Source organism: Hypanus sabinus, chromosome 9 (genome assembly GCF_030144855.1).
Source record: "Hypanus sabinus isolate sHypSab1 chromosome 9, sHypSab1.hap1, whole genome shotgun sequence".
Lineage (NCBI taxonomy): Eukaryota > Metazoa > Chordata > Chondrichthyes > Myliobatiformes > Dasyatidae > Hypanus > Hypanus sabinus.
Window position 1 is genome coordinate 39216857 of NC_082714.1, and position 288358 is coordinate 39505214.

The window sequence follows — 288358 nt, forward strand, 5'->3', positions numbered from 1 at the left end:
AACAAAGAGTCTGTGGGAGTGTTTTATCGATGTGTGTTTTATGGCAGTGAGATGCTTTGACAACAGAGGAAAACCGGACACATTTGTCATGGGGGAGACAAATAGACTGAATGAAGGTCAAAAGTCGGGAACTAGAGATGGATGCAGATAATGGAGAATGTCTTTATGGAATGGAAGAACCTAATTATTTATCTCTGTAAAAGTATAAAAGTGATTTATTTGAGCTGTAACATTGAAGCTATTATCCAGATGTTAATGAGTAGAGGTAGCTTCCCTTGAAAGTAAATAATAAAATGCACCAATAATTTGATCTACTCTGATTTTGTTGTAGTTTCTTACTGTACATTGGAAGACCCAGCTAAATGGTACAAAACAATACCATCCAGGTGTCTCTATCACATTCTATTCTCATGTCCAGTCTTCTAACTATGGAATCCATGGAGCCATTGCACCTCTCCTCAGGTGATGTCTCAGGTTATGATGAAGCAGATGTGGTGATACCCACAGCCATGATGGGACAAGTGCCAGGTTGCAAAACCAGTTGCGCATTTCCACCCAGACCATCAATGTAATCATTGAGTAAAAATTGACATGTTTTGTAGATGCACCTGATTAGAGCAGACCTCCACTTTATGTTCTGAATGATTGGCTCAAAGATCTTCACCAATTTCTCTGCAAAGCTGGTGCTGGATAACTCCTTTCTGCTTGCTATTGTGGATACGACAGCAATTCGCCCTGACCAATTACTCAAGTCACTTTTATATTTACATCAATGGAAGTCTTGAAAAGAAATTCTAGCTAGCTAAATTGCTTCATACATAAAAAATTAGTTTTCTTTTTATTGGAGAGTGATTGAAACATTCTATGTCACTGCAGCTCTGTTGGAAACGTGTGTGTGTTTTTTTAAAATTTAAGACAACATATACTGAGAAGTTAGCTGCATCAGGAATTTTTTTAGGACGATTCACTTTCCAATTGACTTTACAGTTTCTTTGCACCTGCGAACCTCTGGTGCAAATAAGTTCACGCATTGTCAAGATACAAATGACAAGCTCACTGTGTAGTTTGTAACTTACACAAGTTAAAGATTGAAATTGTTTGAATTTCTGCCTCTAGATAAACTTCCAGATCATTTACAGAGATCGTAAACCTGAATTAGGGCCAGGTTTATTATCACTAACTTGTATCGCATGAAATTTGTTATTTTGCTACAGCAGTATGGTACAAAAACAAAAATTAACTATTAATTACAAAACAAATAAATTGCTCAATATAGAAGTCACCTTTTCATGGGTTCATGGACCATTCCAAAATCTAATGTCTGAGGGGAAAAAACTGTTTCTGAACCATCAAATATGGGTCTTCAGGTTTCTAAACCTCCTCCACAATGGTTGCAAAGAGAAGAGGGCTTGTCCCAGATATTTGTAATGAGAAGATGGCATTGATGATGTTTCTTGACACACTTCAGTGCCATATCTTGAAAATGTTCTCAATAAAGAGCAGGGCTGTGCTCACGGTGGAGCTGGCTGATCTACAATACTCGGCAGCCTCTTGAGTTTCTGTGCACTGGGGTGCCCATGCCAGGCTGCAATGCAACCTGTCAGAATGTTTCCATGGTATAAGGAAAAATCCCGCCCCGAAACAATAATGACATACAATGTTACACATAACATTCATGGTGAACAACCCTTAACAACCTAGGTGTATTCTGCCTTATGAAATGATGGAGTCCCTACAATGCACAAAACTTGATGGCAGCTTTGCAGGAGCGATTATGAACAGGCATTTATTAAATGTGTGGCATGTACTAGACAAATGGATGAGATCTCTAAGGACAGTAAAGCAGCAGACTGTACTGCAAAAGACACAGTAATTACACCCACCTTTCTTGTGTCAGAAACAAGTGACCCCATGTAGCTGACTGCAATGACACTTCCCACTTTGGAGGACATACAAGCATTCCAGTCCACTGCTCCATCGACCAAAAGGGTAAAGGGGGGAGGCTGAGTTGTAAGCAACACAGTGCAATGTGGCTTCATCCTGAGGGACACACTGTGGCCTCATATAAATTGTGATTGCAGATTGCCCAACGTGTTCACAATTTCACACATGCAGGAAGAGGGGAATGACGAATTAAAAAAACCAAATTTGGTATGCCCCGGGAGTATTTCAAGTTGCAGAACAAATCTGTAGACAATGTATGATACCTCCTTTACAGAATCCATGAAAAATTGGTATAAATAACAAGAGTTCATACCCCACCATCAGATAGCTGTTTTGTACACCAAATAGCTGGACTTTATTGAATTGTCTTAATGTAAAGGGTATAAAGATGTATTTGTCATTACTGATATTTCTCATGATGGGTTGAAGCATTACCTTGTCGGAAGAATGATGCAGCTACAGTAGCAAAATATTTGTAAACAGAAATAATCCCACGATTTGGGATGGACTGAAAATTACCTAGCGACAATGGTATCCAGTTGACTGGTAAAATAATTAAAGTATGTAAAATTTTACAGGGAGACCAACATTTCCATTGTAGATACCATCCCCTGTCAGCAGAACAATTAAGAACAAATTTAGCAAAATGTGTCAGGAAACTGGACTAAAGTGGGGACAGGTGCTGCCTTTGGTTCTGATGACTATTCGGGTCACTGCTAATAGAATCATTGGTTTGTCCCTCCATGAAATAACAATGGGACTGCACATCTGTATGCCATCGGATATGCCAATCGGAGTTAAGCAGATGGATGTACATAATCTGGACAACAGTATTCTGAACTATAGTACACCCCTTTAATAGAAACATTAACAAATATCAGTAACAGGTAAAGGAAGCCCAGCAACCGTTACTAGATGCCATGAGCCTGGAGACTACGTGGTGGTGCAAACATTTGAAAGAGAGAATTTTTCGGAATCTCAACTTGAAGGTCCATTTCAGGTATTTCTGGATACTAACACAGCCATCAAGTTAAGAGAAAAGCCATCATGGATTCACACCTCTCACTGTAATAAGGTGCCTAAAGACGTAAAAAAATTAAACAACTTGGAGTCCTAACAAGGGTGGCTGGATTAACCGTCGTCTTTTCGCTGATAGATGGAACTGCCACGAACCCTTCCTTTTGAATGGCTTATGTATATGCAAACATGACCAATGTCCCATGCTGCTGTGTTTCTATGGCTGTCCAGGCACATGTACAAATGGGTGTTCCCATTTTACCCATGCCCTTTAATGAAACAGATGTGAATTGATATTCCAATTGTCCAAGCCTTCTGACCTGGATATGTTGGTACAATGATGATGAGACTAAGAAACACAGGCCACTCCCCTCCCCCTTCCTTCCCTTATCAGCACGGCCAGACTGTCACTGGGGGTAGATGGGGATATAAATTTGAAAAGAATGAGTGTTTTTAAGGATGGTACATACCTCTGTAAGCCAATGCTAACCCCGGAGTAAAAGAACATAGTGTTGTACCTGGGGACGGACTTGCCTATGGAATTGGTAGAAGAGCACGGAAACTGATTAACATGGTATCAGCACTGGAAAGCTTAGCAAATGAACCTGCATATACTTTCAACCAAACCCAACAACCAATATGTAATTTGTTGAGAGAATTGGTGGCAGTCCGTACACAAGACCATAAGATATAGGAGCAGAAGTAGGCCATTTGGCCCATCGAGTATGCTCTGCCATTCAATCATGGGCTGATCCAATTCTTTCAGTCATCCCCACTCCCCTGCTTTCACCCCATACCCTTTGATGCCCTGCCTAATCAAGAACCTATCTATTCTTGCCTTAAATACACCCAATGACTTGGCTTCCACTGCCGCTCATGGCAACAATTTTCACAGATTTACCACCCTCCGACTTAAGTAATTTCTCCACAACTCAGTTCTAAATGGATGTCCTTCAATCCTGAAGTCATGCCCTCTTGTCCATGGAAAATAATTTTGCCATATCTTACCTGTTCAGTCCTTTTAACATTCTGAACGTTCCTATGAAACTCCCCCCACCCCTCACCCCAATCTCCTAAACTCCAGAGAGTACAGGCCAAGAGCTGAAAAACATTCCTCATACGGTAACCCTTTCATTCCTGGAATCATTCTTGTGAATCTTCTCTGAACTCTCTCCAATGTTAGTATATCCTTTCTAAAACAAGGTGCCCAAAATTGCACACAATACTCCAAGTGCAGTGTCACGAGAGCCTGAAAGAGCATCAACATCACATCCCTGCTCTTATATTCTACACTCCTAGAAATGAATGCCAACAATTCATTTGCCTTCTTCACAACAGACTCAAGTTTCTTGAAAGTAAATAATAAAATGCACCATTAGTTTGATCTACAGTGATTTTGTTGTAGTTTCTTACCGTATGTTGGAAGACTTATCTAAATGGTACAGAACAATACTGTCACAAATAACCAAGGGTCAACTGCCTAAGAAGAATAACCAGATGGCTTGAGTTGCAAAAATAGATTGAGGTGCTTTTATTTACAAAAATAGTGGAAAAACGAAAACCTGGACATCCACATCAAAACAAGAAAAAGAATGAAAAAAAAATACAATATATATACAGCTTGCAACTGTCACCTGTCCGGTTAACAGCCACTAAACAGAAAAAAGAAAATTCCAAAGCTTATAACTGCTAAGCCCCTCCCCCTAGACCAACCAAAAGCTAATTAACTCAATTATTTTCCATTTCACACAATCTAAAACTCTACTGCCAGTTCTCACAATATACACATTACAGGATTCACCATTTCCCGGTAAAATAACTTAAGTAAACCCCAAAACTTTACCATAAGACAAGTAATTTGGTAACATAACCCTTGACCCAGTTAACGATGGCATCCTCCACCATCAGCACACCTGTGCAGGTTGCTGCTGCCTCGGTATTAGACAGCTCTCTGCAGCAACTCTGTTTCAGACCCAGTGACTGTGGAGGAGAGAAACGTCAGATTATCATGACACTTCGGCAAAACACTTATTGGAAAGATGAATATGAATAAATTGACCTGAGATAATTAAACTGTGACATAGTGTGTTTCTTTTCTTCCATACCTATTACTGCTGGGGATAACTGTAAAATTGTGACTGTTTATTGTGATGCGTGCACTCACCACAATGACAGGGGGAATAATGTGCATGGATGACCCTTTGAGTGTTTACCGAATGTGCCGTGTGCCGTCCGTAATCAGTGACGGACCTTCGTCACAAATACCATCCAGGTGTCTCTATCACATTCTATTCTCATGTCCAGTCTTCTAACTATGGAATCCATGGAGCCATTGCACCTCTCCTCAGGTGATGTCTCAGGTTATGATGAAGCAGATGTGGTGATACCCACAGCCATGATGGGACAAGTGCCAGGTTGCAAAACCAGTTGCGCATTTCCACCCAGACCATCGATGTAATCATTGAGTAAAAATCGACATGTTTTGTAGATGCAGCTGATTAGAGCAGACCTCCACTTTATGTTCTGAATGATTGGCTCAAAGACCTTCACCAATTTCTCTGCAAAGTTGGTGCTGGACAACTCCATCCTTCTTGTCATTGTGGATATGACTGCAATTCACAATTCACCCTCACCAGTTACTCAAGTCACTTTTACATTTACATCAATGAAAGTCTTGAAAAGAAATTCTAGCTAGCTAAGTGGCTTCATACATAAAAAAATTGGGTTTTTTTATTTGGAGAGGGGTCAAAACATTTTAAGTCACTGTAGCTCAGTTGGGAATGTGTGTGCTTTTTTATTTGACACAACATATACTGAGAAGTTAACAACATCAGGAACTTTTTTAGGATGATTCACTTTCCAATTGACTTCACAGGTTCTTTGTACCTGCGAACCTCTGGTGCAAAGAAGTTCATGCATTGCCAAGGTGCAAAGGACAAGCTCACTATGTACTTTAGAACTTACGCAAGTCAAAGATTGAAATAGTTTGAATTTCTGACTCTAGATAATCTACCATGTATTAGGCTTACAGAGATTGTACACCTGAATTAGGGCCAGGTTTATTATCACTGACTTCTATCACATGAAATTTGTTATTTTGCTACAGCAGTATGGTCCAAAATCATAAATTAACTATTAAGTACAAAATAAAGAATGGCAATTGTGAGACACAGTATAAGATCTACGAGCAGAATGTTAAGTCCATCTGGATAGATATTAAGAATAGTAATGGGAAAAACAAAATCACTGGTGGGGGTTGTTTATAGGCCACCTAATAAAAATATTGCGGTGGCAAAGACAATTAACCTCAAAATAACTGAGGCTTGTAAGAACGGAATGGCAGTTGTCATGAGGGATATTTACTTCCACATAGATTGGGTGAATCAGGTTGGTCAAGGAAGTCTTGAGAAGGACTTCATAGAATGCAGCTGCGATGGCTTTCTTCAGCAGCATGTTAGTGAACCTACAAGGGAAAATGCTATCTTAGATTTAGTCCTGTGCAATGCGACAGGTAAGATTAATGATCCTGTAGTCAGGGATCCTCTTGGAAAGAGTGATCATAGTATGACTGAATTTCACATGCAGATGGAGGATGAAATAATTAGATCCAAGACTATTGTATTATGCTTGAACAAGGGAGACTAGAACAGGATGAGGGAGGAGTTGGCTAATGTGGATTGGGAGCACAGGCTATTTGGTAGGACAGTTGAAGAAGAGTGGAATATTTTCAAAGAGATTTTTCACAGTGCTCATCAAAAGTACATTCCGGACAAAAGTAAGGAAATTAAGTGTGCGGAGAGCCAGCCTTGGATAACTAAGGAATAAAAGATAGTATCAAATTAAAAGCTCTTATGTACAAAGTCACTAAATGTAGTGGGAGACTGGAGGATTGGGAAAACTTTCAAAAGCAACGAGGAACAACTAAACAAGAAATAAGGAAAGAGAAGATAGAGTATGAAAGTAAATTAGCACAAAATATAAAAACAGATTGCAAACATTTTTATAAATATATAAAGCAGAAGAGGGTGGCTAAAGTCAATGTAGGTCCCTTGGAAGATGAGGAAGGGAAATTGATATTGGGTGACAAGGAAATGGCTGAGGCATTGAACGACTATTTTGTGTTCACAGTGGAGGACACGTCTAATATGCCAAAGAATGATGTTACGGGTGAAATGGGAGGTGAGGACCTCGATAAAATTACTGTCACTAAAGAGACAGTGATGAGCAAACTAGAGAGTGTTAAGGTAGATAAGTCCCCTGGTCCTGATGGGATGCATCCCAGGGTGCTGAGGGAATTGGCAGAGGTTATAGTGAACATGTTAGTAATCATTTACCAAAATTCTCTAGATTCTAGGCAGGTCCTGGTGGATTGGAAGACAGCAAATTTAATGCCACTTTTTTTTAAAAGGATGTAGGCAAAAGATTGGCAACCGTAGGCCAGTTACCTTAACATCTGTAGTTGGGAAAATGCTTGAAGCTGTCTTGAAGGAAGAAATAGCAAAGCATTTAGAAAGGAGTGGTTCCATTAGACAGATGCAGCATGGATTCGGAAAGGGCAGGTCTTGTTTGACAAACTTACTGGAGTTCTTTGAGGACATAATGAGTGCAGTGGATAGAGGGGAACAGGTGGATGTCATCTACTTGGATTTCCAGAAGGCGCTTGATAAGGTGCCACACAAGAGACTTTTAAATAAAATATGGATGCATGGAGTTGGAGGAAGTGTATTGGCATGGATAGTGGATTGGTTGACCAATAGAAGGCAGAGAGTTGGTATAAATGGGTGTTCCTCCGGTTGGCAGTCAGTGGTGAGTGGGGTGGTGCAGGGGTTGGTGCCGGGCCCGCAGCTGTTTACCATTTACAGTGATGATTTGGAAGAGGGGACTGAGTGTAGCATAGAAAAATTTGCTGATGACACTAAACTGAGTGGAAAAGCAAATTGTACAGAGGATGTGGAGAGTCTGCAGAGGGACATACAGTAGATAAGTTAAGTGAATGGTCCAAGGTGTGGCAGATGGAATACAACATTGGTAAATGTGAGATCATTCACTTTGGAAGGAATAATAGAAGAGCAGATTATTATTTAAATGGTGAAAGATTACAGCATGCTGTGATGGTGCAGAGGGACTTGGGAGTGCTTGTGCATAAATCGCAAAAAGTTGGCTTGCAGGTGCAACAGGTTATTAAGAAAGCAAATGAAATGTTGGCTTCCTTACTAGAAGGATTGAGTTCAAGAGCAGGGAGGTCATGCTGCAAATATACACGGTATTAGTGAGACCACACCTGGAGTACTGTCTGCAGTTCTGGTCTCCATACTTGAGAAAGGATACACTGGCTTTGGAGGCAGTGCAGAGGAGGTTCACCAGGTTGATTCCAGAGATGAAAGGGTTATCCTATGAGGAGAGATTGAGTTGCCTGGGACTATACTCTCTGAAATTCAGAAGAATGAGAGGGGATCTTATAGAAACATACAACATTTTGAAAGGGATACATAAGAAAGAAGTAGGAAAGTTGTTTCCATTGGTGGGTGAGACTAGAACTAGGGGGCATTGCCTTGAGATTCAGGGGAGAAGATTTAGGATGGAGATGAGGAGAAACTGTTTTTCCCAGAGAATGGTAAATCTGTGGAATTCTCTGCCCAGGGAAGCAGTTGAGCCCTCTTCACTAAATATATTTAAGATACAGTTAGATAGATTTTTACATACCGTAGTAGGAGAATTAAGGGTTATGGGGGAAAGGCAGGTAGGCAGAGGTGAGTTACAGACAGATCAGCCATGATCTTATTGAATGATGGGGCAGGCTCGAGGGGCCAGATGGCCTACTCCTGCTCCTAGTCTTATGTCCTTATGTTCTAAATAAATAGTTTAACAGAGAAGTAACATTTTCATAGGTTCATGGACCATTCCAAAATCTGATGCCCTAGGGGACGAAGCTGTTTCTGGATCATCAAATATGGATCTTCAGGTTTCTGTACCTCCTCCACAATGGTTGCAATGAGGGCATGTCCCAGATGGTTGTAATGAGAAGATGGCATTGATGATGAATGATGTCTTGTTGACACACATCAATGCCATATATTAAAAATGTCCTTGATGAAGGGGAGAGCTGTGCTCATCATGGAGCTGGCTGATCTACTGTATTTGGCAGCCTCTTGAGTTTCTGTGCACTGGAGTGTCCATGCCAGGCTGCAATGCAACCAGTCAGAACGTTTCCATGCTACAACTGTAGAAACATGTAAGAGTCTTGAACGTATAATTACTCTGTCTCTGTTCTCCATTTCAATTACTGTGTCTGCCTTGTTGTCTCTAGGGGTGGGGTGCGTTGGGACATAGTGGATGTTTTATGAGGACCTATTGGATTCACTCATGCTGCTATCTTGCTCATCAGTCTAAGCTTGTCAGCTTTCCCTTCTGGGAGATAAAATAACAATGCTCTACCTTCAGCTTTCCTGCTGAACTGAGCTCCCCACCTGTGATATGTTTGTTTTGTATGCCACTCAATTATTTTACATCTTCTCAAATCAATTTTAGAATGAGCTTGAAATTACATCCCCCAATATCTCCCAGTCATGATGCTGCATGTTAAATCATAATTACTAATCTCCTCCAGTATGTGAAATGGTGACAACTGGTTGGAGTCAGAGTTCCTATGTCAGCTACTAGGCAGAATTGGTGGAGGCAGATATATCAGAATCAGGTTTATTATCACCGGCATGTGATGTGAAATTTGCAGCAGCAGTTCAATGCAATACATAATCTAGCAATCTAGCAGAGAGAGAAAAAATAATAATAAATAAAATGAAATATAATAATAAACAAGTAAATCAATTACGTATATTGAATAGATTATTTTAAAATGTGCAAAAACAGATATACTGCATATTTAAAAAATGAGGTAGTGTCCAAAGCTTCAACGACCTTTTAGGAATCGGATGGCAGACGGGAAGAAACTGCTTCTGACTCGCTGAGTGTGCAGCTTCAGGCTTCTGTATCTCCTACCTGATGGTAACAGTGAGTGAAGGCATGCCCTGGGTGCTGGAGGTCTTTAGGAATGGATGCTGCCTTTCCAAGACACCGCTCCCTAAAGATGTCATGAGCACTTTGCAGGCTAGTGCCCAAGATGAGGCTGACTAGATATTATTAGTGATTAAAAGGCCTTTAGAAACATGAATATGCAGGGAATTGAAAGGTATAGATCACGTACAGGTAGAAGAGAATTAGCATACTTTAGAGCAGAGCTTATCTGTTGAAGGCCCCTTTCTTGTACTGTGCCATTCTATGTACTCTGATTTTGTGTATAAGTATGATGTAATAGACATATTCTTAATGATAAAGCAAAGTGAAATTAAAAGCTGGGCAAATGAAATTAACACATTCCTTTGCTGGATGAATCAGCAGTAACTAGGAAGCTAAGAAAGGCCACAGATTATCAGGGTAGGTTTACTTACAGAGAGGAGTAGGTGACTGAAACAGACTGCCAGTCTGGACTGTGCATTTAAGAGGCTGTTAGGCACACAGATATGCAGAAATATAATGACATGGATCATGTACAGGCAGAAAATAATGTGTTCAGCGTGGATGTGGTCAGCTGAAGAGCCTCTTCTTGTGCTATACCATTTTATGGACTCCAATTTGATGTACACATCAAACACAACAAACATATACTTAATGATAAAGCAAAGTGATAATCATGTTAAGCAAATTAAAATGTACATCTTCATTGACTGAATATCTCAGAAAGGGAATGATTCTCAGCATTATCCATTTTTTTTCTTTTATTGCCAATGCTACAACAATGAATGTCAGAGATTAAAAACACAAAATGCTGCCAGAACTCAGCAGGCCAGACAGCATCTATGGGAGGAGGTAGTGACGACGTTTCGGGCCGAAACCCTTCATCAGGAGTGAAGTAAGATGGGATGGTTGAAGGGGGATAAGAAGTGGGGGGAGGAGGCCTCCTACCTCCTACCTGCCGGCATGAACACCCAACTCACAGACCTCCGTTGATACCCCTGCTCCCCGTTACCCCCATCCCTATCTATTATTTCAGTCTGGTTCTCTATCTCTCTCTTTTTTCCCCCCTCACTATAATCTCCCCCCAGCCCTTCCTTTCTTTCTCTTTTATTTCCCATAATTCTCCACCTTCCCCCTAGCCCATTTCCCTCCAGCCTATCACTTCCCAGCTTTCTACTTTATTCCTCCCCCCACTTCTTATCCTCCCCTCGACCATCCGCCCCGAGTCTTGGAGCCACCCCTGACCGAACTCCCTTCCTGTCCCTCGCCTTCATCGGCTAAGCCAGGCTGATTGCCGTTACCCTGCGGTTGGTTCTGTCCCTTCCTGTTCCTTGCCTCCGTCAGGTGGAGTTCCATGTCTTGGAGTGAGCTCCAAGATCCCAAGTCTCAAGACCCCAGCCTCAAACTCCAAGAGCCCAGGCCTCATCACATCTTCGCCTGGTTTGGGGTCCGAGCCCGAGTCAAGACCCAGGTTCTGGTTCCTTGTCCAGTCTTGGGCTCGGAGTCCACCCCAGGCTCCTTGTTCCCAGTCCCTCGTCCTGGTCCTGCTTCCCTAGCCTAGTCTGCGACCTGTCCCATCCTTTAGTTTTGTCCCGTCCTATTCCAAGTACTTCAGTGTCTGTGACCTGCATTTGGGTTCAGTCTCAACGCCCCCCCTTATGACAGAACAACCCTCCCATTCATGGACCCAGCAATGCAGACACTGTCGTCTACTCCCGTCACCCTGGGGTCCCCTCCTGATTGAACACACCCCCACTCGTCCGAGTGGTCCTTAGTCCTGGAGAGCCTCTTCGGTTACGTGGAGGCTCCCATGGAACAGGGGTTCTGTCATGGTCCAGTCCGAAGTCTGCATTCTGGCTCACAGTTCGGTCCGTGGACTCTGGACTCCGGGTCCTCTGGCTGTCCCTTGTTTTGGTTGGACTCAACCATAAGCACTTGATGCTCAGTCTGGGGCTGGGAATATAAGTGGCCCTGGGATTGAGTGTGGTTGGGGGGGTGGGGGCCTCGTCAGTCTCCCTTTGGAGCAACCCACCGATGGAAGGCTGTTCCAGAGCCTGCCGAGGTTATAGGCTGCCTCAAGTCTTGGAGCCACCCCAGACCGAGCTCGCTTCCTATCCCTCACCTCCGTCGGGTAAGCCAGGCTGTTTGCCGTTACCCTGCAGTTGGTTCTGTCCCTTCCTGTTGCCTTCCTCCTGCCCAGGAGCCAGCTTCAAGAACCCCAGCTCAAGCCTCAAGACCCCAGTCTCAAGCTCCAAGAACCCAGGCCTCATCACATCTTCCCCTGGTTTGGGGTCTGAGCCCAAGTCATGACTCAGGTTCTGGGTCCTTGTCCAGTCTCGGGCTCACAATCCACACCCAGGCTGCTTGTTCCCAGTCGCTGGTCCTGGTCCTGCTTCCCTAGCCTAATCTGCGACCTGTCCCGTCCTGATCCTAGTACTTCAGTGTCTGTGTTCTGCATTTGGGTTCAGTCTCAAGGCCCCCCTTATGACACATATGAATTCAAGACCAATCAGACAATATTGGTGTAAAGAGAAGCAATAATTCCCAAAGGCAACAATCTACATGACAAGACATTGCAAATAGCGTGCTAATTAATGCATGACAAATTGAATAAAAGGATAAATACAAAGAGAGCTTAAAAATCTCCATGATACCAAATGAGACACCTGCAACCCAGAGTTAGTCCAAAGCCAAACAATTAGACGCAAAAAGATAAACAATTCAAGGAACAATGCATACCCACGAGGTGATGCTGACAAAGTGCTGACAATTTTGAACGGCTCCTGATTGTGACAGCAGGTGTCCACACGCGTCTCCAGTCACTTAAAACCAACTCTCGCCGTATTTTCCGAATGATAAAAATCGAATACGGTCAATTTTGAAATTTTCACATGTTTTATATTTCTCTCTTTCTCTCGAGAAACCTACTTCATGAAAGAATAGTTTAAATATTTTCCCATTTGTTCATTGGAATTTTATAACCATGATTTCTTGTTGACGATAAACATCCCAGGGAGCAATTTTGACTTCCATTCTTAAGTCCTTTCATCCTTGGGGTCTTCACAGTTTCTGATAACACACGGCACAGGGTCAGCAACCCATTTCATTGGGTTAGAGAAAAAGGTGCAAGGGAGTAAATTCCAGATTTGTTAACATTAGTATGTAGTTGTTTTAAGTATTTTAAGTTTATTAAACTACCTTAGGATTTTTCTGTTATTAGTTTTAGTAAAACTGCATGACAGATTTGATTACTAGTTCACATTGAATTATGTCTTGTATTTCGATTCCTGACAGCATTACTGAGAGTAATGTTATGTCAGATTTGGATACCACTTCATAAACCTGGCGCAGATTGGGGGTGGGGGGGTGTTGCCTCTTCATGAAACCCGTGGTAGATTGTGGGACTGCTTCATCGAGAACCTTCTGACTGTAGGAAATGTCAGGATCTCCCGGTGGAGACCAATTTCAAATCGACCTCGAATTTCCATACTGACATGTGGCCTGTGGCCTAATCTACTGCTGCGAAGAGGCCAAAGTTAGTTGACGGGAAAAATACGACTTCTGTTCCCGATGGATAGCTTCCAACGTGATGGCGTGAACACCGATTTCTCTAACTTCCACTAATTACTCCCCTCCGCGCTTTTCTCCTTCTGCACTCCCTATTCTTGCTACCTTCTCACTCATTCCCTTCCCTCACCTGGGCATCACCTCGTTCTGGTCCCCCTCTTTCTTCCCTTTATTCCATGACACAGTGTCCTCTCTTGGTTGATTCCTGCTTCTGCAATCCTTTACCACTACCCATCACCTCCTGGCTCCTTGCTTCATCACTATTCCCCCACCCAGCCACCTTCTCCCTCACCTGCTCTTATTGGAGTATAAAAATATTATGGAGTATAAAAGTTGTATTATTTGCTGTGTAACCAAAACTATGTAGTCAGCTTGCTATGCATGTAACCAGAATTAAATCTTAAGAATGTAGAAGACAAAGGTAGCTAAAGAGATGTAGATTAGAACATTGGTCAGTTCTGAGTTTGCTATTTGCTATGCATGTACCCAATTTAGCAGGAGAATGAAGTATTAAGAATGTAAACTTGCTATTTGCTAGAGAATGAAATCTTAAGAATGTAGAAAACAATGGTGTGTTAATGAGAAAGGCAGCAAAGAGATGTAGATTAGAAAATAATTAAGTCAATGGGACATACGTGTGATACATGTGAAACTGGACCAGGAGATTGCTATAAAAAATGCCGTGTCCGGGGATCGGTGGGCAATCAGCGACTAGCTCAATGACTGTCTTCAGCTTTGATTTGCAAATTAAAGTTTAACCCTTCTTGAAGAATCTTCTGCGTCTCCTGGTCATTTGTGAGGCACGAAAAACCACGACAAAATTGGCGACCGCAGCAGGACCAGAAAGAGACCTGCGGAAAGGAAACGGCAGATTGGGGATGCTTCCCAGCCCTCTAGGGACCCCCACAAGGCAAACAGAATAAAGGGTGCACCCAAACAAAAGGTAAGCACTTCTTGCGACAATTTGGACTAAGAATTCTGTTGGCTTTGGGGAGGTCTTGGAGTCTCAGAAGTGTGGGACCACTGCCGAAGGGTCTCTCCGGTCCAAAGAATCTGGCAGAATTGGGGTTAACAGAGGAGGCTCAGAGGATTGATCAAGAACACTGCAGTGAGGGTAAGTACAAATAAGTTAATAAGAAGTTAAGTTAAGAAAAAGTCCACGTGGTGTTGGTAAATCCCTGTGGGTACCACTTCATATGAAACGAAGGGCTGAACGGGCAGGGAGAGGAAAATAGAATAGAATTAGAATAGAAAATCCTCGTGGATACCGCCTTAAGAGATAAGGGTCTGAACAGACGAGGTGCAAAGAGCAAGTTCTGTGGGTACTGCTCTGAATAGAGGTCTGCACGAGCAGAACAGAATAGGAAACAAGGAAAGTCCAATATATAGTTTAAAGCGCTGGTAGATAGACAATAGACTAGGCAAAGAATTAGAGTAAATAATATTATCCAGTAAACAAACTGTGAATCTCGGAAATACCTTAAAAAGAGAGAACAACATGACAGTTAAAGGAACAACAGTAGAGATTCTGAGCAAAAAATCCCGGTAAATAAATATGAGATCATAAAAACTTCAGAAAAATGGGAAAAGAAAACCAAAAACCTGGTCACAAAATGGCCAAGAGAAGGAACGTTTGAAGTAAGTTTGTGCGAAGAAATGGAGGGACTAATTAAAAATTACAAACCAAAAGATAAATCTAAGAAGAGGGCAAAAAAGAGAACGAGAAATGGAAGTGCTAAAACTCTTCAGAACGGAGGGAGAAAGGCTGAGGAGGACAGGTAGAATATTGATTACAAGCGAGGAAGACACTAAGGTGCTGGAGAAACAGCCTGTTAGACAGAGAGGAGGGTACGGTGTGAAGCTGGTTTCGGCTCCGTACCCGGATGCGAAAGAAACAGAAAAACCCCCTCCCTATAATGAGGAAGAAACCCCTAAGCAATGCCCCCTGCTGACGGGGACAGTAAACATGCAGGGAGAAGTACAAGTTTGGGATAATGAGGAAGAAAACAGAAAATACGAGAAGGAAAAAGCGGCAATATGGAAGGAGATACAGGCAGAAAGGATAAAGGTGGAACAGGCACAGAGAGAAATGGAAGAAAGGATTGAACGGATGAAATACTTGAGAGAGGAAAAGGAAAATGAGGAGTATCGGTTATACCATAGAAATAAACAGACTAGAAAAGAAGGTGACTCATTGGAGGAGCAAGAGTTAAGTGGAGAGAGAGAGGATGTGAGAATTTGTGGGGAAGAGGTAGGAGGCAGAAGCCTAGAAGAGCAGAAGGAGGCGATAGGGGAGCGACTTGCGGAAGAGCCAGATAAGTTACTGAGAGGGGGTTGCCAGAAGAGATGTGAAAAATACTCCAGGGGCCAACCAAGTATTGAATTAAGACAGAAAGGAAGGACTCCACAGGGAGACCGAGGGAAGAAGAGAACCCCAGAGACATTTGTGTGGGAGGCAGTAAAGACATACCCTGAGACAGATGGGGAGTCAGGTGAGGAGGAGAGCCAGGGCAGGTGGGAAGGAGGAGGAAGAATGATGCCGTTGTTAGTAAAAGAATCAGGACAAGTGCAGTATATCCCTTGGGGATCCCAGGACCTAGAAGGGCTGAAAAACACTCTGCCCAATCTACATGAAGGAGCAGGGAAATGGATTTGAGCCTTTGAAGAAGAAACAGCGGGACGATTATTGGCTATGGGAGATTGGCTATGGGAGATAAGGTTAACGGGAACCTCCAAATTTAACGAACTAATGGAAATGGCTGGCATATTAAACTCGAACGACCCAAGAACTGATGGAGATGGGTTCGACAGAGTGAGAGTGAGGCAGAGGGTATGGCAGGCCCTCAGAAAGCTTTATCCACCCAAAGAGGACCCCAAAGCCTTAAAAGGGGATCCACTGGGAGACACTGAAAACCCAGCAGCCTACGTAGAAAACCAGTTGAAAAGGTGGAGACTGGAGACTGAGCAAGAGGTGGAGAATAGCCTATTTATGACCTCACTGTTCTGACATTGCATTTTGGATGCAATGCCTCCACAAGTAAAGTCAAAACTGGAGGAAGTGGTGGGGTTAACATCAAAGACCCCAAAAGAATTTAGAGACCATGTAGTCCATGCGGTTGAGAAATACCGGAAAGACAAACGAAGGTTGGCTGAGCTGCAGGAAGAGGTGCAAAGAAAGTTAATACAAATGCAGCTCAAAGAGCTCAAAAAGAAGGAAAAAGAGAAAAGCAAAAAGATGCTGCCAGCAACCACCGGTCCGAGTACAGCCATCGAACTGGACAAAGCACTGCTATATGGGGGAACCGATCATACTGTAAGACAAGGGCTGGAAAACCCCATGCCAATAATCGTCTTTGGAGGAGCATTCCCAAAAATGCCCTATCAGGAACAGACTAAATTCAAACAGCCCAGACAGGACTGGAAGTTCCAAGGAGGGGGACAGAGAAGCTATGGGCAAAGGGGACCAGTGAGGAAACAGGGGGAAAGAGAGATAGAGAGATTGTGCTGGAAATGTACTCAGCCAGGTCACATGAGAAGAGATTGTCCGTTTACACTATGGTCTGTCACACATCAGCAGGAACCAATAAGAAGGGAACTAAAGTTTAGCCAAGGACCAGCCCCCACAGGCCCAAGCGGACCTCTGAACCCCTATGCGAGGTATTAGGGGTGCCCCGAGAAATTGAGTGGGAAGGGACATTACCCAATGATAACAAGGGAGGCAGATGAGGAACCCACTGTTAGAAGGGCAACTGACACCAATGATGATAGATACTGGAGCCACGTACACTTGTGTACAGCCACAGTATGCCCTTCACCTTCCCTTGTCAGGAAAGTTTATTAAGACGGTAGGGTTCTCAGGGAAAACACAGTTGACACAGTGCACGGTTCCAGCGCGGTTGAGAATGGGAAATAAAGAAATTGTTTTGCCGGTGCTAGTATTTAAAGGAACTCCAATTAATTTGTTAGGCAGAGATGCCTTATTGAAACTGGAATTAAAATTAGAATGCACCAGAAATGGGCTAAGTGTGGGAAGAGCAGGGGCTCAATCGATAGTGCGAGAAGACAAGAAGGCTAATGTCTTTTGGATAGGAGACATCGCAGATCAGATTCAGGAAACCTGGGAAAAATGGAAAAAGGGCGTGCAGGCTATATTACCCAGGGCTGTAATGCCCAAATCTGAGCTACATTGTACAGTGATTTTTCACGAGACTCAGAACAGGGAGTTAGAGGAGAAATGGCGCCTAGAGGCATGTACCCAGCAGCGCCTGGAAGGGGAGGCTGTGATAATTGGAAAGCAAGGGGCAGCTTTACAAGTTAAATGGAACACCCTTTTAGAAAAATGGTACAGGATATCAGAGGCTGCGCCCCACGAAACGTTGTTGGTAAACAAGGGATATCAGTCTAAAGACTTATTAGGACCCTTAGTTAAGAGTGCTGAAACCGTAACAGTGTGGAGGAGAATCACGCCAGAGGTGTGGATATCAGAAGACAACAATTGCATTAAAATAATGGTAAGTGTAAATATGGTAGGGACAATGAGAGAGGTCAAAATAACTTCCCAACCACACCTGCCCTTGCTGGGAAAGGAAAGAGGCCAGCAGAAAGATAAAAGGTTAGATGAGTTGCCGTCTATTCTGTGGTCACAGCATGACACGGACGTAGGGAAAATAAAAACAGCGAGTCCGGTGGAAATAAGGCTGAAAAAGGGAGCAATTCCACCCAGGAGATCACAATACCCTCTAAGGCAAGAAGCAGAAGAGGGAATAGCATCGACAGTGCAGGGGTTGCTTGAAATAGGAGTGCTTAAAAGAACAAACAGTCCATGCAATACCCTGTTGCTGCCGGTCTTAAAAGCAGATAAATCTAAGTGGAGATTGGTGCATGACTTGCGAGCGGTAAATGATGTGGTAGAGGACTGGCCAGCGGTAGTCCCCAACCCACACACGCTTTTGTTCCACTAATGTTCCACCAGAAGCAAGTTACCATCAGTGATTGATTTGTGTTCGGCTTTCTTCAGCATTCCTCTAGCCCAGGGGTCGGCAACCCGCGGCTCATTCTTCTCTGTGCTGCGGCTCCCTGTGGCTTTGGAAAATAAATGATGAGTATTTAATTAAAATGTATTTTATGTTAGTGTGTTAGTTTTTGAAATGTAATTCTAAATTTGAAGGTAATGGTGATCTTGTACAATCTAAATAAAATGTGTTTATGTCGCTATAAATATACGTCACCACTGCCAATGCCTGACACCCGCCGGTGCACGATTTCTTTAATTTTTCGATCCAAGGTAGACTAACTATGGAGAATTCTAAAAAAAGAAAAGTGACTGAAGAAAACAGAATGTTTAATGTTACGTGGGCAGATTCATTTGCTTTCACTGCTGACGAGACTGGTTTACCGGTATGCTTAATATGCAATGAGAAACTAGCAAATAACAAAAAGTCAAAAGTTGCAAGACAATTCCAGAATAAACACGTAGCCTTTGCTCAAAAATATCCGGATGGAGATGAGAGAAAAAAAGCCATTTCGCAACTGATGCGGAAGGTTCATCTGAGCAAAAATCATTTCAAGAAGTGGGTGAAGTCTGGAAAATCAACTACATATGCTAGTTTTGTTGCCGCTCAGGAAATAGTCAGGCATGGGAAGCAGTTTACAGATGGTGAATATATAAAAGAATCTTTCATTAAGATTTCAGAACATCTATTTATGGACTCTAAAAACAAGAGTGAAATTGTGCAGAAAATCAGGGATATGCCCCTCTCTGCAAAGACTGACAAAGACAGAAACATAACAATGGCAGAAGACATCACAAGACAGCAAATTAAAGACATCAATTCAGCTGTGGCCTACTCGATTGCCTGTGACGAGTCTAAAGACAAAGGTGATATTGAACAAATAGCGCTGTTCTGCCGGTATGCAAACTCTGCCGGGCCACAGGAAGAAATGATTGAGTTGATACCTCTAAAAGACCATACACGGGGGGAGGACATCTGTGAGGCTGTCTTGAATTGTTTAAGAGCCAAAGGATTAAAGACCACCCACCTGGTGTCAGTAGCTACTTATGGGGCACCAAGTATGACAGGAGCGCACAAGGGATTTGTGGCTTTACTGCAGAAGTCACTGGACAGAAAGCTGCTGACTTTTCACTGCATCTTGCACCAAGAGGCACTGTGTGCTCAAACTTTTCCTCCGGAATGCACAGAAGTAATGGATGTTGATATTCAGATTGTCAATAAAATAATGGCAAAAAGTTTAAATCACCGTCAATTCCGTTTGTTACTGGACAAGCTGGAAAGCGCATATTCTGATCTCTTGCTGCACAACAAAGTCCGGTGGCTGTCAAGAGGGGAGGTGCTGAAACACTTCGTCGCGTGTCTGGAAGAAGTGAAAACTTTCCTGGGCAGCAAAAGGCTCACCATTCCTGAGCTGGAACAGCCAGAGTGGCTGGAAAAGCTACACTTCATGGTAGACATGACAGCGCACCTGAACACGCTGAACACAGCTCTTCAAGGGAAAGGATGCACAGCCCTGCACATGTTGAAGGATGTTTTGGCATTTGAGCGCAAGTTGACAGTGCTTGCCAGAGATTTACAGAAAGGCACATTGTCTCTCTTCCCCAATTTGAGAGAGTTCAAACAAGCTCACGACATGATAATTTTGGAGTATTTACATTCTGCAATCATCACAATGCAAACATCGTTTGGGAAAAGCTTCTGTGATTTCAGAGAGGAAAGAAACACATTATCCTTCCCGGTCACTCCCCTAAGCATCGATCCATCCCTACTGAATACGACTGCATTGGCAGGTGTGAGTCAACCTGATCTTGAGATGGAACTGGCTGACATAGCCGACAAAGACATATGGGTGTCCAAGTTTAGACACTTGACAGCGGACCTTGAAGATGTTGCCAGTCAGAAGGCTGTTCTTGCTCAGAATCACAAATGGAGTGATATTGAAAACCTCCCCAAACTGGACAAACTTGTGTTCGAAACATGGAATGCTATCCCCGACATTTAAGTAAACATTAAAAACTATGCACTTGGAGTCCTGTTGATCTTTGGATCCACATATGTATGTGAGCAGATGTTCTCCAACATGAACTTTATTAAAAACAAACATCGCGCATGCCTCACAGATGACAGCTTGCGATCCTGTGTAAAGATGAAGGTGGCGTCATACAGCCCTGATGTGCAGATGCTGTGCGCTGAGGTCCAGGAGCAGAAATCCCATTAACCAATTATGATAAATATTTTACTTGCCTATTATTTTACGTATATTCATATTTTTTCATTGCTCAGTGAAATAGTCCTTTTATTTTTCAGGTTGACAGCTGGCTGACGTTATTTTTGGTTTGCTGCTGGCGGACAATTTAAGTTCTGCGTTTTTCATAAATACAAGAAGGACTCAAATAGACATTGAGTATTTTACTTAAAAGTAACCTTCAACCCAACGTCTTTTTTTCGGAGTTCAAAATGTTTTTGTTGCATGCAGAAATGTAATTTCGTTTTCTCTGCAGGAGTTAATCGATTTCATAAATACAACACGTTGTAGTTTGTTTAGACATAGCATAAAGGCAAAAAAAAAACGTTGTATGCAGTGTTATTTCATTTTAAATGTCAAACGGGTTTTGTGGCTCCACGTGTTTTCTTTTCTGTGGGAAATGGGTCCAAATGGCACTTTCAGTGGTAAAGGTTGCTGACCCCTGCTCTAGCCGATCAGTGCCAGTATTTGTTTGTATTTACTTACAGAGGTGCTCAGTATACCTATACCAGAATGCCGCAAAGATTTAAACATTCACCACACGTTTTTAATCAGGTATTGAAGGCAAACCTAGAGGGTATGTCATTGGAAAGTACATTGTTACAGTATGTGGATGACCTGTTGATTTGCTCCCACAGCGAGGAACAGTGTAAGCAGGACACTATAACTCTGTCAGAGAAGCTAGCTCCCGGAGGACATAAAGTATCCAAAAAGAAACTGCAATTTTGCACGCAGCAAGTGGAATACTTAGGCAGGGTAATATCCAAGGGAGTGAAGGCGATAGCACCAGATCAGATTGAGGCAATAACTAAGGCCCCCAAACCCCAGACTGTAGGGCAGATGATGACGTTTTTGGGAATGGCAGGGTACAGCTCAGATTGGATAGGAGAATATGCTGAGATTGTGGCACCTTTGAGAAAGATAATGAAAGAAGCAGGACGTACAAATTTGAAGAACGGCTTACAGAGGAATGGAGAAGCAGAGATAGATTTCAATACTATTAAGCAGGAATTGCAGTCAGCACCAGCATTAGCTTTGCCTGACTACGAGAAGGTTTTTCATTTGTATGTATCTAACCGACAGGAGGGTTATGTCACAGCGATTCTAACACAAGAGACAGGCACAGGAAAAGCAAAGCAGCCGATAGCATACTACAGTACGAGACTAGATGAGGTGGCTCAGGGGTATCCACCCTGTTATCAGGGATTGGCGGCGCTGTACTATGCATATGGAAAGGCATCATCTATAACCCTGGGCTATCCTCTGACTCTGTACACACACCACAAAGTAGCAGAATTGCCGGAAAGAGGGAAATTTGTGCTGACGCCAGCCAGGATAGCAGCGTATCAGATGCTATTAACATTTCTAGATATAACTATACAGAGATGCACTACCAGTAATACAGCCGATTTTGTCCCTTTGGGCTATGAAGGAGAACCCCATGATTGTGTAGGGAAGACAATGGCATTTGCCAAATTGAGAGCAGATTTACGGTCAGAACCACTAGAGGATGCAGATAAAAACGTTCTGTTCGTAGATGGCTCTTGTTATAGGGATCATGATGGAAATCATGCAGGGTTCTCAGTAGTGCAGCAAGATCAGTCGAGCTATAAGATTATTAGGATGGAGTCCTGTCCCCAACCGTGTTCCGCCCAACTAGCGGAAATCAAAGCCCTGATAGCTGCGTGTGAAATGATGGAAGGTGAGACAGTAGACATCTATACTGATTCGGCATATGCTCATGGAGTATGCCATTTGTTCGAGGCAGTGTGGAAGCAGAGAGGTTTTTAAAAAAGTAGCGGAGATCCCATACAACATTGTCAGCAAATTCTAGACTTAATAAAAGCCATAATGAAACCCAAAGCATTGGCTATAGTAAAATGCCAGGCACATAAAAAGGGAAATGATGTAATAACAAAGGGTAATCAAGCTGCGGACGAGGCAGCCAGAAAAGTGTCTGGATGTACATCAGCTGTCATTGCCCCCCAGGTAAGCCTAACTCCAGAACCTGACGTAGAGGACCTAATTGAAATACAAGGTAAGGCAACTTTGGCAGAACAGACAATGTGGAGAAAAAGGGGGGCCAAGCAGAACCCGGAAGGCTTGTGGAGCACGAAGACGGTTTGTTGGTAGCGTCCACCCCTCTCCTGACGATTCTGATTTCAGAAGCGCATGGGATGGACCATTGTGCAAGAGGGGAAGTGATAAAGAAAATAAACAAGGATGGTTTTTGGTCACCTTATTTACAGGCTTCAGTGGACTTTGTCTTGTCACAGTGCGAAGTATGCGCACAGAATAATGTTCGAAAGGGAATTACAACCCCAATAGGCCACATTCCTGTACCTGAAGGACCATTTAAACATCTAGTGATCGATTACGTAGACATGATAAAGACAGTGAGAGGGAAAAGAAACATGCTGGTAGTAATTGATCGATTTAGCAGATGGGTGGAGGCACTACCTTCAAGAGATCAAGGGGCAAGGACAGTGATAAAATTTCTGACAAATGAAGTGATCCCAAGGTTTGGAATACCTACAGAAGTTAGCTCAGACAATGGTTCAGCTTTTATCCAGAAAGTGGTCAAACTGGTACTACAGGCGCTGAGGATAAAGCAAAGATTTGGATGTGTATACCACCCTCAGTCACAGGGCATGGTAGAGAGAATTAATGGAACCCTGAAAGCCAAACTAAACAAAATTTGTGCAGACACTAAACTTAATTGGGTCGATGCTTTACTGTTAGCATTGATGAGTTACCGCATGCAAACTAATCGAATGACATGCCTGACACCGCATGAGATGCTCACTGGGAAGCTATCATACCTGTGATAGGGGTAAGCAAAAATGTTGAATGGATAAACTATATATACTACAATGAAAAGAGATTCATCAACTACACCGATGATGCACTGGAGGGCTTAGGGCAACAGCTAGGTGCAACTAGCAGGGTGGCGTGGCAAAACAGACAGGTACTGGATTGGCTTTTGGCAGAAAAAGGGTGTGTGTGTGTAATGTTTGGAGAACAATGCTGCACTTTCATACCGAACAATACTAGCCCAAAAGGGTCTTTCATCAGAGCAATGAATAAATTAAAGAATCTGCGAACGGAGGTCAAACAGAATGCAGGGTTCGGACATCAATTTTCTGATTGGTTAGAAAGTAGACTCGGAGGATGGGGAGCATGGCTGACTAAAATAGCAATAACTGTCAGTATTGTATTGTTGAGCTGTGCGCTTGTGCTGTGCTGTTTTCTTCCTTGTCTCAAATCTCTTGTAGTGCGTACTGCAACCAAACAATTTCCGGTGCTCGTGGCAATTACTGAAGCAAGCTTAGTGGAGAAAGAAACACCGAAAATGTATCGTTACAGCCTAGAACATCTGCAGAATGAACAAGAGCAAAACGACAGTGTGGGAGTAGATTGTAAGGGCTTCTGAGTTTTTCCCCCTGTCTCAGGTACAAAGGGACAGGTTTTTGGATCAGCAGCCCAGGGTAACAGGGAGAGAATACTTTGAGATCTTGGCGCAGAAAATTATAGTTTAACCCGAGATTTGGGAATAAATGCTTGAGTTTATTGGGGTTTTTGTGCGCCGACTCTTAGTCTTGGGGGGATATATTGGAGTATTAAAATATTATGGAGGATAAAAGTTGTATTATTTGCTGCGTAACCAAAACTATGTAGTCAGCTTGCTATGCATGTAACCAGAATGAAATCTTAAAATGTAGAAGACAATGGTGTGTTAATGAGAGAGGCAGCTAAGAGATGTAGATTAGAACATAATTAAGTCAATGGTACGTGTGAAACTGGACCAGGAGATTGCAATAAAAAAATGCCGTGTCCAGAGATCGGTGGGCCATCAGCGACCAGCTCAATGACTGTCTTCAGCTTTGATTTGCAAATTAAAGTTTAACCCTTCTTGAAGGATCTTCTGCGTCTTCTGGTCATTTGTGAGAATCGAAAAACCACGACAGTTCCCTACCAAATGTACTACTCGCCCTCCGTCTCTTTTTTACTCTGACATCAGCGTTACCGTAGCGCAACAATTCCGCTGTTTATTTTAAATTTATTTCTGTTTCTTTATTCACTGGACAGGTTAGCAATTTGGACAATCGACTTTACACTTGAACTTATTGGCATCTGCCGCTCTGAGTACGTTGAAATACCGTCTGCCTGAGCGCTATTCGTGCCTTCCAGCTGTTGCAAACCTGTTCAGGCGTCGCTATTCGCCCGCTCTGTGCGGAGACCGACGGCAAAATGCACGTTTGAACAGGGGTCTGGTCGAAACTAGTTCAAATCAGATTCAATTATCAATATACCTCCGCTACCGCCACGCTTTCACGTAGAAAATTAGAGTCACTATTGGCAGTGAGACAAAATCCCATCTGATCTATTTTTGAAACCTTTATTTTAACTCAGTAACCATCAGTAACAGATTCTCCTAGAGGAGTAATCGTCCTCTGCATGTCCACTCAGAAAGACCTATCAGGGTTTTGCATTTCAATCATGACGCCTTTTACTCTTCCTAACTTCGGCATACGCAAATCTAGTCTGTTCCGCCTTGCTTTTTAAGACATACCACCCATGCTACTGAAGTTCTTAGATTTCAAATATCTAGATCAGGACAGAGTACATTACTCCATGGCTGGCATCAGCTGCACGTTATCTAACATGCGTAACATTGCTAATTTTTAATTTGATTTCCCTAATCGTGAACACTAACATGTGGATTATATTCAGGCTGGTAGCCTAATATTTAGAGGATATCAGCTATTAATAAACTGGTTGAATGAGAAATGATTTTCATGTTTACTGACAATCTGAAAGGTAGAAGGGAAGCAAGATGGAGGGGCGAAACAAAAAGTTTACACGTGGGATATATGCACATTAAATGAGTCGGGAAAAGTAGATCGAAGAAGCAAAATGTTGGGGAATAAGATATTGCTCAATTTGGCAATAAGAATAGCAAAACAGTATTGCTGATAAGCGAGATTTAGTTATCCTTTAGATTAAATTGTATTTGGCTATTGATATCATAGAAAATGTTCTGCAGTTTTGCAATAGGAGATTTCGAAAATGAACGGACTCTCGTTCCATCTGTCACTCTCTTTATTTAGTCCCTTTTCCTCTTCCTCCCCGAACACAATTTGACAAGTAAAACGTTAAATAATTTAAATACAAGATAAAGGAAAAGCCCTATGAAAACCACAATAATGGTAAACACATCCAGTAAGTGGTACTGATAGAATGGCAGATCATTACCCGCGGCTCTAAAATGAGGAGCCCCCCGGTGCCTTATTGTGTATTCAATCCAGAAAGCAGCCAGCTCCATTGGCCGCACTGGAACGTCTCGGTGCAAGGCGGATAATCGTTTCATGTTCTCTGCATAGGAAGGGTTTTCGATGACTGTCTTCACTGCATGGAAAATATCATCGCTTTTAATGTGAGCCAAGTCTAACATGACCGCTGCTCCTCGGGTTTTGAGACGCAGAAGGTTATCATATTGATCAAAAAAAATTGGAATACCAACCACGGGGACCCCATGATAAATGGCCTCATAAAGCCCATTCTCACCGCCGTGAGTGATGAGCGCTCTTGTCTTTGGATGACTCAGCAGGTCATTTTGTGGAAACCAGCTCAAGGTTTTCGTGTTGTTTCCTAAATTCGGGGGTAGCGCTCCAATATACCGCCAGATGACCCTCTGAGGGAGTCTGGCCAGTCCTGCCGCGACCTCACTCGCCGCTTCTGGAGGAATAGTGCCTACTATACTTCCCAAGGAGAAGATCACCACGCCATCCTCGCCAGAATTGTCCATGAATCGCTGCAGATCAGCAGGGAGCGGTCGCCCCGGACCGCACTGGATACCTCCGATGTAAATCAGGTTTGGCATGGTCGGCCGGGGATACTCAAAAACAAAATCAACCTTCATTAAGACGATATCAACCTTTCGATAAAGTTCTTCCACGGTAATTTCATCATTGAGGTAAAGCTGACAAAGCCGATTGTAAGCTGGGTAAACGTAGAAGTGGTTTATGAATTTAGACAGTCCGTACACCAGCACGTTCTTCAATCTGTCCACAAGCGACATTCTGTCGCTCAAACGTGAATTGAACATGGGCACAAAGGAAAGTGGCGACGAGGCTAAGCTTAAGTGGACGTCCTCGGATATCGTCCACCTGCCGAAAAACACCAGCGGTGTGTCAAGTACATGGGACAGCATGGCACCGGCTGCATGGAAAGGGTCTGCCAAAACGACGTCAAATCTTCCAGCTTTCAGCCGATCCATCAAAGCGTGATCCTCGAACAGTCCCTGAATGAACCGAGAAATCACTTCAAAATTGAAGGAGAACGTTCCTATCAAGGTGCGGGCAGCGGAGATGCTGGAGAGGAAACCATCTTCCACGTATAAGAAGTTGAAGATAAAATCATGAACTTTGTCTTCTGTAAGAGCCTCATGTGCCTGTTCTCCCGAAATACGGATAGTTTCCATGGTGAAAATTTCGGACGTTGCTTCAATCTTTAGCGAACTGCTGCCCCTCAGCACCGTCACCTCGTGCCCCCTTTGCACCAGTTCCAGGAGCAGGGATTTCATGATGATCCAGTGGCTCCAGTCTGCGGAGATGGCAAGGATCCTGGCAGCTTCAGGGCTGGGTCTCCGTGCGGAAAAAAAACGTTAGAAAGTACAGCAGAATGGTCTGAAAACCCGCTCGGCTTTTCCTTGACATTTTCGGCTACGAATCTCAAAGAGAAAGTGATTGTTTTCTTGTGCTGAAACCTGTACTGCAAATTGAAAGTGCCTTTCTTGATCAGTTATTCACGCGGGCTAACACTTCGCTCTGTGCCAGCAATCGGTCCACTTTTGTATTCATGTCCATACGCAGTTTGATAGGAAACTCGAGCCCAGTTACAGTGTTACGGCGTATTGCGGAGTTAAGGTGTCTAGCAAATATTAATTTCACCGGTAACCAATCCTCAGACCTGAACGTGGATTGTAGATTGAATTTTAAATGTAGCCCTGAACAATAGAACAACAAAACAGAAGAGATGGTTGTTGACTTCAGGAGGGCACGAAGCGACCACTCCCCGCTGAACATCAACGGCTCCTCGGCAGAGATCGTTAAGAGCATCAAATTTCTTGGGGCTTATCTGGCGGAGAATTTCATCTGGTCCCTCAACACCAGCTCCATAGCAAAGAAAGCCCAGAAGCGTCTCTACTTTCTGCGAAGTCTGAGAAAAGTCCATCTCGCACCCCCAATCCTCATCACATTCTACAACGGTCGTATTGAGAGCATCCTGAGCAGCTGAATCACTGCCTGGTTCGGAAATTGCACCATCTCGGATCGCAAGACCCCGACATTTACACTACACGCTGCATCCGCAAAACAAACAGCATTAAGAAGGACCCCACGCACCCTTCATACAAACTCTTCTCCCTCCTGCCGTCTGGGAAAAGGCCCCAAAGCATTCGGGTTCTCACGACCAGACTATGTAACAGTTTCTTCCCTCAAGCTATCAGGCTCCTCAATACCCCGAGCCTGGACTGACACCTTACTGCCCTATTGTCCTGTTTATTATTTATTGTAATGCCTGCACTGTTTTGTGCACTTTATGCAGTCCCGGGTAGGTCTGCAGTCTAGTGTAGTTGTGTTTTTTCTCTCTCTCTCTGTTGTTCTTTTACGTAGTTCAGTCTAGTTTTTGTACTGTGTCATGTAACACCATGGTCCTGAAAAACTTTGTCTCATTTTTACTATGTACTGTACATAGCAGTTATGGTCGAAATGACAATAAAAGTGATCTGACTCGACTTGACTTAGTTCTCCTGCAGACATAGCCAGCATTTGATTGCAAACCAGACAATACTGATTTAACATTCAATCTGGGTGTCTGGAGTATGGGTGCGAAGAAGCAGGTTTGTGAAAGCTATATGTAATTCAAAGGAAGCATTGTAGATACATTGTAACTATGGATTTGTCCTGCAGTTACTTTTGATCTCTGGCAAATAAAAATGTAATGTAATATTGGGGCAGGAGTCCTCTTCTTCCAAGTATGTCAATATGAAGTCTGCTGCTCGCTTTTATTGAATAAAACACCTCTAAATCCACTAGCTTCAGTCACTGTCTGGTGAAGTTGCAACACTGGGTGGCGGGGGGTGGCCGCTCGTGCGAGATTCGCTGGTGACCCATCGTTTGGTCTGAGATCTCAGCAGTCTGAGTGGTTGAGTGTTTTCAAAATATGCATTCACGCTTGATTCTCTTCAGGAAAGTGACCAAGGGATCATGAAGTATGACAAACATGGCAGAGAGCTGAAGTGGTAGATATGAAAGTAATGTGGTGCGACTAAGTGCATGTATGTTGATGTAAGAAACTAGACATTGCTGTGTTAATTTGGTGAGACATGGCTGTTCATTGCGGAGTGTGGTTACTAACCATTTGAGACAGCAGAGGGGTACGCGTATACTCATTCAGGGAAATGTATGACAGCAAACTTGTTTGCAGGTGCATTTGTGTGTCTTAAGAATTATTCTGTAACCTTGGTGCAAGTGCTTTTAAATTCAAAGGAATTCAACAGGCATTATGAGTTCAAGCGCACATAAATTGCAAACGGTAAAGTATGTAATCTGTGGTTTTAATTATATTCTGTTTAATTTTTACCCATTAGTTATCTTTTGCTTAGTGTGAAAAATAGTGTGAATATATTGGAGGGAGAGATTTTACCCAAATATATCTGTCGGGACAGCACCAATTGAGGTTAGACTACATCTCGTCAAGGAACATTATGAGCACAGCCAGCCCTTGATCTTGATTACGACCATCCATAAGCCCTTCACATCCAAGCAGAGCCTTTTGTCACAGAAGCAGATCCCTCTCTCTCTCTACCTCTCCCCCTCCCTCTCCCTCTCCCTCTCCCTCCACCTCTCCCTTCCCCCACTCTCTCTCTTCCTCTCCCATGCCCTCTCTCTCCCCTCTCCCTCTCCTCTCCCTCTCCCTTTCCCTCTCCCACTCTCTCTCCCTCTCTGTCCCTCTCTCTCACCCTCTCTCTCTTTCTTTCTCTACCCCCCTCTCTCTCTCTCTCGTGTCCTGGATTACAGTTAGCTTCTTCATGAAAGAATACTTTAAATATTTTCCAATTTGTTCATTGAAATTTTATAACCATGATCCCTTGTTCACGATACCCACCCAGGGAGCAATTCCACTCTGAACTCCTTTCATCTTTTAGGGTTTTCACAGTTTCTGATTACACACGGTACTAAACCATTCCATTGGTTTAATGAGAAACAGGTGCAAGGGAATAATTTTCAGATTTGTTAACATTAGTAGTTGTTTCAAGGATTTAAAATCTTTTAAATTATTTTAAGATTTTTCTGCTATTAGTTTCAGTACACCTGCTTGAAAGATTTGATTATTAGTTCACATCATGTTGTGTCTTGTGCTTTGTTTCCTGACAGCATTGCTGAGAGTGATGTCATGACAGAGTTGGACACCACTTTGTAAGACTGACGCAAATTGGGGTGGAGGGGTGCCGCTTTGTCAAACCCATGGTAGATTGTGGGACTGCTTCATCAAGAATTTTCTGTCTGTAGGAAAAGTCAGAATCTCCCGTTTGATACAAATTTCAAATTGACTTCCAAAAACCATACTGACATGTCTGTCCATGGCCTAATCTACTGCTGCGATGAGGCCAAAATTAGTTTGGGGGAAAAAAAGCCTTTTGTTCCCTATGATGTCATGAGCACTGATTTCTCTAACTTCCAGTAGTTACTCCCCTCCGCGCTTTTCCCCTTCTGCACTCCCTATTCTTGCTACCTAATCACTCATTTTCTCCTCTCAACTGGTCATCACTACGTTCTGATCCCCCTCTTTCTTCCCTTTATTCCATGACACAGTGTCCTCTCTTTGTTGATTCCTGCTTTTTCAATCCTTTACTGCTACCCATTACCTCCTGGCTTCTTGTTTCATCCCTATTCCCCCACCGTCCTACCGTCTCCCTCACCTGCTCTCATCAGTTCCCTGCCAAATGTAGTACTCGCCCTCTGCCGTTTTCTTATTCTGACATCAGCGTAGGCATAGCACAACATTTCCGCTGTTTATTTTAAATTTATTTCTGTTTTTTATTCACTCGACAGGTCTTTATAAGTTAGCATTTGGACGATCGACTTTACACTTGAACTTCTTGGCATCTGCCGCTTTGGTTACTCTGAGTACGTTGAAATACCGTCTGCCTGAGCGCTATTCGTGCCTCCAGCTGTCGCAAACCTGTTCAGGCGTCGCTATTCGCCCGCTATGTGCGGAGACCGACTGCAAAACGCACGTTTGAACAGGGGTCTGGTCGAAACTAGTTCAAATCAGATTCAATTATCAATATACCTCCGCTACCGCCACGCTTTCACGTAGAAAATTAGAGTCACTATTGGCAGTGAGACAAAATCCCATCTGACTTATTTTTGAAACCTTTATTTTAACTCAGTGACCATCAGTAACAGATTCTCCTAGAGCAGTAATCGTCCTCTGCATGTCCACTCAGAAAGACCTATCAGGGTTTTGCATTTCAATCATGACGCCTTTTACTCTTCCTAACTTCGGCACACGCAAATCTAGTCTGTTCCGCCTTGCTTTTTAAGACATACCACCCATGCTACTGAAGTTCTTAGATTTCAAATATCTAGATCAGGACAGAGTACATTACTCCATGGCTGGCATCAGCTGCACGTTATCTAACATGCGTAACATTACTAATTTTTAATTTGATTTCCCTAATCGTGAACACTAACATGTGGATTATATTCGGGCTGGTAGCCTAATATTTAGAGGATATCAGCTATTAATAAACTGGTTGAATGAGAAATAATTTTCATGTTTACTGACAATCAGAAAGGTAGAAGGGAAGCAAGATGGAGGGGCGAAACAAAAAGTTTACACGTGGGATATATGAACATTAAATGAGTCAGGAAAAGTTGATCGAAGAAGCAAACCGTTGGGGAATAAGATATTGTTCAATTTGGCAATAAGAATAGCAAAACAGTATTGCTGATAAGCGAGATTTAGTTATCCTTTAGATTAAATTGTATTTGGCTATTGATAGCAGAGAAAATGTTCTGCAGCTTTGCAATAGGATATTTCAAAAATGAACGGACTCTCATTCTATCTGTTACTCTCTTCATTTTGTCCCTTTTCCTCTTCCTCTCCGAACACAATTTGACAAGTAAAACGTTAAGTAATTTAACTTTGGTTAAATTTGGTTAAATTTAGTGACCATCAGTAACAGATTCTCCTAGAGCAGTAATCGTCCTCTCCATGTCCACTCAGAAAGACCTATCAGGATTTTGCATTTCAATCATGGTGCTTTTTACTCTTCTAAACTTCGGCATATGCAAACCTAGTCTGTTTCTGCCCTGCTTCTTAAGATATACTTTTACCTGTCCCGTGAGTTCTCGTGAGCATGATGTAATTGTCTCCTTTTAGTGGGGTAATGTGATGTCACATGATGGCATGTTCCAGCTGGTATAAAAAGGGAAACTGTTATTTGTTGTTTTGTTGGGACTCACATAATCATAGAAAGGGAGAGAGAGTGAGGAAATACCAGCTTCATGCGAACCCAAAGAATTGGGTAGAAATCAATTGCGTTGAGTGTGCCTCGAAGGTGATTGACATTTGGTATATTCCTACATGGATTGTGGCACACACTTTTGGTAACCCCTGCATGGTCTCGGGCATGTGGTGACCACCTCCAGTGAAAGGTCAGTTACTTTTAGAACTCTTATTCTTTGTGATCTCTTCAGAAAAGGCATTTATCAGCTGCAATCTGTGTCAGCAGTTTTGTCTTTTCTTCGAGAGTCACTCATCAGTAGTTCAGGAAGTCTCTCATCTCACTTATTTCACTTGGACTTCTTAAACTACCACTTTAAGACTGTGCTTGAATAAGCTCTGTTAAGAATTATCTCTAAGTTCGACTGTTTGATAACTGTAGATGTATAACACTGTTAACTTCTGTTACAAACCCCGTAACTGGGTCACTTATCAGCAAAGATCAAGAGGTCCGTTGAAGTCTGATGGTACTATTTTTAAAAGTCTTTATTTATAAAGGGGCACAAAAATAAGATTAATACAGACATTCAGATAATATACGTCGTCAATACTCAATCTAAAAATGCAGGTATAATAATAATAATCATCAATTAAGCAATAGCTCTATTGTTTGTCTAGGGGATATTGTATTGTCCGATGGAAAGATAAAAGTCACTGTCCTTTCAAGCTGCAGCTCTTTGGGTTTTAAGAGAGACGGTTTTAAACTTGCCCGGGTCTTTTATAAGGCCAATCCGTTGAGTCGGGGGAGTTGGTTCCCCGTTGTTAGTTCCAAGTCATTTTCCGTGGTACCAGCCACCAGCCCCCAGGCAAGGGAACCGAACGCACGTGGCTTCCTTCAAATGGCTTCCCGCTATTACGGGATCATTAGCATTTCTTCTGGTGCATCTGACGGGCTGTCCCTACAACCCCTCTTTTATCTTAACTCACAGGGTAGTAGATGTCAATCAGGTTGGGGTGATGCACTCTCTCTCTCTCTCAACCAGCCCACTTTGCCCGAGGGCTTGAATGTAGCATGGTCCCCAATCCACAAACGTTGTCTCCAGGAGACAATAGCCATGTCTCTCTCTCATTTCCTTGGTCCTCTGACCCAGCCCAATAATGCTCTTGCGATTCTCACAAAGGAGGGGGCTACCCCGCACCCTTCGGCCCCTCAGAGCTGTGGTACATTCATAACACTTCCGTTTAAGTTAATCGTTTGTTTACTTCGATATTTTTGAGTAGAGGTTAATAAATTTCATTGTTTATTTATACAAACCCGACTCAATGTCATATCTATCTCTGCTGGTTGCGTACAAGAAATTGGGGGTTCGTCCGGGATATGAATAAATGTGGATCTTAATTACTTGTTTAATTATTGATCTGATTGGGAAAAGAGAAATACCCGATTCCTTTTGTTTTGATTGGTTTGTGTGTGAAAATCAGCAGTAATGGATATTGGGGAATTTCTCGCATTGCCAGCTCTTGAGATATTAGCAAAAGCAAAAAAATGTGAGGTGCTGGAAATTTCTAAAGAACTGGAGATTACTGAGATAAAGCCAGCTACATCAAAGCCAGTGATTCAGAGGAAAATAGCTGAGTACTATGTATCTAAGGGGGACTCTGATAAGAAGTTGATAGAGAAGTTTCCTGTAAGTAAAGAGGAAATCCAGCTGCGATTGGAACAAATGAGGTTAGAGGATAAAGAAAGACAGAGGCAGGTTGATGCCAGAGAAGCAGATAAACAGAAGGAAGAAGCAGATAAACAGAGAGAAGCTGCAGAAAAACAAAGGCAATTTGAAGCTGAAGAAACAGGGAATAAGAGGGAGTTTGAGCTAAAGCTAGCGAGGTTGAGGCTTGAGAATCCGGCTTAAAGTTCTAGGAAACTGGTTGTGCTATTTATTGCAAGTCAGGAAGTTAAATTGGTTCCTCCTTTTAATGAGTCAGAAGTGGATAAATACTTCCAGCATTTTGAAAAAAGTTGCTCAGAGTTCAAATTGGCCAAAAGAGTGCTGGCTTGTCCTTTTACAAAGTGTCTTCAGAGGTAAAGGTCAACAGATTTATATGGCCTTAACCTGTGAACAAGCAGCTGATTACAATACTGTGAAGCAGGTTATACTTAAAGCTTATGAATTGGTTCCGGAAGCTTATAGATGAAGATCTCTGTGAAGAAATCTGTGAACCAGACATGTGGTATTTGCTTATGACAAATCTGTGTGTTTTGAGCGATGGTGCACATCTAAAAATGTGAATGAAGTTTATGAGAACTTGAAAGAGTTGGTTTTAATTGAGGAATTTAAAAGGTGCGTCCCTAATGACATAAAGGCATATTTGGATGAAAACAATACTGCCACATTGTGAGAGTCTGCTAAATTAGCAGATGAGTATACTCTAACCCACAAGAGTAAGTTTACTCTGAGTAAAACTTTCTAAAAGAGTAGCATGAATGGTCAGGGTAAACCAGAAATTAAATCAGGCTAGTGATAAAAGCAAGGATGAAGGAAAGCCAATGAAGGGAAAACATTTTGGTTCTAGTTATCACTGTTGTAGGAAATTTAGTAATGTTATGGCTAACTGTTTACATTTGAAGAAGAGGGAAAAGGAGGCAGTTGCAGATGCCTGTATGCAACACTTTGAAAAACACATAAACCCGCAGGGTTCGGGACATTTAAAGGAAGTTCTGTCAAGATCTGACCAAGTTAGGACGGGATTCAATCACTTTATGTCAGAAGGATTTGTTTCCCTGAATGCAGGGTCCACTCAAGTACCAGTAAAAATTCTTTCGGTTACTGGGGCTTCTCAGTCACTTATGTTAGACAGTGTTCTAGAGTTTAGTGATGAGACTGACACTGGTGAAGTAAATCTTATACGAGCTATTGCGGGTGACCTTATGTCTGTACCTCTGCACAAAGTAGTTTTACAGTCAGGGTTAGTTTCAGGACCTGTTAAAATCAGACTATGACCTAGTTTACTGGTGGATGGTGTTTCTTTATTGTTAGAGAATGACTTAGCAGGTGGAAAAGTTGTTCCTGCAGTGCAGCTAACAACTAAGTCAATCACTGCTGATCCAAAGATGGATTCTAACATGTATTCCTCCTGTGCAGTAACCCAAGCTATGGCCAAAAAGTCTGCCAAGGTAGGTGGTTCAGTGCAGCATGGGTCTCCTACCCATGACTGCTCAAATTGGGATTCAGATCTGGATGATTTGTCAGGAACTTTCCTACCTTCCATGTTTGACCAAGATCCTAGTAGTAAGTTTGACCATAACGACTTGTCTATGTCTAGGAAGGAGATTATAGTGCAGAAGATCAGAGATCCTGAAACTGCCACCTTGACAGAGAATGCTCTTCCAGATAGTGAAATTGCGGAAGTGCCAGTAGGGTATTATTTCAAGAGTGGAGTGTTAATGAGGAAGTGGAGACCACCTGAGATTCTGGCAAGTGAGGAATGGGCAGTTATTCATCAGGTAGTAGTTCCTAAAGTCTATAAGAATGAGACTTTAACTTTGGCTCATAGTATGCACTTGGCTGGCCATCTTGGTGTAAAGAAAACTGAACAAGGTTTATAAACATTTCTACTGGCCTGGTTTGAGAAAAGATGTGGTGACATTTTGTCAAACTTGTCACACTTGTCAGGTGCAAACACAAAGAAATCTGCAGATGCTGGAAATTCAAACAACACACACAAAATGCTGGTGGAACACAGCAGGCCAGGCAGCATCTATAGGGAGAAGCTCTGTCAACGTTTTGGGCCAAGACCCTTCATCAGTCCTGTTATTTGTTATTTGTATACACTCCTGCCATATGTATATGATAGTTGTAGATTTTAATTTTCCACATATTGTTTGGGACTCCAATACTGTTAAAGGTCTAGATGGGTTAGAGTTTGTAAAATGTGTTCAGGAAAGTTTTCTAAATCAATATATAGAGGTACCGACTAGAGAGGATGCAATATTAGATCTCCTATTAGGAAACGAGTTAGGACAGGTGATGGAAGTGTGTGTATGGGGAACACTTTGGTTCCAGTGATCATAACACCATTAGTTTCAACTTGATCATGGATAAAGATAGATCTGGTCCTCGAGTTGAGGTTCTAAACTGGAAAAAAGCCAAATTTGAAGAAATGAGAAAGGATCTAAAAAGCGTGGATTGGGACAGGTTGTTTTCTGGCAAGGATGTCATTAGTAAGTGGGAGGCCTTCAAAGGAAAAGTTTTGAGAGTGCAGAGTTTGTATGTTCCTGTCAGGATTAAAGACAAAGTGAATAGGAATAAGGAACCTTGGTTCTCTAGGGATATTGGATCTCTGATAAAGAAGAAGAGAGAGAGATATGACATGTATAGGAAACAGGGAGCAAATAAGGTACTTGAGGAGTATAAAAAGTGCAAAAAATACTTAAGAAAGAAACCAGGAGGGCAAAAGGAAGACACGAGGTAGCATTGGCAGTCAAGGTGAAGGATAAACCAAAGAGCTTCTACAGGTATATTAAGAGGAAAAGGATAGTAAGGGATAAAATTGATCCTCTTAAAGATCAGAGTGGTTGGCTATGTATGGAACCAAAAGAAATGGGGGAGATCTTAAATGGGTTTTTTGTGCCTGTATTTACAAAGGAAACTGTCATGGAGTCAATGGAAATAAGGCAAACAAGTAGTGAGGTTACGGAACCCATACAAATTGAAGAGGAGGAGACGGTGCTTGCTATCTTGAGGCAAATCAGAGTAGATAAATTCCCAAGACCTGACAGGGTATTCCCTCGGACCTCAAAGGAGACTAGTGTTGAAGTTGCAGGGAGGAGCCCTGGCAGATATATTTAAAATATCGGTATCTACGGGTGAGGTTCCACAGGATTGGAGGATAGGTCATGTTGTTCCATTGTTTAAAAAAGGCTTTAAAAGTAATCCAGGAAATTATAGGCCAGTAAGTTTGGCATCGCTAGTAGGTAAATTATTGGAATGAGTACTAAGAGGTAGGATCTACAAGTATTTAGATAGACAGGGACTTATTAGGGAGAGTCAACATGGCCTTGTGCATGGTAGGTCATGTTTAACCAATCTATTAGAGTTTTTCGAGGAAGTTACCAGGAAAATGGATAAAGGGAAGGCAGTGGATGTTGTATACATGGACTTCAGTAAGGCCTTTGACAAGGTCCCGCATGGGAGGTTGGTTCGGAAGATTCAGTCACTAGGTATACATGGAGAGATAGCAAACTGGATTAGAGATTGGCTCAATGGGAGAACTCAGAGAGTGGTACTGGAGGATTGCTTCTCTGAGTGGAGGCCTGTGACTAGTGGTGTGCCACAGGGATCAGTGCTGGGTCGATTTTTATTTGTCATCTATATCAATGATCTGGATGATAATGTGGTAAATTTACTGATGATACAGAGATTGGAGCTGTAGTGGACAGTGAACAAGGTTTTCAAAGCTTGCAGAGGGATTTGGACCAGCTGGAAAAATGGACTGAAAAATGGCAGATGGAGTTTAATACAGACAAGTGTGAGGTATTGCACTTTGGAAGGAAAAACCAAGGTAGAACATACAAGGTAAATGGTAGGGCACTGAGGAATGCATTAGAACAGAGGGATCTGGGAATACAGATACCAAATTCCATAAAAGTGGCATCACAGGTAGATAGGGTAGTAAAGAGAGCTTCTGGTACATTGGCCTTTACAATTCAAAGTATTAAGTATAAGATTTGGAATGTTATAGTGAGGTTGTATAAGGCATTGGTGAGGCCAATTTGGAGTATTGTGTGCAGTTTTGGTCACCAAATTACAAGAAGGATATTAATAAGGTTGAAAGAGAGCAGAGAAGGTTTACAAGGATGTTGCTGGGACTTGAGAAACTGAGTTACAGAGAAAGGTTGAATAGGCTAAGACTTTATTCCCTGGAGCAAAGAAGAATGAAGGGAGATTTGATAGAAGTGTATAAAATTATGATGGGTATAGACAGAGTGAATGCCAGCAGGCTTTTTCCACTGAGGCTAGGAGAGATAAAAACCAGAGGACATGGGTTAAGGGTGAAGGGGGAAAACTTTAAAGGGAACATTGGGGGGGGGGGCTTCTTCACATAGAGAGTGGTGGGAGTGTGGAATGAGCTGCCAGATGAAGTGGTAAATGCGGCCTCACTTTTAACATTTAAGACAAACATGGATGAGAGGTGTATGGAGGGAAATGGTCCAGGTGCAGGTCAGTGGGACTAGGCAGAAAAATAGTTCAGCTCAGCCAAGAAGGGCCAAAAGGCCTGTTTCTGTGCTGTAATGTTCGATGGTTCTATGTTATATTAGTCTGTAGAGTGCTGTATGATAATTGTGTGTATATTGTGTATTTTGTAAATTTTACATTTGTATATATTGTAAATTGTAGTTAAAAATTTGCTCTTAATAAATCAAAATTTTCTTTTCTTGGGGGATAGTGCTACGGGTCCCGTGAGTTTCTTGTGAGCATGATGTAATTGTCTCCTGATAGTGGGGTAATGTGATGTCACATGATAGCATGGTCCAGCTGGTATAAAAAGGGAAACTGATTTTTGTTGCGAAGTTGTTTTGTTGGGAGTCACGGTTGGTGTTACGTAATCGTAGAAGGAGAGAGAGAGTGAAGAAGTACCAGCTTCATACAAACCCAAAGAATTGGGTGGAAATCAACAGTGTTTTGTGTGCCTCGAAGGTGATTGACATTTGGTATGGTCCTACGTGGATGGTGGCACACACATTTGGTTAACCCCTGCAAGGTCTCGGGTGTGTGGTGACCACCTCCGGCGAAAGTACAGTAACTTTCAGAAATCTTATTCTTCGTGACCTCTTCAGAAAAGTCATTTATCAGCTGGGATCTGTGTCAGCAGTTTCATCTTTTCTTCAAGAATTGCACATCACTGGTTTGGGAAGTTTCTCCTCTCACTTATTTCACTTGGACTTCTTAAGCTACCACTTTATGTCTGTGCTTGAATAAGCTCTGTTAAGGATTATCTCTAAGTTCGACTGTTTGATAACTATAGACGCATAACATTGTTAACTTCCATTTAAGTTAGTTGTTTGTTTACTTTTTGGTATTTTTGAGTGGAGGTTAATAAATTTCTCTGTTTATTTATAAAAACCCGACTCAATTTCATATCTATTGCCACTAGTTGCACAACAGTACCATCCATGCTACTGAAGTTCTTATATTACAAATATCTGGATCAGAGCAGAGTACATTACTCTATGGCTGGCATCAGCTGCACTTTACCTAACATGCATAATTTTCCTAATTTTTAATTTGATTTCCCTAGTCATGAACACTAACATGTGGATTATATTCAGGCTGGTAGCATAATACTTAGGGAATATCAGCTATGAATAAGCTGATTGAATGAGAAATAATTTTCATGTTTACTGACAATCAGAAAGATAGAAGGGAAGCAAGATGGAGGGAAGAAACAAAAAGATTAGAAAGAAATGTGGCAAATGTTCAGGGGATATTTGTGTGGAGTTCTGCACAGGTACATTCCAATGAGACAGGGAAGTTATGGTGGGGTACAAGAACCATGGTGTACGAAGGCTGCAGTAAATCTAGTCAAGAAGAAAAGCTTACGAAAGGTTCAGAGAGCTAAGTAATGTTAGCAATCTAGAAGTTAAGACTAACAGGAAGGAGCTTAAAAAGGAAATTAGGAGAGCCAGAAAGGGCCATGAGAAGGCCTTGGTAGACAGGATTAAGGAAAACCCCAATACATTCTACAAATATGTTAAGAGCAAGAGGGTAAGACATGAAAGAATAGGACCTATCAAGTGTGACAGTGGGAAAGTGTGTATGGAACCGAAGGAAATAGCAGAGGTACTTAATGAATACTTTACTTCAGTATTCTCTATGGAAAAGGATCTTGGTGATTGTATTGGAGTGATGAATTGGAGTGGATTGAAAAGCTTCAGCATGTAGATATTAAGAAAGAGGATGTGCTGGATCTTTTGGAAAGCATCAAGTTGGATAAGTCGCCAGGACCGGATGAGATGTACTACTGTGGGAGGCAATGGAGGAGATTACTGAGCCTCTGGCAATGATCTCTGAATCATCAATGGAGACGGGAGAGGTTCCAGAGGATTGGAGGGTTACGGATGTTGTTACTTTATTCAAGAAAGGGAGTAGAGATAGCCCAGGAAATTAAACACCAGTGAATCCTACTACAGTGGTTGGTACTTTGATGAAGAAGATCTTGAGAGGCAGGATTTATGAACATTTGGAGAGGTATAATATGATTGGGAATAGTCAGCATGGCTTTGTCAAGGGCAGCTCGTGCCTTACGAGCCTGATTGAATTTTTTGAGGATGTGACTAAACACATTGATGGAAAAACAGAAGGTAGAGTGTATATAGAAAACACAAAGTACATTGCAGATGCTGTGGTCAAATCAACACGTACAAACAAGCTGGAGGAACTCAGCAGGTCGGGCATCATCCGTTGAAATGAGCAGTCAACGTTTCGGGCCAAGACCCTTCGTCAGGACTGAAGCAGGTGCCAGGTGAAAAACCAATTAGAGGCAAGATCAAGGGGTGGGGGAGGGGAAGCAGGGAGGGGATAGGCAGGAAAGGTGAAGAAGGAAACTAAGGGGTAAGCACTATGGGTAATAGAAGAAGGCAGAATCATGAGAGAGGTGATAGGCAGCTGGAAGAGGAGGCAGAGTGAAAGTGGGGTGGGGGAAGGGAGAGGGAGGGAATTACTGGAAGTTGGAGAATTCGATGTTTATACCAAGAGGCTGGAGACCACCCAGATGGTATATGAGGTGTTGTTCCTCCAACCTGCGTTTGGCCTCATCATGGCAGTAGAGAAGGCCATGTATGGACATATCCAAAGGGAAATGTGAAGCAGAGTTGAAGTGGGTGGCAACCGGAAGATCCTGTCATGGCGGATGGAGCGGAGGTGCTCGACGAAGCGGTCCACCAACCTGCGTCGGGTCTCGCCGATGTAGAAGAGGCTGCACCGGGAGCACCAGAAGCAATAGATGATCCCAACAGACTCACAAGTGAAGTGTTGCCTCAGCTGGAAGGACTGATTGGGGCCCTGCATGGTGGTAAGAGAGGAAGTGTAGGGACAAGTGAAGCACTTAGGCTTGCAAGGATAAGTACCGGGTGGGAGATCTGTGGGGAGGGACTTGTGGACCAGGCAGTCGCAGAGTGAATGATCCCTGCAAAAAGCAGAGGGGGTAGAGAATGAAAGATGTGCTTAGTGATGAGGTCCTTTTGAAGGTGGTGGAAGTTGCAGAGGATAATATGCTAGATCCAGAGGCTGGTGGGGTGGTAGGTGAGGACAAGGGGAACACGAACCCTGTTGAGGTAACAGGAGGATGGGGTGAGGGCTAAAGTGCGGGAAATGGAGGAGATGCGGGTGAGGGCATCGTTGATGACGGCAGAAGGGAAAACACGATCCTTAAAGAAAGAGGACATTTGAGATGTCCTGGAACAGAATGCCTTATCCTGGGAGCAGATGCGGTGGAGACAGAGGAACTGGGAATAGGGAATAGCATTTTTACATTTGGCAGAGTGGGAAGAGGTATAATCAGGGTAGTTATGGGAGTCAGTGGGTTTATAGAAGATGTCAGTGGACAGTCTGTCTCCAGAGATGGAGACCGAGAGATCGAGAAAGGGGAGAGAAGTGTCCGAGGTGGACCAAGTGAATTTGAGGGCTGGATGAAAGTTTGAGGCAAAGTCGATGAAATTGACGAGCTCAACATGGGTGCAGGAAGCAGCACCAATGTAGACATCAATGTAGTGAAGGAAAAATTGGGGAGCAGTACCAGTATAGATTTGGAGCATAGACTGTTCCACATAACCCACAAAGAGGCAGGCATAGCTGGGGCCCATGCGAGTGTCCACAGCTACACCCTTGGTCTGAAGAAAGTGGGAAAAGCCAAAAGAGAAGTTATTAAGTGTGAGTACCAGTTCCGCCAACCGGAGGAGTGTGGTGGTGTTTGGGAACTGGTGAGATCTATTGTCAAGAAAGTAGCGGAGGGCTTTGAGGCCTTCTTGATGGGGAACTGAAGTGAATAAGGATTGGACATCCATGGTGAAAATGAAGTGGTTGGGACCGGGGAACCGGAAGTTATTGAAGATGGCATGGGGTGTATCCCGGATGTAGGTTGGGAGGGACTGAACTGTGGGTGACAAAATGGAGTCCAGGTAGGCAAATACAAGTTTGGTGGGACAGGAGCAGGCTGAAACTATAGGCTACCAGGAGAATCAGGCTTGTGGATCTTGAGGAGGAGGTAAAACTGAGCAGTGCGGGGTGTGAGAATTATGAGTTTTTTGGCTGAGGATGGAAGGTCTCCGGAGTTGATAAGGGCAGTGTTGGTACGGGAGACAATGGTTTGATGTTTTTTGGTGGGGTCCTGTTCCAGGGGTAAGTAAGAGGAGGTGTCAGAGAGCTGCCGTTTGGCCTCAGTGAGGTAGAGGTCCGTCCACCAGACCACTACGGCACCAGCTTTGTCTGCGGGTTTGATGGTGAGGTTAGGATAAGTGTGAAGAGAGTGGAGGGCAGTGCGTTCAGAGGGACTGTGGTTGGAATAGGAGAGAGGAGTGGTGAAGTTGTGATGGTTGATGTCTCGGCGACAGTTGGAGATGAAAAGATCAAGTGCAGGTAGAAGGCCCAGTGGGGGTGTCCTGGAGGAGGAGGAGGGTTGAAGATGGGAGAAGGGGTCATCAATAGGGGGAGGGGAATCTTTGTTAAAGTAGTAGGCTCAGAGATGTAGGCGATGGAAGAAGAGTTCAGCGTCAAGCCGGGCACGGAACTCACTGAGGTGCAGATGGAGGGGCACAACAGTGAGGCCCTTGCTAAGCATAGAACGCTCTGCCTCAGAGAGGGGAAGGTCAGAGGGGATGGTGAAGACATTGCAAGGTTTGGGGCTGGGGTCAGAGGAGGGTAAAGCATGGGAGGTCTCAGGAGGGAGACGGGGGTTGGGATGTTCAGGGAGAGCAGGCTGAGGGGAGGATGAAGGATCAGAGGAATGGAGGGGGGATGAGGAGTGGAGGGAACGTTGGGTCGTGGGGAGGATAGGGGGTAATAGAGAAATAAGACGAGCAGTAGGACCCAGCGGTAAGAGCAGTCCCAGTCTGGTTAGGGTCAGGATCTCAGTCCGAGCTGGATCAAGAGCTGGGGGTGTCAGAGCCTGTGACCTGCAGGGTGCCAGGACTGAGGTCCAAGTCAGAAACAAGTGAGTCCATGACGCGCGGGGGGGCTGGTGCCCTTGTCCAGGAGGCCATGGTTCCAGTCGGGGTTAGAGTCAGAGGCAGATGGGTCTTCGGCCTGCGAAGGCCCGAGAAGTCTAAGTCCAAGGGGTCGGAGTCCGGGCTGGAGGCGGTCGTCATCGTGGGCTGCAGGCTGGCGAGCTTGTGATCCTTCTTGGATGCGAGGAAGGAGAAGAAACGGCGGTTGGAGGCATGAATCTGGCGGAGAATGAAGTGTAGGAGAGGTCCATGGCGGACGGTGGAGAGCGAGGCCCGCAGTGGTGGCAGAGAGAGAGACATGGTCTGTAGTTATCAATGCATGGCGGTGAGCGTGGCTCGGAGCATCTGACGGGAGCAGCGGAGGGAGCAACGGTCAATAAAACGGAGGTAACAGGGATCCTCGCTGGGCCCAAACTGGGAGGCCTGGAACCGGAGCTGGAATCCCTGCGGTACGAGATGGTGGCGGAGACAGGTTCCCAAAAATGAGGCTTGGCTGTAGTACTGTGTCTGGGTCAGGACATGATCAAAGAGTCGACGAGAGGCAGAGATCATAGACGGTTAACAGTGAGAAAGGGTCTCACTGAACTCCATCGAAGAGAAGATTTAAACTTCTTCAGGGTAGGCATCCCTCGAAGAGACTTCGCAGTGGAGTAACGAATAGTAAACGCAAGGTACACTGCAGATGCTGTGGTCAAATCAACATGTACAAACAAGCTGGAGGAACTCAGCAGGTCGGGCAGCATCCGTTGAAAGGAGCAGTCAAGACCCTTCATCAGGACTGAAGGAGTGGGCAGAGGCCCTATAAAGAAGGTGCCAGGTGTCAAAACAATCAGAGGAAAGATCAAGGGGTGGTGGGGGGAATAGGAGTGTATATAGACTTCATTAAGACATTTGACAAGGTACCCCATGCAAGGCTTATTGAGAAAGTAAGGAGGCATGGGATCTAAGGGGACATTGCTTTGTGGATCCAGAACTGACTTGCCCACACAAAGCAAAGAGTGGTTGTAGATGGGTCATATTCTGTATGGAGGTTGGTGACCAGTGTTGTGCCTCAGGGATCTGTTCTGTGATCCGTACTCTTTGTGATTTTTATAAATGACCTGGATGAGGAAGTGGAGGGATGGGTTAGTAAGTTTGCTGATGACACAAAGGTTGGAGGTGTTGTGGATAGTGTGGAGGGCTGTCATAGGTTACAGCAGGACATTGATAGGATGTTAAACTGGGCTGAGAAGTGGCAGATGGAGTTCAACCCAGATAAGTCTGAAGTGGTTCATTTTGGAAGGTCAAATATGATGGCAGAATATATTACTAATGGTAAGACTCTTGGCAGTGTGGAAGATCAGAGGGATCTTGGGGTATGAGTCCATAGCACACTCAAAGCAGCTGTGCAGGTTGACTCTGTGGTCAAGAAGGTATATGGTGTATTGGCCTTCATTAATCAGGGAATTGAATTTAGGAGCCGAGAGGTAATGTTGCAGCTACATAGGACCCTGGTCAGACCCCACTTGGAGTACTGTGCTCAGTTCTGGTCACCTCACTACAGGAATGATATGGAAGCCATGGAAAGGGCGCAAAGGAGATTTACAAGTGTGATGAACCCCTAAGTTTATTTTGCCATGGACTTTCATTTTAAGGGAGAGTGCCTGAACAATGTCAGCCTGTGGAATGTGATATAAATGCCTTTTCTCAACATGCACCTTGAATTACAAATATCTCTCTCACATCATTTAACCTGTGGATGAACTGAACTTTCATACCTCATCATCTCAAGATTTTAAGCCTAATGTGCCCCCCCACCAAGCTCAATATTTTGGGAGTTATATTTACATAAATGTATACTCATAACACTGTTAACTTTTGATTATTCTTGTTTAAGTTGCTATATTAAGTAGATACTGATAAAGATATTGGCTTTAACATCAAAACTAGAATCCAAGCATGGTCTATTGCTGCTGGTTCATTTAAACCGTTATGGGTACATTAAAAAATTGGGGGCTCGTCCGAGATATGAACATTTTTGGGGGCTTATTCTTTGATCAAATACTGATTTGATTGGGGAAATACCTTTTGACTTATTTCTGTGAGGGAAAATCAGCAACAATGGATGTTGATAAATTTCTGGAAGCGCCAACCTCTGAGGCATTAGAAGCCGCCAGAAGGTTTAAGTTGTTGAGTAGTGCTAAAAAGTTAAAACATACTAAGGTGAAATCGACAATGAGGAGGGCACAGATTCAGAGGATAATCACTGAGTATTACGTATCTATGGATGTGTTTAAAGTGGAGGAGTTGGATATGTTTCCTGAAAGTAAACCAGTTAATCATGAGCAGCAGTTACAGTTGGAACAAGTAAAGTTAGAACAACTTAAGTTCGAGGCTGAGGAAAGACACAGGCAGTTTGAGGCTGAGGAAGCAGGAAAACAGAGGGTGGAAGCAGAAGGACAGAGGTGGATTGAGCTGGAAAAGATAGAGATTGCAGCAAGGAGATCTAGTCCTAGACCCTGGTGATGGGTTTAGTGTCAGTCAGGAGGTTAAATTGCTACCTCCATTTTGACAAAGCAGAAATTACATTTTGAAAAGGTGGCTCAGAGTCAAAATTGGCCAAAAGGAAGTTGGCCTGTTTTGTTACTAAGTGTATTTAAGGGTAAAGCCCAACAAGCTTATTCAGCCGTATTACTTGAAGATGCAGCTAATTATGATATTGTGAAACAGGCAGTGCTTAAAGCTTATGAGATGGTTCCAGAAGCTTCTAGACAAAGGTTTAGAAATTTGAAGAAACCTATGACCCAAACTTATGTGGAATTTGCTTATGAGAAGCTTGTGTAATTTGATCATTGGTGCACATCTAAGAATGTAAATGATGATTTTAACAGCTTGAAAGAGTTGGTTTTGATTGAAGAATTAAAAAGGTGTGTCCCTGATGATGTAAAGACATATTTAGATGTAAAGGATGCTCCCACTTTACGGGAGTCTGCTAGATTACCAGATGGGTTTGCTTTAACCCATAAGGTTAAGTTTACCCTGAATAAGGACTTCCAAAAAAGTAGCAGGGATAACCTGCAGGGTAAACCAGAAATAAAATTGGGAACTAGTGACACAAGTAAGAATGAAGGGAGGCAGTCGAAGGAGAGATATTCTGGTCTTACTTGTTACTATTGTAAGAAAGCTGGTCACATAATGGCTAATTGTTCCATCCTGAAGAAGAAAAAGGAAAAGGAGGCTGTCCCAAATGCTTGTATTCAGCAGGTTGAAGCACCTAAACACTCACCGGGGTTCTGAACGTTCTGTTGAGGCTCAGTTAAGGACTGAGAAGTCTGACCGAGTTAAGAAGGGATTCGATCCTTTTGTATCAAATGGGTTGGTGTCAGTGAATGAAGGGTCAACCCCTGTGCCAGTGAAAATTCTTCGAGACTCTGGAGCTTCTCAGTCACTTATATTAGACAGTGTTCTAAAGTTTGGTGATGAGACTAAAACTGATGAGGGATATCTTATTAAAGGTTTTGGAAAAGCTGTTGTTTCTGTACCTTTGCATAAGATAATTTTAAATTCTGGATTGTTTTCAGGACCTGTCAAGATAGGGGTCCAACCCATGTTACTGATGAAGGGTGTTTCTTTGTTGTTAGGAAATAACATAGCAGGGGTTGAAGTTTATCCAGCAGTGCAGCTGACAAATAAGCCTGCCACTGATGACCCACAGATGGATGTTGATATTTATCCTGCCTGCGCAGTAACACAAAGCACGACTAAAAAGTCTGCCATGTAGACGGTTCTGTGCAGCATAGTTCTGATGCCCAGGATAGCCAAAATTGGGATTTAGGTGATGATGATTTGTCAGGGACTTTCCTGCCTTCATTGTCTCAATAGGATTCAGGGAGTAAGTCTGATTAGAAAGGTTTATCTTTGTATAGGAAGGAGTTTGTCTCAGAACAAAATCCAGATCCTGAGATTGGAGCTTTAAAAGAAACAGCTCTCTTAGATGATGAGATTAAAAAAGTGCCAGTAGGGCACTATCTCAAGGATGAGGTATTGATGTGGAAATGGAAACCACCTATTGTACCTGTGAATGAGGAATGGGCAATTGTTCACAAATCTGTAGTTCCTAAGGTCTATAGGACTGAAATTTTAACTTTGGCTCACAGTATGCCTTTAGGTGGACATTTTGGGGTGAATAAAACTGTAAACAGGATTAGGAAAGAATTTTACTGGCCTAATCTGAGGAAAGATGTTGTGACTGTTTGCAGAACCTGTCACACTTGTCAATTTGTGGATAAACCTAATCAGGCCATCCCAGTGGCCCCACTTTGGCCTATACCTGCATTTGGTGAACCTTTTTCCAAAATTATAGTGGATTGTGTTGGTCCATTGCCAAAGACAACAGCTGGCCATCAGTATCTGTTAACCATTATGTGCACTGCATCCAGATTCCCAGAGGCGATCCCTCAGAAATATTAAAGCTACAACTGTGGCAAAGGCTCTCACCAAGTTTTTTACTTTGTTTGGTTTGCCTAAAGAAATTCAATCTGATCAAGGTAATAATTTTATATCAGGATGATTCCAGCAGGTAGTTTGTGAACAGGGAGCTAAACAAATTACATGGTCTGCGTACCATCCAGAATCACAAGAAACTTTAAAAAGATTTCATTCTACTCTCAAAACAATGATTAAGACATACTGTATTGAGAATGGAAAAGACTAGGATGAGGGGGTACATTTGCTCCTATTAGCTGTAAGAGAATTGGTGCAGGAATCATTGGGTTTTAGTCCATTTGAACTCGTATTTGGCCACAGAGTGAGGGACCTTTGACCTTGCTGAGGGAACAGTGGACTGATGAAAAAGTGTATGTTAGCTTGTTAAGCTATGTTTTGGAGTTCAAAAATAAATTACTCCAAGTTTGTAGTCTCACAAGACAAAACTTACAGAATTCTCAAAACAACATGAAATATTGGTATAATAAGAAAGCTCAAGAAAGGACATATTACGTGGGAGACAAAGTATTGGTGTTATTTCCAGTGTTGACAAATCCACTCCAAGCAAAGTTTAGCGAGCTGTACAAAATAATCTCTAAAATTGATTCGTTGAATTTTGCTATTTAAACACCTGATCAAAGAAAACCCACACAGGTGGTACATGTAAATATGATAAAGCATTATTTTGACCCAGAGATGCCATCTGTAAGTGTTGTTATGGGAATATGTGAAACGAGAGGACCTGAGAATGGGATGACTGACTTGTCTGAGAATTTTAACAAGCCAAACATAGTCTCAGTGAAGCTTATGTACTCAGTTATTTTGGAAAACACTGATAACAAATTGATCCATTTGCAGCCAAAGCAATGACAACAACTGAAAGAATTAATTCTAAAGTTTGAAGATTTGTTTCCCAATGTACCCAAACAAAGTTCGGTCACTGTGCCTGACATAGATGTTGATCAAGTTGACCCAATTAAGCAACACCCTTATTGCATGAATGTAGAAAAGAATAAATTGGCTGAGCAGGAGATTGAATATATGCTGAAAAATAGTATTATCAAGCCATCAACATCAGATTGAGCTTCACCCTGTGTTATTGTGTCCAATCCTGAATGTAGCATTAGATTTTGTACTGATAATAGGAAGGTAAATGCAGTAACAAAGACAGATGCTTACTCTATTTCTAGGGTGGATGATTGCATTGATAAGGTTGGAAAAGCTAAATTCCTTACAAAGATGGATCTGTTAAAAGGGTATTGATGTGTTCCATTGACAGAGAGAGGCAGAGAAATCTCTGCACTTGAGACACCTTCTGGGTTGTATGCATATAACATTTTGCCATTTGGAATGAAAAATGCTCCAGGAACCTTCCAAAGAATGATTATCTCTATAATTCAAGGGTTAGAAAATACAGATGCCTATATTGATGACTTAGTCTTAAGGAGTGACACTTGGAAAGGACATATCTCTGCAGTAGAAAAGTTGTTTGACAGGCTTTTTAAGGCCAACCTAACAGTCAACTTAGCTAAGAGTGAATTTGGCCATGCCACTGTGACCTATCTTGGCTATGTAGTAGGTCAAGGCTAGCTGGCTCATGTTCAGGCAAAAGTCCAAGCAATTACTGAGGTTCCTGTTCCAACAGGTAAGAAGGTTTTTGGGAATGGTTGGATATTACCGTAAGTTTTGTAAGAACTTTGCTGATATCGCTCTTCCCCTAACTAATCTCTTATGGAAGGGTGAGAAGTTTGTTTGGACTGAGCCTTGTCAGGAGGCATTTGATCAACTAAAAGCTATTCTATGTCATCAACCTGTGCACAGAGCACCTGATTTTGCAAAGCCATTTTCTATAGCTGTGGATGCCAGTGACAAAGTTGCCGGGGCAGTGTTATTACAAAAAGGTGATGATGATGTTGACCATCCTGTAGCTTACTTTTCAAGGAAATTTAATGAACATCAAAGGAAATCCTCCACCATAGAGAAAGAGTTGTTGTCACTCACTTTGGCTTTACAACATTTTGATGTCTATGTTTGCCCTGCGCAGAAACCACTTGTGATTTACACTGATCATAATCTGTTAGTGTTTCTGTGTAAGGTAATGGACAAAACCAGAAGGTTGTTAAACTGGAGTTTGATTTTGCAGGAATATGATATGGTAATAAAGCATATGAAAGGTGCAGACAATATCATTGCAGATTGTCAGTTCAGATGCTAAGTTAAGTTTAAGAGTGGAAAAAACTGATATTTGTATATGCTTCTTCAATGTGTTACATGATAATCACATATATATTGTTTTACATTCGATAGTTTGCAGTTAAAATTTTGCTCTTTGATCAAAAATTTTTTTTGGGGGGGGGCAGTATGATGAACCCCTAGGTTTATCTTGCTGTGGACTGTCATTTAAAGGGAGAGTACCTGAGTGCTGTCAGCTGCTGGCTTTCTTCCCTCCTATTTGATTCTTAGTAAGAGAGAGAGGGGCAGAACTATTTGATTCTGCTGCTTGTTTTGATTTAAGCAAGCACACTCAAACACACACAGTCAGTCGCAGCTGGAGTCAGACAATAGAAGGAAGCCAGTGACTAAGGGTTCACTGGTTGGAACTTTTGAGTGCCTACGAGGGTGGGTTGAGCATCAACCCAGCACATCAATAAGTGTCTATCACATTGTGTGATTGGGACAACCTTGTGGAATCTACCTATGTGTTAACCCCTTCCTGGGTGGTAATTCCCTTTAAAGACAGTACCCCTGTGATAAGCTACTATTGGTGATAATTTGTAAGTGGATTTGGAACGACGACGGATAAAAACAACGGCGATTGTTATCCTGTTTTACCACCGCGTAACCTGTGGAATGCAACATAAATGCCTTCTCTCGACATTCACCTTGGATTACAAATATCTCTCTCACATCATTTAATCTGTGGATGAACTGAACTTTCATACCTCAGCATCTCAAGATTTCCATCCTGGTGCCCCCCCCCCCCCCCACTGAGTGCATTGGTTTGGGAGTTATATTTACACATATGTATACTTATAACACTGTTAACTTTTGATTATTCTTGTTTAAGTTGCTATATTAAGTAGATACTAATAAAGATAATGGTTTTAACATAAAAAACAGACTCCAGGTGTGGACTATTGCTGCTGGTTCATTTAAAACTTTACAGTTACATAACACAAGGATGTTGCCTAGATTGGGGAGCATGCCCTATTAAAACAGGATGAGAGAACTCTGCCTTTTCTCCTTAGAGTGACCTAGGATGAGAGGTGACCTGACAGAGGTGTATGAGATGATGAGAGGCATTGATCGTGTGGATAGTCAGAGTCTTTTTCCCAGGGCTGAGATAGTTGCCACAAGATGACACAGGTTTCGGTGCTGGGGAGTAGGTACAGAGGAGGTGTCAGTGGTAAGATTTTTACTCAGAGAGTGTTGAGAGCATGGAATGGGCTGCCGACAACAGTGGTGGAGGCAGATACAATAGGGTCTTTTAAGAGACTGTTGGATAGGTACATGAAGCTTAGAAAAATAGAGGGCTATGGGTAAGCCTAGTAATTTCTAAGGTAGGGATATGTTCTGCACAACATTGTGGGCTGAAAGGCTTGTATTGCGCTGTAGGTTTTCTATGTTTCTACATCTAGTAAGTGGTACTGATAGAATAGCAGATCATTACCCGAGGCTCCAAAATGAGCAGCCCTTCGGTGCCTTACTGTGTATTCAATCCAGAAAGCAGCCAGCTCCTTTGGCCGCACTGGAACATCCCGGTGCAAGGCAGATAATCGTTTCACGTTCTCTGCATAGGAAGGGTTCTCAATGACTGCCTTCACTACATGCAAAATATCATCCTTTTTAACGTGAGCCAAGTCTAACATGGCCGCTGCTCCTCGGGTTTTGAGACGCAGAAGGTTATCATATTGATCCAATAAAATTGGAATACCAACCGCGGGGACCCCATGATAAATTGCCTCATAAAGCCCATTCTATCCGATGTGAGAGATGAACACTCTTGCCTTCAGATTACTCAGCAGGTCATTTTGAGGAAACCAGCTCAAGATTTTTGTGCTGTTTCCTAAATTCAGGAGTAGCGCTCCAATATACCGCCAGATGACCCTTTGTGGGAGTCTGGCCAGTCCTGCCGCGAACTCACTCGCCACTACTGGAGGAATGGTACCTACTGTACTTACTAAGGAGAAAATCGCCATGCCATCCTCGCCAGAAATATCCATAAATCGCTGCAATTCAGCAGAGAGCGGTCGACCCGGGCCGCACCGAATACCTCCGATGTAAATCAAGTTTGGCATTGTCAGCCGGGGATACTCAAAAACAAAATCAACCTTTATTAAGACGATATCAACCTTTCGATAAAGTTCTTCCACGGTAATTTCATCATTGAGGTAAAGCTGAAAAGCCAAATGTGAGCTCAGTAAATGTAGAAGTTGTTTATGAATTTAGACATTCCTTATATCAACACATTATTCAATTTGCCCACAGGCGACATTCTGTCGCTCAAACGTGAATTATACATGGGCACAAAGGAAAGTGGCGACGGGGCAAAGTTTAAGTGGATGTCGCCAGATATCATCCACCTGCCAAAAAAAACCACCAACGAAGAACATGGAAGAGCTTGGCTCCGGCTGCATGAAAAGGGTCGGCCAAAATCATGTCAACCCCCCCCAGCTTTCAGCTGATCCATCAAAGCACAATCCTCGAACATTCCCTGAATGAACGGAAAAGTCATTTCAATATTGACAGAGGAAGTTACGATGAAAGTGCGGACAGTGGATATGTTGGAGAGGGAGCCATCTTCCACATATAAGAAGTTGAAGATAATATCATGAACTTTGTCTTCTAAGAGCTGCATGTGGCTGTTCACATAGTAACATAGAAACATACACCACAATACAGGCCCTTCTGCCCACAAAGCTGTGCCAAACATGTCCCTAACTTTTGGTAGTGAATACTGAAGCAAAGTAATCCTTCAGTACCTCTGCTATTTCCTCCGGTTCCATACACACTTTTCCACTGTCACAGTTGATTGGTCCTATTCTCTCATGTCTTATCCTCTTGCTCTTCGCATACTTGTAGAATGCCTTCGGGTTTTCCTTAATCCTGTCCACCAATCCCTTCTGGTTCTCCTAATTTCATTCTAAAGCTCCTTCCTGCTAGCCTTGTAATCTTCTAGATTCCTATCATTACCTAGTTTTTTTCTACCTTTCATAAGCTCTTCTTTTCTTCTTTACTAGATTTACAACAGCCTTTGCACACCACGGATCTTGTACCCCACCATCCTTTCCCTCTCATTGGAATGTACCTACTCAGAACCCCACACAAATATCCCCTGAACATTTGCCACATTTCTTCCATACATTTCCCTGAGAACATCTGTTTCCAAGTTCCTACCTGATAGCCTCATATTTCCCCTTACTCCAATTAAACATTTCACTAACTTGTCTGTTCCTTTCCCTCTGCAATGCTATCGTAAAGGAGATAGAACTGTGATCACTATCTCCAAAATGCTCTCCCACTGAGAGAACTGACACCTGACCAGGTTCATCTCCCAATACTAGATCAAGTGCAGCTTCTCCTCTTGTAGCCTGATCTACATATTGTGTCAAGAAAACTTCCTGAACACACCTAACAAACTCTACCCCATCTAAACCCCTCACTCTAGGGAGATGCCAAACAGTATTTGGGAAATTAAAATCTCCCACTACAACAACCCTGATATTATTACTCCTTTCCAGAATCTGTCTCCCAATGTGCTCCTCAATATCCCTGTTGGCAGAATGTAGTATTAATGGTAAGACTCTTGGCAGTGTGGAGAATCAGAGGGATCTTGGGATCAGAGTCCATGGGATGCTCAAAGCAGCTGCACAGGTTGACTCTGTGGTTAAGAAGTTGTAAGGTGCATTGGCCCTCATCAATCATGGAATTGAATTTAGGAGCCAAGAGGTAATGTTGCAGCTATGTAGGACCCAGATCAGACCACACTTGGAGTACTGTGCTCAGTTCTGGATGCCTCACTACAGGAAGGATGTGGAAGACATAGAAAGGGTGCAGAGGAGATTTACAAGGATGTTGCCTGGATTGGGGAGCATGCTTTCTGAGAATAAGTTGCGTGAACACAGCCTTTTCTCCTTGGAGCGACGGAGGGTGAGAGGTAACCTGATAGAGGTGTATAAGATGATGAGAGGCATTGATCGTGTGGATACTCAGAGGCTTCCTTCCAGGGCTGAAATGGTTGCCACAAGATGACACAGGTTTAAGGTGCTGGGGAGTAGGTACAGAGGAGATGTCAGCAGTAAGTTTTTTACTCAGAGAGTGGTGACTGTGTAGAATGGACTGCCAGCAACGGTAGTGGAGGCAGATACATAGGGCCTTTTAAGAGTCTTTTGGATAGGTACATGGAGCTTAGAAAAATAGAGGGCTAAAGGTAAGCCTATTAACTTGTAAGGTAGGTACATGTTCAGCACAACTTTGTGGGCTGAAGGGCCTGTATTGTGCTGTTGGTTTTCTCTGTTCTATGTTTCTATGTTCTACTATTGGGTGGTCCAATAAAAACACCCATAGTGTTATTGACCCCTTGCTATTCCTAATTTCCACCCACAGAGACTCCGCAGGCAACCCCTCCATGACTTCCTCCTTTTCTGCAGCCGTGACACTATCTCTGATCAACAGTGCCACGCCCTCACCTCTTTTGTCTGCCTCCCTATCCTTTCTGAAACATCTAAAGCATGGCACTTGAAGTAGCCATTCCTGCCCCTGCACCATCCAAGTCTCTGTAATGCCCACAACATCGTAGCTCCAAGTACTGATCCACACGCTAAACTCATCCGCTTTATTGATGATACTCCTCGCATTAAAATAGACACATCTCAAACCATCGGACTGAGTGCATCCCTTCTCTATCACCTGTCTATCCTCCCTTTTACAATGTCTCCAAACTTTCTCTATTTGTGAGCCAAACTCCCTTCCCTCCATCACTTTAGTTTGGTACCCACCCCCCAGAAATTCTAGGTTAAACTCTCCCTAACAGCCTTAGCAAACCTTCCCACAAGGATATTGGTCCCCCTCAGATTCAAGTGCAACCAGTCCTTTTTGCAAAGGTCACACCTGCCCCAGAAGAGGTCCCAATGATCCAGAAACCTGAATCCCTGCCCCCTGCTCCAATCCCTCAGCCATGCATTTATCCTCCACCTCATTCTATTCCTATACTCACTGTCACATGGCACTGGCAGTAATCTTAAGAATACTACCTTTGAGGACCTGCTTCTCAATTTCATTGCTAACTCCCTGTAGTCTGTTTTCAGGACCTCCTCCCTTTTCCTACCTATGTCGTTGGTACCAATATGTACCATGACCTCTGGCTGTTCTCCTTCCCAGTTCAAGGTATCATGGACGTGATCAGGAACCTGGACCATGGATAGTTTCCATGGTGAAATCTTCGTTCGTTGCCTTAATCCTTAGCAAACTGCTGCCCCTCAACACCGTCACCTCCTGCCCTCTGCACCAGTTCCAGGAGCAGGGATTTCATGATGATCCAGTGGCTCCAGTCTGTGGGGATGGCAAGGATCCTGGCAGCTTCTGGGCTGGGACTCCTTGCGGAAAAAAACATCACAAAATACACCAGAAGGGATTGAAAACCCGCTCAGCTTTTCTTTGACATTTTCGGCTGCAAATCTCAAACTGAAAATGGTTGTTTTCTTGTGCTGAAACCTGTGCTGCTAATTCCAAGTGCCTTTCTTGATCAGTTATTCATGCGGGCTGCCAGTTAACACTTCGCTCTGAACCAGCAATCAGTCCACTTTTGTATTTACATCTGTACGCGGTTTGAAAGGAAACTCTAGCCGAGTTGCATTGTTACAGGGTATTGTGATGTTAAGAGGTATAGTAAATATTAATTTCACCGGTAACCAATCTTCAAACATGGACATGGATTGTACATTGAATTTGAAATGCAGCCCTGAACTATAATTTTCCTGCAGCCATAGCCAGGAGTTGATTGCAAACCAGACAATGCTGATTAACATTCAATTTGGGTGTCTGGAGTATGGGTGCGAAGCAGCAGGTTTGTGAAAGCTATATGTAATTCAAAGGAAGCATTGTAGATATATTGTAACTATGGATTTGTCCTACAGTTACTTTTGATCTCTGACAGATAAAAATGTAATGTAATATTGGGGCAGGAGTCCTCTTCTTCCAAGTATCTCAATATGAAGTCTACTGCTCGCTTTTATTGAATAAAACACCTCTAAATCCACTAGCTTCAGTCACTGTCTGGTGAAGTTGCAACATTGGGTGGCGTGGGGGGGGGGGGGGGGAGGCTCGTCCGACATTCGCTGGTTACCCATCGTTTGGTCTGAGATCTCAGCAATGCGAGGGGGTGAGTATTTTCAAAATTTGCAGTCACACTTGATTCTCTTCAGGAAGGTGACCACGAGATGATGAAGTATGACAAACACGGCAGGGAGCTGAAGTTGTAGATATGAAAGTAATGGGGTGAGAGTAAGTGCATGTGTGTTCATGTAAGAAAGTAGACTAGGCATTGCTGTGTTAATTTGGTGAGACATGGCTACTTATTGTGAAGCGTGGTTACTAACTGTTCGAGACGCCAGTAGGGTACACGTATACTCATTCAAGGAAATGTATGACAGCAGACTTGTTTGCAGGTGTGTTTGTGTTTCTTAAGAATCATTCTGTAACCTTGGTGCAACTGCTTTTAAATTCAAAGAAATTCAACAGGCATTATGATTTCAAGCGCACGTAAGTTGCAAATGGTAAAGTACACAAAAAGTACACTGCAGATGCTGTGGTCAAATCAAGACGTACAGAAAAGCTGGACGAACTCAGCAGGTCGGGCAGCATTCGTTGAAAGAAGCAGTCAACGTTTCGGGTCGAGACCCTTCGTCAGGACTTGCTGAGTTCATCCAGCTTTTTTGTATGTCTTGAAACTGTGAAGTACATAATGTATGGTTTTAATTATATTCTGTTTAATTTTTATCCATTACTTGTCTTTTGCTTAGTGTGAAAATCAGCGTGAATATCTCGGAGGGAGAGATTATACACAAATATATCTATCGGGACGGCACCGATTGAGGTTAGACTACGTCACATCGAGAACCATGATGAGCGCAGCCAGCCCTTGACCTTGATTACAACCATCCATAAGCCTTTCACCCCCAAGAAGCAGAGCCTTTTGTCACAGAAGCAGATCCGCCCCCTCTATCTCCTTCCCCATTCTCCTTTGAATCATCCTTTGTCCTCGATACCCACCCCAGGGAGCAATTTTGACTTTCATTCTCAAGTCCTTTCACCTTTTGGGGTCTTCACAGTTTCTGATTACACACGGCACAGAGTCAGAAACCCATTTCATTGGTTTAGAGAGGAACAGGTGCAAGGGAGTAAGTTCCAGGTTTGTTAACAATAGTTGTTGTTTTACCGATATATCTATTAAATTATGTTAAGATTTTTTTTCTGTTATTGGTTTTAGTAAATCTGCTTGACAGATTTGATTACCAGTTCGCATCGAATTCTGTCATGTGTTTCGATTCCTGACAACTTTGCTGAGAGCAATGTTCCGTCAGATTTGGACACTACTTCGTAAGCCTGGCGCAGATTGGGGGTGGGGGGGGGGCGGCTTCGACAAACCCGTGGTAGATTGTGAGACTGCTTCGTCGGAACCTTCTGTCCGTAACAAGAGTCAGGATCTCCCGGTGGATACCAATTTCAAATCGATCTCCAACTCCCATAGTGATTTGTCTGTCCATGGCCTAATCTACTGCTGCGATGAGCCCAAAATTAGTTTAGGGGGAGAAAACGACTTTTGTTCCCTATGGATAGCTTCCAACGTGTTGACGTGACACCGATTTCTCTAACTTCCAGTAATTACTCCCCTGCGCACTTTTCTCCTTCTGCACTGCCTAGTCTTGTTACCTTCTCACTCATTTCCTTCCCTCACCTGGGCATCACTTCGTTCTGGTTCCCCTCATTCTTCCCTTTATTCCATGACACAGTGTCCTCTCTTGGTTGATTCCTGCTTCTTCAATTCTTTACCGCTACCCATCACCTCCTGGCTTCTTGTTTCATCCCTATTCCCCCAGCCTCCTACCTTCTCCCTCACCTGCTGTCACCAGTTCCCCGCCAAAAGTACTCCGTGCCCTCCGTCGCTTTCTTATACTGACTTCAGCGTTGGCGTAGCGCAACATTTCCGCTGATTTATTTTAAATTTATTTCTGTTTTTTATTCACTGGACAGGTCTTTATAAGTTAGCATTTTGGACGATCGACTTTACACTTGAACTTATTGGCATCTGCCGCTTTGGTTACACTGAGTACGTTGAAATACCGTCTGCCTGAGCGCTATTCGTGCCTCCAGCTGTCGCAAACCTGTTCAGGCGTCGCTATTCGCCCGCTCTGTGCGGAGACCGACGGCAAAACGTACGTTTGAACAGGGGTCTGGTCGAAACTAGTTCAAATCAGATTCAATTACAGTGGCATGCAAAAGTCTGGGCACCCCTTGTCAACATTTCTGTTACTCTGAATAGTTAAGTGAGTAGAAGATGAACTGATCTCCAAAAGTTAAAGATGAAAGATTCTTTTCAACATTTTAAGCAGGATTGGTGTTTTATTTTTGTTTTGTACAACTTTAGAGTGAAAAGGGAAAGGAGTGCCATGCAAAAGTTTGGGCACCCTAAGAGATTTGAGCTCTCAGAAAAATTTTACCAAGGTTTTAATTAGCTTGTTAGGGCTATGGCTTGTTCACAGTCATCGTTAGGAAAGGCCAGGTGAGGCAAATTTCAAAGCTTTATAAATACACAGACTCCTCAAACCATGTCCCAACAATCATCAGCCATGGGTTCCTCTAAGCAGCTGCCTAGTACTCTGACAATTAAAATAAATGATGCCCACAAAGCAGGAGAAGGTTATAAGAGGATAGCAAAGCATTTTCAGGTAGCCGTTTCCTCAGTTCATAATGTAATATAGAAATGGCAGTTAACAGGAATGGTGGAGGTCAAGTTGAAAACTGGAAGACCAAGAACACTTTCCAAACGAACTGCTCGTAGGTTTGCTAGAAAGGAAAATCAAAACGCCCATTTGACTGAAAAAGACCTTCAGGAAGATTTAGCAGACTCTGGAGTGGTGGTGCACCGTTCTACTGTGCAGCAACACCTGCACAGATATAACCTTCATGGAAGAGTCATCAGAAGAAAACCTCTCCTGCATCCTCACCATAAAATTCAGCATCAGAATTTTGCAAAAGAACATCTAAACAAGCCTGATGCATTTTGGAAACAAGTCCTGTAGACTGATGAAGTTAAAATAAAACTTTTTGGCCGCAGGGAACAAAGGTATGTTTGGAGAAAAAAGGGTGCAGAATTTCGTGAAAAGAACACCTCTCCAACTGTTAAGCCCGGGTGTGGATCAATCATGCTTTGCGCTTGTGTTGCAGCCAGTGGCACGGTGAATATTTCACTGGTAGGAGAAAGAATGAATTCAATTAAATACCAGCAAATTCTGGAAACAAACATCACACCGTCTGTAAAAAAGCTGAAGATGAAAAGAGGAAAGCTTCTACAACAGGATAATGATCCTAAACACAGCTCAAAATCCGCAATGGACTACCTCAAGAGGTGTAAGTTGATGGTTTTGGCATGGCCCTCACAGTTCCCCGACCTAAACATCATCAAAAATCTGTGGATAGACCTCAAAAGAGCAGTGCATGCAATACCGCCCAAGAATCTCACAGAACTAGAAGCCATTTGCAAGAAAGAATGGGTGAAAATCCCCCAAGCAAGAATTGAAAGACTCTTAGCTGGCTACAGAAAGTGTTTACAAGCTGTGATACTTGCCAAAGAGGGTGTTGCTAAGTACTGACAATGTAGGGTGCCCAAACTTTTGTTTCGGGCCCTTTTCATTTTTTTCTTATTTTGAAACTGTAAAAGATGCAAATAAAAGAAGTAATCTTGCTTAAAATATTAAATAAATGTGTCATCTTTAACTTCATGCCTTTTTGAAATTAAGTCATCTTTTACTCATGTGGCTATTTAGAGTAACAGAAATTTTGACCAGGGGTGCCCAAACTTTTGCATGCCACTGTATCTATATATCTCAGCTACCACCACGCTTTGACATAGAAAATCAGAGTCACTATTAGCAGTGAGATAAAATTCCATCTGATTTATTTTTTAAACTTTTATCTTAACTTAGTGACCATCAGTACTAGATTCATCCTCTCAATTTCCATTCAAAAAGACCTGTCAGGATTTTTCATTTCTATCACGACGACTTTCACTCTTCTGAATTTCCACATACGCAAATCTAGTCTGTTCCGCCTTACCTCTTAAGACATATCACCCATGCTACGGAAGTTTTTATATTACAAATATCTAGATCAGAACAGAGTACATCATTCAACGGATAGCATCAGCTGCACCTTATCTAACTTGCATAACTTTCCTAATTTTTAAACTTAATTTCCCTAGTCGTGAACACTAACATGTGGGTTATATTCAGGCTGGTAGCCTAATAATTACTGAATATCAGCTATTGAGAAACTGATTGAATGAGAAATAATTTTCATGTTTATTGACAATCAGAAAGGTAGAAAGGAAGGAAGGTGGAGGGGAGAATCAAAATGTTTACCGGTGGAATCTATGCACAATAAATGAGTAGGGAAAAGTTGATCAATGAAGCAAAACGTTGGGAAATAAGATATTGTTCATTTTGGCAATTAAAAAAACAGAACAGCATTACTGCTAAGCAAGATATAGTTATCCTTTAGATTACATTGTATTTGGCTATTGATATCAGAAAAAATGTTCTGCAGCTTTGAAAAAGGAGATTTCGAAAACGAACGAACTCTTATTCTTTCTCTAACTCCCTTCATTTAGTCCCTTTTCCTCTTCCTCCCCGAACACAACTTGACAAGTAAAACGTTAAGTAATTTAAATACAAGGTAAAGGAAAAGCCCTATGAAAACCACAATAATAGTAAACACGTCCAGTAAGTGGTACTGATAGAATGGCAGATCATTACCCGCGGCTCTAAAATGAGGAGCCCCCCGGTGCCTTATTGTGTATTCAATCCAGAAAGCAGCCAGCTCCATTGGCCGCACTGGAACGTCTCGGTGCAAGGCGGATAATCGTTTCATGTTCTCTGCATAGGAAGGGTTTTCGATGACTGTCTTCACTGCATGGAAAATATCATCGCTTTTAATGTGAGCCAATTCTAACATGACCGCTGCTCCTCGGGTTTTGAGACGCAGAAGGTTATCATATTGATCAAAAAAAATTGGAATACCAACCACGGGGACCCCATGATAAATGGCCTCATAAAGCCCATTCTCACCGCCGTGAGTGATGAGCGCTCTTGTCTTCGGATGACTCAGCAGGTCATTTTGTGGAAACCAGCTCAAGATTTTCGTGTTGTTTCCTGAATTCGGGGGTAGCGCTCCAATATACCGCCAGATGACCCTCTGAGGGAGTCTGGCCAGTCCTGCCGCGACCTCACTCACCGCTTCTGGAGGAATAGTGCCTACTATACTTCCCAAGGAGAAGATCACCACGCCATCCTCGCCAGAATTGTCCATGAATCGCTGCAGATCAGCAGGGAGCGGTCGCCCCGGACCGCACTGGATACCTCCGATGTAAATCAGGTTTGGCATGGTCGGCCGGGGATACTCAAAAACAAAATCAACCTTCATTAAGACGATATCAACCTTTCGATAAAGTTCTTCCACGGTAATTTCATCATTGAGGTAAAGCTGACAAAGCCGATTGTAAGCTGGGTAAACGTAGAAGTGGCTTATGAATTTCGACATTCCGTACACCAGCACGTTCTTCAATCTGTCCACAAGCGACATTCTGTCGCTCAAACGTGAATTGAACATGGGCACAAAGGAAAGTGGCGACGGGGCGAAGTTTAAGTGGACGTCCCCGGATATCATCCACCTGCCGAAAAACACCAGCGGTGTGTCAAGTACATGGGACAGCATGGCACCGGCTGCATGGTAAGGGTCGGCCAAAACGACGTCAAATCTTCCAGCTTTCAGCCGATCCATCAAAGCGCGATCCTCGAACAGACCCTGAATGAACGGAAAAGTCACTCCAAAATTAATGGCGGTCAATCCGATTAAGGTGCGGGAAGCGGAGACGATGGAAAGGAAACCATCTTCCACATAGAAAAATTTGAAGATAATATCGGGAAATTTGTCTTCTGCAAGAGCCTCTTGTGCCTGTTCTCCCGAAATACGGATAGTTTCCATGGTGAAATCTTCGTTCGTTGCTTCAATCTTTAGCGAACTGCTGCCCCTCAGCACCGTCACCTCGTGCCCCCTTTGCACCAGTTCCAGGAGCAGGGATTTCATGATGATCCAGTGGCTCCAGTCTGTGGGGATGGCAAGGATCCTGGCAGCTTCTGGGCTGGGACTCCTTGCGGAAAAAAACATCACAAAATACACCAGAAGGGTTTGAAAACCCGCTCGGCTTTTCTTTGACATTTTCGGCTACGAATCTCAAACTGAAAATGGTTGTTTCTTGTGCTGAAACCTGTGCTGCAAATTCCAAGTGCCTTTCTTGATCAGTTATTCACGCGGGCTGCCAGTTAACACTTCGCTCTGAGCCAGCAATCAGTCCACTTTTCTATTTACATCCGTACGCGGTTTGAAAGGAAACTCTAGCCGAGTTGCATTGTTACAGGGTATTGTGATGTTAAGGGGTATAGTAAATATTAATTTCACCGGTAACCAATCTTCAAACATGGACATGGATTGTACATTGAATTTGAAATGCAGCCCTGAACTATAATTTTCCTGCAGCCATAGCCAGGAGTTGATTGCAAACCAGACAATGCTGATTAACATTCAATTTGGGTGTCTGGAGTATGGGTGCGAAGCAGCAGGTTTGTGAAAGCTATATGTAATTCAAAGGAAGCATTTTAGATACATTGTAACTATGGATTTGTCCTACAGTTACTTTTGATCTCTGGCAGATAAAAATGTAATGTAATATTGGGGCAGGAGTCCTCTTCTTCCAAGAATCTCAATATGAAGTCTACTGCTCGCTTTTATTGAATAAAACAGCTCTATGTCCACCAGCTTCAGTCACTGTCTGGTGAAGTTGCAACACTGGGTGGGGGGGGGAGGGAGGCTCGTCCGACATTCGCTGGTTACCCATCGTTTGGTCTGAGATCTCAGCAATGCGAGGGGGTGAGTATTTTCAAAATTTGCAGTCACACTTGATTCTCTTCAGGAAGGTGACCACGAGATGATGAAGTATGACAAACACAGCAGGGAGCTGAAGTTGTAGATATGAACGTAATGGGGTGAGAGTAAGTGCATGTGTGTTCATGTAAGAAAGTAGACTAGGCATTGCTGTGTTAATTTGGTGAGACATGGCTACTTATTGTGAAGGGTGGTTACTAACTGTTCGAGACGCCAGTAGGGTACACGTATACTCATTCAAGGAAATGTATGACAGCAGACTTGTTTGCAGGTGTGTTTGTGTTTCTTAAGAATCATTCTGTAATCTTGGTGCAACTGCTTTTAAATTCAAAGAAATGCAACAGGCATTATGATTTCAAGCGCACGTAAGTTGCAAATGGTAAAGTACACAAAAAGTACACTGCAGATGCTGTGGTCAAATCAAGACGTACAGAAAAGCTGGACGAACTCAGCAGGTCGGGCAGCATTCGTTGAAAGAAGCAGTCAACGTTTCGGGTCGAGACGCTTCGTCAGGACTTGCTGAGTTCATCCAGCTTTTTTGTATGTCTTGAAACTGTGAAGTACATAATGTATGGTTTTAATTACATTCTGTTTAATTTTTATCCATTACTTGTCTTTTGCTTAGTGTGAAAATCAGCGTGAATATCTCGGAGGGAGAGATTATACACAAATATATCTATCGGGACGGCACCGATTGAGGTTAGACTACGTCACGTCGAGAACCATGATGAGGGCAGCCAGCCCTTGACCTTGATTACAACCATCCATAAGCCCTTCACCCCCAAGAAGCAGAGCCTTTTGTCACAGAAGCAGATCCGCCCCCTCTATCTCCTTCCCCATTCTCCTTTGAATCATCCTTTGTCCTCGATACCCACCCCAGGGAGCAATTTTGACTTTCATTCTCAAGTCCTTTCACCTTTTGGGGTCTTCACAGTTTCTGATTACACACGGCACAGAGTCAGAAACCCATTTCATTGGTTTAGAGAGGAACAGGTGCAAGGGAGTAAGTTCCAGGTTTGTTAACAATAGTTGTTGTTTTACCGATATATCTATTAAATTATGTTAAGATTTTTTTTCTGTTATTGGTTTTAGTAAATCTGCTTGACAGATTTGATTACCAGTTCGCATCGAATTCTGTCATGTGTTTCGATTCCTGACAACTTTGCTGAGAGCAATGTTCCGTCAGATTTGGACACTACTTCGTAAGCCTGGCGCAGATTGGGGGTGGGGGGGGGGGCGGCTTCGACAAACCCGTGGTAGATTGTGAGACTGCTTCGTCGGAACCTTCTGTCCGTAACAAGAGTCAGGATCTCCCGGTGGATACCAATTTCAAATCGATCTCCAACTCCCATAGTGATACGTCTGTCCGTGGCCTAATCTACTGCTGCGATGAGCCCAAAATTAGTTTAGGGGGAGAAAACGACTTTTGTTCCCTATGGATAGCTTCCAACGTGATGACGTGACACCGATTTCTCTAACTTCCAGTAATTACTCCCCTGCGCACTTTTCTCCTTCTGCACTGCCTAGTCTTGTTACCTTCTCACTCATTTCCTTCCCTCACCTGGGCATCACTTCGTTCTGGTTCCCCTCATTCTTCCCTTTATTCCATGACACAGTGTCCTCTCTTGGTTGATTCCTGCTTCTTCAATTCTTTACCGCTACCCATCACCTCCTGGCTTCTTGTTTCATCCCTATTCCCCCAGCCTCCTACCTTCTCCCTCACCTGCTGTCACCAGTTCCCCGCCAAAAGTACTCCGTGCCCTCCGTCGCTTTCTTATACTGACTTCAGCTTTGACGTAGCGCAACATTTCCGCTGATTTATTTTAAATTTATTTCTGTTTTTTATTCACTGGACAGGTCTTTATAAGTTAGCATTTTGGACGATCGACTTTACACTTGAACTTATTGGCATCTGCCGCTTTGGTTACTCTGAGTACGTTGAAATACCGTCTGCCTGAGCGCTATTCGTGCCTCCAGCTGTCGCAAACCTGTTCAGGCGTCGCTATTCGCCCGCTCTGTGCGGAGACCGACGGCAAAACGTACGTTTGAACAGGGGTCTGGTCGAAACTAGTTCAAATCAGATTCAATTACAGTGGCATGCAAAAGATTGGGCACCCCTTGTCAAAATTTCTGTTACTCTGAATAGTTAAGTGAGTAGAAGATGAACTGATCTCCAAAAGTTAAAGATGAAAGATTCTTTTCAACATTTTAAGCAGGATTGGTGTTTTATTTTTGTTTTGTACAACTTTAGAGTGAAAAGGGAAAGGAGTGCCATGCAAAAGTTTGGGCACCCTAAGAGATTTGAGCTCTCAGATAAATTTTACCAAGGTTTTAATTAGCTTGTTAGGGCTATGGCTTGTTCACAGTCATCGTTAGGAAAGGCCAGGTGAGGCAAATTTCAAAGCTTTATAAATACACAGACTCCTCAAACCATGTCCCAACAATCATCAGCCATGGGTTCCTCTAAGCAGCTGCCTAGTACTCTGACAATTAAAATAAATGATGCCCACAAAGCAGGAGAAGGCTATAAGAGGATAGCAAAGCATTTTCAGGTAGCCGTTTCCTCAGTTCATAATGTAATATAGAAATGGTAGTTAACAGGAATGGTGGAGGTCAAGTTGAAAACTGGAAGACCAAGAACACTTTCCAAATGAACTGCTCGTAGGTTTGCTAGAAAGGAAAATCAAAACGCCCATTTGACTGAAAAAGACCTTCAGGAAGATTTAGCAGACTCTGGAGTGGTGGTGCACTGTTCTACTGTGCAGCAACACCTGCACAGATATGACCTTCATGGAAGAGTCATCAGAAGAAAACCTCTCCTGCATCCTCACCATAAAATTCAGCATCAGAATTTTGCAAAGGAACATCTAAACAAGCCTGATGCATTTTGGAAACAAGTCCTGTGGACTGATGAAGTTAAAATAAAACTTTTTGGCCGCAGGGAACAAAGGTATGTTTGGAGAAAAAAGGGTGCAGAATTTCGTGAAAAGAACACCTCTTCAACTGTTAAGCCCGGGTGTGGATCAATCATGCTTTGCGCTTGTGTTGCAGCCAGTGGCACGGTGAATATTTCACTGGTAGAAGGAAGAATGAATTCAATTAAATACCAGCAAATTCTGGAAACAAACATCACACCGTCTGTAAAAAAGCTGAAGATGAAAAGAGGAAAGCTTCTACAACAGGATAATGATCCTAAACACAGCTCAAAATCCGCAATGGACTACCTCAAGAGGTGTAAGTTGATGGTTTTGGCATGGCCCTCACAGTTCCCCGACCTAAACATCATCAAAAATCTGTGGATAGACCTCAAAAGAGCAGTGCATGCAATACCGCCCAAGAATCTCACAGAACTAGAAGCCATTTGCAAGAAAGAATGGGTGAAAATCCCCCAAGCAAGAATTGAAAGACTCTTAGCTGGCTACAGAAAGTGTTTACAAGCTGTGATACTTGCCAAAGAGGGTGTTGCTAAGTACTGACAATGTAGGGTGCCCAAACTTTTGTTTCGGGCCCTTTTCATTTTTTTCTTATTTTGAAACTGTAAAAGATGCAAATAAAAGAAGTAATCTTGCTTAAAATATTAAATAAATGTGTCATCTTTAACTTCATGCCTTTTTGAAATTAAGTCATCTTTTACTCATGTAGCTATTTAGAGTAACAGAAATTTTGACCAGGGGTGCCCAAATTTTTGCATGCCACTGTATCTATATATCTCAGCTACCACCACGCTTTGACATAGAAAATCAGAGTCACTATTAGCAGTGAGATAAAATTCCATCTGATTTATTTTTTAAACTTTTATCTTAACTTAGTGACCATCAGTACTAGATTTATCCTCTCAATTTCCATTCAAAAAGACCTGTCAGGATTTTTCATTTCTATCACGACGACTTTCACTCTTCTGAATTTCCACATACGCAAATCTAGTCTGTTCCGCCTTACCTCTTAAGACATATCACCCATGCTACGGAAGTTTTTATATTACAAATATCTAGATCAGAACAGAGTACATCACTCAACGGATAGCATCAGCTGCACCTTATCTAACTTGCATAACTTTCCTAATTTTTAAACTTAATTTCCCTAGTCGTGAACACTAACATGTGGGTTATATTCAGGCTGGTAGCCTAATAATTACTGAATATCAGCTATTGAGAAACTGATTGAATGAGAAATAATTTTCATGTTTATTGACAATCAGAAAGGTAGAAAGGAAGGAAGGTGGAGGGGAGAATCAAAATGTTTACCGGTGGAATCTATGCACAATAAATGAGTAGGGAAAAGTTGATCAATGAAGCAAAACGTTGGGAAATAAGATATTGTTCATTTTGGCAATTAAAAAAACAGAACAGCATTACTGCTAAGCAAGATATAGTTATCCTTTAGATTACATTGTATTTGGCTATTGATATCAGAAAAAAATGTTCTGCAGCTTTGAAAAAGGAGATTTCGAAAACGAACGAACTCTTATTCTTTCTCTAACTCCCTTCATTTAGTCCCTTTTCCTCTTCCTCCCCGAACACAACTTGACAAGTAAAACGTTAAGTAATTTAAATACAAGGTAAAGGAAAAGCCCTATGAAAACCACAATAATAGTAAACACGTCCAGTAAGTGGTACTGATAGAAAGGCAGATCATTACCCGCGGCTCTAAAATGAGGAGCCCCCCGGTGCCTTATTGTGTATTCAATCCAGAAAGCAGCCAGCTCCATTGGCCGCACTGGAACGTCCCGGTGCAAGGCGGATAATCGTTTCATGTTCTCTGCATAGGAAGGGTTTTCGATGACTGTCTTCACTGCATGGAAAATATCATCGCTTTTAATGTGAGCCAAGTCTAACATGACCGCTGCTCCTCGGGTTTTGAGACGCAGAAGGTTATCATATTGATCCCCAAAAATTGGAATACCAACCACGGGGACCCCATGATAAATGGCCTCATAAAGCCCATTCTCACCGCCGTGAGTGATGAGCGCTCTTGTCTTCGGATGACTCAGCAGGTCATTTTGTGGAAACCAGCTCAAGATTTTCGTGTTGTTTCCTGAATTCGGGGGTAGCGCTCCAATATACCGCCAGATGACCCTCTGAGGGAGTCTGGCCAGTCCTGCCGCGACCTCACTCGCCGCTTCTGGAGGAATAGTGCCTACTATACTTCCCAAGGAGAAGATCACCACGCCATCCTCGCCAGAATTGTCCATGAATCGCTGCAGATCAGCAGGGAGCGGTCGCCCCGGACCGCACTGGATACCTCCGATGTAAATCAGGTTTGGCATGGTCGGCCGGGGATACTCAAAAACAAAATCAACCTTCATTAAGACGATATCAACCTTTCGATAAAGTTCTTCCACGGTAATTTCATCATTGAGGTAAAGCTGACAAAGCCGGTTGTAAGCTGGGTAAACGTAGAAGTGGTTTATGAATTTAGACATTCCGTACACCAGCACGTTCTTCAATCTATCCACAAGCGACATTCTGTCGTTCAAACGTGAATTGAACATGGGCACAAAGGAAAGTGGCGACGAGGCTAAGCTTAAATGGACGTCCCCGGATATCATCCACCTGCCGAAAAACACCAGCGGTGTGTCAAGTACATGGGACAGCATGGCACCGGCTGCATGGAAAGGGTCTGCCAAAACGACGTCAAACCCCCCAGCTTTCAGCCGATCCATCAAAGCGCGATCCTCGAACAGACCCTGAATGAACGGAAAAGTCACTTCAATATTCATGGCGGTCAATCCGATGAAGGTGCGGGAAGCGGAGACGCTGGAAAGGAAACCATCTTCCACATAGAAAAATTTGAAGATAATATCGGGAAATTTGTCTTCTGTAAGAGCCTCATGTGCCTGTTCTCCCGAAATACGGATAGTTTCCATGGTGAAATTTTCGTTCGTTGCCTCAATCCGTAGCGAACTGCTGCCCCTCAGCACCGTCACCTCGTGCCCCCTTTGCACCAGTTCCAGGAGCAGGGATTTCATGATGATCCAGTGGCTCCAGTCTGTGGGGATGGCAAGGATCCTGGCAGCTTCTGGGCTGGGACTCCTTGCGGAAAAAAACATCACAAAATACACCAGAAGGGTCTGAAAACCCGCTCGGCTTTTCTTTGACATTTTCGGCTACGAATCTCAAAGAGAAAGTGATTGTTTTCTTGTGCTGAAACCTGTGCTGCAAATTCCAAGTGCCTTTCTTGATCAGTTATTCACGCGGGCTAACACTTCGCTCTGAGCCAGCAATCGGTCCACTTTTGTATTCATGTCCATACGCGGTTTGAAAGGAAACTCTAGCCGAGTTGCATTGTTACAGGCTATTGTGGTGTTAACGGGTATAGTAAATATTAATTTCACCGGTAACTAATCTTCAGATATTGATGTAGACTGTAGATTGAATTTGAAATGCAGCCTTGAACAATAATCTTCCTGCAGCCATAGCCAGGAAGATTATTGCAAACCAGACAATAATGATTAACATTCAATTTGGGTATCTGGAGTATGGGTGCGAAGAAGCAGATTTGAGAAAGTTATATGCAATTCAAAGAAAACATTGTAGATACATTATAAATATAGAATTGTCCTGCTGCAACTTTTGATCTCCAGCATATAAAGATGTCATGTAATATTGGGTCCGAAGTCCTCTTCTTCCAGGTGTCTCAACATGAGGTCTGCTGCTTGCTTTTATTGAATAAAACACCTCTTTATCCACTAGCTTCAGTAGCTCTCTGGTGAAGTTACAACACTGGATGGGGTGGGTGCTCATCCGAGATTCGCTCGTGACCCATCGTTTGGTCTGAGATGTCAGCAGTCTGAGTGGGTGAGTGTTCTCAAAAATTGGATTCACACTTGATTCTGTTCAGGTAGGTGACCACGGGATCATGGCAGAGAGATGAAATGGTAGATATGAAAATAGTGTGGTGTGAGTAAGTGCATGTGTGTTCATATAAGAAACTAGACATTGCTGTGTTAAATTAGTGAGACAGCGACTCTTGTTGTGAAGAGTGGTTACTAATTTGAACCTTCCATTTCAGAATTTAGTCACAGTTTAGTAAGTATTTTATGTGTTTATTTGTTCTACCAAAATGCATGACCATACATTTTCCTATACTATATTCCATTTATCACTTCTTTGCCCATTCTCCAAATCTGCAGTTTCCCTGCTTCCTTAATACTGCCTATCCCACTGTGTGTCTTTGCATGATTCACAAACTTGGCCACAAATTATTGAAATCATTGACCCATAAAGTCAAAATAAGTTGCCCTGTACTGACTTCTGTGAAAAACCACTAATCACCAGCAGCCAACCAGAAAATGCCCCCTTTATCTTGCCAGTCAGCCAATTTTCTGCCCAAGGTATTATCTTTCCTGTTATACCTTGGGTATCATCTTGTTTAGGAGCTTCAGTTGTCGCATTTTTGTCATAGGCCTTCTGAAAATCCAAGTTAAAAACACCTACTGACTCCTTTGCCTATCCCGCCTGTTATTTCCTCAAAGAATTCCAATAGAAACATATGACAAGATTTTCACTTAAAGAAGCCATGTTGACTTTAGCCTGTTTTATCATATACAGTATCTTCAAGTACCCCAAAACCTCATCCTTCATAATGAGCTCTAACATCTTACAAAACACGAAGACAGACTAACTAGCCTGTAATTTACTATCTTTTTCCACCCTCCCGTCTTAAAGTGTGTGGTGACATCTGCAATTTTCAGTCCACCACACCAATTGCAGAATCGAATAATTCTTGAATGATCACCATTTATTCCTCCATAACCTCTTCAGCTACCTATTTCAGAACCCTCCATCTGGTCCAGGTGACTTACCTACCTTCAGACCTTTAGCTTCCCAAGCATCTTCCCCTTAGTTAAAGCAACTATACTCACTTCTGCCCCCTGACATTCTAGAATTTCTGGCACACTGCTAATATCTTTCACAGTGATGCAAAGTACTTATCACATTTCTCTGCCATTACTTTGCCCACCATTACTACCTCTGCAGCATTATTTTCCAATGATTTGATATCCACTCTTGCCTCCCTTTTACTTTTTAACATATCTGAAAAAACTTTTGGTATCCTCTTTTATATTATTGGTTAGCTTACCTACATATTCTGTCCTTTTCCTCCAAAGATCTTTTTAGTTGCCTTCTGCTGGTTCTTAAAAGCTTTCCAATCCTCTAAATTACCACTAATTTTTGCTATTTTATTTGCTTTCTCTTTTGCTCTTATGCTGTCTTTGGCTTCTCTTGTCAGTCATGGCTTTGTCATCCTCCCTTTAGAATATTTATTCATCTTGGGGATGTATCTATCCTGCACCTTCCAAATTGCTCCCAGAAACTCCACCCATTGCTGATCTGCCATCATCCCCGTTAGTGTACCCTTCCAATCAACTTTGGCCAGCTTCTATCTCATGCCTCTATAATTCCCTTTATTCCACTGTAATACTGCTATATCTGACTTTAGCTTCTCCCTTTCAAGTTGCAAGGTGAATTCAGTCATGGTATGATCACTGTCTCTTACCTTAATGTCCCTCCTCAAATCCTGTTTATTACATAACACCCAATCCATAATAATCTTTCCCCTAGTGCATTCCAGAACAAGTAGCTCTAAAATGTCATCTCATAGGCATTCTACAAATGTCCTCTCTTGTGTTCCAGCACCAACCTGATTTCCCCATATCTACCTGCATATTGAAGTTCACCCATTAGTATCATAAACTTGCCCTTTTGACATGCCTTCTCAATCCCCTGTTGTAATTTGTAACACATCCTGGCCTGTATATGACACCCATCAGGGTCCATTTGCCATTGCAGCTTCTTAACTCTATCCACAAGAATTCTATATCGTCTGATCCAATGTCACTTCTTTTTAAGGCTTTTATGCGTATCTTTGGAAGTTAAGATTCCAGCTGTGATCTTCCTTCAGCCACAATTCAGTGATGCTCATGATTCATACCTGCCAGTTTCTAACTGCACTGCAAGATCATCTACCTTCTTTTGTATGCTTTGTGCATTCAGATATCAGGCCTTCACACCTGTACATAAGAAAATGAATGTAAGAAGCTGGAATAAGTGTGAGCCAGCCCAAAAATCATTCCATTCCACTTCCCATAAATCTCATAGCTGATGTTCTGTGCTGTGACTACTTTTCCATATTCTTTAATTTCCTTTCAGTTCAGATGTGTATGATGTTGTATATTCTCAATGCCTGAACATCCCATGCCCTCTGTGGTTCACACCTTCTGAGTAAATAAGTTTCTTACTCTAAGGTTGTACTCCTTAGCTCTTCATCCTCAGCCTTTATGCTGTGAAGCCTTCATGTGATTTGATGAATTTCATTATGATTACCTATTCCATTAAACTCCAACAAGTATTGGCTTATCCTACCGATTTCTCTTACACTGATTCCAAGGCAACTATAAATTTTCATTGGCATAAATTATGCAGCTGAGGTTACAATTAAAATTTCTTCAAGCTTTCTTAACTCACAGACATTAATCTCCATGCAATAAAGGCCAATTGTAATGTACTTTCCTTAGTATAATGTAATAATATAACATATTATTAGGATAAGTTGCTTTCCATACAATATAATCAGCTCTTTCTTAACACAAATGTTTGTTTTTCTACTCTTCTTGCAAAAATGAATAGTATCCTATTCCCCAACCCTATACTCATCTACCAACTTTTCCTGACGTACTTCATTTGCCTAGAGTCAATTGCAAACTAATTGTTTCCCTCATCCATCTTAAATGTCTTCTAATCTTTTCATTGCCAGTAAACATGAATACAATCTTTAATTAAAGCAGATGGTTGATACGTGATATTCTATAATTAACAGACTACCAACCTGGATATTATGCATGTATTGCTGTTCATGGCTAGAAGAAGTGAATACAAAAGCAGGAAGGTTATGCTTGTTAGATAAGGTATGGGGGAAGGTCACATACGGATTAATGCCCACAATTCTGGTTTGTTTATTTGTAATGGAAGTATTTCAGTGTCATAGACTGCTTGTCTCAAGAAGGAAGAATGAAGAGGCTAGGTGTTGCACATGCTGATGTCCAGAAAAATAAAAGGGCTCATGAATGAAATGTAAAATTCTGAAAAGTCTTTCTGGGTGGAATGCAAAGAGCATGCTTCCTCTTTTGTGAGAATCCAGCACTAGGGGCCATTAAGCAAAAATAAAGCTTTGCCCATTAAAGATAGAGATGAGTTGGAATCTTATCTTTCTGGGGATCATGACTCTTTGGAATTCTCTTCCTTAAAGCATGGTGGAATCAGATGTATAGATTTTGGTAAGTTGATGAAATTTAACTACAGTGGAAGGATCTGACTTACCATCAAATTTTCCATTCTCCTCTCTATATAAACTCTGGTCCCAATTGATATGTTTTCCTACTGTTTACTATTTGTTAACTGTTCCACCTGTACATTGGAACATTGCTCCAAATCCACTCTTTGAACTAGCAAGTGAAAGAGTGGCATCGTTGTAAAGTGGGGACCATTTGAAAAGAATGTGTCCTGTTGGGTGAGAGTCAGTTTTTGAATTAGCAAATAGGAGGGGTATCATTGCAAGGTAGGAGCCACTTGAAAAGAACAAGCCTGGTTGGGAATTAATCATTCTTTGAATTAGTGAGTCAGCAGGCATCATTGCAATGTGGGAGCCATTTCAAAGGGTAAGTCTTATCGGGAGTGAGTTTTATTTAAGCCAATAAAAAGAAGCAAGTTGTAAGCGGAGCAGTCATTGAGTGAGTGGGTCAGCGTTAGAGTGGTCAGGCTTTGACTCAACAGACTTGGCAATAACAGGTGGAGGCTAGAAATTAAGCTTGAGAAGTTAGAGGTATAACAAGTGTAAGCAGGATGGTAGTTAAGGCCGAAGAATACTCTTCCTATAAAATGTGGGACTGCAGGGAACACCCTGAGTACAAAAGTGGATTGATGTCCCTGATGGCTACATCTGTAGCAAGTGCATCCAACTTCAGCTCCAGACTGACAAATTCAAGGATCTGGAGCTGGAGCTGGATGTACTCAGGACCATCTGGGATGCTGAAAACATCATAGATGATATATTTACTGAGGAAGTCACTCCCAGAGTAGCTGGGTGACCATTAGGAGATGTAAGGAGAGTAAGCAGTCAATGCAGGATTCCCCTGTGTCATAAGGGGGGCACAGGGAGTGGACCCAAAAGCAAGACACAGACACTGAGCTACCAGGAACAGGACTAGGCATGAGAAGGAGGCAAGGGAAGTGAGGAAGAAAGGATGCTGGACATGACAAAGACCTCGGACAAGACAAGGAATCTGGGCCTGGGCTATGACTTCACAAGGATAGCCGAACCAGGACATAGAACTGGGAAGCAGGAGCCTGGGCTTGGACTCCGAGCCACTGGACAGGACCCAGAACCTGGATCTTGACTGGGGCTCGGACTCCAGAACCAGGCGAGGACAAGACGTGGCTACAGGACGAGGAGAGACAACAGGACTGGATGTGAGACTCCTGGACAGGACAAGGGAACCCCAGCACCGGGCTGTGCAAGGTACTCCTGGGCTGGGTGAGGAACATGACAAGATGAGAACACAAAACCGTGGCTTGGACAGGACAAGGACCCTGGATGTGACAAGGACTGGATGAGACCCCAAAGCCTTGACTTGGCCGAGGAAGAGACAGGAACACAAAGCCTTGGTCGAGGAGAGACAGGAATGCAGAGCCTTGATCGAGGAAGAACAGGAATGAAGAGCACTGAGCCTGGGTCAAGGGAGGACAGGAACACAGAATACAGAGCCTGGGTTGAGGGAGAGACAGGAACATGGAACACTGAGCAGGGAACCCTCCTTGGATACAGGACCTAGGGCTGTGACTCATTACACAGAACACTGAACACAAGACAGTTCCCAACGCTAGGTAGCAGCAAGACGGTCAGACCTACCTAGCGAAGGCATGGACACAGACAGGCAGTTCCAAACAGAGTGAGGCTCCAGGCAGAGGCAAGGCAAGGGAAGGCTCCAGGTAGAGGCAAGGTGAGGTGAGGCATGGCAAGGCTCCAGGCAGAGGCAAGATGAGGCTCCAGGCAGAGGCAAAATGAGGCTCCAGGCAGAGGCAAAATGAGGCTCCAGGCAGAGGCAAAATGATGCTCCAGGCAGTGGCGAGGCAAGGCAAGGCTCCAGGCAGAAAGGTGAAGAGAAAGGATACAGACAGGGGGTGTTGATAGGAACAATCCAGCAGCCAGAGGCTGAATCCTGAAGCTATTTATGTAGCCAGCCCAAACAAGAATCAGCTGCCTCAACAGAAACTAGGGAAATCCGGAAAAGCTACAATAAGGAACATGAACCGGAATGCGGATTTCACGGACCGGACAATGACACCCTGTGGCCATTCCCCTCAGCAACAAGTATACCATTTTGGATACTGCAGGGGTGAGATGAAATGAACTATCAGGGCACAACAGCAGCAGCCAGGCTCTGAGGCTCAGCAAGGAAGGGTAAAGTCAGACTGAGCGATAGTGATAGGAGACTCAATAGTTAGTGGTATGGACAGGAGACTCTTTGGCTAAAGAAGAGAAGCCAGGATGCTGTGTTGCCTCCCAGGTGCTAAGATCAAGGCTGTCTCAGAGTGGCTGCAGAATATTCTCAAGAGTGAGGATGAGTAGCCAGAGGTTGTGGTGCACATGGGCATCAGTGGCATAGGTAGGAAGGGATAAAGAAGTCCTGTGCAGTGAGCATAGGAGTTAGGGAAGAGGCTGAAGTGCAGGAACACCAATGTAGTAAACTCTAGAATAGGGTAGGAATGGGGTGATAATGCAGAGTTTTGAGTGGATGAGGAATTGGTGCAGAGGGCAGGGCTTCAGTTTCATAGATAACTGGATCCTTTTCTGTTTTGGGGAGACATGTACAAGAGGTGTTTGTTGCACTTAAACTGGAGGGAAACCTATATCCTTGCTGGGAAGATTGCTAAGTCTATTGGAGCAGGCTTAACCTAGTTTGGCAGGAGTTCAGGAAGCAGAGCATCAAATCAGAAAGTAAGGAATGCAGAGGAAGGTAGATTTCAGGGCCAGTTAAAACAGGCAGGAGCAAGGTAATAGATACGATAGAATAGATCATTTGAAGTGTGTGTATTTGAATGCTCAGAGTTTAATGGGTGAAAGAGATGAACTCGGAGCATGGGTCTGTATATGGAACGATGAAATTGTGGCCATTATAGAGACTTGGTTCAAAGAGATACAGGAATAGTACTTAATGTCCCAGAGTTTCAATGTTTCAATGTTTTAGAAACATAGAAAACCTACAGTACAATACAAGCCCCTTGGCCCACAAAGCTGTGCCGAACATGTCCTTACCTGAGAAATTACCTAGGGTTACCCATAGCCCTCTATTTTTCTGAGCTCCATGTACCTGTCCAGGAGTCTCTTAAAAGACCCTATGGTATCCGCTTCCACCACCGTCGCTGGCAGCCCATCCCTTGCACTCACCACTCTCTATGTAAAAACATCCCCTGACATTTCCTCTGTACCTACTTCTAAGCACCTTAAAACTGTGCCCTTTCATGCTAGCCATCTCAACCCTGAGGAAAGACCTCTGACTCGCCACATCATCAATGCCTGTCATCTATCAATGCCTCTATCAGGTCTCCTCTCATCCTCTGTTGCTCCAAGGAAAAAAGGCCGAGTTCACTCAACCTATTCTCATAAGGTATGCTCCCCAATCCAGGCAACATCTGTGTAAATCTCCTCTGCACCCTTTCTATGGCTTCCACATCCTGCCTATAGTGAGATGACCAGAACTGAGCACAGCACTTTAAGTGGGGTCTGACCAGGGCTCTATATAACTGCAACATTACCTCTCAACTCCTAAACTCAATCCCACGATTGATGAAGGCCAATGCACTGTATGCTCTCTTAACCACAGAGTCAACCTGTGCAGCTGCCTTGAGTGTCCTATTGTTACGATATGTCTCTGGCAACAATAAATATAGAATTGAGTCAGGTATTTTTATAAACAAATAAACAATTTATTAAACTCTGCTCAACAAAAAAAATGAAAAATAAACAAACGACTAACTTAATCGGATGTTAACTGATATACGGCAACTCAAACAGTTTAAAGTGATAAATGCGAACGCAGTTCTTAAAGTGCGAAAGTGCAAATGATTTATACAGTTAATTAGGAGAGACTTCCCTGAAGTAACAAATTCCTCAATGACATGACATTACTGCTGATCCCAGCCGAAATATGCCTTGCCTGAAGGATTCACAACGAAGGAAATAAAAAAGGCTTAAAGGAACTGACCTATTCCTTAGCAAATAACACAGCAAACTATTTCTACTCTTACAGGTAGGAGTTATCTCAGATGCAGGTTACTACTTCCTTGAATGAAGATCCAACAAGGTTGATCCTGTATTAAACTGCTTAATTTTACTCGATCCTTCGGTTCCCGTACTTCGGTGAAGTCTTCACTCTTCAACACTTAGACTTTAAAATTAATTCAAAGGTACATCAAACATAACTGGCAGCGATTTGGCGAAACCTCCAGCACAACAATTCTTACAATAGAAAGTAAAACTCCACTTTAAAACGAAACTGTGTTATGAGACCAAATATGCAGCATAACGGAGTAACTGACGAATTGAACGATGTCTCAACACAAAAACTCCTGCATCACAGCAGACTTTCCTGTTATATACCTGTTGAGAACATGTCATCACGTGACCTCACACTAGCGGGAAATTACATCACCCCACCTTCACAAGGCCATTACATCATGCTCACCAGATACTCAATTACATCATGGTCATAAGACAGTCACAAGATACTCACAGGGTATGTAACGCTATGGACTCAGACCCCAAGATCCCTCTGATCCTCCACACTGCAAAGAGTCTTACCATTAATAATATATTCTGTCATCATATTTGACCTACCAAAATGAACCACCTCACACTTACCTGGGTTGAACTCCATCTGCCACTTCTCAACCTGTTTTTGTATCCTATCAATGTCCTGCTGTAAACTCTGATAGCTCTGTCAGGTTTGTTTTGAGAAGAGATAGAGAGGAAGGTAAAATGGGGGTGGGGTTGGGGAGTTGCGCTGCTAATCAGGGACAATATCAGAGCTGCACTCAGAGGGGAAATATTGGAAGGCTTGTCCATAGTCTGTATGGATAGAACATAAAAATAGGAAGGGTGCAATCACTGTGTTTATATTTTACTACAGATCCCACCCCCCCCAGCAATAGCCTCTGGGACACTGTGGCACAGATCTGTAAGGAGATTAAGGAAAGGATTGTTTTCATGGGAGAGTTCAACTTCCCCAATATAAACTGGGGCCTTCTTAGTACAAGAGATTTAAATGGGGCAGAATTTGTTACCTGCATCCAGGAGGGTTTCTTAAACCAACATGTAGATAGTTCAGCGAGGGGAGAGGCTGGTGTTGGGTTATGAGGTGACCAACCTTTCAGAGGATGAACATTGAGACAGCAGTGACCACAACTACCAAGTTTTAAGACAGCTATAGATAAGGATAATTATGGACCTTGTGGGAAAGTATTACATTGGCACAGAGCAAATTACAAGAGCATTAGGCAGGAACTAGGGAGAGTTAATTGGGAACAGCTGTTTTTGGGCAAGTCTATATCTGTCATGTGGAGGTGTTTAAAGACCAACAGCATAGAGTACAAGACAGGTTTGTTCCAGCCAGATGGTAGGACAAGGAAAGCAAAGTAAGAGAACCTTCTATGTCAACAAAAGTATGATTTAGTTAAGAAGAAAATGGAAAAGTATGTAAAACTTAGGAAGATAGAATCAAATAAATCCATTGAGGTTCTATAAAGAAGCCAGAAGAGAACTCAAGAAGGGATTTAGGAAAGCCAGGAGGAACCATGAAAAGTCCTTGGCAAGAGAATCACAAGGTTTTCTACGCATACATTAAGAGCAAGAGGATAGCTAGAGAGAGGGTAGGACCACTCAAGGATAAGGGGAGGAACACTTGCATGAATGCTGCAGGTGTAGGTGAGGTCCTTAATAAGTATTTTACATTACTACTTACCAAGGTGAAGGACATGGTGGATAGGGAGATCAGTCAGTACTAAGCATACTGATATCCTAGGGTATTTCGTGGTAAAGGAAGAAGTAGTATTGGGTCTCTTTTTTTTAATTTTTTTATTAGTTTTTCAAAACATTTTACAAATTAAAAACCCCAAATCCCAATGAGGAACATTAAAACAGTGCAAAATTAAGCATACAATAACAATATGTTACAAAGGAAGAGAATTTAGCAAAAAAAAAAGCACCTAAATTAAAGACAAGTAAGCTTAGTGTCCTCCCCAAGCCCCACAACACAAGAAAAAGCAACAGCAACTCCAGACCAACCACAACACAATATAGAGAGAATAAGTCAGGACAGCCAAACTCCCAGACTGTGAATACACTCAGCAACAGAGGGTAATAATGCCTTCTACCAGAGAAAAAAAAAGGAGCTGAAAGCAAGGGACCGAAGAGAAAAAAAAACCCTAGTCAAGAGGAAGGTTATGAAAGTACTCGATAAAAGGTCCCCAGACCTTATGGAACTTTAGATCCGAATTGAGAACTGAATAATGAATTTTTTCGAGGTCCAAACAGGCCATGATGTCGTTAAGCCATTGAGCATGAGTGGGCGGGGCAACATCTCTCCATCTGAGGAGGATCAAGCGTCTAGCCAGGAGAGAGGCAAAGGATAATATTCGGCATTTGGTCGGACCCAGACATAAATCTGTCTCGCCCCAAAAACCGAACAGAGCAATTAAGGGGTTTGGTTCTAGGTGCTGATTCAGAATACACGATAACGTAGTGAAGACATCTTTCCAGAATTTCTCCAAGCTAGGACAGAACCAGTACATATGGATGAGAGAGGCCACGCCCCTCTTGCATTTATCACAGAGCGGACTAACGCTAGGGTAGAATCGAGATAGTTTAGATTTAGACATATGGGCTCTATGAACAATCTTAAACTGTAAAAGGCAGTGGCGAGCACAAAGAGAGGTTGAGTTAACCGATTTGAGAACTGAATCCCAGCTCTCCTCAGATAAGGAGATATTTAAATCCTGCTCCCAGGCCATTTTGATTTTATCCATGGGGGCCCATCGTAAGGCCGCTAGTTTATCTCGGATGATTGATATTAAGCCTTTGCCTAGTGGATTCATGGAAAGAAATAGGTCCATAGCATTTTTCGCAGGCATTGCAGGGAAGTTAGGAATTAAAGGAGCAATAAAGTGTCGGATTTGGAGATATCTGAAAAAATGAGCATTGGGCAGATTGAACTTAACAGAGAGCTGCTGAAAAGAAGCGAAGCGATTATCAATGAAAAGATCTTCAAAATGTCTAATGCCCTTCCTATACCAAACCTGGAATGCTGAACCGTATGTAGTAGGTAAAAAAAGGTGATTATGAGCAATAGGGCTGGAAACGGAAAACCCCTGGAAACCATAGCATTTCCTGATCTGAGCCCATATACGCAAAGTGTGTCTAACAAGAGGATTAGCAATTGATCTGGGCAGACTACTAGGGAGTGCAGAGCCAAGAAGCAGAGATAGATAATTCTTTGGTGGAGCTCAGCTCCATCACCACCCAGTTAGGGCACTCGGGTTGGCCATGGAAGAAAGACCAGAAGGTAGCACAACGTATATTAGCTGCCCAATAATATAAACGAAAGTTAGGTAAAGCCATGCCACCCTCTTTTTTAGATTTTTGGAGATGGATTTTGTTAATTCTAGAGCGCTTATTCTGCCACAGATATGACAAAATAATAGAGTCTAAGGAATCAAAAAAAGATTTAGGAATAAAAATTGGGATAGATTGAAATAGGTATAAAAATTTGGGGAGAACATACATTTTAACAACATTAATACGACCTACCAAAGGCATAGATAGAGGTGACCATTGTACCAGACTCTGTTTTATAGCATATGAAAGGTTGGCAAAGTTTTCACGAAAGAGATCTTTAAACTTCCTTGTGACTGTAATTCCAAGATAAGTAAATTGATTATGGACTACTTTAAAAGGGAGATCATGAAATGTTAGTTCTTGTGCTTCTTTATTAATTGGGAGAAGTTCATTCTTATGTAAATTAAGTTTATAGCCAGAGATCTGGCTAAACTGGTCAAGAAGTGAAAACATTAGAGGTAAGGATGTAGACGGATTTGAGAGAAAGAGTAATAAGTCATCAGCATAGAGAGAAACTTTATGCACAACACCCCCTCTCCAAATCCCAGTCAATTCAGGGCAGTTTTGAAATGCTATCGCCAGAGGTTCCATAGCCAAATCAAAGAGAAAGGGACTTAAGGGGCATCCCTGGCGGGTGCCACGTTTGAGACTAAATACTTGGGATTTCTGAAAATTGGTTAAAACAGAGGCAGTAGGACACAGGTACAGCAATTGGATCCAAGAGATGAAACTTTGGCCAAGGTCAATTTTTTCTAAAACTGCAAAAAGGTAGTTCCACTCTATATAATCAAATGCTTTCTCCGCATCAAGGGAAATAACACATTCAGGAATCCCAGTTGGAGGTGAGTATAAAATATTAAATAAACGCTGAATGTTAAAAAAAGGGAAACGGTTTTTAATAAAGCCTGTTTGGTCATCAGAGATAATGGAGGGCATGATGGTTTCTAATCTATGAGCCAAAACTTTAGCTAAGATCTTTACATCAACATTGAGCAGAGAGATCGGCCTATACGAGGAACACTCTGTTGGGTCTTTGCCCTTTTTTAAGTATTGGGTCTCTTAAAGTGCATTAAGAGGGATAAATGTCCAGGACCTGATGGAATTTATCCCAGGTTATTGAGAGAGGCAAAAGAAGAAATTGCTGGAGCCTTGACCAGTATCTTCATGTCCTCCTCGCCACAGGTGAGGCCTGGGAGGACTGTTGAGTAGCTAATATTATTCCACTATTCAAGAAGGGAACCAGGGATAATCTTGTAAACTATAGACCAGTGAGTCTTGCATCAGTGGTAGGGAGATAACTCTTAGAGATAATATTTATGAACATTTGGAAAACCATGGCTTAATTAGGGAGAACTAGCATGGCTTTGTGCAGGGCGAGTTATGTTTTTCTAACTTGATTGAGATTCTTGATAAAGTGACAAAGGTGAATGATGAATTTAGAGCTATGAAATGTTGTCTACATGAATTTTAGTAAGGTACCTGACAAGGTGCCTCATGGGAGACTCATCCAAAACATCCATGGTGAATTGGCCACTTGGATTCAGAACAGGCTTGTCATAGAAAACAAAGGATAGTGGTCAAACGGATTTATCCTAGCTGGAAGTCTGTGAATAGTGTTGTTCCACAGGGATCTCTACTGAGACCTCAACCGTTTGTGACCTGAATGAAAATGTAGGTGGAATGAAAATGAAAATGTAGTAAGTTTTCAGATGATACAAAGATTGGTGGTGTTGCATATAGCATAGAAGACTGGCAAAGAATATATTGGGATATAAATCAATTGCAGATATGGGCAGATAAATGGCAGATGGAGTTTAGCCTGGTGAAATGTGAAATGTTACACCTTGGTAAAGAGACAGTCTTCTGCTAAGGACACGACCCTTAACACTGTTGATGAGCAGAGGGATCTTTGGATCCAAGTCCATAGCTGCTTGAAAGTACCTCACAGGTTGATAGGGTGGTTAAGAAGTCACATGGTATGCTTGCCTATGTTAGTTGAGGTATCAATTTCAAAGGTCTGGAAGTTATGTTACAATTTGAAAAAAACTCTAGTTAGGCCTCATCTGCCTCATTGCATACAGTTCTGGTCACTCCATTATTGAAAGGATGTTGGGGCTTTGGAGAGGGTGCAGAAGAGGTTTACCGGGATGTTGCCTGGATTAGAGGGCATGTGCTATCACAAGAAATTGGACAAAATTAGGTTGTTTTCTCTGGAGTGGTGGAGGCTTAGGGGAGGTCTGATAGAGATTTATAAAATTACGAGAGGCATACATGGAGGAGACAGACAATATCTTTTTCCAGTGGTTGAAATGTCTAATACCAGAGGGCATGCATTGACGGGGAGAGGGGGACATTGTGTAGACAGAAGACATTAGTTTACCCATTTGATTACTAATTTAATGGGTTTGGCACAGCAGTATGAGCTGAAGGCCCTGCTCCTATGCTGTTCTATGTTCTAAGTCAACCAACCCGTAATTTATGTAATCTAACACATTTAAATGTAAGGATCTAGTCTCGCACATTCTTGGGCACCTGTTCAACAACCCTATTTGTTCCACCCTCAGAAACCTCACAAAATACTTACCTCCATGTCATGGTCTGGTCCGTAAGATCTGCATTCCGGTTCACGGTCCAATCCATGTTCCTTATTCCAGGTTTTACAGGTTTTCCCAGTTTCTGTTGCAACAGCTGATTCTCGTTTGGACTGGCCTCATAAATAGCTTCAGGATTCAGCCTCAGATTGTTGGATTGTTCCTATCAACGCCCCCTGTCTGTATACCTTCCCTTCACCTTCCTGCCTGGTGCCTTGCCCTACCTCTCTCTGGAGCCTTGCATTGCCTCACCCTACCTCTACCTGGAGCCTTGCCTCGCCTGTATCTGGAGCCACATCCTGTTTGGAACTGTCTGTCCATGTCCATGCCTTTGCTAGGTAGGTCCAGCTGTTTTGCCACTACCTAGCATTGGGGACTGTCTCATTGTGTTTGGTGTTCTGTGTAATGAATCCCAACCCTACATCCTGTACTCAAGGAGGGGCCCTGGCTTGTTGTTCCATGTCCCTGTTTCTCCATAGGCTCTGTGTCCTCGTCATGTCCATGTGCCTCACCCAGCAAAGGAGTACCTTGCCCAGCCTGGTGCTGAGGTTCCCTTGTCACGTCCAGGAGTCTCACATCTAGTCCTGTTGTCTCTCCCTCAACCCAGGCTCTGTGTCCTCATCATGTCCATGTGCCTCACCCAGCACAGGAGTACCTTGCTCAGCCCAGTGCTGGGATTCCCTTGTACTGTGCTGAGGTTCTCTTGTCCCATCCAGGAATCTCTCAGCCTTATCCTGTAACCTCGTCATGTCCTCACCTGGTTCTGGAGTCCGAGCCCAAGTCAAGACCCAGATTCTGGGTCCTTGTCCAGTCTCTGGCTTGGAGTCCAAGCCCAGGCTCCTTGTTCCCAGTTCCATGTCCTGGTTCCTTATCCTTGTCAGGTCCTATCCCAGGTCTGGAGTCCTTGTCTCATCCAGGGCCGGTGTCATATCCAGTGTCCTTTCTTCCCCACTTTCCTTGCTTCCTTGTCATGCCTAGTCCTGTTCCTGGTACTTCAGTGTCTGTGTCTTGCTTTTGGGTCCACTCCCAATTCCCCCCCCCCATGACACTCCAATAGCTTCCCTTTCATAAAATCAGGTTGACTCAGCCTGATGATGTACTGATTTTCTGAATGCATGTTGTTCTTCAGCAATCAGTACTAGAAACTTATTGATATTTGAGTTCATAAAACTTAACAGCAGCTCCATATTTTTCTCTAACTCCTGCAAGACACTAATAATGCATTAGACATTGGAACTTCTGGATTGTTAACATGAAATCCAAAAATCATGGTGCTGTAATTTTATTAATTTATCCAATCCATTTTACTTACTGCTAATATAGTTCTTCACTTATATTTCAAATTATGGCTCCTAATTTGTCTTCTGCTGTGAAAACTTAGTAAAAAGTTTGTCTTATTTTTCACTGTGTTCCTTTTCCCCATTGTTATCTTAATATTCAGCAATTCATGTTGATTGCTGTAAATCACACTCTTCAAAGTTCAGAAGTTCAAAGTAAATTTATTATCAAAGTGCATATATGTCATCATATACAATGCAGAGATTCATTTTCTTGTGGGCATTCATAGTACATTCAAGAAACACAATAAAGTCATTGAAAAAACTGCACCCAACAGGACAGACAAACCACCCCTGTGCAAATCAACAAACTGTGCAAATACACTATAAGAAATAAAAGAAAAAAATAAACATATTGCAATTAATGGATGCCAGACTTAGTTTGAATCTCTGTGATGTTGGAGCTGCACTGTTCCATGTTCCCTGACAATTTCAACTGACTTTCCAGGACAATTAAGAATTTGAATGCTTCATTCTCTCTACCCTCCATTACAGAGTGGCCAGCCAAACTCCTCATTCACTTCACTCTGACCTTGGTCAGACCCCACTTGGAGTATTGTGTTCAGTTTTGGCCGCCTCACTACAGGAAGGATGTGGATATGATAGAGACAGTGCAGATGAGATTTGCGAGGATATTGTCTGGATTGGAGGGCTTATCTTATGAGAATAGGTCGAATGCACTTGGCCATTTCTCCTTGGAGGATGAGAGGTGACCTGATAGAGGTGAAGAAGATGACCATAAAATGACACATTGATCGTGTGGATAGACAGCGGCTTTTTCACAGGGCTGAAATGGCTAACACGAGGGAGCATAGTTTTAACGTGCTTGGAAATAGTTACCGAGGGGATGTCAGTGGTAAGGTTTTCACACAGAGAGCAGTGGGTGTGTGGAATGCATTGCTGGCAGCGGTGGTGGAAGTGGATAGAATAGGGTCTTTTAAGAGCCTCTTAGATAGGTACATGGAGCTTAGAAAATTAGAGGGCTATGTCCTAGGGAGATTCTAGGCAGTCTCTGGAGTAGGTTACATGGTCAGCACAACACTGTGGGTCGAGGAGCCTGTATGGGCTGTAAATTTGTATTTCAGACATTAAAATCTGTAGAAACGTACCATGGCATCATTCTGACTGGTTGCATTATAGCCTGGTAGGGAGGTTCCAGCACACAATCGCAAGAAGCTACCAAGGGTTGTAGACTCAGCAAGCTTAGTTGTGGACACAACCCATCTATTCATTGGGGGACATTTTAAAGATGCAGGATCTCAAGGCATACACATCATGAAGGCTCTCACCATCCAGGGCATGTCCTCTTCTCGTTAATACCACGAGGGGTGGAGCGGGGCAGGTATCGAAACTGAAGACCCACAAACGGCGATTCAAAAACAGCTTCTTCCCCACCACTGTCAGATTCGTGATCAGTCCATTAACTATATCATTATTCCCCCCTTTTTCACTATTTATTTAGTAATTTTTAAATAATCTATATCTGCACTTTACTGCTGCAGCAAAATACCAAACGTCATAAAAGTCAATGTTAATAAATTTGATTTTGGTTCAGATATGTGATCTCGGTAATGTTAATAATGTCGAAGTCTATACCGGGGAATGTATTTTTGTCAGGAACGCGGCCGGATGGACTCAAAAGCAGGACGCAGACACTGAAGTACTAGGGGGAGGACAGGATGGGGATGCCATGGCACTAAAGGGTAGAGCTGGGGTTCAGGTAGATAGAGTGTCAGGCAGACAGAGCGGAGCGGGCTCCCGGAGTTCGAGTTCAGGTAGACAGGCTCCGGGGGTTCAGGCAGGCAGGCCTAGGTGGCTAGATAGGCTGGCAGAGAGCCCTCCCTCGGCGGGCCGCATATATCCCGGGAAGAGCCGCCTCCCAGGTGGAAACACCGGAGGCCTGGACACGACGCGGACCCCTAGGCGGGTGCGGGGCACGATCCCAGGGTTCGGGCGGAAGAGGAGGACGGGGCAGAACCGCCGCCGGGTCTGCCCGACGGAGGCAAGGGGTAGGAACGGGAATAGGTCCAGGGTGACCAACACAACAGTCATGATAGCAGGAAAATTGGGAAAGGCCAGCAGAGCGCGACCGTGCGAACAAAACAAACGAGTGGAGAAGCGGGACCAGCGCATGGGAAGAAAGATGGGGGAGAGGACCAACCTGGCAGTACTGGTACAGGGCAGAGAAGCATGATGAGGAGTAGATGTGAGCCCGGGCAGGATAACAGAATACAGAAAAGAATTCGGTGGCGAACAGAACAAACACCTGCAGCTCAATGAGTCACAGGTGTGCCTCCTTGAACCAGGGGGTCCTAATTAGATCACGGGTGACGGGTGGGACAACTGCAGGATCCGGCTTGGACCAGATCAAGACCTGGAACGCGGATTCCGGACAATTTTTAAGTTATGTCAGTCAAAAGCCTGTCAGAAAAATAATGAGGAAACTCTGGTGTGCATAACACTGCAAATTTAGAATGGAAAAAAGTGTGAAGATAAAATATTCCAGTCTGTACAAAAATTCATCCCACTAAGGATGGGAGATCTGGCTTCTTTTTGTGCTCCAGGTGCTGAAAAATGACAGCTGAAAGACTCCATTGCCAACACGAAATGGGCTTGTTTCTATACTGTGACAGATATTCAACCCACCTCAACCTTTGCCGTGAACAAATGCCTATTCTGAGGTACATCCTGAGCTTGTCCTCTCCTCATCAATGAGTGTTAAGCTATGCATGAAAATGTCTGCGTGATTGTGTTTTAATTAACAGTAAAGGGCGAATCGTTTAATCGCTGTCAACAAGAATAACTTGTAATTTTAACACAACACTACCATTTTCAGCTTACTGAAGACAAAGCCCATGACATTACCTTCAACTTTCTGTACGCTACATTAAATTAATAGTTAATTTAAACATTTTGAACGTATTAAATTGCTTATAGGATGATGATTATTATTTGTATGTAAATCTGCTTCACATATTTGATGAATAGTGAAGCCTAGGGTGTGGCTAAACTGGCAAAGTACATTGGTACCTCACTTACATCACGGCCTTACGGGCAGGAACCGCGAATACTAATAAAATCAACAATAAAAGGGGATAACCTGGCGTTAAATAAAAAGAGATATGTTTCTGGCAGTGATGCTGTGTCATTAATCCTTTGTGTATTCCGGTAATGAATGGGTTAACATAGGTAGAGCGTTTGGCAGCTTTGTGCCTGTACTCACTGGAATTTAGAAGAATGCGGGCTGGGGCTGTTCTCATTGAACCTACCGGATGTTGAAAGCACTAGATAGGGTGAATGTGGAGAGGATGTTTCCTACGGTGCTGCTCTCCAGAACTAGAGGGCACAACCTCAAAACTGAGAGGCGACTGTTCAGAACGGAGGTAAGGAAGATTTTTTTTCAGCTAGAGAGTAATGAATCCGTAGAATGTTCTGCCACAGTCCAAGGGTGTATTTAGGGCGGATGTTGATTGTTTGCTGCTCGGTCAGGGCATCAAAGGATATGGCCAGGGGCAGGTGTATGGGGTTCAGTGCGACCCTGGATCTACCATAGTGGAACGGCGAAACGGACTTGATTGGCTGAATTGTCTAGTTCTTCTCCCATATCTTATGGTCTCATGGTACCTTGTCATATCTGCTCCTCTGTCAAAAACATGCATCCTGTTATAAAAACAGAAGATCAGTCAGGGGAGAGCTGTGCAGTAAAACCGTGAGTGGAGGAGACAAGTTTCCATCGCATCCAATGGAAGGAGATGATAGAGCACCAGAAGGAATTTGCTCTGGCTCAACACCTGCAAGTGTGCAGCCTGAACAAATGACTGTTAAAAATTAAGTGGTGGGCGTAATTGGGGTGGAAATTATGTGGTAGTGTTTGGCCTGGAAGACAGTGAGCGCTACAATTAATTGACCCTTTGTTGAAAAGTTCTGATTAGGATAGCGGTGTATTTCTATTGGATCTGCAATCAGAAGATCACGTGTTGCGTAGCTTCTAGGTGCTCATATCTGACCCAATTTTTCTTAAGGAGTTATCACAATGGGGTTTGCTCAGACAAGGGCGGGATTATTAGGAAAGTGTGTGAAATGGTAGGGACCTCCTCACAACCATTAATTTTGATTTCACAAAGCTCAGAATCGCTATTTCTAATGACAATTTAAGGAAAATCTTAAACCTGTTGAGAGAATTGGATTTGATCGGAAAGTTTTCAAAAATATTTGCGTTATTGACACGAAGAGAAAGCATTTCGGGATGTATATTGTATAACAACACACACAAAATGCTGGTGGAACACAGCAGGCCAGGCAGCATCTAAAAGGAGAAGCGCTGTCGACGTTTCGGGCCGAGACCCTTCGTCCAGCATTTTGTATGTGTTATTTGAATTTCCAGCATCTGCAGATTTCCTCGTGTTTGCTTTATGTAGATTGTATACATTTCCCTGACCTCTGACCTTTGAAAGCAGGATGACGACTCATTAAGAGAACGAATAGGTTGGTGATTAATCTGCATTTGTCTGTTGACAAGAGAGAGCAAAGTCTGGTGCATTGCGAGGGAGGAAACCGATAATGAACTAACTCTTATTCTTACCGCAGCTCATTTGTTCATTTAGTCCAGTTTCCTCTTCCTCCCCGAGCACACTTTGACAAATAATGCTTTTAGAAATTTAAATGCAAGATAAAGGAAAAGCCCTATGAAAACCACAATAATGGTAAATACGTCCAGTAAGTGGTACTGATAGAATGGCAGATCATTACCCACGGCTCTAAAATGAGGAGCCCCCCGGTGCCTTATTGTGTATTCAATCCAGAAAGCAGCCAGCTCCATTGGCCGCACTGGAACGTCCCGGTGCAAGGCGGATAATCGTTTCATGTTCTCTGCATAGGAAGGGTTTTCGATGACTGTCTTCACTGCATGGAAAATATCATCGCTTTTAATGTGAGCCAAGTCTAACATGACCGCTGCTCCTCGGGTTTTGAGACGCAGAAGGTTATCATATTGATCAAAAAAAATTGGAATACCAACCACGGGGACCCCATGATAAATGGCCTCATAAAGCCCATTCTCACCGCCGTGAGAGATGAACGCTTTTGTTTTCGGATGACTCAGCAGGTCATTTTGAGGAAGCCAACTCATTATCTTTGTGTTGTTTCCCAATGTTGAGGGTAGTGCTCCAATATACCGCCAGATCACCCTCTGAGGGAGCCCGGCCAGTCCTGCCGCGAATTCACTCGCCACTTCTCGCGGAAGCATGCCGACCGCACTTCCCAAGGAGAAGATCACCACGCCATCCTCGCCAGAATTGTCCATGAATCGCTGCAGATCAGCAGGGAGCGGTCGCCCCGGACCGCACTGGATACCTCCGATGTAAATCAGGTTTGGCATGGTCGGCCGGGGATACTCAAAAACAAAATCAACCTTCATTAAGACGATATCAACCTTTCGATAAAGTTCTTCCACGGTAATGTCTCCACTGAGGTAAAGCTGACACAGTTGATTGTAAGCTGAGTAAGTGTAGAAGTTGTTTAGGAATTTTGACATTCCATATATCAGCACGTTCTTCAATCTCCTCAAAAGCGACATTCTGTCGCTCAAACGTGAATTTACCATGGGAACAAAGGAAAGTGGCGACGGGGCGAAGTCAAAGTGGATGTCTCCGGATATCGTCCACCTGCCAAAAAACACCAACGGTTTGTCAAGTACATGGGCCAGCATGGCTCCGGCTGCATGGTAAGGGTCGGCCAAAATCACATTGAAACCTCCAGTTTTCAGTCGGTGCATGAGTGCGTGATCTTCGAACAAAGCCTGAATGGCCGGAATAGTCTCTTCAAAGTTGATGATGAACACGGCGTTTAAGCTGCGGACAGCGGAGATGCTGGAGAGGAAACCGTCTTCCACGTAGATGAAGTTGAAGATAATATCACGGATTTCGCTTTCACTGAGGGCTCTGCGTGCCTTACCTGCGGGAATGCGGATAGTTTCGACAGCGAAGTCTTCGTTTGTTGCCTCAATCCTTAGTGAGTTGTTGCTCCTCAGCACCGTCACCTCGTGCCCCCTCTCCACCAGTTGCAGCAACAGGGATTTCATGATGATCCAGTGGCTCCAGTCCGTGGGGACCACGAGGATCTTGGCAGCTTCTGGGCTGGGATTCCTTGTGGAAAAGATCATCACGGAATACAGCAAAAATATCTGAAATGCCGCTCTGTTTTCGGTGGACATAGTCACCGAGTGGGACAGTAGCACCGCTCCGTTTGCAGATGGCGCTCTGGAAGATGTCTTTGATGTTGAAATTCTCCTTGCACAAACCCTCCAGCTACGTACGCGCCTGCTCAGCGCACCAGCTTTCTGAAGCAGCTGCTAACACATTCAAACTGCGTGGTCACCCAGGCAAGATGTACAATTATACTGACCAATATGTTACTTTGTCAATTATTTTAATATATCGTACAATAACTTATTATTCATTGTCTTCACTTTTTTGTGAGCACTTTCTGCTTCGGTGATATATGTCGGATGATGTAACATCCTGTTAAATGCTTGCCTTGAATTTAACTTTTCTGACGTCCAGGTGGCAGATTGCTCCGCTCACAATTCCCGTGCCTGGACTGACTGACTGAAAGACGTTTTCTTTTTCTCTCTGATATTGTCTGACCTGCTAAGAGCTTCCGGCATTTTATGCTTCTGTTGCAGTTTTCAAACTATTGGCTTAAAAGAACAGCACAACTTTAAAAAATTATGACACACTGTTCGAATAATTGTAACATTTTGCGGTAATTACAGCTGAATATGTTGTTTTAACATAACACGTACACCACCAGTGATATCTAGAGCTGAATTGATTGTAATGTATCAAATAATATATACACTTTATTTTAAAAAATGTAACTGCGGAGCAGAATGTCAGTGAAATGTGGTATTGCAACCTCTATAGCAATAATCACTCCAGACGGACAAATGTCCACAATTAGTAGAGTTTGACACATTCCCATTGGCGATTTTAGTTTTGTTAGAGGTTTTTGAAATAGAAAGGTTTTATCTGTTAATCATTCCAGTTGTCGACAGATCGCACAGTTACAGAGGAACTTCTCACGTGCGTAGTAAATTAGGAAAGGAGCTTCAAACATTAACTAAAACTTGATGAAGGTGACTTCATGAAAGTAAAGGATAACAGGGATGCAGCCGGTGAACTAGAGCTGGTTTATTAACATTTATGTGAAATTTCTCAGCAGATGTGGAAATACTGTTTCTGTTTCTCTTTGAATTTTCTCATTTTATGAATTCCAGAGAGAAGCACTCTAGACTACCGATGCTCAATGTAATTGGGTGCGTGGAACTTAGGTTTTTCATGGAAAGGAAAATAATAAAAATATTCTGATTTACAACAAGTCTGTTTGTCTTGATATTTCACTGCAGCCCAGTGTGAAAAGGCTACAGTGGAAAGAATTGACACACTGATGCTGATAGAAATGCCCAAGATCAGGCAGATACCTCAAAGAGTTGCTAAGTTCAGAGTAACAGAGCTTACTAAACCAAAGTAAAGTAAGGTAAACCAATTTCTTCATTTTCCTCCGTTGCTAAATCAAAAATTACTTCTAGGCACACAATGGCAATTAATCCAGCTAATTAAGTGTTGTTAGTTAACATGATGAAGATAGCAGAATCATGTGAAGGTCCTATGTATAGTTTCACTAAGAGCAGCTGACCAACTAGCTAAAGACTTGTTCATTTATTATGTTTATTACCCTCCACTGTATATCTACACCTAAACGACAAAGAATACTCCTTTGATTATAACTATGTGCACATTTTGGACAGGGAAGACAGGTGATTTGAAAAATGGGTTAAAAAAGCCATCTTTGTCAAACTGGAAAACACACCCCTGAACAGAGGGGGTGGAGTACGACACCACCTATCAGCTACTTACAATACACTCCTAACATCTCTACCTTAGGGTCTCCACAACAGTTCACACTTCCATTCCTGAAAAGGTAAGACTAATGTTCCTCTTATTTCCTCCACGACACTTAACAACCCTCACGTGATTGCTATATCTTTAAACAACTCACAGAGTTTATAAACCAGAAAACTACCCACCATGGATGAGAACTGAAGAAACCTCTTGGATGAGTAGCAAATCGTCTTCTAGACTACACAGCAAGTCCAGTTGCCTTGATTTACTAGTCCTTGATATACAGTGACCTGGATGACTGTAAACCTTCGTAGACAGATCCCAGATCTGAGTTATTACAGCCATGAAAAACTCAACCCTGTGACCAAATTGTTCCTTGGACAGGATGCATAATGATGTGTCTCTAAGGAACTCTTGGGGCACAAGGTTTTTGCACTTGACTCTTGGGTCCTCTAGTCTCCCTATCACCTGCAATACCCAGAGATGCTTTCAGCAGTCTGACCACTGGCCGCCCAGTGAATAGATTTCTCAGCAATGAAATCTTGCAACAAGATAGAAGGACAATACTCTGAGGTCCACAGGAAGTGTTCAGCAGGGAACAATCTGCTCTGGAGCTTTATTATAAAATGTTGCAATGTTGGTCCTTAACATTGCCATGCAGCACATACTGTTCCTTGCTCTCCCACGACTGTTCAAAGATGATCATATTCTGGCATCAGTTAAATCCCATCCCTGAAAGGATACCAAACAGTAGATGGAGAGTTTACTTCGAAACATTCAGTTATTTACAATTACACTATTTACAATCTGGAAGAAGTATCATTTCAGAACTTGCAACTCAGGATCCATTGAAATGTTTTCAACATTTTAAAGTATGTGTTGGAGCAAGTATACTTATGTATTTGAATCCTACTCTTATTTGGACAGATTAATATTTCTGAGCATTATGTGTTTGTTGGAAATTGTAGGTACTGTCCTGGTGGTGATAAGGTTTATTGCATCTATATACAGTATGCCTATAAAAATTAACTTATCTAGACCAACCTCCCTTATCTCACGGCCTTTCGCTCTGTAGTGTGCATCCACTTTATGAAGGACGAGTACTTTGGGGAACCTGGCTAGAGGTTCCTCCTCAACTTGGGACTTTCTGACCATGCATGCCTGTTGACTGCTATGAGGAATGGTATCTAGCAGTGGAGAAACTCCTCCTGGCAACCTTTAGAAAAAACACGGTTACAGGAGGGTCATGATTATTGTAGTTTGGCTGATTTCCTTTTTCCTTGATCTTCCTGCATGATAATGATAGGTCTCAGAATAAAAGAAAACGTATGTGCCATTCTACATTGCCACCACACACACAAAGGATCTAAGTAACTGTGCTTTTAAATACCAGTATATTGGCTTCAGGGTAATTGGATTCCAGTACATAAAGTTAGCCTGTACGTTCTGGATACCCCAGAGTAGAAATTTTGACAGCAACAAAGAATGCTCCCAAACAGAAGATCCTCTATATAACTTCTGGTATTCAATACCTTTTTGGGTATGGAAATTGTTCATTCTGCATTTCAATGAATCCGTAAACTATTTTCCCAAAACCTTGGCCTTTGTTAATTTGTTTGCTGCATCAGAAGCATCAACCCTATCCTCTATGCTTACTGACAAAAAATTACAAAGAGTATCTGAAAACTAAAAGCCAAACCATACAAAGTCATCAAAAAAGATATACAATAGGAATTAATCCAAAGAATACAGTCTTCTGAGAATGAACAGTGCACTGAGAAACCATTCCACAATTAAAAAGAGTTGCAGAGAAGGATAATACTATTTAATAAATGAGTGTACAGATGTGGAATTTATCTTTTAGATTATTTCATTTGTCTACCAACCATATTTTTTTCAGACCACAACCATTGGTAAATCTTTTATTCCCATTTGCACCTTTTGCAAAGACACCCTTTTGTGCTTTTACTGTCCCATTGAGATCATTTACACAGATGAAAAATCACAACCCAAAATGGCGTCTGTTTATTTCCCCCAAAGATGACACCCAACCTACTGTACTCCCCAACAGTTTGTCACCTATTTACACAGATCATGTTGCTGTTTTGTATACTTAATAACATTAGGTTTTCAAGTTCTGATTCATTTATTAATCATATGTTCATCAAAATATACAGTGAAATGCGTGGTTTGGATTAACAATCAACACAACCTAATGTTGTGCTGGGACAGTCCACAAGTGTCTCCACACATTCTGGACCAACACAGTACACCTACATTGTCCAGCAGAACAACACAAACAACAACAGCAGCAACAAAACAATTATGGAAAAATAAGCCTCTTTCTTCCCGCCCACCCAGACCCACCTACTCACACAAACATACAGTCTTCCAGATCCAGTTGAGGCTGCCTCCAGTTTCCAGTACACTCTTGAAATCACAGACATCAGGCAGAGATTTGCAGACTTATGGCTTCAGCCATCGGGGGTTGACTTTTGACTTCCTCGACTTTTCCATGAATAGCTATAGTCATCTGGTGTCACAAGTGGGCATTTCTTATGCACTTGTCCAAACTATAGTATTTCAAGCCATTCTCAACTGTAATGAGCATCACAGTTAATATGATTTGGTTTTGAATCAAAATCTGCAGAGATTTTTCACCATCACTCAGTAGCTATGTAAATCAAAATTCCTGTTTTTCTTTTTTTTTTGTCCTTAGAGATGCAGAGTCCAATATCACAAACTCAGTGTGTTGTCTTAGAAAATGATCTCACCACCTTGGCCAACAGGGAGACTCAAGGAATTGTGATTTACAACGAAAAGATCACAGACTAATTTTAAACAAATACTCTTTTGATGAACTATCATTGTTTTCAATTTGGGTGAAAGTCTAAAATGGAAGAAGTATACGGATGTGGCTGAATTGATGTCTCCCCTTTTACATTTCTGTCAAAGTCAAAATTGCACTCATCCTTTTTTTTTAAATTTTCTTTCCACTCAATGGCCACTTTACGAGTGTACACTTGTACACATGCTCAGGAATGTAAATTTCTGATCAGTCAATCATGGAGCAGGAACTCAATGCATGAAGCATGCAGACATGGTTAAAAGGACCAGTTGTTCGGACAAACATCAGAATGGGGAAGAAATATGGTCTAAGAGTCTTTGACCATGGAATGATTATTGTTGCCATACTGGGGAGGTTTAGTTATTTCAGAAACTGCTGACCTCTTGAGATTTTCATGCACAACAGTCTCCAGAGTTTACAGAGAATGGTGCAAAAAGAAATCTAGTGAGCAGCATTTCTGTGGGCTGAAAAACCTTTTTAATGAGAGAGGTCAGAGGAGAATGACCAGATTGGTTCAAGCTAACAGGAAGGCAGCAGTAACTCAAATAACCACGTGTTATAACAATGTTGTGCAGAGCACCTCTGAATGCACAACACATTGAACCTTGAACCTCTGAGGCATTATGTAGTTAAACCCTTTTTCCCAGTATGAATCAAATTGTTCCAGTTTATGATTAACAGATGCTGTTGTCTTCTCCATTTTGTAAATGTCCATTGTAATTTCCATCCATGTATTTAAAGTTGGGCTCTCCTGTGATAACCATTTTCTAGTAAGAGTCTTTTTACCAGCCACCAACAGTATATTCATTAAATATTTATCTCTTTTCAACCATTCTTGAGGTATATATCCAAAATATATGGTCTTACTCTCTAAGGGTATTTCATATTTAAAGATGTCTTGTAGGGCATTGTGTATCCCCAATAGTTTTTGATAACAGGGCAGTCCCAAAAAATATAATGACTTGGATTTTGATTTCCACAATTTCTCCAGCATACAGGGAGGTTACTATCATAATGGGATTTCTGAGCGGGTGTAATAAAATATCTTATCAAGTTTTTCCATCCAAACTCCCTCCATTTCTGTGAACTGGTACACTTCCATTGATACCTCCATATTGTTGTCCATTCTTCCTCAGATATAATTATCCCTCCTTCCTTCTCCCATTTTGTTTTAATGTATGAAGTCGAATGTGTTTTAAGATTTGGCAACCCCTTATACATGCTGGAAATGATTCTACCACAATTATCTGAATTATATGCTTTTCTAAAGAGCTCTATCAAGCATGTACTTGCCTTGGTTACATTTTTAAGTGACATATTGTCACATCTGTAAATACCGATAGAAATGATGTTTTTTTAATAAGTGTTTCTCTTTAAGCATTTCAAAACTGAACAGTGTTCCTTCTTTCATTATGTTGCAAAGAACTGTTATTCCTTTAGCTGTCCAGTCCTTAAATCTAGCATCCAATTTATTTGGTGTAAAATCTGAGTCATATGCACACCATTTAAGAATTGCAATATCTCCCTCTAGATTATATTCTTTTATAGTAGTTTTCCATATTTTAAGAGTCAATTTCACCCATGGGTTATCAATAGTATTTATGTACCTTTGCAGGTTGTTATCAGCCAAAATTGCTTGTATGTGGATGAGAAGTACCAGCTCCTCAATGTTTTTCCATTTATTGTCATATGATGGGTTGCACCAACGTATCATAGCTCTCAACTGTGCTGCAAAATAATAATCTCTAAGGTAGGCCCCACCACCCCTCCTTTTCCTTTGCTAATTGCAAAGTTTTGAGATGAACTCTAGGCCTTTTACCCTGCCAAATATACCTTGATAGCATCTTGTTCCATTCATTGAATTGATTTTGATGTATCTCTATTGGTAGGGTCTGAAAGAGATATGACAGTCTGGGCAGTATATTCATTTTAATAGACTCAATCCTTGAACTGAGACTGAAAAAAAGAATCAGGCTCCATCTTGCCACATCTTCCTTAACTTTTTCATATAAAGGCTGATAATTACGTTCTGATAATTTTGCCAAATCTTTTGGCATAATGATGCCCCAATATTTGAAAGACTCTGTGTGCCATGCCCAGGGATATCGACTTTCAATTTCTCTTGGTGGGCTATAGTAATATGAAAGTAATTGGGTTTTATCAATGTTGATCTTGTATCCTGATAATTGACCATATTGTTCAAAGGATTGCATCAATTTAGGGAAAGTGTATGTTGGTTGCCCTAGATAGATCAAAGTGTCATCCGCATAACAAGCCAATTTATGCTGTCCCTTTAATAGTAATATCCCTGATATCTTCATTTTGTCTGATGTATTGAGCTAATGGTTCCAGATATATTGCGGAGTAGTGGTGACGATGCACAACCCTGTCTCGTGCCCCTTTCTAGGGTAAGACTATTTGATAAATATCCATTGATTTTAATCCTAGCAGTAGGATTGTCATATAGTGTCTGTGTAGTTTTAATAATTGTCTTGGAAACCAAATCTATGTAAAACTTTGTAAAGAAAATTCCAATTAACCGAATTAAATGCTATTTCAGTGTCCACGCTTATCACTATTGCTTTGATTTTATTTTTTTGTTTATGATCCATAATGTGAAGTGTCCTTCGTATGTTGTCTTGTGTCTGGCATTGTCGTATAACACCTGTGTATATCAACTTTCTGAGTAATATTTGATGCTTAATCAATGTTGAGTTTTGTATACAAACAAGTAAACTGAAGTTCACAAATATTTGCTTGCCATTCAATCACTGGAAAATGCATCAGACCACCGTCATGACCTATTTTAGCTACAAGGCATCAAGCTACTGTTTTTGTGTATTGATCCTTTAAAAAATATCACCATATCTAAAAAACTGAACTAATGCAATACTTAAGAAGCTTGTCACAAACTATCAACACTGAATTATGAATAAACCAATTCCTTAAAGTCAAACACTGACAAAATCAAGATATCCTTCTTTTACCACCATGAGTCTGCTGCTCCAATTGATTAATCTCAAAGTCTCACTCATCCTTTTTCATATTTTCTATATTTCTGAATAAAATATTTGATGTTGAATCACTTGTAAAATGATTATCTGCAAATGTCAACAAGTAAACTGAAGTTCACAGACATTTGTGGTGCAGATCATGTGCCCTTTGTATTTACTTGAACACTATCTTTTGTCAGTCACCAACACTGTATTTGTTGACTCTTGCTAGATTTCCCACTACACCAGTATCTCATTGCTTCACTAACATAAACTCTTATTCATTCCTTTTTAATGGTTAAAATTCATTGTCCTGTCCTCTTCACCTCTAATTTTCAAAATCTCCACTTGGTTTAGCTTCATCTGGCTTCAGATATTTTACAGATCACAACACAATTACTACCACTGCTCTAATGAATGATCGTGGCCCTAGACCAGGGGTCGGCAACGTTTACCACTGAAAGAGCCAATATGGACCCATTTCCCACAGAAAACACTGGGAGCCACAAAACCCGTTTGACATTTAAAATGAAATAACACTGCATACAATGGGTTTTTTTTGCCTTCATGCTATGTATAAACAAACTATAATGTGTTGCATTTATGAAATTGATGAACTCCTGCAGAGAAAACAAAATTACATTTCTGCATGCAACAAAAACATTTTAAACTCCGAAAAAAATACGTTGGGTTGAAGGTTACTCCATAGTTAGCCTACCTTGGATCGAAGAATTAAAAGAAAGCGCGCACTGGCAGGTGTCAGGCATTGGCAGTGGTGATGTATATTAATAGCGATTAAAAAAAACACGTTGTAGCGGTGTGCTACACACAGCGCTAAAATAATGACACTGCAGTCAAAGATAATTTTATTCGAACTAAACAGCCTTGCTTTAAAGCCTCCCTCAACCTATCCCCATGGGCGCGGATGCTCCAAAAGACACGTACTCTCTCTTAGCCGGAACGGTGGCTAATTGTGAGCTGGTTCGGATGTGCCAGGAAATGGGGTCTCCACAACGTTTTATTTAGATTGTACAAGATCACCATAATCTTCAAATTTTGAATTACATTTCAAAAACTAACAAACCACGGGGAGCCGCAGCACGGAGATGAAACAGTCGCATGCGGCTCTGGAGCCGCGGGTTGCCGACTCCTGCCCTAGACCATCACTTCTTTAATTCTCACTTTTCATCTATCAACATGTCCTCTCTAATTGATATGGCTCCATCTTAAGATTCCAGTCCTTGTCCAAGATAGTCCAACCCAGTATTATTGTCTGTATCTCATTCTGTCAGAGGCTTGAGGAAACTTTTGGAACTTTTTCAAATTCACACATCTTTTTTCCTTCTACTTAAATAATATTCTTCATGACTCTGCATTTAGTTGCTTCTCTAAAGACTGAAGACCCCCTTCTGGTAATATTAATTTTCAGTGATTGTATACACTGAAGTCAGTAGGAATCAAAAGAAATGCTCTCCACTGGCTGGAGCTGTACTTCTGAAAATGGGAATATAGCTGTGGTTGTTAGAGGTCAAACATTGAAGCTGAGGGCACCATCGCAAAAGTTCCACTGGGTCGTTCCTTAGCCAAGCATGTTCAGCTCCTTCACCTTCCTTCTATCATATGGCAAAACTGAGGATAGCTCCTGACACAACTTCCTTCTGCAACATTGCAAAATGAAACTATTAAATTTGCATGCAGTTTAAAGACTGGATAATTTTCAGGCCCCAGTTGATGTCAAGAGTAGGAAATATTGTGAGGAGCAGACATAGATTAGCAAGCCAGCTAGCAAAATACATCTTGCAAGAGTTTTTAACATAAATTACTCAAATCCTGTTAAAACAGCCAAATCAGTCCTTAAATTCACCAAAGTTCAAATTCAAAGTAATCTTATTATCAGAGTACATGTTACCCTATACAACCCTGAGATTCATCTTCTTCCAGGCATACTCAATAAATCCATAATAAAAATAACCATGATAGAAGCAATGAAAGACTGCACCAAACCAGTGTGCAAAAGAAAACATACTATGCAATTACAAAAGGAAAGAAATAATAATAAATAATTAAACAATCGATATTGAGAAAATGAGACAGAGTTCTTGAAAGTGAGTCTTTAGGTGTGGGAACATTTCACTGATGGGGTAAGTGAAGCTGAGTAATTTCCTTTGGTTCAAGTGCCTGATGGTTGAGGGGTAAATAAATGGTTCTGAACCTGGTGGTGTGAGTTCTTAGGTTCCTGTACATTCTTCCTGATGGCAGCAGTGAGAACAGAGCATGACCTGGGTGGTAGGAGTCCGTGTTGATGAATGCTGCTTTCCTGTGACAACAATTTGTGTAGATGTGCTCAATGGTGGGAAGGGCTTTACCCATGAAACACTATGCACTACTTTTTATAGGATTTTCCATTCAAGGGCATTGGTGTTTCCATACCAGGCTTTAATGCAGCTAGTCAAACTAGTCCTCAGCTATTATGCCCTGAGACAGCAGAGGTGTCACATGCAGCCCCCATAGAGCTTTTGCCTGACATTTTATTTTAGGAGTTTTTCCCCTTGTCCTATTTGCAAATCTGATCACTAGTTATAAGAGTTTGTCTTTGGCTCCTTCAGCCTATTATCACAGATTTAGATTCTCATTCCATCTTGTGCTTGTTCTGTCCATGTCACTTAATTATTGATATAACTAGGCCTAATGCTGGTCAAGACATGTAACTGGATCCATAAACAGCAATTCTTTGAATTACCATGAGCTGTTTAGAGTTCATGTATTAAAGTTCAAAGTTCACAAGAGTTATACTTAGAATTTGTTCTGTGTATTATATCCAAAATTTCTATCACCCTGTCCAACAAAAGCTCTATTGGGGGCTGCATAAATAGTGATCAGATTTACAGAAAGGACAAGGGGAAAAACTCCTAAAATAAATCAACTTGTGTACCATAACGTGGAAAAGTAAATTCTAATTCCACATGTTAAGATGACAATAACCTTCCAAATCTATACTTATTGATCTGCAATGTTAAATTTGTCAGAATGAAAAACATACTTAAAAACCTAGTTATAAATAAAATTCAGATTTTTCCAATTTTTGCTTCATTCTAAGACATGCTTTATTCAGGTATGTTGACTTAAAAGCATTAAGATCAAGCAAAAAATTCAAATCAGCACAGATATTTAAAGTTCAAATTTTATTGCATGTAACAAAAATGAATGTGGCTTTGAGTCCAACATCCTACTCAATTACTAGCCATCAAATTCACTCCATACCTCATTCAATACCATCAATATTAAAAAATACCCCAATTCACAGTTAAAACAAAAAATTTATACACTGTTCACGACAAAACTGATGCTAAAGGACTTTAGCAGCAACAATGAAAAAGTTAATACAGCAATAATTTTCGTCAGATTAATTACTAATTAATAAATATTCATCAAAACAATTCAATTTGCAAAAGTAAGCTTATTACCGAAAATAAAAAGGACAGATCTCTTACATAAAAGACAGGTGTGTTTCAAGATAGGAGAAAAGCAGCTCTGAACCTTTTGACTATTATAGCGCTTTTACCTTCTGGAGTGTTATCTTCAATCCTTTAAAAAAATAATTCCAAAAAAAGCCCACAAAAGTCAGTGTAGAACCTCTAACTCGTGGGTAATTTCTGCAGTTATCAGACAACCTCGGTGTATATATATTGTAACAAATGGCAAAAGAGCTACACAATTGCAAGTTATATAGGAAATGGCACTTTTTGTTTTCAATATTACAAGAAGGGAAAAGTGAAATAAGGGCCGGGTAAAACTGCATCATCAAGTAATTAAGCTATGATTATTGCAGTAATATTTCTGTCACAATACAAATTTAGGAGACACATTAGAAAACTTGAGGTTATTACACATTACACAACCGTTTTCCTTGATCTTGAATTATGAAAGCAAGATCTCCAGATTGGTACAGTGAGATATCATATTTTGCAATGCTACTGTATTATACTGGACAAGCAAAGGATTAAAAGTAACTAAAATAATTATCTTCAATGGGCTTTCACCGTGGCTGCTTATGTATATCACACCACTCTGCCAGTCAGTTTCAGTAGTAAACAATTTATTAGCATAGATTTGAACTACTTGGTAAGGTATTGGCTTTGGCAATTTAAATCACTCAAGAAAATGAATTGAATTGATTAAGTGATATGAACAGCCTGTTAGTGTAAATGAATGTCCTATTTCCTCAATTTAGCAGTCTCTTATATTAGATCCAAAATTAGCCTTTCCCTTCATTTCTCCTTACTGCTCCAAATATGCCATAATTTCACAGAAATAACCATATCAATATAGTCAGGCCACTACTACTCTGAGAGATAAAAAAAAGTAAGCCAGCTACTTCAAATTGTGCCACAGTATTTACATGTTCAGATCTTGCTCCATTCTTCCCTGCTTATTATTTGCATGTCATTATAATTTACAATAATCAATACACAGCAGAAATTTTACAGCATTGAAAAGGGAAGAAAAAGCCCAGTTGCAATTAATGGCAGCACAGCTAAGAGCTATTTTAGTGGGTCAATAGATCTTTCCCCAAACAAATTATTTCTTCATATCAATGCAGGAATGAATAGAGAGGAATATATCTTAAGTCTTTCTATAGCACTTCAATAACGTTAATGGCAGAAAAATTACAGCTGAGGCATATGAATTCTGTTTTGGTTCTGGTGATGCATTTCATCACTAAAACTGGGACATCAAATTATCATTGGGACAGAAGTATGCATATGCAAGAAATGCCCCAAAATACTGTATGTTCGCAAATGTCACAGAAGATACATATTTTATCCTCAAGAGTAATCTAATTTTGTTGAGAAGTAGATTTATTATCTAACCATATCAGTTTCAATTAATAAAATGTCAAGTTTAGATGCATCATGGAGAATACAGAAAGGAGTAAAAGGGTTAAGGCTACTTATCTCTAGCCAGGTTTTACCACATCTAATTTTTTCTTTGACTTACCCCATTTCATTAAATACAATTTACAGAGAGGAACCTAAGAAAATAAAACATGATTGTTTCTCCTACCCACACCTGGAGAATAATACCAGTGTTAAAATACAATAACTTCTGTATTGTTATAATAAAAACATTAAATTTTGTGCCTCAATGTCTGAGGAGAAAACATGCTCCAAAATAAATTTCCACACAAGCCTTTTAAAAATAATTGAAGATTAGCAAGTAATAACATTGTGTGCTGGAAAATCAATTTTAAAATCAAGTAATATGTTGCCATAATCAGATGAAAATATTCATCCAAAACAAAAAGTTCAATCAGCGTGACATTTCTATTTCAAGAGAGCAATATTTAGCACCAACAACCGGGAAAATTATCTCCTCCCCTCTTCTATTACCACCAATTCAATTCTGACAATGCTTTCTTTTGAGCAGATTTTGGGTTTTGATAATAAATATGAAAAATCTCTACAATGATGGATTGTAGCATTATTCATAATAATTGACAAGTTGTGTTTGCACTGAATCAACATGAACAAAATGTCTTTTTTTAAGATACAGTCTGTTGGTGTCCCATAGGCAACAATAAATTAAGAAGAGAAAAAGGATCAGGTCTCACAATGTACTCATTCCATATTCAAGAAAAATTACTGCTTAGATAAACTGATCTGATGTGCGTGACTGTTACAGTTCAGGTAACCTCAAACTTCTCCATAAATGTTGCCTGATCTGCTCCATATTTCCAGCATTATAAAATATTATCTGTACATTTTTTTCTATTTTGTTTGAAGAGCAAGCTGACTTTTATTTCCTACAATTGTGACAAGTTAGATTGCTTACTGGCTAAAATACACTTTCTCGGCATCTGGTGTCATGAAAGAAATATAAGTTTGGGCTAAATATTTTGTAAAATTACACTAAAGGATTTCCAATTTTAATTATTTTGGAGGCCAGTGTTATTTTGCCATGAACTGGAGATAAAACAAATTTAGAAAAAAAATGAAATTTGTCTGTCGAAATATGTTCTCCAATTTTTCTCCCATTCCTAACAGAATGATTAGGAATGCTGCATAAGTTGCATTTATTCTATAACCTCACCAAAATACTGTGTTCTGTAATGTATGCAATTCAAATGGAAACACATTATCTATTCTATATTAAAAAAAAACATGTTAAAAGGACACTTGCTTTTATGATCTTACTGTGTTTATATTTATTGTGTAGGTGACTCGAATTCTATCTCCAAATATTTCTTTGTAGTTCATTACTATTTAGTTGAAGAATGCCACAATAATTTCCCCTTCTCTGCTAAATAAATATACATGGAATTCTGTATATAACTGTTAATTTGAAGTACCACAATCATAGCTTACATTTAGGAGCACTGGATAATTAGCTTTCAATTTAAAGTGCAATGTTAAATGTTCAAGTCATTTACATCATTTGTGGATCCTATAAATGGCTTGCCCAAATGGCTATGGTTGACTGAACAAAGTAGCATAATCCTAGATTTAACTTAAACTCCAGAATTAAAATTTTACTTTTTTAAGTAAAGGCTGTTTCAATATTTGTATTAAGATTTAATAAATATTTCAGAAAACTAAGCTGCAAATTCTGCTAACTTTTGTTTTCTTCCACAGCTTTCTATAGAGAACTTTTCGCAAATCACATTACCTTTTAAGATTTGCAAAAAAAGTCATTCTGTGGTATTTATGATGCAATTGCATTCATATGGAAGAATAAATGGGTGTATTTTATATTTTGGTAAGGAATTTTCTATCTCACTGGAGGACAAAAATAAACAGAACAAAAATATTTGTGCACATTTAAACAATTATGCTGCTGATAGGAGGGTATTTGCAACATGCAATATCCTAATTCTACAAAGAAATGCATGGACCTACATTTCTACACAACAAAAGTAACAATATAATTCAAACTTTACAAAGAAATTACAGCTCATGGACTGAAGTTGCATAAAGTAGTGTTTAGTCTTACTAATCCCATAGATTTAGCATGTTTTCCTAAGGTAGTGGTTATTCTTTGCAGCACAATTTTGAAAATAGGAAATCCATTTTCAGATCACTCATACTGTATATTTCTGAAGTAACAGATCAAATTTTGAGTTTAAAGTTGACAGAAAAATTGTTATATCCTAACATTTAGTATCAATTTAAATATTTGATAAACTATGATGCTTCCTCAGATTTCTGAGTATTTGTATTCTTTATTGTCAATCACACATAAGTGTAGTTTTTGAACTTCATACTAAAGAGGAACTTACTGGTAATGTGCAATTCAACATGCTTAATTTGGAAAATTAACTTGAGTACCCAGTGATTAACTTTACATTAAACAATTACCCGTTTCCCAAATTAAAAAGTTATCTAAAGGAAATTCATAAATTTGAAAAGAACTCAGTAATCGTTCACATGGCATTATTTTCTAGTGTTGCTAATTCAAGCAAAAAAAGAATTGTTCTAGATTTGTCTCTATAATTTACTAGAATTAGCAATAAAAGAAACTTACTATGCCTACTACAAAGACTAAATTTAGTATCAGAATATGTTGTTCCAATAGCTATAAAAAAATTAAAAGTTAAAATATTTTTGTTTGGAAACCACATTAAATTATATATATTAGGGCAAATTATAGGTGTAATAGTTGCTTAAACACTATATACTAATAAAGATAGAAGGAAACCTTTCTTAAATCTAACAGTATGAGAAATAACATTGTTGACAAGCTCTCATAATTATATATCACTTTTACATTCAAAATAGATTCTGAAATTTGTGCTGAAATATTAGCATCGGCATTTTTTTGTCGTATCAGTGGAAATAAAATCCTCATTCCAGGCTACTAAATGTAAGTGTGCTAATTTTTTTCCCCATACAGTTTGTCTAACTTTAGTACCTGAGTTTTGCTCCAAAAATACAGAAAACAAAGCCAATATTTCAGACAAGGATATTGATTTCAATGCTGCTTTGATTAATGATTCCAGTTAGTTCTTCACTGTGTAAAATTAATAAGGGTAATATGATTTTTAAGTCTAGCTGAATTTATGCCACACTTATTCAACTCATCAGTCTCACTGAATTAAAGATTGAATGTTGGAAAATGCAGAAATTTTGCTTACATCTAAATCATAAAGCAAACCAAAATTCTGCTTATTCAAAACGAATCTTCAGAGCAAATGTGTAACATTTTCAGGAGAGGTCAAAGGGCACATAGAAATATATAAATTTGATGTTGCTCAAAACTGTAACTATACAGTATACTACTGGAATTAAAACAGATAGGATATTGGGTCAGAGTTACCAAACACCTAAAAAGTTTACAGTCATGAGTGTTTACAGTATTTTTCTTATCACTATTTTGTTTTAAGATCACACGTTAGTCTGAAATCTACTGGACACAATTTGAGAACATCAAATGAAACAATAGGAATACTGGCTCTTCAAAATGACTTCTAAGGGTTATAGAAGCAATGAATGTTCCCAATTTATACATTGCTTCCGTTTAAGGTTCCAGAGTTTTTTAAAGTTTAAGGCAGTAAAACAGTCTAAATAATGCCATTTCTTTCTTATTCAGATTTCCAAAAGGGTTCACAATATTAATTAAAAATAACTTTAATTCAACATCCAGGAACAAATGATAAAACTTTGAAAACTGTTAAAATATGGATACATTGTTGTGATAGCAAAACCTCAACACTTACATTTGTTCATTTATCTGCTTAAACTATTGGTAAATTCTTGTTAGTAAGCTGTCATCACAGTTAATCTTTCATGAATGTCTGCTATTGTAAATTCAGAGCCAAGGACAAAATAGTGAGGCACCAGAAGAATTACAAGAAAATTTAAAGACTAACCAGATGAAAAACAAAAAATAAATAAATAAATCTGGGAATCAATCAACTGTGCTACAAATGCAATTCGTCAATTTTCCTTTGTTAGCTGTTTCAATGCTGGACTTTTCTGAACATTACTGCATCAATCCTTTGAGTAATGAAAGTTATTTTCAGGTTTCATAAATTCAGCTCTCATTTTAAATTAATTTTGTAAAAGTTGGTATTTTATGCACATTATGAAATTGAATTCAAAGAATAACAGAGGATACCTTACCTCAAGCTATTTGTAAAACAAACATTCCAACATGACAACAATTTTAATTTTGGAGCCAAAACATAATTGCAGTATTAAAGGGTTCATCACATTAGAACAGATGTTCAGGTTTTCTTTGTAAATACATTAGTAAATATTCCTAAAAACAGTAATTCATTATGGAGGAATACAATTCTTTTAACAAAATATAGATAAAAATAATCTGATTTGATTAAAACACACCGTATAGTTACTGTCTGTGATGAGAGTTAATAAAAAAAATACACAAGCTAGAAAAAGAACTATTTCTAGTTTATCATCCAGTATTTTTAAATATCAGTTTCAGATTTTGGAAGAATGAAAAATTTCTCTTGGACCACACTTTTGAGACTAATGGTTGGGTAATTGGTTAAAGGAATAAGGAAAGAAATGAAATGTGCAAGGATCTGTCTTTGTTTACTGTGCAAAGTTTTTGAAATAAAGTTTCAAGCATACAACTTAAAAATGTAAGATACAACTGAAACAGGTCCATTTTTCTGTTAAACAGATTCAGTTTCTTCTTCATTTGCGAGCTTCCTAGTATCCTCTTTCAAGAAATCTTACTGCCTTTCTGTTTTTGAGTGATCAGCGCCATTATATCATTTGCAAGTTATAGCAACCATGTGAGTAAATTGTTAGTTCTCTGTTACATAGTGCGTTGCTCATCATGATGCTTGCAGAACTTCATTTCTGTAGTGTTCCTATCAACTTCAAAAGCACTCACATATTTCACTCAACTGCAAAGCCACACGTCTCTTCAACCGCTGTCAACAATTTCTCATAAAGCTTTTCATAAGACTCATAAGGAGGGATGTCTATACGATTAAAACTGAGGAGAGAAAAAAAAAGTAAACACAGTTGTAAGGTCACATATGATTATAGCCATCACTGATGCATGACATACGCTTAGTGGCTACTTTATTAGGTATCTCCACATCTAATCAGCCACATAATTAGATATTTGCAAATAACTGGCAGGTGAACAGATGTATCCAATAAAGAGGCTATTGAGTGCAAATCAGGTAGGCAATCCGGATGTTGAAAGCAATGTTCTCTCTAATTTGTAATGACTGGTGTGTGCAAAAAGCTTGTGCTGTGCAATTTTTTGTCCAGTGATAACAACATGTACACACTGAATTTTATATTTAAAGGTATTCATTTCAACAGCTAGCAAAACACTATCAATAAGAACTTTGATCTCCTTTAGGTTTGATTGTTTTCACTCTCCATCTATACTCTCACAAACATATGTAGCAGACCTCGCAGCATCCGTGAGAAAAGAGTAGCCAACGTTTTAGGCCGAGACCCTTCATAAGGAATGGTGGGGGCAAGAGAGGGCCGAAGCCCAGTAATAGAGATGGGGAGGGGGTAGAGCCTAGAGGTGCCAGGTGGAAAACCAATCAGAGGAAAGATAAAGGGGGGAGGGGGAGGGGATAAGCATGAAAGAACTGTCGAGATAAAGAAGCAGAAAGTTGAAAGGGGAGAGAGGCAGAGAGGGACCTAGGATAGGGGAAGGGGGAGGGGGAGGGAGAGGGAGAGGGAGTTACCGGAAATTGGAGAATTCAATGTTCATACCACCAAGCTGGAGGCTACCCAGATGGTAGATGAGGTGTTGCTCCTCCAAACTGAGTTTGGCCTCATCATGGCAGTAGAGGAGGCCACGTATGGACATATCTAAATGGGAATGAGAGGCAGAGTTGAAGTGGGTGACAACTGGGTGGTCCTGTCTATTGTGACGTATGGAGCGTAGGTGCTCGATGAAGCGGTCCCCCAGTCTGCGTCGGGTCTTGCCAATGTAGAGGAGGCCACACTGGATGCAACAGAGGACTCCAGTAGACTCGCAGGTGAAGTGTTGCCTCACCTGGAAGGACTGTCTGGGGTCTGGAATGGTGGTAAGGGGGGAGGTGTGGGGACAGGTGTAGCATTTGCCACTTGCAGGGATAAGTGCCAGGTAGGAGTTCTGTGGGGGGGACGGGGACGTGCGGACCAGGTAGTCGTGAAGGGAACGTTTTGGAGCATAGACTGTTCCACATAACCAAATCTATACTGGCACCAGTCCCCAACTTTTCTAACGCTACACTGACGACTACATTGGTGCTGCTTCCTGCACCCATGCTCAGCTCATCAATTTCATCAACTTTGCTTCTAACTTTCACACAGCCCTTAAATTCACTTGGTCCATCTCGGACACTTCTCTCCCCTTCCTTGATCTCTCGGTCTCCATCTTTGGAGACAGACTATCCACTGACATCTTCTACAAACCCACTGACTTCCATAACTATACCTCTTCCCACCCTGCCCAATGCAGAAATGCCATTCCCTATTCCCAGTTCCTCTGTCTCTGCCGCATCTGCTCCCAGGATGAGGCTTTCTGTTCCAGGACTTCTCAAATGTCCTCTTTCTTTCAGGATCGTGGTTTCCCTTCTGGCGTCATCAAAGATGCCCTCACCCACATCTCCTCCACTTGCCGCACTTCAGCCCTTAACCCATCCTCCTGTCACCACAACAGGGACAGGGTTCCTCTTGTCCTCATCTACCACCCCACCAGCCTCCTGATCCAGCATATTATCCTCCGCAACTTCTGCCACCTTCAACAGGACCCCACCACCAAGCACATCTTTCCCTCCCTACTCTTCTCAGCTTTTCACAGGGATCATTCCCTCCATGACTACCTGGTCCACACGTCCCTCCCCACAGAACTCCCACCTGGCACTTATCCCTGCAAGTGCAATTGCTACACCTGTCCCCACACCTCCCCCCCTTACCACCATTCCAGGTCCCAGACAGTCCTTCCAGGTAAGGCAACACTTCACCTGCGAGTCTGCTGGAGTCGTCTATTGCATCCGGTCGGCAAGACCCAACACAGATTGGGGGACCGCTTCATCGAGCACCTAAGCTCCATCTGTCACAATAGACAGGACCTCCTGGTTGCCACCCACTTCAACTCTGCCTCTCATTCCCATCTAGATATGTCCTCTACTGCCATGATGAGGCCAAACTCAGGTTGGAGGAGCAACACCTCATCTACTGTCTGGGCAGCCTCCAGCCTGGTGGTATGAACATTGAATTCTCCAATTTCTGGTAAACCTCTCCCCCTCTCCCAGGTCCCTCTCTACCTCTCTCCCCTTTCAACTTTCTGCTTTTTTATCTCTACAGTTCTTTCATGCTTATCTCCTCCCCCTCCCCCTTTATCTTTCCTCTGATTTGTTTTCCACCTGGCGCCTCTAGGCCCTACCCCATCCCCTATCTCTATTACTGGGCTTCAGCCCTCTCTTCCCCCCCCCCCATTCCTGATGAAGGGTCTCGGCACGAAACATCGGCTACTCTTTTCTCACGGATGCTGCCTGACCTGCTTAGTTCGTCCAGTGTTGTGTACGTATTCTTTGATCCACAGCATCTGCAGTTGTATTTTTGTGTAGCAGACTTGTAGTGGGTAATGCAGGATTTTCTCGCTGGAGCTTTTGCACAGCATCCATAAGTGACTTGCTTGCTAAATGATGTTTTGAAAATTCAAGTTTCCAAATATCACTCCACTTCTTCCCACTTGCAAGTTCACCAACAACTTTGCAATGTGACAATACATGCAAGCAAGACCATTTTCTATATTGCACATAAATATTTCTCATAGTTGCTCACTCCTGACTTAATGAGCTTTTGGTGTAGTGGTTTCTACAGTTTCATTAAGCCATTCTGCTTTAAATGAACTAGCAGTTTTTTGCACTTCATGCTCTTTGCTTCTTTGGAATTCAACATAGTGAATCATTAATTTTCTCAATAAAATCAGTATAAATAAACCAGTTCTAGAATCTGCAGACAAATTATTGCAAACTCCATGTTGTCAACACCATCCACATCAGAAACTGGAACAGGAAATGTGATTGTGTACAATCGTGTAAAATGTTTAACATGCCTACAAGGTATAGGGTGACAACCTTTTGTACGCAGTTTAAATTCCTTTGTGTGCTAGTAGCAAAAGAGAAGTGCACACGCTCATGTACACACCTTAGAGGGAACACTGGTTGAAAGGTAATTTAAATATGGCACACAATGAATTCTATAGAATTGTGGTGCTGGAGAGCTACTGCAATTTTTTTTGTGAGGCACAGTTAAGATAAACAAATCCATTGAATTAACATTCTAGGGGAGTCAGCTGGAGACGCTCATGGAGTGAGTACCGTTTTGGATTCGCTCCATAACTTTTACTTTTTTTAACCTTTGATCACCCTTATTCAGCTTATTTTTACCTATACCGAAAGTTTCTTTATTCTTTTTTTTTGGATTTACTGCCAAGCGTTTGTTGTGAACTTTTGATGATATGCAAACAGAAATGTCTCTCAGTTCTAAGGGACGGGATCCCGGACGTAATCCGAACGGTAACAGAAAAAAGCAGGCTCCGACACAACAAACACCATTAACTTTTGAATTGTTTATGGAGGTTTTGGATCAAAAATTTGCTGAACTACAACAATTTTTTAAAGAAGATATAAAGGCTTTTCAAGAGTACATGGTTAAGACGGATTTAGTAATTAAACAGCAACAAGCTCTTATTGCGTCTCTGCAAGAAGAAGCTCGGAAGCGAGATTTGACTATTGGAAAACTGCAACAGGATTTAATTTCGACCATTAAGCTGATGGAAGCCCTTAAAGCCAAGAGTGACGATTTTGAGAATCGCTCCAGAAGACAGAACGTACGTATACTTGGTCTTCCAGACGGCATAGAAAAAGATGACCCTTCGAAATATTTTGCTCAACTTTTAAAAGAAGCGTTTCCGACAATTTTCCCGAATAACCCCCCTTTATTGGATCGGGCACATAGAATTCGGCGTCGATCACCGAGTGTTACAGACAAACCTTCGGTGGTAATTGTCCGGTTCCATTATGTACATGACAAAGAACAACTTATAAGAGCAGCTCGTTGACTAGGAATGATTAAAATCAAAGATTTTTCCTTCCGCCTGATCGAAGATTTTAGTTCAGATCTTTTAAAAAGAAGGCTTCTTTTTAAACCGTTGATGGCTGAATGTTATGAGAAAAATCTGAAACCTGCGCTTCTATACCCTGCGAAGCTTCGAATTTCTCCGTCGAATGCTCCACGACAAGTTTTCCTTTCAACTTCAGAAGTGAGAAAATATCTGGAGGAGAACTTCCCTACTGCTACAGACACCAGTCTTTAATAAATGAATGATTCTGATCGTATAAGATGGTTCTCGATCTCTTAAACCAGAATTATAATCTGGTTATTGGTGTAGGTTCATCCTACACTTTATACTCAAGTTAAAGTGTGTTTGTGTCATGTTAATTGTTTTGCCTTATACACTTTAATCATTTAACTACATACTTGTCTATTAACTTTGTTCCTTCGAAGGTATATTTTTAATTCTTTGAAGGTAATTTTTTCCTTGATTAAGATGGTGGTTTTTTGGAAAAGATTTTTGGTTTTGCTTAAGATGGCATTATGTTTATATTTTTCGTGTTTCTTCCAGACAAGGCATCTCTTATCTCAGCTTAAATATTTTTTGTTTTGTCTGGGCCAGAGCCCGAGTTCTAATTGTTTTTAGTGATTATATTTTTATTCTTTTTACAACTAACTATACTTAGAAATATGGTTTTTATTATAGCGATTTTATTTTTAAAGTCGGGGTGATTCTTTTATATATATCCTTTTTATATGGAGTGTTCTTCAGCTGACATGGGGGTAGGATTAGTCTTACTTTTTCTCTTTTTAAGTCATATTTTGGCTTTTTCTCTTTTTCTCGGGGGGTGGGGGGATGGTCTGTTTTCTAATTCTATTTTTTTTGTACCAGTTTGTGTTAGTTTTTTTATTCGGGCTGTTTTTGAACTTCAAATATGTCTGTGTTGTCGTCACTTCCGGGTCTTCTCACTACTTTTGTTCCTCTTCCGGGTGCATGAGTTTATAAGTTGGTTAACCCTTTCTATACCAAAGGGTTGATTATAGAATTATGGCTCAGACCATTAATTTTGTGTCTTGGAATACTAATGGTTTAAATCATCCAATTAAACGAAAGAAGATTTTCAAAGTATTCCAAAGACTTAATGCTCATATCATTTTTGTACAAGAAACTCATGAGAGGAGGGAGGACAAATTTCGTTTTTTTAGATTTTGGCGGGGTCAACAGTATCATGCAAATTCGAATGCTAAAGTAAAAGGAGTTTCAATTTTTATTGACTCCTCTATTTCATTTGTTCAACATGATATTTTTTCGGATCCGAATGGCAGATTTTTGTTAATTACGGGTTTACTTTGTAATAAAAAGGTTGCTTTGGTTAATGTTTATGCTCCAAATGTGGATTGTCCTGACTTTTTTAAGTCTTTATTTACTTTTTTACCCAATCTAAACGAATATAAGTTAATAATGGGTGGTGACTTTAATTGTTGTTTAAATCCTCTGATGGATAAATCTTTATCTATTCAGACTTTACCTAATAAGTCGGCCACTTGTATTAGCTCCTTTTTGACTGACAATGGAGTTTTTGATGTTTGGAGATTTCGGCATTCTAATGACAAAGAGTTTTCTTTTTTCTCACATGTTTATCACTCTTATTCAAGAATTGATTATTTTTTTGTAGACTCTTGTTTTATTCCATTGGTAATCGGTTGTAACTATGATATTATAGCTATCTCTGATCATGCTCCGTTATTACTTTCTATGAAATTTACGGATACAGCTTTTAATGCTAGACAATGGCGATTTGACGCTACCTTGTTGCAAGACTCTGACTTTATTAAATTTATGGAGGAGCAGATCGACTTCTTCTTCTCAACTAATTCTACAGATGATATTTCCTGCGGAACACTTTGGGACACTTTTAAAGCTTATATTCGTGGACAGATTATTTCTTATTCTGTTGGTTTGAGGAAACGTATCAAGATGGAAACTCTTTTATTGGTTGATAAAATTAAAGAGATTGATAAGAAATATTCGATTGCTCCTAGTAAGGAGCTTTACAAACAAAGGGTTGAACTTCAAATGGAACATAGTTTATTACTTACATCCTCGATTGAAAATCAATTAATGAAAACTAAATCTGATTTTTATATACATAGAGATAAATCTGGTAAACTGTTAGCTAGTCAATTGAAGAATGCTCTGGTTAAACGTCAAATCACTAAGATTGGTCAGCAGAATGGGAATCTGACAGTTAATCATGATGAGATAAATAAGGCATTTCAAGATTTCTATACCTCCCTGTATCAATCTGAATTTCCTCAAGATTATAATACCATGTCTGATTTTCTGGGGAAATTAAATTTTCCAAGGTTATCATCTGATGATCTTTTGATATTGGATACTCCTATTACGGATGTAGAAATTAAAGGGGCTATTTCCTCAATGAATTCTGGGAAAGCACCGGGTCCAGATGGTTATACAGTTGAATTTTTTAAATTTTTTTCCGCTACTCTTTCCCCTTGGTTAGGTAAGGTTTTTGAGGAGGCCATTAGATTAGGGAATTTGCCACAATCTTTTTATAGAGCTTCCATTTCTCTAATATTGAAGAAAGATAAAGACCCTACTAATTGTGCTTCTTATAGACCTATATCTTTATTGAATGTAGACTCCAAGATTTTTTCTAAGTTACTGGCATCTAGATTGGAGAAGGTATTACCCAAAATTATTTCAGATGATCAAACTGGCTTTATTAAAAATCGTTATTCTTTTTTTAACATTAGGAGATTGTTGAATATTGTTTATACTCCCTCACATGATACTTCAGAATGCGTGATTTCATTAGATGCGGAGAAAGCATTTGACAGAGTTGAATGGCCTTACTTATTTAATGTGTTGGAGAAGTTTAATTTTAGTCCGATATTTATATCATGGATTAAATTGATTTATCATACTCCAGTAGCCTCAGTGGTTACCAATAATCAAAGATCTCCCTTTTTTCGCCTATTTCGGGGCACTAGACAGGGATGTCCTCTTAGTCCATTACTATTTAACATTGCCTTAGAACCTTTGGCAATTGCCATCAGACAATCACAGGATATTTTGGGTATTAATCGTGGGATAGATATTCATAAGTTATCTTTGTATGCAGATGATTTATTACTATTCATTTCTAACCCGGAGAAATCCATTCCAGCAGTTTTATCATTATTGGCTCAATTTAGTGAGTTTTCTGGGTATAAGTTAAATCTTAATAAAAGTGAATTGTTTCCATTAAATAAACGGGTCCCAATTTATGGAAATTTACCCTTTAAATTAGTTAATGACTCTTTTACTTATTTAGGGATCAAAATCACAAAGAACCATAAAGATTTATTTGGATTTAATTTTTTACCCTTAATTGATCAGATTAAAGGTTTGTTTACTAAGTGGTCACCTTTGTCTCTATCTCTAATAGGTAGGATTAATGCTATTAAGATGGTTATTTTACCTAAGTTTTTATATATTTTTCAAGCGATACCAATTTTTATCCCGAAATCTTTTTTTACTAATGTTGACTCTAAAATTTCTTCATATATATGGCAGTATAAAAATCCCAGGTTAGGTAAAACATATTTACAGAAGACAAAAAAGGAAGGCGGGTTAGCATTACCTAATTTCAGATTTTACTATTGGGCAGTTAATATTAGATATTTGTTATGCTGGTTGAAAGATGGGGGTGGATCTTTTGGCCCTTGTTGGGTGAGTTTAGAAACTAAATCGGTATCAGCTTATGCTTTGGGTTCTATTTTAGGGACTTCTCTCCCTTTTGCTCTTTCTAAATTGCCGAAACGAATTGACAACCCGATAGTTAAACATACATTGCGTATATGGTTTCAATTTCGGAGATTTTTTGGGTTGACTCAATTCGTTTTAAATAGTCCTATTGTATCTAATTATTTTTTTCACCCTTCCATTATAGATCAAGCTTATTCAGCTTGGAAAACTAAGGGATTACTAAGATTTTCTGATTTATTTTTAGATAATTGTTTCATGTCTTTTGAACAATTATCCAACAGATATAACTTGCCGAGATTTCATTTTTTTAGATATTTACAGATTAGACATTTTTTAAGTTCTGTACTCTCTACGTTTCCAAATTTTGTGCCTTCAGATACTTTGGAGAGTTTATTTGAATTAGACCCTTTTCAAAAAGGGCTTATTTCAAAACTTTATAATATAATTATGAAGATACGTTCAGAGCCCCTTTATAAGACTAAACAGGATTGGGAAAGAGAGCTTAGTTTTAGTATTTCTAGTGAGAATTGGGATAGAATTCTTCAATTAGTTAATACATCATCGTTATGTGCCAAACATTCACTAATACAATTTAAGGTTGTACATAGGGCCCATATGTCCAAGGATAAATTAGCTCATTTTTACTCTCATATAAGTCCTATTTGTGATAGATGTCATTCTGAAATTGCGTCTTTAACTCACATGTTTTGGTCGTGTTCATTTTTGGAGAAATATTGGAAAGATATTTTTGATATTATTTCTGCGGTTTTGAATATTGATTTACAACCTCATCCTATTACTGCAATTTTTGGTTTACCAATGTTAGATTCACAGCATTTATCTTCTTCAGCCCATCGAATGATTGCATTTCTAACTCTGATGGCTAGAAGATCTATATTGTTGAATTGGAAAGAAATTGATCCTCCCACTGTATTTAATTGGTTCTCTCAAACTATGTTATGTTTAAATTTAGAAAAAATTAGAAGTGGTACTTTTGAGACTTCTATTAAATTTGAAAAGTTATGGAGACCATTTATTCAACATTTTCATATGATGTAATATGACCCTGTGCCAAGTACATTTGATTTCCCAGCTTTTAGCTTATGTATTTTGAGAGGACCGGAAGTGATGGCATTGATGAATACTTATTTTTGTGAGATATTATAAACAGCCCACTTTTTTTTTCCTTCTCTTTTGTTTGTTTATTTTTATATTACTTATTAGTTATAGTTATTAGATTAGATTAGTTAGTTTTGCATTATATAAATTTTTTTTTGTTTTTTTTTCTTTCTTTTTTCTGTTTTTTTTATATTATACATTATGAAATATTTAGATTTACTATGTCCATACATATATCTTATGGCTTATGTCTTGGTAAACTCATTTATATTGTAACTATTATGTATGTTTTTTTTTCATATGTAATGGAATGTGTATGTTGGTAATTTCTTTATCAATATATCATCTGTATTCTGTCCATATTACTAATATTAATAAAAAGATTTAGAAAGAAAGAATTAACATTCTAGAGTAATCTGACAAAAATAATGCTATGAAATTGGGAAAAAAAGATTAACTAAGGCTAAGGCATATAGGTAGCATGCCAAACCAATTACTTGGATGTTAAACAATTCATTAATCAGTAATATACACTTATCTGCATACAAGAGATGTCTACTAATTACAATCAAAAGGATCTTTGAAAAGGTTATCATTATGGATTTCCAATACATCCTATTACTAACATGTTGAGTATGTCGTTAAAGCAGGCAAGACCCTTTATACAGTTAACCATGACTGATGATTATAATTTGTAAGCTACCAACTTGAAGGTTACCAACAATATAAGACAATGATGCAAATACTTTCCATCTTCTAAAAGATAAAACTCACCATGTATGTGCTTTGGGAAGGTTTTCTGTGTTGGCATCAATCAAATGGATGGTAAAAAGTCTTGGACCTGCAGCACCTGTAGAGCCTTACAAATACAAAATCTAGTTAAACCATACATCAGTAGCAAAACAGCTCTATTTTTTTAACTTCTAATACACTTCAATGGGATATGAAAAGTGATGAGATTAATTCATTTGAGAAATTTTTCATTCGGCATCTAGGGAAAAGATCACTCTGAAGAGAAGCAAATATATAATATGCAAGCAGTTTAAGAATAACATAATGATAATTTTATGTAATCACAAATGCTATAAAAAGTTAATAAGGATAAGGATCATGATAATGAGAACCAATGCAAACACAGATGCTGCAGAATATATTGTTGTCAAATAGCTCAGTATCAATAGTACAAAATGCCCAGGTTTCATCTCTGCAGTCCTGCCACATCCATTCTTAAATTGAACAACTATATAACTAGCAGTAGGTAGCAATTCCCATTCTCAAATAGCTAGTGAGTGTGGAATGTGAAGCTTAATTGCTTCCAACCAAATTCAACCAGAGATAGAGTTGGCGGACTAACTCAAGACTCTTCCTGAGGACCCTCATTCTAAATACTACTCGTTAGCCAAAGGGAGACACTTTGTGATAGCAAGAAATGCTCACACTGGACACATAAGAAGCTACGCACCCCAAAGTAATATCAGACATTCTGTGAATATTCAATAGGTGAGGCAGCAGCTGTGGAAAGGAGGAAGAGATATTTCAAGTTGAATACTCTTCATCAGGAAACACGAGATGTCAATCAAATGAAATATCTGTGATAAGGTGGTGAATAAAAGACATAAGAGGTCATGAGTGAGGTCAGTTCAGGGAAAATATTGAGTGTTAAAAATAACTCGTGTCGGAGGAGATGGGAATAGAAGGAAATGAATGAGGGCAGGCAAGAGAAAAAATAATACTGGAAATGTGAATACAAAACATTATTGTTTCTGGAAACTAAGAGGGAATAACAGAAATATTGAACAAGCCAGGTAGCAAATGTGAAGAAAGGAAAATTGAGTTAATTATCTTTCATTATATTTTTCTTGAAACAACATGTACATAGTCCAATTGGGGATGGAGCCATACTAGACCCTGTATTGGGAAGTGAGCCGAAGTGAACAAAGTTTCTGTGGGGGAGCAATCTTGGGAACAGCGATCATAATTCTGTATGTAGACGTTAGTTATGGATAAGGATAAGGCTGGTCCTTCGGTGGAAATACTAAATCTGGTGAACACTAATCGCAACAGAACTAGTCAGGAACTGGGTAGAAGTAGAATGAGAGGTGCATTTTCAGGGTAAATCCACATCTGACGTATGAGACTCTTTCTAGAGGCCAGCTGGTTAGAGTTCAGGACCAACAAGTTCTGTTGAGAATGAAATATAAGAATGCTAAGATTTGTAAATCCTGGATGACAAGAGATATTGTAAGTTTGATAAAAATGAAAAAAGAAACATTTGTAAGATTTTGGAGGCTGAAAACAGGCAATGCCTTTGAGGAATATAGAGGAAGCAGTAAAGTCCTTAAAAAGGAATTCAGAAGGCTAAAAGGGCACATGAATTGTATGTGACAAGTAGGACTAAAAAAAATTTTAAATCATTTTATAAGTACATTAGGAGCAAGGTGTTAGCTAGGAAAGGTAGGTCTACTAAAGGACAATGCAGGGGAGTTATGCGTACCGCTAGAGAAAGAACACGAGGCATTTGAGTACATTACATCAGTATTCATCAAGGAGAAGTACATGGATATAAGATTAGGGAGAGTGTGTTGGTATTCTAGGACATGTCGATATTAATGAAATTCATTGTGCACATGCTGTTATCACTGGACAAAAAATTGCATAGCACAAGTTTTTTTGCACACACTGGTCATTACAAATTAGAGGGATACTGATGGAAGCCAGGGAGCTTTAACAAAGAGTGTAGCACAGGCACAGGCAAAGTCCCAAAGGACAGTAAAATTGCCATTTTTTTCATTTAAGAAGAGCAACAGGAATAAAATCAAGAAATTATAGGCCAGAGAGTTTTACATCAATGGCAGGAAAATTATTGGGTACAATTCTAAGGGACAGAATTTACTTGCATTTAGAAAAACATAGAATTATTAGGCAAAAGTCAATATATCTGTATAGTGAAGTTCTGTTTTACAAATTTGATCTGAACATGTTTTTTGGAGGAAGTAATGAAGACGATGAGGGTAGTGGGTAGTGTCCAGAAGAACTTCAGTGAAGCACTTGACAAGAACCAATCCCTCATGATAGGATGGTCCAGAAGATTGTTATATGGGATATGTAGTGAGCTGGTGAATTGTATACAAAGTTGGCTTTGTCCTAGAACACAAGAGGGGTGTTTCTGGAGGTCTGTGACCAGCCATATTTCACAGAGAACAGCAGTGGGACATCTGTTTTTGCCATATAAATGTTCTGGGTGAAAATAAAGGTGGTCCGATTAGTAAGTTTGCAAATGACATGATAATTGTCGATAGTGAGCAAGGTATAGAAGGATATTGATTCGTTGGAAATTTTGGAACAGAAATAATCAATGGAGTAAATTTCAGGCAAGGTGAGATGTGCATTTTGGAAAGTCAAATGTAAAAGTACTCCTAGAATTGATAAACAGAGGGATGCTGGGGTGCAAGCTCAGAACTCCTTGGAAGTAGTAAGTGGTTAGGGTGGTAAAAAAAGCATATGGCAAACTTGCCTTCACGGACTGGGACACTAAGTATAAAAGTCGAGAAGTCATGTGAGTATGGAACGAGTTCATGGTCAGTGCAGATATGGTAGGTTGAAGAACTTCGTTCCTGCACTGTACTGTTCTGTGTTCTATAACATGGAGTTCTAAGAGATGCAGTATGCATGGAAGGTCAGATGTTATTTCTCCAGCTTATGTTAGACTTTGTTGGTACAGGGACAAACAAAGATAGGTTAGAGTGGGAGAAGAGTGGAGAAATTAAGAGCTTCTAGCCACTTGATATTTGTAACCAAGTCAGGCTAAGCCTGAGTATTTTCCAATGTTTGCTACACCTGGGCACAAATTACATTATTATGAGAGAACACATTCTAATTTTACAAAGCTAGTTGGGTCTTGAATTCTGAGCTCCTACAGTGAAATCCTGTTGCCTTCCAACAACTAAGCCCACCTTTGTGTAAGATACAGTGGCCACCACTGGAGAGCTTTTTCCTTGATTCGCACTGACTTCAAATTTAGCAGGCCTCATTAACTTGATAGTAATATCAAATGCTCACATCTTTGTAATTCAAATCTTTTCTTCAAATTTGGTACCAAGTAATCGCACAGGCTGCCACACTACAGATTAATGAACTGATTACTGTTATTGGATAAGTGGTATCTGAATGTACTGTAGATAAAATGCATGAAAATAAATCTCACAATTTTTTACATCCTTTGTCATTTCTTACTTTCAAGCTAACTGATTTAAATTTTCTGATCTAATATCTTTCCTCTCTACTATTTTTAATAATTTTTTAATGTCAAGACTACCCTGCCTTGTTTTCTATTACCTGTAATATGCAATATCCTGGAATATTTTATTCCTAGACTTGGTTACCTTGCAAACATATCTCTGTAATTCATTCATCTTACAAGCGCAAACATGCCTTCAGATAAAGAGCCTTCATTTTAGCTTTTGCACCTTTACCCTTGTTGATTCAAATTGGTTTATACCTATATTTATATGTGCCATCTTTACCCTGAGAGCTTCTGGATATCATTGACTTGTGTGTTATCTTGAATTATGACTTGTTCTTTCCTAATAGCTTTCAAATCTCTATTCATCAGAATCTGCTATCCCTGATTTAGCCTTACCTTTGGCCTTAGTTATTCAATTTGCTAGCCCAATTGAAGATAGGCTTGTAGCAAAGGATTTCCTTTCTTTCTTCAGTACTGAGGCTGGTGTTGCATAAATTGGAACACATTTCTTTCACCTCTATCTTTGAACAACACATTTAATTATCTTCCTTTGAATCCATGCCAATCTGCACACGATTCAGACACTAATCACTTTTGTAGGTTTGCAGTATAACTTGGACCCTTGGTTGTCACTGCTCACATTCCTTCAGCAGACTTCCTTTGACCTTTCTACATAAACGGTTTCCACATGGACTACTGTGGTTGGACTTTTCTCTGTCACTCCAAGTTCCTCAGTTAGTAAAAACATCCTTCACCCTAGAACAAGGGAGGCAGCAGAGATTGTGGCTACCAAGTGCATAATCTACCCCCTAGTTATATGGTTCCCTATTACCACCACATTCTTTTCACTTCTTCATCTTCAATAGCCTGTAGTATCATTGTGCCATAATCAGCTTGCAAGTCCTTCAGAGTATCCTAGTCAGCCATTTCTTTTCATGATTTTGTGGGTCATGATGTGTTGCTATTTTTACTGCTGAATGAAACAAATTCTAAGGAAGTGTGGGAAAATATTCTAATAATCTAGATCAGTGGTGAGCTGTTAATCTGCTGCTGACTGCTAAAGCAAATCAGTTTTCATTTGATCTACAGTAATTTATTTTCGTTTTCCTGGCTTTATCTGATTAGTAACTTTGTGTGTAGATGTACTGCACGTGAATTCCTCAAAATGCCATCCTTGTAGCAGAGATTACAGTGGAGATGTATTATATCTACATAGCAATATAAAATCAACAAAATTTAGTAAAGTATGATTCATCTGACAGCCACCTTGTAATGCCTTGAATCCCTGCAGAGGTACCCTGGAAGAACCGGTTACAAACTGAAGTAGTCGAGCTCTTCTTTCCTCATCAAACATCTCCACTGTTTGCCAGAACCATTTCACAATGTTGCTGTCAGATGTACAATGCTTTAGACGTGTGTTAGCTTTCCAGTCCTTTATGTCAATCTTCCCCAACCCACCAATAATAAGCTGCAGGAATAAAAAAAATCAGACGCAAAGAATCTATGAACATCCTCTACATTGTACTAGTGCATACATGTACTGTACTTGAATATAACAATAAACTTGACTTTGATTTTATATAAAGGTATATGCAAAATTGTTAACAAATCAAAGCTAATAAAAATGTATCAGCTGTGTTTTACATACCTATTTCTAATTATGTAAATAAAATTAAAAAGCAAATGCTATAAATCTGAAACAAAAGAAGAATATGTAAGAAATACTCAGAACATAAGACAATAGGGCTGCAGTACACCAACAAGCCTGTCATATGATCATGGCTGGTCTATGCTGGCTCTTCTGTGCTATTGCTCCAAACTACTCTGTTCCTCAATCTACCCACTTCCATGTTAAACACATCTAATGATTCAGCTTCCACCAAGGCAGAGAATGCCAGAAGTTCGCCACGCTCTGCAAGAAGAAAATTCTATATATCTCACTTCCAGATGACTGGCTCCTAATCTTGTAGTTATGTCTATTTCGACAAGATTCTCTCACTAGTGAAAACATCCCAACATCTACCCTTTAAAGCCTTTTTGGCATTTTATAGGACAGCACGTCAAGCAACATCTGTGGCAGGAGAAAGTTAATGATTCAGGTTCAGGATTCTTTGTTACAACTGCAAAAGGAAGAAATACAAGTTAGTTTTCAGTAACAGAAAGAAAAAAAACCTTCTCACCTATTGAAAACAAATTTGTTCCCCAGTTCTGGCAAAGAGTCCAAAACATTAACTGCTTTTCCTTTTACAGATGTTGCTTGACCTACTGAGTGTTTCCAGCGATCCAGCTTCAAACTTAAAATTGTCAGTGCCTTGTACGTCTTTCATGGGTGAATTTAAACAAATTTGAAGTGTGTGATGTTAGGGATTATACTCTACATATAGCTGAAATTAACATTTTAAAGGATTACCAAGAAACTGTCAAGCAGAAAGAAGTGAACAACTTGAACTTTAAACTTATGCAAGGCAGGTCCACAATATTCAGCTGTGCAAATAATTAAACAGATTAGTTTTCTTAGTTACTACACTTCCGCTGCATCTGTTCCCAGGATGCAGCTTTCTGTTCCAGGACATCAGAGATATCCTCCATCCTTAAAGAATGGAATTTCCTTCCCTCCATTATTGATATTGTCTTCACCCGCATCTCCTCCATTTCCCAAACATCCGTGCTCACCCCACCTTCCTGCCACCAAACAGTGATAGAGTTCCTTTTGACCTAAGCTAACACCCAATCAGCCTCCACATCAAACACATTATCCTCTGCAACATCTGCCATCTTCAAAGGGATCCTACCGCTAAACATATCTTTTACCTTCCTGCCTCCTCCATTTCCACACGGATCGCTCCCTCTGCAATTCCCTCAGCCATTTGTCCCTGCATATTAATCTCCCACCCGGCACTTATCCCTGCAAGCAGCCTAAATGCTACACCTGTCCATACACCTCTTCAAGCACCTCCATTCACAGCCTCAAACAATCCTTCCGGGTGAGGCAGCACTTCACCTGCGAATCTACTGGGATCATTTATTGTGTCCCGTGCTCCTGATGCAGCCTCTTCTACATTGTTGAGACCCATCATAAATTGGGAAGCACCTCCACTCCATCTGCCACAAGTGGGATTTCCCAGTGGCCTAACATTTCAAATCTGATTCCCATTCCTGTTCTGATATGTCGGTTCATAGCCTCCTCTTGTGCTAAAAGATGAGGTCACCCTCAGGATGGAGAGGCGACAACTTATATTCCGTCTGGGTACCTTCCAACCTGATGGCATGAATATTGATTTCTCCTTCTGGTAAACAAAGTTCCTCTCCCCCTTTCCTCTATTCCCCACTCTAACCTTTTACCTCTTCTCACCTGCCTATTACGTCCCTGGGTCCCCTCCTTCCTTTTCTCCTATGGTCCAATCCCCTCCCCTATCAGGTTCTTTTTCCTCCAGCCTTTGACATTTCTCAGCTACCTGGCTTCAACTATCACCTTCCAGCTAACCTCCTTTCCTTCTTCCCACCTAGCAGCTTCCCCCTTCCTTCTCTGTCCTGAAGAAGGGTCTCGGCTTAAAATGTTTACTGTTTATTCTTTTCTGTAGATGCTTGACCTGCTGATTTCTTCCAACAGTTTGTGTTTGTTTAGAAATCAGAACCTTCCTGATGTCCAGAGATTTTGCCAGCTGTATTCATTGTATCTGTACTTCAATGGTTTCTGGGCTTGTATCGTCCAAACTGTACCAGAATATTCCAACCTCACACAAATTCACTGTTTTCTGGCAGAAAAAGCATGCAGATTTTACAAAGAAAATGGAGATTTCTTGATCTCTACAGTCTTAACCATGAATAGAAAATCTTGCACATTTCAGGTAGCAGGCTGATTGAGAAGGGAATTGGGAAGTGAGTTGGAAACAATCAGTTTAAATATTGAGTAAACTAAGTTACATGTTAACTAAATGCGAAAAGCTTGTTACCTCAATTTCTTTTTGATCAAAAGGTTTAAGAAGATGTTGTGGAATAAGCTCATTAAATCCCTTCTGTAGAGCCAGAAACTGCGCCTCAATTCCTCTCATAAATCTCCAGTTCACATAAAGCCTAAAACACAAAGTATGATGGACTAACGGGATATAGATGGATATAACAATTTCAAAAATAACATTCAAAATTTAAACTTGTAAAAATTCCAGATCAATTGAAACATTCCTCTCTGAAATTATAAAATATAAAAATATACAGCAAATTTTAATGCTATGAGCTCTTATGCACTAATTAGAAAAAAGTATTGTGAAGGATGACTAATATGACAGTAGGACCACTCAGGGATAAAGGGGGAAATACGCCTGGAGGCACAGGAGGTTTGGGAATACTGGGGTACTGGCAATAACGTTTGCATCCTCCCTGGCCAGAGGATAGGTACTGGAGAATTGGAGGATAGCAAATGTTGTTCCCTTGTTCAAGAAAGGCAACAGGGATAATCCTCAGAATTATAGACCAGTGAGTCTTACATCTGTGGTGGGCAAACTATTGGAAAGGGATGCTTAGGGACAAAATTTATGACCATATGGAATATCATTGTTAGGGATAGTCAACATGGTTTTGTGAGGGGCAAGTCATGTCACATGAGCCTAATTTAGCTTTCAAGGAGATGACAAAATAAAGCAATAGAAGGCAAAACAGCAGATATGGTGTAGAGGGATTTTAGTAAGACATTTGACAAGGTTTCCCATGGTAGGCTCATCCAGAAAGTCATGAGGCATGGGATCCATAGAAATTTGCCCAGAGAAGGCAAAAGGTGGTACTAAATGGAGTGCATTCTGCCTGGAGTTTGGTGACTATTAATGTTCCCCAGGGATCTGTCTGGGACCCCTGCTCTTTGTAATTCTTTATAAATGATTGGGATCAGAAAGTGGCAGGGTTGGTTATTAAGCCTGCAGATGATAGGAAGGATGGAGGTGTCATGGATATGTAAAAAGTTGTTGTAAGTCACAACAGATAATAGACAGAGTTTGGCAGAGAAGTGACAGATGGAGTTCAATCCAGAGAAGTGTGAAGTGACAGACTTTGAAAGATTGATTGAACTTGACAGCAGAGTACAAGGTTAAAGGCATGATTCTTAGCAGTGTAGTGGATGGAACAGAGGAATCTTAGGGTTGAGATCCACAGTTGTTTCAAAGTTGCTGTACAAGTTGATTGGGTGGTTAAGAAGGTGTATGCTATGCTAACTTTCATTGCTAGTGGGACTGAGTTCAAAAGCACCAAGGCAATATTGCAGCTCTGTAAAACTCTGGCTATGCCATACTTGCAGTTTTGTGTTCAGTTCTGGTCACATTACATGAAAGATGTGGAAGCTTTAGAGAAGGTGCAGATATTTACCAAGATACTACTTGAATTGGAGAACATGCTTAATGAGGAAAGATTGTCCCATAGACAGCCAGCCCCTTTTAACCAGGGCAGCGATGGCCAATACTGAGAATATCCCTTTAAGGTGAGTGGAGGGAAGTTTAAGGGAGATGTCAGAGGTAGATTTTTTTTACACAAAATCATGGGTGCCTGGAATGCACTGCCCAGGGTGGTGGTAGAGGCTTATATAAAAGAGACATTTAAAAGATTCTTAGATAGGCACATGGTTGTAAGAAAAATGGAGAAACTTGGGCTGCAATAGGAGAAAAAGACCAACTATGGAGTAGTTTTATATAGATCAGTAACATATCATGGGATGAAGGACGCATAACTGTGCTATGTTCTATAACACTTAATACAACTTGTACAATTACTTTAAAATGTCAGCTTTCCATGAACATATTTTGTTACATTACAATAAAGTTTTACAATTACTGAACTAGTAAAACTATATGTGCAAATGTTAACCTGTGTTAGTCCAGTTGCATCTAAGACAAAAATTATTGTTTGATCAGAGGAAAATTGTTTGAGCTGCAAATATTCCTTGATAATGTAGTCTAGAACTGGTAGCCAAGAAAGCTAATGTGCAAACAATAAATACTACTATTGTTTGATAAAGGAAAATAGTGTTCCAGAAAAAATATTACAAAATATATTATTTTAATAAGTGCTTAAAAGGTCAGAATGCATAGACATGAGCAAAGAGCATGTCAAAATATTTTGCATTAAAGAGGAGTAGAAAAACATTTAACTTCAGGCAGTATCATGAAATGAAATCTTTTACCTCACATATTCTCGCTTATTCTCTTCTGTTACGGGAACATTTCTGCCATTTGGTTTCAGCTCTTGTTGAATAATCCGACCAAAACAGTTATGTTCAACACAAAATGTATGATCAAGGACAGGCGTAATATCATTTTCACTGTTACAGAAAAAAAAGGTCATTAAATCAGTTGACTGGATATTGCTCTGTTTATTATCTGAAGTACGATGTGCAGTTTTATACAAATATTTAAAACAATAAATCAATTTATTTTTGATATTCAAATGTTGTCATTCTGCACACTGTAGATAACTGATGTATGTACCTTCTGTAACAACACAATTAACATTGCACATAAATAATCAGAGAACTTTAAACAATATTTCTTTAATGTATTGAAAATCTGTAACCTAAATCATCTGTATTTCAAGAGCCATGAATATTGCTATGGTTTCAATAGTATAGTCTTTTAGTATATGACATTAGTCCAGCAGAAAAATTCAAGGGTTAATTCTATGGTAAGGTAATTCCATTAGTTCAACTCACAGGATCCAAACCAGGCTCTTGTGCAATTCTGGGTCCACAGTTTCCAAGTCTGATAACTGGATAGGCTTTCCTAACAGCTGCTTGTAGAATGGCAATGTGAAACCACCATTAATGTAGTGTCCATGAAATACAGCCAGTCCCATTATCCGACCCACAAAATGGAAGTAGGACAAGTGCTCCTGTAGAAGAAACAGTCACTTGCTTCAGCAAAAAGTGTAATACTGCCATCCTGTGGCTGATAAACAGCATCAGAAACAATTGCACAATCAATCTTCCCTAAATCACGCACATTTTTATGTCTCAAAATTATGTAATATTACATCAAAGCAGGGAGTATGATTATCTGCTACAACCAAATAAAAAAATATTCTTTATAGTGTAAATATATTTACTTTGCAACCGTCACAAAGTAGAATCTTGTCTTGTAGTGGTAAAGTAAAAAGGTTTTCATTATTATGGAAATGAACCATTTCATCTACTTGACAGCATTACTCATGGTTGTGACCTTGAATAGTGAATGAAGTTATATTTGAGATACCAGAATTTCATTCACTATTTGAAGTCACTATCATGAGTTCTACTGTATCTTCTGGCTTATCAGCTGATGCAAACTTCTTCCAAATTCTAGCTTCTACTTTTGACTTGGAATCCAGAAAGTTAAAAGTTCAGGTCTTTCCACTACATGTAATCAACATAACAGTACAAGGTTCACTTCAGTTCAGACTTTATATTCAAAAATTGGGCAAGTTATCATATTAAATAAAAAATACCAAGTCTAAAGACCGTTACTACCAGTAGGAACATAAATCATTGTTTGTTGATAAGTCAAAATTTAATGAGCTATTGATGTACCACTGCAGGTCAATAATAAAGCTTTATTTGATAATATGAACATTCTTAGCTGGCCAGTTTACATGGTAAGTCAACATGAAATAAATTTATTGATTTCATTTCTAGCTATAAGCAGTGACAAAATACATGTTTTCTTAAAGAGGCCTCAGAATAAGAAAGTAACGATTAACATGGACAGTATTAGATGAGAAACTTGAATCCATTTCACCAGCAAGTTTTTTTCATTGTTAAAGATGTCTAAATGAATTTGTTCAAAACTCAGCTTGAAATATAGCAAAAGGAGAAGAAGCTTTGATTATCATATGTAGTGTACCTCAATTGAACTATGTAATTTAGTTTATAACCCATTTGATACAGCAGGGGAAGAAGATTCTCTCCAGTTTAGCTTAATCAATGCTGCAATATGTATGTGTATGTCACAAATGTACTTGCCTTCATCCCAAAAAGATAAAAAATTAAGTTTACAGATTTGGAAACCTGACAGCTGTACTGGAAAGCTTGAACATTGCACTTACTGAATCACTAAAATTAAATAATAAAAAGTAATTGAACCAACTATACAAATTCATTGTCAAATTAAGTAAAATATATACAATATTAATACTTTATGAATACTATGCTAGAAACATGAAGCCGATCCTTCATCTCAGCAAGTAAAAGCAATTACATAAATTAATGAAATATCAAACAAGCAAGGATATTATAATATGGAAGGGAAGAAATGAAAGCCAATATCTGCAGAAGATACGCATTTCTTTGTTTGGAATTATATACCTCTTAAAATAAAAAGCTTAGCAACTGTAATTAAAGATAAATATTAAATATCCTTAATTGGGTGGTGGTTAAAATACTTGCATGATTCCTGCAGGAAGTATTTTAGAACTAAAAAATCTATGTCCAGAAACCAATAAGGTTAAAATAACTTACTATAGGCATTATTAGTCTATCTCTTCTAACATGCAAATTCAATTTTGCAATGAAGAAAGGTGGTCATAGTTCAAGTAGCAAAAACTCTTAATGCATATTGATATGTACAAAAATCTCTTAAGGGATGGAGGAGGAGGGGAAGGAAGCTACTGGTGTAAAGACATGTTTTTTTTCATAATAGGACCAGCAACAAAACAAATTCCTATTCAGTTATGATTATTCCAGATCTCACTATGACTTTGAATACTCACAGGGTTGACAGCAGAATCTGGATTGATCTGTAGTGTGTAGATATTATCAGTTGAATATTGAAACAACCCATAATAAGGATTCAACATTTCATGACAGAGCAAATACAACCACTCCCTACAGAACAAACAAATGCATTTAATTAATATTCATTAACAACCAGCACACTAAGTGAAAAAGAAGGGCACTTACGTCTTTAGATTGGCTTTTCTGATTAATTTCAATGGCAATTCTATTACTTTAATATCAATTTCTACATATCAGATTCATACCCAATTTATGAAATAAAGCTCATCTTCCTTTTAAATACCACCATTAACTTTGATCAGTACTACCCATACTTGCATGGCCAGAACAATTCCTCTGTGATTAACTAAGTAAGGGAAGTATTCTTTCAAAGGGCCTTGAAATATTAAACATGTAGCTTGGGTGGAGTTCAAGGATGGCAGCAGTAATCCAAATTATTTGCCAAATGGATTAGATCCAATACATGTAACAGTTTCTTCCCCCAAGCTATCAGACTCCTCAATACCCGAAGACTGGACTGACACCTTGCCTTGTTTATTATTTATTGTAATGCCTGCACTGTTTTTGTGCACTTTATGCAGTCCAGTGTAGGTCTGTAGTCTAGTGTAGCTTTCTCTGTTGTTTTTTTTTATTACTTAGTTCAGTCTAGTTTTTTGTACTGTGTCCTGCACCATGGTCCTGAAAAACGTCATCTCATTTTTACTATGCACTGTACCAGCAGTTATGGTCGAAATGACAATAAAAGTTGACTTGACTTGATCAGAATAATCACATGTAAAATGTAAGAAGATAGTGAAAACAAATGTGATTGCTTAGAGTCTGAGACACAAGAAATTACACTCAATGGCCACCATATTAAGGTATCTTCTGCATCTAATAAAGTGGCCACAGGAGTTGAACCCAGTGTGGTCTTCTGCTGCTGTAGCTCATTCACTTCAAGGTTTGGCACGTTGTGCACTCAGAGATGCTCTTTTGCACCGACTGTTATAAAGTGTGGTTACATGAGGTACTGTCGCCTTACTGCCAGCTTAAACCAGTCTGGCCATCTTTCTCCGATCTCTCTCCTTTGCAAGGCATTTTCACCAACTGCCACTCACTAGATTTTTTTTGCTTTCACACCATTCATTATAAATTCTAGAGAATGTTGTGCATGAAAATCACAGGAAATCAGCAATTTCTGAAATACTTAAATCACTCTGTCTGGCACCAACAGTCATTCCACTGTCAGTCACTTAGATCACATTTCTTCCTCATTCTGATGCTTGGTCTTAACAACTGAACCTCTTGACCATGTCTGCATGCTTTTAAGCATTGAATTACCACCACATGATTAGCTGATTAGATATTTGCATTAACAAGCAGGTGCAGAGGTGTAACTAATAAAGTGGCCACTGAGTATATATTGGAAAAGCTGTGTGTTAGAAAAATAGTGGATTCACTGGTGGAGAATTTCCAAGACTTCTTCGGCTGGCTGGAAGATAGTAAATATCCATGTCCACTTAAGTACAGAAAGTAAAGTGCAGGACTGCCAGTTAGCCTAACACTACATGTAGAAAGTACTGTAGTACTTAAGGAAATCATAACTTGATTATGTAGAGTTATAATGGTTTTATGAAAAGAAAGCGAATTTGGCAAAATTGAGCTTTTATGAAGATACAACTACTAAGTATGTAGGCTAAAAAACAAAGATAGTAAAACTGGATTTTGGAACTATACCACATGAAATTCCAAGCTAATAGCTAATTTTATATGCCATACTTCATCTTTAACTGTATCTTCTGGCTTAACAGCTGATGCAAACTATTATTGACTTTTACTTTTATTGACTTGGAATCCAGAAAGTCAAAAGTTCAAGTCTTTCCACCACATGTAGTCAACATTACTGTACAAGGTTCACTTTAGTTCAGACTTTATATTCAAAAATCGGGCAACAGTTATCATATTAAATAAAATTACACTCTACAACCTATGAGCTTCCTGTAGTAGTAGAGGCCAGTTCAGTTGTGTCATTTAAGGTAAAATTGGATAGGTATATGGACAGGAAAGGAGTGGAGGGTTATGGGCTGAGTGCGAGTAGGTGGGACTAGGTGAGATTAAGAGTTCGGCACGGACTAGGAGGGCCGAGATGGCCTGTTTCTGTGCTGTGATTGTTATATGTTATATGGTTAATTAAAATTGTCAATCAAGTTAAACAACAGAAAAACTAAGGGGAAAAAAAATTTCATGTTTTTCTCATTTACATTCATTTCAACTTTTAAAATGTACTTCAGCTTGTGCTATTTAATACTACTTGATCTGCTGCTTTATGGAAGTATTTTGCTGCCAAGTTATTTGAATTGCGGCCACAGGCTTAGCTCAGTTTACCCAGGCTGCACTTTCTTTATGCATGCTTAGAAGTAATTAAGATCTTGTTAAAATATAGAACCATAGAATATTACAGCACAGAAATAGGCCTTTTGGCCCTTCCTGGCTGTGCCGAACCATTTTTCTGCCTCGTCCCACTGACCTGCACCTGAGCCATATCCCTCCAAACCCCTCTCATCCATATACCTGTCCAAGTTTTTCTTAAATGTCACAAGTGACGTTTGGTTCAGAGTCCAAGAGATTGATTTATATTGTTTTTATAATTGGATATTCTGGTATTGTTGCAATGAATTTTGATGTATGTATTGATTTTAACAACATGAATCAACTACACCGATGCATTCTAACATGTTAAATGAATATTGTTAAAAGTTTGCCACTGAAAACAATGCAGTGTTACAAATATATTCAATACTCCCTCAGAGTCATGACTGACCTCCACTGTAAAAAATCTCACCTGGCTACTCCACCATAGTCCAAGCCTTCCTCACTTCTAAATTTTACCATTAAACGCTTCTTCAGGTCCTTTGGTCTCATTTTCATCACCTGTCGGTATGATTCCTATATGATACAAACTGTAGGTGAATTTACTCATAAAAATGTAATTTACTCTAAAATAAAGTTTACAAAATGCAATGTAGAATTCTGTCACTAATGAGGAGTACTTGGAACTCCCACAATTCAAAGTTACCTCGAAGATTTCATCCCGAGAAACTTCAATACGGCAGTGCCCTGCTTGTGGTTGCTGCAAAGCAAGCTCATGCCTTAAGACTTTCAACTTCTGTACAAGATCTCGTTCACATCGTGGGACAGACCATTCACCTTCTCCTTCTTCCACTGGTACCTCAGCTGGCACTGGCAATGTCTGATTGGATTCCTTCAGCTGAGTCGGATTGCTGAGAACATCAAAATTACACATATTTATTAATGGTTTCAATAATGATAGCCAGAGATCAATGGCATTTAGATTAGTGGCATTTAAATAGCTTATTTTGGTGCATAAAAAGACAAAACATAGATGAATTAAGTGAGTTAAACTGTAAAAGGTGAAATCATTCATCTTGAACTGATAAAGATTATTTTAAAATAGCAAAAAAAATAGGTTCAATGCTAGTAAAATGAGATATCCACACATGCAAACTACAAAAAAGTATTTGGATGCAAAAAAATCAGAACTGATGAAATGTTTTCCTTTATAACTAGAGTGCTAAAATAAAACAATATGTTGCATTTCAGTTATACAAAGACAAAGTAACATCACATTTGGAATACAGGGGTCCCCCGCTTTACGAATGTTCGCTTTACACCACTTCGCTTTTACAAAAGACCAACATTAGTAACCTGTTTTTGTATTACAAAGAGGATTTTTGCTTTTACAAAAATTTTTCCCATATAAGTTAATGGTTCTTCACTTTACGCCATTTTGGCTTAAGAAAGATTTCATAGGAATGCTCTAGCTTTGTAAAGGGGTGACACCTGTACTCTGCTGAGTTATATCATTGATACTTCAGGAAGAATTTATTGATTCCAAAGTAATGCAGTACAGTTTCATCAAAACTTTACCACTAGATTAGATTATGAGGGGAATTCATATAAATTAAATTTACCTTCCGGGAGAAAAACAGATAAATTTGATTTAGATTTTAAGGACGTTGGAAGGAATTAATAGGGTAGTTTGAGAGAGAGCTTTCCTAAAGAGGAGTCTGGGACAAAGATCACAAATCTAACATCTTGAATGGCAATGATGCTTCACTCCCAGATGAGCACAAAGCCTTTTATGCAAGCTTTGAGAGGAAGAAGAAAACTACTGCTATAAAAATCCCTGCAGCATCCAGTGACTCTCTGATTTCTGTCTTGGAAATGTTGTCAGAATGACTTTCAAGAGGGTGAACACTCGCAAGGCAACAGGCCCCAGTGGTGTATCTGGTAATGCTTTGAAAGTCTGTGCTCAAAGCCATTTTCAATCTCTCACTGCCACAGTCTGAAGTTCCTACCTAAGCAAGAACTTAGACCCACTGCAGTCTGCCTATCACCACAATACATCTACAGTGGATGTGATCTCATTGGCTCTTCACGAGGCCTTGGATCACCTGGACAATACTAATACATAGGTCAGGTTCCTGTTAACTGACTACCGTTAGGCACTTAACTTAATCATTCTTACAGCTCTGATCAAAAAGCTTCAAAACCTGGGTCTCTGTACTTCCCTCTGCAACTGAATCCTCGATTTGTTCAACAGAAAATGTAAGTCTGTGCGGATCAGAAATAACATCTCCACCTTGCTGATTAATTAACACTGGCGCACCTCTAGGACATGTGCTTAGCCCATTGCTCTGTTCTCTCTATACCAGTAACTGTGTGGCTAGGCACAGCTCAAATGCCATATACTATTGTTGGCTGAATTTCAGACAGTGACGAGAAGATGTACGGGAGTGAGAGAGATCAACAGCAACAACCTTGCGCTCGATGTCAGTAAGACCAAAGAATTGATTGTGGACTTTAGAAATGGTAAGACAAGGAATATATATCAGTCCCCTTCGAGGAATCAGAAATGGAAAGGGTGAGCAATTTCAAGTTCCTGGGAGCCTACAGCTCTGTGGATCTATCTTGGGCCCAAAATAACAATGCAGTTACAAAGAAGGCAAGACAACAGCTATATTTCATTAGGAGTTTGAGGAAATTTGGTATGTCACAAAAGATACTCGCAACTATCTACAGATGTATGGTGAACAGAATTCTAACAGGCTGCATCACCATCTGGTATGGTGGGGGGGGGGGGGAGGGTCATTGCTCACGATCGAAATAAACTGCAGAAAGTTGTAAACTCAGTCTGCTCCAGCATGGGCCCTAGTTTCCCCAGCATCCAGGACATTATCAAGGAGCAATGTCTCAAAAACATTTATTATTATTAAGGACTATAATTAAGCTCTATTATTAAGGACCCCCATCACCCAGGATTCAGGACCCTCTTCTCATTGCCACTATAGGGGAGGTACAGGAGCCTGAAGGCACACACTCAATGATTCAGAAATAGTTTCTTCTCCTCTGCCATCAGCTATCTGAATGGAAATTGAACCCATGAACAATACCTCATGACTTTTTTCTCTTTCTGCACTATTTAAATAGTGCACACACCCTTCTTACTGTAATTTAGGTTTTTTATTATTATGTACTGCTGCAGCATAACAACAAATTTCACGACATATGCCAGTGATATTAAACCTGATTCTGATTCTGAAATCATGCAGAGTCAATCCATTAAGGAAAGAACAAGAAACATTTTTTCACAATTAATTTGGAAATTTCTCTAATGAAAAGCAGTGTATGAAATCTCAATTCATTTTAAACATTTGATTGACATACTTTTGCTAGTTGGGTGCACGAAGGGCTATAAACCAAAAGAATAAGATAATATAGGATATAGAGTTGGCATTTTATTAAGTGCAAAAAGGATTAATGGTACTGAACTGACTGTACCTACTCCTAACTATGAATTACTTATAACAATAACAGGAATCTTTAGTCAATATTAACGGATTTTCATATGCTAAGACCTTCCCCCAAAACACTCTATTCATTATCAACTTCAACTAAACTGGTGAGTACTAGGCATTAATAAAAACCTCCAAATACAGCAAGAAAAAACTAAAGCAAAGTATAAATGGAAATAAGCATGCCACCATGGTGTTATGGTGGGCTGAAGCAACCAAAGCCTAATAATCAGTTGACAATCAATCCCAGGCTGACTTCCAATGATTGGTCGTTGTTTCTATCTCCTGACTTTGGGTTTCATCAGTAGTTACAGATGAGAAAACTCCAACAAATTGACAATGAGGTGCTGTAATATATCAACATGGTGATTTCAGCAGAAGATTTACGTGCAATTCAACAAAAGCAGCAAGCTGTTGTTCCAGTATGATGGTGTGGCAGATGAAGTATTGCCTCCAGGCACTTAACCCAGCAAGCCAGCCTAAGAACTTTAAAGGCAAGATTCTGTTCCCGGCAGTAGCTTCCCAGAGCTATGTTACCTTCAGCTGATGCCACGCTGTTTATAATTTCCAACTTTTTTTCAAGTGTTAAAGCAGTTCTCTGCCACTCGGCTGATGGCCCAGGATATGACACTGGACACTTAGGAGGCATAGTTAAATATTTCAAGCACAAAATCACTGTACCGTAGGTAAAACCAACAAAAGTTTAAGAGTGCAAGATCCCACATCCACACCTTGCCAAAACCAATGTGAGACAGGCGGGAGTGAGACTGTGAGGCGTGTGCACGTGATTTGTATTGGCGGGAAAGCAGTGTTACTCACGTAACTGTGAATCCACATAGTCTGAAGACACATAACGAGGATAGGGTATATGCATTTTGTATGACTGTTGCTGTGTTTTGCACTTTGACCCCAGAGTAACACTGTTTCATTTGAACTTTGAAGCTCAATTTGAGGAACCCCAGCTGAACTTAAACAAAACCTTGACCAGTAAGTTATCAGTATCCCATTAATGACTTTAGTGCCAAATACTGAATAAAACTTAGGTTAGTCAGCTGCTGTGTCCATTACCAGCTTCAAGTTTGAAGCCACTTCAAATTCAAATTACATTTGAATCATGGTTCAAACTCTATGAGGAAATATTCCAGGTTGAGTTCACCAGTAAAGATGGCTCATGGAAAACACGCGCTTCACTTTGAAAACTGGGTACTGCTGAAAATGAGCATTATTTCAGCTTCATTCTGCCTAAGAACCCAAATGATCTATTATTTGACAAAACTGTCAGACAGCTAAAAGTATTCGTGTACAGCAGTCATCTCTCTTCAGTGTTTGATACCATTGCCTTAAACTTATTAAGCACAACATGGATGACTTAATAACATATGCTGATGTCATCAATCTGGAATGTGAAAAGTTCAAGCTGGGTAACATGAGTAAATCACAGTTCAAATGTCTTATTTTTATTTGTGGACTTCAGGCAACAGATGATGCAGACACTTATGTGGCCAGACTGGAGCAAGACCCTGATATGATGATATGCTGTTAGACTCCACACCGCCTCACATACTGACTCTTCTCTGTCACAGGCAGCAGCACAGTCTGCACCAAGCCCAGCGCCTTTAGTTTCTCTGTCAACAAGCAACTTGCTGATGGGAGAAACCTGCAGTGCTTAATGTCCTGCAGGATGTTGCAATCATAAAAAAATACATTTTAAAAAGACAATAACAATAGCAGCGAGTGCAAACCAGATAAGAGTGAGGTGGTTCATTTTGGTAGGTCAAATATGATGACAGAATATAGTATTAATGGCAGTGCGGGGGATCAGAGGGATCTTGAGGTCCGAGTCCATAGAACACTCAAGGCTGTTACGCAGGTTCACTCTGTGGTTAAGAAAGCATACGGTGCATTGACCTTCATCAATCGTGAAATTGAGGTTAAGAGCCAAAAGGTAATGTTGCAGCTATAAAGGACCCTGGTCAGACCCCACTTAAAGAGTACTGTGCTCCGTTCTGGTCGCATCACTAGAGGAAGGATGTGAAAACCATAGAAAGGGTGCAGAGATTTACAAGGATGTTGCCTAGATTGAGGAGCATACTTTATGAGAATAGGTTGAGTGAACTTGGGTTTTTTTCCTTGAAGCGACAAAGGATGAGAGGTGACCTGATAGAGGTGTGTAAAATGATGACAGGCATTGATCGTGTGGATAGTCAGAGGCTTTTTCCCAGGGCTGAAACGGTTAGCAAGAGAGGGCACAGTTTTAAGGTGCTTGGAAGTAGGTACAGAGGAGATATCAGGGGTAAGTTTTTTTACACAGAGAGTGGTGAGTGTGTGGAATGGGTTGCCGGCGACGGTGGTGGACGCAGATACAATAGGTTCTTTTAAGAGACTCCTGGACCGGTATATGGAACTCAGAAAAATAGTGGGTAACCCTAGGTAGTTTCTCAGGTAAGGACATGTTCGGCACAGCTTTGTGGACCAAAAGGCCTGTATTTTGTTGTAGGTTTTCTATGTTTCTATACACCTACAAGCTATCACTCCAGAAATATTATTCCAACCTGATCAGAAAAAAAAACACATCAATGCAGTTTCTAATGGACCAGACATTATCACTCAGCAGGTCTCCAAGCAGACAAGTACAGCTTGCTGTAACTGTGGTCCGTTGCATTATGCAAGAAACTGCCAATACAAGAAACACACGTACAGTAAATGCCAATACTGTAGTCACAAAGAAGGCTTTTGCTACCCTTCACTGTCTCCTTGGCCAGTGAAACAGAAAGCAAGAAGTTTCACAAGCAATTAAAATCTACAAAAGTTTAATGATCACATTCAAAGTTGACTTCAGTCCCAGAAGATGGTGCATTTATCAACAATCAGGTAGTCAAGCTACAACCTGGTATCAACTCATTGGTCTGTCTGCAGTGCATTGGTTGAACCTTGTAGCTGATTGGGGAACTGCACTGCATGGTAAAGCTGAACGGTAACCAAACCAATGGTGTGTGTTGCATAACAGACCAGCCAGATTCCAATGTTCTTGGCAATGACTGGATGGACAAGCTTGATCTCTGGAACATCCCTGTATGACATCTGTAAGAAGATATTGGCCATTCAAATCATGTTAGTCAATGCCATACTACCATTAGTAAGTGAGATCATACACTAATAACTGCAATAGCACTAGGTTTCAAGCAGGTTTAGGTTGCTGCACCAAACTGTTGGTGAAATTCCACCTCTGTCCAGACGCAAAGTCAGTCTACTATCCCAAAAGACCGGTACCATAAGCAACCTTACCTATCATGGAATAAAAGCTAGATTGCCTGCTGTGATCAAAGCTGTCAATTTCTTACACTGGACAGCTCCAGTAATAGTCATTAGCAAGAAAGCCAACAGTACAGTGAGATTGTGTGCGGACTTCTCAACTGGTCTCAGTGCAGCTCTGGAGACACCAGTACCCATTACAGGTCCCAGCAGATCTTTTAGCAAAATGGAATGGTAGATGCTACTTTGCAAAATTAGATTTAGCTGAAGCCCACCTCCAGGTAGAAGCAGCAGAAAGTTTCCAGTGTTCTCTCACTATTACAACACATAAGGGGTTGTTTTCCTTCCTCCATCTGCCTTTATAAAGGCAGCTCCTTCAATTTTCCAACAGCTTATGGACACCAGGCTGACTGTTATGAAGGGAAAGGTAAATTTAGGTAGAGGGATAGGTAAATGGGGGAATGGATTAAGGGGTATGATTAGCTTATGATCAATTGTCTTATAGGTACTTTATGTTACTGAGCAGTCAGAAAGAAACTCTACCCAGGAACAGGTGACACACTAGGCATTGTTCTCTAAAAGTGCTAAGCATAACTAAATATGGGTATAGTATGATTGAAGGGGCATCTCAAGGCATGACTAATATGGGACAGAACGTTCGAGAGAAGGGAGAAGTGTCAGGGGGAGGTGCCAATATGAGGAAGTTAAGTTGTAACCAGGCTAGTCTTGGCAGAAATAATTAGAACTAACCAATAATGATTTTACATCTAATTGTATCTTAGCATGTGATTGAAACTATTCTAAAACTGTATTAACTCACATAATTATAATATTTCCTATAATGATCAATGTTATAAATTGTGTGGAATTGTGTTTGGCGGGGGACAGTGTCCAGACTGTCCCTTTGAGAGATCAGTCTGTAACTTCCCCCATAGCATGCTATGAATAAAAACTGAAGTTTGACGAAGAATCGCTTGTTTTATGGTTTTATTGAATTCGTGGTACCTTGCGCTATTGCATCGGGTTGATCTGCCTTTGACAACTGCTTACCTCGACATCATTGTGATGGGCATAGACAACAGAACTATGCCAACGCCTGGACCGCATTTTGAGCAAATTACAAGATTTTGGATTTGGAGAAAATGTAGTCTCCTGATGCCTTTAATCAAATACCTGGCAGTCATCATAGTTGAGCACAGTTGTCACCCAGATCCCGAGAACATCACTGCTACCTTAAAAATGTGCGCACCATCAGATGTCAGCACTTCATGACAATTTTTATGCAACATCAATCATTATTCAGCATTTCTCCCAGCAATGCACTGGATGAGGGAGCCATTCAATGCCCCACAAAGGTGCACATGGAAATGCTCCAAACAATGCCAAGAGGCTTTTCATTAGGTGAATAATATGCTGTCATCTGACTTTCTCTTGATATGTTTCAATCCAGAGTTGCCAACTGTCATCACAAGGGATGCATACAACTTCTGGGTGGGAGCCATCATATCACATCTCTTATCAACCCTGATGGTTCTGAGAAAGCCGTCATGCATACAGCCAGAACACTGACTGCAGCAGAAAAGAATTATGGATAAATCGAAAACAAAGCCTTGGGAATCATCTTTGCTGTGAAAAAAATTTTTTACAAGATGCTTTATGGCACACACTTCACTTTCCTTACTGATCCACTGCTGCTGATCTTCAAGTCTAAGAAAGGCATCCCGGTGTGTACAGCAATGGGCAATAATGTTATTACCTACAATTTTGAAATCAAGTACACATCAACGCACAAAGTTGGTCAAACAGATATCCATTCCACACTTATGAATCAACAAGTTACTAAAAATGAAGACACAGTTGTGGCTGTGATCGCAATTGATTGCAAAGTCCATCAGGTTGTATCAGATACTGTTGAAGGTCTTCCAGTCACAGGCGACAAGATCAGAGCAGAAATAGCTGCAGATCCTCTTCCGTTGACAAATGGCCAGTCTAAAGTTGATGAAGATGTCGTACCCTTCTATCGACTTTAGACAACCAACGGGTGTACCTACCTTGTCTTGGGTGACGCCTATTCCAAATGGCCAGAAGTATTATCTGTGAAGCCATCAATGACAGAGGCTACCATTCAAAGTGGCTGAAGATCAATTCAGTTCACAGCAGTCTGCTGCATTCTGCCAGAACAGTAGAATTATCCATATCTGCTCACCCATATCATCCACATCCAACATCCAAGCAGAAAGGTTTGTGGACATCTTCAAATGGTTGTTTCTAAAATCAAGATAGGAAAGACATCACCAAAGCTCTGAATGTACTTCTGCTGACATATTGAATTACATCACATCCAGGCCTCAGAGGGAAGTTTCCAGGTAAAGTGCTTTTGGGAAGAAACCGAGCAGTGTTGGATGCGAAGTTGCCACAGCATCCAACATTTGAGACAGCAGTTAGTCAGGTGCATAAAGGGAGCCACACAGTCCTGGTTGATAGGTGAAGTCACTTAAGCCCAGAGCTGCAGTGTGAGCCAGACTGTATCGCAATGGGAAAGACCCCTGGTTACCAGATCAGACTGTCAAAGAAATAGGAAAATACTCTACAAAGTTGTCGTAGATGGATATCGCTGGCTTCACCACATCAACTAGTTGCAGCCACGTGCTACCAAAGGCAAACAAGTATCTCAGGTAGATCATTCAACATAGAACTAAATCTTCATCTCCTCTTGAAACGGTTCGACTTACCCTGACTGAACCAACCACCTGTGCCAGCACAACCATAAGCAACATCGCAACAAGAAAGTAACGGCCTGCAACCACAAGGAAGGACTGATGGCTCATTTCACTGTATCTTCTAATGTACACTTGAAAAATAAATGAATCTGAATCTGAATTCAGGTTGAGTTAATCAGTCTTGCATCCTATCTTCCAAGCATTAATAAAATGTGACATCTGTTTTCCACACAAAGAATAAGAAGACCAATAAACCACAGCAAGCTAAACATTCCAACAATAAATCCGTGTACAAGTAAGGAATGAAATTATGAATTTCCACCAAGATATTGGGGTGTTTGTCAAAGCAAGGGCAGAGGAGTTGGAAAACTTAAAAGGCTTTACCAACAATCTATTTTCACTTGCTATCAAAATCTATTCCAAAGAAGCCTAAATAATCAAAAAGTTACAGTTTATATAGATACCCAAACGTTTGGTGTTTTCTAAACACTCAACATTTCCAGATACTATGTAGATAATAATCTTGCCCAGTGTTTTACTTTATAAGACAGTATGTTGAATTGGTATTCCTTTCAGTGATTTATCTGTCATTGCAAAACTACTTATATTTTGAAGAGGTAGTGGTGAAGAAATAAGCCAAAAAAAAACTACTTTTTCATAGTCATAACAGTGCCATTGCTGTCAATTTCCAAGTCAGAACCTTCCAGTTAGAGTGGCTAACTATCAGACTAGTTTATCTTTATAATTGTGCCTATCACCCCTAATGATAAATAAGATATGGAAAGGAATGGAGACTTGAGAAATAAGACATCCACAACTATGAAAATTATGCACAGAGCAGTTTCCAACTCATAATTCGGTTGAAAACTATTAGTAAACATAAATTTATTGTTTGTTATTGCATAATGAGACTGTATTTGTTATCATCTTCCTTTTGTTGAATTTTTTGTAATTTTTTTGGTAATTTACCCTTCTCAGGGCTCCTACTCTCTTCCATTCATAACTTTCTTCGTTTGCATACTGCTGTGGCATCTTGAAAGGAAATAAACTAAAAGATGAAGAAAACTGCAATGAGATGAAGGCATGCAAAATTTAAAAAAAAACATAATTTTTAATTCTTTGCTTTGAGAACTTTGCTCCAAAATGATCTTCCCTCAGCTTTCAGACATTCACTATTGAAGGATGAAGATTCTCATACTGGAAGAGAAGCATTTGCTCATGCCCTTCGGTACACCAATTCGATGCTGAACATCAGCCATCTACATTACACTTTTCCTCCATTAATCGCATTCTATATTCTACTTTTTGCCTATATACCAAGGACAATGTATAGTGGCCAATTAACCCAACCTACTATGAATTTTCAGAATATGGAAAGAAACTTCAGCAACAAGAGTAAACTCATGTTGTCACAAGGAAAATACGCAAACTTCACACAAACAGAGCACAGAATCGGGACTAAACTCAGCTTTCTGAGGTGATGCAGCAGCTCTATTAGCTGCACCACTGTGCTAAGCTACTCAAGTATTTAACTATCCTATCCAAATATTTTACAGTACAATTACTTCATTAAGTCATATTCAGTGATATACCGTTAAGTGGTTTCCTGGTATGGACACACCAATGCCTTCAAATGGAAAATCTTTAAAAAGTTAGCAGATTCTGCCAAGTATACCATGGGTTAAGCCCTTCCAACCATTGAGCAGATCTACATGAAATGCTGTAATAGGAAAGCAGCATCCATCATCAGAGATCACCATCACCCAGGCCATGCTTTTTTCTGGCTGCTGCCATCAGGTAGAAGAAACAAGAGCCTCTGGACTCACACCACCAGCTTCAAGAGCAGTTACTACCCCGTAACTATCAGACTACCCCACAACACTAACTTGTTGATCCACTGAGATGTTCCCACAGCCAACTATCCCACATTAATGAATCTTTATCTTGTTACTCACGGTCTCGTTATTTGTTACTATTGGTTTATATTTGTATTTGCACTTCCATCACCTCCCATGGGAAAAAAGCACCAATATAACAGGATGCACAGTTTTTGTGGTGTAGAGATTTCCTCAGGTGCTAATGTCCACAAGTGATTCATGAAGCGATAGGGTTCTTACTATCAACTCCATAGCCTTCATAAAGATTATAGGCTTGCACTCTGATAACATGAAACTATAAATTAATCATCATTTCTGTCAGTGGCCATTATTTAGGAAACATTGTAGCTGATGCTAACCTAGTGAAATCTCAAGCATCAGAGGCTGACTTAGCCTTACTTCCACTTTCATGAAAACTGAAAAGAAATATATATAGATATATATATTTAAAAAATCACCAGCTTCAAGTGAAGCTGCCAAGAGATGTGGTAGTACCTGTGTAATGGATCATAGGCCCTGGAAGAAATGTTTGTGGAACTGAACAACAACCTCATCATTTGCTTGTTCCTGAAACAAATCATATTTTACATCACTTATGGATAGGTCTAAGGGGTTGGGCAACCACATTAACTTGGTCATTGACTTAACTCCTTGCAACTTTTCCATGACAAGATGGAAGCTACCAAGCTCAAATATGGCCATCTTCAAATAGAAAATCTAGTACTGCAAGCTCTAGTTTTTCAAATCAAAGAAACATACATATTTTCCGTGTAATTATAATTAACTTAACTGAAAATCAATGTGACTATTCCCACAGTGAGTTGATCCACGAGGACTCTAAAATTTTGTGGAAACATTAGTATTGACAATAATGTTTTTAGATAATGTGATAAAGACAAGAAGACAAACTCATTTCAAGCGTATTTTCCAAAGTCTAAGAGACCATAACAATCCAGTGGCACTGCATTTGACCATAGACATTGTTTTTTTAGGAAGGCTATATGGCAGTTACATAAAACCATGAAAATCACCAAACATATAAAAAAATTTAAGTAGGGAACAGAAACCACACACAATATTAGAGCTTTTTTATATATTAATGTGCCACCATAACTGCCTTTCTTAGGGCTTGTATTTTTGTTTTAATAGGTTATAAGTCAAATCACCAACTTAAAAAAAATAATTTTTCTCCCACTAATAAATTTCATTCTGATGATAGCCATTCAAATTTTACTTTTTTTTTTAAACATACCATGTGAATTTCAAAACCCATCTAGAATACTCACAAATTCCATTTGATTATGGGAGATTGTGATCAGTGATGCAATGGAAACCAAGAAAGAGTGAAAAATAGGTTGAGAATAAAAAGTATGTGATTTTGTAAAAGAAAATGTTACTAAAGTTATTCAGTCAGAGGAATTTCACTCCAAAGGTTGCGCTGCTTAGCAAATATTTTATGAATGGTTCCAGTACTTAATCAAGTAGGCAACACTATCTATTAAAAAAAAACTACTATTGTGACCAAAACGAATCAATTCTGTTGCTAAACCAATTTCATGGGAGAATGCAAAGTAAGATTACTTCAACTTCCATGTTTGGATAAAGCAGCAATATGAAGCAGCATAAACTCTCCTGCATTAAAAAGTCAGTCTTTGTCACAATGTCTAACACCCCCATTCCACTTATATCAAGGTAGATTCCAAATCTCAGAATTACTTTATCATATAACTTGTGCAAGAAAAGCAAAGCACATTGCATCAACACATGATCTGGGTATTACTTTGATCTAGCTGTGTTTAGAGACCAAACATTGATGCAGTTTAATGACTGAAAACTTTTAATACTTAAAATGAACTTCCTTTACCAAACACTAAAGAAAACTGGAAATAAACACCAAATTAAAATAAAACAAAATTAGAAAAATGGAAGGCTTATATATTCCTAATGAAGGGGGATTGTGACTTGAACAATTTACCTCATTATATGATGTAGTCTGGGGTCTGTAAACTGTGTAGTTCGATTGTTGTGATCTACAAAATATATTCTTCCTGACACTGTACTTCTGACTTCCCACCCTGAAGGCAAAGGACCAAGCTCATCATAGTTAAAATTTGTTAAATCTCTGCAAAAACAAATAAATCAAATTAGAATCAGTGGATTTATCTATACAGCAAGAATTTTTCTTGTGTAGTTCTATTAGGTTTTGTCAATAACCTTGGTATTCGAGGATCATGCCAAGTGCTGACTCCAGTCTGAGTGTGCAGAAAATAAATTTGTCCCTGTACCGTTGTTCGCTGCTCTGAAAACAAGTAGAGAATGATTTAGGATGAAATTTTAATTTCTTCTTATGGAAGCTGTTTCTCAATGAATGAGTGCATCCTGCTCAGTTATATACTTCAAATGCACAAAACACGAATATGTCTTGCTACTCCATTTGTACAATTGTAATTAAAGTTACCTAATTTGCTGATAGGGGAAAGTGAGTAGATAATATTTTCCTAACTAGCTGATTAAAATTGAGTGTGAAGTTGGTCTCTTTTCCTTTCTTAATGAAAGTTCTATATAGGAAACCATGCATTATGATTATTAATTTCAAAATGAAACTTAAGGAACAAAGAAAGGTTGTTCGCTTTAAAATCATAACCAGAAACAACTGTACTCTTTTAAGTTGTGATTTACTCAAATTAGAAAACATGCAATGTATGTAAAGATGTACTGCAATTTGTGCATTTGCAACGATTAAAGCATGTAATTAAGTTTTAACCAAATATGATGTACAAAAAATGTTATAAACATAATTACTCTGTGCCAAAATTTCCTTGCAGTTTTAAATTTGTCTCTTTGAATTAATGCTACTTCCCCAATTTAATAGTTAAACAAAACATTTCTTACAATTATATTGATACAAAATTTTAGCACAGAAATACTGTCATTTCATTAATTTTATTGCCACTTTAAACAATGTATCATTAATGAAACCAATAACATGTGGTATTTGAAGATTTTTTGATTAGTGTGTTACAGTGAGTGAAAGGTTTCCAAGTGAGTCTATTCGTTAACATGCTTCATCTAATGAGCATAAATGAAAGTACAAGAAAAGTTTCATACTTAAAAGTAAGCTAGGTGGATTCAGCATCATTAGCACTGATTTCTGCTTTTCTAGACACATTTTTATGTTACAGCAAATATGCAAAGATTGGTGGGAAATTGGATTTTGGCAAAATAGAAGAAATTCCTGGTGATGTTTCTAAACTGAGATCCCATAGGAAATTCCAACTCTTACCCTCCCAAGTATTAAAAAGAAGTTCGGACTCCAAAAGCAGTCAAAATGTCAGAGTATATATAAATGTTATCAATGGTGCATATTTAAAATAGTTAAAATATTTGCCATAAATGTTTAATACAACTTTAGCAGCACAAAGGTAAGAAAGAGGGGAAGACAAAAATTGATCCTTGGGAAATACCTGTGATAACCATTTGGAAGAAGAATCATTGTTGCATTCTCTGGCTATGACTGAACAATGATAAATAAGAATGGATTAGAGCTCTTTTGCTACTAAGTCAGAGGTGGAAAATGGGCAGGAGAAACTCAAGCAAATATTTCTGGACATAAGAAAAAGTGGAACTACTGGTTGAACTGTCTGGTCCTCACACTTTCCTCAGGCATCTTCAATGCCTAGAACTCACTATTTAAAATTAACTGACATTGGTCTTTATTGGGCTATGGAGAGGAACAAATTGCAAATATTGGATGATTTGAAATCAGCCTAAAAAACTGGAATTATACACAATTACCCATTTCTGGAAATGAGTGGCACAATATTTTGGGAATTATATTCAGTGTGAAGACTGTAAGTTCAATTGAGAAAAACTGCTATAACAAGAATGCCAATGGAATTGAGGTTAAAGAATGTGTTTGAATTACAAATCTAGAAGGCCATGGGGCTTCATGAACCCTACAATGGACTTGAGGAAGTGGTATGTGGACTTGATTACATAGGCAGAGCAAGGTATTATCTCCCCTTTATCTTAAGATGAATATCAATTATGCAAATAAACCACAGTGATTTTAGCCACACACACACCTAAGATAAATGTCTTTTAAGCAAAATTAAATAACTCAGTCCAAAATAAATCTTTTGTCTGCTTGAAGTGCAAAAGCAGAAACTGTGCATTTTTCTTTAAGAATGAGAAAGAAAAATCAATCTGTACCACTCCAACACATTTCAAAGGGACAATTAAATATTGACAATCATATGATTAGCCATCTGGTACTTAGTATTACTTCCTATATACTACTTAAAAAGAATACAACTGAATCCACACTTTACCATATCCCTCTGGTAGTACAGGAGATTGATGGCTATGAGGCCGGCTCTGTGGCGTGTTCATTTGAACTCGAACACCAAAATTTCGGATTCGCTGTGTTTGTAGTCTCTGATCCTGGTTTTGAGTCTCTATCAATTGGCAGGTTCCTCCACCTGCAGCACCAGTCATGTCTGTAAATGGTACAGTGTCTTCCATTATACAGCTTAGTGGCCTTCCTGGTCCAGAATCCTCAAAAAGTGGCCTGAAATAAAATTATGTACTGTCATTAGAAGTTTAGCATTTAAAATACATTCTTTTCAATATAGTTTATCTTCAAAATGATGAGCATGTCTCAACTGCTGACCTAATAAATTACCGTTAATTGCCTTTAAGTTGTTTAGTTGCTGAAAGAGTTGAATTAGGAGCATAAAGTGACCAAATATATACTGAATCAATATTTACATAATATCCATTGGAGCCACTTTAGAATTTTATTCAGAAACCTTGCTGTAAGTAGTTTTAACATAGATGAACACTACAATAACAGTTGTTTAGTCTCAAAACCAATATTGAAGTTTAGTCACAGGAAAACTCAAATTTAATGGAAAGCTTTACTTATAAACAGTTCATGGTTAGAAGCATGCTTGGTAATATGCAAGTGATGCTTGCACAAATCTTACTTGTTGAAATACCAGCTAAAATATCAGTAAACAAGAACTCTGCAAATAAATGCAATCTTCATAATCATTGCATCCAATGATTATGAATTTCAACTCATAAATAGAAGTTTTTTTGTGTTGATATTATAAACCAGTATTGAGATTTGAGAAAAGGACATAATACTAAGAGCAATGAGTATTTAACATTACAGTAAATAATAATATTCTCTGTTATTCCAATTATATTTACAAAAGTTAACACAAAAATAACTAAACAAACCATGAACTCAATACATCGGCATCTTTTCTCACTTTTATTCAAATTAAACAGACTAGATGCAAATATTGTTCGACTGGTGCTCATGGTCTGCCCGTTTTACCTTATAGAATAACATTTGTATTGAGTTCCAATACCTCATTTTTTAATAAATCGTCAGTTTAAAATAATTTCTAGGTTTCTCTTTGGTTTTCTTCCTGAAGGTGCTGATTACTTTTTACTTTGTGCTAAATGAGTAGTGGCATAAATGCCATAATAATTTACAGACCATTAAGTACAATTTGGCAGTTGAATACCTGGAGCTCCAACTGCAAGAGTCAAAACATCAGGTTAACAATAAGAAATAAGGTAGATCAAATCACTAAACATAAAACCCACTATGAATGTACATAGATATCTGACACATGTTTGTGTACAAAAATTAAAGGAATAATAGTTTTAGTTTCAAATCCAAGTAATCTCCATCCCCTAATCTAAAAACACAATGCTTGACCATTTGTGATAAATTGTATTAATGTAACTATTAACTTGGTGTCCATTGTGCCATAGTCTTCCAAGCCAAAATCCTTGTTGCACCACAGAAACCCAGGTATGGCGGAATCAGTGGTTAAAAACTTCCAGCATTTTGAGATCTCTATTCTGCTGAGTAATCAAAAATGAAAAAGAAGTGTTTTTCCTTTAGTCAACTGTTCACTTTATATTTGCTACAACATACAAAAAAGTACTATTTAAAGACCTTATTCTATATTTCTCTGGATTACCATTAGATGTGATGCATTCAAATGGAAGCTAATTTAGAATCTTTTCAAGAATTTTTCAGTCTGGTTACTTTATTTGAGAAATACTGAAAGTTGAACTTTGCTAGTTGTTTCAAAGAACTGTATGCAAACAACTCATAAGCTGGAACCTCCATGAATATGTACCATTTACTAGAAAGGTATATTTTTCAAGTAGAAATGCTTTCAGTACACCATATAAAGTTTTAATATGATTAGCCTATACAAATACATCCAAATACCTCTTGACATTCAAATTCTTAGTAAAATTTATTCCAAACAGCAGTTCAAAGAAGAACAGTGATAGCTCACCCTTCTGGAAGATCATTATCCAATATCCCTCGGCAATCGACAACAGGACCACCTGTTCCCATTCGATCTCGAGTTTGTAAACTTACTGAAAACAAAATCGCAAAACCCATGTTTATCCATGTTATTCAAAGTTATACAATTAGAAGTTTGCACATATTCTTAAAGCATCAAAATACACTTTATATCACAAATAATATACTTCCACTGGGAATGTAATAAGGCTGTGATCTACTGAACAAAATGATGGTCTATAAGACCATAACACCTTCAGATATAGGAGCAGAATTTGGCCATTTGGCTCACTGTCTACTCCACCATTTGATCATGTCTGATACATTTTTCTCTCAACCCCATTTTCCTGCCTTCTCCCCACAACCTTTTACCACCTGACATGTCAAGAATCTATCAACCTTTGGCTTTAATACACCCAATGACCTGGCCTCCACAGGCACCTGAGGCAATGAATTACAGATTCACCATCATCTCGCTTAAACAATTTCCTCCTCATCTCTGTTCTAAATGGATGTCCCTCTATTCTGAAATTGTGCCCTCTGGGCCTAGACTCCCCACTACAGCCAACTTCCTCTCCACACCCAGTCTATCTAAGCCTTTTAAACATTCAATATATTTCAATGAGATTCCCCCCACCCCCCGGCCATTCTTCTAAATTCCAGCGAGTAGAGACTCAGAACCATCAAATGCTCCTATATAATAAGTCTTTCATTTGTGGGATATTTTTGTGAACCTCCTTTGAACCCGCTCCAATGTCAGCACAACCTTTCTTAGATAAGGGACTCAAAAACAGTAGTCCTTTGACAAAGGCTTTTAGAGGGGTGATGAGGATTTTTATCAAGCAGTTGTGGTTGGGAATTGGAACTCAACGCTTGGATGGGTGGTAATAACAGAAGTACCCACCACATTTAAAAAGCTGATGATAGCCATATTCTACTGCTGAAAAGTGGGCAATTATACTATGATTCCATGATAAAGTGAGGCATAATCCTATGCTCCATGAGTGGTGTTTTCCAGAGATTACTACACAGTATTAGCTTGGAGACCTCTACTGATTTTCCCCATTTTTTAACGCATAACATTGAATTTAACTCAGTCATCAAACTACTATCAAAGTGGCGATCAATTAATTTGGTACAACTGGAATTGTTTTTGTAGCTAACATTACAATAATATGGTGCTTATTATAAAATAATCAAACTTTAAGCATAATAGTATTTGAATTTAATTTAAAAAGTCAAAGTGGAACAGAAGCTGGCACTCAACTGATTAAATTTTAATAATCATTCAACTAAGTAATTGCTTACTTCATTTACCTTCTACTGGTTTTCTCTTCCTGAATATCCCTTTCAAATAAAATCTATCAATTGCAGTTTTCAAATTTTTATTTAATCTAGCCTCAAAATTTTTGAATGGGTAATATTGCAGATTTTTGTTACTATGAGCTTCCCTTGTTCACACCTGCACAGCAACTCTTAATTATGAAATGTTTTCTCCTTTCTCTCTTTGCCCAAGAGAAACAAACTTCAAACACTTGTTGGAAAAGAAAATAGAAGTAGCTTTGATGCATTGGTTTGATAGCAGAATGAATGTACAACGTGTAGCTATTCAGTAAACAGAAACTCCACTTTATGGAATTCACAGATTAGTGCCAAAAAATTTTGAGACAAGGAATAAAAATTTGCTACTAAGGAACTTATGTGTAAAAAAATAACTGAATAAATTCAAAATAAGAAAGAAGTAAATTTTCTTTATTTTTGAAGAATTTGTGTTTTGGAATGCAAACTCTCCATAACATAAGCATTGTGTGGTAAGAATTTAAAGATGCTACGAATTAAGTCAATTAGGAAAAGATGTGAACTGCACTTTGAACATAAGAACACAGAACATGGAACAGCACTACATGGGGACAGACTCTTTGGCCTACAATGGCTGTGCACAGTACAATGCCAAATGAAACTAATCCCTTTTGCCTCCATGTGATTGCTATCCCTCCATTCACTGTACATTCCTGTGCTTATCTAAAAGCCTCTTGAATGCTTTTATATATGCTGTATATTTTTTATAAATGTTTATCTCCGAAAGAAACATATTCTTTCTTATTCACCTATCAAATGCTTCACTGATTTTAAACATTTCATTCTGATCACTTAACCTTCAATATTGAAGCAAGACGAACCTACATAACCTGACTTAATTAGTTAACTCTTTGATTCCCCCCCCCCCCCCCCCATCAGTACTATTTGGAAGGCAGGATCAGAACATGGTAAATAAAACATGTCAAGCTTGTTAACTTTACCAATATTTAGAATAAAGTTCAACACTGTAAATACTTATGACATAAAGATAACCAGTGACAAAGACACTGAAACACAATGTTGTCTGTCTCAAGACTATCATGGAGTTCTTTCAGATCTCTGAAGTAGGAAGAAGTACAATGTGCACCACCAAAAATAAAAGGTAAATGAGATACTCAATATACTGTATAGGTCACCAACTAGGTATCACCACCTAATCTATACAGCAACATTTAGTCTACTAATAATTTTTCAGTAAACATGGACCTGAACTTGAATATTTAAATAAGACCTTACCAACTATTTGTCCTCTTATGGTATCACTGTCTGTGGGATTGAGTTTGCATAGATCCAACCGCTGATCTGGCAAAAAAGGAAGTAATATTACCTGAACTGCTTAAACACATCAAATTATAGAAGTATGCCCTAAAAACATTATTCTTTATTTAGGAAAAGTGGCTTTTTATATATTTTTATAATATTCAGCTGGAAGTTTAAATTGAAATTATTAGACCAAGCCAATAAAGTGAAATCATGAAGTCAAGAAGCCCATTGTGGGCTTTTAAGCTCACTGGACATCAACAAGGAAGATGGGTGCTTTGGTCAAATTACCAAAAGTATTAGTGCAAAATTTCTAATCGATTAATGTCTTCTGACCAGCAGTGCAACACAGCCTCTCCTTTTATACCCGCCACTGTCATGCCTGAAACCTCTATACCACAGAGATTGAGCTGCCAGTCCTGTCCTTTTCTCAACCATGTTTCCATGATCGCAACAAATATCATAATCCCATGTGCAGATCCATGCTCCCAGTTCCTTGTATTATAATGTTTATGTAGTTAAGCCTACAAGCCCTCTCATGTTTTCTTACCTCTCTGTCTACTCTACCCACTGGACCTTCCTGTTTTGCTTTCTATATGATTCTAACACCTAACTGCTACACTATGATTCTGAGTTCCAGTCCCTGCCTCAACAGCGTGGTCAAATTGGTCAATCAACAATGGTGGCCATTGTGTCGTAATTTTACCTATTTTTCTCAGGCAGACAAATGCTCTATCTGCAAACTGACGGCAATGATGAATTTCATTATCAACATTTGAATTATGATGTGTAGTAAGTTTGCAGCCAACACAAAGACTGATGGTACTGTGAACAGTGAAACGCTAGATGAAATTTAATTAGCACAAGATTGAGATGTTGCACTTTGGGAGGTCAAATGTAAGAAGAATGTATACAATTCATGGTAGGACTCTTAACAACATGAATGCAGAGGTCTTTGGGTCCAAGTATATAGCTCATTGAAAGTGGCCTTGCAGTAGATGGGGAGGTAAAGAAGACACATAAAATGCTAGCCTTCATTAGCTGGGGCACTGAGTATAAGAATAAGAAAGTTATGCTGCAGCTATATAAAATCTTAGTTAGGCCGAACTTGGAGTACTGTGTCCCATTCTGGTCGCCCCATTATGTGAAGAATGTGAAGACATTGAAGAGAATGTAGAGAAGGTTTACCAGGATGCTGCCTGGATTAGTTGCTATGGACTATAAGGAGAGGTTGGATAAACCTGGGTCATTTTCTCTGAAGAACTGGAGGCTGAGGGGAGACCTGATATAAGTTTACAGACAGACAGACATACTTTATTGATCCCAAGGGAAATTGGGTTTTGTTACAGCCGCACCAACCAAGAATAGTGAAGAAATATAGCAATATAAAACCATAAATAATAATCAGTTAATCATGCCAAGTGGAAATAAGTGCAGGCTCAGCCTATTGGCTCAGAGTGTCCCTGACACTCCAAGGGAGGAGTTGTAAAGTTTGATGGCTACAGGTAGGAATGACTTCCTATGGCACTCAGTGTTACATCTCAGTGGAATGAGTCTCTGGCTGAATGCACTCCTGTGCCAAACCAGTACATTATGGAGTGGATGGGAGTCATTGTCCAAGATGGCATGCAACTTGGACAACATCCTCTTTTCAGACACCACCGTCAGAGAGTCCAGTTCCACCCCCACAACATCACTGGCCTTATGAATGAGTTTGTTCATTCTGTTGGTGTCTGCTACCCTCAGCCTGCTGCCCCAGCACACAACAGCAAACATGATAGCTTATAAAATTATAAGACATAGATAGGGTAGACAGTTAAAACCTTTATCTCACAGTACAGTAATGTCAAATACTAGTGGACATATATTTAAGGCGAGATGGGAAAAACTTTAAGGACATGTACAGGGCATTTTTATTTTTACTTTGCATAGAGTGGAAAGTGCTTGAAATGTGCTACTGAGGCAATGGCGGAAGCAGATACAATAATGGTATTTAAAAAGGTTTTAAATACACATGAATATGCAGGGAATAGAAAGATATGGATTGTATGCAGACAGAAGAGATTAAGCTTAATTTGGCATCATGTTTAGCACAAACATAATTGGCCAGAGAACAAGAATGTACTGCTGAGGTTTTGATAGGCATTCGCCACGCCACATTTGGAATATCATGCTTTTGCTGGCCCTGGAGAGGATCAGAAAGGATTACTCAGGAATGAAACTTGTAACATATGAGGAGGACTTGATATCTCTTGGTCTGTATCGATGGATTCAGAAGGATGGGGTGGGGGAGGGGAGGGGAACATGGAATTTCACTGAAACCTACTGGATACCAAAACGCCGAGGCCGAGACCGAGAGGATACTTCCATTAGAAGAAGAATCTGGAAACCAAGTGTAGAGCCTAAGAATAAATGGACGCCCCTTTAAAATTGAGTTACGGAGGAACTTTGTTCAACAAGAGTGTGGTAAATCTGTGGAGCTCATTGCTGCAAAGGGCTGGAGGCCAAGTCATTGGGTACATTTAAGGCACAGATTGATAGGTTCTTGATTGGTAAGGAGGTTAAGCATTAAAAGGAGAAGGCCAGATAATGAAGTTGAAAAAAATCTACATGATTGAATGGTGGAGTAGTCTTGATGGGCCAAATGGCTAAATTCTACTCCTATAGTATGGTCTTATGATCTTATGACCTAAGAGCCTGTTCCAGTTCTGTACTATTTTATGTTTTTCTTCACCAAGAGGTGGATCCTGAGGTGTGAGACATTGTCCACAGGATAAACAATTTCAAGATTTTCCTCATGAACCTTGATTTCAAAAGGCAATCTTATACAGTGAAGACATGTCAGTAAAGAACCTCTGTCTATGAAAGTGTAAAGCTCAATCTGTTGCATTCTTCTATGAAGGAGTCGATGAAAACTTGAAGCTTGACTACTGAATTGAGTGTGAAATGAAGCACTGTCTGATAGCTGCTTCATGACTTCTGAAATTCGACTGACTTTGCTTCTGGACTGAGGTGACAAAGATTGAAACAGCTTGTAATGAGTCACCAAGCTCCAGAGCCATCTTTGCTATCATCATGAAAGCATCAGGACTGGATGGTATCCCTGAACATATCCTTAGATCCTATTCAGATCAGCTGGCAGGAATATTTTCAGACATTTTTTAACTGTCACCACTTCAATCTGTAGTTCGCACATGTTTTATGAAAAACATTACCCCAGTATCTAAGAAAAACAAGATAATGTGCCTAAACAAATAACCCTAATAGATCTGACATATGTTATAATAAATTGCTTCAAGAGGTTGGTCATGGAATATGTTAACCTGGGAGACAACATCTCCCTCTGCAGGGGATCCTTGACTTCCTGACCAACAGATTACCATCAGCATGGATAGGCAGCAATTCCCCTACCACAATTATTCTAAGCACTAGTGTACCACAAGGTTGCATCTTCAGCCCTCTGCTCTAATCCTTGTACACTAATAATTGCTTTAACACTATCTGCAAGTTTGTAGGTGACACCACCATAGTGAGGTGTATTTCAAATAATAATGATTTGGTGTACAAAGAGATAGAGAGCTTAGTAGCATGGTGTCAAGCCAACAACTTTCCCACAATGTCAACAAAAGAACTGGTCACTGAATTCAGAAAGAAGTGCATACGTTCCTGTCCACTTCAACGCTGTTGAGGTTGAAAGTTGACAGCTTCAGGTTCCTAACATCACCAATAACCTGTCCCTGTTCAACCATGTAGACGTCATGGCCAAGACAGCTCACCAATGCTTCTATTTACTCAGGAGGCTAAAAAAAACTTGGCATGTCCCCATCGACCCTGACCAATTTTTACTGATGCACCACATAAACTCTCCTATTTGGATTTTTAACAACTTGGTATGACAGCTGCTCTGTATGTGACCCAAAGAAACTGCAAAGTTGGGAGCATAGCCCAGCAAACCTGGAATCCAACCTTCCCTGTACGGACTTGTCTGTACTTCTCACTGCCTCAATAACGCAAAATCAAAGATCAAAGATCCCACCCACCCCAGACATTCTCTCTTTTTGCCTCTCAAAATCCTGAAATCCAGTCTCAAGGGCAGCTTCTACCCCGCTGCTATCAGACTCTTAAATGGACCTCTGGTACAATAAGATGGAATCTTAACCTTATAATCTACCCTGTTATGATGTTACACCTTATTGTTTACCTACACTGCACTTCCTCTGTGGCTTTTACACTTTATTCTGCATTGTTATTATTTTACCTTGTTTTACTTCAGTGCACTGTTTAATGATCTTATCTGAATGAACAGTATGCAAGAAAAGCTTTTCACTGTATGTCAGAACAAGTGACAATAGTAAACTAATTCCAGCTCCAAAAATTGCAATTCCAAATGTTGAAGATTATCCTGGAAATTCTATCCATTAGTTCCACTGCAGTGGAAAATCTTTAGCAGGATAATAAACCTTGCTTGGCATTAATTTGTACTGAAATTGAATATATTATGGGCTTATTGTTTAGGTTCCTAGCTTGTATGCAATCATGATGCAGATTTAATTTGGAGATAGGTTTCTGCGTGGCGCCAAATTGGAGGGGAATGTTCCACAATCCTTTTTGAATGACAAAGTCAAGGGGGTCATTGAAGTCAAAAAATGCCTTCTTTAGTGGTCAGTGTTGCTATCTGCATTTCTCCTCGAGCTGTTGTGTGTTGATTATATCTGCTGTCCTTCTGGATGGATGCAATTCAGGGAGCAGCACTCTAGCTACTAGGACGTGATGGTTGAGGGAGGACCATGATGATAATTTTTGATGTGGCACTCAACATGAGGACTGTATTAATACTACAATGGTTTTGCTGTTTAACCCAGAAGTCCAAACATCATCTTTCAAGCAACAGCATGAAGCAACAAAAGTTGTCTTGCCAATGTAACACATACAACATGCTGGAGGATCTCAGCAGGTCAGACAGCATCTATGGAAAGGAACAAACAGTTGTTATTTCAGGTTGAGACTCTTCATCAGGACGTGTTTATATGGTCTTGAAAATGTCACCCATACCCCAAAAACCAATACCTTGTTTTAAATTTTAAAAAGCTGCCTGTTAAAATTTTACTTAAGAATATTAAGCATGTAAATGAGGGTGACACTTCAATGCAATTTGAAAGTACACATGTTGTAAACACCATCTATTAGGTAATAAAGGTTTTGAGATAGATGGAAAACCTTTCCTGGAATATTTTGAAGGAGAAATGGTGTTCTAATTCCTTTCCATTGTTTAACTCTTAAACAACATTACAAAAAAATGATTAACATTATTAACAGTGATAGCTGTTGACAGATTTGCTGCCATTTTTCTCCGCATCACAATGGTGATTAGCTTTCAAAAAATTACTTGGGACTGTCTGAGCACAATGAATAGCAGTATAAAAACTTTTCTTTCTCTCCCAAAGGAATTTCATCACAACATGAATCACAATCACAAAACTGGCAGGAAGAGAAAACAAGCATTCCAATGAAATTTTTTGAATGCTGATAAAAATTGGTGAGGAGATGCACCCACCCACTTCTCCATTGGAATATTTTGCAATCACAAAGTTCCTAAACTAACCCAAGATAAAATGATATTTTCATCTCAAGTATCAGATTATTCTGCATGCTGTAAAATTTTGAGAAGTGAATAGAAAGTTGCTGTCAGCATACAGCTTGTTTTGGCATGGCGAATAATGACATTGTGTGCTAGCAACTACTTATTCTTCAGTGAAATTTGAATCAAATGGTGACGGTATACCAAGACAATCAAAGGTTTGTCCACTGTAGTAGGTTTCATCCACCATCACAACTGAATAATTATTTTTCCTTAAATATCTGCTCAAAAATAAATCAAGAAATAGACTACATACAGCCAGTATCCTTTAGTCTACTGATGGCATTTGATAGCAGCCGAACACAACCCAGGAAGCCAGCTCCCTGTTTTTTATGTATTTTCTTGTGATTCCATATGCTTATCGTAATTGAGTCTGCTTTTCCAATGTACCTGAAAGGTAAGAAGTTATCAGTATTAAAACAAAATACACCACAGACACAGATACAAGAACCAAATCCTCATTTGTACAACTGACTATCATTTTACATTTTATCTAGTGCTATGGAAGCAGCTGACACTAATTTGGTAATAGGACAGGGATAGAGATAAAGCATTATGGAGATAAAAGCATATAAACTAAGGAGTAAATAACATCAGAATAAGCAGCCACAAAGTCATACAGCATGGCAACAGGCCTTTCAGCCCAACTCCCAACTATTTCTAGTAGCTCATTCCAAATACACAACACCTTTTGTGTCAAGAGGCTGCCCCTGATATCCTTTTCAAATGTTTTGCCTGTGATTTTAAGAGGCTTGCCTTAGTCTTTCTGAAGAACAAAAAATCAGATTAGGGAAATGCCAAGCAGACCAAGTTGGACTGGAGTACAAGAAAAAACACACAAGTAGCAGAAATTGAGCTTGCACTGCTATTCAATATGCGCATGACTAATCCTGGCTTGCTTTTTTTTGCCCCATCCCAATTTCCTTACTATCTAAGTAAAGATCAATTTTAGCCTTGAAGGTAATCAATAGCAAAGTACACACAGAACTCTGAAAGAGAATTCCAAAGATCAACTAAATTACATATTAACAAATATCTCAACTCAATCTTAAATGAAAAACCTATTATACCATGATTATGCTTCCTACTTCGTGAAGTGGGAAAACTATCTTTAGAAATCTGTTATGTCAACTCCACTCAGAATCTGATATGCCTTGATGAGATCACTTCTTATTCTTCATAAGTCCAGTAAGATTACTCTATACTCAATCTCTCTTCATGGAAAAACCTTCTCATTGCAGAAATCAATTTTCTGAATTTAATTTCAGAACTTCCAAAGCAAGTATGTTCTTAAACTAAGGGAATCAAATACAATACGTTATTCCAAACACGGTCTCGCCAACTACTCCAGTAAGTCTTTGTTCCTTTAGTACTTTGAATCCCTTGCAGTAAAAGCCAAGACAACATCTGTCTTAATTGTCATTTATACATCCATACATCCATCAGGAAACTGATACAGGACTTTGTGATATGGTACAACTCAAACTACCTGCGTCTCAATATCACCAAGACCAAGGAGATGGTGATGGACTTTAGGAGACCTAGGCCTCATATGGAGCCAGTGATCATTAATGGAGAATGTGTGGAGCAGGCTAAGACATACAAGTATCTGGGAGTGCAGTTAGACGAGAAGCTAGACTGGACTGCAAACACAGATGCCCTGTGCAGGAAAGCACAGAGTCGACTGTACTTGATGTTCTATTGGTCAGTTGTGGAGAGCGCCCTCTTCTTTGTGGTGGCATGCTGGAGAGGCAGCATTAAGAAGAGGGACGCCTCACGTCTTAATAAGCTGGTAAGGAAGGTGGGCTCTGTCGTGGGCACAGAACTGGAGAGTATGACATCGGTGGCAGAGAGGAGGGCGCTGAGTAGGCTACGGTCAATCATGGAAAACCCTGAACATCCTCTGCACAGCACCATCCAGAGACAGAGAAGCAGCTTCAGCGGCAGGTTGCTGACAATGCAATGCTCCTCAGACAGGATGAAGAGATCATTACTCCCCAACGCCATTCGGCTCTACAATTCAACCACCAGGGGCAAGACATATTAAAGTGCCGGGGTTAGGACTGAGCTTAAGTTACCACTCAATGCACTTTAGTAAACTATTTAAGAACTTTTTAAAAACCATTTATTAATGCTTTTTGGGAGGGTGATTTTAGATGCATATCATATTTATACTGAGTTAAATACGGTATGTAACTAGTTTTGCTACAATAAGTATATGGGACACTGGAAAAATGTTGAATTTCCCCTTGGGGATGAATAAAGTATCTATCTATCTATCTATCTTTCCCACAAACCAACACCCTAAAATATCTTAGTAACCAAGTGATTCACTTTATTAGTGAATACAGCCCTTATAGCGGCAAGAAAAAAGGAACGCAGAGTGTAAGAGCACAGATTTAAGGTCAAGACAGCAGGATTATTCAAAATTGCTTACAGGATCCTGGACTTTACAAGCCATGGCAAGGGAGTAATCTAAACTTCTATATAACTCTAGTTAGTTCACATCCAGGCTACTACTTTGCCCCACATTTCAGCAAAACATATCAAGTCCTATGACACGCACTTTACTAGAACAATGTCAAAAATGAAGGATTTCAGTACTGCATACTGTTTACAAAAACTGTGAAAGTCATTAGGACAGAAAACATTAAGAGGACAATCTAAGTCATTAACGCTTAGGCTTGAGAAAATAAGGAGGAACTGCTTTCAATGGCAGAGAGGTTAGTAGCCAGAAGAAAGAAGACAAATATGGCGAATAAATAATAGAATCAGAAGTGAAATGAGCAGGAACGAGTAACCGGAATTCTTTGAAATGATGGCGGAAGCAGATTAGATTATAAATTTTAACTGGAATTGGATAAATACCTAAAGGAAAAAGAGAATCAGTTAGTTCTTTCAAAGACATGATGGACTGAATAGCCTCCTTTAATGTTGCAGTATTCTACGAATGCAGGGCAGTGTAACTCTAAACAATCATTTTAAAATCATAAGAGCAAGTCACATTCAATAACAAATAAAGTTAGTCAAGTTTTCTTTAATATTTGCATTTACTTCTAGACTCAAAGGTCTTAAGGTGGATAAATCACCTGCACTTCCCAGAGAGTTTGCTGAATAGATAACAGATGCATTGGTCATGATCTTTCAAGAATCACATGATTCTGGCATGGTTCCGGAGGGTTGGAAAATTGCAAATGTCACTCCATTCTTCAAGAGAGGAAAGCAAAAGAAAGGAAATTATAGGCCAGTTAATCTAACCTCAGTATTTGGGAAAGTGTTGGCGCCTATTATTAAGGATGAGGTAGACAAAGGAGAGGCAGTAGATGTCATTTACTTGAATTTTCAGAAGGCATTTGATAAGATGCTACACATGAGGCTACTTAACAAGATAAAATCCTATGGTGTTACATGAAAGATACTGACTTGGATAGAGGAATGCTGGCAAGCAGGAGGCAGCAATTGGGAATAAGGAGGGCCTTTTCTGGCTGGCTGCCAGTGACTAGTGGTATTTCTCAGAGGGCAGTATTGGGATTGCTACTTTTCAGTTTGTTAATGATTTAGTTAATGGAATTGATGGCTTTGTGGCAAAATTTACAGATGATATGAATATAGGTAGAGGGGTAGTTAGTGCTGAGGAAGCAATACAATTGCAGCAGGACTTAGACACATTGGAAGAATGGGTATGAAAATGGTAGATGGAATACAATGTTGGGAATTGTATAATGGATTTTGGTAAAAGGAACAATAATACAGACTATTATCTAAATGGGGGAGAAAGTTCAAGCATCAGAGGTGCAAAAGGACATAGAAGTCCTTGTGCAAGACTCCTAGAGGTTAATTTACAGGTTGAGTCTGTGGTAAGGAAGGCAAATGCAATGTTAGGATTCTACTTCAAGGAGAATAGAACATAAAAGCAAGGAGATAATGCTGATTATTTTATAAGACACTTGTCAGGCCACACTTGGGAGTATTGTCAGCTGTTTTGAGCCCCATCTCTCAAAACGGATGTGTTGTCATTGGACAAAGTGGAGAAGAGGTTCACAAGGATGATCCCGGGAATGAAGGGGTTAACATATGAGGAGCAATTGGCAGTTTTGTGCCTATACTCACTGGAATTTAGAAGAATGTGGGAACGGGGGGGAATTGAAACCTACTGAATATTAAAAGGACTAGATAAAGTGGATGTGGAGAGGATGTTTCCTATGGTGGGGGTATCCAGAACGAGAAGGCACAGCCCCAAAATTGAGGGGTAACCTTTTGGAACAGAAGTAAGGGGGAATCTTTTAGCCAGAGAGTAGTGAATCTGTGGAAAGCTCTGCCACAGAGCTTGGTGGAGGCCAAGTCCATGGGTATATTTAAAGCAGAAGTTGATAGCTTTGTGATTGGTCAGGGCATCAATGGATATGGTGAGAAGGCCGGTGTATGGCATTGAGTGGGATCTGGGATTAGCCATTATGGATTGGCAGAGTAGACTCGATGTGCTGAATGGCCTAATACTGCTTCTATGCCTTATGGTTTTATGGATGTTGTACAATAAAACCCGAAGCTGTTAGTCCTTGGAATAATATAATGACATCAAATCAAAATAAGATCATTACAAGTATTATTGCTGGAAGAACGAACTCAGAAGTTTGGCATTTAAATAGAGCTTAAAACTCAAATATTTCTTTGGTAAAGGCGCATAAACACAAATTGAAGCAAATTCAAACTGAGAAAACATAAACAAATTAATTTTAAAGAATCTGAATGGAAGAAGATGAATCTAAGGGAGAAGACACCTAATCTATCACTCAGGAATCTATAGATTTATTTCCATAAAGCAATTATATTGCATACTGTGGCGACCCACTTTCTGTGCAGGCGAATCGGCTCACAAATAGCCCACGTGCGGGGAGGGACTTTGGTAATGCACCTCTGACGTCATTTCCGCCTGGAGAGGGCAGGAGCTAGGAATTAAAAGCCAGCGCCACGAAGTTTTAATAAACTAGTCTCCAAACGACTTACCGACTGCATGTCATTGTTTGTAGCTCTGTATGTAGTACATCGCTACAGTACTTTGGAAAATATTCCATTAAAATTAATATAAAAGAGAGTCAAAATATGAATCTAGAAAATATACTGACTACACATGACCTACATCTTCATCCCTATATCAAGGTCTGTAATTGTCCAAATATATTAATACTATCGTCACTATATTTTATTGCGCAAATCATTATTTTACATGGATAAAGAAGAATTACTTCTAATTCAAATGCGCATTTCTTACTTCTGTATGTAACCTGAAATATTTGTTATAATATTGTCACTGAATTGCCTACTGCAACAAGCGTCTTGAACTCATTCCTGATTGATATACTCAATACAGACTAATGGTTGTGGAACCTTTGGTGACAAGTTCCAAATTACACATAACTCGTTTCTCTGCTGCCTGCATAAATGCCATAGGTGGGAGAGAGCTTATCCTCATCCACAATGCACTTAATTATACTGACAGTTAACTAAGCCACATCTTCTGGGTTGTCAGCTCTCAAGAATTTCAAATAATTAATAGTGCTGAAAGTCTAAAGCAATTAAAAACATTAAATATTGAGAACAGAAACAGAATCATCTAAGAACATTAAACAAAACAAAAAAGTACATTTTACTGAACTTAATAGCTTTGGCTCCTCACAACATTTCCTATCTATGAAGACATAATTTGGACATGTCTTCCTGTTTTCCTGATGCAAATACTGGGGGAATGTCACAACTTCAAGCTTCTTGTGTGGACTCCAACGTCTGAATGTAATTAATTAAAGGATTACCAGAACATTCAGGACTTCCAAGTTCAATGAATATTTGTAGAAGTCCCAAATGTGCAGATACAAATCACTATTTCCTGTACATTGTCAACCTATAGAATTAAATCACACTAATTCAGAAGCCCTTTAAAGGCTAACAAATTAGCATCAAATAATACAATGCACCTCAAAATTGTAACTCATATTCAACTATACTCACAAGTCATAGTGTTGGTTCCATTTTGGATCAAGCGTGTTTTTCACTGTATCTGTTGAGTGACATTGCCCGGAGCCATCCACGATAATTTTGGCAAAGGGGTCAGGTAATCCTGTGCAAGGCAAATATACTAAAAATAAACTATACCATAAATATTTTCTCATTTCAGATTTTAAAATTAAGCAACATTTTAAGAAACTAAAAAATTTCTGAGAAAAATCCATGAAAGATGAATCCTACATTGACAGAAATTACATAGAATTTTAACTTGCAGATCATTAAGTCGAATAAGAAATTTTAAATTCCTTCTCTTATAGACTTAATGGGTAATCTAAGAGAGCTGCTTCAAATGACTAAAGGTTTTGTGAATGTATACAGGGAGAATATTTTCTTGTTTAGGATGTACATAATTATCGGCCATAATATACATAACTTGGCAAGAAATCCATAAGGGAATTCAGGAGAAATTTCATCTACCTAAGAAGTAGCAGGACAGAATATCGCTTCTACAGTGGTTGAAGCTAACAGTTAAGATGCATTAAAGTGAAAGCTTGACAAGCACATGTGATAGAAGGGAATAATGCTAATAGATTTTGATGAGGAAACAAAGGAAGATGCTTAAATAGACCATAACTATATTCTACTACCATCCGCCTAATGTTATCACACACTGGCGCTAATGCTTCACTGCAGTCTTTTATGTGCACATTGTAAGCGCTCTGCTCCATGAATGCATTAACTTCACTTTGGATTCTTCTTAAACAGTTCTTTACTGTCAACAATGACTTGCTTTCAGATCAGTTTCAGCAGGTCTGAAATGGTTGAGAAGCCCTACATGGAATTAGAGGCTCTGGGCCAATGGTGCATGATAAAGCAAGTGAATGGATTGCATGGGATTTATTACGTTCTTTTTGCTGTTTAACTGTGGTGACCATCTTCAGCTCTTTAACATAGCCATAGAATTTTGAACTTTTGCAATGTTATTCTTATCCAGAGGACATTTGACAATTCTTAAGACCATAAGACATAGGAGTAGAATTAGGCCATTTGGCCCATTGAGTCTGGTGCACCATTTCATCACAGTTGATCATTTCCCTCTCAACTTCATTCTCCTGCCTTCTCCCCATAACTTTTCACATTCTAACTGATCAAGAACCTACCAACCTCTGCCTTAAATGGACCCAGTGACCTGGCCTCCACAACTGCCTGTGGCAAAGAATTCCACAGATTCACCACCCTCTGGCTAAAGAAATTCCCCTAAATGGATATCTCTTTAATTTTGAGGCTGTGGCCTCTGAATTTAGACTCCCTCATCAAAGAAAACATCCTCTGTATACCCACTCTATCTAGGCCTTTCAACATTCACTAGGTTTTATCGAGATCCCCCCACCCCTCATTTTTCTAAATTCCAGCAAGTACAGGCCTTCAATCGCTGCTCGTATGATAACCCTTTCATTCATTGAATCATTCTCGTGAACCTCCACTGAACCTTCTCCAACGTCTTCAATGTCGGCATATCCCTTCTTAAATAAAGGACCCAAACTGCTCACAATACTCCAAGTGAGGCCTTAGCAATGCCATATACAGCCTCAGCATTACATTCTTGCTTTTATATTCTAATCCTCTTGAAATAAATGCTAACATTGCAGTCAACTTCCTCATCACCGATTCAACATGCAAATTAAACTTTAGGGAATCCTGCACAAGGGCTCCCAAATCCTTTTGCACCTTGGATTTTTTAAAATTTTCTGCCCGATTAAAAAATAGTCTATGCTTTTATTCCTTCTAGTGAAGTGTAAAAACTAAACATTTCGCAACACTGTATTCCATCCCCCACCTCTTTTCCCATTCTCCTAATCTGTCTAAGCCCTTTTCAAGCCTCTCTCCTTCCTCCACACTTACGCTCCACATAGACCCTCCACCTATCTTTGTATCATCCACAAACTTGGCCACAGAGCTGTCAATTTCATCATCCAAATCACCGACATACAATGTAAAAAGAGGCAGTCCCAAAACAGATCCCCTGTGGAACACCTCTAGTTACCAGCAGCCAATCCAAAATGGACCCCTTTACTCCCACTCTTTGCCTCCTGACAATCAGTCAATGCTCTATCCATGCTAGTATCTTTCCTGTAATACCCTGGGCTCTTGTCTTGTTTAGCAGCCCCATGTGTGGCACCTTGTCAAATGACTTCTTAAATTCCAAGCACACAACATCCACCGATTATTCTTTGTCTATCCTGCTTGTTATTGCTTCAAAGAATTCCAACAGATTTGTCAGGCAAGACTTCCCCTTTAGAAAACCATGCTGACTTTGGCCTATTTTGTTATATGCCTCCAAGTACCCCAAAACCACATCCTTAACTCCAACATCTTCCCAACCACCGAGGTCAGGCTAACTGGCCCACAATTTCCTTTGTTCTGCCTCACTCCGATCTTTAAGTGTGGTGTGACATTTGCAATTTTCCTGTCCTCTGGAACCTTGCCAGAATCTATTGATTCTTGAAAGATCATTACTAATACCTCCACAATCTATTCAGCTACCTCTTTTAGGACCCTGGAGTGTAGTCCATCAGGTCAGGTGACTTATCCACCTACAGGCCTTTCAGTTTCCCAAGCACCATCCCCCTAGTAATATCAACTGCACTCACTTCTGGCCTTTGACACTCTTGAACTTCCAGCTTACTGTTAGCATCTTCCACAGTGAAGGAAAGTACTCATTCAGTTCATCCCCCATTTCCTTGTCTCCAGTGTCATTTTCTAGCAGTCCAATAGCTACTCTTATCTCTCTTTTACTTCACATATATCTGCAAAATCTTTTGATATCATTTTTTGTATTATTGGCCTGCTTACCTTCATATTTCATCTTTTTGCACTTTATGGCTTTTTAGCTGCCTATAAAAAATATCCCAATCCTCAAACTTCCCACTAATTTTTGCTCTATTATATGCCTTTTCCTTTGCTTTTATGTTGGTTTAGCTTCCTTTGAATAATTCCTTTAGAATATTTCCTCTTCTTTGGGATGTATCAAGCCTGCACCTTCCAAATTGCTCCCAGAAAGTCCAGTAATTGCTTCTCTGCCATCATCCCTGCTAGTGTCCCCTTCTAATCAACTTTGGCCAACTCCTCTCTCATGCTTCTGTAATTTCCTTTACCCCAGTTCAGTACTGATAGATCCAACTTTAGTTTCTCCCTCTCAAACTGCAGGGTGAATTCAATCATTACTGTTTCCTAAAGGTCCCATTACCTTTAGCTCCCTGATCATATCTGATTCATTACACAACACCAAATCCAGAATTGCTGATACCTAGTGGGCTCAACCACAAGCTGCTCCAAAAAGCTATCTCGGGGGCATTCCACAAATTTCCTCTCTCTTGGGATTCAGCATCAAATTGATTTTCCCAATCTATCTGCATATTGCCCATGACTAACATAACATTGTCTTTTAATATGCTTTTTCAATCTCCTGCTGTGATTTGTAAACTTTGTAAGCTACTGTTCGGAGGCCAAGAAAAGGCTTCCATCAAAGTCTTCTTACTCTTGCAGATTTTTAGCTCTACTCATAAGGATTCTGTCTTTCGATCCTATGTCAGCTCTTTCTAAGGAGTTGATTTCATTTTTTACGAACAGAAGCACCCCAGCCCCTCTACATACCCGCCAGCCCTTTTGATAGATTGTGTATCCTTGGATATTAAGCTCCCAACTACAATCATCTTCCAGCCATGGCTCTGAGATGCCCACAAGATCATACCCGCAAATCTTTAACTGCGCTACAAGGTCATCTACAGTACGTACTTCATTTATTGTGTGCATTCAGATGTAACACCTTCAGTCCTGTATTTGTCATCCTTTTCAATTTTGTCCCCCTTTTACAGTGCAACTCATCCAACTGACCAGAATGTTGCCCAATCATCAGCTGTCCTTCCTGATAGTCTCACTCTATGCTACATCTGCTTGTAAACTGACATCCCTCAGCCCAATCACTCCATTTCCCACCCCCCTGCCAAATTAGTTTAAACAGCTCCAGCAAAACCGCCCGCAAGGATATTGGCCCCCCCCCTTGGGTTCAGGTGTAGTCCGTCCCTTTTGTACAGGTCTACTTACCCCAGAAGAGATCACAATGATTTATAACATGAAACCCTTTCAGCTGCACCAGTTTCTGAGCCATGCATTCATCTGCCAAATCATCCTATTCCTGCTCTCACTGGCATGTGGCACAGGCAGCAATCCAGTGATCACTACCCTTGAGGTCCTGCTTTTCAGCGTTCTACCCACCTCTCTACATTTTCTCTTTAGGACCACCACTCTTTTCCTTCCTATGTCAATGGCGCCAATATGTACCAAGACATCTGGCTGCTCCCCCTCCCTTTCTAGAATGTTGTGGATATGATCCAAGATGTCCCCAATTCCGGCACGTGGGAGGGAACATACTATCTAGGTTTCTCTATTGCATCCACAAATCCTCCAATCTACTCCTCTAACGATGGACCCTCCTACCAGCACTGCATTCCTTCTCTGCCCCGTTCCCTTTTGAGCCACAGCTCCAGACCCAATGACAGACACCATGTCACTGCGGTCAAGCTCTGGTAGGTTGTTTCCACTCCCCTACCCCAACAGTATCCAAAACGGTATACTTGTTATTGAGGGGAACGGCCACAAAGGTACTCAGTGCTGGCTGTCTATTTCCCTTCTCTCTCCTGACAGTCAGCCATTCAGCAGCCTCATATAACCACCCTGTAGCTCCAGTCTATCATCTCCTCAGTTTCCCTTATGGGCCGTGGATCAAGTTGCAGTTCCAGTTCTTTAACGCTTTCTCTGAGGAGCTGCAGCTCAGTCCAACTGGTACAGATGTAGTTACCTGGGAGGCTGGAGGTCTCGCAATTTTCCTCACACAACAGAATTTCAACCTATAGATACAGGAGATGATCTAAAATTTTTCAGACACTTAGTGCATGTATGATGGCCTGAAACATGCCAGCCCTCTTCCATCTTGCTTCTTCCATCAGAACATCCACTTCCTTAGTAAAATAGCAGTTCTGCATAAGACTTTACCAAAGTACTCCATATTTGGAGCAATAGTTCACATAGAAACAAAGGTAACTGGTGCATTTTTAATTTACAAGGTCAGTTTCCCAGCTATTACTGGGTACGCAATAATTCTGGACCCACTTTTCCATTATGGAATAACTAAGCTTTATTCCTCAGTAACAATATAGACAGTAAAGTTTAATACTCACTGAAAAAATCCTTCTTGGCCAGACTTTTTGCGCACAACACTGAAAAAAAATATAAGATTTGTTGGCATAATTTTTTCCTTTGCACTCACTTGTCTTTCTCAAACTATGTACCACAAACACTGGCTACCTTATATCCCTTCTCAGGACACAGGAGCATTAATGTATAAATAATTAATACAAGTCTATCTCAATGATGGTGGCAACACATGTATGTGGGGTGGTAAAGTAGGCATATGGTATATTTCTCTTCTTCAGTCAGTAAATTGAGTATAAAAGACAAGAAGTCATGTTCCAGCTGTATCAAACTTTGATTAGGCCACATTTGGACTATAGAGTACAGTTCACATTGCTACATTTCAGGAGGACTTGGCAACTTTGTGAGGGTGCAGAAGAAGTTCACCAGCACAACACTGATGAAAGTATGACTTTTCCCCAGGGTAGAAATTTCAAATATTAGAGGGTATAGCTTTAAGGTGGCAAGTTGTTTTTTCCTCAGAGAGTGGTAGGTGCCTGGAACGTGCTGTCAGGAAGAGGTGCAAGTGGACAGACTAAGTTAGACAGACATATAAACAGGCAGTGAATTGCGATGTAACACATTCATGCAAAGATGCAGTTTAAATTAGCAACATGGTTGGCTCAGACATAGTGGGCTTGAGCTATATTGATTTATTGCTGTGTTCTCTAATAAATGGTCAATGGCTAATATGAACAACTTTTGAATTAAAAGCAATTTAATTTTGGACTTACAGAAAGCATTAACATGGTTCCTCAGGAGATTATAAGCAAAAGTGCAAGTACTGAAAACAAGACACAATTTTGTCATGTCAGTTTTAATTACTATATAAATATGAGGCAGAGAATGGCAATGAGAAGCCCAGTCTCTGGTGGGATGTGACCCGTAATGGTCCCTAGAGGTTCGTACTGGTGCCTCTGCTTTTCACCGTAAGTATAATTGTAGCTTCATAAAAGAAAGAGAATCCTACATTTAAGATTACATGTCACTAAGTTCTGGGCTTGGGGCATTTTTATTTAATTTTAATAAATAAAAAGCTATTCACTGATCTCTTCAAGTGCAGCACAACTGTGACAAGTGTTTGACGAGCTGGAACTGCACTTCTGTATTCCACCTCTTGGTGTCACTAAATAACAACATTTAAAGCACTCCAAATAGAAAGAAATAAAATCCACAATCTTCTAAACTGATATATGCAAATTAAAGTGGCTATGTATTTATAAGAATGGGTCACCTCAACAAATCAAAGTAATAAGATGATTCAGCTATTATGTAGTTATCTAATACTGAATACTATAAAAAGTCATTGTTTTCTAGGGGTGGCAGGTGGAAATGGAATGCACATTTATTGATTTAGCTCAAGGCTACACTGTTAATCTAAATGTAATATTGTGAATAAATCAGAGAGCCATTTGAAATAAGACTTGCATTTTCCAGGTTCTGTCTAGTAGAATCAATAAAATGTAACTTAGGAATGGGTCATGTGTTTTCTATATTCCAAAACTGGGAGAGCCACAGTAGTGTAGCATTTAGCATGACACTATTACAGCCATCAAAGTGTCATCTTCTGTAAGACAGTTTGTACATTTTTGCTATGTGCATGTGGGTTTCCTCTGGGTGCTCTAGATTCCCCCCCACAGTCCAAAGGTTAGTAAGTTAATTGGTCATTGTATATTGTCCTGTGATTAGGCTAGGGTTAAATTGGTGGGTTGCTGCGCAGCACGGTTTGGTGGGCCAGAACAGCCTGTAACACGCTGTATCTCTAAGTAAAATAATCAAGAAAAATCTTCTAGTTGTAAAGCAGTTTCGGACGTCTAAGAGTCATGAAACACACAGCGAATACTTATTGTACTTGTTCATTAAATTCAATCCTCACATTGTACATTTTACTATCATTACCATATCGCAATATAGGCATTAAAACATGATATTTTACAATAAATTTGTATGTAGTTCCATGTAGTGATGTTAAACATAATATTTAGGATTTCACTTCTGATTTCTTCTCTTGCAAACACATTTCTAAAATGTAGAATCTTTTACATGCATAGGAGAAATAACTTGTATTTACACAGCACCTTTTACACGATATCCCAAATGCTTCACAACTATTACAATGTTGTGACTTGTTTTTCTGTGGGAACAAAGACAACAAATTTGGACATAGAGCCAGTATGATTATGATCTGTTTTAATGATGAATGAAGCGTAAAATCGGCCTCAGGAACTTATGATTACTTCCATCTCTCTTAAAATAGCATCTGACACAATGTCTCAGCTAAAGAGTACTCTATCATCTGAAAGGCAGTGCCTCCCTTAGTGTTGCACAAACTCTCATGCTCCAGCGTGTCAGTTTGAACTGTGCTCAATTCTCTGAAGTGGTACTAATTGGAGCATATTAGATATTAGAACACTATTAATGCAGCTGAATGGTCACTTCAACACGGTGATTACTAATCAAAGACATTCAGTTATTGCAGATGCTATAACTCAGAAAAAAAACAGAAAATTCTGGAAATACTAAGCAGGTCAAGTTGTATCTGTGAGAAGAAAAGCACAGCTAAAATGTCAAGTCAAGAAGAATCCTTTGTTACAGAAACTCCTTCTCAACCTGAAATACTAGCTATTTCTCCTCCCACTGTTGCAGCCTGGCTTACTGAGTACTTCCAACTTTTTTTTCCTGTATTTAATCAAAAGGATTTAGCATGCAATTGTGATGAATGGATTATGTCTGATTTTGTATATCTAACTATAAACTAACTTTGTATATCATGCTGGAATTAAACAAACATTAATACTGTATCACAAAATAATATAAACAGATATATGGAAACAATCTTTATTGGTGAAATTATAGAAGACGGGTTTTTATAGGGCAGGGTAATTAAAATAAACACAAAAGGTTCTTCAAATACTGAAACTTAGAACAGCACACACAAAATGCTGCAGGAACTCAGCAGGTCAGACAGCATCCATAGAGGAATAAACGTTTAAGGCCGAGATCCTTCACCACGACAAGATACAAAATAAAACCAAATTCTGTTTACTGTCATCTAATTCTGTCTTAGATGAGACCTAGGAGCTGCACATCTTACTCCTTTGCAGAGATAAATGAGTGAGTGCAATGAATGTGAACCCAGGGCAGAACAGACACAAGTAACAGTGAGAAAAAAATTTTGAAATGATAAAATGTACTAAAACATAGTGAATTAAGATGTGCATGGATACTAGGTATCTGTGCATTTGTGCTGAATGTAATTTATTGAGGTCTGAACATTTAGGTCCTCAACCCAAGGCATTTCAACTGAGAAAAGAGAAATGGAAAATTGAAGAAAATTTACATGCAAATCTGACACTTAGAAGACAATTAAAGCAGATTCTCACTGAAGATTTTCACACTACACAGAGAAAAGCCATTTATCTCAACACCTTTTTAAATGTTTGTCCGTAGAAAGGACAGAAAGGCATGGAAAACTCAGCAAATCAGAAGTGATGGGCAAAAGATACAGAAAAGCTACAAAAATGCAATAAAATGCAGAGAGATTCTGATCTGTAATTTATTTGGGATGGAAAGTTTGATTAGTTTAGTGTTAGATTTATAACAATTCTCATAGTTTTCTAACCCAAATATCACAGGACCCCATCCAAGCAGCATATTGCTATGCTAGGAGCCTAGTGCAAAATCCTGCCTTCCCCTATAGTGTAAGGAATCTGATGTGAGTCACCACCCCTCCCTCCGCTTGTGCTCCCACAACAATGAGCTAGTGGTCTTGTTCTCTTGAGCAGCTGCTGACCATTTCCACCAATGTCAGCCAGTGCAAGTATAGCCCTTGGTCCTTCGGCTCTGCACTTAACTGCGCTGCTCATTCTTGTTTGCATTACACCAGCCCTCGTAAGCAGTTGCTGTACATCGTCTCAATGGCTGATTCCAAACCAAGCAGTGAGCTGATAAGTTCAAGGTAAGAGTACCAGTAATGGTGAGGGTTGACATCAGTCACCCAGCACAGTACTGCGAAGGGAACAGTTTTATATGAAATTCATGACAAGGCAGTACGCAGCAATGATGAAAGCAGTATCAAGTTCTTGATAGGGCAGTGTGAAGGAGCGGAGAAGGTAGGGATGCATCTCAACATCATAGTAGAGCAACATGGTGAGTCATGTATTTCTCTACAGGTAATGCTATAATGACTCCTTGTGGTTCCAATTCCACTTGTGCTCTCATTCTTTCATGCACATCCAAGAACACCAAACAAGGTCCCTATGTATTTTTGCAAATCCAATTCAAGTCCAAACACTGATCAAATATTTCACATGCTAGACCATGCAATGATGCTTACACCCATTTTCAGTCATTTTGCTACAGATCATGGAAGTTTGCTTGGAAATCAACAAGGTACACAATTATTCTTAAAGGAATTTTTTTATTACTTGGAAGGATGCTGGAAATTGGATTCAAATAGAAATTGGGTCAAGATCAAGATTCAATATTCATTTATCACATGAACACTGAAACATACAGTGAAATTAATCATTTGTGTCAACAACCAACACAACCTAAAGATTGCTCCAAGAAGCCTAAAAGCCTAAGAAACTCTCTGTTGATTCTCAAGTCATCATAGAATCAAAGAGTTCATGTCTGCATGTAGGAATATCTGAAACAAACATTCAGGTATGGGTTTATGTGTGGCAGATGTTTCTTTTGACACTTCATTAGGGGTAAACATCATCATTATAAACATACACTGATTTATGTTTGATATTCCATCATTATGAAGATCCATTCCATCAACATTTTAAAACATACCATTAACTGGACTCATCATATAAATTCTTGATTTTGTCTGTAACAGTTCCATGAAAAGAACCAACTCCATATGTTAATATTAAGAAAAGAAAATGCAATAGTTTTTTTTTACCAGGCTGGTTAGGTAGTGGAATGCTCCAAAAATCAGTTCCTGGCCTTTTATCTTAATAATCTGAAAGAGGGGCCAAAGCATAGACATTCAAGTTTGTTGATAACAGGAAATAGCTGGGAGGGTATATTGCAAGGAGAATTTCACTCTACAACAGGATATCTATAGGCTGAGTGAATGAGTGAAAACTTAGCAAATGAATTTTAATATGGGCAAGTATAAGATCATGCATTTGGGTATGAGTAATCTAAAGGCAGACTATCATCTAAGTAGAAAAACTGGAGGCAAATAGCTTATTGGCTTTTATAAGTGAGCTGAAGCTGAGATATACAGAAGTATTGTTAGAATTGTGTATGGTACTGGTGAGGCCACACCTCAAAGATTGATAGGCTCCTCTACTTAAATTTGCAAGGCAGCTGGAAAAATAAAGTAACTGCTGTCCTTGCCGATGAAGGCCACAACAGATAAAATTAATGCCATTTTTTAAAAAATTGATGGCAAGATAATGTTACTCAATTTATTGCAAAACTTGACCTGATTTTAAGGAAACTTGATCATGCAGCAGCATTGAGTCAAAAGGTAATACCTATAATCTCCTTTCTATATCTTGAGTATTGAAATTAGATGCAATGCCTGTGTTATATTTTTAATTAACATTAATAAAACAAAGTTCACTTTGTATTTAGAAATGGGTTAGGACTGTTACTGAATGTAAAAATCACTATAAATGTTTGACAAATATCATACCATATTTGTATAATCCTCAAAATAAAGTAATACACAATTCACTAAAACGTAACTTTAATACTTTCAAACACTTGGGAGTATAACAGAGAGGGTAAGTGCCAGTAATTAACCAAGACCATGGCTGAAATTACTCTTAACATATACAGTCGGCCCTCCTTATCCGCGAAGTCTGTATGTGCGGATTCAACCAAACGCGGATCAGGAAAACCCAGAAGTTCTCTCTCCAGCGCCCGTTGCTTGAGCATGTACAGACTATTTTTTCTTGTCATTATTCCCTAAACAGTACAGTATAGCAACTATTTACATAGCTTTACATTATATTAGGTATTATAAGTAATCTAGAAATGACTTTAAAGTACAGGCAGTCCCCGGGTTATGAATGAGTTCCGTTCCTGAGTCCATCTTTAAGTCGGATTTGAAGTCGTAACAGGTACATCCGGTATTATTCAGCGTCAGTTAGTCAAGCGTTATTCTTAGTATATAGTACATATTTTACCTTTCTATGCATATAAAACACTTAAGAAACATATGTATTTCAATAATTTAACCTCTGCGTTGTTTAGTAATAATTGTAGCTTTCATCGGGGCAGGGCCTGTCATATGCTCCATTAAAATTGTTCCAATCACTGACCAATTGTAGCTTAATGCTTTTCCAATGACCGATGGCATTTCACCTCTTTCCAATTGCTTTGTTATTTCCACCTTATTTTCAATCGCGATCGTGAGTATTTTCGTGAATAGAAATGCTGCGGATTCAGAGCTGCGATGCCAGGTCCTAATGTCCACTGCATGGTGAGATGTTAAGTAAAGTCTGGGGTTCTGCCGGGTCCTAAAGAACACCGCACTGATACATGTTAAATAAGGGACTTGAGCATCCACAATCTTGGTATCCAATCCCACGCAGATAAGGAGGGCCGACTGTACATAAGATTTAATTGAATGCTGTCTGGATTGGAGTGCATTAGTTGTAAGGTGAGGCTGGTTAAATATGAATTATTTTGTCTGTAACATTGAAGGCAGAAGGGTAATCTAACATAAAACGGAGAGGCACAGATAGGGTAGACAGAGTCTCTTTCCCAAAGTGCAAATATCAAATATTAATTTGTCAAATATCAATATTGAACATTGTCCAGTCCATTACTTGCATCCTAATATATTCTGTATGAGGAAGTATTCACTTGAATGTTTTAATGAAAACTGCAACTGATTATTCATTTGCAGGTTGCATTTTAACTGAAATTATTATACATCATTAACATATTGCTGAATATTATCTTCACTGTCTATAGAACATTGACTTTAACTTCAAGAAATAAGTACAAGTTATCCCCAGTGCACAATTATGATCTGGGCAAACATACCACAGCTCAAATAAACAAAGATGCAATAACTAATAGGTTTATCCTTGAATCAGCCAGACTATTACCCCAGTCATGCTTAAAATCTGCAATGCTTATTTTGTTCTATTGTTCAGATTTAAACTGAAAAGATTATGCATCAAAATCTTATAAACAAGATAATAAGTATAAAGCACTTCCCCACCAGTAGGTGATCGTTAAAGTAATTCCAGTGCAGAACCATACAGTGAACATTGCACAACTGATAAAAGCAGTTATTTTGAATGTGAAGGTCAATCTTGTGGGTAAACTAAGCTATTCATGACATGAGAATGTAGACAACAGAAACCAGGATGAAGTAGGGAGGTTGCAGAGAGTAGCTACTGCAGGGAAGCAGGGAAGCAGTAAGGGTGCTTTCAGTCCTGATTGTCTCAGAGAAATAAATCAGGAGCAGAATCAGGTTTATTATCACTGACATACATCATGGAATTCGTTGTTCTGTAGCAGTAGCACTGTGTAAGGCAAAAATAACTACCTTACATAAACAAACAAACAAATAAATAAATAAATAGTACAAAAAATAAATAAACAGGGCAGAATTGGTTGTAAAAGAAAACAAAATCAAGACATTACATCTCCCTAAATTAATCCTGGCGAGATGAAAAGTTGTAATGAAGGTCAATAAGAATTACAAGCATACAACTAACTTATTTTGTTCTGCTCCTGTGAATCAAGGTGGAACCTATATCAGAAGAAATATTCAGGATGAAAATGACTGATGGTTAATTCAACTTTGTGGAGATTGAAGCACAAAAAAAAACAGACCTGTATAGATGATTTTCTTATTAAATGTGAAGCATGCACGTGACTAGGATTTTGAGGATATTAAATAGCCTTTATCCACAATTAACTCATTGCTACTACTGAAGCTTGGTCAACATTAGTTTGCATGTTATAGCTGAAGATTTTAAAGGAGCTTGTTGTTTTTCAGAATAGGTACTTAACAGTATAAAGATGATATAATTAAACAGTAATGCAGAGTTAGTGGTATATGATTTTCTCAAGGTTGCTTATATTGTAACTTTAAATTGTAAAAACAGAAAGTTTAAGTAGTTCTTTATACCTATCCGAACCAAAATCATAGTCATAAGAGTCACAGAGCTGTTATTTTGTCTTGTCCCATCAACCCTCAGCTGGACCACAGCCGTCTATATCCCTCCCATCCAGTACCCATCCAAATCTCTCTTAAATGTTGCAATCAATCCTGCATCCACCACTTCCGATGACAGTTCATTCCACACTTGCATCATCCTCTGTGAAGAATTTTCCCCCAGGTTTCCCTTAAATATTTCAACTTTCACACTTAACCTATAATCTCAAGTTTTTGTCTCACCTAATTTCAATGGAAAAATCCAGCTTGCATTTGCCCTATCTATATGTCTCATAATTTTGTACACATATCAAATTTCCCCTCATTCTCCTATGCTCCAGTGAATAAAGACATAACCAATTAATATTTCTCCTGTACTCTTTTCAATCTTATATCTTTCCTACAGCTAAGTGACCAGAACTGCACTCTAAATTCAGCCCCACCTGGTCCAGATCCTGCTGCAAGCTTTGATAGCCTTCCCTGTTGTCCACGATGCCCCAAATCTTGGTTTCCTCCTTCCTCAACTCCAACTTAATCCTCTCCACTCCACATCCCCCCCCCCACCCCAGAGCAGCACTAGCAAACCTTCCAGCAAGGATATTGATGCCTCTCAAGTTTAGTACACACTGCCCTATTTGTACAGGCCTCATGTTCCCTGGAAGAGAACCCAATGACCAAAAATCTGAAGTCCTTCCTCCTGCACTATCTCCTTAGCCACTTGCTCAACTGTATTATATTCATATTCCTAGCCTCACTAGCATGGGTAGCAGGTCTGAGATCACTACCCTGGAGGTCCTGCCCTTTAACTTATCAGCTAACACCATGCACTAACTTTGCAGGACCTCATCACCCTTCCTAAACACAAAGTGCACTGCAGATGCTGTGGTCAAATCAAGACATACAAAAAAGCTGAATGAACTCAGCAGGTCGGGCAGCATCCGTTGAAAGAAGCAGTCAACGTTTCGGGTCGTTTGGGGGCCCGCTTCGTCGAGCACCTATGCTCCGTCCACCACAACAGACAGGATCTCCCGGTTGCCACTCACTTCAATTCTCCCTCTCATTCCCATTCGGATATGTCCATACATGGCCTCCTCTACTGCCATGATGAGGCCAAACTTTGGTTGGAGGAACAACATCTCATATACCATCTGGGTAGTCTCTAGCCCCTTGGTATGAACATCGAATTCTCCAACTTCTGGTAATTCCCTCCCTCTCCCTTCCCCCATCCCACCTCTACTCTGTCTCCTCTTCTAGCTGCCTATCACCTCTCACCTTCTTCTACTATCCATAGTGCTTTCCCCTTAGATTCCTTCTTCACCTCTCCTGCCTATCCACTCCCTGCTTCCCCTCCCCCACCCCTTGATCCAGTGCAGATCCAGCAAAACCCCCTGATTGGTTTTCCACCCTCTCCCCACCTTCTTTATAGGGCCACTGCCCCCTCCTTTAGTCCTGACGAAGGGTTTCGACCCAAAACGTTGACTGCTTCTTTCAACGGATGCTGCCCGACCTGCTGAGTTCATCCAGCTTTTTTGTACATCTTGATGTCATCACCCTTCCTGCCTATTACTGTCCTCAACTTTTAGCTGCTGATCCTCCCCCTTAAGAATGCTAGGCACTCAATAATGATTTCCATGACAATATATCTAGAGGCAGTATACCATCTAGAAATCTTGTTCTCATCCACAGAACTTCCTATTTGTTCCCCTAATCAATGAATTCCTCGCACTAAAGCTTGCCTCTTCTCCTCCCACTTCCCTTCTGAGCCATGGAGCCAGATTCAGTGGCAGTGACCTGACTGCTACTGCTGTGGTTTTCCTCTGCAAGATCATCCCCCTAATAGTATTAAAAACAATATACTTGTTATTGAGGGGAATGACCACGTGTACTCTGCGCTGGCTGCCTATCTCCCCTTTCCCTTTCCTGACACTGATCCAACACCTGATTGGGAGTTTTTTTGATCATGCTTTAACAAATGATTTGTGTTTTTTAATGCCTCTCTTTAAATATCCAAAGGTTGCAGCTTTCCCTTGAAGCTTGTCTTGGCTTTGATCATTTTTGTTCAATCTGAACAATTCTAACCTGAATGTATTTGATGTGCTTAGTGCAAGTAACTTGTTAACAATGAAGACAAGAAAATCTGCAGTTGATGGAACTCCAAGCAATACACACAAAATGCTGGAGTACCTCAGCAAGCCAGGCAGCATCTATGGAAAAGAATAAACAGTCAACATAAACAGTGAACAGGAGAATTAATGAAGGGTCTCAGCTCGAAACTTCAACTGTTTACTCCTTTTTATAGATGCTGCCTCGCCTGCTGAGTTCCTCCAGCATTTTGTCTGTATTGCTTGTTAACAATAAATGTCTTTACAGTTTCTTGCATTTTCTACTCTGCCATCTCCCTTGAAAGGAGTTGGTTAAGCACAACCAATATTAACAATTCACTTAAGTAATATCAAAATGTATGTGGTGTGTCCCATACAAATCCTTAATATATACATATTTTGTAGTAGTGAAAACTGGAAAGGTTTTGGTGTCATTCCTACTGTAGTACCTGTACTCTAATTATATCCAAGGAAACTAAGCAGGAATGGAAGAGAATCAGGCGTAAGAATGAAAGAGACTGCCTTTTCCTTAAATAATACCTAATTAACTTTAAATTCAATTTAATTTATCTAGCTATATTTTGAATTTGAATTTGATTTTAATGCAGTCAAATCTATTTGACACTAACATTTTATGTACCTATAAAATACAGAAAGCAAGAAATAATGAAGAGGACAGACAGACTGTTGATTTTATTGTTCTGCTCTGATTTTAATCATGTGGAATTTCAAAACCAAACAATACTCATTAGAAAACAACAGAAACGGCCAAGGTAGGAAGTGATGTTCTTTGAGAATAATGGGGTTCCTAGCCTCCTCCCACCTACTCTTAGTTGAACAAGGCAGGAATGGGTGGAAGACTAAAGGCAGGGGGAAATACAGGAATTTGCTAGGTTGCTCAAAAAGAACTGGGACTGGAAGTAGCAAAGAACAGCCATTAAAAGAATATTTTATGGATAAGTAGAAGGATTCCGTGCAAAGATTTGATCTAAGAAATATGCAAAAGCAATAGTAAAGGCACGCAGCAGGCCAGGCAGCATCTATAGGAGGAAGTACAGTGGATGTTTCGGGCCAAGACATAAAGGCATAAAGCATGAGCTATGAAGCTTAAATGAAGCAAGACATATTAGGGGCTCTTTAGTCTACATTACCATTGCATTTTACCCAATCTCCCATTGAAAAAAATACACAATGGAAGCACGAGAATAAAAGGAAAAAAGATGCAGTGAAGAGAATGAACAAGAGAGAATACAAGTCAGAGAAATTAAGAAAGGAAAAGCAATACATTAGAGATTGACAAAATGAGCATCAAAGTCTCCAACTTCCAAAGACAATGAAATCAACTCACTTTAATAAACAATGCTTCAAATTACTATAAATCGCAATAGTATAAGGAAAGATTACCAAGTTCAAGTTTATTGTCATGCAACCATACACGTGTACAACTAAACAAAACATAATTTCTCTGGGGCCAAGGTGTAAAACACAGTACATACAGTATAATCACACAGCACATATAGTTACAATCCAGCACATATGGTCATAAAATAATAATAACACAAGTCCCTAAGTGGCATATGCAAAATTAAAGAAGCATTTGAATATTATCAGTTCATAGAGGTGGTCTAATCACTTCTCTCAACTTACCTCAAGGAGTTTTTATCAATTACATTGATTTATCTTTCATTTTACAACAAATTTGCCCATCTCTATCAATACTATTCTTTGTGTTTGTGTTTTAGTTAAAAAGGAAAGAAAGTGGATTAGAATGAAAGGGTCAAAGAGTACATATATGGAGGAAGGAAAATAACAAATGTAACTCTACAAAACATTGGTTAAACGTCACTTGATTATTGAATACAGTTCAAGAACCAATAGCAATAGAGAGTGTAGCTGAGATTAACAAGGATGTTGCATGGAATGGAGGGCTTTTGTTACAGAGAGAGTTTGGATAGGGTTAGATTCATTCTCAGAAATGTAGGAGACTGAGATGTGACAAAATATATTTATAAAATTATGATGGGCATGGACATGAAGAAAGAAATTTTCATTTTCTTAAGAGTTGAGAACTAAAGGCACAGGTTTAAGGTGAGAGGGGATTGAAAGAAGATCTAAGAAGCAGATTTTTCCATACAGAGGTCAGTGGTTATCTAGAATGGGAGATGAGACAGTAGAGACAATCTTCAAAAAGATTGGGTGTAGTCAGAGATATGAGCCCTATGCTGGTAAATGGTATTAGTGGAAATAGGCATCAAGGTCAGCAGGGACCAGATATGCTGAGGCCTAGTTTTGTGCTGTGTGATTCTATAATTTGCAGTGGAGAGAACAAATGAAAGCAGGAAAACAGATGAATATCAGAATGGGAAAGGTACCAAAATAGATACATGAAAAAGGTTTGTGCTCTCCCACTTTGTTTACAATCAAATTCCAATTCTTACAAAGGACTTCATTGTAAAAATTCTTTTCCTCTAGTTTTATTTCAATGGCTTCCTTTACTAGGTGGTCCCACATGCCAATGGTGTAACACTGTATATTTGTGTCAAAGTCAATACTACAGGGAATCCTGTAAATGCCAGATGATCTGAGTTTCTGACATGTATAAACTGTGATTTGAACTTCTTTATGAGTTTGTGGATGGTATTAATCCAGTATTTCTTCAGGATCCTGGAGAATCGTTTCAGAAACTGTAAAAATGTAGGGAAGACAAGTAGTGGCGATGGATTCCTCCTCACTGTTAGGATTCCTAGTTTTTTTGTTGGCCCTTTTAAGACGCCACGTCGGAGGATACCATCTGGTTTCCATCGCATTAAAATGTCCAGGAACCTGTCGCTACCACCTGTCTTCCCTATATTATTTCTATGGTTTCTGGAAGGATCATCAGGATCCTGGATCCACAAATTTGTAAGGAAGCTCAAATCAGAGCTTATGAGGTTCAAAGATGGCTTGGGACTCAGGTCAGCTAGTATTTACAGGACTCCTTGTGAATGTGGTGCAGCATGTATTGGCCAGACAGGACGCACAGTGGAAACCTGCTTTAAGGGGTACAGGAGGTGTATCCATTTGGGCTATCCAGAGAAATCAGCGGTAGCAAACACTGTATTTGCAATGTCCATAAGATTGACTTCGACGGTACAAAACTACTGTGCCACGCCAATGGCTTTTGGGACTACCTGGTAAAGGAAGTAATTGAAATAAAACTAGAGGAAAAGAATTTTAACAGTCGAAGGTCTCGCTCTAAGTAAGAACTGGAATTCAATTGTAAACAAGGTGGGAGTGCAGAAACCTGATTGGATGAGAGCTAAACAATCAGGAGGGATGGACTGAGGGGGTGTCAATACCTCCAGACTACACATGTCCAGGCATCATCCCTGATGAAGGCGGTAGAATTTGTCATCAGAGCTTCTGTTGTAATCGATACCTGTACCCGGCAGGAAGCCTGAGAAGAGTTTATTCACATCTTATAACTTCATGTGAACCATGGTGCATCACATTTTTTCCCCAAAGCTGATATTAATATTCTAAAAATAGAACAGAAACAACATTTCTTCCCTACCAAAATCTCAAAATTTCTCCTTGTTTTTAGTTAACCCACTAGCTAGGAAAACTGAAATTCATCCATATATCAGGAAAAAATACATATCACTTGCTGCCATATGAAAATAACCATATTATTAACTGTCCTGTCATTCTGAAGAATCTCCCAATTCAAATTTGAGTAAAGAAATATTTTTAAAATATATACTTCCATGGAAAAACTAAAACATTCTTTCCGTTGTATACTGTTCATGACTATGGCTGGAATTCTGGGAAGGTTGAATCCACATTTGAGAAATCAAATTGCCTGATACTGATAATTTTTCTGTGACTAAAGCTACACACCAACTTTGATTTTCTGAGTTTTCAAGATGTGCATATAATACAGATGACAGAATGTGAAATAGACAAGTCAAGATAGATTAGTCAGTAAGGAAGATTATATTTTGTAAACAATGATATTTATTTCATTGATAGATCATCATTAACTGGCGCAAGAAGGCGATGAAGATGATATGCCTATACATCTGAGCATTCGAGGACAAATCAGAAATATCAACATATGCTGATCTATTGTGCTTATAACCATATAACAATTACAGCACGGAAACAGGCCATCTCGGCCCTTCTAGTCCGTGTCGAACGCTTACTCTCACCTAGTCCCACCGACCTGCACTCAGCCCATAACCCTCCATTCCTTTCCTGTCCATATACCTATACAATTTTATTTTAAATGACAATACCAAACCTGCCTCTACAACTTCTACTGGAAGCTCGTTCCACACAGCTACCACTCTGAGTAAAGAAATTGCCCCTCATGTTACCCTTAAACTTTTGCCCCCTAACTCTCAAATTATGTCCTCTTGCTTAAATCTCCCCTACTCTCAATGGAAAAAGCCTATCCATGTCAACTCTATCTATCCCCCTCATAATTTAAATACCTCTATCAAGTCCCCCTCAACCTTCTACGCTCCAAAGAATAAAGACCTAACTTGTTCAACCTTTCTCTGTAACTTAGGTGCTGAAACTCAGGTAACATTCTAGTAAATCTTCTCTGTACTCTCTCTATTTTGTTGACATCTTTCCTATAACTTGGTGACCAGAACTGTACACAATATTCCAAATTCGGCCTTACCAATGCCTTGTACAATTTCAACATTACATCCCAACTCCTATACTCAATGCTCTGATTTATAAAGGCCAGCATACCAAAAGCTTTCTTCACCACCCTATCTACATGAGATACCACCTTCAGGGAACTATGCACCATTATTCCTAGATCACTTTGTTCTATTGTATTTTGCAATGCCCTACCATTTACCAGGTATGTCCTATTCGGATTATTCCTACCAAAATGCAGCACCTCACACATATCAGTATCAAACTCCATCTGCCATCTTTCAGCCCACCCTTCTAAATGGCCTAAATCTCTCTGCAAACTTTGAAAACCTACTTCATTATTCACAACACCACCTACCTTAGTATTATCTGCATACTTCTAATCCAATTTACCATCCCATCATCCAGATCATTAACGTATATGACAAACAACATTGGACCCAGTACAGATCCCCGAGGCACACCACTAGTCACCGGCTGCCAACCTGACAAACAGTTATCCACAACTACTCTCTGGCATCTCCCATTCAGCCACTGTTGAATCCATTTTACTACTTCAATATTAACACCTAAAGATTGAACCTTCTTAACTAACCTTCTGTGGTTAGCTTCTTTGTTTTGTGGCTGCCTGCAAGAAGATGAATCTCAAGGCTATATATGGTATACATACTCTGATAATAAATGCGAAGTGAACTTTTAAAAATGATACAAATTTGCATATTCCTATAGCAAAATATATAATAATCAAAATGCATTAATAAATATTGATAATGTACTGACAAAAAGTATTAAGACATTATTAGCTTAGTTAGTTCAGCACAACATTGTCTCAACAGACTTGCTCCTGCGCTGTACTATTCTAAATTAATCATGAGACAGACCTTCCAAAACAAAGCAGAGAACCTGAGAAGTTCAGAACCCCCATTACATAGTGTGAAAGTACATGTCCCTCTGTACTCACCTCAATGATTTATACACTTTATCAACCTATACATTGCATGCTATTTTACCAATCACTGAAAAAATGGAGCTGTATCCCTATTTTTGAACAATCCTGAAAACTCAAATCTTTAAAACAATATTAAGTTAAAACTTATTAACTTTAACAGATAACATCAAAACAAAATAATCACTACACCTGCCTAAAATCAGGATGTGTGGTTTGAAAGGGAACTTGTAGCTGAATGGTGTCTCAACCTTCTATATCCCATTAGTAAATACAAATCAAGTCACAAACAAGAGCTTTTTTCCCCATAGATGCTGCCTGACCTGCTGAGCTCCTCCAGCAATTTTTGTGTGTTGAGAACAAAGAAGTCAATGCAGTGGTTCCAAAGGAACCTTTCAAGTTCCTGTAATCTTGTAGTAGACTGATACTGGGAGGGAATATTTAAGTGGTGATGTACACGGTTGCACTTTCCTGGACTCTATCAAGCCTTTTGAATGTGGTTGGAATTACAAAAGAAAATGAAAAATATTCTATTACACTGCAGATTTATTCAATTTCGGGTTCATTTATTTATCACACATACATTGAATTGAAAACCAACACATCTTAAGGATGTTCCAGGGCAGCCCACAAGAGTCGCTACCCATTTCGGCGTCAACAGCATGCTGACAATGTTCAGCTGAACAACACAATCAACAAATACCAAAATAACATAAACAGCAAAACAAGCCCTCTTCCTCCCTTCCAGCTACCCACCCAATGTTCCCTCTAATTTATAACAAGCAGTATACGCAAAAATTTTGTGCTATGCAATTCTTTGCCCAGTGACAACAACATGTGCATACTGAATTTTTAAGTGGAAGTAAACCTGAAGCTATTCTAAGGATAATAAACTACCACGTCCAGTTGTTTATTGTTTAAAATAAAATAATACACATCAATGAGTCTTATTTTTCATATACTGTATGATAGCACATAATAATATCAATATTTTCACATAGTATTAGTTGTTTCAACTGGTCAAACAAAACTTATAAAATTACATAGCTAGTTACAAAATATCCAGATAGGTATTTTATTTGGAAAACATTGCATATAGCACAGATTTTGTTAGCTTAATTATGCAAGAGACATAAAGTTGAGCAAGGTAATGAACATATTTAATTGCTTGGTTATTTTTTCTCCTGCCTGTCTTTGTCATTTGCCCACTCTTTGCAAACTATCAAGATTAAATACATCCTCCTTCCAACAGATGGCATTGAATTCTTGTCAGCATATCCAAATAACACTCACTTAAACAGTTTATTTTTGATTTGATTCATTAGGCTAAAACCTCTTTTACAGGCAACACCAGATGCAAAAAAAGGTCCATTAGCTTTGCAGGGTCTCAAAACTCTTCATTTTGAAGAACAAATGTCACCATTTCAGAAAAGCTGGTAATAAGTTTGGATTTAATTTTTTTCTTATATAGCAAATTTGAAGTAATTGATTATGACAGTATTTTCAACAAGAAGATCAGGATAGTTTCCACACAAGGTCTTGGTCTTTGCCAAAATTGAACTCATAATCTGAAAGCACGAAAAAATCAAAAGCTACCCATTCTTGTACCTCATCCTCAGGAAACCTCACTCTAAGTAAACACAGAGAAAGTTTATAATCCTTAGTATCCCACACTTAGTGCCTGTAAAAGAGGTCTAGTGTGGGATATCCTGTTTCAGCCATGCTGAGACACCATTGACTTTGTCCAACATCACTAATGATTATCCATCCATCAGATGTGAAGTTGACCATTTTATGGTGGTCGAATTTGTTCTTTTCATAAAACTCTTTGATCGCTAATATAATGGAAGAAGCATCAAACACCCTTAGCTGAACTATTCCACCAAAAGAAGTTTTATACACAGTACAGCTTTTAGGTCAGAACTTGAAATACAGAATGAGACATTGTTGACAGATATATCTGAAGATTCATCCACTGCTGAAGTGTGAAAATCTGCTGATGCTTCTTCTTCAAACATGTCTTTTTGAACAATACTGTTGATAATGTCAAGAAATTCAAACGCACAATTTTTGCTTCTCTAGCTGTCCAGGATTTCCAAATGTTCATTAATGTGTTGAATTGAATGTACAGAGGTATTCATTTTAACAGCTAGCAAAACACTGTCATTAAGAACTTTGATCTCCTCTGGATTTGATTGTTTTCACTCTCCTTCATCTGCACTCTCACAAAACATATGTAGCAGACCTGTAGCAGGTAATGAAGGACCGTCCCACCAGAATTTTTGCACACTATCCAAATGATGCTTTAAAAAGTCAAGTTTCCAAATATCACTCCACTTCTTCCCACTTGCATTCTCCAACAACTTCTGCATTGCGACAATACACTCAGGTAACACCAGTTTCTGTATTGTAGGTAAATATTTCTCATAGCTGCATGTTCCTGACCGCATGAGCTTTTGGTATAGCAGTTTTGAATGTTTCATTAAGCTATTCCGCTTTCAATGAACTAGCAGTTCTTTTGCACTTCACGCCCTTTGCTTCTTTGGAATTTGACATAGTGAATCAATAATTTCTTCAATAAAAACAGCTTATATAAGCCAGATCTAAAATCTGCAGATAAATCATCGCAAACTCCACAATGTCGACACTGTTGCATAGAAACCAGAAAAGGAAATGTGATTACATATGATCGTGAAATATACTTAACAAGCCAATGAGGTAGAGGGTGACAACCTTTTGTGTGCAGTTTAAAATCCTTTGTGCACATGCACATCTTAGAAGGAACATTGCCACCATCCATTCACACACACAGATAGACCTCCAACCACAAGGCTGGTCACCTCTGAGTCTCCAACCTATAGTACCTGGCCCAGACTGTTAAACATTGGGCCTCTGACTTCTGAATAATGTTGAACCAGGGGCTTCATCGGGATTTGTGGAAATTGACTTTCCATATCAACCACAGGGCTTGCCAATCACGGGAATCTGAATTCCAGACCTCAAACTCCAGGATCAAACCTGGGGGGGTTACCAGCCCTTGTGCCTCCAGCCCACACAGATTTCTGATCCTGGGATTCATTGACCTAGGGGACTCACCAACTTAAGAGTGACAAGGCCTCATCCACTGGAATTGCTGGTCTACATTTCAATGCCTCGACATCCATCTTTGCCTTGTGGATGCTGGAAAGGCTTTGCAAAGTCAGGTGGTATGTCAATTGTTGGAGCTCTGGCCTGCTTATTGCCACAGTATTCATTCAGCTAATTAAATTAAGCTTCTGAGTAGTTCTGGGCAGAGGAATGTTGGTAGTGTATAATTCAATGGTAGCAATGCTGCTAAACTCTAAATGAAGTCAGTCAGATTATTTTTTGGTGATGGTTATTGACTCATGGTACAAATATAACATGCCCAGAAGCTGTTATTGCCCGGGTCTTGCTGCAAACAAGCATCATGGAAATAAGTGGCATAGGATCATCAGCAAACATTTGAACTTATGTCCTTCTGTTCAAGTGAAGGTTTTTGATGAAAAAGCTGAAGATGTTTGGGCTAAGAAACACCTGCACTAGTAACCTGAGGGTGGAACATTCTTCCTGTGTGCAAGGTATGACTTCTGTTATAGCAGAGCTTTTGCTGATTTCTATTAATTTCAATTTTATTCCTTAGTACTACAGTGATTTAAAATTGCTTTTATAAAAGTCAATTCTATTTCATCTCCAGAATTTAGCTCCTTCGTTCATGTTCTAAAACAGGGCTGTAACAAGTCTAGAGCTAAGTACTGCTTGCTAAATTCAAAGGAGCTCCAAGGAGGAGGAGATTATAAATGAATAAGTTTTAAATATTAGTGACACTGACAGCATCTTTTATTACTGTGCTGATGATTGAACCAACAATTGGATAGATACAAAGTTTTCTTAAAAAGGACAGCAAAGATGCATACGTCTATATACTTTTTATCAACTACAGCTTAGCATTCAATACAAGTATCCCCTCAAAAATAATCAATAAGCTTTATGACCTTAGCCTCAGTACCTCCTTGTGCAATTGGATCCTCGATTTCCTCAACTGCAGACACCAATCAGTTCAGATTAGCAATATCATCTCCTCCACAATTTCCATCAGCACAGGTGCACCACAAGTCTATGTGCATAGCCCCCTGCTCTAACACAGCTTCAATGCCATATTAAAATTTGCTGATGACACCACACTGCCGTGGGCCGAATAAGCATATAGTAAGTAGTGTTATGCCTGCAGCCCCCCTCCTTTGTGAGAATCGCAAGATCACTGTTTCTCGTTCCCCCGGCGATGTAAAGCTACGGGACATGGCCATTGTCTCCAGAAGGCGAATTTTGTGGATTGGAGACTGTATTACGTGGACGCCCTCAGGCAAAGTGGGCTGGTTGAGGGAGAGATTGCATCACCCCCAACCTGATTGACATCTACGACCCTGCGAGTCAGAATAAAAGAGGGTCTGTGGGAACAGCCCCTCAGACGCACCAGAAGAAATGCTGGCACTCCTGTGATAACGGGAAGCCATTTTGAAGGAGGCCACGTGCGTTCAGTTCCGTTGCCTGGGACTGGTGGCTTGTAACACGGAAAACGGCTTTTAGCTAACAACGGGGAAACCAACTCCCCGACTCAATGGATTGGCATCATAAAAGACTGGGCAAGTTTAAACCGTCTCTCTCTAAAACCCAAAACACTGCAGCTTGAAAGAACTAACAGTGATTTTTATATTTCCATCGGACAATACATTATCCCCTAGACAACGATAGAGCTATTTCTTATTGGTTATTATTATACCCACGCTTTTAGATTTAGTATTGATGACGTATATTATCTGTATGTTTGCATTAATCTTATTTTTGTGCCCCTTTATCAATAAATACTTTAAAAAATAGTACCATCAACCTTCAACGGACCTCTCTATCTTTGCTGGTAAGTGACCCAGTTACGGGGTTTCGTAACAGTAGAAGGGAGATTGAAAATCAACAACCTCTAGCCCAATCACAAAAAAAAGATAATATGAAGATGCTAGAAATCCTGAGTTCCTACAGAATTTTGTATGTCTAACCTCTAGCCCAATGTCAGCAAGACCAAGGAACTGACCTTTGACTTCAGGAGGAGGAAACCAGAGCTCCATGAACCAGTCCTCATTGGAGAATCAAAGGTGGAGAGACAGCAACTTTAAATTCCTCAATGTTATCATTTCAGAGAACCTGCCCTGGTCCCAGCGCATTAGTGAAATTACAAAGAAAGTATGGCAGCCCCTCTATTTCCTCTGAGGTGTGAGCAGAATTGGCATGACATCTAATACTTTGACAAACTTCTATAGTTGTGTGGTGGAAAGTATATTGACTAGTTACATCACGGCCTGGTATGGAAACACAAATGCCTTAGAAAATCCTACAAAAAGTACTGAATACAGCCCAGTACATCTCAGGTACAGTCCTTCTGTCCACTGAGCAAATCTACATGTAGCAATGTTGCAGGAATGCAGCATCCCATCTCTTGGATCCAATTGCTGTACCTGTGTCCTACTGCCTCTGTTTTAACCAATTTTCAGAAATCCCAAGTATTTAATCTCAAACGTGGCACCCACCAGGGATGCCCCTTAAGTTCCTTTCTCTTTGATTTGGCTATGGAACCTCTGGCGATAGCATTTCGAAACTGCCCCGAATTGACTGGGATTTGGAGAGGGGGTGTTGAGCATAAAGTTTCTCTCTATGCTGATGACTTATTACTCTTTCTCTCAAATCCGTCTACATCCTTACCTTTAATGTTTTCACTTCTTGACCAGTTTAGCCAGATCTCTGGCTATAAACTTAATTTACATAAGAGTGAACTTCTCCCAATTAATAAAGAAGCACAAGAACTAACATTTCATGATCTCCCTTTTAAAGTAGTCCATAATCAATTTACTTATCTTGGAATTACAGTCACAAGGAAGTTTAAAGATCTCTTTCGTGAAAACTTTGCCAATCTTTCATATGCTATAAAACAGAGTCTGGTACAATGGTCACCTCTATCTATGTCTTTGGTAGGTCGTATTAATGTTGTTAAAATGTATGTTCTCCCCAAATTTTTATACCTATTTCAATCTATCCCCATTTTTATTCCTAAATCTTTTTTTGATTCCTTAGACTATTATTTTGTCATATCTGCGGCAGAATAAGCGCTCTAGAATTAATAAAATCCATCTCCAAAAATCTGAAAAAGAGGGTGGCATGGCTTTACCTAACTTTTGTTTATATTATTGGGCAGCTAATATACGTTGTGCTACCTTCTGGTCTTTCTTCCATGGCCAATCCGAGTGCCCTAACTGGGTGGCGATGGAGCTGAGCTCCACTAAAGAATTATCTATCTCTGCACATCTTGGCTCTGCACTCCCTAGTAGTCTGCCCAGATGAATAGCTAATCCTCTTGTTAGACATACTTTGCGTATATGGGCTCAGATCAGGAAATGCTATGGTTTCCAGGGGTTTTCCGTTTCCAGCCCTGATGCTCATAATCACCTTTTTTTACCTACTACATACGATTCAGCATTCCAGGTTTGGTATAGGAAGGGCGTTAGACATTTTGAAGATCTTTTCATTGATAATTGCTTCGCTTCTTTTCAGCAGCTCTCTGTTAAGTTCAATCTGCCCAATGCTCATTTTTTCAGATATCTCCAAATCCGCCACTTTATTGCTCCTTTAATTCCTAACTTTCCTGAAATGCCTGCGAAAAATGCTATGGACCTATTTCTTTCCATGAATCCACTAGGTAAAGGCTTAATATCAATCATCCGAGATAAACTAGCAGCCTTACGACGGGCCCCCATGGATAAAATCAAAATGGCCTGGGAGCAGGATTTAAATATCTCCTTATCTGAGGAGAGCTGGGATTCAGTTCTCAAATCGGTTAACTCAACCTCTCTTTGTGCTCGCCACTGCCTTTTACAGTTTAAGATTGTTCATAGAGCCCATTTGTCTAAATCTAAACTATCTCGATTCTACCCTAGCGTTAGTCCGCTCTGTGATAAATGCAAGAGGGGCGTGGCCTCTCTCATCCATATGTACTGGTTCTGTCCTAGCTTGGAGAAATTCTGGAAAGATGTCTTCACTACGTTATCGTGTATTCTGAATCAGCACCTAGAACCAAACCCCTTAATTGCTCTGTTCGGTTCTTGGGGCGAGACAGATTTATGTCTGGGTCCGACCAAATGCCGAATATTATCCTTTGCCTCTCTCCTGGCTAGACGCTTGATCCTCCTCAGATGGAGAGATGTTGCCCTGCCCACTCATGCTCAATGGCTTAACGACATCATGGCCTGTTTGGACCTCGAAAAAATTCATTATTCAGTTCTCAATTCGGATCTAAAGTTCCATAAGGTCTGGGGACCTTTTATCGAGTACTTTCATAACCTTCCTCTTGACTAGGGTTTTTTTTTTCTTTTCGGTCCCTTGCTTTCAGCTCCTCTTTTTTTTCTGGTAGGAGGCATTATTACCCTCTGTTGCTGAGTGTATTCACAGCCTGGGAGTTTGGCTGTCCTGACTTATACGCTCTATATTGTGTTGTGGTTGGTCTGGAGTTGCTGTTGTTTTTTCTTGTATTGTGGGGCTTGGGGAGGACACTAGCTTACTTGTCTTTAATTTAGGTGCTTTTTTTTTGCTAAACTCTCTTCCTTTGTAGCATATTGTTATTGTATGCTTAATTTTGCACTGTTTTAATGTTCCGCATTGGGATTTGGGGTTTTTAATTTGTAAAATGTTTTCAAAAACTAATAAAAAAAAATTTTTTAAAAAGGAATGCAGCATCCATGTACGGGGACTCCTAACACCCAGGATATGCTTTCTCCTTGCTGCTGCCATCAGAAAGGAGGTACCAGAACCTTATGAGTTCACTACCGGGTTCAGGAGAAGTTATTACTTCTCAATCAGTGAGGATAACTTCATTCACTTGCCCTATTACTAAACTGTTCCCAAAAAATTTCAAAGACTTTCAAGGATTCTTAACTTTATGTTCTCCATATCAATTATCTTTTTTTTTCTCTTTTGTATTTGCAGTTTGTTGTCTTTTGCACATTGGTTGTTTGTCTGCCCTGTTAGGTGCAGTCAGTTTTTCATCGATTCTATTATGGTTCCATGGTTCTGAGTATACATGGAACAAAATATGGTGACATATATGTACTTTAATAATACATTTACTTTGAACTTTGAATACTTGAACAATTATCTACTTTGGCCCCATGGATGCCAATGCTCATAGCTTTTACTGTATCCAGTATGCTCAGGCTCTTCTCAGATATATCCTGCAGAAGTGGTTGAATTCTGAATTTTGTCATGTTAAGGATTCTAAAAAGAGGCTAAAGTGTTTCACCCCGTTTGCCATCTGAAGAATCTGGCAAACACATTGGACTATTCCTTTCTCCCCCACCATGCACTAGCATTACCAATCATTTGGAAATTGGGATGAATATAACATGAAGCTTTTCCTACTTTGGTTATTTAATCATCTGCTAGCTTTCGTGACAGAACGTAGCAGCAGATTTCTGATTATGTTCAGTTGGAATCATTTAGTTTACCTTAACTTTTATTTTGAAACTATGGCACCTGCTTTCAGACTCCTGAGCCAGGGATATTCACCTTGTATATACGCTCGAAGAATTTTGCGTGCTTTATTGCTTGTCTTACTTGTGTCTCCTCAGTCTTGCCTCTTATTACTGTGCTGCTGCTATAACATTTATCATTAATTAATATTTATGGAAAACAAAACTGCATATAAAATTCTAGGAAAGACAAGATAAGATATCCTTACTGTTGTGTTCAAATCCTCTTGCAATATTGGCCAACATACAAGCTACTTTCCTAACTTAATGTAATTCCTACTTTAAAAGATACTTGGACAAGTACATGGATAAAAAAATCAGTTGAAGAATGTGGGAACCGCAAGCAAATGGGACTAGCTCAGATAGATGAATGAGCTTGTTTCCATGCTGTTTAACCCTAATTGATTTGTAAATTTGCAGGTTAGCTCTCAATGATTTGATACATGTCTCACTGACCAATGAAATTTATTTCATAATCTCTCTGCTTTAAAAGAACTTGACATCATTGTTGTTTCTGAAATGGATTATTTCATTTGTACATGCTGTACTCTGTCTGACCCATTGTTGCCCACTCATTTAACTTGTCAATAACCCTTCGATGCTTTTTGTATCACAACTACTGGCATCAATAAACAATTCAAACCATTGTTTTCTATTTTCTGCTTTCATTCCTTTATCCAGGAATCAAAGGGCTATCATATGAGGAATGTTTGATAGCTCTGGGTCTGTACTCACTAGAATTCAGAAGGATGAGGGGAGGGATCGCATTGAAACCTTTCCAATGTTGAAAGGCCTAGAAAGAGTAGATGTGAAAAGAATGTTTCCCATGGTGGGAGAGTCTAGAACCAGAGGGCACTGCCTCAGGCTAGAGGGGTGCCCTTTCAAAACAGATGCGGAGAAACTCCTTTAGCATGGTGAATTTGTGGAATTTGTTGCCATATGCAGCTGTAGAGGCCAGGTCATTGGGTGTACTTAAGGCAGAGATTGATAGGTTCTTGATTGGACATGGCATCAAAGGTTACGGGGAGAAGGCAGGGAACTGGGCTTGAGGAGGAGATAGAGACAAGGATCAGCCATAATTGAATGGTGGAGTAGACTTGATGGGCCGGATGGCCTAATTCTGCTCCTATGTCTTATTGTCTTATTTCACCTAGATTTTAATTCTATATAATGAACAGTCGATAGACAATAGGTGCAGGAGTAGGCCATTCGGCCCTTCTAGCCAGCACCGCCATTCACTGTGATCATGGCTGATCATACACAATTAGTACCCTGTTCCTGCCCTCTCCCCTTATCCCTTGACCCCGCTATCTAACTCTCTCTTGAATGCATCCAGAGACTTGGCCTCCACTGCCTTCTGGGGCACAGCATTCCACATATCCACCACTCCCTGGGTGAAAAAGTTTTTCCACATCTGTTCTAAATGGCCTACCCCTTATTCTTAAACTGTGGCCTCTAGTTCTGGATTCACCCATCAGCAGGAACATGCTTCCTGCCTCCAGTGTGTCCAATTCCTTAATAATCTTATATGCTTCAATCAGATCCCCTCTCATCCTTCTAAATTCCAGTGTATACAAGCCCAGTCGCTCCAATCTTTCAACATATGACAGTCCCGCCATTCCGGGAATTAACCTTGTGAACCTACACTGCACCCCCTCAATAGCAAGAATGTCCTTCCTCAAATTTGGAGATCAAAACTGCACATAATACTCCAGGTGGGGTCTCACCAGGGCCCTGTACAGCTGCAGAAGGACCTCTTTACTCCTATACTCAATTCCTGTTGTTATAAAAGCTAGCATGCCATTAGCTTTCTTCACTGCCTGCTGTACCTGCATGCTTGCTCTCATTGACTGATGTACAAGAACACCTAGATCTCATTGTACTTCTTTTCCTAACTTGACTCCATTTAGATAGTAATCTGCCTTCCTGTTCTTGCCACCAAAGTGGATAACCTCACATTTATCCACATTAAACTGCATCTGCCATACATCTGGCCACTCACCCAACCTGTCCAAGTCACCCTGCATTCTCATAACATCCTCCTGACATTTCACACTGCCACCCAGCTTTGTGTCATCAGCAAATTTGCTAATGTTACTTTTAATCCCTTCATCTAGATCATTAATGTCATTAATCATTAAAGTCAAACTATTGTAGATTTCATCCTTTATAACATCTTCTCTCTCTGTTCTTTTTGTTTGTCCTTCTTAAATATAAAATATTCTAGAATATTTAGTTCCCAGCTATGTTTCTGTAATGGCAATTATACAAACCAATTTAGGGCTATTTGTGCTGTCAAATCAGCTGCCATGTTTCGTTCTGGTTTAAGATGGTGCTGGTGAAGCACAGCAACGACTTGTCTGTAGCAAACGAAACAAACAGAACTACTAATTCATTAATCACACTTTTTCTGGTAAACAATCACCACAATCAATAGCTTGTAACTTCCCTATCGGAACTGAGATTTCAAACTGCCTGTATGACCTGGCATTTTTGCAGTGTTGAGTCTCAAAGGTACAGAATGGTTGTGACATGGCATGTATAGGCTGAATTGAGGCAGTGGAGCCTGAGGAATGAAGTCAATATTTGCCCATTGTTAGAATGGATGTGGAGGTGATTCAATGTTGCAGAATCAAGGCAAAGTGAATGGAAGTGAGGCTGAGTTGAGGTGGTGGGGTCCAAGAGTAAGGAAAGGCCTGAGGCTCGATTGATTTAAGCTTCGGGCCTAATTGGGAAGGTGGATACAAGCTGAATTGAGGCAGTGGGGCCTGAGCCCTAGAGCACAGTGAAACAACAGGGCCTGGATCCAAGAGCAAAGCATGACCCAAGGTTTGGACAGTTTAAGCACTGGGCCAGATTGAAAAGGTCAGGATGTTGGGGCCAGAGGTGTGGGATGATCCAGTTCAGCTCGCTGCTCCGTGAAGTCTATTTATCTCTGCGGTGAACCAAGGCTGTGGCCCGCAACTACTGAATCCCTTGTGATCGACGGCTGCCTACTACTTTTATAATAAATGTACTTTGAACTTTTTTTATATGCTGACCCTATTTGTTCCTTAACTGTGCTTCTGATGTCACATTTTGCTTATGATGTTGCTAACTTGCACTTCCAGTTTTGTTTTCTTCCACGTGAATCCAGTTTTAATGCTCCATGAAGTGCACAAAGATAACCCTCATTCTGCTACATATCAGATGTGGTCCCCATGAGGTCTCACCAGCCCCACAATCTTGTCCATCAAACCAGAAATCTGAAGCCCTCCCAGTTGTACTCTCAATCTCACAGTGATTTAGTTTATCCTATTTCTATTCTTATTACTGCAGGAATGGATAGATAACTCTAAAGTTATTAATCTGAGGCCCTGCTTTTTAAACTTATTTCTTAACTCCCTAAAATATGCTTGCAGGATCTCTTCCCTCATTCTACTTTTATCACTGGAACTAAAGTGGCTCTACCTCTTCCTTTTGACTCTGGCACCAGGCAGAAAGCACACCAATCTGGGGTCACATTTACAGTACTTAAATGCCCTTATGTACTTGCAACTACTGAATTCCCCATCACCACTGAACTTTCTTTTCTCCATTGCTTCATGCATAGCCAAATCACTCAAGTATAAAATCCTGCCAGAGTTTCCTCTTACTTATCAAGTTCCATATTCTGAGGGGGTTGTTGTTCTCAAACATTAAAATCTGTATTATTTAATTAGAAATGATCAATCATTAAGTCATGACAAAATAGACACCATTTTGCCATAATGGAAACTAAAAATCTTATGTCACTTTTAACTTTAATTGTATACCAAAGTCACTTGCAATTATTAGAAAGATAGAGCACATATTGGAAAGTACAAGGAGAAATTCAACTTCTAATGAACAAGCATATTTCAAATATTTTGCCTTTTTAAGACATACGTATTATAATAAACTTGATTTTGATTCCAATTCAAGCTAAAATAGAATTGAACTACTGTTACGTTATGGGATCCTACATTTGACATCCACCAATCTCTAGTGTATATTTTTTTCCAAACACTTCAGTGATTCAATTAAGATAGCTTTCGAGTGAATGTAATGATAGTTCATTTGTTATTTTGAAAGCTCAGCCATCTCATTCTTAATGAGCACATAAGCCTAAAGAGAGGATTTCTGTTTTTTGTAAAAAATACATGTCTACTGATAAAAAGTTTGATAAATGCAGTAGCAATATCCTCACTCTTCTCTCTGTCACTCAAATTAACTCAAAGAAGAAAAAGTATACAGAACAGTATTATACAGGTTGAGCACCCCTTATCTGAAGCGCCAAAATCCAAAAACCTCCGAAATCTTTGAGTGTTGACATGACATCACAAATGGAAAATTCTACAAGGTTCTAGGAAGGTTCCCAGGTAATGCATACCACAGATAATTCTGAGAAGTGACCTCACATATGTAATGAACATAAGTTAATAAACAGAAAAACACTGCATAAAGTGAAAAATGCAGATCTCCATCATAAATTGAAAAAGTGGGCTCACTAGCTCACAGTAAACACATACCACTGAACAATATGCTGATCATGAAAGAAAAGGTTTATCGTGACAAAATGAAAATTGAAGATAATTGTGAATATTCAACATGCTGGCAGCAGAAATTTTTAAGCAGTCATCTTACTAAAATGTTAAAGATTTGTGGTGATAAAGCATCTCCTGATTACGCAGGAACAGAGAAATTGATTCCTGATCATTCCTGATGAAAATCTAACACGCTGAATAGCTGCGTTAGTACATATGTGGGATGAACTAGTGTAAGACAAGGTAGCATATAAATTCAGAGTCGGAAATTATGGTGATGCTAAACAGCCACTGATTTCCCGCTTGGGCAGCCGAGTTAGTGATAAGGATAGCTTACCTATCTGATGGCTCAACGTACACAATGTTTCATGCATAAAATTATTAAAAGGATTACATAAAACTATTTTCAGGGTATATGTACAAACTGTATATGAAAGGTAAGTGGATTTTGTGTATAGACTTGGGCTCCATTCCCAAGGTATCTTATTATATAGATGCAAAATATTCCAAAATCTAAATAAAGAAATCCAAAAATCTACCAGCCCCAAGTATTTTGGAAAAGGTGCGCTTAACCTGTGGTATATTAGCAATTTGAATAGTAGCACTCAGATTAGTGAAAGAATTTTATTTGGACAAAACAGTCAGTTTGTTAGATAGATACAGAAGCAGGGAAATGTGTGCTATTTTCCAATTGACATTGTGTAAAAACAAATATGAAAACTGGTTAGGTTTAGATAAATCAATCCCCTCATTAAATCTCCCTAAGGAATTAAATAATTGAACACAATTAGAAGATCTTGCGATGTTTGTACCAAGAACACTATACAATAGTACAGCGTTCCTGGTACAAATTGGCAAATAAATCGGAAAATAAATTGTTTACTGTTTTTATACCACCATTAAACTTCATGAAAAGCACATTTTGCAAAAGACAGAATCCTTTTAGTCAGTATATGAAGGGACCAATTTAAGATGACTCAAAAGCTGACTTTATTCAATGTATTCTTGTTTGTTCTTGGTAAAATGAAACAATATTTTGTTAACCACATCAATATTGCACTTGTATAAATTCATTTAGCAATCTGGAAAGAAAAACTGATAATTTAAAATCAGTCCAAGGGAATACAACCTCTATCTTTCTAACAGTAAACATTCTAATTGCTAGATTGTATTTATTATAAAGAAAATGGCTAATCAGCTCAAAATGTATACGGGAGTATATATGAACAAACCCTCTCATTTCACATTATAAAATTCTGTCCAGAAGTAAAGATAGATTCCAGCCTTCCTAATTTGGACAGCTAATTGTGAAAAATATACTCTACGTTGTCTTGGTGGATAGGGCCACTCTGCAGTTGGGGTGGCCAGGCAGGCAGAGTTTAAGAGCCAAAATCTGAACAAACCTTAAAAAAATTCAGGGGATCATTATTACTCAGTGTAGGGATGTGGAACTTACTACAACCTGCATCTCTTGAAACAATTATCCAGATGGAGAAGAAAAATAATAATTTGGCTTTACGTTCTAGCCTTCATGAATTTCATGTCCCAGAGTAGTTTCCTGCTCATGAGATGCTGGTGAAGTGCATTGAAATTTAGGTGATAAAGCTCTGTATTTGCACATTTCCATAAATTGCAAATAATGAGCTGATAATCTATTTTAGTAATGTTGATTGACAGACAATATTGCTCAAGAATCTTCTTGCCCATTTTTCTTTAAAAGATCATGAGATAGCAGTTTAACATGTCTTGCATTTCAGAGAGCAGTCAGTAGAAACGTTCAAAGTAAATTTTATTATAAGAGTACAAATGTCACCACATACAACCCTGAGACACATTTTCCTGTGGCATACTCAGGAAACCTATAAAATAGTTTGCTGCAATTGAATTGCATACTCAATTGGAGCAAACATATTATAAACTTCATATTATCAAGGTGTAGCGGTGTGCTACACGCAGTGCTAAAATAACGACACGGAGTTGGTAAACTGCAGTTAAAGAAAGATTTTATTCAAACTTCACAGCCTTGCTTTAAAGCCTCCCTGATCCCGCCCTCCCCGGGCGTGGATGCTGTAGGGGCACGTACTCACAATCCCCCCGCAGGCTTTTCCCTTTGTTGGTAAAGCAGACCTGGCGCCCTTTTGGGACTGGTCTTTGTGCCAGCGTGCTGGCTATTTGTGAGCCGGTTTGAGTGCGCTAGGAAGTGGGTCGCCACATAACCCCCCCCCCCCCCAAGAACCAGCAATACACCCCCCCAATGTCCACAGTCTGGCCCGGACCCTGTTTGGGAGGTCAGCCTCCGCGCCGCGGTGCCGGAAACTCGACCGGTTGCACCGTCCACATGGGCCGGTTTGAGTTGGTCCACTGTGAAAACCTCCTCTCTCCCCCCCAACGTCCAGCACGAACGTGGACCCGTTGTTCCTGAGCACCATAAACGGCCCCTCATAGGGCCGTTGCAGCGGTGGCCAATGCCCGCCCCTTCGTACAAACACAAACTTACAGTTCTGCAGATCTTGGGGTACGCAGGTCGGGTTCTGCCCATGCTGCAAAGTGGGTATGGGGGCCAGGTCACTGAGCCTCTCGCGTAGTCTGCCCAGGACTGCTGCGGGTTCTTCCTCTTGCCCCCTTGGGGCTGGTATGAACTCCCTGGGGACGACCAGGGGTGCACCGTACACCAATTCGGCCGATGAGGCATGCAGATCGTCTTTGGGCACCATGTGGATGCCGAGTAGGACCTGGGGAAGCTCGTCCACCTAGTTAGCTCCTCTCAGGCGGGCCATGAGAGCCAACTTTAGGTGATGGTGGAAACGCTCCACCAGGTCGTTCGACTGTGAGTGGTAGGCAGTTGTGTGGTGCAGCTGTGTCCCCAAAAGGCTGGCCATAGCTGACCACAGGCTGGAGGTGAACTGGGCACCTCTGTCAGAGATAATGTTGGCTGGTACACCAAAGCAGGACACCCAGGTGGCAATCAGTGCCCGGGCGCAAGATTCGGAGGTGGTGTCGGTGAGCGGGATTGCCTCTGGCCATCTTGTAAACTGGTCCACGATAGTCAGGAGGAGCCGCGCTCCGCGCGACACTGGCAGGGGGCCCACGATATCCATGTGAATGTGGTCGAAACACGCAGTGGGTGGGGTGGAACTGCTGCGGCAGAGCTCTGGTGTGCCAATGCACCTTGGCCATCTGGCAGTGCATGCATGTTCTGGCCCATTCACTGACCTGCTTGTGGAGTCCGTGCCAAACGAACCTGATGGAGGGTTGCGCTAAGTTATGAATGGAGTTGAAAACGCGTCGCCGCCAAGGTGCCAGGACGACGGGATGGGGCTGGCCGGTGGCGACGTCACAGAGTAGGGTCTTCTCACCTGGGCCTACGGGGAGATCCTGGAGCTGTAAACCGGAGACTGCAGTTCTGTAACTCAGGATCTCCTCGTCTGCCTGCTGCGCCTCTGCCAGTGCTGGTGGTAGAAGCACCATTGCTCGTTGGTCTCCTCACCCCTGCCTCTGGGGTGAGCGGGCTCTGTGGCCGGACCTGGTCTGGTTTGCTGCTGGGAGCTTGGCCTGGTGATCTGTGCAATGGACACCCCACTCTCCTTCTTGGCATTCCACAGCAAGTCCGCCCGGGCTGCCACCTTCCGGGGGTTGCTGAAATCCGCGTCGGACAGCAGCAGGCGTATGTCCTCGGGCAGCTGCTCCAGGAATGCCTGCTCAAACATGAGGCAGGGTTTGTGTCCGCCGGCCAGAGACAACATCTCATTCATTAAAGCCGATGGAGGTCTGTCTCCCAAGCCATCCAGGTGCAGTAAACAGGCGGGCAGCCTGCTCGCGCCGTGAGTCCAAAAGTCCTTATGAGCAGGGCTTTGAATTCCGTGTACTTGCCGTCCGCTGGGGGAAACTGTACAAAATCCTCGACCTGGGCCGCTGTGTCTTGGTTGATGGAGCTCACCATGTAGTAGTAACGTGTGTCCTCTGAGGTTATCTGCCGTACGTGGAATTGGGTTTCTGCTTGCTGGAACCATAGGTGAGGTCACAGCGTCCAGAAGCCTGGCAGTTTCAACGAAACCGCACGAACAGATACGGCGTCGTTCATCTCCTGTCCAAAAATCGTTTGGACCGTCGGGGTCACCAATTGTAACGGTGTGCTACACACAGCGCTAAAATAACGATACGGAGTCGGTAAACTGCAGTTAAAGAAAGATTTTATTCGAACTTCACAGCCTTGCTTTAAAGCCTCCCTGATCCCGCCCTCCCCGGGCGCAGATGCTGTAGGGGCACGTACTCACAATCCCCCGCAGGCTTTTCCCTTTGTTGGTGAAGCAGACCTGGCGCCCTTCTGGGACTGGCCTTTGTGCCGGCGCGCTGGCTATTTGTGAGCCAGTTCGAGTGCGCTAGGAAATGGGTTGCCACAAAGGAATAATTATAGTACCATTTCATCTCTAGGCTTCCTAAACTACTTATTTATAATATAAATATTATTTATATATAATATAATTAAACTGATGTTAAGAGAATATTGCAATCAATTTGCACACAGCAAAGTCAAAAAACTGATGAATAATTAATTGAAAACATTTAGATCCAGGGCTCCCAACTTTTTTTTAAAAAAATGTCGTGGACCAATGCCTTTAAACAATGAGTCCATGGACCTCTGGTTGGGAACCCCTGATTCTAGAGAGATATTCAGCCTTAATTGAAGTAGTTAGCTAAAAGGCTTTTAATTAATTGTCCAATGAAGCCTCAACTGAAATAGAGCTTGAACTTCTGACCTCAAAATTAATTAAGACTGTTAATGATAGAAACAATTTTATACTATAGCTACTAAGCACACACTAAACCCTTTTGGAAAATGCCAGTAGTATACTAGGAATAATATAATTTGATTCAAGTCTTTAAATACATACACACTACCAAATTCATCTGATAATTTATAAATCAATTTTTAAAATATGAATATTGAATTAATATAGAATGGCAATAAAAGTCAGCAGGAAAATTTATCACCTTTATCTAAACACAACATACTGAGGCCTCCCTGCAACTCATTTCAAAATGTTCCTGATAATTAAGAGAAAAGGTCTTTGCTGATATAAAGTACTAGTTTTGGTGACAAATAAGAGGACAAGAACAGCAGTGGGAAAAATTGGATACCAGAGACCTGACATGAATTTCAGAAAAAAAGATGCACTACAGGAATAGATTTATTAAACCAAGAGTATTTCTACTTGTAACTTTAACAAAACTGTAGTAGATTCTTACATATGGAGTTGAAACTCATTTTAAAAACAGCATCACTGAACAGCAGCCAACTGAAGCAAAAGAAAGGTGAAGACCAGAGAAACACTTCCCATCTATGTCCAGAATAGGAGGGAAATGAGAACATAGCTGTGGGAGATAAATGAAATGTGGTCTAGGCCTACTTCAACCACATAGAAAGGGAGCCTGTGGTTCAGGAAGAAGGTATCTCAAATGCACCTGGCTGGAAAGTCTCCTTAATGGATCAAAGACACAGGAAGATAATCCAATTTAATCCTTATAGGAAGCATCTTCAAGGAATCTGTAAGGATCTGCAGGCTTGTAATGGATTTTGTCACAAGCCCACATTCTGAGATGAAGAAATTGGGATCAAATTCTGTGATGGTGACAGAGTGGAAATTAGCAGCAAAACTAAAATATTTCAGGCATTGGTTCAGGAAGTGACACCAATGCAGATGTTAATGATAATGTGTTATGGGAGGGGACTCCAAGTAGCACTGATGCAATGACTCTTTCCATGTAAGACAGAGTCAGGTGGAACTTTGGCTTCCATCACTTCCTACAACTACACCTTTGAGAATGAAAAATGAGTTGCTCAATGTGGGAATGTTGGTTACTAGCACCTTCAAAATAGCACCTGTTGCATTTACACTTAAGGAAGCAAAGAAAATACAAAAGAAATCAGAAACAAAGAGGATGCTATTTGATATGCTCAAACACACTACTTTAAATAATGCCCTCGCTCTCCCAAATTATTTAAAGATTTAGACTCCGTGTCTAATAAGTGCCAATTTGTATTATCTTCCACATTTAATACAGCTTCTAGCATGAAACTAATCTCATTTTGTCAACTGGAGAGAACTCAAATGCAATCAGTTTCGGAAAAGCTAATTTCAAAAGTGTGTGAAGCGGTGCCAGGCTGTTTTATCCATTTTGAGAACTTACTTATCAAGTTAGATTGGAATATTATCTAACAATAGAAATACATAAATGCAGAGGAAACCACTCACATTATTTAATAAGTTGAGTAAGAACAAGAACTGATATAAGTTAATCCAAATAATTTAAGTACCTTGCAAATGAGTTAATAGCTTTACTAAGATATTAAGCATAATTACTAAATTACTAAGCAGAATTAGCAAAAAGGACTCCAACTAATGGACTTCATGGCTGCATCACAGGATTCCAAAACAGATGACTTAAGAGATGGTAGAGACAAGCTGTCAACTTTTCAGAGTTTCCCAAATTCTATGCCAGTTTCACTGGATTGAAAAAAAGTGTTGCTACTATTCAGGAAAAGAAGCACAGAGAAAAGGAACTACAGACCCTTTAGCATGATATCATTTGTCGGGATTACTAAAATGCATTATAAATCAGAGCACATAAAGGACAATAATTAAACAGAATCTACAAGGTTTTATTAGGCAGAAATAGTGCTTAACAAATGTGTTATTTAAGTAACTAGCACACAAGACAAAGCAAAGCCAATGAATGCAGTGCATTTGGATATCTTAATCATTTGATAAGGATGCTTCATTTATATTAATATGAAAACAGGACTTGAGTTGCACACATTGCTAAGAAAACAGAAAAGTAAAACCAAAAATTTACTTTCACTTGCAATAGGATGGAACACAAATCAGGACTGATACTCAGATCTATTTCTACAAAATAAAAGTGCAAGGAATGTACAGAGCTCATATTATAAGATAGCTAAAGTTGCAAACAGAGCACATAAGAGTGCATCAGAAGTTCGGCTCTGATGAGTGGGTGGGTTGAAGACTTGCCTAATTGTGGACTAAACTGAGACTAGAAACTTCAAATCGTAATCATCTGTTTCTGGCCAATTTCTCCCGCCAATGCAAATTTGACTTGCTTTGACATTATTTTTTGGCCTCTCAACATCTTTTTCCCCTCCCAACACCTTAAAAAAAATAGCTATTCAAGGTAGTATTTCACAGATTTCAGTTTCCAAAACTTATAAATCCAAAGCCATTAAATTTAATAGAATATGTACAATTTAACTCATCTGGTCACAATTCTTGTTTTAGCCATCCGTTTAACTGATACAAATTCTTCTCTTCCCACTTCTGAAAAAACTTCCTTCCAAAATATTCCCTCATCTCAGTTTCCAAAGCCAATATATTAACCGGTAACTGCCAAAAGAATACAGACCAAGAAATTTCACTTCCATGTCATTTAATTCTACTTTTCAAGGAAAAAAGTGGAAAGAGAAAATGAACTATAAACCAGCTGGCCTGACATTGGCATTAATAGAAAATGCTATACATTAGGGACCTGCGGAGGAAAGAAAATCAACACTTAAAGGATAAACATGATTCAGAAAAGTTAACATGAATATTGAAGAATAAATAATGTTTCATTCATTTGTTAGGCACTTTGAATGTGTACTGTTTGAAGCGTAATTGAAATTTCAAAATACAGGGTGACACAAGAGGTTCCTACATAAAATCAGGGCTCTTCGAAATGACGTTAAAAACACCTTCAAGATGTGTTAATGAAAATAGAACACTGTTTTATCACATTGTAACTTTCGGATTTACTGACTAGATTTAAGACATGGCTTATGAGACATGAATTAAAATAATAGGACAATATATAACAAAATAAATCAATATACAACATATATTAAGTGAAATAGGTGACAACAGAGCTTCATTCCCAGAACTATGCTCGCTTTGACTGTCAAAAAATGAGGCAACCTTCACAAACTCCCACAGCCTCAATGACTTTGAGATTTCAGACTCCGAGGCCAACATTGAAAGCATCCTTCAAGATTTTGAATCCATGGAAAACATCTGGCCCAGATGGGATACCTGATTGAGTACTAAAGATCTGTGCTGATTAACGCCGAATCAAAGGTAAAGATAAATCAACATATAGTAGGAGGAATATTGAAAATCTGAGTGGTACCAAAGCACCAACATCTCCCTCAATGCCAGCAAGACCAAGGAGTTGATTATTTACATCAGGAGGAAACCAGTGACTCATGAGTTGGTCCTCATCAGGGGATCAGAGATGGAGAGGGTCAGCAACTTTCAATTCCTCAGTGTTAACATTTCAGAGAACTTGCCCTGGGCTCAGCACGCAAGTGTAATTACAAAGAAAGCACTGCAGTGGCTCCAATTCCTTAGAAGTTTTTGAAGGTTCAGCATAGTATTTAAAACCTTGACAAACTTCTTTAGCAACACACACAAAATACTGGAGGAACTCAGTAGGCTAGGCAGTATCTATGGAAGGGTCCACTTTTCAGGCAGAGACCTTTTATCAGGGCTGGAGAAAAAAGATGAGAAAGAAGTCAGAGTAAGAAGGTGGGGGGGAGGAGGGAGAAATACAAGGTCATGGTCGAAGAGTTGGAGGGTAGCAGAGATCACAGTGGGGAAGCAATGAGTGCAGGTTTGACCAAGCCCTCAATGAAAAAATTTAGATTTCTTCACAGTAGGCATCCCTGGAAGAGACTTTGCAGTGTATTAGTCTAATCCCAAACAGATTTCTGTAGATATGTGGTGGAGAATATATTGTCTGGTTGCATTGCAGCCTGATATAGAACAGCAATTCCCTTGTATGGAAAATCCTACAAAAAGTAATGCACATAAATGCTGGAGAAACTCCAATCAGGCAGCAATTATAGAAATTAATAGATAGTTGACAATCTATCTGAGATCCTCCTTCAGGGCTAAGAAAGGGGGAAGTTGCCAGAACACAAAGGTGAGGGAGGCGGAAAAGGAAGCTAGCTGGAAGGTGATAGCTGAAGCCAGGTGGTTGGGAAAAGGTCAAGGACTGGAGAAGGAATTAGGAGAGGGGAGTGTACCCAGGAGAAAGGGAAGAAGGGCACCCAGGGAGAAGAAATAAGAAAGTGAGTAGTAGTAAAAGGTCAGAGTGGGAACTAAAAGATGGGGTGTGGAGGAATTTGCTTACTGGAAGGGAAATAAATAAATCTATATTCATGGGATCAAGTTGGAAGCTACCAAGATGGAATACAAGGTGGTGCTCCTCCACACTGAGGTTAGCCTCACAAGAGGAGTCCATGGCAGATACATTAGAATGGGAATTGGAATTAAAATGTCTGATCACTGGGAAGTCCCACTTGTGGTGGATGGTGTGGATGTGTCCAAAGTGGTCCCCCAATTTATGATGGGTCTAACCAATGCAGAGGGAGGCTGCATCTTGAACATTGGACATAAACAATCACGGGTGAAGTGATGGCTCACGTGGAAAGACTACCTGGCACCCTGAATTAAGGTGAGGGAGGTGGTGTATGGCCAGGTGTGGCACTTAGGCTGTTTGCCAAGATTAGTGGGGAGGGACGAATGGAATGATCCTTATGGAAAGTGCAGGGGGGTGGGGAAGGTAAAGATACAATACGTTTAATGGTAGGCTCCCTTTGAAAATGGCAGTAGTTGTGGAGAATAATGTGTTCGATGTGGAGGGTGACGGGATGATAAGGACAAGTAGAGCTCTATCATTGTTAAGGTGGCGGGAAGATGGGGTGAGCAAAGATGTATGGGAAATGAAGGAGATGGGAGGGAAACTCCATTCTCCTGAGGAAGATGGGATGAAGTTAAGATGGCACTAAACAGCAACTCCTTTGCTTGCATATTTGGAAACCGCTCATTTCTATCTTTGATATCTTTTTATCCCTTTTCAGGGTTTGGGTTTCTTATAAAGACCTTGAGCTGGAGATGCACTGACTTTGGTTCTTCGCGGTAATGGGACCGACTCTCAGGACCTCACAACCTGCTGCTTTTTGATCTGCCAAGGACACAGCCTGAAAGACAACTGTGCCTTCATAGTTCCAGAAGTTTGTGATTCTAGGTGTTAAATATAACTTTGAAACCTATTGTGAATGGGGCCAAAAGCAAAAAGGCATTTAGAATGGAATTAAGAGTACCTGACAAAATGGAAATATTGCAGTGTGAAGCTGTAGTATAACAGCAGACAGCTGCCAAATGTATTTATTTTAGGACATATAGTAAGAATGCAGTAATCTAGAGTGCACACATATTGTTTTAAAAAAAAACTAATTTGTCTGTGAGACAGCAAAGAGCATTTAATAACTTTTGTGGTGGCAAATTAAAAAACTGAAAATTTTACCTGATGAGATTGAACTTGACGACACTGAACCTAGTGAATTGAATGGTGTCAAAGGGCCCGGAACTGTCATACCAGAAGTGATTGAACAGCATGACACGGGACTTCTGAAGTTTGACAAGGATACTGGAAAAGCAATTCTGCCTGACGCGTTGAGAACAGAAATAATAAAGCTGGGTTTGAAGTATTTCCAGAACAGTGGTGATACCAACAAATAACCACTCAATGAACAAAATTTGGTTCAAGAGGAAATTGAGAAATGGTCATGGTAAGGAAATGACTCACTCATGGCTGGTCTATTCCCCTTCTAAAAAGTCTGCATTTTGTATCTGCTGTCTTCTCTAATCCCAGTCAGACCATCAATCCTCATTGGAGCAGGAAAGTGGATTCAATCAGTAGAAAACACCTGAAAAGATTAGTGTTCATGAAAATGCCCAGAATCATCGGGAATGCTTCACACAGTGGAAAGAAATTTAGCTGGAAACAGTGGAGTTACTGACACAGTATTTCAGTCACAGATTGAGAAGGAAAAGCAGAAGTGGCGTGATATCTTGACGAGAATCCTTCACTACATAAAATTCCTTGCGACTCAGAACCTGGCTTTGTTCTCCAACTTCCCATTTGGCATGAACACTGAATTCTCCAACTGCTGGTAATTCCCTCCCCCTCCCTTCCCCCATCCCAGTTTCACTCTGCCTCCTCCTCCAGCTGCCTATCACCCCTCATGATTCTGTCTCCTTCCTCTACCCATAGAGCTTTCCCCTTACATTCCTTCTTCACCTTTCCTGCCTATCCCCTCCCCCACCCCTTGATCTTTCACCTGGCACCTTCCAGCCTTCTACTTCCCACCCTCCCCCCACCTTCTTTATAGGACTCCTGTCCCCTCCCTCTTCAGTCCTGCTGAACAGTCGCAGCCCAAAACATTGATTGCTCACTTCTACGGATGCTGCCCAACCTGCTGAGTTCCTCCAGCGTGTTGCTTTGACCTCAGCATCTGCAGTGTACTTTGTGTTTACAAAATGGAGCTACAAGAAAGTTGGTCACAGTACTATGGTAACTCTGCTGTGATGGCTGGATACTGAAGTGGTGCTCAAAGAATAAGTGAGACAAACAACCTGGCAGTGCTTCTGAATTGTGATAATCACTCACTCAACTTGGTGGGTGTACACGCAGCCAAGCAGGATAAAAAGGTGGTCACATTTTTTGGATCCATCAAAGCTCTCTATGTGTTTTTCTCTCATTCAACACAGTGCTGGGGGAAAAACTCAAAAATGCCATGCCTGTGGTTAAGTCGGAGTCAGAAACCAGGTGGAGTGCAAGGACAGAAGCAGTGAAGCCTGTCCACAAGTACCTTGAGGAGATACTTCAAGTTCTCCAGGACATGATAGACAATGAAAACAAGACCAGTGAAATAAGCAGTGATGCAAGGCAGCTATACAACTTCATGTTGAGTTAAATTTTCTGATTTTGCTAGGATTTTGGAACAAACTACTCATTCGCATTGACGATACTCAAAAGAGGCTGCAGGATCCCAGCATGAACTTCCCCGATGCTGCCCTGGATTTGAAAACCTTCCGAGATCATTTTTATGAAAGAGAAGTGTTGGTCAGTGAGTCACTCAAAGAGGGGATATTGAAGTTGAAAGATAGACAAAAGAAACAAATAGCTGATGAGAACTTGAGAAACGCTGGGTTAACAGCCAAGGAGGAAATGGAAAGAGTCATGAAGGGAACTCCTAACCGTCCTTACAGAGAAATGGACGAAAGGTTCGCTCATTTGCACAACACTAACACCAAGTTTAGGTTCCTTCTCTATGTTGAGGTACTGTGTTACGGCACTGACAATAACAACCTAAAGTAGTGTGAACTGTACAGCTCTGATGTTGATGGACAGCAGCTACATGAAATTTTGGATTGCAGAATGTTGCTATCAAGGTGGGTCAACATGAAAATATCAAGACCTGAAGAGCTTCTTGAATTTATTGTTCTGTATCGAAATGAGCGTCTTCCCCAATCTTCGCATTGCTTTTCAGATAATGCTAACCATCGCAATTTCCAACGCCAGCTGTGAGAGATCATTCAGAAAGTTAAAACTAATGCTTTCATATTTGAGAGCCTCCATGGGTCAAGGCAGACTGATCTTGCTCTGCTGAGTAAAGAAACTGAAAAAAAAACTAGACTTTGATCACATCATAGACCAATTTGAATCAGTGAAAGCAAGCAAGGTGCAGTTATAATTTTCATGTAGTGCCATAATTTGTTAATTAAAAGATTAACAAGCTTGACTTGTATTTTTGAGCTGATATTATGGTAAAGTTATCTAAAAGACGGGTGTCAGATGCTTGGACAGGGGTGCAATTTCACCGCTTGCCATAGGCGCTATTTTCCGTAGATATAGCCCTGACTGTTAACCTATTTTCATTCAAAATGAAAAAGTAAACTAACATTACATTCATGTTTCTGGAGCGATAACAAAGTCACCATGAGATTGCTTCCTCATACTTGAATGATTTCAGAAAAATTTAGAATACAATGGTGTCAAAATTGAAAATATTAAAATATGAATGGTGGTTAACAGCAAGGAAATACTAAAAATAATGAATTTAATTTGGTATTTTTGCAAAAAATGTTTAAACTTGAATAGAGAATGCAAATCTTAAGAGTTCAGAGGCCTGGGGAATCAGATTCACTGAAAGTAATATCTCCAGTCTTACAAAATTGCAAACATGACAATAGGAGACAGGATTTTTCATTTGACACAGAACACGAAGATATAAAAACAAGGTGAAATATGTCAATAGATCTACAAAAATGCAAAAATGTCATATTTAAAAGATCAGCTGCAAGTGTAATGCAGCTGTCTACATCTTGGTTTCAAAAAGCTTAAAATGGGGAAAAGCAAGATCCCAAAGAGACTGAAAGTTTAGCTGGGTATAAAGGTTAGAAAAGAAGGCATGGAGCAATTTACTTTTTATTTAGCAATACAGTGCAGAATAGGCCCTCCAACTCTATGAGCCACAACCCACCTATTTAACCATAGTCTAATCACAGGACAATGTACAACTACCAATTAACCTACTAACTAGTATGACTTCGGTCTGTGGGAGAATACGAGAGCACCCAGAGGAAACCTGTGCTGTTTAGGGATGCCAGAACTGAACTCTGACACCCCAAGGTGCAAGAGCATCACACTAATCGCTACACAACTGTGGCACCCCAAATTAACAAGTTAGGAACACAGTTTAGAAGTTACAAGTGATTTAGGAAAGAGTGCTTCCGTTTTAAAATGCACAAGTTTTATATGCAAGTGGTAGAAAACTGCAGAAATATAGGAATATGGTTTATCATTACCAACATTTTTTGCATTGCACTGCAGCAACAAAACAATCATCATAAGTTACAATAAGAAATTTAAGGAAGTAAAATATTGAGGTAGTGTTCATAGTCTGTTGAGAAATCCGATGGTACAGGGGAAGAAGCCGTTCCTAAAAGCTGAGTATCTTCTCACTCATCTGCCTCCTCCTTGATGTTAATTGTGAGAAAGGGTATGTTTTGGCAGTGAGGGTCCTTAATAATGCATGCTGCTTTCTTGAGGCATCAACTTTTAAAGATTTCCTCAATGGTAGGGAGCCTAGTTCCCATGATGAAGCCCTACGAGCTTACAATCCTCCGCAGCTTTTTACCAATCCTGTGCATTGTAGCCTACATACCAGACAGAATGTTATCCACAGTAATCTGCAGAAATTTATTAAAGCCTTTGGTGACATACCAAACATCCTCAAACTCCTAAAGAAATATTGTCATTGGCATACCTTCTTCATAACTACAGACTATGTTATATGTCCAAATGTTGGACTCAGACACCCAAGAACTCATCCTTTCCACTTCTGGCCCCCTAACTGAACACTGGTGCATGTTCTCCTGACTTTCCCTTCCATAATCATTCCTTGGTGTTACTAACAGTAAGTGAAAGGTTGTTGTGCCACCACTCAACCAATTTACCTCACTCCTGTAAGCCACCTCACCACCATCTGAGATTCTGTCAACTATTGTGTCATCAGCAGTGTTCATGCTGTAGCTAGCCACACAGTCGTAAGCGCAGAGAAAGTAAAGCAGCAGCCGAAGTGCACATCCTTGAGGAACACCTGTGCTGCGTTTCTCTGCAAGATGTTATTTCCAATATGTTCTTACTCTGGTCTCCCGATGAGGAAACCAAGGACCAGTTACAGAAGTCCAGATTTTGAAGGTGTTAATCAGTACTGAGGGGATAATAGTGCTGAACACCTAGCTGTAATCAATAAACATAGGTATTGCTGTTCTCCAGGTAATCCCAAGGTCAGGTGGAGAGCCAGTGAGATTGCATCTGCTATAGACCTTTTGCTGTTGTAGGTAAGCTGCAGTGGGTACATGTCCTTGCTCAGGCTGGAGTTAATTCAAGCCATAACCAACCTCTCAAAGTACTTCATCACAGTAGATGTGAGTGCTACTGGGTGATAAGTCACTGAAGCAGCTCAGTTTTTCTTGGATACCGGCATGACTGATGCCTGTTTGAAGATGAAAACCTTTGACTGCAGCAATGAGACTAAAGGTTCCCTTTAACACCCCAGCCAGTTGGTTGACACAGATTCAGTATCCTGCCAGGTGCACGAAGATTGCTTTCCATAGGTTGTACAGTTTGTATCCACTGTACTATGGTCTAGTACACCAATCCAAAATGGTCCTGTAAGCACTCCTCAGCCTCCCTTGACTATTCCATATGCATAATAGGCAAGGAATGGGAGATGAAAGAAAAATCAAAGGATCATCATGAAAATGGCTAGGAGTTTAGATAGAGGTGGACATTTAGTGTGTACAAAACTGCAGTGAATTCAAAAGAGACAAGTAAGAACAAAAACAATAGAGAATTCAAAGAAAACCTTTGAAGAGCAGAGAGGAAAAAACACCATTATTAAAGTATGCAGCATAGGAAGATGCTAGATAGAAAGCAAAAAGGTCACCAAGAAAAACATCAGCAAATTGAGCCAAAAGGAATAGATAAAAGACAGACTGCATCATTGGGCATTAAACTTAAAATCACAACAAAATCCACTCCTGTTCTCAGAGATACCAGTTTGCACAAAAACTAAGATGCATGAAGCCAACTTCTGCCTCTCACTTCAGGTTCAGTTGATGCAGTAACACTGGTGCCACTGCGACCTATACAGTACAATACCTGCATATAGAAAGCTAAATTACATCTTTTCTTTAAAAGATGGCCAAATAGGCATGGTAGCAGAAAGAACAGTATACCAACACTCTCATCCCCTCTTTATGGAATTAATAAAGAGCTACAACCTTAAAAGTACCAATGAATATCATCACATTGCAACATAAGATAAGGAGCTTTGATAAGCAACTAGATAAATTGATTCAAAATTAATCAGTTTGGATCTTGGTAGATGGCTCAGATTTATACAGCATCAAGAGATCAGGATAAATAATTATTAATTGAACTCCATGCACCATGTGTAACTGCGACCATAGAAATTGATTCCACTGCAATTTAAATGTAAGCACACAAATGATCTGCTGATTTAAAACAGATAAAAATTTCCAATTTTAAATTTTCAATTGTAAAGGGGGTTTCTTTTTTTTCTTTGTTACTATTGGGAAAGGGTTTCTTTGTTTTGTGAAAAGCAGGAATGTTTCTTTGTTGCGAGAGAGTGCTGGAAGTTTGTTATAATTTACTGATAACGAGAATAGTATTCCTTTGTAAACCAAATAGGGATTAATGTTCTTTCTTCTGAGTCTGTAAGCTTTTGTTGATGGGCTTTTGGGCAGATCGGCGCAAGGGGGTCGAGAGAGAGGACGCAATGCTGTAAGCGGGGCGAGGATCAGAGGGGATGAAGCTAGATGTGCTTGGTTGACCACTCGGAGGGTCCTGAGCTGCGAGTCAAGGAGTTCGGAGGGGATCGAATGGTGGCCAGAAGACCAGTAATTGAGCTCCAACGGTTGTCCACGAAGTGGTTTGGACTTTGACAAGTTTAGCGCCTTTTCTTTATTTTTTCTCTTTATATATACTGTATCATTATTAATCACTTAGTTATAGTAACCTTTATAAATTGTACTCATTTAATTGCTTATGGTGTACTGTGTTTTTTGGGCAAGGTGGGGACATCACACAACATCCACACCAGCTGATTACCCAGTTTGGTGGGGCCGAAGGCTGCTCCCCCTAGACGAGACGGCTGAGCAAGCCTGAGGCGACCCAGGGGGTTACACAATTTTACAAAAAGGTAGCAATCTTCTGCAACTTTAACCTATTAAGTTTGTCATTGACTGAGGAATACAGAATAGACCAAAAGAGGAGAACTTGAAATATCAAAACAAAAGCTTAATCAAAATTCAACTCAATTTTACAAACAATTCAGAACTGAGACTAAAACTTAGCATTTCGCTATTTGGAGGAAAGCTGGAAATTTGGATATTTTACAGCTTAGATGAAATCTCAATTAAGAATACCATTGAGCAGTTCAAATTACTTTCATTTTTCTATTTCCAATTATAAACTTTGGAATCTATAGAGGAAATAATGGTTTCGGAAATCATTAAGTATGGCCAAAAAAGCATACTTCTAAAGGGGAAAATGACAACACCTATCAACTATATGCAGAAAATTAAAGGAACAGGTGCACAAATTAGTAAACTCAAAAAGGAATGATACTCTCCATAAAAAACACAAAATGCTGACAGAACTCAGCAGGCCAGACACCATCTACGGGAGGAGGTAGTGACGACGTTTCAGGCCAAAACCCTTTATCAGGAGTGAAGTAACATGGGATGGTCGAGGGGGGATAAGAAGTGGGGGGAGGGATGAAGTAGAGAGCTGGGAAGTGATAGGCTGGAGGGAAATGGGCTAGGGGGAAGGTGGAGAATTATGGGAAATAAGAGAAAGAAAGGTTGGGCTGGGGGGAGATTATAGTGAGGGGGAAAAGAGAGAAAGAGAACCAGACTAAAATAATAGATAGGGATGGGGGTAAGGGGGGGCAGGGGTATCAACGGAGGTCTGCGAGTTGAATGTTCATGCCAGCAAGTAGGAGGCTACCTAGGCAGAAGGTATGGCTCCATCGACCTGCATGTGGCCTCATCTTGACGGTAGAGGCTGCCATGGACAGACATATCGGAGTGGGAGTGGTCTGTGGAACTGAAGTGTGTGGCCACAGGGAAATCCCGCCACTGCTGGAGGACTGAGCACCGGTGTTCGGCGAAACGGTCTCCCAGTCTGCAGCGGGTCTCCCCAATGTATAAATGGCCAAATTGGGAGCACCGGATACAGTATATCACCCCAGTGCCTCACCTGAAAGGACTGTCTGGGGCCTAGGATGGTGGTAAGGGAAGAAGTGTGGGGGCAGGTGTAGAACTTCTTCCGTTTGCAGGGATACTCTCCATTTTCACTGAATTCTAAAGTTACTAGTTCTAGCACTTCGTAAAATGGTAGTTGCTCCACACTCCAAATGTATTTACCCACCATCTGCCATATCCCCTAATCCCTCTCCTAACTAAGAAAAATCTGAGGTTTAAAAGTTCGATTGTCATAATATTGACAGATCCTAGTATTTTCAAAGATGATTTCCCAAAGGAAACGCTTGCCATGCAATAATTATATCAGGGATTAGTATAATTACACTTGGAATTGTGCTATAATTTTCTCCCTTGAAAATGTAAAGTGCCTTATTCATATTTTATACCAATTTCATTAACACTTTATCTTTGCAGATCAAGACTCAAACTGTTTCTCTGAATGGAGTAGATTAATAATAATTGTATCCCTGAAAAGAAGCAGTAACTTTTTATTGTCATTCCTGTGATCTAAAACATGATCTTAGGTCTAGAAAGGCAGTATTCATTGTGCATGAAGCACTTCAGTATATTTACACAAAAGCAAAATCAAACAACTTGAGCTAAGGAGAAGGCATTAACCAAAACTCCCATGAATTAAGCTAAAGGAACATCTTTAAGAATTTGGAAGAAACAGAGGGAAAGGATTCCAAAGTTTAGCACCCAGATAGATGAAAACATACATCATAACAAATACTGTACAGGTATACAAATGTCAAGTTGACAGAAATAAATATCCCTTTGAGGATTATGCGGCCAATACAAACTAGTGAATTAGTGAAAGGCAAACCTACAGATAAAAAAACTAGATGCTGGAAATATGAAATAAAAACAAAATTCTACAAGAGCTTGTAAGTCAGCAATATCAAAAGGGAAATAAGAGAAAGTGCTTCAGGACTGAGGCTCTTCATCAGAACCAGACTATACAGAGAAAGAACACAAAAGAATTTAAAAGTTGACACAATAGGAGCAGGAACCATAGTAGGATTCCCCAAAGTTTGTGGACCATTTACAGCTGAATGTGGGCTATAATCTTTCAAGCCAAATGGAGTTCATAGTCTAGAAAGGGAAAGAGGTTGGTTTGGGGCATGGCTCTGTCAAGAAGAGTGACAGTCAGAATTGGATGCTGATAATTTACATGTGGAACACAGCTTATAATGATGCTACGATAAATTAGCTTAACAAGGTAATTCACCATAGTAAGATAAATTTTGTTACCAAGGAGAAAAATGCAGATAATGAGGGCCAAATAATTGAGCTGTTTTGGGCTCCATATCTCAGTGTACCAACACTGGAGAGGATCCAATAGAGGTGGCTCACAAGAATGATCCCAGGAATGAAAGGGTTAAAATGAAGACCACTTGACAGCTCTGGTCCTACACTTGCTAGAGTATAGAGGAATGAGGGGGAGGGAGTTGATATCATTGAAACCTACCAAATATTGAAAGGCCTAGACAGTGAAAATGAAAGGAGAATCTAGGGCCAGAGGGCACAGCCTCAGAATGAGGATTTCCTTTTTGAAACACAGATGAACAGGAATTTCTTTAGCCAGCGGGTGGTGAATCTGTGGAATTTATTCCTACAGATGGCTGTGGAAACCAAGATATTCAGTACACTGAAAGAGGAGGTTGCTATCTTGATAACAAAGGTTATGGAGAGAAGGCAGGAGAATAGGGTTGAGGGGGAAAATAAACCAGCTATGACTGCATGGCACAGCACTCCAACTCTACTCCAATGTCTTATGGGCCAGTTACAGATTAAAAATCAGAAATCGAAGCAAGAGGCAGAGAGGGAAGAGGTAAAAGAAGCTCTGAGAGAAGCTTTTTTAAAAAAACTGATCAGGGCAAAGAGGCTAGACTGCGCAGATACATGACGTAGCATGCCAAAGGTCTAAAAGAAAGACCGCCATATACAGCGGTCATCGGCAGAGTGGACTGAGGCGAGTGGGACAGCTTTGGCTCAATCAGGCTTTGGTGAGAACAGGCAGAGGCGAGGTTGAACGGGGCACGACTGCACAAGCACGTGAAAAAACAAAATCTGCCTCCGAGATCAGTGGGGGAATTTTAAAAGCGAGCAGAGGCTGAGTACAAGCTTCACTCCAGGTGAGGGAAGGCCAGGTAAGCTCCTTTAATTCATCTAATTAGCTTAGGAGCAGGTAATGGAGACAGTAGTTAGGGCAGTCAAGTGCTCCATTTGCAGTATGTGGGAAGTAAGGGCAAGCACCGCTGTCCCTGATGACTACACCTGCAAAAGATGCATCCAACTGCAACTCCTGACAAACCGTGTTAGGGAACTAGAGCTGGAGCTGGATGAACTTTGGATCATTCCGGAGGCAGAGGCAGAAATACAGGAGTTTCAGGGAGAAAGTCACCCCTAGGAGTAAGGGGACAGGTAGTTGGGCAACTGTCAGGAGAGGGAAGGGGAATAGACAGGAAGAGCAGAGCACCCCTGTGGCCATTCCCATCAACAATAGTTTACCACTTTGAATACTGTTGGTGGGGACGGCCTACCAGGGACAAGTTGCAGTGGTTGCATCTCTGGCACTGAGACTGGACCCTCAGCTCAGAAGGGAAGGAGGGAAAAGAGGAGAGCAGTAGTGATAGAGGATTCGATAGTTAGGGGAACAGATAGGAGGTTCTGTGGAAGAGATCAAGAATCCCAGAAGGTCTGTTGCCTCCCTGGTGCCAAGGTCCGCGATATCTTGGATCGAGTTCTCAGTATTCTCAAGAGGGAGGGTGAGCAGCCAGATGTCATGGTCCATGTAGGGACCAATGACGTGGGTAGGAAGAGTGAGGCGGTCCTGAAAGGTGAGCTTAGGGAGCTAGGTGCCAAGTTAAAGGACAGGACCTCCAGGATAGCAATCTCAGGATTGCTACCAGTGTCATGTGCAGGTGGGTTTAGAAATATTAAGATAGTACAGATCAACATGTGGCTGAAGACATGGTGCAGGAGGGAGGGCTTCAGATTTATAGATAATTGGCCAGTTTTCCGGGGAAGGTGGGACCTGATCCGCCGAGACAGTTTACATCTGAACTGGAGGGGGACAAATATTCTTGCAGGTAGGTTTGCTAGAGAGGCTCCAGTGGATTTAAACTAGATACGACAGGGGACAGGAACTAGAATGTAGGAACATATGTATGAGAGAAGGAAGAACAGTAAAGTTCTTTGTACTGTTAGAGATAAACAGGAAGAGGTAGAGAATTTCTTAAATGTATTTATTTTAATACTAGAAGCACTGTAAGAAAGGTGGATGAGCTTAGAGCATGGATTGATACCTGGAAATATGATGTAGTTATTAGTGAAACATGGTTGCAGGAGGGGTGCGATTGGGAGCTAAATATTCCTGGATTTTGGTGCATCAGGTGTGATAGAATCAGAGGGACAAGAGGGGGAGGTGTTGCATTGCTTGTCAGAGAAAATATTACAGCGGTGCTCTGGCAGGACAGATTAGAGGGTTCATCTAGGGAGACTAATTGGGTGGAATTGAGGAATGAGAAAGTGACACTTATAGGGGTATATTATAGACCACCTAATGGGGAGTGAGAATTGGAGGAGCAAATTTGCAAGGAGATAGCAGATATTTGTAGCAAGCACACGGTTGTGATTGTGGGAGATTTTAAAATTTACCACAGACTGGGAAGCCCATACATTAAAAGTGTAAAATGTGTGCAGGATAGTTTTTTGCAGCAATACATAGAGGTACCAATTAGAGAAGGGGCAGTGTTGGATCATCTATTAGGGAGTGAAATAGGTCAGGTGACGGAGGTATATGTTGGGGAGCATTTCGGGTCCAGTGATCACAATACCATTAGCTTCAATATAATTATGGAGAAGGATAGGACTGGACCCAGGGTCGAGATTTTTGATTGGTGAAAGGCTAACTTTGAGATGTGAAAGGATTTAGAAGGAGTGAACTGGTACAATGTTTTATGGGAAGGATGTAATAGAGAAATGGCAGTCATTTAAAGCTGAAATTTTGAAGGTACAGTATCTTTATGTTCCTGTTAGGTTGAAAGGGAAGGTTAAAAGTTTGAGAGAGCCATGGTTTTCAAGGGATATTGGAAATGTGGTTAGGAAAAAGAGATATCTACAATAAGTATAGGCAGCATAGAGTAAATGAGATGCTCGAGGAATATAAAGAATGTAGGAAGAATCTTAAGAAATTAGAAAAGCTAAAAGAAACAATGAGGTTGCTTTGGCAAGTAGGGTGAAAATAAATCTGAAGGGTTTCTACAGTTATATTAATAGCAAAAGCATAGTGAGGGATAAAATTGGTCCCTTAGAGAATCAGAGTGGACAGCTATGTGTGGAACCGAAAGATGGGGGAGATTTTGAACAACTTCTTTTCTTCGCTATTCACTAAGGAGAAGGATATTGAATTGTGTAAGGGAAACAAGTAGGGAAGTTATGGAAACTATGACAATTAAAGAGCAAGTACTGGCACTTTTAAGGAATATAAAAGTGAATAAATCTCTGGGTTCTGACAGGATATTCCCTAGGACCTGGAGGGAAGTTACTATAGAAATAACAGGGGCTCTGACAGAAATATTTCAAATATCATTAGAGATGGGGATGGTGCCAGAGGATTGGCGTATTGTTCATGTGGTTCTGTTGTTTAAAAAGGGTTCCAAGAGTAAACCGAGCAATTATAGGCCTGTCAGTTTGACATCAGCAGTGGGTAAATTAATGGGAAGTATTCTTAGAGATGGTACAATTATCTGAATAGACAGGGTCTGATTAGGAATAGTCAGCTTGGATTTGTGCGTGAAAGGTCATGTTTGACTAATACTGAATTTTTTGAACAGGCTACGAGGAAAGTTGACGAGGGTAAAGCAATGGATGTTGTCTATATGGACTTAAGGCCTTTGACAAGGTTCCGCACAGAAGGTTAGTTAGGAAGGTTAAATTGTTAGGTATTAATATTGAAGTAGTAAAATGGATTCAACAGTGGCTGGATGGGAGATGCCAGAGAGTAGTGGTGGATAACTGTTTGTCAGGTTGGAGGCCAGTGACTAGTAGTGTGCCTCTGGTGACTACTGGGTCCAATGTTGTTTGTCATATACATTGATGATCTGGATGATAAATTGGATTAGAAGTATGCAGATAATACCAAAGTAGGTGGTGTTGTGGATAATGAAGTAGGCTTTCAAGGTTTGCAGAGAGATTTAGGCCAGTTAGAAGGGTGGGTTGAAAGATGGCAGATGGAGTTTAATGCCGATAAGTGTGAGGTGCTGCATTTTGGTAGGAATAATCCAAATAGGACATACTTGGTAAATGGTAGGGCATTGCAGAATACAGTAGAACTAAGTGATCTAGGAATAATGGTGCATAGTTCCCTGAAGGCGAAATCTCATGTGGATAGCGTGGTGAAGAAAGCTTTTGGTACGCTGGCCTTTATAAATCTGAGCATTGAGTATAGGAGTTGGGATCTAATGTTGAAATTGTACAAGGCATTGGTAAGGCCAAATTTGGAATATTGTGTACAGTTCTGGTCACCAAGTTATAGGAAAGATGTCAACAAAATAGAGAGAGTACAGAGAAGATTTACTAGAATGTTACCCAAGTTTCAGCACCTAAGTTACAGAGAAAGGTTGAACAAGTTAGGTCTTTATTCTTCAGAGCGTAGAAGGTTGAGGGGGACTTGATAGAGGTATTTAAAATAATGAGGGGGATAGATAGAGTTGACGTGGATAGGTTTTTTCCATTAAGAGTAGGGGAGATTCAAGCAAGAGGGCATGAGTTGAGAGTTAGGGGGCCAAAGTTTAAGGGCAACACAAGGGGGAATTTCTTTACTCAGAGAGTGGTAGCTGTGTGGAATGAGCTTCCAGTAGAAGTGGTAGAGGCAGGTTCGGTATTGTCATTTAAAGTAAAATTGGATAGGTATATGGACAGGAAAGGAATGGAGGGTTATGAGCCGAGTGCGGGCCAGTGGGACTAGGTGAGAGTAAGTGTTCGGCACAGACTAGAAGGGCTGAGATGGCCTGTTCCAGTGCTGTAATTGTTTTATGGTTGTTGTATGTGTTGTATTAATATTACTGGCATACATCATGAAATGTTTGTGACAGCAGTACATTTCAATAAATAAAAACTAAATTACAATACATGAAAATGTATTAACATTTAACATGTATTAACACTTAACATCCTGACCTACTGATTTTACCTTAAATTATTTAGCAGTTTGGTTAGGATAGAGTTGACTAAGCAGGAAGTAGAAAAAGTGAAATGAGAGATCATAAAGAACATGTGGATATTAGAGCAACACAAGTTGAAGACAAAGGTAAGAATACCTGAGTAGCTTCAGCTTAAGGAAAAGAGGTTATACCAAGTACAACAATTTTTATAACAAAGCCCCTGACATGGCAAGCATCATCTTTGGACTATAGAATGGTCCTAGGGTGCTGAACAGTTCTGGCAATGGCAATGTTATTGGATATTTTTTGGCTTGGTAAGATAATTTGGTGATGTGAGGTGAGGGCCTCTGACAGTCAGGGTTGACCATGGATATTGCATCCTAGCTGTAAATATGCAAGCCTGGGCAATATGATATGGAGAGCAAGTTCCCTCTTCATACATCTGATGAACTCAAAGGAATGGCAGAGACCAATACAGACAGCTTGGTACCAGCAGCATTGCAGGAGTTGCCAGTCAGCGTTGAAGTCAATGTAGGACCGTCTTAGGGACGCCAGCTCCAGATTGGGATAAAACTAAAAATAGGTTTATTTTAATCCATCTTGCAGAGCCAAATCATATCAACCACTATTGGATCCTTCTAGCCATTCTAACTTCACATGATATAGTATCATACAATCCTATCAATCATAAAAGTAATGCTCTACACACTAACAGTTTATTGAATCAGTAGACATTGTTGACAGTGAAAAATTTAGAATTTTGTAATATTGATTTTAACAACTAACTAAATTAAGCAAATACTTATGGATAACATTAAAACAGCTAATAACAGAATGATCTCAAGAAGCAGGCACCAGGAGCAGGCTCCAGAAAATTTCTAATGAGTGGTATAAGGAGGGTGGGGCACTATACATATTGAGTACAAAAGATACAAAACCAAGGATGTTCAAGAACTGAACAGGAATAAGGCAATATAGATAAAAATGAAATGGCAATCCTGTGAAATTACAATACAAGGCTATATATGTTAATCAGTGGTTGTCAATTATCTCTCAAGAATCCCACAATTTAAATACTTCAGTGAAGTTTATTTCCAATTTTGTATGTTATGAGAAAATTAAACACTTACTGGTGAGCTATGACACCAGCAGAGCTCAGCAGGCGAGACTGAAAGACAGGCAAAAATATTTGTAGTGGTTTTTTTTTTAAACGTCAAGAGGTATCATGCACCATTTTGACTTATGGGCTTCCAACCTCAATCTGTGGTATTAAGAAACAACTACAGATGCATCAAAAACTTGCAGAGCTATAGACCCTGACCACTTAATGGCTTTTCTGCTGAAGATTGTAGCTCCAGTACCAGCCACAATTGTGCTCAAACTTCATCCACAGCATCTACAAACTCCCCAAAGCCCACCCATCATCTAACAGCACAAGGAGTGAGGCTTAATAGGATATTCCTAATATCTGTACACGTGTAACTCCAGCAATGTGCATGACTTACACGACATGATCATAGCTTTCAAGACCAAACAATGCAACTTCACAATGTTATCTAACCATCTTTAGCAACATCTTAATTCATAGAACAGTATAACAGAGGAACAGGAACTTCTGCCTGCAATGTCTGTGCCAAACATGCAAAAATTAAACAATTCCTTTGGGGAAGCTGCCCTCTGGCTTTTTAAAAAAATTTTTGCTTCTATTCACAACTCCTGCAACTATGAAATAGTACTCTACAATTAGCAGCAACAGTTGGATGGTGAGCTAGGAGGTGTCAAAATTTTTATGCCATGGAACTGTTTTGAAGCAATCACACCTCAGTGACAAATAACTTGGCAATGACTTTCCAATCCAGTCTACTGTCCATATAAGTTGTCAACAGTCAGCAACTCACCAGATGCCTGATGAGATTAAGCTACAACAGTAATCAATAAAAATTATCCTTGTTCATTTGGCTCCACAGACAGGCACTTCATTGACAGTATGAAATAATATAGCTACAATCTCCCTTCAAGGAGAGTTTGCCATCTTTCAAAGCCTTTGAGGATGCAATGAAGATTAATGAGGGGAGTACAGTGGATGTTATCTACATGGACTACAGTGAAGAATCTGACATGGTCCAGAAGATTAAATCACAAGATCCATGGTGAATTAGCACGCTGTATTCAAAATTGGCTTGATCATAGAAAGGTAGTATTGGAGGGGAGTTATTCTGACTGGAGGCTTGTGACCAAAGGTGTTGATATGATAAAGGTATGATAATGTAAATATCCTGATAAGCAAGTTTGCAGATGACATTAAAATTGGTGAAGTTGTAGATGGTAAGGCAGGATGTCAAATGATACAAACAGATAGAGATCAGTTGGAAATTTGAGAACAGAAAGTGGTAGGACCCTTAGAAGCACAGATATGAAGGAAATCTTGAAATGCAAGTCTATGGCTCCCTGAAAATGGTGACAAGTGGATATGGACGTAAATACAATATTTACCCTTAACAGCATGCTTGTCCTTAACGGTCAGGATATGGAGTATAAAACTTGGAAAGTCATGTTATAAAATGTTGGTTAAGCCACTTTTGGAACATGGCATCCATTTCTGGTCACCATATGATAGAAAAAATGTGAAAGCTTTGGAGAGAGTGCAGAAAAAGCTCATTAGGATGTTGCCTAGATTAGACAACATTAGCTACAAGGTTGAACAAACCTACTGTACACCTCTTTTGCTGGAGCACAGAAGGCCAAGGAGCAACCTGAAAAATAAGCAAAATTATGAGGCATAGGACATAGGTAAGAAATGATGGCCTAGATTGTCGCTTTCCCAGGACAAATGTCAAATACTCAAGGGTATAAGCTTAAGTGGAAATGGGGTGGGGGGCAACAAAGAGTACAAATGAAGTTTACCATGAATTACAAAATAGAGCAAAAAAAAACAATGAAGTTGTGTTCATGGACTGTTCATAAATTCTATGGAGGGAAAGACGTCGTTTCTTAATGACTGGGGGACATTGGTAACCAGCACCTCCTCCTTGATTGATTGATATTAATATGAGGGCATGTACCAGATGGTTAGAACCCATAATGATAATGTGGCCTTCTTGAAGTACCAGTTAATGAAGATGTTCACAATGGTGGCAAGGATTGTGCTATGTTGGAACTGGCCCAATCTGCAGCAGTCTCTTGTGATTCTGTGCATTTCAGCCTTTGTAACAGGCTATAATACTACTAGTCAGAATGCCCTGCAGTACATTTTTGTATAAATTTGCAGGAGTCTTTGGTGACGTAGTAAATTTCCCTCAAACGCCTAACAAAGTAGAACCACTGGCATGCCTTTTTCGTGATTGCATATGTTGAACCAAAAACAGATTCTGAGACATTGTGTTAAAGCTTGAGGGGCAAGTTCAAAAGATGTGTGAGACAAGTTTTATTTTTAACAATGGCAGGTGCCTGGAATGCATTGCCAGATTTGGTGGTAGAGGCAGATACAGCAGAGGTGTTTAACATGCTCTTAGATTGGCACAGAAATATGTAGAATGGAGGGATATGGTAGATGCCTAATTAGCTCAGCAGAACATGTGTTCTGTTCTACCTGTTGATCGGGAGCTCAGAATTATCCACCTCAATATAGTGTTTTACCCAAAAGTAAAATCTGATCTCTATCATTATTGATAACACTGAATACTTGAAGGGTTAATTTAATCTTTGCCAAGTAGTTTCTAAAGGGCAATGTATCACACACACTACTTGGAATACAATATTTTTCTAGCTCAACCCAAATTATTTTGTTAGTATCATGAAACTTAATAAAAGTAGAGATGATAAACAAAAATTACCATGTTTGATCTTGTTAAAAGTCAATCCACTCAATTGCCAGTTACACAATTAAAATGTGAAATTCTGCATGAAAAATCTACATTTGTAAAAATTGTCTGTTCTCATAACTCAGATTTTTGCCAACCTGAACAGTACACATGAAACAGTGTCAAAACCTGAACAAAATTGTAATATCTCACATAATACATACAATACTAACTTCTAAATGTTTGGCCATGTGACAAAGAAAGTTACAAAGTAACTCGAGGAACTAAAAAAATTATCCCAGACAATTTGTACAAGACTTTTGACAAAAAATAAGCATAAATTAACGAGAGTATTTTCATAAGTAGCAATTCAGTAACAGCTACAGACTGATCATATTTACTGTACTAGTTAGTATATAGTCTGCTAAACTGCAAAAAGATGGCAAACTTTGTAATACTATCAACCACATGCAGAAAAAAAAAATCAGCCACCATAAAACCCCAAGATACAGGAGCAAAATTAGGATACTCAGCCCACTGAGTCTGCTCTTTCATTCCATTATGACTCTCTCGCAACCCCATTCTCCTTTGATACGCCAACTAATCTAGAACCTATTAACCTCCACTTAAATATATTCAATGACTTGAACGCCATACACAAATTTAACTCATCTGTTATAAAGGGACATCCCTCTATTGAGTCTGTGCCCTCTGGTCTGAGATTCTTCCACTGCACAAGACATTTTTTTGACATCCACTAAGCCTTTCAATAAGATCTCCTCTCATTCTTCTAAACTCCAGCAAGTGCAGGCCAAAAGCCATCAAGGTATCCTCAACATTAACTCTAATCCCTGGAATAATTCTTGGGAACCTCTGCTGAACCTTCTCCAATGTCAGTACAGATTTTCTTTGTTAAGGGGTCCAAAACCATTCACAATCCTCCAACTGTGGTCTAACCAACCCCTTATAAAGCCTCAAGAAAACAGTCTACACCTCGATTCTTTCTGCCAAAGTTCATGCCCGAAGACTTCCTTACACTATATTCCATCTAACACTTCTTTATCCATTCTCCCAAACTGTTTAAATCCTTCTGCAGAGTCCCTATTCCCTCAACACTACCTGCCCCCACACGCAAGTATCACCTTCAGACTTGGCCAAAAAGTCACCAACTCCATCCAAGTTATTGACATACAACATAAAAAGCAGTCCCAATACCAACTCCTGTGGAACACAACTAGTCATCAGTTGCCAAGCAGAATAGGCCTCTATTCCCACTCTCTGCCTTCTGCCAGTCAGCCAATCTTCTATCCATGCTAGTAACTTTCTTGTTGTACTATGGACTCATGTTAAGCAGCCTCCTAGGCAGCATAACACCCAATGACTCTTCTTTGAATTTTCTGCTTGTTTTTTTACCCACCTCAATGCATTCCAACAGATTTATCAGGCAAGTTTTCCCCCCAAAAAAACCATGCTGCCTTTGGCCTACTTTATCATCCACCTCCAAATGTCCAGAAACCTCATTCTTAACAATGAAGTCCAACATCTTCCCAACCACTGAAGTCCAGCTAACTGATCTATAATTTCCCTTTCTTCTGCCTTCTTCCCTTCTTAAAGAGTGGAGTGACATCTGCAACTTTTCAGTCCTCTGGAACCATTCCAGAATCTAGGTGATTCTTGAAAGATCATTACTAATGCCTCCACAATCTCTTCAGCCACCTCTTTTCAGAAGCCTTGGATGTAATCAATATGGTCCAGGTAACTTATCAACCTTCAGACTTTTTAGCTTCCCAAGCACCTTCTCCTTAGTAGTAGCAATTGCACTCACTTCTGCTCCTTGACAATCTTGAATTTCTGCTATACTGTTAGTATCTTCCATAGTGAACAATCATGCAAAATACTTAATTCATTTTTCTCCGCCATTTCTTTGTCCCCAATTACCTCTCCAGCATTAATTTCCAATGGTCGGATATTCACTCCTGCCTCTTTTACTCTTTATACCATACAATGTTTTTCCAGATATATCCTCATATTAGTTTCCCTTCATATTTTATCTTTTCTCTCATGTTCTAGTTGCCTTCTGTTGATTATTAAAAGCTTCCCAATCGTCTAACTTCCAACTAATTTTCCTATATTGTATGCACACTTTTCCTTTTATGCAGTCCGACTTCCACTGACAGCCATGGCTGCTTCACACTCCCTTCAGAACTACATCTTTGGGATGTATCTATCCTGCACCTTCCAAATTGGCTCCAGAAACCCCACCCATTGCTGTTCTGCCCTCATCCCTGATATTGTCTTCTCTCTCTCTCATGCCTCTAATTCTCTTTACTACACTTAAATCTGACTTTAGCATCTTCCTCTCAAATTACAGGGTGACTCGTCATCACTGCTTCATAACAATTTCTTACCTTAAGCTCCCCAATGAAATCTGGGTCAGTACACAACACTGAATCTAGAATTGCCTTTCACCTAGTAGACTCAACTACAAGCTGCTCTAAAAAGCCATATTGTAAGCATTCTGCACATTCCCTCTTGGCCAATCTACCTGCATATTGAAATCTCCCATGACTATCATAACACTGCCCTTTTTACATGCCTTTTCTATCTCCTGCTACAGTTTACTGTATATCCCACATCCTGTTCAGAAGCCTGTAGGTAACTCCCATCATGGTCTTTTTACCCTTGCAGTTGCTTAACTCTACTCAAGGATTCTACATATTTGATCCAATGTCACATCTTTTGAAAGATTTCATTTTTTTTAAATCAGCAGAGACATTCCTCCTCCTCTGCCTGTGCTTTCAATACAAGGCATATCTTTGGATGCTAAGCTCTCTTCTTTCAGCCATAACTCTGATGCCCAGAACATCACACCTCCTAATCTCTGTGCTACAAGATCAGTTACCTTATTCCATATACAGCATGTATTCACCTTCAGTCCTGCATTCATCACCATTTGATTTTACCCTCATGTTATATTTCAACTAATCCCACTGACTGCAATTTTTCCATTTCATTTGCTTGTCCTTCCTTAGTCTCACGACATAATACATCGGTTTGTCCCATCACTCTAGTTGCCATTCTCCTTCTCAAGTTTAAACCCATCCACAAAGGTATGGGGACCCCTCAGAACATTTCCACCACAGGAAAACTAATCCATGTAAAATCTAATTAAATCACAATGAACTTATTTTCCTGTATCAATAGAATTTGTGCTGCATTCTGCACAATGAATTTGACAGTAATGAAATTGCCAAGTTTAAACTCATTTGGTCTGATAGATATTATACTCCAAGTCTTATTCTTCTGTTAATCATTACACTTGCAAGGATCCAAATTTCGCCAATCACAATAGACTTTGTACGTAATTATGATAATCCTCCATTGACATGGCCATTGCTCCATCAATGGCTGACTTTGTATCAGGAAACGGGCAGCACGCATGCGCGAGCAGCTCCAATGCTGGGCGGAGGGAGAAGCCGTCGCCAGCCGCCAAGCACCGCCGCCTCGAACCGGGGCGACAAACTGGCACTAAGCAAACAGAAACATGGGGGAGGGGGGTAAAACTGCTTTTAGAAACACAGCTTTCTCACCCGAATTCCATTTTTTGGACCCCCCACCAACACACTTTTCGCCAGTGGATTCATAAATAATGAAAATTACCTCAGGAATTTTATTCAACTGAACTTCTTTTACCTGTCAGGCGGATTTTAATGCTTGACCCGTTCCGTCGAGCTCCGGGATTCGACATTACTTATAAAAAAATGCCCCTTTTTCACAGCGGGTTGGTTCTTTTCCGTACGCTATAGTTAAAAATATAAATATATTTCTTTAAAAAAAATAAGGAAGAAAGTCATCTATTAAAGCGGGGGTGAACACGTCGGGACCAACAACACTCGCAGCGTTTGCACGAGATACAAATCACGGCTGCTGCAGCGCGCGCGCCCCCCCCCCCCGACAAAGAGCCTCTCTGCGCCGTGACGTCACGGCCCTGTACGTGCGCGGCCCCGCAGCGGAGCGAGATTAGTCTGTCTCCAGCGGCCGCCCGAGTTTCCTTGTGGCCGGGGTGGATTGCTGGGGTGTTTAAAACCCGAGGGTCCGCATGCATTCGGACTGGCGTTAAATGTTTACAGTGTTTCTTTCTGCAATGCCGGATTATCCTATTGTTATAAAGATAGGTTTTAGGATAAACCATAACGGAAGCTGAACGATCATGCCATCACTTTACAACACTGGTTGCAATACATCTCCTCTGGAGAAGCAGACAACGGGGTTGTCATAGGGGTGGCGAACCAGGTGATGTAAACAACCATGACAAAGAATGTCAATATCTTTAATGAGGGAACTGGAAATTTCAGCTCATGACAATCCATTGCCCTACTAGTGTACTATAAAGATGCAAGGAAAATCTGCATTTATACACATTTCAAACTTTGATCAGCAAACCAATTTACAGATAGTATCAAAGTACAATTTGAACAGCAAAAAGGAACTCAGTCCTAAAGAGAATAATTAGTCTACTGATGGAAATTCATCAGCCCAGATAAGGGCCATCAACCATGAAACAAAAAAAATGCAGCTGCTCGAAATCTGAAAAAGTAGTGAACAGTAGTGGAAACGCTCACAAATTCTCCCTGGTCTGATGAAGAGTGAAAAGGTTAACATGTCAGATTGAAGAAATGGTTGTTTACCCTGGAGGGTTCAGCTGTTTCTCTTTCGACCATATGACATTGGGGCAGAAATTAGAGCATTTGGCCCATCAAGTCTGCTCTGCCATTCAATCATGTCTGATCCATTCCACCCCCTCCTCAGACCCACTCCGCATAACCTTTGATACCATGTCCCATCAGGAACTGATCAAGCTTTGCCTTAAATACACCCAACAACCTGGCCGCCACAGCTACCTGTGGCAATACATTCCACAAATTCTGGCTAAAGAAATTTCTCCACATCTGTTTTGAAAGGGCACTCCTCTATCCTGAGGCTGTGCCCTCTTGTCCTAGACTCTCCCACAGGAAACGTCCTTTCCCCACCTACTGTTTTTTAAACATTTAAAAGGTTTCAATGAGATCCACCCTCATCCTTCTAAATATCAAACATTTATCATACGACAACCCTTGCAATCACAAAATCATTCTTGTGAACCCCTTTTGAACTCCCTCCAATGCTCGCACATCTTTTCTAAGATGAGGGGCACTAAACTATTCAAGGTGAGGCCTCACCAGTGCCTTATAAAGCCTCAGCATCATATCCCTGCTCTTGTATTCTGGACCTCCTGAAATTAATGCTAACATTACATTTGCCTTCCTCACCAATTCAACATGCAAGTTAAACTTTAGGGTGTTCTGCACAAGGATCCCCAAGTCCTTTTCCATCTGAGATTTTTGGATTCCCTCCCCCATTTAGAAAATAGTCCACACATTTATTTCTACTACCAAAGTGCATGACCATGCATTTTCAAACATTGCATTTCATTTGCCACTCTCTTGGTCATTCTCCTAATCTGTCCAAGTCCTTCCACAACACTACCTGCCCCTCAAATCTTTATATCTGTAAACTTGGCAACAAAGCCATATATTCCACCTAAATCATTGATATACAAAATAAAAAGACTGTTCCAACACCAACCCCTGCAGACCACCACAAGTCACTGGCAACCAACCACAAAGGATCTCCACTGGTTGCCTCTCATCAGCCAAGGCTCCAAACATACTTGTAAATTTTTTGTAATGCCATGGGCTCTTAACTTGGTTAGCAGCCTCACATGTGGCTTCTTGTCAAAGCAGTTCTAAAAATCCAAACATACAATATCCACTGCATTCCCATTATCTATCCTACATACAGACTCCTCAAAGAATTCCAACAGGTTCATCAGATTTTCCCTGAAGGAAACCATTCTGACTTTGTCCTGCCTGTCCTGTGTCACCAAGTACTCCATAACCTCATCCTTAACAATTGTCTCCAACATCTTACCAACCAATGTGGTCAGGCTAACTGGTCTATAATTTGCTTTCTGCTGCCTATGTCCTTTCTTAGAGTGGAGTGACATTTACAATTTTCCAGTATTCTGGCACTGTGCCAGAGTCCAATGATTTTTGAAAGATTACTAATGCCTCCACAACCTCTACTGCTACCACTTTCAGAATCTGGCCTGAGTAACTTTGGTACACTTAGGTCTGAAACTTTCAGCACCTTCTCCTTTGTAATAGTAGCTGCACTCACTTCTCCCTCATGCCCTTCAACATCCAGCACACAGTTAGTGTCATCCACAATGAAGGCAGATGGAAAATGCTCATTTAGTTCATCTGTCAACTCCTTGCACCCCCCCCCCAAGTAAACATTGCTCCATCCTCACTTTTTAGCAGTCTTATATCCTCTTTTAAAAAACACATGAAAAAGCTTTTAATATCCACTGATTGTTTGCCAACTTGCTTTTATATTTCATCTTTTCCTTGCCAATGATTCTTTTAGTTGCTCTGTAGGGTTTTTAAAGCTTTCCAATGCTATGTCTTCCCACTAATTTTTGATTTGTTGTATGCCCCTTCTTTTGCTTTATCAACTCTGACTTCCCTTGTCAGCCATGGTTCTATTATTTTTCCATTTGAGTACTTTGTTTTTGGATACATCCGCCCTGTACCTTTCTCATTTCTCCTTTAAAAACTTAAATCATTGCTGCTCTGTTGACATCCCTGCCAGCATCTCCTTCCAATTTACTTTGGTAACTCATCTTTCATACCATTGTAATTTCCCTTACTCTGCTGAAATACTGCTACATCAGACTTTACCTCCTCCATCAAATTTCAAGTTGAACTCAATCATATTGTGATCACTGTCTCCTAAGGGTTCTTCTACCTCAAACTCCCCAATCGCCTCCGATTCATTACATAACACCCAATCCAGTACCACCCTCCCCTAGTAAGGCTCAACAACAAACCACTAAGATCTCATAGGCATTCAACAAATTCACTCTTGGGATACGTTTCCAACCTAGTTTTCCCCCAATCAATGTGCATATTGAAATCTCCCATGACTATTAAAACATTGCCCTTTTGACACACCTGTTCTATTTCCTGTTGTAATCTGTGGTCCGCATCTCAGCTACTGTTGGGAGGCCGGTTTATAATTGCCATCAGGGTCCTTTCTCCGTTGCAGTTTCTTAACTTAACCCACAAGGATTCAACATCTTCTGATCAGATGTCACATCTTTCTGATTTGATGCCATTCTTTATGAGCAGAGCTATGCTATCCCCTCTGCCGACCTTCCTATCTTTCCAATACAACAGGTAACCTTGGATCTTCAGCTGCCAACGACAACCATCCTTCAGCCACAATTCAGTGATGGCCACATCATACCCAACTACTTGTAAAAGTGCAACAAGATTATCCACCTTATTTCTGATACTCTGTGCATTGAGATACAACACTGAGTACTGTATTTGCCACCTTTTTTGATTCTGCATCCTAAATACATTGAAAATCACCCTTCTGGCTGTAATTATGTCCTATCATCTGCCTGCCCTACTCGTCAGTTGCACTGCACACCATCATTTTCTTTAAACCATCCATCCTATCTGGTGTCCACCCCGCCACATTAGTTAAACCCTCCCCAACAGCTCTAACAAACCTACCCCATAAGAAAATTAGTTCCCCTTGGGTTCTGGTGCAACCTGCCAATTTTGAACAGGTCATACCTCCCCTAGATGAGACCCCAATGATACAATAACCTGAAGCCCTGCCTCCTGCACCAGCTTCTCAGCCACACATTAATTTGCCAAATTATCTTGTTCCTTCCTTAACTGGTGCATAGCACGGGCAGCAATCCAGAAATTACTACCAAGGAGTTCCTGTTTCTCAGCTTTCTACCTAGCTCTCCAAATTCTCTTTAAGAGCTCTTTGGTTTTCCTTCCTTTGTCATTGGTACCAACATATACCAAGACATCTGGCTGCTCTCCTCCCCCTCCAGATTGCTGTGAACACAATCCAAGACATCCCTAACAGTGGCACATGGGAGGCAACCTACCATCCTGATGTCCTGTTCTCATCCATAGAACCTCCTGTCTGCTCCTCTCACTGTTGAGTCCCCCATCAATACTTCTCCCCTCTTTTCACAAGAAAGAAAATCTGCAGATGCTGGAAATTCAAGCAACCAGAAACAAAATGCTGGAAGAACTCAGCAGGCCAGATAGCATCTATGGGGAAAAAAGCAGAGTCAACATTTTAAGCCAAAGCCCTTCAGCAGGACTAAAGAAAACTTGGAGCAGATTTGAAAGGTGGGGTGGGGGGAGTGTTTAGAAACACCAGGTGACAGGTGAAACTTTGAGGGGGAGGGATGAAGCAAAGAGCTCAGAGGTTGATTGGTGAAAGAGACAGAAGGCTATGGAAGAAAGAAGGGGAAGAGAACCAGAGGGAGGTGATAACAAGAGGGAAAGGGGATGGGAAATGGTGGGGTGGGTGGGGGATTTTTGGAGTTAGAGAAGTCAATGCTCACGCCACCAGGTTGGAGGTTACCGAAACAGAATACAAGCGGTTGTTCCTCCAGTCCAAGTGTGGCCTTATCATGACAGTGGAGGAGGCCATGGATGAACATAATTGGAATGGGAATCAGAAGTGGAATTAAAATGGGTGGCCACTGGGATATTCTGCTTGTTTTGCCAAAAAAAAATCAAATGGCATGAACTTTCATTCCCCCCCCCAATTCACCATTTCCCATCCCCCTTCCCTCCCCACCCCCCATGTTATCTGCTTGCTCATCCATTACCTTCCTCTGGTGCTCTTCTCCCCTTTTTCTTTCTTCAATGGCCGCCTATCTCTTTCACCAATCAACTTACTAGAGCTTTGCTTTATTTCTCCCCCTGCTTTATCCCTCCCCCTTCAAGTTTCACTTATAGCCGGGCTTTTCTCTTCCTTCCACCCCCCCCCCACCCACCTTTCAAATCTGAAGTGTATTCACTCCCCTCTTCTCCCTCTTTCCCTTCTGCAACACAGGCCTATGCTCAGCGTCAGCAACCTGGTCTCTGTGGCATTCCCCTACAACAGTATCCAAAGTTTACAAAGATGCTACATGCTCCACTGAATATTTCCACATCTTCTGTTTTAACCTTAGGACATCAGTACAAGGTATATTCTGGGTCATGCCCTTGTCTCAAGTATCAGTGTTTTACCTACAAATTTCCATCCCTAGAACAAAATTGGGGATGGTTATTAATAATTATATCAAGTTCAATTTCATTCACGATTCCTCAGCAAGTGAAGTCAAGTTTAGTTTAGTGATTCTGGGTTTAGTGATGAATAAACTTGTAAGAGGTGACAGGCTAAAGTTATCTCCAACAAGAGCCAAATCACCTGACCTTGACAGCCAATGTCATTACCATTGCTAACCCCACAAAACAACCCCCGTTACCCTATAAGATCACTTGATAGATTTACAGTTAATGTAGCAAGAGAAAAAAAGCCCTTCAACCCAACATAACAGTGCTGAGCAATGTTTTTCCAAGTTAATCCAACTGGTCTACAACTCTAAACCATTGCTTTCCACGAGCTGTACCTATTCAGGTATTTAAAATGAAATGTTGTAACTGTACCTGCCTCTGCCACCTACTTCATTTATTGTCATTCAAGCATACAAATGTATACAGGTAAACAAAACATCGTTTCCCTTGTGCCCAGGTGCAAAACAGTACATACAGTCTAGTCATGCAGCACATACATTCATAAAATATTAGCACCAGTCCCCAAGTGGCATGACATGAAGATTAACAGGTTGACCTCAAGTTAGGTTATGCAAGACACTATTTCTGGCACTACTGTAATAAAACAAGTATTCTTGTACATATGTAAAGCAGCAACAAGATGAAATGACCAGTGCAGAATGAGAACGCGACTAAGTTGGGGGCTGGGGTGGGTGGGGTCAAGGTCAGCAGAGCATTCAGGCATGGTGTACATGTATGCCGAGTTGTAGCAAGGTTCCAAGTCCAACAGACAAGAGGGAAAAGCTGCTACCCATCCTGACAGTTGATACTTGTGCTGTGGTACCTTCTGCCTGAAGACAGGAGATTAAAGAGATTGTGGGAAGGATGGGAGGCCTCTGACAACAATAAAGGTGCTGTGTATGCAGTGCTTCTGAATTTTGGGTGGGGGTGTGGAGAAGAGACACCAATGACTTTTCTTCATCAGTCCTCACAACTTGTTGCAGGGTCTTTGACAGCTCATTCCCTTCACCCACCATCTTAGAGAAAATTTTCCTTCAGAATCCTTTAAAGCTTTCTTCTTTCACCTTAATACAATGCCCTCCAGATTTAGACTATGCTACCATGGGGAAACTGAGCAGTTCTATTATTAGATAGATTATTAGATAGTGAAATACTGTTCTTTCAACATGGCCACACCAAGGTTGTGTGCTTAGCCCATTGCTCTGCACCCTCTACACACAGTTGTGCCTAGGCACAGCTCAAGCACCATCCCTAAAATTCACCAATGACATTACTGCTGGGGGAAAAACAGATAAGGCAGAAGCAGGAGCAAAACAGATCTGCAAGGGTTGTGAGCTTGGGCAGCTCTATCATAGGCACAGTCCTCCTCAACATTGAGTTATCTTTGAAAGGTGGCACCTCACTAAAGAAGCTTCCATGTTTAAGGACCATCACCACCCAGGACGTGCCCCATTCTCATTACCAGTAACAGGGAGCAGATTCAGCAGCCTGAAGACCCCAAGTCAGTTTTTTTCCCCCTTCTTTCCCTGCTTTCTGAACAGACTCCCAATTCCTCTTTTGTACTATTTTATTGTAACCAAGTTTTTTTGTCTTACACTACTGCCACAAAACAAATTTTACAACATAGATCAGTGTTAATAAACTTTATTCTGATTAGGAAGGAGTACAACAGAAGTCAAGCAATTTAACACCATTAAGGAAAAGTCTGCTTAATTGGCATCCCCATCCACCACATGAACAAATTTACTCATCACATTTACTTTCAATTCACTAAAACTGTAGTATACATAAATCACAAAATGCATCAAGATTACTTACCTAGACTAGTCCAATGGAACCTCCAAAACCTGTAGTCTCTTTCACCACTGCATTAGAATCCCTTCAAATCACGTCATTGGGTACAAGTCCAAGAACTCTCAGCCCAACTGCGTTAGGGAATATCCTCTCCAAGACTTCCTGCTATCAATGGCCAATAAACACTGCTCTTTGCCAGTATCAATAAAATCCTGAAAATAACTAGTAACCACAGTTGTAATCTACAAAACATGCCAACCAATCTAGGGACAAAATACCTTAGTCAGATTTGTAAAGGACAGATATTGTGCAGTTTTGGTTGTTGGCTCTGTGATAAATATTGACCAGGATATGGGAAAAGGTAGTGTTTGAATAGTTCCAAGGGATTTTTAAAAATATATATAAACATCCAAATAGAAGGATAGACAGGAGCTCAGTATGATGTCTTATCCAAAAAACATACAAAAAAATTGATACTAAGGAAGCACATGGTTCAAACTCACCAAGACCCAGCAGCTAATGAGCATTCATTATTGTATATTATACAGGAGCAGAGCTACACTATTAGGCCCATTGAATCTGCTCTGCCATTCAACTTATTTTCCCTCTCAATCTGATTCCCTGCCTTCTTCCTGTAATCTTCGACACCCTTACTACTCAAGAACCTGTCAACTTTCACTTCAAATATGCCCAATAAATTGAATTCCTCAGCAATCTGAAAATGAATTCCACAGGTTCACCATTCTTAAGGAATTCCTCCTCACATCTGCTCTAAAGTGATGTATTGAGGCTCTGCCCTCTGGTCCTAGATTCCCACTATAGCAACCATCCTTTCCATATCCATCCTATCTTGGCCTTCCAATAGGTTTCAATGAGATTCCTCTTGTTCTAAGCTCCAGTGAGTACAGGCCCAGGACAATCTAACACTCATATCAACACTTTCATTAACAGGATAGTACTTTTAAACCTTCCCTGGACCTTTTCCAATGTCAGCCCATCCAATCCTGAAGATGACACCCAAGACTGCTATCATTTCAAATGTGGTCTGACCAATCCTTATAAAGTCTCAGCATTTTACCCTTGCTTATATTCGAGACCTCAATGAATACTGACATTGCATTTGCCTTCCTTGCTACTAACTCAACCTGCAAGTTAATGTTCAGGGAATCCTGCATCAGGATTTCCAAGTCCCTTTGCACCTCCAAATTCTGAATTTTCTTGTCTCAAATGAGCTACACCTTTATTTCTTCTACCAAAATGCATAATCATGCACTTCCTTACACCATATTCCATCTATCACTTCTTTGCCCATGCTCCCAATGGTTCCTCAACTGCTTCTGGCTTCAACACTATCTGCCTCTCCACCCTATTTTTATTGTCACCAAACTTGGCCACATAGCCATTAATTCTGTCATCCAGATCCTCAACATATTATATGAAAAGTAGTGGTCCCAATATCAATCCCTGCTGAACACTACTGGTCACCAACAACCAGAGAAGACCCACTTTATTTCTGCTCTTTGCCTTCCGCCAGTAAGCCAATATTTTATTCATGCTACAAACAAGAGAAGGTCTGCAGATGATAGAAATCAGAGCAACACACAAAATGCTGGAGGAACTCAGCAGGTCAGACAGCATCCATGGGAAAAAAAGTAGTCGATGTTTTGGGCTGAAACCCAAGTGTGTTCATGCCATTGAGTTGGAGGCTACCCATTCATACCATCAGGTTGGAGGCACAACACCTTGTATTCTGTTTGGTTAGCCTCCAACCTGATGGCATGAACATTGCTCTCAAGCTTACAGTAATACCTCCAACCCCTCCCTTTTCATCATTTCCCATTTGCTTATACCTCATGTCATCTCCTGCCCACCCATCACCTTCCTCTGGTGCTCCTCCCCACTTTTCTTTCTTCCATGGCCTTGTCTCTTTCACCAATCTACTTCCTAGCTCCTTGCTTCATTCCTCCTCCAAATTCCATCTATAGCCTGGCCTTTCTCTCCCATACCCCCACCTTACAAATCTACTCAGCTTTCTTCCACCAGTCCTGCCAAAGGGTTTCAGTCTGAAACATTGACAGTGCTTCCCCCTCCCCCCCCCCCCATAGATGCTGCCAGATTTGCTGAGTCCCACGGCATTTTGTGTGTTCCATCCATGCTAGTTTTGTTTCTGTAATACCATTGGCTCCCATCTTTTTTAGCTGCATCATCTGGAGCACCTTGTCAAAGGTCTTTTGAAAATCCAAACATCATCCACTGACTTTCCTTTGTCTATCCTGCCTGTTATTTCCTTAAAGTTCTGATCTGTCAGGCACGATTCTCCGTAAGGAAACTATACTCCTTGTTTTATCATGTACCTTCAAGTACCCCAATCCTCAACCTTTAAAAATGGACTCCAACATGCTTCCAACTAGTGAGGTCAGGCTAGCTGGCCTACAATGTCCTTTATTCTGCCTTCTTCCTTTCTTAGAGAGGAAAGAAAGTTAGAATTTTTTATTGCTCAGGAAACATTCCAAAAATCTAGCAATTCATTACTAATGCCTCCACAATCTCTTCAGCTACCTTTTTCAAAGCCCTGGAATGTAGTCCATCTAGTCCAGGTGACTTATCTACTTTTAAAGATAAGCTTCCCAAGCACCTTCTCCTTACTTATAGTGACTACACTCACTTCTGTCCAGTGACTTTTCAAAATTGTGGTATGCTGCTGTCTTCCAGAGATCTGATTATTTTCCAGTGATCTGATTCTTTTACCTTGAGCTCTTAATCAAATCTAGTTCACTGCACAACACCTAACCCAGAAATGCCTTTTCTCCAGTGGGCCCAACCATAAGCTGCACTGAAAAACCATCTCATAGGCATTCTATAAATTCCTTCCACTGGGATCCAGTACCCACCAGATTTTCCCTAGTCTACCTACATATTGAAATACCCCCATGACTATCATAGAACAGGCATGTAAAAAGCTGATGCTATCTCCTCTTGTAATTTGTACCCCACATTCTGACTACTATTCAAAAGCTTGTGTAATATTCCTTTTGTGATAATTTCATCCTTGCTGTTTATTAACTCTACCCACAAGAATGCTACATCTTCCAATCCTATGTTACCTCTTTCTGAACATTTGATTCCGTTTTTGAGCCAGAGCCATCTCAAACTCTGATCACCTCCCTGTCTTTTTGATAGGATATGGATCCTTGGGCAAGTTCACACAAGTGATCTTCTTCCTACCAAGATTCAGCCGTGTCCAAATTATACCTGCCAATTTCTAGCAGCAATGCAAGCTCATCTACCCTATTCTGTATACTGTATGCATTCAAATACATTCAGTTCTGTATTCACCACCTTTCTCAGATTTGTCTTAATGTTCCCTGAAGTTAAATTCTTACCCATTTCTAAACTTTGCTTTTTTCTTTTCTCTAGAGACTTAAAATCCCCTGTACCCTTCTTCCATTTCACTTTATCCACACTTTTCCAATCTGTTGAACCCACCCCCAGTTTAAAACCCTAGTTATTATTTGCAAGGAACTAGTCCCATTGGAACACTCCCTTGTTCCCTAGTACTAGTCCTACAAATTCATACCCAATTCTCCCACACAATTCTTTGAGCCACACATTTAACTGATCTTATTAACCCCATTCCAATTTGCAGGAGGTGCAGGTAACAATCAAGAAATGACATTTAGAACTGCATTTTAATTACTTCCTCAGCTGCAAGATCTTCACTTCTTCCTACATAGTTAGTACCCACATGGACAATAACTCCATCTTTCCCCTTCCTACTCAAGTTCCTCATGTCAAGTGACATACCCCAACCCCAGGAACCAATCTTCAGTTGCAACACAATTGTCTATTCCCCACCCCCACCCCTAAACTATACTATCCCAATTGCAGCCAATCCCTTTACTCCCAACTCTTGAATGGCTCCCTCAACCACAGTTCTGTTGCTCATCCTTCCTATAGCTCAGGAAGAATCTCAGATCTGTTGGGCAGACAGAAGGGTTGAGGCTTCCCCAGCACAACCTCCGATTCCCTTACCTGCCTCACTTGCAGTCACACTCTTGTCTTGACCACAGACTGAATTTGTAGTTAATAGTAACAGATTTGCATATGCCAAAGCTCTGAAAGTGAAATACTGAAGCTTGTATCCAAGACCAAGTTCAAACTACTCGGCTATTTGACAATTGCTTGGCTGTGGCGTGGAGCAAACTTGCCTAATAAATCATAAGTTTTTTCTTACTTAGCTTACATTTTGTTTTACAATCAAAAGTGGTACACTTATGCCCCATCAGCTAAAGAAATTAAGCAGGGACTGCATGTTTGAATTAGAAGTATGGCTAAGTATTCATAAAATTAAAGATCCTCAATTCATCTTTAGCACAAACTGCTCATAAGTGAGCAATATTTAGAAAATTATCAAAGTAGTCTTGAGAATGAAAGACCAAGAGGAAAGGATTTGTGTCACATCAGGGGAGTTTCAGTTGTTGTCCAGTGACCTCTGCTGGACAATTGCATAGACAACAATTCACAGTAGTTCACTATCATTTGGGGTCTCCAGTAACAAAAATGACACAAGCAAAGATACATTGTCAGATTGTTGCAATACATTGCACCACAGAACAGCAACTTGGAACAGTGAAGATGCTGGAAGCTGTAAATAATGTCAATGGCACTCAGTTCAGGCAGCATCCGTAAAGAAATAGATAATATCACAGGATAAAAACACAATGCTGGCAGAACTCAGCAGGCCAGAGACGACGTTTCGGGCCAAAACCCTTCATCAGGAGTGAAGTAACATGGGATGGACGAGGGGGGATAAGAAGTAGGGGTAGGGATGAAGTAGAGAGCTGGGTAGTGATAGGCTGGAGGGAAATGGGCTAGGGGGAAGGTGGAGAATTATGGGAAATAAAAAAGGATGGATGGGTTGGGGGGAGATTATAGTGAGGGGGGAGAAGAGAAAGAACCAGACTAAAATTATAGATAGGGATGGGGTAACGGGTGGGGCAGGTGTATCAACGGAGGTCTGGGAGTTGAATGTTCATGCTGGCAGGCAGGAGGCTACCTAGGTGGAAGGTATTGCTCCATCGACCTGCGTGTGGCCTCATCTTGACTGTAGAGGAGGCCATGGACAGACATATCAGAGTGGTAGTGTTATGTGGAACTGAAGTGTGTGGCCACAGGGAGATCCCGCCACTGCTGGAGGACTGAGCGCCTGTGTTCGGCGAAACGGCCTCCCAGACTGCGGCGGGTCTTCCCAATGTATAAATGGCCAAATCGGGAGCACTGGATACAGTATATCACCCCAGTTGACTCGCAGGTGAAGTGGTGCCTCACCTGAAAGAACTGTCTGGGGCCTAGGGTGATGGTGAGGGAAGAAGTATGGTGGCAGGTATAGCACTTGATGCACCATCAATAACTCTGAGACGTGAAGTCGAGACATCAGCTTCTATTGACTGGAAGAAAGAACAAGCAGTGAGTGACCACCATACTACATCCTGGAGAATGAGGCTGGGCTCAGGCCCCAATTGCCTTTATACCGGGGTCTGTGGGAGGAGCCACAGGAGCAGTCAGCAGGGGGCGTGTCCAGACAGGTATATGTAGTTCACCACAGCACTTCTTCCGTTTGCAGGGATAAGTGCCTGGAGGGAGGTCGGTGGGGAGGGATGGGGGGGGATGAATGGACAAGGGAGTCGCATAGGGAGCGATCCCTGCGGAAAGCCGAGAGTGGGGGGGGGGGGAGGGGGGAGGGAAAATGTGGCTAGTGGTGGGATCCCGTAGGAGGTGGCGGAAGTTACGGAAGATTATGCGTTGGATCTGTAGGCTGGTAGGGTGATAGGCGAGGACCAGGGGAACTCTGTCCCTGGTGGGCTGGCGGGGGGGATGGGGTGAGGGCAGAGGTGTGTGAAATACGGGAGACGCGATGGAGGGCAGAGTTGATAGTGGATGAAGGGAAGCCCCCTTCTTTAAAAAAAAGATCTCCTTTGTCCTAGAATGAAAGGCCTCATCCTGAGAGCAGATGTGGCGGAGGCAGAGGAATTGAGAGAAAGGGATAGCATTTTTGCAGGAGACCGGGTGGGAGGAGGAATGGTCTAGGTAGCTGTGGGAGTCTGTAGGTTTGTAGTAGATGTTGGTTGATAGGCTGTCTCCAGAGATAGAAACAGAAAGACCTAGAAAGGGGAGGGAGGTGTCGGAAATAGACCAGGTGAACTTGAGGGCAGGGTGAAAGTTGGATGCGAAGCTCACAGACCTCCGTTGATACCCCTGCCCCCCCTTACCCCATCCCTATCTATAATATTAGTCTGGTTCTCTTTCTTTCTCCCACTCACTATAATCTCCCCCCCCAGCCCATCCTTTCTTTCTTTTATTTCCCATAATTCTCCACCTTCCCCCAGCCCATTTCCCTCCAGCCTATCACTTCCCAGCTCTCTACTTCATCCCTCCCCCTTACCCCTCTCCACCATCCCATGTTACTTCACTCCTGATGAAGGGTTTCGGCCCGAAACGTCGTTACTACCTCCTCCCATAGATGCTGTCTGGCCTGCTGAGTTCTGCCAGCGTTGTGTGTTTTTATTTACAGCATCTGCAGAATCACTCATGTTGCCTTTGATGTCACAGGATGTTGGCCAACCCAATTCTGATGCAAGGTTATCATGTAGCTTAGCATTTCTGCCTCCACAGATGCTGCCTGAAGTGATTTAGTGTTGCTTCCCCCCAAATTCTGCTTTTACAGAAAACACCCATTTATCTTAATCTACTGTAAGTAAAAAGAAACCCAGGAAGCCTGTCAGGTTAAAACTTAATTGCATAGTAGACAGTCAATTTTAGGGCATCATGCTAGCACAGCGGTTAGTGTGACACTATTAAAGCCTGGGATATCGGCTGCTTCAATTCAAGCAGCCTCCATAAGAACGTTTCTTCCCATGAGCACAGGCGTTTCCTCCAGGTACAGAGGTTCCCCCCTCCCCCACAGTACATGACATACCAATTGGGTTAATTGGTCATAAATTGTCCTGAAATTAGGCTGGTGTTAAGTAGGCAGTTGGGCCAGAAGGGCCAGTGCCACACTATCTCTGAAATAGAAGCCACCTTAAGTCGTGCATAAATATATAGAAAGCAAGGCCCAGACAGGATCTCCTCCAAAAAGTTTGCATGAGTAAAGAAGCTTGCATAGATGTTTCAGCATCGTGCTTCTAGCCATATTTTTAGCCATTACAGATTCCAAGTGCATGCTATGAAAGCAATTCTAGCTCACTGTTAGAATTGACACTTCACCAGAATAATTATGACAAGTTCCAATCGGCTATAAGTGGCACATAGCATCCTGCCCTAAATGAATGTTGAAACTGTTTTGAATCCCACAGAGGAACCCAAATTGCATGTTTCCTGACATTCAGAAAGCCTCCATGTAACCAGATTATAGAATAGAAAATGTTGGAAACAAATATATTGGGCAGCATCGCTGGAGGTAACAGATGCTCCCTAAAGCAAGTGTTTCCAAACTGAAATCCGCAGTTCATTTTCACTCTTCCCTCCCCCAACCCCAAGTTCAAAGAATTAATTGCTGGAAGCTGTTGACTAGAAGTTTTGGAAAGGACCATTGTTCTGCAGAGGAGTATGGACATTCACGGCAGCTTCACCTCCAGATACAATGGACTCTGGAGTGAGGGGAATGTAGGTTAACATTTTGCAGTGCATTCTTCAACTTAGCTTTCCAGCACGAGGAAGTCAAATGAAGGCAAGTCACATTGTTAGGAATGACTAGCTCCAACAAAAGCTGCACAGCATTTGTTGTGCCCATAAAAGCTGTATAAATTTAATATGACCAATTACCCACCTCTGACAGCTTTGCTTTATTTTCATTAGAAAGGATCAGTGCTTACTGAAGACTACTTGCACAATGCCCTGCTCACTAAAACACAATGAGCACAGGTGCTGCAAAAATAAATGAACAGGAAGTGCTGGAAATACAGCCAGCTGGGATGCAGAGAAAAACAGTTAACATTTCAGTACAGTGACCTTAAGTTAAGGACAAAGCCAAATGTTAACTATTTCAAAACGTTGTTGCCATTAGCAAGAAAGTCAGCATAGTAGAGCATAGAAACAGGCCCTGCACTTGACTATACCAACCATCAGGTCCATTTATACTAATGCAACTTGCTGGTAATAATTCATACCCTCCTCCCTGCTCGTTGTCCAGTCATCTCCATTTGTCACTGCTGTTCCACCACAACCTCATCTGGCAGCTCATTCCAGACACCAACTACCATGTGGGAAAAAGTTATATCTTTTAAATCTCTGCCCTCAATTAAACAGGCCCTCTTTTTTTTGGGGGGGGGGGCAAGATCTAGAAAAGATGGATTCAGTTTTTAAGTGGATCTATCCCCCACCTATCGTCTGGATCACCCTTTATTTGCCATCTTTTACATCTCTACCACCACTTTATATGGGCCATCTCCATTTTACTCTGTCCAGATGGAGTCAAAAAACAAGTTGTCAACTGTCCATATATCCCTCCACAGATGCTACCTGACCTGCTAAGTTCCTCCAGCAGCTTATTTTCGCTCCAGATTCCAGCAACTGCAGTCTGGTCATCATACAAGGACAATTACCCAAAGGGAAATGCTAGTATTTTCTGCCAATGATAGCCACATCCTGAAAGAATTGATAAAATCACATTTTACAATCCAACGTACAATCCAATTTAAAACTCTACTCAAAGGTTAAAAAGAATTAAAGCAAACAAATAGAGTTTTGGTTAGTTCCCCAGGACTACCTGTAACTTGCATCAAATTTTACTCAGCAGATTGAGCAACAAGTAACAATGGCTCTTGGACACGGAAGTTACTTTCTGCACTGTCCTAAATTGATCCAACTAGTACCAAGATTTGATGCATGTAAAATAAATTCAGCCCAGAACCTCATTTGACATACTTGTTAAATGTTTACCATTCTACATAGATTCTCAAAAAACCCACTAGTTCAAAACAGGCTTTGCAAACTACATTTATTGCTGAAAATACATACTTTATTACAAATTATAGTACCAACTGTTGTTCTGCACACTTCAAAAGCCAACCCCCATCTTTCAAAGCAGCATTGACTTTTATATGTCATTGTTACTTCTGGTTCCAAGTTTGTAACTCTTGCTCCTGGAGAAAAAATTTTAATAGTATTCAATTTAAGTCTTCAAAATTGTAGACAACCAATAATAATCAGTAAAAATGCAGTACCCACTCCTCTCCAAAAAAAAGAAAAACTGATCACTTACATCTGTCTCATTACTCTGGCATTATCTGTGTAAAGTATGTTCTCCCTGTGGTTTTCCCATTTCTTAACAAGGCCAAAAGGACCTGCTGCTTGTTTTGTACAAGTACAAATTTCCCCTTGTTCGGATAAAAGCAAGATTGATGGGCATGTACGAGGGAACATGTCACAGGATTGCCCAGAGAGTCAGTATGGACTGTTTGAATAGCCTTCCTCCATGCTACAAAATATGAAGGCAATTGTTCCCAAGAACCAAGTTGCAAGATTTAAGACAATATTGTAAACCTTAAATCTTTTTCCTTCAAATCATGGAGTGAATATCTAAGTAGCTTCCCAATAGCAGTTAAATGAAACAAATATGTATGAATGGGCTTTGTCTCCATCTCCAGCACTCCCCTCCCACTGGTTTATTTGCTTCAGCAGCCTGCATTGATCCAGTCTGGGAAAAGCCACCAGTTTTTTTTTGGTGAAATGACAAAATTGGTTCTACTCTTTTGGCAAGCATATCAAAATGCAGGCATTCAATCTTCTTGTCAGTTGAAGTACAAATCAGAATAAGTCTGCAATTCACAGCATCAAATCAGTGCAAGTTTGAAAAGGAAAACAAGCATTTGTGAGCAACAAACAAATAGGTCACCATGCGAATGCTTACCTCATCACAGAAATACTTCTCAATTAGCTTTAATGATGTTTGGTACACCGTGTTATTTGAATGACATTGAAGAGCTTCAATTTTCTCTAAGCCATCAAACTCCTCTATTATTAAACATAATTTATCTGTTTCACCCAACTGCTCGGCAGCCTGTTGTGCACAAAAAAAATACAATTAATGGCATTTTATCCACATCTAGTATTTAGATGCAGCTAACAGCATGTCTGTTCTTCAGAACAGATTCTCTTCCGTTTGGGCTGATTTACTGAAAAGTTTGAAAACGTTCAATACAAATCTGCCATGACAGGCAAACAACAGTAGCAGTAATTTTAAAGTTTTTATTCTCCATTTAATTTTCTAAATGAATTATGATCAGTCTCAGGATGCAAATCTGATATTGCCAACTCAAATTCAAATTTCAGCACAATCCCCAATACATTAAGAATCGCAGAAATATTGAATGGAAGAAGACACATGGTGTCTGTGTGGCTGACTATACATGGCACCGATCAGCCCACTTAACTGAAGTTCCCTTCAGATTTGTTAGTGGGTCAATTAAACTGGCTGCATTGTCTTGGACAGTAGTGTCAAATTTAAACTATTGGTATTGCAGTCAACCAAGGGTACCCATATTTCCTGTCTATGACAGAATGCTAAAATTCTAGAAATGCTAGAATCTTTGTCAGGATAGTCACTGCTACAAGCTTGACCTGCTTTTGTACCTTAAAAAAATGGTTAAAGAAAGAGCAGCTTTCCACAACTTCTGCCACCCTCAAGACATTTGTGCAATTCAAAACATTGCTTTTCTTTTTATCTGTAGACTAAACAATCATTTCAGTCTCAAGACTCATCTCTCCTCACTTCAGTTTGTTTAAGTTACGAAATCTTGTACGGAGGTTCTGGCACGGGACTGGCCCTCAACTATTTAGCATATTAATGTCATGTGTGTTTGAAAATAAAATGTTAAAATGCTGGAAATCTGAAATGGTGATCAAAATACTTAGAAGTTATTACTTCAGTTCAAAGATCTGGGAATGAAAACACACTGCCTGGCCGGCAGAGTATTTCCATTTATTTCCTATATTAAAAAGTTCCACATTGTCAGTACTGTCAGCTTGATTTAAGGGAGAAAAAAAAAATTAGATTTAAGTTCACTAAGTGCCAGTAAAGTACAAGCAGGACAAAGGAAATACAGTTGGTACAAAGAGACCAGTATTATCAAGAGGGTAACTTTTAGATGTCCTCTACTTCCTACATTAATGGGGACAAGCAGACCAGAAAATAATGCAAAGCCTTCAAATCAAGGTCCACTTTTAAATGCAAGTTCATGTCTCCAAATGCAGTTGTGCTTGTGCATTATATTCAATCTTCATATCATGGTATCATTTCTTTGTGCACCCTACTGCCTGTTATTAAAGCACAGCAAGAATTCCTTAGCAGAATAATGACATATGCAATGTTTTCTTTAATGGAAAGAACTCAGCATAACCCCTTAGCTACTGTCTCAGAGTCTACTTTTGTATGTGCCAATGAAAAATTCTAATTTTGCTAGCACCTCAATCAGCTGACATAAGAGTACTGCAGATGCTGGAAATCTAGAGCAATACAGTGTGCTGGAGGAGCTCAGCAGGTCAGGCAACATCTGTGGATGGGAGCAACAGTCGACATTTTGGGTACGGACCCTTCATCAGGACTAGAAAAGGGGGAAGATGTCAGAATAAAAAGTGGGGGTGGGGAGGAAGTACAAGGTGACAGGTAATAGGTGAAACCAGGAGGGGGTGAAATAAGGAGAAGGGAAATTGATTAATGGGAGAGATAAAAAGGGCTGGAGAAGAGTGAATCTGATAAGAGGACAGAAGACCATGCAAGAAAGAAAGGGGATGAACAGCAGGAGGTGGTGGGCAGTCAAGAAGAGGTGGTGAGGGAAACAATAGGGAATGGTGAGGGGAGCAATTACCAGAAGTTCAAGGAATCAATGTTCATACCATCAGGATAGAGGCTACCCAGATGGAAATCAAGGTGTTGCTCCTCCAACCCAAGAGTGGCCTTGTCCCGACGGTAGAGTGTGGCCTCACTGACATGTCAGAATGGGATTGGAAAGTGGAATTTAAATGGGTGGGCAACAGGAAATTCCACTTCTTGTGGGAGACAGAGCAAAGGTGGTTGAAGTGGTCTCCCAATCTATAATCTGCTCTCTCTGATATACAGAAGGCCAAACCGGGACCACTGGATGCAGCAGACGTCTCATCTGGAAGAACTGTTTGGGGTCCTGATGATGATGGATTAGGTGCAGATGCAGGTGTGGCACTTGCTCTGCTTGCAAGAGTAAGTACCAAGAGGGAGATTAGTGGGGAGGATGAGTGGACAAGGGAGTCATTGTAGGGAGTGATCCCCACAAAGTGAAAAGTATGAGGTGGGGAAAAGAGATTTGTTTGGTGTGGGATCCTGTTGGAGATGGCTAAAGTTATGGAAAATTATGTGCTGGGTACAGATGCTTGTGGGGTGGTAGATGAGGAAAAGTAGAACCCCGTCCCTGGTGTGGTGGTAAGAGGATTGTGTGAGAGCAGATGTATGTGAAATTGGAGAGGTGGGCGAGGGCAACATTGATTGTAACAAAGAGAAGCCCTTTCTTTGAAGGGTATTTGTTCAGGAATGAAAAGCCTCATCCTGAGATCAAATGCAGCATAGATGGAGCAACTGAGAAAAGGGCATGGCTTTTTTATAATATATACACAAGTTTAGTGTAGGAAGGGGTATAATCAACATAGCTGTGAAAGTCAGTGAGTTTATAAAAGACATCAGTAGAAACTGTATCCAGAGATGGAGACCAATCAGCAGAGTGCCAGGAACAGACCAAATAACTGAGAGAAGGGTGGAAATTGGAGGCAAAGATGAAGAAATTGACAAGCTCAGCAAGGGTGTAGGAAGCAGCTACAGTGCAGTCATCAATGTGATGTAGGAAGAGTTGCGTAGTGATGACAGTGGAATGTGGACTGTTCCACGTAGCTGACAAAGGCAGGCATATCTGGGACCCATTGGGTGCCCATGACTACACTTCAGGCTGGTGTAGGCTTAAAACCTCAATCAGTTAATTAAACCAAATCCCTCAATTTCAAAATGAACTCCACGTCTCTACATTTTCAACTACTGCAAACGTCAAAATTGTTTGAATACTAATTAATCTTTATTCCTTGATAGCATTCTAAAGGCTAGTTGTGCTTCAAATCTTACCCATCAAAATTAGGCTTACTTCCCATGGATGCCAAGTTTACTGAACCCTTTCTTTTAAAAAAAAATGACAAGGAACATTGATCAGAGATGTCCACAATGTACCATTCATTCTACCATTGCCAAGATCACAGCCAAAGCTTTCCATTAATTCAGTAATTTAAGATGTTTTCTACAAGAGGGAGTCAAAGCATTTACAAGACGTACTACAATATTCTCTATTTATACATAGCTTATGGAACATTGTTGCATGGTTCTCTTCGTCTTCCATATTGTTAGAGACTTTTCTCCACAAGGAGAAAGTCCTCATTTTAGCCAACCATGAGCCTCAAAAAAAAAAAAAATATGGCTACAAGTTTTTAAAATCTCTTAAGAAACTCAGGTTTGCTTACAAGGAAAATATTTGCCAGAGCATCCAGGATCACAAGAATAATTCTGGTATCTTTAGCAGTCAGGAGATTAATGAGAGGTTGCAGCACCCCACACTGCACCAGGTGAACAACCTGTTCAACTGTGCCACCATTGGTGTAATTAGTAACAGCCCAAACAGCTTCCTTCTGAGCTTTAAAGTCACCCTGCAAAACAAGTTTTAAAAGATGTTAGAGCAAGTGGATGTTTCATTCAAGTGCATTCCTTCAGTTGCTTTGGTTAAAACCAAAAGGCATTTTGCACATTAGTGTTCCAAAGGCAAGGCTTTTGTGTCTGCACTTGCTTCTTATGAAAAGAGATGTTTTTTACATTTACATTGTCTGCAAAGTGCAATCTTATTGGAGAAGTCGAAGCCTGGAGTCAGGCAGATGGCAGAATGTGATTGAGGTCTGAACAAGCCCACCCACGGAACTCCTCTGCATTCACATCTGTCGAAGGTTTTTAAAAAAGCTTTAAAATATTAAATATCTGGTCATTGCTCCAGACATACAAAACAAGTTAAACTAGTGAAACAAAAAAGCATCAAATAACTTTTTTAAATTGAGGCAATTACTCCCCTCCCCACCACGCTTATTTGCAAAATTCTCACTTTTCCAAATGAGTGCCATTAAAAAAATGGCACAGCCCATCCGGAACACAGTATCTGCTCAAATGGCCATTGTATCACCACACAACTTCCAAGGCACTAATTTATTATAGCCAGCAAAGCTCATGTTCATTTTTAAGTGATAAAAAGTTAGTAAGTTCACAACTGCTTGATGATAGGATTTACTAATTAAATCCATCTAAATCAAGTGTGGTGCAAACACCTGTGGTGAACTACATATACCTGTCTGGACACCCCCCCCCCCCCCCACTGACTGCTCCTGTGGCTCCTCCCACAGACCCCAGTATAAAAGCGATTGGAGCCACAGACCCTTCCTCAGTCTCCAGGATGTTGTGTGATGGTCACTTGCTGCTTGTGCTTTCTTCCAGCCAGTACAAGCCTACCTTAACCCACATCTCAGAGTTATTGATGGTGCATCAACACCTTAATCGTCAATGCCACAAAGCACAATCATAATTTTTTGGACAATTGAAACTACATGAAGTAGGTGGACATTTTCATGTAATTCAATCCCTTATGACCAATTAAATACTGAAATACCTACCTTTTCCATAACTTCAATAAGAGGAGATATAACTCCACAAGTAATCAATTGTTGAATTTGCAATGTTGGTCCTGCAGCAATATTGGAAATAGCCCAAGCAGCTTCTTTTTGTATGCAGGGCTTGGAATGCTTCAAGAGCTTTGGGAGAATAGAAAGAACTCCAGCTTCAAGGACAGCATCTGTCTGGCTGTCAGTTCCACTCACAATGTTGCCAACAGCACGGAGGGCTGGAGTCTGAAATTTCCACATGTAAAAAATCTCATTAAATTCATCAAAATTAAATGCCCACTAACTTAACACAAAACTGTTCCATAATTGACATTTGATATGACATTTACGAGATGGAGCTTCTGGACATGTAGCTGGTTGCTGCATCACACTGGAAAGATAAGCTCAGTTTGTATGTGAGGCTACACCTATGTTTAAATCATAATAATGACCGGCTGCTAGTAAAGCAGAAGCTAATCTTCATTCTAAAAGTACTTGAAGGAAAAAATATCATAACAAGTGGCAGCCACACACTCAATATACTGTTTTAGATCTCCCCACTCCATTCTCCACAGCAGTCAAGGAGCTTCAGTCAATAACTAGGAGACTATAGGAGCTGGTCACAAATGGCTGTTTTCCCACTTTTCGCAGCATAGTATTGTTATAATGTAGAGAACAAAAAGCAGAGAAGTTCATATTAAATGGGCACGTATTCTTTCTCAAATTATCTTAAGATTGCCTTGATCCATCAGCAAGATGTTGACATCCTGACTGATAAATTGAAATTAACAAATCTAGCAACAATAGAGCATAAAGTCATTTGTTTGCTAGCCAGTGTAGCGGCATCCACACTGAACTTCGAGGCGCGTGGTTCTGGGTTCAAATCCAGCTGGCTCCTTGCACACTTTCCATCCGTGTTGCGTTGAGTGTTGAGCTAGCAATTCTGCTTCAAAAGATAGACAAATGCTAAAGAAATGGCAAGGTTACCACCCGACCCGCCACAAAACATCGAAGGGATCTGTTGCCATAAAGTTAACAAATTTCACGACATGGGCCAGTGATATTAAATCTGATTCTGAACAAGGTTAGGTGTTAAATATTCATTTCCAGGCCAGGTGCCACTTAGATTCCTTTCAATTTTAGTAACAAAGCTAGTTAATTTCTTTGAATAAGTTTCCACAAGCTACAAAAAAAATACAATGAGACAGTGGAGTGCTGTCAGATTACTCACCAACACAGCCAGATCAGCACTAGACATCAATTGAACAAGCCTTGGCAAAATGCCTGTTTGAACCACCAATTCAATACGATCATCAGGGCCATCAGTGAGGTAGGATATTGCCCAACATGCATCAGACAAGAGTGCGATGTCACGATGATGAAGCAACTGAAGTAGTGTGGGAAGAATTTGTTGAACTGTTGCAAAGGGTGGATGTGGATTTTTGTTGCGACACAGGTTTGACAAAGTCCATGTGATGTTACGCAAGTATCCAATCTAAAATGCAAACAAGTTAAAATGAGGTCAATACTGAGAGGGATAAATATTTTATTGAAAGATTAGTAATTAAACCAGTATATAAACTGTGATATTAAGCTTTCAATAGTCCACCCAAAAACAATTACCATTTTTAAATTAACAAATCATTGAAGACCTACAACTAGAAATTAATGACAACTGTATATTTACAACATTTTCTCCACTCAATGACAGGATTAAAAATGCATATTTAACTCATTAAAATTATAGTATCTCAGTAATAATTTTTAAAATGGACAGTGACAAAAGAGTAAATCTTGGAGCTAGATTTTAAGCTTCCCAAAAAAACAGAATGACTGGAGGGAGAATAATGGATCTTAGACTTTGAAAGCAGAGGCTGAATGAGTGACTGAAATCAAAGTTTGTTATGAAGCCAAAATAAAGCCCAGATATTTCAGAGGAAGACATGGGAAATGTGCAAGTCATGTGGTAATATGAAAGGATTAAAGTTTTAAATTGGAACCATTTCTAGATGAGCAGCCCTTGCAAGTCAGTGACCATAAAGACCAAGGCATTAATGTTGAATCTAATGTGCAGTTTTGTTACAAAAAGACTTGTATTTTAATAGCATCTCACAATTTTGGTTAGCCAAAGCACTTATTAACTACTGCTGTAAGAAACATGGCTGGGTGTACACAAATTGAAAACAAATAGCAACAAACATAGTTATTAGTTTATTTTAGTGTTGGTAAGCTTTTGTAAATCAAGCAACATCTTTCCCAGAATTTAAGTCCTGGAACTCCTCTTCAAAGATCAGCAAAATCAGAGCTGGACAAATTGCAATGAACAAGTGGATAAAAGGTCAGAGCTGCCATAAATGCCAGAGGACTTTGGAAAAGTTGAATAGTCTAATAAGGCCCCAATTTAAATGTTCTGTTAATCTGCTTTATTTTGAGGGAATGACAACAATTGTCCCACAAATAACACTTCCATTACTCTTAAGTGGCATGTGCCAAAGTCATTTCCAAAGTAATTTTGAAGTGAAAGCAAACTCAACACATAGCAATGTAACACAATCTCAAGGTGCATTTAAAATTGTTGGGATAATTTCAATCTGCAACATCATGACCTGTTAAAGAATAATCACAACACATGCTCAAATTCAAAGATGTGCTACAATTCCCCCATACCCTATTCCCCACCACTTTCTACCTGTAGAAGTCCCCATCACTCATCACCTCAGCAAAGCTTTTAGCTTTGTGTCAGAGGCTTTGGGAGAGGGGAAAGTGAAGTGAAAAAGGAACAATGAGCCTTGCATTATCAAAGGGACACACTCCTGGCTGTTAATCCAAAAATCATGTAGAAAGACAAAATTTCATTTGTTATATGTTCTGAATAACAGTCTGAACAAAATGCCAAGCAATTCAAAGGACTACAGTACATAATGATCTACACTTACAGAAATGTCAGGTTTTACCAATCCTAGTAGTGAAGGGACAGCAGAACCTTTGATTACTGCATCACGATAAAGAGTACCATCACCTGGAAGATATTTAAAATGTTAGCTTCTTCATTTCTATATCCCAATCTTGTTAGGATCTTACAGGTCTGGGGATGGGGCGGGGGGGGGGAATAAATCACATTATACCTGCAATATTACCCAAAGCCCAGACAGCCTGCTCACTGATGTGCATGTGTGGAGAATCAAGGAGATGTACAAATGCTGGAATAGCACCTCCATCCACCACTGCTTTTGTCTGGGTTGACGTACCAGATGCAATGTTAGTCAGTGCCCAAGCAGACTCAAACTGCAGTGCTGAATAATCATCTCGACCAAGGAACTCAATGAACTTGCCAATTAGCCCTGCTTCGATTATCTCATCCAATGGAGGTTTCCATGCTCGGGACAGAACTTTCCTGTTGAGACAAAGTGTTGCAGAAAATCCCATTTAATCTACAGCTATTCTATTACTCAAGATGAAAAGTGAATGAACTAAACTGAACTGGGATCACATTTTGTCTGCTTCGTTTCTGCATCAGGACTATAGGATGAAGACTGAAATGCTATATGTCACTGTGATGGAGACTAGAAGTCAAGACAGTGTCGGTACACAACAATTACATATTTGTGTTTGCTTATTTTCTAAATGCAAGATTTGGGAAATTTGGACACTTCAGCATAAGTGCAAGATCCAGAATCTGCCGGAACAGCTATTTCTCTTCAGATAATTATGAAACTTTCATGGACTTTACAATTTTAGGTTGCTTTGAGCCAGACAGATGGAGGTCTAAAGGCGAGGGCAAGGGCCAACAACAAATTTCAAAGACAGCAGTTAATTCTTCTGCTGATGCTCCTCTGAATTTGAATTGCCTTGGATGTACTTTGGAAATGGAATTTGGGCAAATTGATGAACATATAGCTGTAAGTTCCTCCCTGAACCCTAGTAGATGGGGGAAAAACATCCCTGCCTTAAAATACCAAGCTTGTACCTAGCTCTGTATGCAGCTTGCAGTTGTTGCAGTGGTTCTTGACTGTTCATTCCCACCACAATTTCTTCTATTGTGATGTTATGGTCCTAAAAGTTAAAAAAAAAATTGCTTTAAGTTTAAACTTAAGAACTGGCCACATTAAAAAAGGTAACATTCAAATAATGCAAGTTCTCTACTTAAGATTTTTCTGTCTTTCTCAGAATGATGTTTTCCATTTGAATTCTTTTTAGAAAATGCACTGGATCATAAACCCATAATCTACAGTGGTAGGTCAAACTAATTTTGCCCTTGTACCAAAACAAGACTCCAGAGTGACACCTGAAGGGAGATGATATAGATTGGACTAACTTGTATAGTAAGGACTTGGCATTCACTGGAGTCTTATTATCTGGCAAGAGATCAGGCTTTCAAATGTTCAAACATAAAACCAACAAAATTATGTTATTAGCAAATTTGTAGTTTCAACTTTTGCAGTGTAACTCAAGGTAATAGTCAAAGTGCATAATATACATACAACTCCCTCAAGTTTTTGTAATGAATAAGGATCTTCATCTTGAAAGCTGCCAATGTTGCGTCGCTTCAAGATTTGTTCGTCTTTTTTGGCTTTTCGTAATTCAATGCAATATTCAACCCTCTGTCTCCTCAGTTCCTGATTTTGTACGTGGGGTGAGGAAAGAAAAAAAAAAGTTTAAAGAACAGGAAAGATCAAAGGAATAAAGAAACTGACAATTCATGCCTTTACTTGATCATGCCCGCAACACCTCACAATTAAAGTCAACTTCTGTCAGTTGAAAGTGATATTAGAGGCAGCTAAAATATAACAAAAATATTCTGTGAATAAGTCCATTCATCAGGCAGGGGAACCTGAAATCCCATGTCACCAGGTTCAAGAACAGCCATTTCCCTTCCACCAGTTTTTGAACAAGCCAGCAAAACCTCAATCACTATAGTTTAGCAACATTATGACCACTTTGAACACTTTGCATTAAAACAGATTTGCTTTTCTTTTGGAGTCCAGGGATGAGTTACAGATCCCAATATTTGCAATCTGCAGGAGGTAGAGTGGAGCAGTACATGTTGAAGTGAAGAAATGATCAATGTATCAGGTTGAATCACTGCATCAGGACAGTAGTGCCAAGATGGTTCATGGAGAAGGGGGATGGCAAGAAAGGATTCCAAGGAGCTTGGTGGACTGGGAGGGATGCAGAAATATAGGAAAGTGTTGGGTATGGGAGATGAGCAGGGATAGAATTAGGAGATAGTAGGTGACAGATAGATGGAGGTAAACAGAGAAAATAACAAACAGCAGATGGAGCTTGGTGGAGGGAGAGGATATGAAGAAAGGGAACGGCTGCTGCTGGGGATGGGGGAGCAATAAGCAGGAATGAAATGAGAACGATTCATTGGAGATGTCAGGGAACATGGGGTGGGGAAAATTAAGTGGGTGAATGAAGCTAGAAGGATAATGATGGGTGAAAAAGGACCAGAAAAGGGTAGGGAGGGGGACAAAAATGGAAACACCAATAGATCGGGGGGGGGGGGTTAAGAGGGGGAAAACCAGTTGTGGTTTAGCTAAAGTTGGAAGCCTCATTCATCTCATTGGGTTGTAGACTACCCAGAGAATAAAAAAAAGTGTTCCTCCAATTTACATTGGGCTTTATCCCAGGAGTGGAGAAAGCTACAGATGGACAGGTTGGAGTGGGATTGGGAAGGAGAGTTGAAATAATTGCTTACTGACTGTTCTGCAAAACAATCATACTTTGTTTCCTGAAATGGGGGAGACATCATGAGCACCAAGTACAGTAGACAAGTTGGAAGAAATGCACATCAACCTTTGCCTCACCTAGGAGGGCTGTTCTGGTCCCTGAATGATGGCGAGGAAGGAGGTGCAAGGAAAATTAGAGAGCCAAAGAACATCCCAGGTACAAGAGAGAGAAACAGACCAGGGAGCCACAGAAGGAGTGGTCCAAGTGGAAGGCAGAAAAGGATGAGGGGAGGATGTCACTGGTGATGGGATCGCATTTGCGATAAGCAGAAATGACTAGATGAGCTGGTTGCAGAAGCTTCTTGGGTGAGAACTAGGGGAACTCCATTTGTTCTGTCTGCGAGGACATGGGATGAGAATAGAGACTGAGCTCTCCCAACTGAAGGGAAGCTGTGCTTTATCTTTGTTCAATTTGTGTTCTGTTAACAGGTGTAAAATTTATATTTAACTTGATCTTCTAGTGAATAATGCCTATGGTGTCAAATGTGCCTGTGGTGTTGTTGCAACGCTGATTTCATTGCACTTGTGCAATGACAATAAACTCAACTCAAATACAGAATTCTTAAACAGTGGAGCAAAACATTCAGTCCAAATATTGCATTTTTGGTCTCCTTTACTTTATAGAACAGCAGTGTAATATAGGAACAGGCCCTCCAGTCACAATGTTGTACTAAACCAATTAAACTAGTAGTCAAATGGCCCACTAAACTAATCTCTGCTGCCTACACAAAGTCCATCCCCCGCCATTTTCCACATTCTTGAGCCCATCTAAACATCTCTTTTTAAAAAAGTCTCCAATGTTTCTGCCTCTACCACTACACCAGGCAGTGTATTCTAGGCACCCATCACTCAAAAACTCATCCCTTACATCTCCTTTGAATTTACCTCCTTTCACCTTAAATGTACGTCTTCTGGTATTGGACATTTCAACCCTTGGAAAAGATAGTTTGTCTACTGTGTCTCCCAATCTTAAACATCTAACAAATCTCACCTCAACCTTTGCCACTCCAGAGAAAATAAGCCAAGTTTGTCCAACCTCTCATTATATCATGTGTCATCTGATCCAGGTATGCTGTTTAAACTCCTTCTGTACCCTCTCCAAAGATTCCAGATGCAACCTAGAGTTTTATAGACCTCCTTTAAAGGGAAGGCCCTTAGCTGTGTACTGTCTTTGTATTTGACCTACAGAGGTGCAACACCTCACATTTGACTGGGTTAAACTCAATCTTCCATTTCTCCACCCATATCTGCAACTGATCTATTTCTCTTTGTAGTCTTTGCCAGTCTTCTATGCTATACACAACACCAATCTCTGCATCTCCTGCAACCTTATTAACCCAAGCCATCGACTTTTCCATTCAGGTCATTTATATGCATCACACACAGGAAAGGCCCCAGTTAAGATCTCTGCAAAACACCACTAATAGACTTCCAGCTAGAAAATGTCCTTTCAACCTCTGCATGGTCTTCTCCAGGCAGAAGAGTTCTGAAACCAAATGGCTAACTCACCATGGATCCCATGTATCTTAATCTTCTGGATTAACATCCCATGAGGGACCTTGTCAAAATCCATGTAAACATGCACAGCTCTCTACCTTCATCAAAAAAAGTTACTAAGACCCAACTTGCCCTGCACAAAGCCATGCTAGCTCTCCTTCAAGAGGCCATGGTTTCCCAAAGTTCATAAACCCTTTCGCTACAACTTTTCTACAGCAACTTACCTACCACTGATATTAGACTACAGTTTGTACAGTCTAGTTTCCAGGATTATCCCTGGCACCCTTCTTGAATAATGGAATATTAGGCTACTTGCCATTTCACTGGGACCTCATGTGGCTAAAGAGGACACAAAGATATTGGTCAGGGTCCCAGCAATCTCTTCCCTTACCTCCCTCCCTAATCTGGGGTATATTTCCTCAGGCCCTGGGGACTTATCCACCCTAATGTTCTTTAGGAGACCCAACACTACCTCCTTTACTTCAAAATGCCCTAGCATATCGATATGCTTAGCACAAATCCCCCTATGTGCCTCATTCTTCTCCTTGGTAAATACTGATGCAGTTATTCATTAATGATCTCACCAACATCTTCCACATCCAAGCAAATGTTCCACCATTTATGTTTAATCTTTCTTCTTAAATGTGCCATTTTGTAAATAAGCAAACAGAATAATGAATCAGATACAATGCTAATAATTTTAAAGTTATAATGAAGCCTTCATGTATCCGTTTAACAAGGAAAAGCATAAATTATGTAATTATCTTTTCCAAAATCTTGTAATTGATGAAAAACAGGCGATTTTGAATGAAATAATAGAACAGCAGAAGGGAAATTCAATTGTAGAAACAAATTAAGATGTGAATGAAGATGTGGTTTCTGTGGTGGATAACTCAGTAAGACAGATATAACATTAATGGACACTGGACAAGGAGATTAAAGTACAAAGCAAATAACATGTATTCTGGGGATTTGAGTCATCAGAAACAAAACAAGAAAAAGCAAGATGCCACAGGATAACTACTTTAAAAGAAAACTACTAGGGGATTGGTCAGAAGAAACTGCAACTTGGACCCATGCTGCCAATAAAGTACACATCAAGATTATAGTTACTAATGATCCTGTGCACCACAAGTTGTGCTTCAACTTTTTCCAGCTCTTCACCCAATGAAAAAAAAGTCAGAATATTGCACTGTCACCCCCACCTGCACCTGTCCTTACACCAAAATTTGATGTTCAAATGCTACCCATCTCTGAAAGCACCAAAATATTTTGAGATGGAAGTTAAAATTCCAGGGAGAGAGTTTGAAGACCCAAACCACCAAGCACAATTTTCAGTTGTTGCATCTTGTTGAGTGGGTCAACTGGACAAAAGGTATTCTACAGGCAAGAGCAGCTTAATCTAATAATACCATGTGAATGAAAGCAATGCCAAATAGAGAAATGAAAATGTTCCATCAATAGAAGAATGCAAAAAAAATTACCTTGAAGCTTTTGCCAAAATTCTTGAATTTTCTCATCCTTTCATTCTCTATTTTGCAGCTGGTTGACATCTTGACTGTCTGAGCTTTAAATGAAAGACATTTTGATTTCAGTGACAAAGATTCCAACAATGAGCACAAAGCACATCTTTGATTAGAACACTGCTATTAATACTTTCACTTTCTCCCTTCCATCTTATCATCGAAGATCAATGGACAGCTGAGGACTTAGGCCTGGGCATGGTTGTATGGAACATTGGCAGTTGCCTGTGCTGGAAGTCTCCCCTCTCTACACCACTAATGTTGTCCAAGGGAAGAGCATTAGGACCCATACAGGTTGGCACTAGTGTCATTACAGAGCAATCTGTGGTTAAGTGCCTTGCTCAAGGACACAACACACTGCCTCAGCTGAGGCTTGAACTAGTGACCTTCAGATCACTGGACTGATGCCCTATCCACGTGCCACTACTGCTAATTGAACTCAGAATCTGACATAAAAAATGTGATGCATTTTAAAAGTTTTCACAATTTTTAAACTGCACCTCAGGCACTTGCTTTTCCTTCAATGGTTTTTGATGGCCAACAGAAATGGTTATTTCATACGAGCAGAACTGCATCCAATTGAAATGAAAAACATCTGAATTTGAATGATTGGTAGGGGTATGATAATGAGCAAAAATAGTTAAAAGCATGCATACATTCAATGGAATTTTCCATCTAATACTTTAAAAGCAAATATTAATTATGGATTCAGATGGTCACATGCAGTAATTTAATGTGTACAATTTTGCACTTACCCACAACTTGTGTTGAAGTGAATTATTCAATTATTACCACCGATATTTTTCCCTGTACATTCAGATATCCAGTAATTATTTAATAGGAAGGGAATTATTATGTTACATTGGTACTCAAGAGAAACAGTGTTTTGTTCCTCATTAGGCAAGTTATTGGAGCAGATGCTGAGGGGCAGGATTTATGAGCATTTGGAGAGACTTAGTCTGATTATGGATAGTCAGCATGGCTTTGTCGAGGGCAGGCTGCTCCTCACGAGACAGACTGAATTATTTTGAGGATGTAACAAAACACATTGAAGGTAGAGCAGTGCATGTAGTAAACATGGATTTCGTTAAGGCATTCAACAAGATTCCTCATGCAAGTCTCATTCAGGAAGTAAGGAGGCATGGGATCCAAGGAGACCTTGCTTTGTGGATCCAGAATTGGCTTGCCCACAGAAGGCAAAGGGTGGTTCTAGAAGTTTCATATTCTGCATGGAAGCTGGTGACCAGTAGTGTTCTGCAGGGATCTATTCTGGAACCCCTCCTCTTTGTGATGTTTATAAATGACCTGGATGAAGTAGTAGAAGGGTGGGTTAATAAGTTTTCTGAAGTTCCCCTCCCACACAGAATGGTGGGTACATGGAATTCACTGCCAGTGACAGTGGTAAAGGTGACACAACAGGGTCTTTTTAAAGACTTAGATAGGTACACAAGAGCTTAGAAAAATAGAGGGCTATGTGCTAGGGTAATTCTAGGCATTTTCTAGAGTAGGTTAGATGGTCGACACAACATTGTGGGCCAAAGGGTCTGTAATACGCTGTAGGTCTGTATGTTCTAAAAGCCAGAGCATGTTTAGTGTTGACACTCTTCATAGAATGTAGCTGGTTTGCTGAAGTCCATGTATGTCAAATGGGCTTTATACAAACCCTTTTAAATTCTTTGATGGCACTTGTCCCCTTTGACTACTGTACAACCTACAGCTTACTCCATACCTGTATTCTTGATCTTCAAGGTCATGGCATTGAGTTCTGATAATTTTGGAGAGAGTTGAGGCATTAAATGTGAGTTACTGGAAAGTAAGGATTTTGAACTATTAGACTACATCGCGAGTGGCTGAAGGAGATACAATGGTGGATAAAAAGTCAAAAACCAGGGACTTGAATGTGATTGCAAAGCAATTCTCCAGAACTCTGCAGAGGTAGTACAAGCATTCAATCTTGGAAAAATCACACTTTAAAAAAAAAAGAAACACCACCTCCCCAAAAAACCTCCTGTGGAACTCACACGATAACACTCTTTCCCAGACTGCAGATGCTGAAGGGAAAAAAATCATATTCATCACCATCTCAGTGAAATTAAGTTCAGTAATAGGAGCTTAAGCAACAGAATCCAAGTGTCCAAGTTGGCGAACTATGCAACTCCGAAACATTACGCCCCTTTCAATGACCAAATCCCATTCAGCGTTAATCGACAAACAGTAACCAGATCCCTACTGCATACACGAACAGTCTATTGCATTAATCAATTTTGAAAATGTTTAATAAATCTATTCTCTCGTCATGATTTTCCGCCCATTATTGTCCCTAATTAACCCATCTAAACGTATAATGGCTGCGTAATATCCGATTAGGTATCCACTCAAATTAAAGTTATCCATGCAACTTTGATAGCATTTATCCATTTTAGCCTGCATGCCACGACTATAAAACCAACGACATTGAATGAAACGCTATTATTAACTACCTCGCCAGTAAACTATAACTGTATATTTTTTAAAAATAGTTCTTTCTTAGTTACCACGAATTAACTAATAGAATTTAACCGATATTCTACAAAATTGCCTTTAATCTGGTTTTAAAACAATTGCAAGTGGGTTTTAATATGGATTATCACTTCAATTAGGTGACAGAATTGTAATTACAGCATATAAAAAAGTATAATAACTACTACCACAGAAGTCTTAGTGCCAAGGTAAATGGTGTTTACCAAGGCCGTTTAAATTTAACAGGAATCATCTCCGGAATATGCCAAGTCAATTTGTTACGGAACAGTTTACCGAGAAGCGTACACAACCCATTTCGTTACCGGAAAATTTGTTGAAATATCAGTCCACCCTCACAAGGAAAGGCAGAACTAAATCAAAAATAAATGCTTGTAAACTTGAAAAGATAATTACATTCAAGTCTATTACTTTACAGAGCTATCAGCCAAACGCTTAAGTCCAATTCGACAATTATAAGAACGCAGTATGTCAGAAATAGCATTGAATTAATAAGAGCAGAATTAAACCATCAGAAAAAAAACCTTCTTTCACTAGGCATCATGAAAAGTAGCTTGTAATGTCAAGAGGTTTATAACATACTGGTGACTGTTTAAAAAGAGCAAGTAGTATGGTAAGAACTTACTATACGCACGTTAACAATTTGATTTGTCGATAAAAATAAATATTTAAGAACAGTAATACTTCCAAACATTCGCCAGCTAATATTTACACGGCTAAAGAATGTTTTTTCTTTCAAGGCGATGAAGAACAGACATTTATCAATGATAAAAACAGGCACGTTAATAATTTTTAAAGTCAGATAATCTTCTCACCTCTTTATTACTTTAGTTAATATTATCACGAACCCATGCGGCTGTCGGGCTTCCCAGACGTTTTAAATTTCCCGGATTCTGAGCATATCATTGTCATTCTGCACCGATTGGACCATCGCAATAAGCTCCGCCCAGATTGCTCGAAATTCTCGGATCAGCGGTAAAGTAGAACGGACCAGCTGACTAATTGCGAGTGATGGTAATGTGTGTATTGCTTTCATTATTATTATTATTATTATTATATTTTTTCTGCTCACTTAAGCTATTTGCATATATTTGTTTGTTTATAAGTGGCCTGTATTATTAAGTAGGCTATTAAATCGGCTGTTCTTTAATAAAGCTATTGTTATTATCATAAGCTATTGTTTTCATTCTGCAAAGGAGAAAATAGAAGCATTAAGAAATTAAAGGGAGTAGATAGATATATTTCCATAAGTCTAACCAAAGCAGACTTTGTTGGCCTAACTCTGGTTAGGCCTCATTTGGAGTACTGTGTCCAGTTCTGGCCACCTCAGTATAGGAAGGATGTGGAAGCATTGGAAAGGGTACCGAGGAGATTTACCAGGATGCTGCCTGGTTTAGAGAGTATGGATTATGATCAGAGATTAAGGGAGCTAGGACTTTATTTTTTGGAGAGGAGGAGGAGGATGAGAGGAGACATGATAGAGGTGTACAAGATATTAAGATGAATGGATAGAGTGGACAGCCAGCGCCTCTTCCCCAGGGCACCACTGCTCAGTACAAGAGGACATGGCTTTAAGGTAAGGGGAGGGAATTTCAAGGGGGATATTAGAGGAAGGTTTTTTACTCAGAGAGTGGTTGGTGCAGGCAATGCACTGCCTGAGTCAGTGGTGGAGGTGGATACACTAATGAAGTTTAAGAGACTACTAGACAGGTATCTGGAGGAATTTAAGATGGGGAGTTGTATGGGAGGCAGAGTTTGAGGGTCGGCACAATATTGTGGGCCAAAGAGCCTGTAAAGTGCTGTGCTGTTCTATGTTCTTTTTAATTAAAAACTGTTCATTTGGAAGCATGTATTGGGTGTAAATCACTGTAGGGTGATCTGTGAGCTTGAAAGGCATGATATAAACACAAATGATTTTTTTATTTTATAATTAATGTGCTTTTAATATCTGATTCAAGGGCCACTTCATGTGTCTGACAGGAAGGCAAAAGACAATTTTCTGCTCTCCTTCCTTGTGTCATACCAACAATTGGAAATTTGTGAATCCTGTGAAACTTGGGGAAGGCCCAAAAATGGAATATTAGCCTGTAGGATTACCTCCTCACAATGACAAATTTTATTCACTTGTATAATATCTGATTTTGTGGCATTTGATCATATGAACCGAATAACACAGCTGTCTCCTGGACCAGCATCTGAAATAAACCACTAATTAAGTTGCCCTCAACTCATTTTGGAGGTGACCAGCATAATAATTACATGAATAAATTGAGCTGGAAAAGTAATCCATGCTTATAAAGATGGTATAATTAAACATACAATTGAATAGAGGCAGAAAATAAAAACATTCAAGAGAGGGTTATTTATACAGAAATTTCTGGTTTATTATTTGCCTCAAATTCTTCCATGTTTCCTTAATTTTAACAGAATTTGCATCAGAAAAATATAAAAAATTCTTTGATGCTAATCAAAAAAAAACTCATGCATTTAAACTATTGTATTGCCAATAAACTCACTGAAGTCTCTGGGAAACATGAGGTGCACTGGGTTGCATATTTTCTCTTGCTCGTAGCTGGAAGTAAGTTTGTAGTAGTTTAATGGGCAACCTCCCAAATGAGTGATTGTAAATTCTACAAAGAAAACTTCAAAGATGCTGACAATGGACAATTCACACCAATATAAATATTACATATAAACTCCAGAAATAGGTTTATAGTGTATCTGTTACTCATGTGAATTCCTTTAGAATTTTGTTTTGTAAGTCATTTTTTTTATGTTTTGAAGGAATAATTTAAATAAAAAGGAGGCAAGTAGCTAATCTAACTTGAGTAACCCACTTTTTCAAATGGGTGTCCTGTTAAATGGTATATTGTCAATGTTTCCTTCCTTTCTGTTTGGTTGATCAATTCTCTGCATTGGAAGAAGCAACCATTTCTTAGAGTGTAACACTGCAATGCAATTCTAGTATAATGACACCTATGGACTCTACTATCATTGTTTAATACATTGAGGCTACAAGGCATTAAAACATTATGAAATGCTTTTGATTAATATCAGAATCAGGTTTAATGTTACTGAGATATGTTGTGAAATATGTTGTTTTATGGCACCAGTATATTGCAATACATTATAATGAAATAAAACTATAAATTACAATAAGAAATATACAAAAGTAATTTTACAAAAGACAGCAAAACTATCGTGAGGTAGTGTTCATGGGTTCATTGTCCGTTCAGGAAACTGAAAGCAGAGGGGAAGAAGCTGTTCCTGAAATGTGGAATGTGTGTCTTTAGGCTCTTGTACCTCCTACAATGAGAAGGGGGCATGTCCTGGGTGATGGGGGTCTTTAACAATGGATGCCACCTTCTTGAGGCATGAAGATGTCCTCAATGTTGGGGAGGCTGATGCCTGTCATGGAGCTGGTGGAGTTTACAACTTTCTGCAGCTTTTTCTGACCCTTTGCAGTGGCCCCTCTATACCAGACAGTGATGAAATAGATTAGAATCTATTAATGCATCAGTAAAGTCAAATCTTCTGCATTGTATAACTTTATTTTGCTGTTTCAGTATCAAACCCTGTAAGAGATTCCAGTTCGATGAAGGATATCATGCTCAGTGCAAGCTGACTAGATTTATTTATACACATTAACATCATTAATTAGAACTGAATGGATTCAAACAAGTGGCCGATATTACTAAAAATACGAATGAAATGCAGTTTAAATGCAGTCTAATGGCTCTCCCAGGACTTATCAGTCTTTCCTTATGAAGGTTTGCTAAAGAAGTAATGCATCTGTCTGGGAGCTCCAAGTGCTGAAAGATAGCTGTGAAACTGACAGCAGGAAATGTACAATAACTAAGATTAAACTTCATAAAATAAACCATTACAGAGAAAATATAAGGGTGAAGCTAGGAATAGTAATGCTGATAAAGCAGAACACCTTAATTGTATTTGCACATTAGCAACGTTGAACGCTCCTCAGTTGAACAAAATATAAATAGAACGTCATACTAGAATTCATCCTGCATTTGAAACTGCCGCTATGTGAACACCATCAGCTGTCCAATTTCTGTCAAATCCCATCAAAAGAAAACTTTGTTTCCATGACTGCATTCTGACAAATTGTCATGGATTTGAAATGGTCTGCAGTATGGTCTGCTTGAACTGTTAGTTGAAATGCACCTGAACTTACCAGCCAGAATAAGGTGATAATATTTTCTTTGGAAGCTGTCATTGGCATTTCAAATAATACTCTTAAGGTTTAAAGATAATAACTACAGTACCTGAATATGCATTCATAATACCTTTGGCATCCTAGATTACTCATTTACAAATGAGTGAGTATTTTTTGTATCTGTGGCAAATAATAACTTGAGGTCCAATGACGGCATGCAAAAAATTGTAACAGTAGCCAAAATTCTATCAGCCGGAACACCTGATCTGGAAAACCATCATCTCAAGTTATCCACGAAGCCCACAGGGACCAAGTAATTGTTGTCTCTCTGCACCCCAATTCCAACCTCTCAAAATGATCAAATATAAAAAACACGAACTAGAGTAGGCTGAGCTGTATGATTGTGGTTGAACCTCACTTCTACAGCTTCCGTAAGATATAGGAGCAGAATAAAGCCATTTGACCCATCAGGTCTGCTTTGCCATTCCATCATGGCTGATTTATTATCCCTCTCAACCCCGTTCTCCTGTCTTCTCTTTGTAACCTTTGACACCTTTACTAATCAAGAACCTAGCAACCTCCACTTTAAATATATCCAGTTACTTGGTCACCACCCTCTGGCTAAAGAAATTCTGTTCTAAAGGGATGTGCTTGTATTCTGAATCTGTGCCCTCTGGTCCTAGATTCCCCCACCATAGGAAACATCCTCTCCATGTCCCTTCTATCTAGGCCTTTCAATATTTGATTGATTTCAATGATATCCCCCTCTTTCTTCTAAACTCCATTGAGTACAGGCCTAGAGCCGTCAAACGCTCCTCATATGTTTTGAATCGGAATCAGGTTTAATATCTCTAACATGTGTCATTAAATTTGTTGTTTTGTTGCATTAGTACTTTGCGATACATAATAATAAAAACTATAATCATAAAAAATTAAGTTAACCAAGTAGTGCAAAAAAAAGGGAAAAAGTACTGAGGTAGTGTTGATGGGTTCATTGTCCATCCAGAAATCTGATGGTGATGAGTGAGTGTCTTCAGGCTGCTGTGCCTCCTCCTTGATGGCAGCAATGTGAAGAGGGCATGTCCTGAGTGATGGGGTCCTCAATAATGGATGCTGCCTTTTTGAAGCATTGCAGAGTTGACAAACTTCTGCAGCTTTTTCTGATCCTGTGCAGTGACCCCTCCATACCAGATAGTGAGGCAATTAATTAGAATGCTCTCCATGGTATATCTGTAGAAATTTGTGAATGTCTTTGGTGACTTACCAATTCTCCTCAAATTGCTAATGAAATATAGTCACTGCTGTGCCTTCTTTGTAATTGTATCAATATGTTTAGCCCAGGTTAGATCTTCAGAGATGTTAACACCCAGGAACTTGAAACCTACTTTCCTTTCCTGAAGTCCAGAATCTTTCTGGTGATCCTCCTCTGGACCCTCTCCAATGCCAGCACATTCCTTCTCAGATAAGAAGCCCAAAACTGTTCACAATACTTAATGCAATCTTACATTACACCCTTACTTTTATATTCTGGACCTCTTGAAATGAATGCCTTCCTTAACACCAACTCAACCTGCAAGTTAACCTTTAAGAAGTCCAGCATGACTATTCTCAAATCCCTTTGCACCTCTGATTTCTAAATTTGCTTCCTGTTTAGAAAGTAGTGTACATCTTTATGTTTTCTTCCAAATACATGACCATCCACTTCACTACACTGTATTCCATCTGCCACTTCTTTGCCAATTCTCCTAAGTCCTTCTGCAGACTTCCTGTTTTCTCAGCACTACCTGCTCCTCCAACTATTCTTGTATCGCCCACGGTCTCCACCACAAAACCATCAACTCCGTTATTCAAATCATTGACATTTAACATGAAAAAGAGGGTTACAACACCATCCCCAGTGGAACACCACAGGTCATCGGCTGTCACTTTATTTCCACTCTTTGTCTCCTGCCAGTTTGTCAAACTTCTATCCTGTATTTTTCCTGTAAAACCAAGGGGTCTAATCTTGTTTTGTGGCTAATGTGCTGTAACTTGTCAAAGCCCTTTTGATAAAGGCTTTCAACCCCACCTACATATATTCTGTTTGCAGCAGTGTCCAAAAATGTATCTGTCTCAGTGTTGGATATCAACTGATCATTTATTGATGAGCAGAAACTCCCAATGATTCATCTCTCTGTGAAGACATTTCTCATCTGGTAAGACATATTTCACAATTCAGAGCTATCACATGAAAGACAGTTGTGAGCACCAATAATTGCTTGGTAAATGTTCAAGGTGGAAGTTCAGCAATAAACCTCATAACATGCGCCATTATGAATTCACAAAAGGTGACAAGAAATTATACAAATTTTAATGAGTTCACCTCTCATTCTCCTTGGCCCATTGTGCACAATTTCTCAGCTATGCAATTATCTCATGCTGTCATAATAGGAGTTGGCAGTGACATCATTCACGTATACTGCTGCTGTCACTAGTTCCATCTCCAGGTCTGTACTATACAATACATTGATAAGAAACAAGTGACTGAAGTGACTAAGATAGAAACATAGAAAACCTACAGCACAATACAGCCCCTTTGGCCCACAAAGCTGTGCCGAACATGTTCTTACCTTAGAAATGACCTATGGTTACCCATAGCCCTGTATTTTCTAAGCTTCATGTAACTATCCAGAAGCCTCTTAAAAGACCCTATCGTATCCGCCTCCAGCACCATTGCCGGCAGCCCATTTCACACACTCACTACTCCCTGGGTAAAAAAAAAATTACCTCTGACATCTCCTCTGTACTTACTTACAAGCACCTTAAAACTGTGCCCCATCGTGCTAGCCATTTCAGCCCTTGGAAAAAGCCTCTGACTATCAACACGATCAATGCCCCTCATCATCTTATATACCTCTATCAGGTCTCTGTCATTCTAAGGAGAAAAGGCTGAGTTCACTCAACCTATTCTCATAAGGCATGCTCCCCAATCCAGAAGACATCCTTGTAAATCTTCTCTGCACTCTTTCTATGGTTTCCACATCCTTCCTGTAGTGAGGTGACCAGAACTAAGCACAGTACTCCCAAGTGGGGTCTGACCAGGGTCCTATATCGCTGCAACATTACCTCTTGGCTCCTAAACTTAATCCCACAGTTGATGAAGGCCAATACACCGGATGCCTTCTTAACCACAGAGTCAATCTGCACAGCAGCGTTGAGTGTCCTATGGACTTGGACCCCAAGATCCCTCTGATCCTCCACATTGCCAAGAGTCTTCGTATTAATACTATATTCTGTCATCATATTTGACCTATCAAATTGAACCACTTCGCACTTATCTGGGTTGAACTCCATCTGCCTGATGTGTCTGATGGAACTCTCAAGGTGGTTCCAAACCTGGGGAACAAATTTAATCATTGGTAAGTGAGCCAGCATTTAGTCATTAGTTTAAAAAAAAACAACCCCAGACACATATATTTTGTCTTTAAATGATTCATAGCATTCACCAATGAAGCTACAGGTATTGGGCAAAATGTGTAAATTACCTGAATCCATGAAATCCAGCAGGATCAGCCACTTCATCAGTAGATGCTTTGAATTGCTAAAATAATACTGTGACTTTAGGGTTGTGGTCAATGCTCCAAAGTAGGAAACATGACAACTTATCCACAACACAAAACCCATAAATGTCAAACAGATAACTGCTGATGGTTTTCTGTAAACATTGAATTGAGAGCACTAGCTGCCCAGAGATACTTTTCTTGCAGATAACTGCAGTTAGTTGAATGGGTTGAAGTGTGTCTATTTTAATGCAAGAAGTATCAGGAGCCAGGGTGATCAACTTAGAGCATGGGCCAGTACATGGAACTACAACAGTATGGCCATTACAGAGACTTGGCTGTCGCAAGAGCAGGAATGTGTGCTGGATGTTTTGAGGTGTAGGTGTTTGAAAGAGACAGGGAGGGAGATAAATGTGGTGGAGGATGTCCTGGAGGAATTGTCCACTGAGCAGGGTAGACGGAAGAGAGCAATCACTATTGGGAGTATTCTATAGACCCCCCCCCCCCCCATAGCAACAGGTGTACTGAGCAGATTAAGAGGCAGACAGATGTTGGAAAGGTGCAAAACGGGTTGTTGTGATGGGTGATTTCAACTTCCCAAATATTGACTGGCACCTCCTCAGTGCAGTTTAGATAGGGCAGAATTTGTTAGCTGTGTTCAGGAAGGATTCTTGACACAACATATAGAGGTGCCATACTGGATTTGATAACGGGTCTGTCGACAGATCCCTCGGTGGTTGAGCATTTCAGAATCAGTTACAAACTGGCTTTTAGAGGGATAGGAGCACATGGTATAGGGAAGTATTTAATTGAGGGAAGGCGAGTTATGACTCTATTGGGCAGGAACTTGGAAGTGTGAATTGGGAACAGATGTATGGAGGGAAATGCACAATGGAAATGTGGATGCTATAGAGGGAGCACTTGCATGGAGTTCTGGTTTCTCCGGCTGAGGCAGGGAAAGGATGGTGAGGTGGAACATCTAGTCAAGAAGAAGAAAGAAGTTTATTAAGGTTTATGAAACAAGGGGCTCTAAAGAGTTACAAGGTAGGCAGGAGGGAGCTTACGAATGGGGTGGGACTGTACTATAATGCTTTGCAGTGTCAACAATCCGGGTTCCTGTAAGGAATTTTGACCTTCTTCCCACAACCGCATGGGGTTTGTACAGGTGCTCTGGTTTCTTCCCACATTCCAAAGATACGCAGGTTAATTGGTGACATGGGTTCGAGCAGGTGGCATGGGCATGTTGGACTGGAAGGGCCTGTTATTATGCTTTATCACTAAAGAAAAAAATAGAATTATTAAAATGGACTTGGAAGAGCTGTGGGGGGGGGGGGGGAGGGCGGATGAGAAGGCCAGTAGGATTAAGGAAAATCCCATGGCATTCTACATGGGCATAATGAACAGTAGGATAACTAGATTGAGGGATCAGGGATAAAAGAAGAAACATACCTGGAGTTGGAGAAGGTAGAAGAGGTCCTTATTTAATACTGCTTCTGTATTCACCAGTGAGAGGGACCTTGATGAATGTAAGTACAGTGTGAAACAGTCTGATAAACTGGAACATGTTGATATTAAGGAGGAGGATATGCTGGAACTTTAGAAAAACATTAGGATAGAGAATCAATGTGCTGGATGGAATAAACCCCAGATTACTAGGGGATGTGAGGGAAGAGATTGCTGCACTTTTGGTGATGAACTTTGCATCTTCACTTGCCACAGGAGTATTACCAGAAGTTTGGAGGGTACCAAGAAAGGGAGTGGGGTTAACCCTGGAAGTTATAGACCAGTTAGTCCTACTTCAATGGTGCGCAAATTATTGGAAAAGATTCTTCAAGACAGAATTTATGTGCGTTTGGAGAAACATAATCTAAGTAGGGAAAGTCAGCATGACTTTGTGAATTTAATCACGAGCCAGATTGAACTCTTTGAGGATGTGACAAAGCAGATAGTAGAAGGTAGAACAGTGGATGTGGTGTATATTGAGTTTGGTGAGGCAGTTGACAGATTTCTCCTTGGCCAACTCATTCAGCAAGTCAGGAGGCATGGGAACCAAGGAAACTTGGCTGTATGGATTCACAATTGGCCTGCCAACAAAAGGCAGAAGGTGGTAGTAGATAGAATGTATTCTGCCTGGATGTCAGTGTAATTTAGGATTCTATTCTGGGACCCCCTGCTGTTTGGGATTTTTATAAATGACTTGGATGTGGACATGAAAAGGTGGGTTAATAAGTTGGCACATGATATGAAGGATGGCGGTGTTGTGGGTCGTGTAGAAGATTACAACAGGACACTGATAGAATGCAGATCTGGCTGAGAAGTGACAGATAGAGCTCAATCCAAAAAGTGTGAAGTGGTAAACTTTGGATGGTCTGACCTGAAGGCAGAATATGGGTTTAATGGCAGGATCCTCAGCAGTCTGGAGAAACAGAGGGGATCTTAATGTCCATGTCCATAGATTGCTCAAATTTTGCTGCCAAGATGATAGGGTGGTTAAGAAGACACATACTGTGTTGGTCTTCATTAGTCAGGGATTGACTTCAAGAGCTGAGAGGCAATGTTGCAGATCTATAAAACTCCAGTTAAATCACACTTGGAAAATTTGTATTCAGTTCTGGTCATTGTAGAAGATGTGGAAGCTTTATAGTGGGTATAGAAGAGATTTACCAGGATGCTGCCCAGGTTAGAAAGCATGTCTTATGAGGATAAGTAGAGCGAGCTGAGGCTTTTCTCTTTGGAGTGAAGGGGGATGAGAGGTGACTTGATGGAGGTGCACAAGATGATAAGATCAAGTGGACAGCCAGTGATTTTTTTCCCCCCAGGATGGAGGTGGCTAACACAAGGAGACATAATTTTAAGGTAATTGGAGGAAAGAATAGGGGGATGTCAGAAATAAGTTTTTTTTGCACAGAGTGGTAGGTACATAGAATACACTGGCAGGGCTAGTGGTAGAGGCAGATTCATTAAACAGATTAAAGAGTCTCTTAGAAAGGCAGAAAGATGAAGGAAAATGGAGGGCTATATAGAAGGGAAGGGTTGGATTGATTTTTCAATAGGTTATAAGGTCAGCACAATAATGTGGGCTGAAGGGCCTCTTTTGTGCTTTACTGTTCTGTGTTCATATTGAGATTCTGTTTGAGAGTATTCACAAAAGTCCAACAATAATTATGTCATTAATTTGGTTGAACTACTAATCATACTGAAGAATCCCTCACAGACAGCAGGCCAAGAAACAAAAAGAACATTTTAATTAACATTTTACACATTTTCAGAGGCCAAAACAAAATTCACACAATTGCACAAAATTAAGATAGAAGCTGAAATTTCATAAAAAATTCCCCTAAAAATAAAAAATCATAAAAATCCATTAAATTTTGAAGTACTTACAAGAGGTAATTACAATCTCCTCATAGAAAATTACTGCTTTAAGAACAAGTTGGGTTGTTAAGCAATAATTATAGCTCATTATGCAATTAGAAGCTTTAACAAAGAGTGATATTTTCAGTGTTTTTATAGCAAGGATAATTTGTAAGTACTTGAGATTATCATCAAGTTACTGATCTTTGCAGATTGTACTGGAAAGGATTGCACAATAGTATGCCTCTAGTTGGGCAAGAAGTGACTGACATCTTCTGGATTTCCTTGTTTGTCACATGACGAAGGCGATCAAGGTCTTGACCACCATTGTCCTTAGCAAAAGAACATAGCATCATATGCATAAATTCCAAAAGCCCAAATTAATGTTATGATTGTAAATGGTAGCAATTTTGCTATCATTATAACATCAGGATCTACACTACAAACCTGATCATCAGTTTTACTAATACAGTCTGCAAGATAAATATTAGCTTGGACAGCATGGAGACCATTTAACTCTTCTTCAAATGGTGTGATAAGATCTGCATGTTCACATGCAGGGCAGTGAGGGCTTTAGTTCACTATTCCTCTGATAAGCAACTTCCTTTGGTCCAGCATTTTCTCAATGCTGATTTAAGTGTTGATCTAATTAATACCTAGAAAAATGGATTCTACGGCAATGTTCTTTTATAAAACTGTGCGACTGAAGATCAGTTTCAATCATTACTGAGCTAACTGTGCAGTTCAGTTGGGCACTTTCAGGCACAGGACATCCTGTGGACTCCGGCACAATTTCTGTGCTAGATAGAGAGATATTTTATTGATCCCAAAGGAAATTACAGTACAGTGTCATAGTAGCATCACAAGTGCACAGATATACAAATATTAGAAGAGAAGTAAGAAAGAATTTTGAAAATGTTACCTCAAACAGTCTAACAGGAGGAGGTTATCCCTTCCCCAACTATAGTTTGACTCATTAAAGAGCCTAATGGCCGAGGGTAAAAATTACCTCATATAGCGCTCTTTGGAGCAGCGCAGTTGTCTTAGTCTATTACTAAAAGTGCTCCTCTTTTCAGCCAAGGTCGCATGCAGAGGGTGAGAAACATTGTCCAGAATTGCCAGGATTTTCCAGAGGGTCCTTTGTTCTACCACAGCCTCCAGTGTGTCTAGTTTGACTCCTGTAACAGAGCCAGACATTCTAATCAGTTTATTGAACCTCTTGACATCACCCATGTTGATGCCATTGCCCCAGCACACCACCGCATAGAAGATTGTACTGGCAACAACAGACTGGCAGAACATGTGAAGGAGAGGCCTGCATACGCCAAAGGACCTCGGTCTCCTCAGGAAGTACAGTAATATAGTTTCCTGTGCAACTTGGAGATACTCGGCAGATCAGGGAGCATCTGTGGTGAGAGAAAAGCAAAAGTGGATAAACAAGTCTGTTTTCAGTTGCCAAGGTGGAGGAAAGAAAGCTGAGTGTCTGTGATAAGGTGAAGAACAACGTGTCTAGATGTTATTATTACAATATGCATTCAGTGGCCACTTTATTAGGTATGTACTGTACCTAATATAATGACCACTGAGTGTCTGTTTGTGGTCTTTTGATGCTGTAGCCAATCCACTTCAAGGATCATCTGCATTCAGAGATGCTCTTCTGCACACCACTGTTGTAACATGAATTACTGTCACCTTCCAGTCAGCTTGAACCAGTCTGACCATTTTCCTCTGACCTCTGTCATGAACAAAAATTTTTCACCAAGAGAACTGCTGCTCACAGGATCCTTCTTTCATTCTCCATTCTCTGTACACTCCAGAGATTGTTGTGCATGAAAATCCCAGGAGATCAGCTGTTTCTGAGATACTTAAATAGCCCCTTCTGGCACCAACAATCATTCCTTGGTCAAAGTCATTTTGATCCCATTACTTCCGCATTCTGATGTTTGGTCTGAACAAGAACTGAACCTCTTGACCATGTCTGCATGCTTTTACACATTGAGTTGCTGCCACATGATTGACTGATTCAATATTTTCATTAATGAGCAGGTGTACTTATGTATCTAATAAATTGGCCACTTAGTATAGTTAACTACGGCTGATTTTTTGCTTTTCAGTATTTTATGGAATTATTTTACAGTCTTGGCCATAAATCCAGAGGAAGCTGTCAAGTGAAACAGAATAGTTTTGCCTCAGGTGTAAATCAGGAAGAATAACATGGTTTATTGTTACAACAGAAGCTTTGATGCATGCCTTGGGAAAAGAGAAATTATTTATATTATCTGTCTGACCATGCTCCAATGCATGCATTGTGTTAAAGGAAAGAATTAAACATGCAGAAAATTTTGGGCAGAAAACAAAATGCATAGTAGCATTTGGCCTCAGACTTGCAATGTGCTAAATAGCCAAACACTGAGGCAGGCGGGGACTATATTGATGTAAAGCCAAAAACATACACTAACTGTGTGCCGTGCTAATAAGGCATGTCTATCTTGAACTAGCTTGCAGTTTTGAGGCTAGTTGATGATTATTGTGATTTAAAGAAGCCTGCAGATGGTAAAACTATCTTGCAGGTTAAGCAGTCGAGAACTGGGTTTAAACTAATTTGGCGGGGGTGGGGGGTGTCTGGAGGACTAGAGTGAAGGGACGATGGTAAGAAAGCAAAGATAGCATGTAGTCAGACTGTCAGGAAGGGCAGGCAGATGATAGGACATAATTGTAGTTAGCAGGGTGAGTATCTGTGCATTAGGGATGCAGAATCAAAATGGGTAGCAAATACAGTACTCAAAGTGTTATATCTCATTGCATGAAGTATAAGAAGTAAGGTGGATGATCTTGTTGGACTTTTACAGATTGTCGGGTATGATGTTGTGGCCATCACGGAAATGTGGCTGAAGGATGGTTGTAGTTGGGAGCTCTATGTCCAGGGTTACATGTTGTATCAGAGGGATAAGAAGGTCAGTAGAGGGCATACTGTGGCTCTGCTGGTAAAGAGTGGCATCCAATCAGTAGAAAGATGTTGAATCCTTGTAGGCTGAGTTAAGAAGCTGCAAGGTAAAGTGACCCTGATGATGGCTACAACAACAACTAGAAAAGACATATCAAAAGGACAATGTTATGTTAGTCATGGGAGGTTTCAACATGCAGAAAATCGGGCTAGAAATGGATTTCGAGTGAGTTTGTTGAATGCCGATGAGATGTTTTATTTAGAGCAGTTTGTTGTTGAGCCTACTAGGGGATCAGCTATACTGGTTGGGTGATATGTAACGAACCAGAGGTGATTAGGGAGCTTAAGGTAAAAAGACCCTTAGGAGACAGTGATCACAATATGACTGAGTTCAACTTGAAATTTGATAGGGCGAAAGTAAAATTTAATGTAGCAGTATTTTAGTGGAATAAAGGAAATTACAGTGGTATAAGAGAGGAGTTACTAAAGTAAATTGGAAGGAGATGTCGGCAGGGATGACAGCAGAGCAGCAATGATGTGGGTTTCTGGGGAAAAAATGAGGAAGGTGCAGGATAGATGTATTCCAAAAATAAAGAAACACTCAAATTGCAAAATAGTACAACCATGGCTAACAACGGAAGTCAAAACTAGTGTAAAATCAAAATAAAGAACCATAGTAGTTAAAGGAGAGAATTTCACAGAACAGGACCAAAATAACTGCAGGCATGGCCACCTATGGTGGAGTGATGGAAACTAGGGAAAGGTCAGAAGTCAGAATTGTACAGCAGCAAAAGCACAGTAAGGGTTTATTCTTATTGCATTGCCTGTTCACACTTGTCAGCCAGAAACAAATATATTATTCATGTCAGAGAAATATACTGTCGCCATACAAGCTGATTAGGCAAAGATGAAATGGGATATGTTCAGGCTGTCTACTTTGTCCAGAAATATAAATTAATTGAATCATATTCCATGCTTCACAGTGTTTCACTCTAAAAAATAAAATTAAAAAATAGTCAAGAATCTTCAGTGACATGTTCCTGATCATACTATATCTTGAATGGACAATACTGAGAGATTATGTAAAAATTAAGTAACATCTTTGAATAGTTTCATATGCTCGACAAAAATTCTAGTCCATTTGCTGGAGAACTGAATTGAATCATAGGAAAGCCACATGGTTTTCTCAAGATGGAATGTCTCCCTCGTTTTGTTTCAGAGGAGTTAAAATTTAACAGTATCAGTCAGATAAATAAGTGGCCGATGAGCACACAACAGAAGGTGAATGAAGAAAAGCAGAGTGGGTGACAAATATGGTTTGATCCTTTTCGGTTGCCTCAGGGGAGTTTGCACCTTCTCTCTGTGATCACGTGGATTTCAACTGGGTGCATCGATTTCTTCACACATCCTAAAAATGTGATGGTAGGTTAATTACTACTTAGTAAGTGGCAAAACAGTCAGAGGGAAATAATTTCCTGAACTGGACTTGTTATATCTTGTTATATCTGACTGAAAAACCAAATTGACTCCTGGATTGTAATACGTGACAAGTAATTAGTTGAGGTTTCAATCCAAGGTCATCTGACTTGCCCTTCCTCACGAGTAACCAGTGCTCCAAACATTTAGAAGGTGGGCAGCCTATTCCTAAACACACCTGCCATCTGCAAATTTTTTGTAATTAAGAAAGTAAACTGATCAAAATGAATAAACATACACAATCTAATGAATGCTTCCATAATTTTTTCCTCAGGTTGCTCGCAGTTTTCTGAAGACTATTCTTGAATTTTAGGAAATTCCAGGACATCCTTGAACGTGGCAAGTTTCTAATCAAGTGAGATAATCATACAGTATTTTTAATGATTTTTATTCAGGAAAAAAAACATAGAGCTTTTACCATAAAATTGTTTAAATGTTAAGATAAAGAGTCTACTGTCGTTGGTTCCAAAGTCCAAATTTAATCCATTGAACCAAGCAGTCCTAATTGCCAAACAAAATGTCTTGCATTCTAATGCTTGCTTGCAATAAACAGACGATGGAATAGGTTAGACATATTTGGGGCAATTTCCACTGGCTTGGAATTAATGCTGCCCTTTCCTTTTCAGCCACGGATTTTATGTAATTTTGCTTTTTAGAGACAACCACCTTGCTGTCCTGATGAATTCTTTGTCTGAAACTACTTGCTTCTCATGTTTCTCCAGTCTCTTGGTTTTGTTTAGCTTTATCTGTTTGCTCCAGATGAATAGACAGGTTGAAAAGTCAAAGATTTTCCCCAGTGTTGAAGAAGTACATGGCTAACCTTTTACTGCAACACCATTTTCCTGCACCGCCTCTATATCTCTCAATTCATTAATATCCCTTAATATCCAAATTTGATTGCTCGATGTCTTGATTATATTAGACTATTCATGAATTCAGCATTTGTGATTTCATGTTAATGATTAAAAATAAGGATCTTTTAGATTCATTCTACAATCTTATTCAAAATTAAAAGTACAAAGTAAATTTTTTATCAAAGCACATATATGCTAGTGTATACTACATTGAGATTCATTTTCTTGCAGGTGTATATAAGAAAAAAAAACAATAGAATTTTACAAAAAAACATACATGAACAAAGAGTGACATACACCAGTGTACAAAAGAAGACAAACTATGCTAATGAAATAATACTGAGAACACGCATCGTAAAGAGTCCTTGAAAGTGAGTTTGTAGCTTGTAGAATCATTTCAGAGTAGTGGAGAATGAAGCTATCCACACTGGTTCAGACTGCTGATAGTTGTAGGGTAGTAACTGCTCCTGGGACCTAAGGCTTGTGTAACATCCTGCCCAATGATTGTGGCAAGAAGCGACGTGGTCTGGATGGTGTAAGTCTTTGATGATGGATGCTGTACTCCATGTAAGTGTACTCAGTGGTGTGGAGGACTTTGCCTGTGATGGACTGGGCTGTATCCATCACATTCTGTAGCCTTTTTCATTCCTGAACATTAGTGCCAGGCCATAATAGAACAAGTAACAATATTCTTCACTGTGCTTCTGCAGAAGTTTGTCAATGATTTTGGTGGCATATCAAATTTAAAACAACTTATAAGAAAGTAGAGGCACTGTCATATCTTCTTTGTGATTAAACTTACCTGCTGGTCCAAGGAAAGATCCTCTGATATAGTGACGCCAAGGAATTTACAACGACTAACCCCCTCCTTACCTCTGTTCCTCTAATCAGGACTGGCTCCTGGGCCTCTGGCTCTTCTCTCCTGTAGTTGGTAATCAGCTCTTTCGTCTTGCTGACATTGAGTGAAAGAAAGATGTCATTGCACCACTCAACCCCATTTTAAATCTCCCTTCTCTATACCGATTTGTCACCAGCTCTGATTCTGCCATCAACAGTGGTGTTGTCAGCAAGCTTAAATATGGCATTGGAGCTGTACTTAGCCACATAATCAGCAGTCTACAATAAATGCAGTGAGGGGCTAATTACACAGCCCCGTGGTACCTCTGTGCTAATGGTGAGCGTGGAGGAGATATTGCTAATCTCTATCAGCTGGGGTCTGCCGCTAAGGAAATCAATGACTCAGCTGCACAGTCATCATGACACAGTGTGGAATACAAATTTAACAATTGCACAAAATGTAAAGTCTCTCTATGCAAGATGAAAGCTGTGTTGAAGTGCAGGCAGATTATGGAGCTTTTATGGTGCTAAAACTAGTTAGAATGCTCTCGGAATAAGTCATTTTAAACAAATGCAGAGTCCTCTAATGATTTATCCATTTAAGAGTTTTTATCCATGAGAGAAAGGAACAAATGCTGCTATCTGTAATCCCTTTTTATACATTGGGCATTCTCATGGGCAAGTAATAGCTTAATAAAAGAAGCAAACAGCTTCAGAGGTCATCAGTTCACTCATGTTGGTGGGGAATGGGCAGAGTGGGAAGAGATTAATTGACAGGGTGTTTCTTGGGAATTCTGTGGTGTTGCTAATGTCCTTGTAAGGAATGGCAAGCAGACCAATGGACACGTCTGGTTAATGCTTAATATAATTTTAGTCTTGCGGTGTGTCACATGAGTGTTTTAATTCCGGTATCAAGTTCACGTATGCATTGCAGCTATTTCTTAAAGCCCAAGAGGTCTGTTTATTTTTTGTACATGCTTAATTGGAAGAAGGATCTTTGAAATGATAGACCATTTCCATGTGTGGAGTTGTTTAAAAACTTACCAAACATATTTAAATAAATAAATAAACATACATACATACACACACACACACACACACACACACACACACACATATACAGGACGTTGTCTTTTATATTTATTTTTGGTTCACACATTTAAATTGACAATTTTTCCCACAGCATTAAACTGGCAATACTTTGCTTATACAGCAGTATAATTATCATTTTCCTCATCGTATGAGGTAAACTAGGATGCAGTTCCTGGTGGCAAATGAGTCTGGGATTTGGAAGAACAATTTTCATATACATTGTATTTCTAGTAAGATCCAAATGCAGTATTTTGATTTTTTTAAGATGAATAATCAGATTACTCTGTTTTTATTGTGGTTTATGATAGCATGTGAGTTATCAATTTAACAAGAGAAGAGAACATTCAAAGATGTTCATTTCTTTAGTTTCTTCATAGATCTTCATAAGATCATAAGGTCTAAAAGCAGAATTAGGATATTCAGACCATTGAGTCTGCTCTGCCATTCCATTGTGGCTGACTCATTATTCCTCTCATCTCCATTCTCCCTCCTTATCCCTGTAACCTTTGACACTCTTAATAATCAAGAACTTATCAACCTCCACTTTAAATATATCCAATGACTGGACCTCCACAACTATCTGCGGCAATAATTCCTACAGATTCACCATCCTTTGGCTAAAGCAATTTCTCCTCATTTCTGTTCTAAAGGGATGTCCTTGTATTCTGACATTGTGCCCTCTAGTCCAAGACTCCTCAACTATAGGAAACATCGTCTACGCATCCACTCTATCTAGACCTTTCAATATTCAATAGGTTTCAATGAGATTCCACCACCCCCCCACCATTCTTCTAAACTCCAGTGAGTACAAGCCCACAGCTATCAACTGTTCCTCATACATTAACCCTTTAATTCTTGAGATCATTCTTGTGAACCTTCTCTGGACCCTCTCCAATGCTAGCACATTCCTTCCGAGATAAGGGGCTCAAAACTTAGACCATAAGATATAGGAGCAAAGTTAGGCCATTTGGCCTACCAAGTCTGCCCCCACCATTTCATCATGGCTGATCTCATTTTCCTCTCAGCTCCAGTATCCTCCCTTCTCTCCATATCCCTTCATGCCCTAAACAATCAAGAATGTATCAACCTCTCCCTTAACTGTACACAAAGACTTGGGCTCCACAGCTGCCTGTGGCAAAGAATTCCACAGATTTCTTTGGCTAAGGAAATTCTTCCTCAACTCTGTTCTAAAAGGACGCCCCCCTATTCTAAGGCAGTATCCTCTTGTCTTAGACTCTTCTACCATAGAAACATGCTCTCTGCATCCACTCTATCAAGGCCTTTCACTATTTGATAGGTTTCAGAAAGGTCTCCCTTCATTCTTCTGAATTCATGTGCACACAGGCACAGAGTCATCAAATGTTCTTTATATGACAAGCCATTTAGTCCTGTAATCATTTTCATGAACCTCCTTTTTAAGGGGCCCAAACCTGTTCACAATACTCCAAGTGAGGCCTCACCATTGCTTTATAAAGTCTCAACATTACATCCTTCCCGTTCTAGTCCTATTGAAATAAATGTAACCTTGCAATCCAGACCTCTTGAAATTAATGCTAACATTGCATTTGCCTTCCTCACTGCAGACTCAACCTCCAGATGAACCTTTAGGGAATCCTGCACAAGGACTCCCAAGTCCCTTTGCTGTTCAGATTTTTGTATTTTCTCGAAATAGTCAACCCTTTCATTTCTTCTGCATGACCATACACTTTGCAACACTATATTCCACCTGCCACGTCTTTGCCCATTCTCCTAATCTAAGTCCTTCTGTAGCCTCTCTACTTCCTTAAAACTGCCCCCCCCCACTTGTCTTCATATCACCTGCAGATTTTGCAACAAAGCCATCAATTCCATCATCCAAATCATTGACATATAATGTAAAAAGAATCAGTGCCACAGAAACCCTTGTGGAAGACACCACTAGTCACTGGCAGCCAACTTGAAAAGGCTGCCTTTATTCCCACTCTTTGCCTCCTGCCAGTCAGCCTAACTTCTATCCATGCTAGAATCTCTGCTGTAATACCATGGGCTCGTAGCTTGTTAAGCAGCCTCGTGTGACACCTTGTCAAAAACCTGAAAATCCAAGTACACAACATCAACTGATTCTCCTTTGTCTATCCTGCTTATTATTACTTCAAAGAATTCTAAGAGGTTTGTCAGGCAAGATTTTCCCTTGAGGAAACCATGCTGGCTGTGACCTTTTTTATCATGTGCCTCCAAGTACTGCGATCAGACTAATTGGCCTACAGTTTCATTTCTTCTGTCTCACTCCTTTCTTGAAGAGTGGAGTGACATTTACAATTTTCCAGATGTCCAGAACTATTCCAGAATCTTGTGATTCTTGAAAGTTCATTACTAATGCCTTCATGATCTCTTCAGTCACCTCTTTCAGAACTCTGGGGTGTGCAGCATCTGGTCCAGGTGATTTATCTTCCTTCAGACCTTTCAGTTTCCCGAAGATCTTCTCACTAGTAATGGTAACTTCACACTCTTCATGACCCCTGACACCTGGAACTTCCACCATACTGCTAGTGAAAACAGATGCAAAATATTTTTTTCAGTTTGTCCACCATTTCATTGTTCCCACATTACCACCTCTCCAGCATTGTTTTCCACTAGTTCAATATCCACTCTCACCTCTCTTTCACACTTCATGTATCTGATAAAATTTAGGTATCCTCATTAATATTGGCTGGTTTAATTTTGTATTCCATCTTTACCTTCATAATAACTATTTCATCGCCTTTTGTTGGCTTTTAAAAGTTTCCCAATCCTCTAACTTCCCACTGTTTTTTGCTCTGTTACATGCCCTCTCTTTGTTGGTTTGTCATCTTTCCTTTCGAATACTTCTTCCTCTTTAGATAAATATCTCCTGTGCCTTCAGAATTGCTTCCAGAAATTCCAGACAGTGTGCTCTGTCGTCAGCCCTGCCAGTGTCTTTTTCCAATCAATGCTGCCAATTCTTCTCGCATGCCTCCATAATTCTCACGATACTACAGGTGCACCTTTTGTCTCCTTGTCTTCTATCCATGTTATTATTTTTTCTGTAATACCATGCACTCCTATCTTGTTTCAACTAATACATGTGTGGCACCTTGTCGAAGGCCTTCTGAAAATTCAAGTGAACAACCTCCACTGACTCTCCTTTCTCTATCCTGCCTGTTACATCCTCAAAGATCTCCAACGGATCTCCCCTTGAAGAAATCACTCTGACTTCTGTCTGTTTTTGGATTCTTTTCTCTGATATCTCCTTAAAGTGAAAAGTTTGCATTACGTGAAAAATGGTGACCAAACATCTGGAGTTAGCTTTGGTGAGCTTTTTACTGATTTTATATGTGAGTCAGTTCTCTCTCTGTACCCAGCTCAACTAATCTACTGTATACCATTTATGGGCACCCATGACTTTAGAGACTGCTGACTCAATCAAAGGAGATTTTCAACACTTGGGAATTATATATAATGCTCTTGCTATTTAGATCATTCAAATGTTAATTTTGATAATTATCTTTTGAAATAATCTTCTTTGGTTTAGATTCTTGCAGAGATCTATAGAAATTTTGGGTGCAAAGGGAATTGGGGAATATGAAGCTAATGCAAGGAGGTGGAATTAAATTTGTAAAATTAGTCATCTCCATCATGTGTGTTAGCCTCTGTAGTATCCAAGGAGCGATGCCTTAGGAAGGTGGTGTCCATCATTAAGGATCTCCACTACCCAGAATGTGCCCTCTTCTCATTGTTACCATTGAGAAAGAGGTACAGAAGCATGAAGGCACACACTCAATGATTCAGGAACAGTTTCTTCCCCTCTGCCATCCAAAATCTATATGGACATTGAACCCATTAACACTACCTAAAAATTCTTTATTCTGTTTTTTCCTATTAATTTTAAATTAACATATTTAATAGACATAATGTAACACTTTATGTAACAGTTTTTATTTTCTATATTATCATGCATCTCATTCTACTGCTGCTGTAAAGTTAACAGATTTCATGACATATACTGATGACATTACACCTGATACTAATTCAGTGACTGTGAGGATGTTAAATGACAGGCAGAGTGAATATCTCCCACCCTGTCATCTCTTTCTGATATTCTTTCTTAATTTCTCATATTGTGTTCGGGACTAATCTAATAGAGTTTCAAAAGCAATATTATAACCAGTCACAATCACTAACTTCAGCCTTGGAAAAAGATATCAAATCTTAAGTGTTTGTTGTGAAAGAAAATTACAAAGAAAGGAACTCAAATTGCTCCTTTGTATATGGTTATTAACAGCTTGAATGATCAAATTCTGCTTCCCCATTTAAATGCTTGAGCCTTTTTGTGTAGGTATTAATGATTATACTTCATTACATTACTTGATTATCACTTCAGTGGGAAACGTCACATTTGCCTATTTTGGTGTGCAGTCCTTGAGGAAATCTGAATTATGACTGTATCAGTACTATATCTCATAACTGTAAGTGCTCTCTCTGCTTTCAACTCCTGATTATATTTCATATTGAAGTAAAAACTTAATTCAGATTTGCTCAATAATATTTTGATTTAAGAGGTAAATTATTGGAAAGATCATCTTGTTTTATGAAAACAGAAATTTAAGTTTGCTAACTTCAAAAATATTACCAATAATTTCCCTAAAATATTTATATTTTACAAAAGAAGATTCTTTTTCTAAGGAATGTACACCTTCCTTCCATTGAAGCTCAAATGTATTGTCCTGTGATAACGTTAATGGAACTGATTGATTGGCAAAGGGATCACTAGGATTGATCAACAACATTCTCTGACATTTAAGCCAGTGCTTTCTCCATCAGCTCTAATGAGACTTAATAAAACTGAACTACCTAAGGCAAGAAAGAATAACAAGCAGCTCAGAGGCAGGAAAGACAAACCGTCAGATCTTTCCCCTTTTCTTTTGGGCAGTCCTTTGGGGTAACTAAGGATGGCTTGACAGAATAATGATCAAGTCCATTTTTGCTGGGATTGTCAGTGGAGCTACTTATTGAGGAGTGAAAGATGCCAGTGCGTGACTTCTCTGACTGTGGGGTAGACATCGCTCACCAGACATATTGGAGCAAGGTCAGGATCTTGTGACTGGGACCCAGATTCGACAGCATGGACATTGACTCTGATATGTAAATGGACATATAGGTAGCACCTGACATTATGTATTCACTCAGACACTCACGAGCACAGATCCACACAGCAACAGAGCTCAGGCTTTGATGTCGCCCAAAACCTATACTGTCTCTCAGCCTGGATCTTTCTCCTCTCTTCTTTTCCAGTACACTCCCAGTTTCCACATCTTTTATAACACTCCCTCAGTCTCTTTTCAACTCTTATTTGTCCCTCCCTCCCTTGCATTCTGTCACTTGGCTCCATATTTTGTTTCCACCACCAAGCCCAGACTCCTCTCTGGCTTTCTTCTCTTCACTTTCTCTCTTCTCCCACTCCTCAAGTCCTCCACATGCGTTCCTTAGCACCCACCCCGTACTCAACCTCTTCTCAATATACCCTGTCTCCCTTCCTGAGCAGAATTCCCTACTGAAACCTTCCTAATTTTCCATCTGCCATTTTCTCAGCTGATAATCCTGCCCTGATCCCAATCGTCTCCCAGAAAAAAAACCTTGGCAGTTTAAAGAATTAAAGGGTTTAAGTCCCCTGTTTTGTTCCTGAATTCATGGACCCTCGCTTCTCCAGCAGGACTGTGTAAATCTTCTGGTGATGTAACAGTTTTACAGGTTGTGATATTCAAAGAGGCAGGTATGGGTAAAGTAGGAAGATAGAATTCTCTTTCCTCGAGACAGATATTTATCTTAAGATTCCAACACTGGGGCGCTATAAGGGATATAGTACACTTTTCTGAATCTATCAGAATCATAATCACCATATGTTTCTACACTGCATTAGTATGGTTAATGAGGCCTGGGCACTGAGATATCTTAATGCAGTATAGCACAGAAGGCAAACATGCGCTTATGCATCTTTGTTTTCTGTCATTCTTGTGTGAATAAAAGATAAGTGAAATACAGATTGCAAGGTGACATTTAATCATACCAAATAGGTAGAATAACTTTTTGCTAAAACAGGGAATAACATTTCATTAAGCTTATTTTTCATCCAGAAACACATCATGAGATAAACCTTTTTTTTAAAATTAACTATTCTGTTCAATAATGCTTCCCTCATGTAATGTTGTAACTTTATCTCCTATATATTAAGTTTATGCAGTGTCCAGGTTAACACCTGTTCCCTGTCCCTTATACGGAAATGAGTTGGATTTCAGAATTCCCAAGAAATAAGCTATTAACTGCACCATACACTGGGGATTGAGATTAGCCAATGAGTGTTCAACGAAGGATTCCCTGCTTAATGAATTTTGCTTCGTCAGGAGATTATGTGCAATATAAAAGGCAAATTCCAAACCGGACTGCACA

At 40.2% G+C, this 288358-nt stretch overlaps 6 protein-coding genes across 12 annotated transcripts; all 6 read right to left on the minus strand.

Moving 5' to 3' along the window:
* Positions 1-25881: 25881 nt before the first annotated feature.
* Positions 25882-28902, minus strand: LOC132399280 (UDP-glucuronosyltransferase 1A7-like). 2 transcript variants are annotated; one of them, XM_059979504.1, is made up of 2 exons: positions 26877-27015; positions 25882-26734 (listed from the first exon to the last, which is right to left on the minus strand). In XM_059979504.1, exon 2 carries the CDS (start codon positions 26717-26719, stop codon positions 25904-25906), a length of 816 nt encoding a protein of 271 aa, XP_059835487.1. In that variant the 5' UTR covers positions 26720-26734; positions 26877-27015; the 3' UTR covers positions 25882-25903. The 2 variants fall into 2 exon arrangements, with proteins under 2 accessions (XP_059835487.1, XP_059835486.1); XM_059979503.1 differs by having other exon boundaries at positions 25882-28902.
* Positions 28903-60877: 31975 nt separating this feature from the next.
* LOC132398982 (UDP-glucuronosyltransferase 1A1-like) lies at positions 60878-61842 on the minus strand. Its single transcript, XM_059978818.1, has one exon. It carries the CDS (start codon positions 61808-61810, stop codon positions 60878-60880), a length of 933 nt encoding a protein of 310 aa, XP_059834801.1. The 5' UTR covers positions 61811-61842.
* Positions 61843-67700: 5858 nt separating this feature from the next.
* LOC132398816 (UDP-glucuronosyltransferase 1A7-like) lies at positions 67701-68768 on the minus strand. The gene is made up of 2 exons (XM_059978656.1): positions 68674-68768; positions 67701-68531 (listed from the first exon to the last, which is right to left on the minus strand). The coding sequence occupies exon 2, from the start codon at positions 68514-68516 to the stop codon at positions 67701-67703; it is 816 nt and encodes a 271-aa protein (XP_059834639.1). The 5' UTR covers positions 68517-68531; positions 68674-68768.
* Positions 68769-84951: 16183 nt separating this feature from the next.
* Positions 84952-92078, minus strand: LOC132399281 (UDP-glucuronosyltransferase 2C1-like). 2 transcript variants are annotated; one of them, XM_059979506.1, is made up of 2 exons: positions 90383-90399; positions 84952-90240 (listed from the first exon to the last, which is right to left on the minus strand). In XM_059979506.1, the coding sequence occupies exon 2, from the start codon at positions 90223-90225 to the stop codon at positions 89410-89412; it is 816 nt and encodes a 271-aa protein (XP_059835489.1). In that variant the 5' UTR covers positions 90226-90240; positions 90383-90399; the 3' UTR covers positions 84952-89409. The 2 variants fall into 2 exon arrangements, with proteins under 2 accessions (XP_059835489.1, XP_059835488.1); XM_059979505.1 differs by having other exon boundaries at positions 84952-92078.
* Positions 92079-101718: 9640 nt separating this feature from the next.
* Positions 101719-230595, minus strand: smurf1 (SMAD specific E3 ubiquitin protein ligase 1). Of its 5 annotated transcripts, none has more exons than XM_059979509.1 (19): positions 230366-230595; positions 170018-170056; positions 164784-164892; positions 159037-159170; positions 153119-153184; positions 150513-150597; positions 148512-148750; positions 146395-146479; positions 146156-146302; positions 144676-144747; positions 133532-133736; positions 133298-133401; positions 130452-130566; positions 128422-128600; positions 127897-128034; positions 125687-125807; positions 123000-123201; positions 118265-118340; positions 101719-108517 (listed from the first exon to the last, which is right to left on the minus strand). In XM_059979509.1, exons 1-19 carry the CDS (start codon positions 230418-230420, stop codon positions 108418-108420), a joined length of 2271 nt encoding a protein of 756 aa, XP_059835492.1. In that variant the 5' UTR covers positions 230421-230595; the 3' UTR covers positions 101719-108417. The 5 variants fall into 5 exon arrangements, with proteins under 5 accessions (XP_059835492.1, XP_059835491.1, XP_059835494.1 ...); XM_059979508.1 differs by having other exon boundaries at positions 118265-118349; XM_059979511.1 differs by lacking the exon at positions 144676-144747.
* Positions 230596-246709: 16114 nt separating this feature from the next.
* On the minus strand, positions 246710-261160 carry LOC132399283 (importin subunit alpha-5-like). Its single transcript, XM_059979513.1, has 10 exons — positions 261092-261160; positions 256860-256994; positions 256346-256431; positions 255504-255772; positions 255309-255397; positions 253610-253873; positions 252391-252624; positions 251203-251385; positions 247583-247732; positions 246710-246815 (listed from the first exon to the last, which is right to left on the minus strand). The coding sequence occupies exons 1-10, from the start codon at positions 261158-261160 to the stop codon at positions 246783-246785; spliced, it is 1512 nt and encodes a 503-aa protein (XP_059835496.1). The 3' UTR covers positions 246710-246782.
* Between the last annotated feature and the right edge of the window lie 27198 nt (positions 261161-288358).

Excerpts from the sequence above, each read along its gene's own strand:
- LOC132399280 (XM_059979503.1), bottom strand. The coding sequence starts at position 27,382 with ATGAAATCCCTGCTCCTGGAACTGGTGCAAAGGGGGCACGAGGTGACG.
- LOC132398982 (XM_059978818.1), bottom strand. The coding sequence starts at position 61,810 with ATGTCGAAATTCATAAGCCACTTCTACGTTTACCCAGCTTACAATCGG.
- LOC132398816 (XM_059978656.1), bottom strand. The coding sequence starts at position 68,516 with ATGAAGGTTGATTTTGTTTTTGAGTATCCCCGGCCGACCATGCCAAAC.
- LOC132399281 (XM_059979505.1), bottom strand. The coding sequence starts at position 91,020 with ATGTCCACCGAAAACAGAGCGGCATTTCAGATATTTTTGCTGTATTCC.
- smurf1 (XM_059979508.1), bottom strand. The coding sequence starts at position 230,420 with ATGTCGAATCCCGGAGCTCGACGGAACGGGTCAAGCATTAAAATCCGC. Across the intron at positions 148,751-150,512 it reads GATAATGATCTTCCAGAAGG|GCCACTTTTTGAGGATTCTG; the intron begins GTGAGCTATCAC and ends ATTTTATTTCAG. Across the intron at positions 130,567-133,297 it reads GACTATGGTGGAGTAGCCAG|GGAGTGGTTGTATTTGCTCT; the intron begins GTGAGATTTTTT and ends TTTGTTCTGTAG.
- LOC132399283 (XM_059979513.1), bottom strand. The coding sequence starts at position 261,160 with ATGTCAACCAGCTGCAAAATAGAGAATGAAAGGATGAGAAAATTCAAG. Across the intron at positions 256,432-256,859 it reads TACAAAAACTTGAGGGAGTT|GACCATAACATCACAATAGA; the intron begins GTATGTATATTA and ends TTTAACTTTTAG. Across the intron at positions 255,773-256,345 it reads CAAGCTGCATACAGAGCTAG|GAAAGTTCTGTCCCGAGCAT; the intron begins GTACAAGCTTGG and ends TTGTCTCAACAG.